General features: G+C 41.6%; 4 protein-coding genes and 1 long non-coding RNA gene across 13 annotated transcripts; 3 read left to right on the forward strand and 2 right to left on the reverse strand.

Moving 5' to 3' along the window:
• Positions 1-393: 393 nt before the first annotated feature.
• Lrrc40 (leucine rich repeat containing 40) lies at positions 394-42,813 on the reverse strand. 3 transcript variants are annotated; one of them, XM_027395205.2, is made up of 16 exons: positions 42,604-42,813; positions 36,573-36,754; positions 35,625-35,698; positions 32,000-32,129; positions 27,931-28,054; positions 26,222-26,364; positions 25,071-25,243; positions 23,182-23,269; positions 23,021-23,066; positions 14,846-14,954; positions 9,076-9,183; positions 5,523-5,633; positions 4,440-4,517; positions 3,525-3,710; positions 1,966-2,040; positions 394-1,298 (listed from the first exon to the last, which is right to left on the reverse strand). In XM_027395205.2, exons 1-15 carry the CDS (start codon positions 42,752-42,754, stop codon positions 1,980-1,982), a joined length of 1,764 nt encoding a protein of 587 aa, XP_027251006.1. In that variant the 5' UTR covers positions 42,755-42,813; the 3' UTR covers positions 394-1,298; positions 1,966-1,979. The 3 variants fall into 3 exon arrangements, with proteins under 3 accessions (XP_027251006.1, XP_027251005.1, XP_035306329.1); XM_027395204.2 differs by lacking the exon at positions 1,966-2,040 and having other exon boundaries at positions 42,604-42,812; XM_035450438.1 differs by lacking the exons at positions 1,966-2,040; positions 35,625-35,698; positions 36,573-36,754; positions 42,604-42,813 and adding an exon at positions 32,224-32,315.
• Positions 42,814-42,840: 27 nt separating this feature from the next.
• On the forward strand, positions 42,841-71,099 carry Srsf11 (serine and arginine rich splicing factor 11). 7 transcript variants are annotated; one of them, XM_027395213.2, is made up of 14 exons: positions 42,851-42,990; positions 51,562-51,652; positions 52,007-52,203; positions 56,019-56,152; positions 59,911-60,020; positions 60,821-60,913; positions 61,402-61,451; positions 63,266-63,393; positions 64,652-64,733; positions 66,178-66,309; positions 67,984-68,073; positions 69,072-69,188; positions 69,544-69,682; positions 69,769-71,099. In XM_027395213.2, the coding sequence occupies exons 3-14, from the start codon at positions 52,022-52,024 to the stop codon at positions 69,961-69,963; spliced, it is 1,452 nt and encodes a 483-aa protein (XP_027251014.1). In that variant the 5' UTR covers positions 42,851-42,990; positions 51,562-51,652; positions 52,007-52,021; the 3' UTR covers positions 69,964-71,099. The 7 variants fall into 7 exon arrangements, with proteins under 7 accessions (XP_027251009.1, XP_027251008.1, XP_027251010.1 ...); XM_027395212.2 differs by lacking the exon at positions 42,851-42,990 and adding an exon at positions 48,434-48,701; XM_027395208.2 differs by lacking the exon at positions 51,562-51,652 and having other exon boundaries at positions 42,841-42,990; positions 69,772-71,099.
• Positions 71,100-74,397: 3,298 nt separating this feature from the next.
• Positions 74,398-122,084, reverse strand: Ankrd13c (ankyrin repeat domain 13C). The gene is given in 14 exon segments (XM_027395203.2): positions 74,398-76,557; positions 78,747-78,847; positions 81,713-81,811; positions 83,192-83,271; positions 87,526-87,687; positions 90,571-90,702; positions 95,208-95,352; positions 100,306-100,372; positions 102,673-102,718; positions 103,346-103,431; positions 107,408-107,512; positions 109,876-109,917; positions 121,500-121,722; positions 121,725-122,084. Coding segments are annotated over 14 exon segments (1,632 nt in total). The 5' UTR covers positions 121,938-122,084; the 3' UTR covers positions 74,398-76,426.
• On the forward strand, positions 122,045-125,455 carry LOC118239445. The gene is made up of 2 exons (XR_004771577.1): positions 122,045-123,460; positions 124,319-125,455. It is a non-coding gene; the product is annotated as an uncharacterized LOC118239445 (long non-coding RNA).
• A 14,242-nt stretch (positions 125,456-139,697) lies between these two features.
• Positions 139,698-193,090, forward strand: Cth (cystathionine gamma-lyase). The gene is made up of 13 exons (XM_035450645.1): positions 139,698-139,862; positions 143,273-143,354; positions 143,978-144,073; positions 145,659-145,768; positions 148,522-148,653; positions 150,522-150,579; positions 151,104-151,181; positions 153,493-153,645; positions 154,922-155,043; positions 157,020-157,072; positions 160,210-160,348; positions 189,954-190,115; positions 193,055-193,090. The coding sequence occupies exons 1-13, from the start codon at positions 139,698-139,700 to the stop codon at positions 193,088-193,090; spliced, it is 1,386 nt and encodes a 461-aa protein (XP_035306536.1).
• The last annotated feature ends 95,268 nt before the right edge of the window (positions 193,091-288,358 follow it).

Here is a 288,358-nt window from a genome sequence, read left to right on the forward strand (position 1 = left end):
TGTTTAATTTTATGTGCAAAGTTCCACTAACCTGTATTTCAACTTTGCCAAGCCAGTGACTTTGCAAGTGTGATCTATGCTCTCCAGCTGTGTCTTATGCTCTAACACTATGGGTTAAGGGTAGGGTGAGGTCTGGGAGCATCTGCAGATGCGCTTTGTACAGATAACAGCGCTGTGCGGTGTATAGCAGAGCCATTTTTTAGGTTCTGTTGTACTCAAATTTTTCAGTATTTAAAAAAAAGTGTTTTGAATAACATAAGTCTCTTTATTGTATAAATAATAAAACATCACCTTATTACACAGTGTCTGGTTTACTATGGAAGCAGATTGTGAGCTAAAGAGCTACGACACGAAAAAGGTGTTTCTTTTTAAAACAAACAAAAAACACTGTACTGATATCTTAAAAACGTAACTTTTATTATGGACATGAAGCATGTATCTTGATTAGCACCGACTTTTCCTAACATCAACAACCTCAACCACCTGTAAGTTGTCTACCTCCGCCCCGACACACGTTACTTCTGAACTGGCTTCTTGACACAATCATATGGTGAGCCAGAAGAGCTCATAAACCTGCTTTTGATAATTTCAGTGTAAACAACAATGTTTATATTTGGTTTTTATTAAATCAAGCTTGTATATAACTAATTCCCTTTTAGAAAAATCACTGTAAAACTGACAGTCTAGCTTTAATCAGGCTGTAAGCAGATTTGGGAACCATGTTGTTGGAAATAAGAAGTACCAGGCCGGAATAAAGGATGCCCACACATGTAGAAGTTTAAAAAAATTAAAAGCCAAAATCCTACACATAAACATGCATTGACACTGACCACACAGCAAGTCCTAACCTGGGGAATGAAAAGTCTGATTTTCTTTTAAATGCCAAAGAATAATACTTTAGTAAAATTTGCTGGCTTACACGTAATACAGTCTTGCTCAGTTCACATTATTTGGAAAATAAAAAGTAACCGGGAGGAATCCAGATCTAAATAGATGGCTGCCTTATTATTATGAAATATTAAATCCCATGAAATAAAAAGTTCTTTCAATGTCACAAGGGATGAGTTTGAAAAACTTCACAAACTGTAAACATTTAGTGAGAGTGAATACAGTGACACCGGGAACACAGCAGTCGCTGGAGGCTGACTCTCTTCTATCCAGAATGACCACCAGAATAAGATGTCAGCTATCCTCAGGCAGGAATTCTGTCTCTCAAATACTCCAGCACAGCAGCTGTGCCCTTCATTAATATGGCCGCTCGAGGAACTCGGAATGGATTTCCATCTAGCAGTAGTGTTCTAAATGAAAAAAAAAAAAAAAAAAAAAAAAAAAACCAAGAAAATTAAGCATTTCTATTAGTGATTCTCTTTTCATGAAATAAAACCATCATTTGCAATTTTATAAATGCGTATTTTTCCTTATGTGTCTCTTACAAATACAACTAAACATGGGGACAGCTGGAATTATCACAATGTCTAACAGCACAGGGTGACTCACATAAAAGGCACATTCACTGACTCCGTTGGTTTTAACAGATTTATGGTACAGGTATCATTAATATTTCTATGCTAAAGATGGAAAGACAAATCTGGGAAGAAAGAGGCCTATCTAGAATAAACAGCTGCTAAATGATGGGTCTGTGATTTGAATTACTCTCAATTTTACATGACCACACATGAAATAATAAAATAGATTTAAGCAAGAGAATGAACAAACTGACAAGGATCCATGCCAAGGACACCGCAGTCACAGCTCACTTTATACCCCAGTAGGTTCTTTCACACATCTGCGCTCCCTCCCCAGACCAGAGGAACACATACAAAGTCTACTTCCATGTTTGGAAATAAGGCAAAATTTATGAGTTAAAGGCAGGTTCTTTTGTTTCCTTATGGATTAATGAAATGCATTCGATCAAAAGACTTTAATAACCAAATTTTTATGTAAACAAAAATCAAAGGCACTCACATTATAAGGCTCATTTACATTTCTTCAAGTATGCCCATGTTACTTGGGGATTCTTGTAAACACTTAACTAAGCTTCTACAAAATAAAGAATTGCAGTTGATTCTCACGGTGTAGATCTACCCACTCCAAAACTGTCTGTAACCCCAAATTACTGGATTTGAAGCTATGCCCAGAATTGGAGAAAACTGATGCCACTCAAGGGCATGAGTCCCATGAAATCACAGGACATCTTATAATCGCACTGCAATCAGGCATCCTTCCTGGGGCCTACTCAGTGCTACGGTCTGCAAATTTTTGTACTTTTGGCTTATGGTTTTAATGTTCAAAATTGCTTACCACAGCATTTAGGAACTAAGGCAGCATTTAGGAACTAAGGCAGGCAGGTATGGAGCTCAAGTAAGTCTAGGCTGGGCAATATAGTGAGATTCTTGTTTCAAAAGCTAACATAAAAATAATATAAGATAAATATATTAGCCGGGAGTTGGTGGCACACGCCTTTAATACCAGCACTCGAGAGGCAGAGGCAGGCGGATCTCTGTGAGTTCAAGGCCAGCCTGGTCTCCAGAGCGAGTGCCAGGATAGGCTCCAAAGCCACACAGAGAAACCCTGTCTCGAAAAACCAAAATGATAAATAAATTAAACAGCCTTCACATAACGATTCTAAAATGCTGTTTAGTTTTCATGGGTACAAATGTACCTACAGAAAAACATGCTAAGTTTCTTTCAGGCATAAATTATAGCTGCATATTCATGAGGAAGTAATAAATTAATGTGTTTCATACTGATGGGGTTTCTAACTACACAACACTGAGGCTTGTTTTACAAATATAAGCAACTGTATTTGTTTTCTACAATTCACTAGAATTGAGGGACCAGGGCCACCCCGGCAATGTGAACAGCCAAAAACTGACAAGTGGTATCCCAGGATGAAGCAGCTTTTAGCTGACACCTCATACCCCTCTTCTGTTTGCTTAACCAGCATTCATTAGGAGCTTAGGATAGCTGAAGCTTTATTACAACTGATTTTTGGATTAATTTTTTTTTTTTATTAGTTCAAGTTAGGGAACAAGCTTGTTTCACATGTAAGTCCCTTCTCCCTCTCCCTTCCCTCACCCCGGATTAAAAAAATTTAAAAAAATGGAAGAGATGGACCCCAAAGCACACTGGGATTAATTCTGTGTGGAGAAGAGGGTCGGCTTCAAAGGGGAGACCAAACTGGTCACGGTTGAGAGCTGAGAAGGGGCTGAGGGAGAAGCAAGTGAGGAGAGCAGAGGAGCTAGGTGCTCTGTAAACGGACTCAGAAATCCTGAGCAAGGCTAAGGAGGGTCAGATCTTGCTGCCCTTTGCCCCAAATGACAACACACACACACACACACACACACACACACACACACACACACACACACACACACACACACACACACACACACACACACACACACACACACACACACTGATTAACTACTATTGTTACAAGGTATTAAGTCTCTTATTTCAATTTCCTGCAAGGAAAAAAGCAATCAACAAATCAATTGGAAGCCCTCGAGGAGGGAAGTTACCGTAGCTGCACACAGTTTCCGAGCTCTGGGGGAACCTGCAGGAGGTCATTGTTCTGAAGGTCCAGAGTGCTCAGGTTTTCCATCAGTTTCACCTTCTGAGGGTCCACGGAGCCAACCTGATTGTTGCTGATGAGAACTGCTTCTAATGTGGGAATGTGATACAGAACTGCAGGCAGCACTTTGAATCTATCAAGATACAAACAGGACACCTCTGTGTAATGGGCTAGAAGCCAAATCACTCTTAAAAATGGATGATCTTAAGTGTGGTTTAAGTCCTATATTCAATTTTTCCAGAAAATAAGAAACTACCTTTGGAATATATATTCAGCAGACATACAAGGTACTATTGATTGTAAAAAATCAAACAAAAGTTGAGGCTAAGTCACCCACTCATGGGTGTGACATCTCTCTGGGTCTCTGAAGGCCACCCTCAGGAGGGTACTCTTTCTTAATTTACGTTTATTTATTATTAATCACTTCTAATTAAGTAAAATGTGAGGTGTTTTTTTTTTTTTCCTTTGTTTGCCTGAGGCTTCCAGACAAAGGCACTCTGTGTTCTTTTAAAGATGAACAACTGTCATAGACACTGGCTTCACTGACCAGACCAAACCGCCAGGTGCCAGAGATGGTGTTCCTGGCTAACATCTGCTTTTCGGTGTTTACCTCAAGGCATCTCAAAAGCTCTCCATCGTTCCCCTACAACACCCACAATTAGTCAGACCTTTGTGTTCCTTCCAGACTGAGTTTCTCAGAGTGGTGGAAGGAGTAACAACTACAACCAGCTCAGCACTGATCATAAGAATTCTAAGCAACAGTACATTCAGTAGAATGAAATAAAAATAAGATCTGCTAGCGAGATATGGTAGAACTAAATGTTTCTTATTTAGCAGACTCCCCTCCCACATGTTTTCTTACCTGTTAAAAGAAAGATTGATTGTTTGCAGTTTTGTCAGTGATGACATCTCTTCGGGCAAAGAATTTAAAAAATTATTCCTAAATTGAAAATCAAAGCATGATTTTTAAAATTTGAAAACTTACAAGTTTAAAACTCAGGAGGAATTAAAAAAAAACACAAATGTACTTGTCAATTCTTACTAATCTGATCATTTTAGGGACCCTAAGAAGTGTGGCTCAACGTGTTTTAGGGGCTGAAGCCACCCTCCGGCATTCTTCCTTTTCTATGCACAGCCCACAGATGTCCTTCTCTTTCCTCTAGTCTTTCTGCTGTCAGACATGTAAGCAAATGTAATCCTTCTCATAGAGACTTCAGAACAGTTACAAGGAGAGACATATACACAAAAGCCTGGGATACACACACAGAACGACAACAGCCATGGGACCTCCCTTCCCTCTGTTCCACCAGCTTTAGACTCTGAAACGCCAGAGCAGGAAAAAGCTCCATACTTGGTGCAGGCAAACCCTCCTGCCTCAACTGTCCTTCATGCCAGCCAGAGTACTCCTGCTAACTTTGCCTGAGGCTTCCAGGCAACAGAAACACAGCTTGCAACAGCCACACATTGGTGTCACTCTGAGCTTTCAGTTTCTCACTGCATTTGTTTAAATCAAGCTTGCTATCATTCCCAACAAGCATAGGCAGGATCTGTCTCTGCTCAGTCAGGGTTCCTCTGCTTGACTTCTGTCTATTTAATGTCCCAATGGGAAGCAAGCGGGCTCCTCAGGGGAGCAGCAAAGGAGAGTGTTGGTCTGTCTACATTGTCTACTTCATAAACAAACAACACGAAGAAGACATTTTCCATTAACTGTCATTTCACTTAGGCATGAATCTAAAGAATACGTTGATTAAGAATGTTTTAGATAATTTTATCTCAGATCTAAGTTATAAACTACTTACAATGACAGACTGGTTAAAATACCTAAATAACTAAAATAGTCAATACACTGAAAACCAGATTCCATACTCACCAATGAAAATACAATATAAAAACTCAAAAATGAATCATAATTTTTAAGGTGTCAGGTAACAGTATTGTCAAGTACCTTAAATCTAAAAATGTCAATTTCTGAAGCAAGCAAAATTCCTGGGATATAAAGGAAAGCTTGTTAAAACTGAGGTTGACATCTGATACCATCTCTTTCAGCTCAATAATCCTGAAACAGAAACAATTTTAAATGTTAGTACAGATTCAAAACTGAAACAATCATAGGAGAAAGAACAACATCCCTTCCACTTGCCATGGCTTTCAGGATCTCAGTTCCTCACAAAAAAACTTCAGAGACTGGCTGTTCAACAAAACTAAAAGTTAAAAAAACAAACAAACAAAAACACCCAAAACCCCAAAACCTTACAGTGATCTGTGCAAGGCTTCAATCTGACAGTAAATGAATAGTGAAGTCTAACTACAAAAAAAAAAAAAAAAAAAAAAAAAAAAAAAAAAAAAAAAAACATTGATAATGTATTTAACCTATGTTACAATAAATCTTTCTGCCAAAAGCCACCAGAACCCTATGGTCACGTGGGCACTTTCTGCCAGCTGCCTGAGTTCTGCCGCCGAGTTAGGGCCCCAATTGATACAGAGAGACTTATATTAGGTACAAATGCTGCTTGGCCAACGACTAGGATTCTCATCTGTTAGCTCAGTCTTAATTATCATAAATCTATATATTTTATAAGACTTATCTTATTGGACGCCTTCCATTGGTGTCCTCATCCCGGGATCATGTGGTGACTCTGGAGGAAGAGAGAAGGGGCCCACTTCCTTCTTCCTTGTTTATGTTTGAGTCTCTCAGGATCATCCTTCCTGGATCATCACTTTTTACTACATTTCCCAGAATCCTCCTTGACTCCTAGTCCTGCCTAACTTGCTGCCTTATTGGCCAAACAGTACCTGTACCTAATGTAAGTCTCTGTGTATTAATTGGGGCCCTAACTCGGCAGCAGAACTCAGGCAGCTGGCGGTAGGGCTCTGGTGGCTTTTGACAGAAAGATTTATCATAACAGAATGGTGTTTATGAGTGTCAATTTTGGATACTTTACACTATTAAGTTTTAATCCTCTTTTAGACTAAAAGGGGAATTGTAGTGAGACACCGTAACCACTCCTCCTACGGGCTGGCTACAGGTGTGCATGACAGGTGAGGTCAGGATGATGCGTGATGGGTTTTTAAGGGGTTGCAAGTCACACGGGGCCCCTTCTCTCTGACCTGGCTGCCTTGCTGCCCCAGCACGCTCTGGCTTGTGTTTGGCTGGTGTTTATCTGAATAAAGATATCTTAATCTTACAGACTACGGGTCGACTTGCTATAAACCTAATTATGACACAAAAGAGAAAAAACCAGACCAAGGTGGCTACTATACTGTAATACTTTCTTCTTGCAGTGAACTGACTTCATAAAATACATTGTTAGACACTAATAGCAGAGCATTTTAGACAGACAACATACTACTTATATGCAAGCACTTCAAAACATTTTTAGGGATCAGAGAGCTAGCTCAGTCATTAAGAATACTGGCTGCTCTTTTAGAGGACCCAGATTTGATTCCCAGTCCCCTCATAGTGACTCATAACCATCTGTAACTACATCAGAGCACCCATCACATTCTTCGTCCTCCACAGGCACCAGACATTCAAGTGATTCCAGGTAAAACACCCATACACATGACATATTCTTTTTAATTTGACATACTAACTTTTTTTTCTTTTTTGTGGTTTTTCGAGACAGGGTTTCTCTGTATAGCTTTGGAGCCTATCCTGGCACTCGCGCTGGAGACCAGGCTGGCCTCAAACCCACAGAGATCCGCCTGCCTCTGCCTCTGCCTCTGCCTCTTGAGTGCTGGGATTAAAGGCGTGCGCCACCAACGCCCAGTGACATACTAACTTTTTAATAATATTTGTTATATGAATTATCATGGAATCGAATTGTGATTAAAGGAAGATCTGAAGCCAGTTTCTAGGTTTGGCAAGTTTTACCCCTAAGCAGCTTAGGTCAAAGAGGAAGGGTTAAACATCTCTAACTAAGCCTAATCAAGTTTAGTCAATTTAATTATACAATTGATATAACTTGCCAAGAAAAATTAAATTACAACAAACAATTTTTTTGCCCATTACATTAGCAAAGGAATCAGAACAGAAGACCTCACAGCTGGTGCTAAAGATGTAGAGAGGAAATGAGCTTCAATGTGCAATTGGCAATCTTTTAAAAAGTTATTGGATCGATGTGCATCCAGTGTCATCACCCTAAACACAGTAATTTCTCTGGAAATTTAGCCTAAAGAAACAGTATGTTTTATTTACTGCTATAAGTAACCTAGTACATAGCTAAGTTAGACTTTAAAAATATTACTTAGGAAATAGGGAAATGCAAAAAAAAATTGGGAAATACATATAGTAAATAAAACATTTGAGAAAAAATTTACACATAAAATTCCAAATAGCGCTGGGCGTTGGTGGCACACACCTTTAATCCCAGCACTGGGGAGGCAGAGGCAGGCGGATCTCTGCAAGTTCAAGGCCAGCCTGGTCTCCAGAGCGAGTGCCAGGATAGGCTCCAAAGCTACACAGAGAAACCCTATCTCGAAAAAACAACAAAAAAAATCCAAATAGTTTAAGATAAATGTCACGAAGTTAACATCTATATTACTGATGTGACTGTATGCCATGTCCTTCCATTTAATCCAGTATTTTATGAATATCCATTATGACTTATAAATTTCAAGTGTAAGAGAGGAGAGTGGATTAGAAGCACTCTAGAGCAAGGCAGTCTGTGCTATGTCTTCTTTGGCTTTCTGAAAGATGCTCCTTAAAAAAAATCGAGGATCCCTGTTAAGAGAACAGTACACTGCAAAGGAACCAGACTGGGCTCAAACAGGGAGAAAACCTAAGTGAGTGGATAGAGTGAAGCCAATAGCATCTCTTTATTCCCTTAGCCAGTTAACTGTGATGTTATTAGTAGACATATGGAAACCTCAAGAAAAACAGACAGAAAAAGACAAAACACAGGGAACAGATGACACCACCAAGGCTGATGGTCAAAACATTGAATGGCTTTGATAGAATTGCCAAGATCTTCAGATGTTTAAAAGGGCAAACTATAAAATGTGTCTTATTTACAGAGAACACTTGGGATATCAGTCTTGAAGTAAGACAGCCCATTATAAAAGGAGACTCATCCATCGTCTGGATCATTTTGTTGAAGGGCTGGAAGGACATCTGATTTGATCTCAGATACACATGGTATGCTGGACAGACCAGGGTCAAACTGGCTAACAGAGACACAGTACACTCAGCTGTATTGATAAGCCTCCAAGCGGAACCACTCTTCCCTGCGGTGGGCTGGTACTGGGTGGTCTCTCATGATTCTCCCTGTCATACTTCATTATACAAGACTAGCAATTTTAGAGTTAATGATTCTAACAACCATTTCCCAAGTTTACAGCATAAAGTAGGGAAATTTAAGATCCTGTGCATCTCTCAGAGCAGTGGAACTACAGTTTGCAGCCCCCCTCTAACAGTTCAGGAAACTAATACCCGCTTTCCAAGATGCAACTGACAAAAACAAGGCCAACCTGAACAGTGCATCATCAAGAGATCCTACCTTTTTGGAATCTCACACAGCTGATTCTTACTGAAGTTGACAGAAATGATGGTATTGCTTTTTGCGGCATCAAATACGTCATCAGGAATCAAGGTTGCTTGTTTATCACTAAGTAAAAAGCAGTTCAAAAAAATAAAACATTCTCAACAGTCCAAAAAATATGTAATCACTATTTCCTATTTCTAAAGTCCTTTATAGATTTTACCAAAATGTTTACGGTAGCTGATGAGTTCTGTGAGGTCAGTATGCTCTGCTCATGCTCAGTCACACGAACAAAAACAGATACACACTGAAAATCCAGAAAACTTAAGAGAATACATGGCCCACTGCTGGGCCTATAATTGGAACTAAATCCGATTTTAAAACCAAGATTTCCTTAAAGCCTTGTAAGATTTGTCAGCTTTGATGACTGGAGAATAACAAGTGCAACACTGTACTAAGTTAGTTTCATGTAATCACCTACATGCCTTCTTGTTCCGCTAGTGTGTGGCAGGAGACAGGCTGACGCTAACTATTCGTGCTGCCACACTGTTGAGCTTTGCAGCTTGCCCCTGCTGTGGGATTAGAATCTGAAGAACAAGAATAGCCTTTGATATTTATGTCATGGCTTATGATACATACATACATACATACATACATACATACATACATACATACATATGCGTGCGTGTGCGTGTGTGTGTGTGTGTGTGTGTGTGTGTGTGTGTGTGTGTGTGATATGATTAAAGGGATACAGAATAGGTACAGGGGTATCTAACCTCGGTGGGGTGGCTTAGTAGTTACCCCGCACATTAAAGGGTGGAGTAAGAAAAACGTGAATGGAGGTCTTCACTGTTGAGAGGGTTCCTACCAACACATTATGATTGAGGAGCCACATGACAGCTTATAGACTCTTTAAAGAATAGTTATCAGTCTGGAATCTGTACCCTTCATCTCTCTGCTATAACAGCACACAAGAAAGAGTATGAGCAAAGGGTTGACAGCATTGCTCACCCTCAGATGTCACAACAGAAGTACCTGACCAATAGGGTTATTCAGCTCCTTTCCCTAATCTGACCATTTCCACAGTGCACTCAGGAACTCAGTGCTTTCCCTTACTCTGTACATAAACATGGTCAGTGCTTCAGTGTTACTGTATTCCCAGAATGCAGTGCAACTATGAGACATCACCTCAGTTCCATTCACAAACATGAGGTAATCACTTCTCAAAACTACTTGTTAGTCAAGCTTTCATCAACTAAATGATAGTTTCTTATTGAACAGATTCACCCCCAAACATAAAATTTTCTTTAAATCTAGTTAGTGAATTTGAGAACTTAAATACCAAACTGTCACTCATATTCTTGTAATAAAATGTTAACATTAATCTACCTGTCTTTCTCTTATTTTTTTGCAACTGATATTGTTTTGAGTCAAAGAGAATGAAAGGACCTCAGCAGCCACCTGTCTCCCAGACACTACCCAGAAAGATAGAATGCTGCTTTTTACACTAAGTCCACCTCATTCCCAACAAGGGCAGCTCTGCATCCTCTAATGAAAACCTCACAAAACAGAGAGCTGAAGAGACGGCTCAGTGGTTAAGGGCACTGGTTGAGGTTCCAGCGCATCCAGGTTTGATTTCCAGCACCCACATGGTAGCTCACAACCTTCTATACCTCCAGTTCTGGGAGATCTGACACCTCTTTTGGCCTCCTCAAGCACCAGGCATTATGTCATGCACAGACATACATGAAGGTAAAACATCCATGCACACAAAATAAAATATTCTTGCTGTGGAACAATCTTTTTACATTGTAAATATGTACTAGTCTCACTGGCTAATAAAGAGCTGACTGGCCTACAGCTGAGCAGGACAGCCAGACTAGAAGAATTCTGGGAGGAAGAAGGGCAGAGTCAGAAGAGTCACAAGAGACGCAGAAGGAGCAAGGCATGCCGCAGGTTAGGTAAAGCCACAAGCCACATGGCAACACATAGATGCACAGACATGGGTTCATTTAAGTTGAAAGAGCTGGCTGGAGACAAGCCTAAGTCATTGGCTGAGCATTTATAATTAATATGAAGTCTGCATGGTTACTTGGGAACTGGCAGCCAGGACAAAAACATCTGCCTACATGTGGCGCCTAAACATCGGACACCTATATCCACATAAGAACTGAGAAAGCTTTAAAAAGGTTCTAAATACACAAAAATGGAGCCAACTGCAGCTTCCTAGTCTTATGTCACTCATGCCTGCCAACACAATGACATGTCTCTCAGCCACTACCTGTGGGCTTGAGATGCTGGCGCAAGTACCTCCAGAGTGATCCCTGCCAGCATGCCATTGACTAAGCAACATAGTGGGTTTAAGTTTTGCTCATGAAAACAGAAAAGATTATAGAAATGTAGTAAAGACAGACCCAGATCAGAAAAAAGCCTCTGAACAGGTTTAGTGTGTTTAAAAATATACATTGGCTTGGGGAGAGAGAAGATGGAGAGTATATACAGACATAGATTAAAAACTAACTTTAAAATGATAAAAGCCCTCAAAAAGGGAATAAAGTAGTATATAAAAAAGCCACATAAATTTGGAAAATACACAGAGAGTATGGATAATGTATGTTATTGTGTAGTCTTTGAATTGTGTGATTGCTGACAGAGGAGTGATCGCCGCTAAAAGACACTGGATTATAAAAGCTGCTGGTTTAAACCAACGTATATATTTTTAAAATGTCTTGACTTCAAAATGGAAGTCAAAAGATATGTTACTTTAGGGAAGAGGTTATGATTTTATTTCCACAGGAATTGAAAGGTTGTGTATTCATTCAAAGTTAGAGATGATCAGGTCTGATCAAGGAAGATCCCCTGAAAATCATGGTTACAAACATAAAGACATAAACCAAGAAAAACACAAGACACGTGGCATATATTTTATCTGCTCAAACATAAAACAAAAAATCATCTTTGGTTGACTTGTGTATATATAATGCAGTCTATACTTGTATTAATAGAGATATGGATGTTACCTTTAAAAGTTTGTGTATTTTCAGAGCAAGGGGACCAGACACCAATAAAAACAAATGGCCCAGATGATCCAGCATCCAGAGCAGCTTCAAGGCTGCTGGCAGAGATGACCCAGACTCACACAACACTCCAGACATGACTTAACAAGTTACCCCAATTTTCTCAAGGTCCCCCAAAGATGCCAGTGCCCCCAGACAACAGGAAGCAGTCTAGAAAAAAACAACTCCCATATTCCTAAAAGATGGGTTATGGATGTTTGCTATCATTTAAAGGGGGTTGGTTACAAGTTGTTATTGGTCATATTAAAAAAAAAAGCTAAGCAAAAGAGTTAAATTAAAAAATCTCTTTCTAAAGGAAAAAAAAGTGGATGTGATATAGAAATGATGAGATAAAAGGATAAATTATTGCATCTATTTTAATCCAAAAAAACAACCATTAATCTCAAAATACTTTACAATGGTATAGATTTTGGTTTATTAATACAAATTTAAGGTTAATTTCATAATGCTGCATGTATGTTTCAACTTTTGTTTAGGGTATTGTGATTATGTAGCTCATATAAAAATGTAATGTATAATTAAGAAATACAGATTAGCTGGGCAGTGGCGGTGCACGCCTTTAATCCCAGAATTCAGGAGGCAGAGGCGAGCAGACCTCTATGAGTTCAAAGCCAGCCTGGTCTACAAAGCAAGTTCCAGGACAGGCTCTAAAGCTACACAGAGAAACCCTGTCTCAAAAAAAAAAAAAAAAAAAAAAAAAAAAAAAGAAATACAGATTAATAGTCGTCTATAATAGTCAAAACATGTCATATTAGGCATGTTTTCAAGGTCATACACAGATATATTTAGACAAATATATACACTCCAAAAACCTACAGAATATGGCATTTAATATGTTTAATAACCTAAGACTTTTCATGTCAATGAGACACATCTGCTCCTGGCAGCACCAAACTATTTCAGAGAAGATGATGGGCATCAAAGCAACTCCATATGGAGCTTGTTTTCTTTATGGCAAAAGCTAGCCATTTTGACAAAGAAACTGCCTTTGCCTCAATTGCTGATAGTATACTGTCCAAACTGGACCAGCAGGACGCAAAAGAAAGCAACTGCCAAACTTTGCCAGGTAGGACAGTCCTCCAAAATTCCCTGCTTCTCAGAAATGTCTGTCAGATATACTAAGCCTGTAGGCCAGAGTGGGATGCCCCAACATTAGAAAGGAACTCTGGGTGACTGTCCATGCAGCCAGATGTCCCTGTTGTTAGGTAACATTTCACCCTTTTGGGGTCTCTGACAGTTGAAGACTAGATAGTCATAGTTAAAGTTTTCCTTCCTTATAATAAAAGGTAAATTAGATAAAACACTTAAGGCTCACAAAACTTAGATAACAAAATATTTTCTCTAAATTTGCCAAATACAAATGGACTGGATATGGTAACTATAATTCTTACTTAGAAACTGTTTTTGTTGTATATAATTTTACTATGTTAAAATTAAAATCTTCCTTTTTAATTACATAAAAAGGAGGAAACGCTGTGAATAACCCTCCTGTACACTGTAAAGATTTGTCACTCGAATTGTTCTAATAAAAAGTGGACCGGCAGTAGAAAGGCAGCAAGTATAGGCAGGACAACCAAACTAAGGATGATGGGAAAGAGAAGGGTGGAGCCGGAGGAGATGCTGGCCAGACAACAGGAAGCAGGGCACTTAGAAAATGAGGTGGCTAGCCATAAGCCAAGTGGCAGAAGGCAGACTAGAAATATGGGCTAACTGAAGTGTGAGAGTCAGCTAGTAACCAGCCTGAGCTAATTGAAATGTAAGAGTCAGCTAGTAACCAGCCTGAGCTAATTGAAATGTGAGAGTCAGCTAGTAACCAGCCTGAGCTAATTGAAATGTAAGAGTCAGCTAGTAACCAGCCTGAGCTACCAGCCAAGCATTTATAGTTAAGGCTTCATGTTGGTTATTCGGTCACTGATGGGTGGGTAAGAAAAATCCCCCAATACATTCTAAAATAACATTCTAACAAGGCCCAGGGAACAAGTTCTTTCTCCTCGTGTGCCCTCCTTTAATTTCCCTGTACTAGTGTAACTTCCTCCTTCCCACAACACCTTTTCTACATTCTCAGGCACTCTACCCCTCTGACTCACGATCCCTTTGAGTCCACTTTCAAATTCTGAGGAACCTGCAAATGGGAATCTGACCCATGATGAACTACCTTCTCACTAGCTGTACTTTCTCTAAAGGACTGTCTTTCAAAAGCTTCCTATGGGCCTTGCAATGCTGTGCAGATGGACAATGTATCTGTACTTGGTAGCTTTAGTGTGACCACAGCAGGGACACTGCATACATCTTCAATGTTATGCACATGGACTGTGTGATGGTTTGAATGAGACTACATAGAGTCATGTATTTGAATGCTTGGTCCATAGCTGGTGGAACTGTTTGGGAAGGATTAGGAGTTATGAACTTATTGGAAAAGGTGTATCACTAGTGTGTGTGTGTGTGTGTGTGTGTGTGTGTGTGCTCTGAAGTTTCAAAAGCCCACACCATTCCAGTTAGCCAGTTAGCACTCTCTCTCTCTGCTTCATGTTGCTCTAGCACTATGCCTGCCTGCTTGCTGCCATGCTACCTACCATGATGGTTGTAGACTCTAACTCTCTGCAACCATGAGCATAACTGTGAACCCCACATTAAATGCTCTGTTTTATAAGGAGCCTTGGTCATGGTGTTTTGTCATAGCAGTAGAACAGTAACTAAGGCAGACTGCATACCTGTAGTCTAGCAGCTTTAGAGTGACTATAGCATGGATGTTGACTCTGGATTCACTTGGTAGCGTCATGGCAGTCTCAGGAACAGAATCATTTTGACTGGTCCCATCATCTGGAAAAGAATAGTTATATAAAGTGAATATTACTGTTACAAAGCTACCTTTAAATTGTTAACAACATGTAAGAAAAGTGTCCATGATTTCTAGATAGTTTTGATAATATGGTACCCAGTCATATATTTTATTCCCAGTAACTCAGACCTTATTTAAGAACATATTAATAGTAAATAAAGTTCTGCAGTGTGGTTTCTGCAGGTGATATGGGTGATATGCCCACCCATATCACCTAAAATCATCCCACTCCAGGGAAAGTTAGCTATTTCTTTAGAAAGAATATTCATAAAACAACTACAGCATCTAACAAGAAATCCTTTCTCTTCAGCAAAATATGGCCCAGTGGAAAGACCCTGCCAACATCAAAAAACACTGTTTCCCTCAAATGTCCACCAAATATTGTACCTATCTTTCCATCTTTTCTTTTAGGATACAATAAAGCTAATTATTTCCAACCATTTAAGATCTGGCAATTTGTACAATGTAAACTTTTGGATATTATACAATTAGGATGCTTTATAGGCAAGCACCAAGATGTTTTCCTGCTATGTGCATATACTCACACAGTCAACTACCTTACCAAGCAGAAACAACAGCCATCCTACAGAAAAAGCAATAAGAGGCACAGCAGTGGCAGCAACACAGAAGCCTACACATGGGAAGACATGGTTTTGTTGGTGCTGGAAAGGTGGCTCAGTGGTTAAGAAATGGTTTCCTCAAGACTCAGAAACCCAGAAATAACAAATTGAGAGGATGGGATGTCTCCAAGTTCACTCCTATGTGGAAAAGGGAGAAGAAAGCAAAGCAGAGGGTTGTGGGGGTCAGGGCTGCAAACCCAGAGCTTCCCAGAGCCCCAGGCCATACTCAGCTACAGGAAGAACTGAAGGCCTAAATATGCAAGGAGACCCCATTTCAATTAAAAAAACAAAAAACAGCTAAACCAGGTGGTGAAGATGTTTAACCTCCCCAGAGTTGGAGGCAGGTGCTTTCCTGCCAAAGTCAGCTTGAGTTACATAGTAAGAACACATCAACAACATAAAACACACATAACAACCCAAAGAATTAGCAGTGTCATTGACTTTGTGTCAGCCCAGAGTCATCCTAGGAAAATACCTGAGAAATATGCTAGAAAAGCAAGTGCATTTCTCTTGCATTAGGTATATCAATTACTCATTATCCAAGAATTAAAATGTATATATGTATGTACATTACTGCAAATCAACAGTATCTACTTTGATAAAATGGTTAAACAATTATGCCCCATGCAAACACAACATACTTTACTCATGAAAATAGAACAAATGATAGCATCAACAGAAATAAAAGAATTATGAATTAAATGCTTTGTTATTTAAAACTTCTCTAGCAGTTTGGTCATATTCCTTTATATAATTTTAAATTCTTTAATTTTAATTTTTAATGTGTATTTTGCCTGCATACAATACTGTCAGAGTCCAAAAGAGGGCGCCAGATCCCCAGGGAGCAGAATTACAGCTGTGAGCCACCATGTGATTGCCTGAAATGGAACCCTGATCCTCTGGAAAAGCTGCCAGTGCTCTTAACCACTGAGCAATCTTTCCAGTCCCTGCTCATACTATTGTAAAAAATATGTAATATATTGCCAAAATTTCATAAGAAAAGGCATAGTATGAAATCATTAAGAAAAAAAAACCTTACAGAATGTGAAAAATATATTCAATTTTACTATGTATCTTTACATTTTGTTTTAAACCCTGTGCAGGAAAAAGAGAGAAAAAAAAAACTTTAAAATTTTCAAATTGAAAAGACCCACTAAATGAAAACAATGAATAAAATTTCACAATAGAAGAAACAAAGAACTAAGTTTCCAGGGAGATAAAGTTGTTAAAAGTGCTAATGGCGCTCTTTTGGGTCTTGGCTCCAAGATTAACAAAAAAAAAAGAAAGAAAAAAAGAAAAAAAGAAACAATTTGTCATGTCAAAAAGGGCTGTGGCCTTCTTTCACTTTGGGAGAGTCAGAGGGAGGGGATGCAGTCTGAGTGGATTTCAGTCTGGTTAAAAAAAAATAAAATAAAAAGGCTGCAGCCATGTACAGACAATTCGATGCACAAACTGTGCCTGGTGCATGCCTGAGGACAAGACTTAAAAAGTTAGTCATTCACAGCAAGGGGTGGTGGTGCTCACCTTTAATGCCAGCAATCAGGAGGCAGAGCCAGGTGGATGTGAGTGTCAGGCTGGTCTACAGACTGGGTATCTGGACAGCCAAAGATACACAGAGAAACCCTGTCCCAAAAACAAACAAACAATGTTGAGGCTGATGCTGTCAGGGACATATCTGAAGGAAGTGTCTTTTAACACTTAGGCACTTCCCAAACTCTTATGTCAAGCTGCATGGCTGCATGAGCTATGCCATTCATAGCAAGGCAGTCAGGAATTATCTCATGAAGCCCGGAAAGACCAAACACCCTGCCAGGATTTAGGCCTGCTGGTGCTGCACCACAACCTCCAAAAAGCCATGTAAACAAGGCAGCTTTATAAAGACATTAGGAAAAAAAAACTTGAAAAAAATAAAATGGGACTTATACTTTATGTAAAAAAAAAACAAAAAAGTGCAAGTGGTGAGAGGAACACGGTCGAAAAGAGGAGTCCTGTAAATCTAGAGGGAAAAACATCCGAAGTTATTTCCAGTCATTCATTTGGTGAGACAGAAGGGCAAAGGAAGATGAACTCAAAGAACAGACCAAAAGAGCATGCTGGCTGCAGGGCACACAGTGTCAGACACAGGCAGAAAGCATATTTTCATGGGAGGAGTGGAAACCCATGCAATCTAGACAGGCCAACAATGCTGTGAGGGAGCTGGGAAGGAAGTCAGAAACTGCAGGTTCTTATCAGAAAGAACTGAAGAAAATTTGCCAGCTTTGCAAACCTATTTCACTTTGAAGACAGTGTCAGTGTTTGATTTATTATCTATCCTCTGCTGAAAGGAAAATGGATAGTTGTTTTTCTGAGAGGTCTAAGAAGGAGGGATTTTTTTTTTCAATCACCAAAAAGAAAAACTAAATAAAGTCAGTAATGCAAAGGTAGTATTAATCCCATGTCTAGACCTCACTATGACAGATTTACTCATTTACCCCATAAACTATTTAGCTGTTGTTTTTATTGTTGTTATTCCGACACAGGGACTCACTATATAGCTCTGGCTGACCTGGAACTCAATCTATAGATCAGGCTAGCCTTGAACTCACAGAGATCCAACTGCCTCTGCCTCCTAAGTGCTGGGATTAAAGGTGGGCACCATTGCTCCCCCATCCCCACGAACTGTTACAATGCTTCTGTGTTCTGACTATAACAGTATCAGGCACTGGGAGTAGAAAACATCAAAATTACACAGTGAGAAAGCATGGCTGGTCTGCTCTGCCCTAAGCCTGGGAATATGATAGTGGCTCAAATACTGCTCATAAGCACAAGCCTGCAATGCAACTGAAAACAGGACACAAACTGCACCATTTACTGCCAACTTGTGGGGGAGTTCTCTGTGGTTACTTTAACAAACCTTCATAAACTGAAGGGGCATTTGTTTTCATTGATTATGAATGTCCTACAGAACTTAGGATCAGGCCCAGGACTTCATTTATGCATGACCAGTGCTCACCTGAAGGCAGTCGTTTAAAGTAAACTCTGGAGGACAGTCCTTCTCAATTCTAAGATGGGTCTGGGTAGATTAGAGGGAAAGGAGCTGCCTTCTTACAAGGGGAGAATTTGTTTCCTTCCCTTCCCAGCTTTTAGAAGACACACACATTCCTTGGTTCACAGTCTTCTTCCTCCATCTTGTTCGAAAATTCTGTAACACTAGCCCTCTTCTGCATCCCAAACCTATTTCTAGTAATTCAGGTTATACTGTGTTCACAAAATGAATCCAGAAATCCTTAAGTCAATTGCCCCAGGCTTGGCTTCAACCTCTAAAACATCAGCAGTGAACTCTCTCGCTTATGCCATGCAATACATGGTATTTGCCACAGCAATCCATTGAAAACAAAATACAGGATCTCACTGTGTAGGCCTGACTGGCCTAGAACTCACTGTGCAGAGCAGGCTGGCCTTGAACTCAGAGAGATCTGTCTGCCTCTGCCTCTGCCTCTGCCTCCTGAGTGCTTGGATTAAAGGTGTGCTCCAACTCTCAGCTTGTCTGCTTATGTGGTTTCTGGAAGAATAAAGCTGTGTATGTGGCTTCTTTGTTCACAGATGAATAGAAGTTGTTTAACAGAAACATATGTATGTAATTAGTATCTCTGTGAAGTTCATGTGTCTTTTTGTTTTTGAGACAAGTCCTCAAGAAGCACAGCTTGGCTTCATACATATCCAGGAAGGCACTGTGCAGGGAGGGAGGACTTTCAACTGGCCCTAATTGCCCCAAGTGATACATTCCCAGATATGCACCAATATGCCAAGACTTGTTTTTTTCTTATTCTATAAAAATTTGAGGGCTGGTGAGAGGGATCAATGGGTAAGAAGAGCCTATGACACAAACTTGTTGACCATACCAGGAATCCATGTAAAGTTGAAAGGAGAGAACAGTCCTGAAAGTCACTTATGATCTCAATATAACAGCTTCCCCTTCTACACATAGTAACCAAATCAGTAAAAATGTAAAGCCAAGCACCCAAGAAAACAAACGAAAAACACCAGTCTTTGGGGCAGGCAAGATGACTCAGCAGGTTAACAAGCCTGATAACCTGAGTTTGATCCCTAGAACTAACATGGTAGAAGAAGAGAACTAACTCCCAAAAGCTGTCCTCTGATCTGACCGCCACACATGTACATGGGATGCATGTGACCCACATACATTTACATCAAAATAATGAACATGAAATACAAGCTGAGATGCATCATACTGTCAGTAACATATATTAAGATATTAAGAAATTAGCAATGATGCCTTTATTCTCAGCACTTGGGAAGCAGAGGCAAGAGGCTCTCTGTGAGTTGGAGGCCAGCCTCATCTACATAGCAAGTTCCAGGACAGCCTGGACTTCATCATGAGACCCTGTCTCAAACAAAAAAAAAGTTAGTATATTGTTAAAAATTGCTCTCTGATGGGGGATTGTCTTTTCATATGCCGTGAGTATATGAGCCTGGATACTGTATGTTATTGTGTTGTCTTTCAATTGTTTGATTGCTGAGGAAGGAGTAACAGCTGCTAAAAGACATTTGATTATAAATGCTGTTGGATTAATCCAACCTATATATTTTGAAAATGCCGTAGCTTCAAAATTTAAGTCCAAAGACATGTTACTTTGGAAAAGAAGTTCTGCTTTTGTTTCCACGGAAGATGAAAAGCTGAGGATTCCTTCCATACTAATATGGTTTGATCAAGCAAGACCCCCTGAAGCAGTGGCCCAGGTGATCCAACATCCAAAACAGCTGAGACCATGCAACCTCACAGACCACTACAGCCAGGATTTGACCAGGTTTCTGGGTTTTCTCAGGATCCCCTTGGGATTGACAGCACCCCCAAACAGCAGGAAGCAGTTTGGAGAGAACTACACCCAAATTCTCAAACATTGTTCATAAATGTTTGTTTTCATTTAAACGGGGTTGGTTATAAATGATTGAGGATCACAGTCAATCTCTTTCCAAAGGGAAAAAAAAAAAGGGAATATGATATAGAAATAAATACTTTACATTGGTATGGATTTTTTTTTGGGGGGGGTGGTTTGAGACAGGTTTTCTCTGTGTAGCTTTGGAACCTGTCCTGGAACTGGCTCTTGTAGACCAGGCTGGTCTTGAACTCACAGAGATCCACCTGCCTCTGCCTCCTGAGTGCTGGGTTTAAAGGTGTGTACCACCACTGCCTGGCTTGGAATGGATTTTGATTTATTGATTCAAATTGAAGGTCAATTTTGCTTATGTATATTTCTACTCTTGTTTTCATATTGTGTTTATATAACTTCTAAAATATAATGTATAATTGAATGCAATTATAGATAGTCTCCTATAATAGCCAAAACATAGTTAGGTTTTCTAAATATAGAGAGATATATTTCAAATGGATAGGTATTCTTCAAAACTTTTCAAAGTCCTACAGAATATGACATTTAAAATGGGTTATTATGGTTTTTCATGACAATAAGACACAACTGCTCCTGATAACACCAATTATGTCAGAGGAAGATGGGCGTTGAAGAAACTCTTTGTGGAGTTTGCCTTCAACATGGCAGGAATAGCCATTTGGAAAAGAAACTACTCTTGCTTGGATTGCTTGACGGCACACTGTCCAAACTGGATAAGCAGGTTACAAAAAGAAGTGACTGCTGAACTTGCCAAGGGACAAGACCTTCAAAGTTCCTGCTTCATCAAAAAGTCTGCCAGATATTCTGGGCTTATGGGCTGAAGAGGGATGCCTTGGGTGACTATTCAGGCAGTGAGATGTCAGTCAATTGTAGAGTTTCTGAGGTCTTTGATGGAGCTGAAAACAGATACTTACGGTTATGGTTTTCCTTAGTTATGATAAAAAGATAAGTTACATAAAAAACTTTAGACTCACAAAGATAGGTAAGATGATACAATATTTTCTTTAAATATTTTAAATATTGTTGACTGTAGTTTTTGTTTGATAACTGTTTTGTGATAAATAATTTTACTACATTAAAGTTAAGACCTTCCTTTTTATTTAGACAGAAAAGAGATGATGGGGGACGTCCTTCCATGTGCTGTGAATACATGTTTCTCTTGTTTGTTGATGAATGAAGCTGTTTCAGCCAATAAAGAAGTAGGTTGCAGCTGGGCGGAAAGTACAGGCAGAACAACCAGATTGGGATAATTCTGGGAAGAGGAATGGAGAGAGTGAGGCTTAAGTGAAAGATGCCATGTAGCTGTCAAGAAAGCAAGAGGCCCAGGCATCACTGGTAAGCCAAGACCAAGTGGAAATACATAGATTAATAGAAATGGGTTAATAATTAGCAGAGAGCTAGCCAGTAAGAAGCCTGAGCCATCGGCCAAGTAGTTTACAATGCATATAAGACTCAGTATGTTTATTTGAAATTAAACAACTGCGGGAATGAGTGAGACAGAAACTTCCGTTTACAGCTCTCATCTTTGGTGTATGTTAATGCTCTGATATATAACGTTTACCATGAGTGGAGAGGAGACGCTGAAATCCTACCCATATACTCACAAGTCAGAACCCAGGGTACAAGTTTTTTCAAAGTAAAGCTTACTCCTTTTTCAGAGCTATAGTACTAGATATATAATCACCAGATTACTCCCTTAGGGGCTGAAGAGATACTCAGTCAGGAGCACTGGCTGCTCTTGCAGAGGACCTGGATTCAGTTCTTAGAACCCACACAATGGCTCACAACCATCTGTAACTCCAGTTTCCAGAGAACTCAAGCCCTTTTCTGACCTCTGCAACCATTGCATACACACATGTATATACATACATGTAGGCAATACCCATGCACATAAAATAAAAAATAAAGGAAAAAATTAAACTTTGTAATGACTCCTAATAACTGATAGCTTTCAACACAAATCCAAAGGACACAGCATCACAATGAATTCAAGAACCCCCCCCCCAGGGTTTCTCTGTGTAGCTTTGGAGCCTATTCTGGCACTCGCTCTGTAGACTAGGCTGGTTTCAAACTCACAGAGATCCTCCTGCCTCTGCCTCCCAAATGCTGGGATTAAAGACGTGCGCCACCATCACCTGGCTGAATTCAAGAACTTAAAATTTTTTTTTATTTTATGTATATAAGCATTTTGCCTGCATGTATGTATGTGTACCATGTGCATACCTGCTGCCTGCAAAGGCCAGAAGATGGCATTGGTTCCCGTGGTGAGCTGCCACGTAGATGGTAGGAAACAAACTTGGGTCCTCTATGAGCAGCAAGTGCTCTTAACTGCTGAGCCCTCTCTTCAGCCCCTCAAGTACTTTTAGATGTGTCAGCCTGTATGAATACAGAACTTGAACCACAAATGCTAGGCACTCCTCCTCTAATATCCATATCCAAAGAACATTTAAGTTTATGTCCCATTAACATCATCATTTTTTATACTTTCCTTCAACACACAGGAGGAAATGGCAGTACCTTTGATCTTGCTTCGCAGGTATTTTAGGACTTCTTGAGTTCCTTTCTGAAAGGTGGAGAGAGGCTCACTGTTAGCAAGACACACTTGGAAGTTTTGTGCATCAACAAGTATATCTAAATTTTAAATTAAAAATAAGGTGCTAAATTCTAATAGTACTTACAGCTATAATTTCTCTTCGAATGGTTCTTAGAGGATTTCCTTCTAGTGCCAGGAATTTCAAATGAAGGTTTCCCAAAGAGCAGGGCAGACTATAGAACAGATTGATTTCAGGGAAACATTACAGGTAAGTCTAACTCAATTAAAGGCATGACTATAAAGTAACAAATGACAACAACATATCATGTAATAATCTCAAGGAAGAGGCATGAATAGACCTAAAATATTTCCCTTCAAATGATAAACACACAAAGGGACTGCAAATACATTTCCAGCTTCGTATAAAGCTGCTAAAGGACTTGCACTGTAAAGCATCTGCTCCATCTGCCCAGTGCTCACACAGGGATGCTGACACAACCAGCCATGAGCAGTCTCAGCCCAAGGACAAATCAGACTTCACCCAATTACAGAAGCACACCTCCAAAAAACTAGAGCAAATTCCAGGCTCTCACTGTGTAAGATTCTAAGTCAGTGGTACCTCACAATCTGTTTTTCCTTCCCTGCTTTTCACATGAGTCCAGACCAACCTAGGAAACAGCCACCCAGAGGAAAATGGGCACGAGAAGGCTGGTCATCTACTGACAATCAGCTCCAGCAGCAGTGAGGAGTCCCATGCTACAAAGTATGGAGGGCACAAACAGCTGCTTAAGATCTGCCGGCTATTCCTTTCTAAACATCATGTTCCGTAACTTTTCACCATTCTTTCCATCTCACTCTGCTCTTCTCCAACTCCAACATAGTCAGCCAGCAGCTACTAAAGACATCTCCCCTCACTTCCATCCCCTTCCCCGCAATGCCAAGGCAGCCACATCACAGGCTTCATCACACGGCAGTCGACAAATTGGACAGAGAATTGTGACAAATATTACTGAGCTAAACCGACAGGTCATTTTAAAGCTGGCCACCCACAAACCCCTTTCCAAAGCATCATACTCGCTACCATCAACTGTCTGCTTTAATGGGCTTGCACTCAGGGCAGTGTCTTCATGGTGTGTGGGTGGCTCTGAACCAATTAAAGCTGATTATCTGCCCTAAATCCTTAAGACTTCTTTACTTGGACCCTATTTAGGTTCCCAAAGCTGTGTGTGTACTGTTTCCTCCTGATGTATGGATGATACACTACAACTTTCACATGAAATTAAACATCTTATTTATTTATCTATCTATTTATTTATTCGAAGGGGAAAGTGTGAACTCAGACCTCCAGGGTCATGACATCCCGAGTGCCACTGCACCTCTGTGATCATGGTATCTCCCCTGTCAGGCAAGCATACCATCCTAGTTTACAGATCAGCTGCTAGAACCCAGGGCTGCCTGGTGCTGAGCATGATCACACTCTTGGTTGTGTATGCACCAGGCAGCTAACTTGCTTCACTCTAATCCTGGTCCTGTCTAAGTTTTTTAACCATAAATCCTTTTGTCACCCAAGTACTTATGTTTCTCTCAATTCCATTTTCATCATCCAAGCCCAACAGATACACATAAAGCATTTGTTCTGTCAAAGCATGGATAATAAGCATCTGGAGATGGAGCCATGCACAAAAAAGATTCAAAACAGCCCTTAAGAGTTCTGAAATGTGCCAGGTGATAGTGGCACATGCCTCTAATGCCAGCACTTGGGAGTCAGAGGCAGGTGGATCTCTGGGAGTTTAAGGCCAGCCTGTTCTACAAAGTGAATTCTAGGACACCATGGGCTACACAGGGAAACCCTTCTCAGAAAACCAAAAATGTATTAACTTGGCCACCAAGGAAGAAAACTAATCTTTCTCTGTATACAGTATGAGCTCAATACATAAATAATAGTTTTTTTTTTTTTTAAAGAACTTACAAAAACGAATTACAATCCAATGCAGAATGAATTCTAATTTCTAGCTATTTAATCTTTAAGCATACCTACTAATGTCATTGTTGCTCAAGTCGAGCCTTTCCAAAGACTGCAGCAGGGCCATTTCCTCAGGAACAGACCGCAGCTTGTTGCCCCTCAGGTCCAGCACAAGGATGGCCTGCAACTGCTGAAGATGCTCTGCCCCTAGCGTTTCGATCTGGTTTTCACCTAGGTGCAGCTCCTATGAAACCAGGTATGAGAAATTTCATTCAGCTTTACACTAATCAATGAAAACAAGTGTGAACATTCTCAGTTTTAAATCACTGAAACACAGAGAAAAGTCAACATTGTAGTTATTATGGTATTTAGATACAACCTATTTTAAAGCTAAAATATGAAGAAAGGAAAACATTTTTCTGATAATCTCAAAATAATTATTGCTCAACCTGGCAGAAACATACTTTACAACACTAAAGCAAAGAAACAGTTTATTAATTACATTTACAGAAATAAAAGTATAAATGTAAATACAATGCTGATAAAAAAATTAGTTTCAAAACAAATGAACCCATTCAAAACTGTTTCCATGGTAACAAGTATATTAGAGAACTATCACAGAAGACCATTACATACACCACCTTCCTAAACGAATCTAAAATCACCAATAAAAATTTACCATAGTGAATGGAATTTCCCAGCACTTTTAAAGTTCACCATGAGTCTATTTAAAAGAAACTTTCCTGACACCAAAAGAGAACTACCAAAAGGAGGCAAAAGATAAATTCTGGAAATGTCACTGCAATTGGGTAAACCTGAAAGGTGGCAACCTAAAGAATGAGGCCTACAGGCTGGAGAGATGGCTGAGCCAAGAAAGGCTAGGTTCACAACCAAAAATATAAGAATGAGGCCTACACCTTCTCTGCTGTGGTGAGGGGCCTCCCACAGTATAGCGCAGCAAAGCACCTCACCTCACTACAAGGCCTTTCTTCAGTTGCAAACTACTCACCACATGAAGTACACAAACCCCTACTCCTGAAAATGATTATTTCTTTTCATTACCAACAAATTATCAGTACTTTTAGTAGTAGACTGAAACTTTGAAAGGCATCAACAAAGAAAAATATCACTCATAGAATACTTATGACCAAAGATTAGCTACTTTTTAAAAACCTCAATTTCATAAACAACTTTTGGAAAACATATACTGGTGTGATAGTACCTTTAGTTGCCTAGAGGAAGGAAATTCAGGTAAAACACGTAATTTATTTCTCCGCAAATAAAGCAATTCCAGTGATTCCATGCTGCCCACATCAGGAGGCACAGTCTCCAGGAGATTGGAGTCACAATCCAAATGCTTTAATCCTGAAATACATATTCAAAGACAATAAAAAATATTTTAACTCAGAAAAATATCAGACCACAATAAACATGTCACAATGAAAACTTCTGAACCTGTTGCTATAGATAGGACAATCAAAAACATGTGTGTGTCCTTGAACTGAGTGAAAACTGATTTTTACATTTAAAGAGAATGGTAATGTTAAAATCAATACTGAATAGTCCAGACTATCTTTGAAATAGTTAAAAACACAGGTACTTCCATAAACTACTCTGAAGTATGTAAGTGGTATGAGCTGCACTGCTCCAATTGCTCCTCTTTAAAAGAGCTTAGTGTAACTAGAGGCATCTAAATATGCATGCATATTTGCTGGGTGAGGAAATGAGATGAGCCTACAGCCAGTAGTGGCTTAGACACATTTGTATGTTTATGCAAGCCTTGATTTTCTCTATACCCCTTCCCACTCTTTATCTATGTATGCTGCCTCCTCCTTTCCTGTGTCCCATTTTGTGTGTAATGTACATGTATGTGTTTACACAGATACACGTCTGTGCATGTGAAGAACAGATGATTCTGTTCACTATCTTCTATCTTTCCCACCTCGATTTTTGAGACAGAACCTCAATGATTAGACCACTTCCTGTCACCACTTCCCTTGCCCGGAGATTTTATATCTGTGCAGGGGATTCAAACTCAGAACCTCATGTTTGTATGCAAGCATTTTGCCAACTGAGCATCGCCCTAGCTCCAACATGCTTTCCCTAACACATGAGCTAATATGTACAACAAGATCAAACCTTGTAATCCAAGAAAGGCTTTTACTTTTAGTATCTTCATCTCCTGGATATTTCTTCTTCATTCATTTTTGGAGATGGTGTCTGTCCTCCCCACTACTTGGCCTAAGCTGGCCTCAGACCTGGATTCCTAAATGTCTTGCCTCACCCTCCTGACTGCTGAGACTGTGGCCATTCTTGCCGTGTGCCTTTCTTCTTCACAAAAAAGGGTGGGGGTGGGGGTAGTCTTTAAGGACTTAACAAAGGATTCTTTCCATTAACTATATTATAGATCCTTCCAGGTTAAGACTGAAAATGGTTTTCAAAAAATTCATCCTCAACTCTTCAATTTAACTGGAATAAGCAATAGCATTTTGCAACTTATTTTCCTAACTTCAAGCTGTCAATTTTAACACAATCCAAAACTGCGCTGATATGCCTGACATGCCACCTTCAATTCCTTTTCATTTAGTATACGGAGAAGCTAACCACTTTATTTAAAGTCACGGGTGGAGTCAGCTGAGAAGGAGGGGATGGTGAATAAGCACGGAGCAGAATCTTCATCAATTTCCCAGTGTGTACTTTTCCTCTACACCCCATCCACACTTTCATTTTGTCACAGGACTACATGTCTTCTGGTGGTCATTATTTAGGCAGGCCCTAGATATAATGGTCTAGAGAAAATCTTATTAAGTATCATTTGCATTTACAATAGTAAAAAGTTAACTTAATATTTCTCTATAACTGTCTTATTATTTTTCTAAAAGAAAGTTGCATTAACCTTGAATTCATACAGTAATTAATATGGAGATTTACTTTGCATTCTGCTTATTTCTGCTGGCAAACTCTTCAGCTGGTTACTGGAAAGATTGAGTCGCAGCAGACTGGACAGCAAAGCAAAACCAGCAGGCACAGTTGCAAGACGATTATTTGAAAGATCCTTTAAAAAGAGAACAGAATGAATCTATAAATGAGTAGATAGCAGTAAAAAGATACACATGAAAGAAATTTCAGAGTTATGAATGAATTTTAACATGAGAGATAACTTCAGAGGAACAGGTATTTCAATTTCAGCCACGGTCTCATAGACCAGGATTCATTCAAATGCTCCTCTTCAATACCTGCAGGTCTACTAACAAAGTCATGGGAGGAATTAAAACCAGCTGTTACTTCAAAAGAATTTTACATGACAGTGTCTACTAATCCCAAGTCATACCTCTCACTATGCAACCCTCTGCAGTAGAACATGGGATACAAACAAGGTAAGAGAAATATGGAAGTTAAAGGGTTAAGTATGGATAGGGAAGGGACATGGAGAAGCAGAGAGAATGGGGGGGGGGGTTCAACAAAACTAGGGTGTGTGAAAAATCCTTACCAAAACCAAAACAGAACAGAACAAAAACCCAGTACTGTATAAGCAAAGTGGTTAAGAGCTCATACCGTTCTTGCAGAGGACCTGGCTTTGCGTTCCAGTACCATGTTAGGCAGCTCTCAACTACCTATAACTCTAAGTCCAGGTGATCCAATGCCCTCTTTTGGCCCCCACAGACACCCACTTACATACACATACCCATGTAGAGACATACACATACATATAATTCAGCACAGGTGCCTTGCATCGGTAGACAGTGCTGCCTCCAGAAGACATGGGTCATTAAATAAAAATCTCAGTACCAGGCATAGCTTACCTCCCTGTGAGTTATTAGTCAGGGTGGTCTCAAAGGCCCCCAAAGCAATACATGCTATTGTCATTGCTTTTGGCTGTCCATCATAACTAGATGGTAAGACCCTATTGCTGAATACATCATACACTGGTTGTAGGGCAAACATAATCTGGATTGAATAGGAAACTTCCTCCACATTGGCCAGCTTTCAGAATGCCAGAAGGTGCAGCCATTGGGGGCTGAAAGGATACAATGAGCTTACTCGATATTGGACCCTGCATGCTGCAATACTGACCTGCTAGGAAAGATGTACCTACAGTGGTGGCTTGGCTTTTATGAGGGTAACAACAGCTTTATGCTTGGATATGAGGCCTGCTCCATGGACGAGAACTCATGCTGGCATGGTAAACATGGTCAAAAGCCCAAGGCTGTGAGGTAGGGGAACTACCTCATGGTTCTATCATGGTTTTGCCAAATGGCCACACTGTCAACCTGCCTTCTAAATGTTTATAATCATAGGTAAGTGCTACTCTGGACTAGACAAGCTTCTTGCATGGGAGGCAGTTAACATAAACACAACTAGTCTAAGTGCTGAGAAAAATGAGTGCTCAGCCCTGAATCAGACATACACAACATTGGCTCAAAGCTCAGGGGCACTGAGGAAGAAGTGGGTATATTAAATAAATGTAAGAGCTGGAAGATGGGAGGAGTGGCTGTGCCGCGTTCAACTCACAGTGGCTATGGTCACCAGCACAGGATCAAGCCAACAAGATAAGCCAACATTCCAACAGATGGCACTAACTGGACTCTCTGGGTCACACACAGGAAAAAAAGGGAAGGAAATGAAAATGTGGGGGCAGGAGATGGGAGTGTCTGGGAAGTAAAAGTTGGGGGGGGCATGATTAAGACACAATGTATACATGCATAAAAGTTTCCAAGAATAAACAGGATATTCTCAAAAAATAAAATTGGAAGTCAGGTTGAAGGGTATTTGGGAATTCTCTTTACTGTATTTTTACAGTCTTTGCATAATCCCAAAAATTTTTCCAAAATGAACTAATTACTGACAATGAAGAGTTCCTAACAAGGAAATTAAAAATTTCTAAAACCATGTGAAGAACTCAAATTATTTTTATAAAATTCCTTCTAACTTCTAAACAGTATTAAGATAGCCAAATATTTAATTATTATAAGAACACGTGAGGCTGGAGAGATGGCTCAGCAGTTAAGAGCACTTGCTACTCTTGCAAAGGACACAGGTTCTATTCCCAGCACCCACATGGCAGCTCACAACTGACTGTAACTCTAGTTTCTGCAGGTACCAGGCAAACATGCGGTACACAGCCATACATTCAGGCAAAAAACCATATACCTATAACAAATTTTTAAAAACAAATATGATAACTGATCCGTATTTATGCCAAGCCATTCTTTCAACAAATTTTTACTTAGTTCTTTTGGGCTAAGCAAGTTCTACATAATGTCAGGAAATATTAGTTTAAATGATTACAGGTGTTTATATTTTAATCTGTTTTGATGAATTTTCCACATTGATATTTTATTTAATATTGAATCTTTAAGAAAAATTCTCAATTGAAATATCCTTTCATTGTGCAAACAACTTCTGGTAACATATTAAGTAGCAAGAGAAAACTTCGCTTATTACAAGGTATCTTTTTAACTTCCACCTCTAAATGATGATCTTTATTTAAGAAAAACAAAATATAAAACAACTTTTGGAACTGAAGAAACAGCTCAACAGTCAAGAGAGTGAGCTAGCTGCTGTTCGGAGGACCCAATTCAGTTCCCAGCACCCACAACCACCTGTAACTTCAGCTTCAAGGACTCCAACACCTTCTTTCAGGACCTGCATAAATGTGGCACGCACACACACAAAAATTCACACATGAAATAAAAATATACTTAAAAATTTTCCTATAAAGTTAACTTACAAAATTAAAATTTTTACATGAAAATCTGATGGCTCCCTCCTTTCTTTCATTTTACCTATAAATGCCTTTTACTTCCCAAACCTTACTTCCAATTTTAATTTTAAACACAAGCACAAATGACAGATAGACGAAGGTATACATACAGAATAAATACTTAAACACTCAAAGTAACATTTCTATCAGTAAGAAATGAGACTAAAATTATAAATCAGTTTTCTAATACAAGGCAGGACAAGAACAAGAGCCCAGTAAGAAATAGTAAGAACGCATACATGTGGGCTGGAGCCTGTCAGTCAGAGGACTAAACCTTTCAGCTGAAACACCTCATGGCAGATTCTCATCCTGTTGTAAAGGAGAAAAAAGGAATGTGCTTTGGGGGAAAACTGTCATCTTTAAATTTTAATTTTTTTTTAGTTGCATGACTTGGGACAAATTTCCTATTGTTGTATAATCCTCAGTTTCTTACTGTATTAAGGGTCTGACCTACTTAACTTGCCATATATAAAGCCAATAAAAGTCTACGGCTTTTATTCTTAAAATAATTAAAACAATACTGTACTGACTTACAGCTGACTCTAGTTAAGCAAGATGAAACAGGCAGCATGAAAGCTTTGCCAGAAAAGGTGCCAAGCTGAAGACTAAAGTAAGCACTGAAGAGACTGGACATGCAGGGCAGTGGGGCCATTGGGTAACACAGAAAACAGAATATATAATATAGAGAGGCTAGGAAAAAAGAACCGGTGTACTTGAAGACTGCTTTCCTCTATTCTGCTAGGGTATAGACGCCTCTGGGATAGGGACTGGATGGACGGTTAAGAGTGCTGAACGTCCTTGGAGAACACCCACATTTGGTCCCCAGCACCTCCAACTGTCTATAACTCCAGTTACACGCTGGTATCCAGAAGAGAGTGTTAGGTGCTCTGGAACTGAAGTTATGAAGATCTGATGCCCTCTTTCAAGAAGAAAAAGAAAAGAAGAGAAAAGAAAAGAAAAGAAAAGAAAAGAAAAGAAAAGGAAAGTGTCTGAATAATAAAGTCATGTCCATTGTTTCTGTTCCAAACTCCATGCCTGAAACATTATAACTTAACTTTCATTTGATAACATAGAGAAAGTGTTAGTATTTCAACAATCTAATTAAAATACTTTCTGGTAAGCTACTCACAAAATCTGTCTGTGTCCTAAGATTTGAATCATACATTTATTTCCTCAACCTAGTAAAAATTCTTCCCACCAGCCCCAAATCATGCAGAAATCAGAGTCACCACTTACTAAATCTTCTAAACCAGAAAGGCGCTCAAAGCCTTCAGGTATGCCAGTCAGCTCATTGTGCTGGAGGTGCAGCACCTTCAGGTTTTTTAAACTTGTAATTTCTTCTGGAAGCATGTTCAGTCTGTTATGGCTATTGGGTAAGAAAATAAATATTGAGTGACTTGGTAGACTATATAAGAAACATTTACCAAAGGCATTTTTGTCAACTAACCACGTGGACTCACTGTAACAGTCATATGGTGCTATTTGTTCAAGTGTTTATCAAGATCCACATCTCCCAAATAACGCTCTTCAGCAGCAATCTAAGTCAATGAAGCTATGGTTTGAAAGAAAACCAGCAATGAATCATTTGTAAACTTTTGGTTGCTTGCTTATAATCTGCTTATTTAACATACAATAAGAAAGGGACTAATTGAACTCTTAAATTTTTATATTGTTCCTGAAAATAAGTTTACATACACATTACAATGAAACTATATACATACATATATATGCATATATGTATATTCATATTCTTCAAACATTTATTTATTTTTATTGTTATGCTCCATGTATGTCTGTGTCTGGTGTGCACCAAGGCCAGAAGAGTATTGGCCATTCTGAAACTGGAGCTGTGGATAGATGAGAGCTGCTTTTGGAAATTGAACCCAGATCCTCTAGAAGAGTATGCAATGTTCTTAACTGTTGACCCATATCTGATAGGAAGGTTGGGTTTTAATTTCACATTCAAAACAAAAACTGTTATTTCTATTTTCAGGTCTGGTATATTTGGCAATACTCAATTTGACTCTTTATTTGCTTAGCCTTTTTAGTTGAACTCTTCTAAAGAGACACTCAACCTATTGATTAAAAGTACCAGTAAGGACAATACACTTCCCAGTAATTAAGAGACAAATGAGGTCTTGGTACCTTGGCTTTGTTGGTTAAAGTACCTGTCTATTAAACAGGAGATCCTGGTTTCAAACCCCAGCAGTGCCTTTGTACAGCATAAAATGTAATGTACTTTTCTGTGTTTTAAACTAGAGTTAACCTTTACCAATTGCAAGGCATGGGGGTGCACGCCTGTAATCCCAGTACTGAGGAGGCAGAGGCAGGCAGATCTCTGAGAGTTCGAGGTTCCTCTATAAAGGGAGTCCAGGATAGCCATGGCTGCTACACCCAGAAACCCTGTCTTGGAAAAAAAACAAAAACAAAAACAAAAGAGAAATGCATCCCCAGATGCATCACAGCTGAACTGTTCAATTATGAAATTTACCCTTTCTGATGTTAGTTTACATATAACAGGGGAAAGGCAAATACCAGGAGCTTTATGTTAATTATATTACATCAAAGTAAAACTACATAGAAGAAAAGCCCAAAAGGTGTTTATGAAATATAAACAAATCATTGTGAAGTCTCTGACTACTGAAGGCCACTAAGCTGAAGTCAGGAAACTTGATAGGACCTACTTGAGGAAGGTGGTCAATCTAGCCGTCTACTTTACTTCCTCCATTTCCTTTTTTTTTCTTCCAACTTTTTTATTTGAATTAGAAACAGGATTGTTTTACATGACAATCCCAGTTCCCTTCTCCCACCCGTCCTCCCGTACTGTCCCCCCCCCCCAACTAAAACCCTATCTATCACATATTCTTTCTGGTCCCCCTGGATGGTGAGTCCTTCCATAGGGTGTCATCAGTGTCTATCATATCCTTTGGGATAGGGCCTAGGCCCACCCCTGTGTGTCTTGGCTCAGGGAGTATTCCTCCACATGGAATGGGCTCCCAAAGTCCACACCTATGCTAGGGATAAGTACTGAACTTCTACAGGAGGTCCCATAGATTTCTGAGGTTTCCTCATAGAAACCCATGTTCCTGGGTTCTGGATCAGTCCCATGCTGGTATTCCAGCAAACATGGTATGTACTCACTCATATGTGGATTTTAGACATAGAGTAAGGATTATCAGCCTACAATCCACACTGCCAAAGAAGCTAATAAACAAGGAGGACCCTAAGAGAGACATACATGGTCCCCTGGAGAAGGGGAGAGGTTCAAGATCTGCTGAGCAAATTGGGAGCACGGGAAGAGGGGTGAGGGAGCTAGGAGAATGAGAAGGGGAGAAGAGGAGGGATGCAGAGGACATGAGAGAGCAGAAAGTTTGAGTCAGGGGAAGAATAGATGATAAGAAGAACGGAGATATCATAATAGAGGGAGACATTTTTGGTTTACAGAGAAGTCAGGCACTAGGGAAATGTCTGGAGATCTACAAAGATGACACCAGCTAACAATCTAAGCAACAGAGGAGAGGCTACCTTAAATGCCCTCCCCTGATAATGAGATGGATGACTGACTTATATGCCATCCTATAGCCTTCATCCAGCAGCTGATTGAAGTAGAAGCAGACACCCACAGCTGATCACCGAACTGAACTGGAACCCAGATGCAGAGAAGGATGAGTGAAGAGCACAGGGGTCCAGACCAAGCTGGTGAAACCCACAGAAACAGCTGACCTGAACATCCGGGAACTCTTGCTCCCCATTTCTTTTTTTTTTTTTTAACCGATCACTCTACCTAGTTGGGTTGAGCCCACCCTATTTCATGCTCACACTTTTTCTGATCCAATTCTTTCTTCCTGCCTTGAGGCCCATAAGCCTGGCTTTTGGGGGGAAGGGGCCCTAGGACAGCTTCATATGCAGCAGCCTCACCAAACTATTACTATAGGGGCTATTTTCCTTCCTAGTTAATGTACCACCAAAAACATACCTTCACGTATAAACAAGTTAGTCAAACTACACTTTAAGTACACTTTGTTCTTCTGAAAGAATCTCTGAGCTTGAATATCTAAATAACATAGATAAGACAAAGATACTTTCTTAATCTGGATGTATATCAGCAGCAAACATTAGTTACCACTTTGGGTCCCTACCCTCACATAAATTAGCATTGCAGTACCAGAAATGTGTCTATGCAGCCCAAAGGTGCTTGGACACACTGACCTACTGATAGTGAAGTCATGAGGACTGGGGCTTAGCTCAGTTGCCGAGCACGCTTGAGGTCCTGAATTTTCCACTAAATGCCACAAACCCCAAAACCTCAAACCAAAACAACAACAACAGAAAAAGCACAAAATTCTTCACATTAATAAAACAATCAGTATTTCTAACTTACTGTGCAATACCTAGATTTTTAGGCTGAGATTCTGATGGTTTTCTAAAACAAGAGCCAACAGTATCTCCTGAACATAAGACATAAATCAACCAACCTTTAATCTGTAAAATCAAAGAGGTTGTAATAAATTCTAAAAATCAAACACATATACAAATAAAGTTGCTGGGTACTGCCCCACAAACTTGTGAAGCTAAGGCAGGAGTCCCTGAGAATGGTGGTTTGGGGTCACGCTGGGTCACCAAACAGCAAGACTCCTTTAGAAAGAAAAAACAAATAACTGAACTATTAACTTTGTTCTTCCTTAACTAGTTTCTGGGATAATGCAAAGATCTGGTGCTGGGGTAGGATCCGGCATTTCACAGGTGTTCAACCCTGCTTCCCCCTGGGCCGAAATACAGCCCCCAATGGTTTTCTATGTGAAGAGGGATGCCCGGGTCAGACAACTCTAACCGCAATCCTAGAAACAGGTGCACACTTTACCTGACATTAAGTTTCTGAAGATTGTCCAGTTCTCTTATAGCTGAAGGAAGGGATGTCAGCTGGTTATCATGTATCTAAAATGATAAGACAAAGTCAACATTCTCATAATTTGCAATATTTGAGCTTTCCCACTGAACAAAATTACTCAAACTCAATGGCAATGTGTTGGATGATTAGTAATCTGCTGTGTGTGCTGACCAAACTGCTGCTCAGAGACTGTGAAGTAACAAGTTATTAAACATTACCAAAATGAAGAGACAAACACAAACTTTTCCTGAGTAAGCTTTCAGAAAACTCAGAGGCAGCATGGCTCTGATGGTCTGCTCATGTCACAACAGAATATACATGAGCAGGGAGAAGAGCTTTACATTCTTACAGATTCATACTGTCTTTACAACAGAAAGAACCTCAGAGTACAAGGCTCTTTGTTATTTTACAGACAAAACAATAACACCTCCAAGAACAGCACTACTTATATCCATCATTTCCACACATGGACAAGTACACTAAAGTCTGCAGATTCTGGAATAAATCCTTTATACTTCACTAATCACATGATAGGACAACTTGCACTATAGAACAGACTCAATTAGAAACACAAAAAATTCAGTTGAACAGTTTCAGTCCGAGGGCAAGTTACAAAACAAGAATGCAAAAGGCCCCTAAGTCCTGTACTTGCTTTAGTGATTGGAATAAAAGGTAACAAGGAAAAAAAGTATGAGAAGCCAAGTGCCAGTTCTATTTGCACACACTGACTCATTTAATCACAGGACTCCACCAGGCCTGTGGACATGGAGACACAGAGCCAACCTTCCGAGTCAGACTGTTATTTATCTTGCATTCTACAAGCTCAGAAGGTTTCCTGTTTAGCAAAGCATAAATTTAGCTCCTCCATTTTGCCTAAATTAAGTCTTTCCAACTAAGATACCATAATTATAGTTAACTTACATCCAGGACAGTGAGGGCAGGCAAGAGTCGGAGGTCATCAGAGAGAGACTGAAGCTTATTGCTGGAAATGATGAGTTTGGTCAGATCTGTCTGCTCCCACCATCGTTCAGTAGAACTGAATGAAAGATTCTGATTAGCCTCCTCAGGAACGTCCACATTTATTCTCCAAACACATTGAGGGACTATCTCCACCAGCACCACACCAAGGAGAAAGGGAAAGAGATAAAAATGAAGTGAACTCTAAGTGACACACTCATTGAACACTCAGCTAAGTGACACACTCATTGAACACTCAGCTTACAAATGGACCCAAAGAACTCTCAGGGCCTGAGGGGACAGCTCAGTGAGTGTCTTAGTTACCTTTATATTGCTGTGACCAGGGTACCTTATTAAAACAAAGTGTTTAATTTGGGGTATGGTTTCAGAGGGTCAGAGTTCATGATGGTGAAGTAAATGAGAGCTTGAATCCTGAGCCTCAGCCATGAGGCAGAGAAAGGCACACTGGGAATGCAGGAGTCTTCTGAAACCTCACAACCCACCAGCAGTGACATGCCTTCTCTAGCAAGGCCACCTCATCTCCTACTCTACCAACTGAGGACCAAGTATTCAAACGCATGAGTCCATGAGGGACATTCTCATTCAAACCATCATAGTGGGTAAATGCATTTGTTGTCAAGCCTGGCCACATAAGTTTGAACTCTAGAATATACATGGTGGAAAAACCAACTCCTGCAAGATGTCCCCTGACTTGACAGTAAGTGTGAAGATAAACAAATAAATGTAAAAAAATATTTAAATTCCAATAAACCAAACATAAATAAATTACAGTGTAAATTCATTTTATTGGGGAAAAAACAAACAAACAAACAAACAATCAGACTGCAATGTGCATTTTACATGAGACCCTGAGTTTGATTCCTAGCACCAAAAACACAGAACACTGAAATCTCCTAGCAACTCTGTGAGATGGGTGCTATCACTATTCCCATCTTGTAGGTGAGACGAGTGAGGCATCAAGAAAATGAATCCAGGTTCAACAGATGTCAGCTCTGCCCTCTAAACCCTGTGGAGCCACTTCCTATGATAGCCCACAAAGGGTATTGGACCCTAGTACCACTCTCCATTTTACAGACATAATTCTGATTCTTACCCACTACACACAACTGTTATCCTACTGAGGTAACTCCTATAATTTAGTGAGTAGAACTGTCACTATGAAGAGGAAGCTCGGCCAGAGTGCTTGTCTCCCGGCAGGGCCCTAGGTTCTATTCCTAGCACTGCTTGGATCTTTAGGAAGAAGCTTTTAACAGGGGGTAGCAAAACTGCTTCTGCACTTGTGTAACCTAACTGTATAAAGAGACCCTTCACCTGGGGACAAAGGTAGAGCTACACGAAGGCTGGCACAGAACTTGTAATGCCACTCAAGACAATCTCTGTTTATGCCCTGCTTTCACTGTCGTCCAAATTTACCAGAGACTCCCCAGTGGGACAGTGAAATGGAGGCTTGCCTCTTTATGAGCCAGTAGCGTCAAAATAAGCAATACAGATTCTAATCCCACAAGACAAGCAGAAGAAAAGCCTTGGAAATTCAAACAGAAAAAAGATATGGGGAAAGAACAGAAAGTTGTTCCAATATCTCATCTTTTTTTTTTCTTCCTGCAAGTTTAGTAGGATTTTTACTATGCTATATCTTAATTTTGTGTGTTTCTGTTATTTTTTCCACACATTAATCTAACTTGTTTATACTTTTTTTCCCCACTTGGGAGCAATATTTCAGTGCTGGCTAGTTTTAAGTCAATTTGACACAAGCTAGAGTTGCTGGAGAGGAGAGAGCCGGTTGAAAAATGCTTCAATAAGGTTTAGCTCTAGATAGGCCTGTAGGGTATTTTTCTTAGAGATGGATGTGGCAGGGCCCAGCTCATTGTATGTGGGGCCACCTTTAGGCAGGTAGTCCTGGGTTCTATAAGAAAACAGGCTTAGCAAGTCATGAGGAGCAAGCAGTAAGTAGCAACCCCCCACCCCCATTTGTGCATCAGCTCCTACCTCCAGATTCCGGTCAATGTTTGAGTTCCTACCCTGACTTCTGTAGATGACTATGGAAGCACAGGCAAAGTAAACCCCTTCCTTCCCAACTTTGCTTTTCGTGTTTCATCACAGTAATAGTAACCCTAACAATTTCTTTTCCCGCCTAAGATGTCTTTTCCTTTTTTAGTTCCATCCCCACCTCCCATTTATGTATTATTTTTTTACCTTATTGCTTTATCCCCCCAAAATATTCTTGGGCTGGGTAGATGGCTCAGCAAGTAAGAGTGCTTACTGCACAAGCAAGAGAATCTGAGTTCAAATCCCCAGAAGCTAAGTAAAAAGCCTAGCTTTGTCCTGTCCTAGTAGCCTCAGTGCTGTGGGGAGCAGAGACAAGAGGACTGCTTCAATGAGAGAACATGTCTCAAAGGAATAATGAGGAAAGTGGCAGCAGGACAATCAACATCCTTTGGCCTTTTCATGCACACATACTATATGTAATCTCTCCTCCCCCTTCTCTCTCTCTCTCTTACACACACACACACACACACACACACACACACACACACACACACACACACTCAGTTTGTGTTTCATTCTTCTCCCTATATTTATCTAATTTTGCTCGTGATTTTTTTCCTATAAGAAAATCTTTTTTTAAATTTTGTGCTCTTTTCCATAGCATCCTTTTCTATTTACCTCTTCCTTCAGCTTATTGTCTCCTCTTCCCTTACTCTTCCTTATCCCATTCATTCACTATGTTCATACCTACGTTACATAATTTCTAATCTCAAAAGACATTCTACAGCACTTTGCCATCTTTGGTCCTATGACCATTGTGCTGGATAGTTTTATGTCAACCTAACACTAATCAAAGTCATCTAAGAAGAGGGAACCTCAATTAAGAAAATGCCTGCATAAAAACCAGCTGTAGGCAAGCTTATAGGGCATTTTTTTAAATTAGTGACTGATGGGGAGTGGCCCAGTTCACTGTGAGTAGTTCCCACCCTAGACTACTGGTCTAGGGAGAGCAAGCCATGAGGGTCAAATCAGGAAGCAGTACCCATCCTTGGCCTCTGCATCAGCTCCTGCCTCTAGGTTCCTTCCCTGACTGTCTTTGATGATGCTAAATAAACCCTTTCCTCTCGAACTTGCTTTTGGTCATGGTGTTTCCTTACAGCAATAGCAACCCTAACTACAATAACCAGTGACGGTATATTAGTGAGCAATAACTGATTTTCAATGTATGTGTATCTTTATGGCTTAATGGTTTTGGAGTCACAACAGTCTGTTTCTTCCTTGATGAGGGGTACTGGAGACTTAGCCTTCAAGAAAGTCTGTTTAACATAAAGGCACCCTTCAAAACTGCAGACTAGATACACAAACCAACAGATATGCAAACTGCAACACAGAGCTATATAAAAAGAGAGAGAGAGAGAGAGAGAGAGAGAGAGAGAGAGAGAGAGAGAGAAGAGAGAGAGAGAGAGAGAGAGAGAGAGAAAGAAAGAAAGAAAGAAAGAAAGAAAGAAAGAAAGAAAGGCAAGGAAATAAACCCCTCAAAAATGGCAACTGCTCAGGCGGCGGTTGCTCACGCCTTTAATTCCAGCACTTGGGAGGCAGAAGCAGGCGGATCTCTGTGAGTCTGAGACCAGCCTGGTCTACAAAGCTACACAGAAAAACCCGTCTCAAAAAAATTGCAACTGCACTTCATAGATACTGAAATAGGCAAAATGCCACCTGAAACTTTAAAATTTTCTGGTAGGAAATTATAAATAAATTAAAAGATACAAACAAGCAGATAATTTCAATCTAGGCCTTAGAGAAGAAAGTCAGCCAAACAGATGAAAACATTAACAATATGAATGGAAAAGTTGGCAACATGGAAGAAAAATTCACAAAGGATATTGAGATCAAGATTTAAAAAGAAAAAAATCAATTAGCATAGTCAAGACAATTCCCCATAGACCCACCAGTGCTGACCCTAGAAAAATAGTTTCCTATTATTGTCCCAGTGCAGTGCAAGAGGCTTCTCTACAGTGGTATTGGTCTTTTTTTTTCTTTTTAAATCAACTATTGACTGAATGTCCTCATCCTGAAATTATCTCAATCAAACAAACCAGTACCTCATCTTCAATTCAAATTCCCTGGGATACTGAGGATATGGGTAGAATTAAGCCACATTCTTGTCCAAAATACAACGCAAATGGCTGCTAACAAGGTTCCCAACACAGTCCTTAATTCGCTATGGAACCTCAAGAGCAAGACCTCCACTGTCGGCATTTCTGTCAACACTGTTATCTTCTAACTTCCAGTAAAGAACAGCCCATTAGGCTCTGCCCACAGCATTCAGTGTCTTTTCCTAGACTTACTTCCAAAGTCTTCCACATCCCAGCCATAAAATAGTTCAAATGTCATGGGGAACCACATAGTCGTTTACCACAGAGATGATTCCACTTCCAGGGTAGCAATTTCTATCCTAGTCTTCCTTCCAGATACTGTGGTAAAATACCGTAAGAAAGCCCCACTCGACAAGTTTATTTTAGCTTGCAATTTCATTTGCAGGTCATCACTGCAGGGAAGTCAAGGAGGAAGTAAACTAGTCATAGTAACTTGTAAGGTAGTCGTATCACACTCAAGAACAGAGAGAAACATGAATCAAGACATGCACACTTGTTTTTTGTTTTTTTACACAGCTCATTCTTACACAGTCCAAGACCCAAATCAGGCAATGGTACAGCCCACAGTGGGTTAGGGTTTTCCTACACCAATTATGAATCAAGATGGGTCCTCCCAGACATGCAACGAAACAGGATCTAGATAATCCCTCATTGACGGTATCAAGTAGACACAACTAATCACTGCATTCAACAAGCATGTTTTTTCGCTTGGTCTGCCTTATAGATACAAAAGCGCACTCTTAGAAGCCAAGTAGGAGATTTTAACCTGTGCGGGTAGGAAAAAATATTACAGAAAGAATGCTTTGCTTCTTATTCCCCTCTCTCTGTCCCCATCCACTCCCACCAAGCACTCATACCACCACAAAGGTATGTATCATTAGAGAAGACTGCAGAACTGTGCTTGTCAGCCAGTTCATGGGTTTCTCAAGAGGTTCTCAGATCCATACACTCTGTGGCATGTATCCTGAATAGTGACTTAGGAAACATGATCACTATCTGTCACTGGGATTCTTCAAGGCCTGAAAAAGGAGGGTCTTGACAGAGAAGGGAAGTGTTTATTCTAAGCTCACACAGGGGAGCTGGTTAAGACTAAACTGAGAGAAAGGTGATGCCCAAATAAAGTACCTCCCTGTCATATATAGAGGAACCAAAAATTAAAATTAATAAAAGTTTAAAAACTTAGGCCCTGAAAAGGGAACATCTAATGGTAAAGAAAAATTTAACTCCTTAAATCAGGAGCGCCATGGCTGGCACCTGATCCCCTGCTCTCAGAGAAGGGAAGGTAACTGTCCACCACTCCTGTTAACATTCCTTTGTTAACTGCTGGTCATAAAGAACTCCGGCCCAAGGGATAACTGACCGACCCCGTAACCCTGCAAGCCCATGCCCTGTCTTATCTCACTCAAATGTATCTCACTTAAAATATACAGCTACTGCTTGACTCTGTACTTTGTACGACCTGAAGTAACCATGGAAACTCTGAAATTGGTGGCCTTCAACCTTATGGTCTGCACCTTTAAAAGCTTCTCTTTCAGGCTGGTTAGCATCTCATTTGCCTGCCAGGCAATGAGATCCTAGCTGACCAGCTTGAAATAAACAGAAACCTTTTGCTTTTGCATCAGAAGTGTCGACTCCTTGGGTTAGCGTCTGGGCTCCGTGAACCTGGCACACCAATATCATATAGCTAGCTAACTCCCAAACTAAGGTGTGTATCCCACGTTGGGCATCAGCCAGGTGCCACAGGAGACGCAGGAGCCGGCGGGGGTGCACAGGGGACCCTGCAGCTCGGCCTCCGAGGAGGAGGAGGATGCTCGCACGCGCTCCCTCCTCACCTTCCCCGAGGTTCCTTCCCGCCAGGTTGAGCTGCCCGCTGCTCCGCGCCGCCTTCAGCAGGCCCTGAGGGACTGAGGGGCCGCTGTCCTTGCCCTCCCGGTGGAATCCAGCACGAGGGTCAAACCCGGTGGCTCTCCGCGGGCGCGACATTGTCAAAAACCTCAACCTCAGAAGCCTGGGCCGCCGGCGGGCTGTGACGTCAGAACCGCGCGCCGAGCCACAGCGGGATCGCCCCGCCCCTTCCGGCTCGCCCTGTGATCGGTGTCCTGCCACTGTCGCCGCTCGCGCGCGTGCCGATGTCGTCACCGCCAGCTCCCGGGGCCGTAGGACCGACGAGCTCTTCCGTTGCCCTCACCAGCCTCGCCCTGAGGAGAAACTTCTTTCGGGTAAGGGCGTCAAGCGGGCCGAGAGGCCCTCCGGGTGGCACGGGGGTCCTACGCGGCGCGGCCGGGGACGGACTGCGCTGCCCAGCGTCGCGTCAGAACGTGGCGCCGGCGAAACCCGAGGCGCGGCCTGCGGCCCGGCGCGGCCTGCGGCCCGGGACGGCCGGCTGGAGGGTGGCTGGGTTCGGCAAGACGGTTGAGTTTGAGTTGATGACGGCGGGGCAGGACGGCGAGTGGCAAGATGCTAGAGCCTTTTCTAGAGCCTTAGAGACAAACGTGTGCCCGCCCGCTGCCCGCTCGCAGGACCAGCGCTACGCAGTCGAGCCCCCGGCTTGCTGGAGAAGCTCTGTTTGTTTGTTTGTATTTTTTTCACTTTATTTATGAAGCTGCGGTGTCTCTCGAGCATCTTGGGCTTCGCCCGCTGCCCGCTCGCAGGACCAGCGCTGTGCAGTCGAGCCCCCCGCTTGCTGGCGAAGCTCTGTTTGTTTGTTTGTATTTTTTTCACTTTATTTATGAAGCTGCGGTGTCTCTCGAGCATCTTGGGCTTCGCCCGCTGCCCGCTCGCAGGACCAGCGCTGCGCAGTCGAGCCCCCCGCTTGCTGGCGAAGCTCTGTTTGTTTGTTTGTATTTTTTTTCACTTTATTTATGAAGCTGCGGTGTCTCGCGAGCATCTTGGGCTTCGCCCGCTGCCCACTCTCAGGACCAGCGCTGTGCAGTCGAGCCCCCCGCTTGCTGGCGAAGCTCTGTTTGTTTGTATTTTTTTTTTCACTTTATTTATGAGGCTGCGGTGTCTCGCGAGCATCTTGGGCTTCGCCCGCTGCCCGCTCGCAGGACCAGCGCTGTGCAGTCGAGCCCCCCGCTTGCTGGCGAAGCTCTCTCTCTCTCTCTCTCTCTCTCTCTCTCTCTCTCTCTCTCTCTCTCTCTCTCTCTCTCTCCCCTCTCTCCCTCTCTCCCTCACCCCCCTCTCCTTTCCCCCACTGGTTTATGGACGATAGCCCCAGTGTAATGGAGTTTTAAACGTCACTTCTGACAGTGTACGTGTCGTGTTGAGCTTTGGTTGGAAATGTAGAAGGCAAGTTTTCGTTGAGTAGAGTAGCTAGCCGTCTCCCTGCTTAGTTTCCTTCCACCTGGTGTTTGCAGCACACCGTCTTCCCGCTGACGATGAAAGGAGTGGACCCGGTGATGGATGTAGTAAGTAAGCTCCAGGGTCCAGGGCTTGGCTACCATAGGCAAGGCCGTGAGTTCCATGCCCAGCCCTGCACCAAAGAAACGGGCTATAAATGTACACATTGCATTCCTCTCTCAGCCTAAGTGTGTGTTCTGGTGTGCTCGTGTAGGTTTTTACGTGCCGTGGCACCTCTGGAGGCCAGAGAACAACTCAAGGGGGTAGGTTCTCTTTCCACCAAGTGAGAGAGAACTCGGGTCTTTGAGCTTGGCGGTAAACATCTTTGCCTGCTGAGCTGTGACCCCAGCTCGAACTTTCTTTTTTTTTTAATAGGTCTGGGGTCGTTCAGAGATTCACCACTCTGACCATTAATAACTTTGAACAGGAGGCATTTATTTAGATAATGGCGCCGGCTCTACACCCCGGTACTCGGGAATCCGGAATGCAGCGAGAGCCCAGGCACCTCAGTCAGGGTGGCAAAGAGTACAGAGTTACAATTTGTTCTCCTGCAAGCTGAAGGGTCCTCTAGTGCAAAAACAAGCTTGTGTGGAGAAGTAGAAACAGCAGTTAAAAGAAAGAAAAAGAAACTCTTAGCACTTGGAGGTCTAATTTTGCTTTATACTTCTCTTAAGCACAGAGATTTTAATTTGCATTTATTTATTTTTGATTTTTTGAGGCAGGATTTCTCTGTGTGCCTTGTAGACCAGGCTTGCCTGGAACTCAAAGGGACCCACCTGCCTCGGCCTCCCTAGTGCTGGGATTAAAGGCGGGCACCACCCCTCACTCCCCCCCCCATTTAAAATTTTTAAACATAGCCATCAACATAATGTTAGCCATCACAGAAATTGTATTTGTTTGTTTATTTATTCATTTAATGTGTGTGGGTGTTTGCCTCTTTGTCCTAAGAAGGCATCAGATACTTGGGAGCTGCAGTATGGATGATTGTGAGCCGACCTGTGAGTGCAGGTATCCACTCTCAGAGCTCTGAAAAGACACTAACTGCTGAGCCATCTCTCCAGCCCTGAATTTTTTTCTTTCTTTTAAATGTAAAGACCATATGCAAGAAAATGTCTCCATAACTCTTGTCATCCTACTGAGAACAAATGAATGGTATTAGTTGAAAGGTACACTTGGAGTGGCCTGACAATTCTGCATCACTTGGGCAGTTTCACCCGAATGTGTTTTGTGTGTGTGTGTGTGTGTGTGTGTGTGTGTGTGTGTGTGTGTGTGTCTGAGAGACAGAGAGAGAGAGAGAGAGAGAGAGAGAGAGAGAGAGAGAGAATTTCACTATGTAGCTCTAGCTAGCCTGGAACTTGAAGAAATACACTTTGCCTGTCAAGTGCTAAGATTAAAAGTGTGTTTGTTTGTGCCACCACAACCAGCATATTTATATATCAATAGGTAGGGACTGACATAAGGATTTAACTAATATAATTCATAGTACACTGTGTATTATGCTTATATAGTATGTGGAGAATGAACAAGTGGTGGAAACTGGAAGTTAATTCATGAATTGACTTTGATTATAAAGTGTAGCTATAGTCATGAGAACTAGCCCTTTATGAGTTATGAATCTTGAATTACTTGAAGACTGATGCATTTAAAATTAAACACCTAGTCCTTTTTCAGTGGTGGTATTTAAATCAGAGTTTTTTGCTGACTTAAAAATATGGGAACAATTGGAAGGCTCCCCAAGTTAAGAAGAACACTTGTTGCTCTTCCAGAGGGCCCTGTTTCAGTTCACAGCACCTTCCTGAACAGCTCAAAATTTCCTTTATCTCTGGCCTCTCCCAGGACCTGCACATGCATGGTGCACATAAACTTATGCAAGCACACACATATACATGAATAAAAGAGTTTTAAAAGTAGTACAAAAATCTGGGGCTGCAGTTCAGTGATAGGGTACTTGCATATCCTGCAGTGGCTTTTGGTTCTATCATCAGCTCCTTGGGATAGTGAGAAGTAGTCCTCTGTCCAGTTCAAGACTGGGCACACCTGCCTTTTGTTATAGAGGTGTTGGCTGTGCTTACTTATATACAATTTATTTAATGTCTTAATAGAAGAAACCAAAATTAGCTATCAAGTCATCCAAAAATGCTACTTTGTTTCAGGACAGAAAGTAAGACCCATTATCAAATAAAAATAGGGTAATCTTTTCTTATTGTTACAATTTAATCATACATTTTCTAAGATGGCTCTATCACTCATGAAAATATATATACACATATATTAGACTTTTCTTAAAGATGAAAGCTACAATTGATGGGTTTATTGAAATAAGTTTCAATTATAGTAAAGAAAGGGAGATATAAATTTGCAAACACTTGTTTGCAAAAATCCAAGCAAGCATAGAGAACTTGCTTTGTAAACATTTCTCATTTTGTTTTTGTGAAAAATAAATTTAACCTGTTTTAAATCAATATCATTTTTGTTTTAGAGTATTGCTTATCTGGGCAAAGCTATTAGTTTATGTTAAATGTTACTGAGAGAACATTTTGATTTTCTTTAAAATTTTCAGTTTGCAATTCAACGTTTGGTGTCTTTTTGTGACGCTAACAGCCAGAGTAGTCAATGAAACACACTCCTTCCTGTCTTTGAAGGCAGAACATTGTTTAGTGTTTATCCCTACAATTTCAGATGTAGCTTTGACTTGTATTTTGTTATTCTTGTTGAAGTTGTGGCCAGCTTGGCTTTGATGAAGAAATTGTGTTGTGTTTGGGATTTTCTGCTTTTGTATGTATGTTTTATTGCTTCTCTCAATGCTTGTGGCTGGTGAAACAGTTACACTGCTCTAAGACAGTCATCATGATTCTAATATATGGTTGATCTTCTCTACCTTCAATACTAAGCAATTTTAGTTCCCTAGCATCCAGGCAATGACATTTTCATTTCTTTTAATTAAAAAAAAAAAAGTTTTTTTGTTTGTTTTTTAGTTTGTCCTTTTCTCTTGAAGAAAAGTGAAGGAATTCATGTCATTAAAAATGTCATAAATGCATGTTTTTTATTTTTTGTTTTTTCATCCTGAAAAAAAGGAAAAGAAAGGAAGAAAGGGTGGTGATGAGCCAGCACCACTTACGTCATTTAAGTAAAATCCATTTGTTATTCTGAAAACATTTCCTCTTCCCAACAACTATTGCTCCCAACTGTTAACAGACAGTGCAGCATTCTCTCTTTTCCCTCCAAGGTTGGTATTTTATGACTCAAAGAATCAGTCTTTATATCAGTTGTAAGGGTGTCATAAATTTTGGCAGTGGCTTTAAATTAATGAAATAATAGGCCACTGTCTTATATACATACCAAATCCCTGCAGAGCTATAATGTTGAAAAGGGGGTTTTACCCATGATCCACTGTGGATAATCAGACTACATATCTGGAAACAACTTTATTGAGTTGGATTCAGTTTAGATCTTTGTGTACTTTAAAAAGACACAAGTAAATGTTTATAAATGGCAACTAATTTCCCAATATGAACAGAGAGGTCCTATTGTTTCTTATTGTTTAATAAGACATGATATACTCTCTGAGATATTTAGCATCATTTTAAGTTGATAAACAAAAAGGTACAAATAATGTGATAGTTCATTGGTAATCACAGCCAATCAGTGTTCAGATTTCTGCATGTTCTAGTCATCTTTGTAGTTTAACAGATAATAATTCATGGTGACCCACCATTTCTTTTCTTCTTGAGCTTTTTTCTTTATTTTCTCCATTGTTGAAATATTACAGGCATTGTAACACATGCTTGTAACCTCAGTATTGGTAGTCTTGGGCAGGAGGATCATTCTGAATTTGAAACTCATCTCTCCCTCAAACTACTTATTTGATAATGTCATCAAATAATGTTCTCTAGGCTGTAGCCTGAGCAGATTGTGGCTAATGGCATTTATAGACCACTACTTACAGTATCTATCCTTTGCCAGTAGTTGAGATTGTTTCAAGTATGTATTTTGTGTATTTATGCATTGATCTTTTGAGGCATGCCACAGTAATTTTAATTTGTTGTTTATTGAAGATGTTCAAATGCTTGTGTTTTTTCAATAAGAAAAATTCTATGCTCTAAAAACAGTGAAACAATTAAAGCCTTAAGATTTAATTCATATAGCTTAAGGTTTTAACATTGAGTCATAATTGGGGGAGGGAGGACGTTTCGAGACAGGGTTTCTCTGTGGCTTTGGAGGCTGTCCTGGAACTAGCTCTTGTAGATGAGGCTGGTCTCAAACTCACAGAGATCCGCCTGCCTCTGCCTCCCGAGTGCTGGGATTAAAGGCGTGCGCCACCACTGCCCAACTTAAGTGCATAATTTTTAAAGTAGAAAGTTTTCATTGTCACGTTAAAATGTGTAATAATAAATAAAATATGCTGCATAAATTAACTTTTCCATGTAAATGGTAAAGCAGTATTATCCCAGGATAATGTTTCAAAATGAGAAGATTTTGTCAGGTAATGGAGGAATCCTGAAACTAATCACTAGTCTTTCCTAGTTTCTAAAACGTTTTCCAGAATCATGGCAAGTGACTGCTGGACCTCAGTGGGGATAAAAGCTTTGAGGTAAGGTGCTAGGGTTATTTGGGGTTTTAGTCCCTGCTGGTGCCACAGAGATTAGGCTATGGAACTAGGGAGATGGCTCATTCAGTGAAGCTTGTATTTGGATCCCCAGCCCTTGTGTCAGTCAAAAGCTTGGTGGGGCAATGCTTGTTCCCAGCACTGGGGACATGGGGACAGGAGGCACTCTAGAGCTTGCCAGGTGGCTGACTAGTGCTGATGGTGACCTGCCTCCAACATGCAGTGAGTGAGATATTTCATCTCAAAAATAAGGTGTGCAGGAATATTGACATCAGGTATCACAGAAGAACTCTCTGTATCAAAGATAATTTACTGTGCATACACACATGTCCCCACTTAAGTGAACGGGGCGGGAGGGGGGGGCGGGCGCGGCAGGTACACATACCACCCACATAATTAAGCCAGTGGCTTTACTTATTTTTGTTTGGTTTGGGTTTTACATTTTGGTACAAGATGTTACAAGGCTTTTCCCCAGTTTTGATTAGGAATAGACTATTATTAAGATGATAATATTTGTCATTCAGGTATAATTTGATTCCTAGGTGTAGTTATTTATGCCTATACTTTCAGGCATATGAGAATGCTTGAGCAGGAGAATTTTGCAAAGTTCAAGACCAGCCTGGACTACAGTGTGAAATCCTTGTCCCTAAAAGAAACAAATAAACAAAAACCAGTATTTGGGACTAGCATTTTGATCCTGGCATCTAGAGCTACTGTAATCTCATCACTTGGGAGGCAGAGGCAGGTCTTTCTGTGCCGCACAGTGAATTTCAGGCCAGCCTGAGGTATGGAAGACCATCTCAGAATCAGAATCAAAGTCTTCTCTAACTTAGCTGAATAGATGGGTTAATGACCTTCCTTTGTGCATAGTTCTTGAAACCTTCATACTCCCAGGGGTTGGGGTGTCCAACCTGCTGTCTACACATACTCTTAGATAGGTATGGATGTGGCCCAACATAAAAAGCATACATTTATTTAAAACATGAGATTTTTTTTTTCTTTTGCAATTTTTTGTGACTCAATTGTGCAATTCTCAGGTGCATACTCTGTAGATGACAACTAGTGTAGCAATGCAGAAAGCTGGACATTCCTGCAAGGCCTACAAAATGAAAAATCCACAAGGCAAATATCTGGCTCTTTCCATGTTCTAAAATCTGAACAGATTCTGCCTCTGCCCTACCTTATTAACATGTGTTCATTACATCTTTGTGTTTGTTGTGGAAAGTTTGTCATAGAACTGAATTGTAAGAGATATTGGGACCATTGGCTGTGTTTTCTGTTATACTTCTAATATCTTGGAAATCCCAGGAATAAGCAGATAATTAATATTTAAATTAATATTTAAATTTGAGTTTGGGGTGCCTTTTATGATACTGGGGAAATGGTGAAGAAAAAAGAAGTTACCCCTGTTTCCAGGTTCTGTATCCATTTTGCCTTATTTGTCAAATCTTAAAATCACTTAAACTGGCATAGATTGATCACACTTGCTGTTTGTCTTAATATTTTTTGTCATCTGCCCTTATATTCTGTGAAAGTCATTAACATGCTAAGTATTTCACTGTTTGACTTAGTAGATCTGTAGTGATAGTCAAAGTTATCATTCACTTATTTATTTGATTGACCAGAAAGGCAGCAGTATGTTGTTGGTTTTTTTTTTTTTTTTTTTTTTTTTTTTGTGAAATGTCTTTAAACCAATCTTCCCTGAAGTTTTCGCTTTTTATTTTGGAACTGCTAAACATTTGAAAATATTCGTTTAAATAAAATTACTTTTGCTAGTCTCTCTGCGTCAAACACCATCGATTAGTATTTCAGTAAGTTATACATAAATCAGATTCTAATATTAAAATACTTTACCACAAAACTTTTTCTCTATTTAAATCTGTAATTTTTATTATAGAACAACAAGCATATATACTAAAGTGTAGAATGGGGACTAGTGCAGTAACTCAGCCAACACTGATGGACAGGAGTTTTATTGGGGAAGGAGAGAACCAACTCCCACATGTAGTCTTCTGATCTAGTCAGGGGCACTATGGCACACTTACAATAAATAAATGTAGTAAGAATGTTTGAAGTGCAGAACAATGTAAAAGATTTCTATATAACTGCCACAACAACTAAGTCAATGTTAAACAACATTGGAAAACAAGAGACAAGCTTGAGCTCTTGTCATTTTGCTCTTTGCACTTCTGTCATTGACTATTATGTGTGATGCTTTGTGTGCACCCTGATACTAAGGACATTGAGCTATGAGAATCTAATTAGCAGTTTGTGGTTAAGTCTGATTCAGTAAGAACCCACTTAATGCTATCATGGAAGACACATTGGTGAGTGATGGTGTTTGGTTAACTCTGGTGAGACACATGAATCAGCTCCTGCCTTTTGTGCTTAACAACTAAGTCAGTGAACCAGTGAGTAGACCTAGGAAATTGCCAGTGTAGAGATTTGTAAATAATCAGTTTAAAGTCTGAGATTTTATTTTAGCTTTCAGAACTTTTGAGTCAAAAAAAAAAAAAAAAAAAAAAAAGTAGTGTGCCCTGCGGGACTAATTAAAGTAGGTTGGTGTGAGTGTTCAGGTGTTCAGTGCTCACTAGACAGTAACTTTGTTTCAGACTTTGTGCTAGGTCCTGCAGTCTAGGGGAATACTTTTCAATAACAAAAACAGGCAGTGCCGTTACAAGCAGACCAGGCAGTACAGGTGGTGGCGGTGAAATGAGATGAGGGAACTTCGTGGCTGTAGAACGGGATAGAGAAAATAATTTTTGTGTTTGTGTTGGAGAACGTGAGTAGTTCAGATGAGGCTGAAGAAATAAGGCAGGGGATTTGTTTTGTTTTGTTTTTGTAGTGAAGAATACGGGTGTTAAAGCAGGTGTATTCCAAACTGCTGACCATATACTGTTATATATTGGAGAACTGTAAAACTCTTTCTTGTAAAGGTAAGCTAAAATTCAGTGAGTGTACAGAGCGCCAGGGCATGTGTGTGTTAAACTGTCTTTACTGGAGGTTTTAATGGCCAGGTGAAGGGATTCTGCCTGAAAACGCTTCGGGTGCTGTATGGAGTGCGCAGGAACCATTTCTGAGGTGGCGCAGCTGGGTGGGCGCAGCCGGGACAGTTGCGGGAGCACGAACTGGACGCGTACTTCCGGGCTATGGGCGCAGGCGCGGCGGGCGGGAGGGCGGGCGCGTGGCATTGTGGGCCGGCGGCGCTGCGCGAGGTCGGCGGCCGTTTGTGTGCGGCCGGCGGCCGGTGCCGCGCGCTCTCACTGTCTTGTGTTTGATGTGTTGAGCAGGAGGCAGCCCGCGCCATGAGCAGCACGGCCGTGGTCCCCAGCGCGGCGGGCCCAGGCCCGGGCCCCAGCGGCGGGCCAGGCGGAGGCACCGAGGTGATCCAGGTGACCAACGTGTCCCCGAGCGCTAGCTCCGAGCAGATGCGGACGCTCTTTGGCTTCCTGGGCAAGATTGACGAGCTGCGCCTCTTCCCGCCGGAGTGAGTACCGGGGCGCTGGGGGCCCGCGGCCGGCCCTTCCGGCGAGGCCAAGCAGGCGAGGCCAGGCCAGGCCAGGCCAGGCGCGCGGTCCAGCGGAGCCTTGCGTGGAAGATCCGCGGGCCCGCCAGGCCGCAGTGGTGTTTCAGGAATGTTTTTCCCCTTGACGTGTCGACACCATCTTTTACTTTGGACACTTGATCTTTTGGTTAAATCCCCCTTTAGAAAGAAAACTAATGCTGTGCTTTGTTAGAGAAGAAATGAAGTTGGTATGGTCAGTTGATGTAAATATTTGTGTGGTATTCACACATAATTAAGGATTTTTGAGCTAGGGAATAACATCAAAGATCATTTACCTCCTTTGACAGAATAAATCCAATGGCCTGAATGCTAACTTTTTACATAGTTCAGTAGTTCATTATAGTTGAATCTCGGTGTGTTGTTTAAATAATGTACAGATTTATAATTAATCGTGAAGGGGTTTATTTTTCAGAATATTGACATTTAAATTAGGTTTTATGTGTTTTTTTTGTCTTATGTTCATTCTAAAGAACAAAGAAGTTATAAAGATAAGTTGAAATACACAATCATATTTGAAATAACTGCCTGCCCTCTAGGAAGAATTACGAAGTTTAGTGAAAGGGTAGTGGTTATTGTTAGTAAACACTCCCAACAAAATTTCGGGGTTTTATGATGTCTCTTAAATTCTAAATAGGAAATTAGAATCCTCACAGACTTCTGTTGTGTGTGTAATCACTAATCGTGCCAAAGTTAATCATATGGCCTATGTGTTAGTTATTACATATTCATGACTTCCTACTTGAAATATTTTCACCTAACTGTTAATGCTTGGCATTCGAGTGTTCTTAACTTTCAGAGAAAATATACAAGCTTCAGTTACCAGTTTGCATGGGGTGTGTAGAGTTTTAGAATCCACTGTTACTTTGAGCAGAATCTTGGCTTTGGAAATCAGTAGAGCAATTCCTTAGGGAGCATACTCTCTCTAAGAAATTGATGCTCTCTGTTCCTCAGTTTTCCCACACCAGACTATTCTGTGAGTTTTACCATCTCATTCTGCAGATGGTAAAACTGCAGAAAATCATGTGTTCATTTTGATTTGTGACATAACTCTTTATAGTCTGTAGAATCCCTTGGGTTACTAAAAGTTCTATTATAACCACCCACTTAAAAATACTGTTTATTCTCCAAAGCTAGTCTATACTGTATTTAGAAGATAACGGAGAGAAGTGGGTGTTGTATTGGTTTTTTTTCTTGTTGACCTAGTTAGTGTAAAATACCTAAAGGAGGTTGTGATAAACTTGAGTTTGTCCTTTATGTGATGACATGGGTAATCCCACCATAAACTGTGTAGTTTCGGGGGATGGTTCATTCCTTAAGGTGATCTGGGTTATGGTGTACTCAGCTTCCTCCTTCATCTATATAAAAACTGTAGCACAGCTGCTGTCAGCCCTTCTGCCTTTCACAGATTCTTGAGTTATTCAGGATTGCATCTTAAAGGAAGAGGCATGTGGAGTCAAAAATTGATCTCAAGTGAATGTTACTCTTGTTATCTGTATTGTTTTGGGAGCTTGGGGGTCAAAACTTGTGCTTAGAAATGGCTGACTCAGTGGAGTTAAAAGGTTAGTATAATGGACTAAACCACAAGTTCTTACACTTGCATAGCCATGGGTAGGAAGATGCTAAGAATGAATTTCTTCCTGGGAAACAGATTCTGATTAAGTGAAGACTAGGATTCATAATTTTCTGTATGCATTTTAGAAAATATTTTTAAATTCTTTTAGCAGACAAAAACATCAGGGAAGTCTTATTCTTATCTTGCTTCTTGGGGTAAAAGATACTTGTGCTTTTATATATGGTCCTTACATAAAATAAAACATGTTAAAGATTTATTTTCTGTATATGAGTGTTTTGACTGCATGTATGTCTGTATCATGTATATGCCTGTGTCCTGGAGGCTAGAAGAGTGTACTGGACCCCCCTGAAACTGGAATTATGGACTGTTTTCAGTGGCCATGTAGGTGCTAGGAGTCAAAGTTGGGCCCTCTGTAAAAACAAGTGCCCTTAACCACTCAGCCATTTTTCTATTCTAAGAACTGGTTCTCTCCTCCACCCCCAATTAGACAACAGTTAGCAGTGATAAAGATTAGGAAGCATGAATGCCAATGCTGGGTTTTAAGAACAAAAGGCAACACCATTTTGAAGAACTTTTAATGTAATGGTTAAAATAAAAAATCAGTGGCAGAGAAAAACAAAACAGGTGCCTGAGCATCCGTGCTAGAGCATTCTTTTTACTGTTTCTGATTGAAAATTTTGTCAAATTTCAGACACATTTTGTCTGTTGAGTCTCGTTCGTTATCTCAGCACCAGGAAGATGGAGGCAGAAGGATCTTCCGTCTTCCCAGGCCAGCCTGGGCTTACACAACACCTTGTCTCAAAAAGAAGTCCTTCTCCTTCTAGACACACTGCACATTCAGCCTTGTGGATGAAGTTGCCTTGTTGCTTGGTTCTCTACCCAGAGTTCTTATTCACAAAATCAGGAAGAATTAAAGAAGGAAGGGATTACTTCATCAGACACCTTGATTTCATTGATATATGGTACTCTTCAGGGACCTAGGTAGTGTTTTCCCCACAGATGGTTTTCTCATAGCCAAGGTCTATGAGATTGTTACTATCTTAGAGAACTGATCTCCAGGTGCAACCCTTGCATTTACGGAATGTTACAGTAGGAATTTGGCCTGTTGTGTCTTTTTTTTTTAATTTTTAAAAATTTTTATGTACATTGGTGTTTAACCTGAATGTCTTTGTGAGGGAGTTAGATCCACTGGAACTTGAGTTACAGACAGATGTTAAGTGCCGGGAATTGAACTGTGGTCCTCTGGAAGAACAGCTAATGCTCTTAACCACTGAACCATCTCAGCTCCCATTATATCTTTTTAAAAGCCTATTTTGCATTATCCCACTTTTCACTGTCATGAACTTTACCATTTACTTGTCTATGGAACCAATGTGCTCTTGACTTGCTGAAGTGTAGTATGGTGAGGAGGTGCTACATAACATGTTCAATTGGCCTTGTATATGGTTAAAATTTTTCTTTTCTCTGAAAGTGCTTCAGATCAGAAAGACTTATTTACAATGATTAAGAATTCTTATATATTCTATAGGTGAAGAGGGTCAGGGTGTGAAATCAGTTTATTGTTCAGGTCAAGAGTGCTTGGAGTGATTTGTTGTTTTGAGACAAGGTTTCAGTGTTGCCTAAGCTGGTCCGGAAGTTAAGTTTCTCTCCCAGCCTCCTGGATGCTGAAGATTACAGGCATGTGCCATAAATGGTGCCTGCTTGGATATGCTTTTCTATGGTATTTTACCTTTGAAATAAACAATTCTTAAGTTTTACACTGAGAGATTAGCTATAATGAAAACTTTCTAAGCCAAAATTCTCATTTACATTTAAAAATAGTTGGTGTTAGAACTGAGAATGAGGAGCTGTATGTATGGTTCAGTTCCTACCCTGGGTTTGAGCAACTGAAGCACATTTTAGTGCACAGCCACTAAAATGATAATATCATTGTCTTTTGATTTAAGAAATAGTTTTAAAATTGCTGTGTTACAATTTAAGTGGTGATTATAGGAGCATATCTGCACTGCATCTCATTCTGTTAGGTCATCAGGACATTCTCTTTTTAATTAGTTAAAATAAATTAACATGCATCTGTATTTTTACCTGAGTGTTGTCCTTTTGGTGATATATCTGTGTTACAGACAGCACCGTTTTTCTCTAATGTTATTTATTTGCCTTTTAGTGACTCGCCTTTGCCAGTCTCCTCTCGTGTCTGCTTTGTTAAGTTCCATGATCCAGACTCAGCAGTTGTGGCACAGCATCTGACAAACACTGTGTTCGTTGACAGAGCTTTGATAGTCGTACCATATGCTGAAGGTTTGTGCTTTGTTTCACTACCTACGTGGGCACCCCTGCCTGGCCATTGGCCACAGTGTAGGTGTAGAGTAAACATCACTAGCTTGTTAAACTCTGAGCATCAATTTGAAACCCTTGTTATACTGCACTCCATAATTCTTACTTGGAGATTTTTTTCTTAGACCAAAACTTAGAAATCAAGTCTGCTTTATAAGGTAATTAACTTTTTGCTGTCTTTAAAATGTTTTAAGTTTATTAAAACTGAATTCCTAATTGAGACTCTGCGATATGTTAATGATCAGTCCCAAAGGTAAAGAATTATACCGTGTCACTCTTACACAGAAATCTTCAAATAAATGCATGGTGTTTTTGTTCTAAATCAGTAGCTAAGTCAGTTTTATTTCCTTGATTCTCTCACTCACTCAAAACAAAAACTCCACATGAATTCCAGTATACCAAGGGTTACAATAATTTTAGTTTTGGAAAAGTTTAAGATGTCCTATAGTTTAGGTGCCAGATGGGCACTGGGTGTATGTTTTTATGCCAGATTTTCTTGTTCTTGTTATATTTTCTAGAATATCTCAAAATAATGAACTCTTTTCTCTGTTGTGTGTGTGACTTTTGTAGTGGAGAAGGCACATGCAAAACCTCCCAGATGGCTGGACACAGTGGGTGCTCTGCAGCTGCAGGCTCTAGACACTAACTAAACCAGCGAGCACTCGAGCCCCCAAGTGTTTTCCTGCTGTCACCATTTGTTAACTGCATTTTCTCTCTTTTTACATTTTAGGCTGTTAAAGTAATTTGACAGGAAAAAAAAAAAAATGAGCAGGTTTTTGGACCTAAAAAGCCACTGTGACAGGACGGCACTATTTCAATGCCATTTTGTAAAACTTTTCTAAGGCATATTTTACAGTTAGCTTGTTCCTAGTGAACTGCTGTTTGGTTTGCTTTTGGTAACTATAAATCTTTAATGGGGAAATCATTGCTATGATATATTACTGAATTTTAACTTACTAACTTAATATACTGTCCAAGATCTACATGCTTTCCCCTTCCTTCAATAAACTGGTCAGTGGAAGCAGTATCTTGTAATTGTTGCTTTTTAGATGCTTCTTAGATAATTGAAGACAAATGTGAAGATTTGCCATCATAACTGTGAAAGTTGTGAAATGTCTAATCATAGAGAATTGCCTCTGGTTTTCATAAGGAAATTATATTCAGAGATGAGTTATGGCATGCTATTTTGGTAACTGTATCTATCGCCAAGGTATTAAAATATGTGAGATGTGAGGTTAGTAACAATTATTTCTATGAAAGAAAAAAGAAGCTGATTTAGTATATTTTAGATAAGCAATTCCTATTATTTCAGTGTGCCTCTTATAAGATAAGACTTAACCACCACCTTAAACCAACAGAGAACTTACAGAACTCAATTCAGGATGAGTAAAGTAGACAGTAGGTCTTGAAACGGTCATGCCATGTGAGTAACGTACAGAGAACTTCAGTTAGCCATAAATGTAATGAGCCTGGGATGCAATATAGTATATCATATAACTGGGTTTTTATGACTATTTTAAGCCATAGTAATTTTTGTAGATGTGTTTTTGAAAGTGAGGTTTTGGGGAGTGTATATAGAGCTATAGAAATACTTAGTTCAGAAATCTGTTTTTGCTGCTTTTAATTTGTGGTATGATGTGCTGTATTAATGTTACCTCCACAAGTAAACTGATGTGTTCAATCCCTGTGTTGCCATTCACTCTGGTTTTAGCCCGTAACACTTTGATGTTGACTCTTGGTCAGTGTGTTAGAACAATAGACCAAGAGTACACGGTAAGCATAGTCTTGCTTGGTAAAACGTAGAGATAGCTGGATGTGGAAGGTGCTCTTAATAGTAATGGATTTGGGGGCATCTAGGTTCCTTGGTTAATGTTTGTTTCTTTTGTCTGTTTCTTTTTCTTTCATTTCTACACATTCATGCAGTATTTCATGGTTCTATCAAAGCAGCAGTAAAAAAATACTCTTGACGCATGAAAATTAACTGGTGAGGGGCCTCATTGCTATTTTTAAATTGTAGTTTTATTTTTAGTCCTTTTTAAATCAGAGGATCAGATGCATGACTTTTTTAATGGATGCAGATCTTCTCTCAGGTGTCTCACAATAAATTCAAGAGGATTTTAGTTTGCCAGAAATGTTGCAAATGCACTAATTTGAGTAAGATGTTGATACTTAATATATCCTCTTGAGACATAATTTTGCATGCAAAATTATCCCTTAATCTTTGTAGGTTTGTTAATATTAATGCATTAATGCCCTATATCCAAATGATCTTCTCCCCTTCCCTCCATAACTCTTGGTATCTAAATTGATGACAGCTCTGACACAAGCAAGATAGCAGTGCTGTGTAGTATACATTTGTTTATATTATCGGCACTTCTCAGTGTAGGTGGAAGGAACCATTACCTTTATTTAACAGTGGTTTTTCTTTTTTGTTGTTGTGTTTTACAGTTCTTTTCCCTGGTTCAGCCTGAACTATATACCAGGCCCTGCTGAAAATACCACCCAACAGTTTTCTTCTGCAGCTTATCCAGTTTCTCTTAAGTGCCCTGTACATATTGTATGTTTTATAATGAGATGCAGTTTCTTAATATGTATTACAGAAATACTACTGGTATTTGCAAATATGTAGTTTAATTGTATTATTGAACTCTCACTTTGGGGGCTTGGGCACATTAACAGATTAATCCATCTGTATAGGGCTTTTGCTGTTGGATAGAATTTAAATTGTCTACATAAATTGTCTTAGGACCTTTAGATTTTATCTGAATACACAGATCAGGCTTTAAAAGTAGGCATACATGTTGTTTTGGGCTTAAGGAGTTTTAAACAAGTTAGATATTAAACTGACACTACATAGCAACATTTTTTTGATATGGTTAGCATGGCACATATTGGAACCTAAAGCATTTTACTGTACAGGTAAGGAATGTGCCATGTTTTACCTTCTCTTTCTCCCTCTCGCTCGCTCTATCCTCTCTCGCTCTCTCCTCTCGTTCTCTCTCTCCTCTCTCCCTTTCCTCTCTCTCTCTTTCTCTGTACCTCCCTCACTTCCTCCTCTTCCCCCCACTCCCCCTACACACATTTCCCCTGTGTATTCAGAGACCTTCAGAAACATTCATATTCATATCATGAGTCAGCAAAAGCCCTACTCTTGATTCCAACAGAATATTTCCTTTACATACTTTCCTTCTTTTAATTTTTACAAAATTTGTATGGTAGGTGTAAAGAAAATCATAGTAACTGTACCATATTATTAACCCCTAAATCAAACTTTTTTTGTCTTGTGTATCTTGATTTTTCTGTGTGCTTTATAGTGAAGCAGCCGACACGAGTCGTTGTTCATAAAACAGCTTTTGAAAGTTGAGAGCACACCCCTGGAGAACCGACTGTGCTTGCTTACGTTTGGTTCATGACTTAAAAATCGAGTACAGGTGATGAAATCTTGGCAGTGTTAACAAAACAGTAGTGTGTATTGTGCTATTTTTTTTTACTCTAGAAACTTAACCATTGTAGAGAAAAAGGAAACAAATTTTCACACATTGAAGTTTCATTCTGACATAAATTAATGATAAATAATCATAGAGATCAAACTTTATATTTTAGCGAACATAAGTACTTTCAACAAACTCAGGTGGTGTATCAGGGAGACATTTTCTGGGTGTTTTTGTGTGTTTTCTGTCTTACAAGAGGGTGTGTTCTCATGCAAGGATGTTTCTCTGCAGGAGTTATTCCTGATGAGACTAAGGCTTTGTCTCTATTGGCACCAGCTAATGCAGTGGCAGGTCTTCTGCCTGGTGGTGGACTCCTGCCTACCCCCAACCCACTTACCCAGGTACTTATGCCATTGAATTCTCTAAGAGTGGTCATGATTGGTATTTGTGAGGTAGTGGTTGACAATAAGAGAATGGACTTCATCACTGGTGTATGGAAAGTCGGATTGCCTCTATCAGACATTACATGTTTGTGTTGATTTAATTGTGCTTTAGTAAAAATTGTGTCAGGAAGAAGACAGGATCTTAGAAATATTAAATAGGAAAACAAGGGATGATTAGTGAATAGGAGGTTACTTCACATCTAATGAGTGTGGAGCAGTCCCAGTGAGGAGCAGTACTGCAGAACAAGAGCATAAACACTTTGAACAGAGGACTTAGTGCTGAGACTTGCACTTTGAGAGTATGGCTGAGTGTTTCCTGGGGGAGGGGGGTTAAGACTCACTGGGAGGACAGGATAAGGGGGCTCCCAAAAGAAGCCCTTTACCTCAGTCAGGGTCCATACAACAATTAGCTATAACAGCAGCCGGAGGAAGAGTATGTGGGGTCTATCATCACAGCACAAAGCAGTACAGAGCAGCCAGCAAGTTGTTGGTTGAAGGTGCAATGAGTACTTAAAATTGGCTGCTGAAAGCTCTCTGTAAATCTTCAAAGAGGCAATGTTCTGTGAGTAATGAAAGACAGGAGTGAGAAACTGCCGGCCACAATCTATTGTATATGACAGAATTTGAACCACAGCAGTAATGGTTTTATACCATTGAGCTGTGACAACAGTACACATGTAACCTATATAGATAAAAAAAGACAGTCTGACCCAATACACAAAGTTAAGTTTTATGTAAGACAACTTTGACCATTGCAGATTGGCGCTGTTCCCCTGGCTGCATTGGGAGCTCCAGCTCTTGATCCCGCCCTTGCTGCTCTTGGGCTACCGGGAACAAACTTGAACTCTCAGGTATGTCTCACTACCTTTCATCTGTAAGCTTCTTTTTGTGGGAGATTATTTCATTAGTTAACTTGTTTGAAAGGGATTTAAATGACCACTGAATGATGGATCATTAATCCTTTAAACATTTAAAGAATATCTTATTTCAAAGTCCCTACTTTTTGGAGATGTTCTGTTAGTCTAAAGAGTTTTAGAATTTGTGTTCTGATTCTTCAAACCATTTTCCCTCTTAAGTCTTTAGAATAATCAAGAGCTGATCCTATACATTTGTCTGCTCAACCTTGCTCTTGATAATTGCTACCCTCCTCTTCCACAGCTGGAGTCACAAACATCACCTGTTTTTAGGATTCTTAGCTTGAATTTATCTGTTTGTCAAGGATGTACACAAAGCGTTGCACTGTTGGCCAGTTTGTCCTAGAACTTGTCAACAAACCAAGAACATAAAATAGCAATCATTCATCTCTGTGCTCATTGTATTTATCTTTTCTTTTTTTAAGTCTCTTGCTGCAGACCAGCTGTTGAAGCTTATGAGTACCGTTGATCCCAAGTAAGCATTCTCCTCTGTCTCCCTTGGTTATATACTGTGTGACTGTCTAGAGAACACTTATTTTGTCTCCTTTTCTTTTTTTTTTTTAGATTTTATTTATTTATTATGCATACAACATGCTGCTTCCATGTATCCCTGCAGACCAGAAGAGGGCACCAGATCTCATAATGGAATGTTGTGAGCCACCATGTGGTTGCTGGGAATTGAACTCAGGACCTCTGGAAGAGCTGTCAGTGCTCTTAACCTCTGAGCCATCTCTCCAGCCCATTATTTTGTTTTCTTTTTGAGATAAGTCTCACTGTGTAACATAGCCTTGCCATGTATTCACTGTGTTGTCAAGCCTGGCCTCAAACTTCTTTCCTTACTTCCCAAGTGCTGTGACTCCAGGCATGGACCACTACACTAATTAGGGAAGAGTTATTGTTAATAGAAAGAGAGTTAACTATCCTTAGGACATAAGTTACATATTACATTGTAGAATACATAATGTTAACAGAAGAAAATTAGCTATTCTTAGATCATTCTTAATACATTTTTATGTATCACATTATAGAAACAAGAAAGGAAATCCAAAAATAGACCTCAATATTAAGGGTTTTGTTTTGGTGTTTCCTAATAATTGTAATTGGCTTGTTATAAAGTGATAGCATGAAAGTTGTATTTTGATGATTTGTACAAAGTACACGTAAGAGTGAGGTATGATGGCGCACAGCTTTTAATCTCTGCACTTCGGGAAGGGGAGGCAGAGGCATGAGATCTCTAAGTTAGAGACCAGCCTGGTCTAAATGGCAAGTTCCAGACCATCTAGGTCTACATAGTAAGATCCTGCCCTAAAAAAAAAAAACAACAACAACAAAATACACGTTTCTGTAATCAGTATTAAACATTCATTGGAGCAGAGTATGTGCGTTCAAATGGGGAAAGTAGAGAGGTGCCAAGGGAAGGTGCCACAAGAGAAAACTTGGTTTTTAGATCAGAGGCTGATCCCTGAGGGTGGTGGGAATTGGAAAAGTAAGTCTGAGAAGGAAGAACCTATTAGGTGACTAACACTACTGTGTTCTTACAGGTGCTCTTACACAGTACTTGAAATTCTCTTCTGTTTGATTGTAACATGCATAGGCTTTTTCCCCTATAAACTAAATTGGAGCAATATTCCATGTCCCCTGAAGTTGGTCAGAGTCACTATTAAGTGGGAGAACATGGCAAGGCAAAGGACATGATCAGTTTGACTTGAAGGTTACTGTCCACATAGCCCAACATATCAATAGTACCAGTGCATTATAGGCTCTTGTGCCCACACTTTTGTTTTGTTTTTTTGAGCCAGGGTCTCATTATATAGCCTTGGCTGGCCTCAAGCTCATGGAGATGTTCTTACCTCTGCCTCTTAAGGTGCTAGGATTAAAGGTGCCACCACACCCAGCACTCCTTTAAAAAATATTTTTTTTGGATCTGTTTGGCAGGGGGCTTTGTATACATACAAGCTACAGTATGTGTGGAGGTTAGGACAGTTTTAAGGAGCTGGTTCAGTTACGAGTCTTGGCAGCAAAGCATTTCCCTGCTGAATCATCTCAAGAACCATTTATGCCTGTTCTTGATAACATCTTGCTCTCCCCCATGGATTACTGTTGTCTTTTTTGTTGTTGGTTCTTTGCTTTTCTTGCATGTGTAAACACTTAAAGGCAGATCCTTAACCTTTGTGGTCAGGATTTCATGTGCAACTTTGTGAACTGTTGGTCACTGCCTCAGTTTCTCCCCAAATGCAGCTTTCTAAAAGGTAAATTTTAAACTATTTCTATTCTCAATTGTTTGTTTAGATTGAATCATGTAGCTGCTGGTCTTGTTTCACCAAGTCTGAAATCAGACACCTCTAGTAAAGAAATAGAGGAAGCCATGAAAAGAGTGCGTGAGGCCCAGTCCCTGATTTCTGCCGCTATTGAGCCAGGTAATATGCTCATACACATTTTCCTTGAATGTTGAATTGTGGTTCTTGGTAACCTGGTAATGGCTTAAATGTAGAAGTTGTTGAATAACATTCTTGGGTATTTTGTTGTTGTTGTTGTTGTTGTTGTTGTTTTAAGACTTTCTGTATTCTGAGAGACAAATCATTTAATAGTTTTCAATCATATTCTTTTGGGTGTGTGGTAGGAGTTGCCGAGAAGAAACCTGGAGGCTTGTGGATGCTAAGCAAGTTGTTGTAATTTAAAAAAGAAGAGCTGCTGGAGAGAGAAAATCAGATGACAGAGTTCAATCAATCAGGGTTTTTGTTTTGTTTTGTTTTGTTTTGTTTTGTTTTTATTAAAGGAAAAGGATTGTAAAAGGGGAAGTGGGGAGACTGGCTTCCTGGGACAGGAGCAGTGCCAGAGAGGAAGGGTGGTGGGAGCTGGGCAGGGCCTTTTTAAAAAGGAACATAGTGAATAGGTACAAGTGGTGGCCTTACTGGCAGCAGCTGAGGGCATATCCTGTCAGAAGTCCAAAGGCAGGCCAATACAGATGAATAAATACTAACACAGGTACATCACCACTAAACTAGCTCTAGATAGATTGTTCTTTTGAGATTGATTAAATGATTGCCCCAGTTATGTTTGTTATATGTATGTGAATCTGTGGTAATGAAGCACATTTTCCCAATTAAGTGTTTGATTCATTTTGTTTTTACTCTTAATCCTTAGTAAGTGGAACTATTGTTCTTATTTATTATTTAGAAAGTAATTTTTAGTTTAAAAAAAAAAAGCTGGTAACAAGTACTTTAAGTCTATCATCTGGTAAGATGTCAGGTTGTCTCAAATGTAGATCTGAGTTCTGAGTTCTCTAGAGTTTCTATACTCTAACTCCTTCTGTTAAAAACTGAGGCTGAAATGACGGTGCTTTGCATATAATGAATTCTGTGGTTATGTAAAGTAAAGCCTGTGAATGAAATGACCTAACTTAATTGGTGGCATCACATTGGTGATTGTGAGCATGTGAAAAGGGCAGTGGCATGCTGCTTAGGTCCTGAAGAAAGAAATTTGGAATGTTGGAAGTGAGACAGTTTCATTTTAAAACTACAATTAAAAATGGTAGCAGAGGAATGGAAATGCATCAGAGAAAAGCTGGCTTCCTAAAGTCACTGAGGTACAGTGGCAGGTGAAGGAGTCATGGCTTTGGATTCCAATTTTGACATAAATGCTTAGTAGTACAAGTTCCTTTTCTTTTAAATCCAGACAAGAAAGAAGAAAAGAGAAGACATTCAAGATCAAGGTCGCGCTCGAGGAGGAGGAGGACCCCCTCATCCTCCAGACACAGGTTAGCAGTCTCCTATATAAAGTGGGCCTAATCATTAATCATTGCTGGGAGTGTTAAAGTTGCCTTGGGTATATTAGGAGGAAGGTATAACATGAACAGGTGCTTCCTACTTAGCAAAACGGTTAAAGACTCTTCAATGGTAGGAAAGCTTTGGAACTTAAACACTAAAATGCCATAGTTGTATGAAACACATACAACATGAAGTTGTTAGTAGTATTGCTGTCTGTGTAGCAAAAGTTAAAGCTAAATCTGTTCTCGTCTCTCACATTAGTTATACCTACTCTTTTGTGAATATGTACTGTTTGTTCTCTGTAGCACAGTGGATATCCCTCCAAACTTAGAACTCTAGCTTTTATGCTGTAAAAAATAAAGACAATATACTTTAGCTTATGTGGTTATATCTAACAATATTACAAATTGAGGCTGTCATAGTTGCCAGCCTATCTCATTTACAGAGCTTTGCAAAAAAATGAAAACCTTAACTACCCCCAAAACACCTGATGGTGAAAGGGGGTTTGTTGTACTTCACCAATCTAAAGTTTTAGCCCAGTAGAAATAATGGGGTTTCACATTCAAATTTTTACACTATATTCTTGTTCACTTTTGTTGTTTTCTCAGAAGAGGAAGGGGCTGTTGTTTTGCATAGGGTCTCGGTACTTAGCCTTGGGTGGTCTGAAACTCGTCACGTAGACCAGGCTACCCTCAAACTCAAAGGTCCACCTGCTTCTTCCAAGTGCTGGAATTAAAGACCACATCACCATGCTTGTTTGGCTCACGTGTTTTTAAGATATTTTTGTTCTTTGGGAGTTTCATACAATTTATTTTGATCACGATCAGCCTTGTTCACACCTATTTTAAAACTGAGGCTCATGGCTTAGAAAAGGGAGTTAACATTAATATTTTCAGGCAGTTATAATCACTATTCTTTGATAAATTGCCCGAATTTGATTATTTCTGGTTGCTACCCAATTCTATGAAATAGCATTTGATATCAGCCTCAGATTTCATCACAAAACTTTTACCTAGCAGCATCAGGTTTTCACATTTTACCCGCTCTGGGAAGCCAGATTTTATTATTGGCAACGGATTTGTTTTCCTTAAGGGGGTAATATGCTTTGTTCATCTTCAAGAAAACATCCTTCACATACTCAGTTTAGAATACCTATATCTGTTGCTTCTTGGAAAATGATGTTTTTGTTGTGGAGTCTTCTAGCATCAATTTGGAGTGCATGAGCATCGGCTGTCACAGTCATTCACAAGCAGAGAGTGCATGCGCATGAACACACTCGCTAGTCATTGCTGAGGCCTAGACCTCACTTGGGCTACATGACAACCGCAGCTGAGTGAAGGCCAGTTTTTCTTCAGTGCTTGGTACTGAGCTCATACCTCCGAGGTGGGTGCTTTGTGCATTCTGCATGCACACATAATACTTTTACATTTTTAGGCGGTCACGAAGCCGATCAAGGAGGCGGTCACACTCCAAGTCCAGAAGTAGGAGGAGATCCAAAAGTCCAAGACGGAGACGATCTCATTCCAGAGAGAGGGGTAGAAGGTCAAGGAGCACGTCCAAAGCCAGGTATATGTGTACAGTACAGACAGAGGCAGCAGCCACAGTTCCTGAGACCTCAGTGCTATGCTTCTTATTACAACATAGGTGTGGTATCAGGTGGTAGCTAAATGGAAAATAAACTATGGCTTGAGGATGCTACTGTCTGTTTCCTTGTCTCCTGTCAAGCTGAATGTGTAACTTTTTATTTTTAAAAATTGATGTGTATGGGTGTTTTGCTCTCATGTATATATGTACACCATGTGCATGCCTGGTACCCACACAGGCCCAAAGAACGTATCGGATCCCCTGAACTAGAGTTAGAGAAGTGCTCTGTGAATGAGCAGCAAGTGTTCTAAATTGCTAAGGCATTTCTATAGCCCCTATAACATTTCTTAGTAATAAATTCCTTTGGCTACCCTGTCACCTACCTCGTTGGCTTTCCTCTTTTCCATTCAACCACTGCTGTGGGTCTGGGTTCAAGACTCCCAGACCTCCCTTGTCGTGTGCCAAGGAGCTCCAAGCAGACACCTAGCTGTGTTCATTTATCTTTATGTCATCATCAGTGATTGGAAACATTCCCAAAGGATCATTTATAGAGTAGACATGAAGCCATATTAGAGAAAGTCTTTTGTCCCATGATCTGACCAATTGAGGATTTGTAAGAAAAGTGATATGCTCACCCCCCCACCCCGACTTAAAAATACTTTTTTTTTTTTTTTAACTAGTCTTGGGGCTGGAGAGGTGACTTAGCATTTAAGAGTACTTGCTGCTCTTGCAGGTGGCCTGGATCTGATTCTTGGAACTGACATCAAGTGACTTACATCTGTAACTCCAGTGGACCTAACACCCCCTTCTGGTGTACATAAATTCATGCAGATATACACATATAAGTTTAAAAATAGGTAAATGTATCTTTTATAAAAGAACCATGTTTTCATTCAGAGATAGGTTCTTTTAAGTCAGTGATCTAGTCTTAAATAACTAAAAATATAGTAGCTCCTTCCCTTTTGCTCTACCCCCCAATCATTTATCACTGATGAGATAGGAACTATTTTCATACACAGAAGCACTCGGACATTCCTTTCCTTAAGAACTTTGTATTGCAAACAAAGACTAGTCACATGGGAAGGAACAATGTTAAGAGTCACTGAAGGGAGAGCATTGTGCGAATTCAGGGGTATTGATCAGTCACTGAAGGACGAACATAGCGTATGGGGTACTTGAGAAGTACCTTGGAGCCCATTAGGAGAGTTGGTGATAAAGGCTGTCTGGCCAGAGAAGATGACTGCTGGAGCAGAAAATCCAGAGAAGGAAGGAGAAGAGAAAAAAAAAAAAAAACGGTAGAAACTTCGCTTAGTCTGTGATAGGACTTTCTTGGGTATGTGTTCATTGAAGGAAAGAGTGACTGGCTGTGGTGCTTCATTGGTTTCTGATGTTGTGACAGAGTTCAGGAACTTGTAATTAAATGAAAAGGACCCAGCAACAGCAGTTAAGCCCATTGAACTCAGAATAAAAACCAAGAAATTGGCCAGCATTCTTTCTCAGCATTAAGGCCCCTTTACAATTGGAGATAAGTTCTAGGTGGACTATCAAGAAAATGGGAGGCTTACAGAAATTATCTTATCACACAGTGCCATGTGTCACAAGAGTGAGATTACATGAAGTGTTAGTCCTTTACACTTTATTCAATTATGTTTATAGAGACAAAAAGAAAGAAGATAAAGAAAAGAAACGATCCAAAACTCCACCAAAAAGCTACAGTACAGCCAGACGCTCTCGGAGTGCAAGCAGGTAAGGCAGTAGCACCTTGAGGCCTGAGTGGTTGGCTATTTTTCAGTAGGCTACAGATGTCCAGATTCAGACAACGTTGAGAAAACGAGGCTTAGACAGCCAAATTTTGATGACTGAAGTTGTTAGGAAAGCTTCATTGTGATACTCACCATATTCAGGTGTTGTGCTCAAGAATGATTTCTTCCCATGTAGTAGTAGTTTTATGATAAATGAATGGCAGGCATTTTAAGCGCTTTTTGTGTTCTAAGGTTGTAGTCTCTGTATGTAAATCATTACACTGAAAATGCAAGTGATGTGGCAAACTGCGTAGAAAATATATTCTTAATGTTCAACTCTATCTGCATCAGATGTTGTTCAGACATGCTTGTATTTGGAATTTGTGTTACCCACTTATCTTATATGAATGTACCAGAAGGTTTGTGCTGTTTCTCAAAAACTGAAAAGTAAATCACAAAGACTCAAGAATCACTACTGTAAATTTTGGAGAAAATTAAAATAAGTTCTGGTGGCCTTGAATTTGGCATTGGTTCTGATGAGGCACAGAAAACAACAGCACTAGGTGAAAGGCTAATATTTTGGTGGGCGGGGAGGGGATGGAGACAGGGTTTCTCTGTGGCTTTGGAGGGAAAGGCTTTTTTTTTTTTTTTTTTTTCCCTTTTAAAAGAACCACCAAATTGTATGACAGCACACGCCCATAATAACCCCAGCTCTTGGGAAGCTAAGACAGGAGAATGCCAATTAAGGGCTAACCTAGACCTGTATTATGTGACCCTGTCTCAAAATACCATTAAGAAAGTAAAAGCACTCCTGGAGTAGAGGTCGTTTTTTTGCATTTTTGTGATTTATACCTTCCCCAACTCCTTCCAGATCTATTCAGCACAGTAGTCTTTTCTTAAATTTGAGATTGTTTTGCCCTGAAGTAGTTTTGGTGAGTTAGGTCTTGGGCTGTGGAAGTTTCTAGTGGAACTGGTGAGACCACACTATATTTTAAAGCCTAGTTTGCACGTTTGTGATTCTAGGGAGAGGCGGCGGCGTCGAAGCAGGAGTGGTACAAGGTCTCCTAAAAAGCCCAGGTCTCCTAAAAGAAAGCTGTCCCGCTCACCATCCCCACGGAGGTAGGGGTATCAGTTGTTTATACCTGTGATTCATAATATTTGAGACTAATGAATTTTCTAAAGTGCTAGATTTTTTTATATATGCTTTAATTTTCTTTTGGGGGAATAAAATCTCTTAAGAGATTTTCAGTATGCACTTTTGGGAGACGGTAGTAGCACTTTAGGCCTGTATCCAGCTTAAATTCTTACTTTGATTGCCTGATGTTTCAAGTTTGTCTCTTTGCGATCTTTCTAGTGAGCTTGGTTAAGTTTGTCATGTAAGCAGAGAGAAACCTATTGCCTACTTGGGAATAAAAGTGACCGAAGGTCCTATAAAGTAGCTCTAATAAACATATTAAACTGTCATTGTTTCCAGACATAAAAAAGAGAAGAAGAAAGATAAGGACAAAGAAAGAAGCAGAGATGAAAGGGAACGGTCAACAAGTAAAAAGAAGAGGAGCAAAGACAAGGAGAAGGAGCGAGAAAGGAAGTCCGAGAGTGACAAAGATGTCAAAGTAAGTACACAGGCCAGGGCGCTGCCACAGTTTTAACAAGGGCTTTTCCTTTGAAGAAGCTTATTTTTCCATTCTCCTTGGCAAAGCAGGTGACTCGAGATTACGATGAAGAGGAGCAGGGATATGACAGCGAGAAGGAGAAGAAAGAGGAGAAGAGACCGACAGAAGCAGTGTCCCCTAAAACAAAGGAGTGCTCTGTGGAGAAGGGGGTGGGTGACCTGCGAGAGTCCAAAGTGAACGGGGATGATCACCACGAAGAAGACATGGATATGAGTGACTGAGCCCCTGAAGCTGGCTGCAGATGGGCCTCGGTGTCATTCCTGGTGACACCTAATGCTGTGTGTGTTCATCTCACTTAGGTGTATACAGCTGCACATTACCAATGGTTGCAGAACACCCAATTGTGACTTCTAGTTCTTTACAGCAAAAGCTTTTAGAAAGTGGTACCTGGGTGACCAGCACTGCCATGGTGATATCCATTTGTGTGACCAAGCAGCTGTGCAAACTGCTGCTTCTAACACAAATGAAGAGCTGCATGCATCTATCTCCAGCAGGCATGGGTTGTCTCTGTTGTATGATCCTCAGTGCGTTCACTTAGAGTATTTCTAGAGTTTGAGTCCTTGCCGTGGTAGAGCCATGTAGGGAATGCACTGATTGCATGCTACCCCAAATGTCATGAAACCCTCCAACACGGTGACCTAGTTAATGGTCTTATTTGTTGACATGACAAATTAACATTCTTAGAGTTACATCTGGAAACAAGCATTTGTGATAGATAAGCCTTTTGAGCCTTGTGGCTAAATTTTTGTGGCTTTGTTTAACTTTCAAAGGTTATATATGCACTAACCTTTTTTGATGGCTAAGTAGGCTTTAAATTACAGAAAAAAATTTCAAGTAAAACTGGCTGTAAAAATACGATGTTTTGAATTAGAGTTGTTCACATTTTCATAGCTATTTAGGTTTTTTTTTTTTCCAATAATTTATTTCACATCTCTACCAGTGAATGCAACCTGCTTATCCAGCCCATCACTAGGAGAAATAACCTCATCCTGATACTCAGTTTTCAACTTTTGTTTAGTTTTAAAGCTCACTGTTGAACAAGAGGAGGTGGTGGTGCATTTTAAATTGACCTTCATGTGCTTTTACAATACGACAAATCTTGATAATGTACTTTTATTTGATCTCAAGTTGTACAAAACCAATAAACTTGTGTTACTTTGATTGCAGTAGTATCTTATGCAGTGATTCCATGTTATATGCAGATTAGGTAGGTAACTGTTTTCTTAGTTACAGGAGTTACAAGCTTCACTTTTGTGCAGTAAAAGACAAAAGTAGGCGACCGTCTGTGCCATGTTGATGTACAGTTTCTGAAATTGTTTTACAGGACTTTGATAATAAAACCCTTAAACTCACAAGTCATGCGCCTGTAGAACTGCATTGTGTTTATTCACACGTTGAATGTATGCCATTACCTCATTGGTTTCCATGTTGGTTCTTTCTTTCCAGATCTGCATGTTCAAACTCGGTAGCTAAGTGAAGTACATCTCCTCAGAGTAGATGCCGGCAGAATTGTCAACAATACCTTCTGTCTAAATTATGGCTTGTGCTTTGGATGTAGGACTGGGGTCATGCAACAGTGTCTTGGGGATAAATATGATCTCACCTATACCTACCTAGTAAATTTATATTTTCCTTGAAATTACAGAAATTTGCTTTTTCTGAAGTAATATGGAAGTTGTTGGTCACAAGTTTGTATTGTATTACAATACTAAACACGTAAGTGGCTACTGTTGGGTGGCTGAGAGGGAGATTGAGACTGGAGTTTGTAGTCTCGAGTTTTGAATATAACTTATTAAATTGAATGCTGTATAAAAAAGCATTTGTACAGTTTGTAGTTGAGTAACTTTTTTTTTAAAAGATTTTATGAGCAGGAATTTGGTCTATGATAAATGCATCAAATTCCATTTATGGTCTGAATAGCCACTACATTTTTAAAACAAAGCTGAATGTAGGTATGACCAATAATATAAGAAACAAAATACTGGCAGTTCCCTGGGCAAATCAATATCCAAAGTTTATTCCATTGCCGGTGACCTCTTAATGCAGACATTCACTTTTCTACAGTTTGTTTTAAACTAGTGCCACTGACTTAAGCGGTCACTAGACAGCAGCTTTATTCAGGACATTTCTTTGGGGAAGTCTGCATAAAGTTGGTGCTGCACTGGCCTGGCACCCCTTGCCTCTTAGCAGACAAACAGTCGGACCCAAATGGACACTGCCACCACACTAGTTCTCTTCTGTATTTGGTGGTAAAATAATTTTAAAATAAAAGTGGTTTTATTAGAAAAATGTTTGTCCTTATTTATTTTGCTTAGTTTTTAAGTCATGAAAAATTTCAGGCTATGTTAATTCCTGGGAGATGGTGTTCCCTCTGAGCTGGCGGGCAAGCGTGGGCTGTAGAAGTGCCCACCACCTTGCCGAAAGGTAAGATATGCCTGGGTTGGTGGATGGCAGCTCCTATTTTAAAGCTAATCAGTAACAGGGAGTGCCAGAAATTGAACCACCAGGCTCAAGGTGTTGAGTTCTCTTGGGTGGCATCTGCACCTTATGGGAAGATGAGTTCTGACTGCATCGTGTCTGTAAAAAGATGTCTGCTCTTTTCAAAAAGGCAGCTTATTACTAGGCTATTTCTGTAGAGTATTATGCCACTGATGTGAGAAGGGTATTTCTCTTTAAAACTCACTGGTAGATACGGTGGGGTTTTTTGTTTTTTTTTTAAATTTTCAAAAGAAATGAAGGTTTCCAAGTGGAGTGCTACAAATCATTTAATAATCAGGATGTTACCACAAAATGAAGTTTTTATTTTTCCAGTATTTTAGATACCTTCTTCTGAAGGTAAGTGTAATTTTTAGTACTGGATATTAAAAAAAAAAACAGCGAAACTTTTTTAAAAACCAAATTAATGTCCATCATTACACAGTATAGGTGTATAGCAGCTATCAGAAAAGCAGAAGCTTTAGTTTGTAGGAAGTGATTTGATTGCAATTACTCAATTTTGTACCTGGTGCTGCAGGTGGATCCAGGCAGTGGAAGGGGGACTTGGCAGCTGGATCCCACAGTGCAGACAGAAACGGCCCACATCTTGTTACTAGTGACTTTGAAGCATGGGTGTCCAGCAGAAGGATGACTGGGGAACTGGAGACACCCTAGAAATCTGAGCTGATGCTTCATCCCAAAGGGGTGAACAAAAGCTAAACATCATGTTGCTCTCCAGAATTGCACTAGTCAGCATCATCCAGGTGGGAGGTGGGGTTACTGTGTTACCTACCCGTTTCTGCTCTAAAGTCATAAACCCCACTTGAAAATCATCAGAGTCTGATGACTTGTGAGCAGCTGACTAGACTCAATGCCTGTAGACTTGCATGCACCGAGGAAGTGGCAGAGAGGCTAGAACTGTTCCAGAGCAAGCTGAAAGGAGCAGCTTTTTGTTTTTACCTAAAGTTAGCCCTTTGGTGCACTGAGATCTAAGTGACTGCTGACATGCTGTGAAATTTATAGATGGCAGCTAATGCTGCCTTAGGTTTCTGGCACAGGATGTTTTTATAAACTTGCTGCTTAATAGTTTACCAAGTCATGTATGGCTGATTCTCTGTGGGCAAATTTGATTGTTAGCTGTCTGCAAAGTGGGTCCACTCTCCACCGATCTCCCAGGAGACAAAGAACTAGATCTCTATCTGCTGTAGACTAGCACTCTTTACCGATTTTGACATAGGGTCTCATTAAACTGTTCTCTTGATCCTGCTGCCTCAGTCTCCCAGATAGCTGGAATAGTGGCATGTGCCACTGCACTTGGTTATTCATGAGCTTTATAGTTTTACATTCAGCTCCTTGCTGTTAGCTAGTAATCATGTAGGTTTCCAACCATCAATATGTACTTAACAGCCACAACACCTGTTGTTCACACTCCTTTTATTAACTGCAGCTTTTTAAAAATTCTCTAATACATTACTGCAGTTTCCCTTCCCTCCTCCCAGTCCCTCTCCCTAGCCTCCCCTCTTCCCCAGATCCACTGCACCTTTCCCTCCAGAAAAGAACAGGCTCCTAGGGTACCAACCAAATATGGCACAAGTTTTAAGATCAGGTCCATAACCACATATCAAGTCTGGAAGAGGGAAACCAGTAGGGAGAAAAGGGTCCCAAAAGCAAGCAAAAAAGCCCCCACTCCTGTTGTTAGTCCTAAAAGACCAACTATAACTTCTATGCAGAGCACCTAGCTTAGACCCATACAGATTCCATGTCACTTCAGTCTCGAGTCCCTATGAACTCTGGTTAGCTGAATGTGTGGGCCATGTTCTTGTGTCCCTGACTCCTCTGGCTCCTACAATCCTAACCCCTCGGATTCCCGGGCTCCACCTAATGTTTGCCTGTGGGTTTCTACATCTGCTATCAGTTGCTTGAGGCGGCTTTCTCTGATGATGATAATTATGTTAGGCTCTATGGTCTACAAAACTGCACAAGAATGTCTACTAAGGACAGGTCTCATGAATAGTTTCTTGAAGATGGGAACCCTATCTACAGTCATCTGGAACCCTTACTATTAAACTTTTCAAATTTACAAAACACAATTTTACATATCTACATTTCAAAACATAAGATTATTTAAAAAGTACTTAATTCTTATTTCAATAATAGGATTAAAAGGCACATCATGAAAATATATTGTGAAAAGTTTATTTGCATTAATTATTAACTCCTTTTTTCCACCATCGTAAGAGATACATTTGTTCTTTGTGATCAGAGAAAAGACATTTTAGAATGGACAATCTGATTCTACTATTCATTAAAGAAAAATTGAAGTCTTAAAACAATCCAGTGCAACAATTTTCAGTAGTACAATCCAGTGCAATGATTTTCAGTAGTCCTCCCGTCTCCAGTGTAACCCAGCAAAATATTCACATGGTAAGAAATTCTAAGTCTCAAGCTGCAATTTACCATCATTTCCTACATGGTCTACAGAGCCAAGGAGCCTAAAGCAACAGTGGTCACTGCCCTTCAGAACCTCGGGCCTCATGACTGACAGCACAACACAGTCGCTGAGTCACTGGAGCAGCCATTGTCTGAATGTCAGGGACCAAACCTCCATTCAATCAAGCTAGCTCTGGGCTTCCCAATTCTTAAAATTATCTTACTGGAGGGATTAGGGCTTTGAATTTTTAACTCTTGATTATTTTCCTTATAAAAAGTAATAAAATATCAACATACGTACAAGGTGGAATCACTATGTGAGTGAGATGTAACCGTAGAAAGATAAATATCTGATGGCTGATACTTTGGGTTTTTAAATAAGTCAACCCTTCAATAAAAGTCTTTAAAATATTGGTAACAAGTTTAGACTATGGGTCACTCTATAACAACCTGACAGGTGCATCCTTGACATATTTCATCAAGACACATTTATAAACATTTAGCTAAGTCTTTAATAGAACATGATACATTATGACTTAGACATTAGTCTCCCTAATTTATTTTCATTCTTGGACCTTCAAACCAATTTTGTAATAAATATGAAAAATTTAAGTGTAAAAATGAAGAATGCATGATTTTAACACTTTGGAGACAGAAATTAGTAAATATTTTCCTGTGACTTAAAAAAAACTGTCAATCTTGCATGTTTCTGGACTTTTAAGCCTATAACAAATATATTGTAGCATATAAAATGTTTTTACCTTATTTTGAAAGCATTACATAGTTTTCCAAAATATGTGTTATTTTTTAAATTGACACCAATGCATCCATATCCCATTAAAAATAATCTGTCTTATGTGCACTTACTAGGAAGCAAGTTTAAAAATTTGGAATTTGTTTTAAAGTGCTGATACTTGAGAGAGGGCTAGATGTAGGCATGTTACCGTACCTATCAACAGAACAAGAACCTTTATACTCAAGTTTAGGAAAACAAAAACAAACAAACAGTTTCCACTGAAAAGGGTTCAGGTAAAACAAAGAGCACCACGATGAGCTGCAGGAAGTGCTGGGGGGGGGGGCGCACCGCATTCCCTGCAGGGAGCACTCCCTCAGAATGCCCTGCAGGGAGCACTCCCTCAGAATACCCTGCAGGGAGCATTCCCTCAGAATGCCCTGCAGCTGTAAAATGCAACTGTTCCCAGGTGCTGGGGGGGAGGTGGGGGCACCGCATTCCCTGCAGGGAGCACTCCCTCGGAATGCATTGCAGCAGGCTGTAAATGCAACTGATGGTTACCATTGCTCTGTTCACCTCAGAAAACTCATTTCCTTCTAGTTCATTGGACATTCAAATTAAAGAACTCTACATAATGATGAAAACAAAGTTTAAAGGAACATTTATACATGCCACCCTGTATAGAGGCAACGCGTTTCAAGGGGATTCATATCTCTTAAGACACTGAATTTACGTTAATGGTCCAGGAGTGTTTTAGATATAGCTATAGATATATTTATATGCATATATATTCCAAGAGGAAGTGTAAAAATCTTTAAAAACAAATCACAGCACTCACAGCTGCTTTACATAGGAAGGTCTCAGGGTCACTGGGTGTCAAACTATTACAGACAGGAAGTGACTTTAAAAAGATGAATGGCACATCAGGAAGCTTCGGACGTTTTATTAGAGGTCCATTTCTCATCACATCACTGATGTGTCTGTCGACCCTCTGCTTACAGAAGCTCTGACCCTGCCACTTGTAGCCTCTTGCTCTTCTGGATCAGTTAAAGGTCAGGAAAACGACTTGGGTCTTCCTTGTAGTCCTCAGGGATGGCAAAGATGGACCCATCAAATTCATCACATCTGAACTCCTGAAAAGTCACAGTGGCTGTGATCGTGGGAAACACAGGGATATCTGGAAGAACAAATGGTGAGACGCTGTCAGATGCCCATCTGTGACATTCCTTCACAAAACTGCATTTCCAGAGTGACCCAATATGCATCCACCAATGCCTGTGCAAGGAAGGGGGCCTCAGCTGCCCCCTGGGCTTCTTTGGCTTCCTTAGAGGCACATTCCTCTTGTCTAACAGATAAGGTCACACTACTTGAACACAGCAATCACATAAGAGAGTTTCTGGCCCAAATGGTAAGTGAATCTGGAGAGTACATTCATCTGCTCTGCTCATTTGATTCTGACCTCCTGGAAACAGCAGGCCAGGCAGAAGCTGGTCTGATTCCTAAAGCACTTTACCCAGGGGCCTCAGATTTCATCCATGAACAGCCTCTGAAGTGGGTCTATCCACAGTGAGAAACACAATAAAGTTACTTTTGTCTGTAGAATATTCTCACATCAGAAACAGGAGGGGAAAGCTTTCATGAGACAGTAACCACAGGGATCCTGATACTCCTAGCTTCCACTGCTTACTATTGTCGGACACAGTCTCACAGGAGTCAGCAAACTTGGTCCTGTTTTTGTATGGCTTGTAAGAGTTTTCCTAACCCAGATCCTTAGATTTGGTAATTTTACATTTTACATTTAAAACTATGACCCTTAACTTTTGTGCAAACCAAGGTAGGAAAGCAAGGCTGGATCTCTTTTATTTCCTTTTTCTTCCTCCTCTGTGTGTGTGTGGGGGGGTTTCTCTGTATAGAGATGGCTGTCCTGAAACTCATGAGCTCCCCTTGCCTCTGCCTCTGCCTCTGGAGTGCTGGGGTTAAAGGTGTGGCCCCACACTCTGGCTGGCTATGTGCTGGGTTTAAAGGTGTGGCCCCCACACTCTGGCTGGCTATTTCTGTTTATGGAAGTCCCACCACCTCACCATGTGTAGTAGAAAACTATCTTTTCTGCAATGAAGTCTGCTGCACAAATAATAAAAACCCAGAGACAGATATTGGGGTTAAAGCTGAAGGTCAGAGAAGCAAAGCAGCCAACCACTAGTTCTTACCTCTACCAATGCTCAGACCAAAAGGTGATCCTGTCCTCAGACTGCACTGCTCCCCAGTCTCACAATCAGCCCCTGTCTCCTCGCACCTTATATTCCTCTCTAGTGCTAGGATTAAAAGCCTGGGATCCCAAATGCTGAGATTCACCTTTGTGTGAGCTCTGTTTCTCTTTTAGACTGGATCAACTTCATATAGCCCAGGGTGGCTGCCCCTGTCTCCCGAGTGTGGGATTAGGTGTATACCACCACTGCCTGGTTCTATGGCTGAGGCTAGCCTTGCAGTTTGTTATATCATAAACGAGATATGAGCACAGAAGTGTTTGTGCCTTTGTCAGACTGGGAGTGTGTTTGAGGAACTTCTGGTCCTCTGCTTGTGTGCACCACATGTCTATAGTGCTGGAGACATGGAGTTAGGATCAACCCTCGGGGAATAATTGCTAACACATCATGACCGATTCCTTGTCAAAACAGTTGAGCTGTTATGACCCTCTTAGGGTCTCTGCAGGGACATCTACCCAAGAGTCACCGGGCAGTCCCTGCCCTGAGAAAGATCAGAAACTGAATACCACTTTTCAGCTTGTGGAAATCTGTTGAAGCTTAAGAGGTACCAGGTTAGAAGTGGCAAAATTATTACCCTAGTGGCAATGCTGGTCTGATACACCAGTTCCACAGCTACCCATGCTCTCACTGCAGAAGACAATCTGTGACGGCTACTAGGAAGGACCTAGTAAACCAATGTGGAATCCTGCTTCCTGCTGCCCATGTGAATATTGAATGAACTTGTGTGTCAACTATACCTCTGCAAAGGTTTCTTAACTTTCTCTTGCTTACTGGTGCTGTGCACTCTGCATCTCTTTTGTTTCACTGTATATCTCGGAACCTATTTTAGTGACTGAAATGTTCACACACACTCCTGCAGGACAGTGCTCCCATGTACTTTATGTTTCATTTCATTTAAATCAGAGAAATCAAAACTTGCATCAGGTACTATATTCTCAACATTTTATACATATAACAAAACAGAAACACCAATGCACTTAAATAATAATAAATAAAACCTTGAAAATAAAACTGGTATATTCATTGCCCTCTAAAATATATACCTTACTAAATTTGAATTTAAAAATACAACACTAAAATTACACCTGAATTTTTGTCTTACCTAATTTTACAGGAAAGCCTGGAGGAAGCTTCATTTGAACAAATTCTCTAAGCTTGTTAAAGTGCTTGAAGGGTGCTATTACTTCTAGAACATTCAATAATCTGAAAGATGAAAGAATAATAATGTTTCCATAGTTCAAGCCCTTAAGGTTGGTCTTGAACTGCACAGCTCAGACCAGATAAACTGAGGCAGATTAACTCCTCAGTGCTTCTGGGATGCAAGACTGAAGTGAACTTCCACTTTCATGACTGAACTTCACTGTTAGGTTAGAAGGGTTAACCTTATTGGTACTTATGAAGCTGCTCACATACATTTCAGATCACACCATCAATCCTCTGCTATATTCCACAGAGTCGCACCACTTTATCCCAACACCTACTATTATTTTTCTTTCAACAGGGTGTGTGTCTCCCAGTGCCTTGCTGTGTAAGCAACAGCCCAACACACATGGATCATAGTTTTCCTTTACCTTACTTTTCTCTGGGGCTGAGACTTTGGTTCCAGGCTCTCATGCATACAAGGCCAGCACTCACCACTGAGCTTAATCCCAGCACTCGGGAGGCAGAGGCAAGTGGATCTCTGTGAGTTCGAGAATAGCCTTGTCTAGTTCCGGGACAGGCTCCAAAGTACAGAGAAACCCTGTCTCGAAACACGTGCCTCCCCCCACCCCAATTCCTGAGACATATACTCTCACTAACTTGCCCAGGCAGGCCTTGAGGTTCTGATCCTCCTGCCTCGGTCTCCCAAACAGCTGGGATTGTGGGCCTGAGCATAATGTACCCTTTCTTATGTGTCAAAAACTATGGGTGGGTGACTTCTATGCTTTCTCTGCCCAAATGCCTTAAATTTGTTTCTTAACTGAGGGCTAGGCTACAAACAGAGGCCATTATAGAATTATTTGCCCAACATGAACAAGGTCCCAGGTTCAATCTGCAGCACTACCATAAACAAACAAAAATATCCCAAAGAAGCAAAACCCAAAAGTTTATTTAGAACCAGGTGGGGTAGTTCACACCTGTACATTCACATAATCCCAAAACTCAGGAGGCCGAAGCATGAAGACTAGGGGAGTTCCAGGAAAGTGGGGGCTAGAGTGAGGCACTATGAAAGTAAAGCAACCTTGTAGTTTAAAAGGGTAATTTTCTATGGTGATGGCTCCATACCCACTTTGGAATCAAATGCTATCTCAGGACTCAGCCCTTTCCTACAGAGACATGTCTATCCCATCTGTGAGTGGATGCCAGTCCTGCGCTCAGTCATGTCTTGATCCTTTATGGGCTGTCAAAATTTAATTTCAGCCACATCTACTCTCATCAGCTGTGTCTGATGTATCTGTTTTGTGGTAGTCCTGTTCTCTGCTCAGTTTAGTATTCCTTTGGCCTTTCCATCTTTTCATTTCATTCTGTCGTTCATCTCAGGAGTGATATAGTTACACTGATTCTATTTCTGGATGTGTTTTTCCACAGCAGTAACAGGAAATTTCTCCTGCTGTAGAATAGATTCTTGTGTAGTCCCTGTATGCAGTATTCCTTGATTTCCTTTGTCCTAGGACGCATGTAATACATCTATTTCTCACGTCTTTAAGGATCTCTGGAGTTAATTCCAAGCATATTATAACATCAGGTGATGGGGAATGTACTGTGTATGTTCATTTTATTGATTGTTAAATAAAATACTGTTTGGCCAATGAGACAGCAAGTTAGACAGGACTAGGAGTCAAAGAGGATTCTGGGAAATGTAGTAGAGAAGTGGTGATCCAGGCAGGAAGTGACATAGCAAGGAGACTCATATTTAACCAAGGAGAAATAGGAAGTGGCTCTCTTTCCCCTCCGTTCCTGCTCCAGCCGCACAACGTGATCCACCGGCAAGGAGAGACGCCAATAAGGCGTCCGATAAGATAAGTCTTATAAAATATATAGATTTATGATAGTTAAGACTGAGCTAATAGATGAGAATCCTAGTCATTGGCCAAGCAGCTTTGTACCTAATATGTCTCTGTATTATTTTGTCCATCCACGCAGCGGGCAGAACTTGGGCGGCTGGCGGAGACCGCCCACGTGGCGATAGGGCTCGGGCGGCTTTGGCAGAAAGATTTATCGTAACAATCAGGTGCATTCCTTTATTAGGAATCAGAGACTCAAGAGGACCCAGGCATCTCCCCATGTCTGCTTGAGGGTGGCAAAGGCAGGGAGAGCATGAACAGATTTTGTTGAAAATTATGGACCCTGCTCTCTTCTCGAGGGGAAAAAAGAAAAGTCAGCCTCTTGGGCCAGGTTGAAAGGGGAATCAATTAGGGGAAAATACTAATAACTGGGTCCTTTAAGTCCTATCCAGCCACATTTTCATAAGGGGCAAAGAGCACAGCCTGTCAGGAGTGAGCTGAGCACCCACCTCCCTGTCCACTCATCTCTCCAAACTCAGGGTTTCTAAAGGAGCATTTGGTGAAGATGGGCTTAGAAGGGTTATTTCAAGGTGTGCACTGCAGTACAGTTTCCAGTAGGGACAAACTGAAAACAGAATGTTTGCCAGTACATGAACAACAAAACAAATAAATAACAGGCCATCAACATTATAAATTCCATGAAAAAGAAAACAAACAAACAAAAAAGACAAATGTGGTTACTGTTGGAATCCAGGACATCCTGTCTCATACAGCACAGAAATTTGTGTGGTAGATTAGGATCATCCTCAGGTTCTGCATTTAGATAGTCTAATGTGATGAAAGAAAGTATCTTTTAACTCCACAAATCTTTATGCTTTGAGTTTTTCTATAAGCATGTATTGCCTTATTTTCTTTAGACTATTCAAACTTTATCTATAGAAAACAATACTTCTGCAAACCAGAAAATTTATGGGTAGGTGCACAAACTCTTGAGGGAGATTTGTCTGCTCTTTTTCACATTTCAACACCTCAGATGCAAACACTGGTGGCTGCCAGGACCTTTTGTAATCAACAGTGCACTTACGACTCAATTCCCAGGGGAAATTCCTGGCTCATGGCTACAGTGGCTTTAAATGTCTTCTTGCTCTCTTTGCACACCAGTTCTCTGCCCAGGTGTGGTGCCCTGCAACAGAAAGAACACTGTTAGGGAGGCTTGCTAGGAACTCATCACTCTCCATCAATATTCACTAATACCCAGGGTTAGTCTACAGAAATATAATTATGCTAAAAACAAAATTGAAGTGAGACAAAAACAGAGTTTAAAAGTTCAGAAACAAACATCAATACTCAAGCATTTCATACTGCATAAAACACTTTTAATAATAAATACTACTTTTAGGAACAAAGAAAGTCACTATTAGTCTCTTCCCCCATCTACTGTAGTGTCAGCATTAAACAATAGATATTACTATGACTAAAGAATTCTCTGTAAATATGCATTGTTAAAATTATAACAAATTTAAAACTCATTCTTTTGGTGTGTGTCACTACACTGAGGCAAAACCTCACTCTAGTAACACAGAATAAGCTGGATCTACAGCTTAGCTGAAGAAAGTGGAAATTATTTCCCTGACAATTAACCTAGAGGAGACCTTCCTTATTCCACTGAGTTGTGTGACTGGGCTTTCCTGCCCTGTTTCAAAGTTCTGCTGAGCTATCTGGCACATGCCACAATACATGATGGTTTCTCTGACCCACTGTAGCAGCTAACAAAGGATATTAAAAAAAAAAAAAAAAAAAAAGTCACTTGCAAAGAAAGACTATGCCCAACACTGTAAAAAAGTATGCCCATCCAACACTTTAACACTAGAACACAACATGGAAAACCTGTAATTGTGGCACGCTTTACAATAAGACAAAAACAAGGCACCTTCTTCCAGCACAGTGGAGTGGGTGGGAGAGGTGCGTGCACGAGGGGCTGTTTTATTCTCCACCAAAAGGAAACATAGGTGAGGCATAATAAACATCCACTCCTTCATTCAAAAGACCCTTAATTCATCCACCTCTCTTCTAATCAATACACATGTAAGGAACAGCAATGCTGTGCCTACTCCTCTCCAAGAGTTAGTGATATGGCAGTAAGTAAGGTTTTACGAAAAGATGCTGAGAAGTCAATGAAATGAATGATGACAAGACCCAGCTTGCAAAGGCAGAGAGGAAACAAATTGGATGGCGAAAGCACCAGCACAGCTCCCAACAGTCTGCCAGACAAGGGAAGCTGAGAAGCAGCACTCCCTTAAAACAAGTCCTACAAGGTTCTTGCTTTGCTGGTTGGTATGTGTGCCGGACAGGGGGATGTAAAAGGGCTCTAAACTCAGTGCACACACAATTTGAGAGGTTTCCTTCTCATTCACACTTTCTATTTTTTAATGTTAATACAATAGCTTCAGATACAAATACATCAATAATAAGCTCGCAAAGCTCTTGTATCTAAAATAGACTGTTTTAACAAAATTTTATTCCTAAGATCCAAAGAAAACATAAACCAAAAAAAACCACCTACTTTCCATTTTCAGCAGAAATGTATTCTTCCCACGTAATAGTGTTCTGAGGAGGAGGGGTAAGGGACTGTCTTCTAACCGGCTGCCAATAAGAGAAAGAGACAAGTAGAGTGTAGAATGTGGGGTGAAGTATATCACATTTTAAAATGTAAAGTTAAAACACACTGAGGAAGGAAAGCATAGGGAAAGCTCTTGGCTTGAGCTATATGCACCCATTTCCTAATTGTGCCCTGGGACCACCTGAAATGAGGTAAAGGTACACCCTACTCCAAACAATGCACAGACTTGGCTCCTCTCTAGCAGCCTTTCATAACCCCCATGTTTCCACTCAAACATGTCCTAGAATATGTTCAGCTTGGTAATGCACAGTAAAACAGACCGTCATCTGAGTGGACTTTTTGGAAAAACCCCTATTTGCCATCCAATGCCAATGCCTGATTAGACATGCAAAATGATTAACATCAGATGCATCATGGTAAAAGGCATACACAAGTAACTCAAGTGTGTCAATCAAAACAGAAAGCCACCATACCCCTCCCTCCTCTAACCACCAATTCCCCCTATTCTCTAACTCTGGCTCCTGGGTGCTCTAGCTCAAGTAGGCCACCACTCCTTTGCAGTTTCTGGTACTGTCTCTAAATAAAACTCCTTGCTGCTTTGCTGTTTGTGTGCTTTCCCAATTAAGTAAGATGTCAACGGCTTGGACAATACCGCCTCACAAGAAAACCAACTGGGATTGGGGTGCTTAGTGATAGACAGCATGTTAGCATGCCTCACAGAACAGCAAACAAAAGTGCTGGTCCACTTAGCCTCTTCTACATAACACTTAATGAGGACAATCCCCAAGGTAGTACCATGGCAATTTAAGCATTAACACAAATATTTACTAATATTAGCATCAAGCTAACACTACCTCTTCTTCACTGTTCGAGTTATCTAAAATCTTCCAGACATTATGCTACATACAGAAGCACAGACTGATGCAAACATACTGGCTGCAAAAAAGCATTAGAAGAAAAAACTGCGTCAACGAGCAATTCCACAGGAAAAAAAACACTACAACATTGCAGATGGCATAGATGCCTGGGAAATGGGAGCATCTTCTACTATACAGCAAGTTCAAGGCCATCCTGAACTACGAGACTGTCCCAAAGAGGAAGGAGAAACACAAGACAGGATCTATTCATACTGGCCAGGTGAGAGTGCAGGGCTAAATTTTACTGCAGGTTTCCCACAACTCCAAACTCCTGGGTTCAAAAAAAAAGCCCCAGCAGCAGTCTCCCAAGTGCCTGAAGTTCAAGTGCACAGCACTAGGTCGGCTCAAAAATGATTACAGGTCAAATGAAACCACGGAGAGCCGCTGTACAGACTTGTAGAGGCCTCCATCTTTTTGGTTTTGTGTTTTGAGACGGTCACTCTCAATGTATCCCTACCTGTCCTAAAACTTACTCTGTAGACCAAGCTGGCCTCAAACTCAGAGATCTACTTGCCTCTGCCTCCTGAGTTCTGGAATTAAAGGTGTACTCCACCACTGCCCAGCTTATAGTGACATTTTTAAAGCAAAGAGAATTACAGTGAAAAATATGAATCAATGCATTTATTTCAACTATGGTAGAAAACAGCAATAGGAGAGATAACACAAGGAGCTACCTGTTTACTGTCTTTAGAATCAGACTGTAATGTTTGTTAAACATGAGTTTAGATTACTGTAGGATGGATGAGCCAGCAACAGGAACTAAGCTAGAGAGAGGCAGTGCAAACTGAAAACTGCTAGGGAAGAATAACGTGAATGACGGCCAAGAGTAACCACCACACCCTGATCATGGAAAGGACGGGCTTTTGTTCTGAATGTTGTTTTAAAGATAGGGCCTCAGGTAGTGCAAGCTGACCTCAAGTTCACTATATACCCAAGATAACCTTTAACTCCCCATCCTCTGTCTCCATCTCCCAAGAGCTGGGATGACAGACATGAGCCAACTGGCCCACCCTCCCCTGCCCCCCGCCCCTTCTCTTATTAGTATGTCCCTAGTCAAAGGGATATATCCCACTATGAGCTGGGACTGTCAAACTGGCTTGTTCCCACAGTTTGCTCCAGACTTTACAAATGCCTGAAAAGGCCACAGAGCCCTGTTCCACAGGAGCAGTGGTTGCGCAGAAGAGCCATCCTTTATGACAGCCCATAGAAAACAGGAGCTGCCTCAAAGGAGCTGGATAATGGAGAAGAGCCGATAGCTGGGTTAGCCAAAAGCCGTGCGTGGTGTACACAAAACCCAAGCTCTAGACCCAGCAACACATACATATAAACAAGGGCTGGAGAGATGGATGGCTTAGTGGTTAAAAGCACTGGCTGCTCTTCCAGAGGTCCTAAGTTCAATTCCCAGAAACCACTTGGTGGCTCATAACCATCTATAGTGGGATCTGACACCCTGTTCTGACATATAGGTATACATCCAGACAGAACACATTAAATAATTTAAAAAAAAAAATTCAAGCAGAGTTTACACACACACACATATAAAACTTTTTATTATTTTATTCTTTTTTTAATATGCATTGGTATTTTGCCTGCATATGTCTGTGTGAAGGTGTCACATATGGGAATTACAGTTGTGAGCTGCTGTGTGGGTGCTGGGAATTGAACCTAGGTCTTCTAGAAAAGCAGTGCTCTTAACCACTGGCCATCTCTCTAGCCCTCAAGCAGAGTTTTATGTAGCAAAAGATTTATCTATAAATTCAACGTCATAATCATCAAAAGCCCCACACACACATATTTTAGAAATTGACAAACTAAACTTAAATATTCATCAAGAATCACAAGGTTATTACCAGGTTTGTTATGCACAGCCACAAAGCTGAGGCAGGAAGATCAGAAATCTGGGGCCTGCTTAGGATAAACAGATGATCCTGTCTAAAAAACAAAACGAAAAACCCCAAAACTGTGTTTTTCCTGTCCTACTATGATCTGGTGCTGAGACACTCCAGCACCAGAAACTAAGTCTACATCTGCCCCACCAGACATGAGCCCCCTGTAGCTCACCAGTCTCCTTTGGTGTCCGACTGAAGCTGAGAGCTTTGTACCTCATGCATATCATTCTGTTCCACTGTATAGCTACATCCAGTAAGCTTTGTTTTAATTTCAATTTGAAAAATTACAGCTGCTCAAAATGCCATTTAAGGAGCCCTTTAAAAACTCAAATACATTAGAACGCAATTCATGCAACTGTACGAAAATCAACTTGTCTACTTTACAGTTGAACGGGCATCAATGAGGTCTGTAGACTTAATGCCCGTATTGCTTTTTATATACATTTATGTAGCAATCACCTCATCAGAGCAAACTGGCAAACAGTTCATGAATTTCTTATGTTTGATAGTGTTCCATGTTTTCATCCCCAATATTAAACAAGGGTACTAATAGCCACCATCACAACAAAATCTGTTTTTAAATGAGGCCTGTCACACTAATTCTAAGGACACCTGGCCATTTTGCTCTAGGGGAAGTAAATCCCAATCTTTCTGCCTGCACTGACACGTGTGGATGCTTATGAACACCCCAGTGACTGCCACTATGTGAGATGTGCTTTCGTCATTTTCAAAAAGTTTTATTCATACACTAGTTTAAAAAGAAAGTGGCCATGATCTACTGGGATAATTCCATTCTTTCTCAAGGATCCATATTCTGAAACTTGAAAAATCTCCCCTACAGAGTAAGTTACCATCTGGGAATATAAATAGAGGAAATGGTTGGAAGAAAATAGAATTTAAGAACCTACAAGAGAGAGCTCAGTGGTCAGAAGCACTTGCTGCTCTTTAAGAGGACCCAAGTTTAGATCCCAAGAAGCCTCATCAGGCAGATCATAACCACCTGTAACTCCAGTCCCAGAAGCTCTGACACACACTTCTGGCCTCTCTGGGCACTTGGCCTCACATGGTGTGCACACATGCATATACAGTAAGTTTTTTTAAAAAGCAGTATCTGGTTCATATTAGAAATCATGTATCTTCTCACTTCCTACTTTCCTTTCCCTGACCCTTCCTGGCCCCACACTCATTGCACAGCATTTCAATAAGGGGTGCTCCATACACCGTTCCTGGGCTGTACAGGCTAGAGATGAGCTATGAAGCAGGTGAGCCTTCAGCTGGGTCTTAAAGGCAGTGGACAGCAGGATATGGAATAAAAGTTAACATGCTTACAGGTTTCATGCTTACAAAATGACTTTCAGCTATTGACTAATGAAGACTCAAAATTTACCAAAGGTCTCCCAGCACACTTTGTATTCTTAATAAACAAAGACAATGAAGATTCACAGGTAGACAAGAGTTAGTAGAAGCGCACCTCGAAGTTCTGCTCCGCCAGGCTCCCACCTTTGCTCAGGCTCTCCATGATGGCCTTATTCCGAAGAATGTCCTCCTCGCTGAGGTGTTCTCTTCTTTTCCTTGATTCTAGAACAAGTCCATTCACCAGATAAAAGTCTGCCAAAAAGTTTCCTACTCTTTCCTAAAACAAAATCAAATATTCCAAAATGACAGTTTAAAGAAGGTTGATCTCAGATCTTTAAAAGCATTGAGATCATAAAGTTCTCCATAAATATGTACCATGTGGGTGAAAATATACAATCATTCATTTGCAATCTGCAAAGGGGAATTTAAAGTACAAAAGACTTATGCTAATTAACCTGCAAATTAAGCAGTCCAAACAGAAGCATGAATAATGTTTTTTCACTACCTACTCCCAAGCAACACAAAACAATCTGAGAATCTTACTCAACAGTCCAATATGAGTAACAAGGAGGGGTCAGGGGTAACGCTGTTCCCATTTTATAGATAGAAATGCAGAATTAAAATCCTCAGTCCATGCCACACGGCCTTCTCTGCTCTCTGACAGGATAAAACCTCAAGTTACTGCTACTCACTATTTTGAAAAAAAGAAAACAAGAGCAGCCTTGCTCACTAACACACGTGAATGTTTAAATTACAGATACAGATGCAGAAACTCAAAAGACAAAAAATGCAGCAAGAAGGCAGCAGGCAGTTCTTTCCAGGGAAGTCTCAATTATCATCTGACACTGACCCATACCTCACACACCCACACAGACCGTGTGAAACTATATGTTATGAACTTTCTTGACCTAGCTTCCCGTCTCCACCTGTGCCCAGGTTGACTACTCCACCTTGCCATGCCCTGGTTTTCCAAAATTATGTATACAGCACATCTCCAGTGCTTCTGTACCTCCTTCAGAGTCACCAGGAAGCCAAGCATTTTGTACCCGTTTCTACCTACAAAATGGGAACTATGGCATACTGACTCCCTCCTTACCTGTCAAAGACTTAAGAAGACCACCTAGCCGCTGTTCAAGAGCTTTGGGCTGCTTAGTGGTAACACTAGATGGACAGCAGTTTCAATTTTTATCTTCTCTTGAATTGATCCGTCTAATGCTGCCCAGAAGAACAGAGCACAGACAAGTAAGACGTCAAGGCAACAAATGCACTACAATACTGGACACAAAGCCTGGCGTCCTGAGTGCCAATGTTGCCAAATAGGCTTTGCAGGCTCAAGGGTAGAACTTATGTGTGTCTGGGAGTTGTTGATTAACAGGTCTTGTGAGCACATAAAGCAGCAGCATTTATCAAATACAAACTGCCCTATCAAGAAGAATGTCAGGAGTGTGCTGCTTATGATCCAGCCACTGCTACAGCATGCTGTGTCTATCATTCCTGCTGCCTGTAATGTGCACCACTAAGGCATGTGGAAAATGAATGAACTCTACTACAATGGAGGAAATGACAGAACTGTGTGCCAGCCAAGACTAAGGCTGCAGGAAAAAGCATACTAACTATGTAACATAGAAACTGCTAAAAGAAGTAAGCAGCACTCATGAGTAGAGGCTCCCACCACACATTCATGAAACAGCCAGTTCCAAAGCCTTAGACATCACTGTTAAAAGAGTATCGGTACAAAACACTACACATTACTTACAGATACATATTTATGTGTAAAAAATGCTAGAAGGGTCTGCAGGAATTCCAGGACTATAGACTAGTGGTCACTGGAGTCTTCTGGCTTCATATATAAAGTGTATGGTATTTAATTCTGTTATGGTCAACACCCTGTTGTGGTGGCATTTTTAATACAATTAACACTGAATTCTAACTCTGGAAAAACAGGCTGGGCGGTGCTGGTAAACGCCTTTAATCCCAGCACCTTGGGAGGCAGAGGCAGAGGCAGATCTCAGTGAGTTTGAGGTCAAAGTGAGTTCCAGGACACCCAAGACACTTATGCAGAGAGACCCTACCTCAAAAAAAAAAAAGCTCTGGAAACTATGTGAGTCTCATCCAATCCCCTGAACCTTAACAGAAAACACTAAGGATTCTAGAAGAAAAAGCAATTCTTCAAAACCACAACACAAAAACCCTCATATCCTAGGCCACAGATTTTTGACTCCAGATGGTACCAACTCTCCCCTCAGCATTCAGCCTGCTATAGCAGTTCAGACCTGCAAACTCCCATAAGCACACAAGTCAATCCCTTAAAGCAAGAAAGCCCCCCCATACCACCCTCTCCCTTTTCTTCCCTTTTCTCCCATACCGTACCTCACTCAACCCCAACACCCTTCACTGTTATCCCCTATGAGCTACAGTTTTAAGTGAATACAAGGTTTGTTTTTCCAATGTAAAAACTTATTGTGTTCACTTATTACATTCAAAAAATGTAATTAAATGTCTTAAATTAAAATGTCTTTGCCCCTTACCCGATGCGGCTCTTATTGTTAAATTTATGGTTATTTACTAATTTATAACTAGGTATTCAGTTTTTAAAATGTTTCATTATCCATTTCATTCAAAATTATATAACTCAGGTCAGTTTTAAACTGGAACACTCCTAGCTCAACATTCCATATGGGTCATGTCAGGTGAAACATTTTTAGCATAATTTTAGGTAGTCTTATGTTGTCTCTTGCTGACAGATGTGATGGGAATTATAGAAACTTCCACTGAGATTTAAATTCACTACAGTTTTATAGAGATGTAAGCACAATAAGAGCAGACATATGATACAGGAGCTCTAAAGCGAAATAAATTCAAGTATATATCTCTTCACAGGCCTCTTACACACAAAGCATTAGAAAAAGGATGGAGCCACGTACAAACTCCTTATGAGGAAGGCAGACAACAAGAGTTCAAATGAACTACACTTTCTCTCTGGGCTTTTCCAAAAAATACACACAAACTATGCAACTACAAATTCTAACTACCTATGTGGGATTCAAAAAGGAGGAAAGATCAGACTAAAAGACAATTCCTATATGTGCATCATTATTTTGGTGATATTAGATAGCAATTTTCTTAATTAAAAAAAAAAAAAATCTGTATTTTTACATACTGTTTTATCTTCCCGAAAAAGCCATCCAGTTTGGGCACGTGTGAAAGAAATCGATTTGGTTGATAAAGTTGCAGAATAAATATCACTGCTCATTAAAATATCAACTTCTTCTTCTGTTTCCATTTCTGACTCCTAGGTTGGGGGAAAAGTTAATGTAAGAATCTGGATTCCTTCAAAGATGTAACAAATCTCAAAAGACAAAAATATATAGTTTCTAAATAATGTGAAGTGTTATTTATTCTAAAATTAGATGCTTACATTTCACATCTGGTATATTCTCTAGTAACTCAGAATTATGACTAATTATGAGTCTGTAAAGCATGGCACATGAAATACAGCATTTTTACACTATTTTATAAATAAATGTAATAGACTCACTGTTACTCATTATGGGACTGTATGTGGTCTGTAGAACAATTTTTTTTTAATTTCTTTAAGAATTAAATAGACCTGAGACAAAAATCCTATACAAAGGTTTTATTTACTTTAAATGCAGATAAATTAGCCTTTAGTTATTGCTAGTATAAGAAAATAAATCCATCACTGTTATCTGAGTCTTTTTTTTGGAGCTGGCTATGGTGGAGGACAGCTTTTACTCCAGCACTTGGGAAGCAGAGGCAAGGAAGACCTCTGAGTTCAAGGCCATCCTAGCCTCCATAGCGAGTACCCAGCCAGTCAGAGTTAACATGGTTAGACCCTATCTAAAAACATTAAGTAAATAACTAGAAGATCAATGGAGAAGAGTGGGTTTTCCCAATACTTTTTATTAGAAAAGGAAGTCATAAACATGACCCCTAAAACTTACTAATTACCTTGCTTAAGCTGTGTCTTTTCTTTCTTTTAAGGTATTTTTCTATATTTGTACATGCATGGTATGTGTGTGGATGATGGGGTGGGGGGGACATGTATGCCATAGTGCACACATGAAGGTCAAAGGACAATTTTATCGGCTTGGTTCTCTTTCTATCTTCACTTGTGTTCCAGGGACTGACTTCATGTCACCAGACTCACAGAGCTAATCTCTGTACTTGCTTCCAGGACAAAGAACCACGTAGCAGGAGTTGGGGAGCTAGGGAGCAAGCAGGCAGATAGGCAATGAGGTTCTCTCTCTCTCTCTCTCATAAACAGGCTAAAACGCTCTCATATTAGGTAGAGGCTAGGGAATGAAGGCTGTCCAAAGGTCTGCAATGGCTACAAGCCAAAGGCTATTTCCTATTCTTCACACCTCACTTTCACTGCATAATGCTGTGCCCGTCAGCACAGAGTCTAAGGCAATCAGCAGCAATAGACTGGAACTAGACCAACACCATCTTTACCACCCTTACAAACAAACATTACTGCTAATGCACAATGAGTGGAATGAATTCCTGGGTAACACAAATACTGGACAGTTTTCTGAGTATTTTGGTTGCAATAGGTTGAGAGAACATGATTATATTGCATTTCAAACTTTTTATAAGTCATCTTGAGTACTGAACACTGTAAACCCTTTTCTGTGTTCAGACAACTTTAGGAACAGAAATCTATCTATAAATCAAGCACTCACCAATGAACGAGACCTGCTGTTAATTATTTCCTCTCAACAAGCATTTAATGAGCAAACATTGCTTGTGTTTGCATATTACAACAAACTTCTAATATCAACTCTTAGTATCTCCAAGAGTTTGATTCTGGGACTCCTCAGAGATACCCAAACCTGATATGCTCCAGTCTCTAGGACAAAATGGCATGATGTCTGCACATAGCATGCATGCATCCTCACATGACCTTAACATTATTACTTCAGACAGCACAAACATCACACTGATCTGCAAATAGGAGGGCCTACTGTATTCCTGTTCTAAAGACTGCTGCTCAAAATCTAATTTCCCTGAATCTTCACAATACTAATATAAACACATCCATATATATTACCCCTGAGCATCACCACTCAAATACCTTCAGCAGAGGATTCACCCTCCCACCCACCGCCCCTTCTCTCATAAGCACCACTGCTCTGGTGACCATAACACTATGTCAGCTAACACTTGCTCTACTGGTCTCATTTCTGGCTTCTCTTTTAGTGCTGTGTTTGTGTGACCACAGCTGTCACTAATACAAAGATGTCAGATTATCTAATAAAGACTCTAGAACAGGTATCAGCAGCCTGCAGCTGGCAAGCCAAATTCAGCTGTGGCCTTTCTACACGGAGTTGCACTGAACGTGGCTGTGCTCACTCAGGCTGTGCATGGCTTACAATGCAGTAAGTGGTTGTAATGTTCTATCTAGCTCATGAGTGTATCTAAAAAGTCCCAATGTATCCTAAATCAATCTATGGTGTAAATGTTGTGTTAGGTACCAGAAGGTACAACTAAAAGAACCCCTTCTGGAAGATGAGCCAAATAGAGAGGAGATGAAGAGGCTGGGGATGGGGGTGGGGCATATAAACAAAGTTTTTTTCTCTTTTTAGAAATATACAGCTCAGGCCTGCCTCAAACTTGCTAAGTAGCTGAGAATGACCATTAACTCCTGATCTTGCTGCCTCAAACTAGCAAATGCTGGGATTACATGGCTTTTACCATACTGCTTTATGTGATCAAACCCAAGGTCGTATGCTGCTGGCCAAGCACTCTTATCAATACACTACACCCTGGCACCTGATTTGAGATATAGTAATAGCATATACAGGAGTACTGGCTACTTTTGCAGAGGACCCAAGTTCAATTCCCAGCACCCACATGGCATTTCACAGCCATCTGTAACTCTAGTTCCAGGGGATCCAACACACTCATCTGGACTCTAAAGGAACCAGGGACACACATGGGTACCCAAACATACATGCAGGCAAAACACCCATACATATAAAATAATAAAGCAACTTTTTAAATTAAAACAAAACAAAGAAAACCATAAACACAATGGTCACTTGGCATGGAAAAATTAACACTAAGTAGGTGACCTTGGATCTAAGAATGCAAAAAGGGCCTTCCAGGTCCAGGAAATAGAAACAACACAAACGACACGTGGATACCTATAAGTTATCTACGAGTTTATCTAAAACAGCAAGCCAAGAGAACGACTGGAAAGTAAGTGGAAGTGAGGTGACATGAACGGAGCCAAAGGGTTGCAATTTCACCCTTCAAGTGATACAGACTTTTAAAATGTCTTAATAAAAAGAGCCCATGACCTTATTTTCAAAGTTCAATGTGGAACAAATTAAAAGCAGACAGAGGCGGAGTCAGGAAGGTCACATATAAGGCTTTCATAATACTTCAAAGGAGAGATACTGAAAAATCTAAATTCCAGAAACAACGGACCAAACCTGAATGCTGACATAATGACATAGGAAAGAAATGGGTAGGCATGTTCTCATAGAAATCAGTCTGAGAAAAGGTTTCCAAGATATTGATACCATTCACCAAAGAGAGGAAGCAGTTTTGAGGAAAACAAAGGGGTGGTTGTTCTTAGACAGTGTGCATCTTAATTTACCTCTTATGTTCCACACAACCCTAGTATCACCACCACCCCTCCAATGAGTTACTGTAAAATCTCCTCACATGATTTCGTTGCCTCCAATTTCTAATTCATTTCAGACACTGGGTAATATTGGAGCTGTCACCTGTAAACTTCAGTTTCCTAATCTATGAAACAGAGATGCTAATTTGCATATGTTACTTGTGGCATAAAAAGCTGTAAAGCACTTAGATTATAACCCCAATATTAAGGGTCAGGTTACTACAGGAACTGTTACTACACACTGTCACCACAGCACCTGGCAGCTCCTAGCAGCGATGGCATGTGTAATGGGGGGAGGGTAATTTCTTTTTCAATACCTTTTCTGTGGTCCCCTGTTGCTGACTGCAGCAGACTGTGAGGTAAGTTTCCTGGGTTTAAGCCTTAACACTTTATCACTCACTGATCCGTTCTTGACTTCATTCACCTGACTCCTCTCCAAAGAATACCCTTTCTCCAGCTTCCTTTCTTCCTCCTGTCAATCTGCATTTCTTGGTGTGAGTTAGGAACCGATTTCATCATTGCACACACATTAACTATGAAGGCCCAATGTAAGACAGTGAGTGAAGAAGCAGCAACTAGATGTGGGAATGACAAAAACAAAGTAAACATGAAGGGAAGAACTTAAAATTCATCACAGGACACTCAGGAGGCTGAGACAGGAGAAGCATTTAAGCTCAAGAGTTTTCCCCACCTCAAAGAAACACAGAAACAACCCGCACGGCTCTGGTGACATGTGGATACTGAGATACCTCGTTTGCAATAGGAAAAGGGAACAAATGAGGTAATTCAATATACAGCAGTAGACAATGTAGCCAAGGGAGAGGCAGAGGTAAAAGGAGATGGAGGTAGAAAGTGGAGCTTGTGTTTGGGTGCTGCAGAAGTCAGTGACGAAAGCAGCTCAAGTGGTTAGACATCACAGGCTCAGCACTGAGAACCAGTGAAAACCAGGAGGAGACAAGGCCACAGGCCTAGGGATCAACTGAACTCTCAGGGTGAAAACAGATGACTAGGAGGAGGAAGGGTACAAGAAAGAAATGAAAGCTTCAAGAATACTTTATGCTTTAAATAAAGCAATTGTACAGAGGCTTTGTTAGATAACACATTTCTAACCCTTTAGGGAAATATTAATAACACATGCTCACCTCATGATGTATCCGCTGATACACTTTTTGCTCATTGTCTAACACTACAAAAGACTCAGAGGGTGCAGCATCTCCATTGAAGATGAAGCTTAGATCCCCTCGTTGGCACTTCATGTCAGTAAAGTCTATGAGAGTTGTGTCAAGCCTGTAAAAGATGGGCAGGTAAAAATTGACAGAATTTGATAAAACTTTATTAATAATTACATAATTTTTATGCCTTCTAAAATCAAGAAGTTAATACCACAACCCAACTTAGAATTTATAGACAAAAGCTAAAGCTAAAATGCTATTTAAAATATTATTTGAATACATACTCTATTATCTGTATTTCCCTTGTCTGAGCACTTAGCTAACCAAGAAAGAAAGAAAAATGTCCCCATGGCGGTACTGTCACTCCTCCTGTTCCACTGTGTGTCTGTTCCCCGAACTGTGCTTCCATAGGAAAGGCAGAAAGGAAAAGGAGATCTCTTCAAGATCACGTCACTAGCTCAGCATACTACTGAGGGTGGGCACAGCAGTATGTGGGCCACTCTTGAACCTAGAACACCATTCTGACTCATAACCCTACCTTACACATAAGCATGGATGCAAACCCTAGACTGCCTTTCAGGCTTGTCAATCACGTCTACCTACGGCAAAACTTCAGGCCTTTTTGTTGAGCTTCCCAGATTCAGCAACACAGTCTTTTTAAACAATACTTCCACAGCCTGAAAGCCTTGTGGATTGTAAGGATCTGTTTTACGTATCAACGTGACAGAATCTAGAATCACCTGGGATCTATTAAAATAATAATAAAACTTTATTAAGGATAAAAGAATACCCTGACAAAAACAACTTAGAAGGGAAAGTGTTTATTTTAGTTACAATTGCAGGAAACAGCTCATCATTGCAGGGAAGTCGAAGTGGCAGGAGGCTGAAACAGCCAGTCTAGAATCACCTGTAGGAATGTCAATGGCCTTAATGGATGTGAAAGCAGGTGGCACCATTCTCTGGTTTTAGGCCCACAAACAGTCTTACAGAACAGTTGCTGAATTCTAAGCACAAATACTTCTCTCTGCCCTTGACTACAGATGTGGTCTGTACCAGGACTGTCATGATTATACAGAGAAACCTTATCTTAAACAGAAAAACAAACAAGACAAAAAAAAATTATTATTTAAAAAAAAAGTGAGAATGGTCCCCACATGGATGGCTCACACAGTATAAAAAAGTGAGCGTGATCCCTATGTGTACAGCATACATACTACATAAAGTGAATAAAGTCCCCATATGTCCATGGTACATATACACCATCAAGAAGCAAGTACGATCACCACATGCGCACATACACACCACAAGGAAGTGAGTGTGGTCCCTGTGTATATAGCATACACACACCCCATAAAAAGTGAGCACAGGGCTGGCTGGGCAATGGATGGTGGCATACACAGGCAGATCGCAGCATTCAAGGCCAGTCTTCCTTCCGGTCTACAGGGTAGCCAGGGGTACACAAAAAAAAACCTTGTCTCAAAACACTAAAATAATAATAATAATAGTAATAATAATAATAATAATAATAATAATAATAAGCACAATCCCTACATACCACGTGTATGCACATATATATACCACAGGAAATGAGCATGGCTCTCATCGCACATGCATGCACCATGACTGCAAGTCAAGAAGCCCTAAGTGCTCTCAACCTCTTACAGGAGTAAAACCTTTGCTGGTCCCTGGTCTTCTCCCAAGTGATCTGCCAGCTAAATGGCTTAGCAAGACCTGTCACTGTGCGCACACATGGCCCAGCAGAAAGGAGTCAGCGGTCATGGCAGAGGTTCACCTAGTACCAAAAGGGAATCTTACATCAAAGAACACGATTAAACATAGACTATCAGGCTCACAGCTTCAGACACTTAAGAATTCTGGACTCTACATAAATCAATAGACAACACAGAACAGTCCTTTGTCTCTATTTCTGTCCCTACCATCCTGAGAACTGTAATGGGTTTCCAGAATGGGATAGAGAAAAGAGAGATGTACAGAAAAGAGGCAAAAAGAAAAACACATGGGGACATGTGGAATCTCAGCAGGTCCCAGCTACTTAGAAACTAAGGCACAATAGTCACACATCCAAGGCTTAAGGTACATTAGATCCAGCAATATCTACCATTAGTCAAAATCTCCCCAGTTACATTAAACTCATTACTGTCAACTTTAATTCCTTATGTGTTCCTATAATATAACTTAAGGGGAAAGAAATATGTCTATTCCCCCCTAAGTTAGCATTGGTGTGTGTGTGTGTGTGTGTGTGTGTGTGTGTGTGTGTGTGTGTGTGTAAAATTATAATTTAGAGAGAAAATATATACATATAGAGAGAGGATATATATCCACACAAATTTTCGTTCGTGTGTGTGTGTGTGTGTGTGTGTGTGTGTGTGTGTGTGTGTGTGTGTGTGTGTGTTTATATTTCTATATATGCTCTACATATACTTTTCCTACAATGCTCCTGACATACCAGTGGACTATGCACACAGCTCACAGTAATGCAGGTGGTCACCGTGGTATATGCAAGTCTAACTACTAACTAGTCTTGAGCTTAGAGCCTATGGCCTAAATATTGTCTTAACCTAGGCCAGTTGTAAGCAACCTAGAGGTCCCCAACTCCCACAGGGTACCCAGGTAGCTTACTATACAACCCATACTTCCCGAATTCAAGTGATCCTCCTGCCTTGGCCTCCCAAGTAGCTGGGACTACAGGCAAATCACCACTGTGCCTGATGGGCCTAAACATTTAAATTTTGCTATGTAATTAGACAAGAGGAGCTTTAAACAAATATAAAAATTGGATCCAAAATATTCTGATGAAAGCCTAAAAAAGCTTCATGCCAATGACATGCAAAATAAGCCTTCACAATATAGCAAAGATACTGTAAAGAGGCAAAATTTGTAGTGACTGTCTCAGTGATTTGTCAAGGGTATTTTCTTTCTGTGTCTGTCTGTCTCTCTGTCCACCTCCCAACTCCATTATATAGCTCAGGATGGCCTCAAACAGACCCTCCTCCCTCAACTTCCCAACTTCTGGGATCATGGTCATCTTAGGTAGCACCTTAATTATCAATATTATTAGTAAAAATGTTAATACTCTTAAAATTTTTACTTTATGTGTTTGAGTGTTTTTCCTGCATTTGTATGTGCACCATATGCATGCATTGCCTGTGGAGGTCAGAAGAGGACATTGGATCCCCAAGAACTGAAGTTACACATGGTTTTGAGTTGCTATGTGGGTGCTCAGAACCAAATCCAGGTCCTCTGAATCGCTGAACCTCTCTCTACCCCACTCACTCTCCCTCTCGAGCCAAGGTTTTTTCACTAGGTAGTCTAAGCTGTCCTGGAAAGCAATACATGACCCAAGCTAACCTGGACGTCATGATGCTCTGGGATGACAAGCACATGTGCATCACCATGGCGGCTTTATTATAGCAGTTAATCCAAGGATGTTGTGCTCTCTCTCCTTTGCCCACTGAAGTACTTATTACTCTTTGACCACATTTCTAGTAATTACTTGGCTGGCACAAGATAAACATAAATTCTACTGATTCCTCTGCTAATGTATTTTATAATTCAGCCTCCTCATTAGACAGGTCCCAAACGTGGGACTTTCTCCAGCCTCAGGCTGAAGAATGTCTTACAATCTTGGGAAAAACCTTTGCTGCACACCTGACAATCCAGCCTCTGAACTGTTCTGAGGCTGGAGGAAGTCTCACTTCCCTGAAATGCCTGCCCTCACCCTTCAACTTCTGCCACAAACCTCCTATCAGACTCTCAGTCTTGTGTTCACAAATTAGCATCCTCACAGTTTACTTGGTAATGTGCATCCCAACATTACCATTGTTCCCCCATGCCCAGTGTTGGTGATCAAATTCAGGACTTCACACACACCGGGGAAGCAGTCAGCCTTTACATCATTTGCTATACAAAGTCACACATAAATGTGAAACAATTTTTTTGTGTGTGTTGTTTTTGGAGACGGGGTTTCTCTGTATTGCTTTGGAGCCTGTCCTGGAACTCGCTCTGTAGACTCCCTCTAGCCTCAAACTCACAGAGATCTGCCTGCCTCTGCCTCCTGAGTGCTGGGACTAAAGGCATGTGCCACCAACGCCCTGCCTGTGAAACAATTTTTTAAATAGTTGTTTCTGAATAAACAAGAATCAAATACAACTAAGACATAAAGTGATCACTTAAAAATTAGTTTCTCTGAGCTTTTTCACCTACAAATGAAAAGTGTATATAAAACCAAATCCCTCAAAAATTAATTCTAAACACCTAAATTAATAATCTGGAGATATATAAAGATAGATATGCAATGCTATATACATATGCAGTTCATACATATATCTATGATCATGTATAGATATGCAAATTGGATATTTATTAGTATTAATTTGTAAATATACAGTTGAAATTTTTGCTACATTAGTAAGCTAAAAATATAAGCAATGACAAAAGCAAAATTTTAGAATTAGTAAAATACATTTACTTCTCATAGACTTAATTATCAATCATATTAAAGGAAAAGAACAGAAGATAATTAAAATCATCCTCAACAGCTGGGCAGTGATGGTTGACACCCTTAACCCCAGCCCTCGAAAAGCAGAGCAGGTGGATCTGTAAGTCTGAGGTCAGCCTGGTCTACAGAGCAAGTTCCAGGACAGCCAGAGTTATACAAAGAAACCCTGTCTCAAAAACAACAACAACAAACCTTAACATGTTAACTGAAATGGAAAGAAGACCAAAGACACAGCAGAGAATGGGTGGGTACACGGGTGTGGACTGAAGGGTGTGGAAGACACAGAAGAAGGCATGGTGTGGGACAGGTCCTCCTTGGGCGTGCTCATTCCCAAACAAATTCAAGACACTGCAGCATGGCCTTTCCTGATGCTTGCGTCTGCGTGGGTGACAAGCTCATCTTAACTTCAGGAGGACTTTGATGGTTTTGGTTCCTTTTCCACACTAGGTCTCCCATGAGTAAAGTGTCTGAGTGTGTTACAGTATTTTAGAGAAGCTTCCTCCAGAACTTAACTTTCTTTTACTCAGAACACAAGGTGCATCACCTCACCTGATGTTGATACCTTGCTTGTATATTTTACAGGCATCAGAAGGCAGAATTCGGGAAAGCAAAGGCACTGTAATTTTAGAAACAAAAGGTTAAAAAGTAAAATCTAAGGCATTTGAAAATACTTTTAAAACACAGCACAGTAAACATTTTACTAAGTCACCAAATGTTGGGGATTGCCTTTAAAACAGCATCTCCCACTCAGAAACTACTCAACTGCAGTGTCAACGTAATTTACATAGCATGCCCTTAACCCCAACCACTTCCAAAAGCAGCAGAACTAACTCCACCACTCCAGGCTGCTGTGTGATACTACAGATGAGAAAACACTACCATGAGGTCACTACATGTTCCTTAATAATAAACAGGCAATCCCAAATATCATTTGGAAAAATAGCAGAAAAGGAACACATTAAGAGACATCTTTGAAATGAGGCTGCTGAATTTAAGTTTGAATCCCAAATATGTACCCTTGTAACTTAGGCTCAGTGTGCCTCAGTTTCAAAGCCTGTATTAAGAGAAACTACAACATTTACCCACCAAGCTGTATCCTCCTAGGTGTGCACACATGCAGAGGTCAAAGGCTAATGGTGCCGTGCTCTAACCAACTCCTTATATTCCTGAGACAGGCTCTCTCACTGAATTGGGAGCGCAACAATTTGGCTAGAATGGCAGTTAAGTCTCTGGACCCTCCTGCCTCTATCTCTCTGCATGGGAATACAGACACGCACTACTGCATGCAGCATTTTACACTGGTGCAAAGGATCAGAACTCAGGTCCTTATGTTTGAACAGCAAGCTAAGCATCTCCCCAGCCCCTAAGCTGCACTGGGTGATGAGCTGAGGTGAGTACACACACCAGTGCATTATCAAAGTGTAGCCTGCATCAAAGGTATCAATGCCAGAATGTAATTCTTCAAATTAAGTTGTGTTTAGCAATCTTCCATGGCCTCCAACTGGAAAATGTCTACTATTTTTTTTTTACTACCACTGAGTAATTTTTAGTAAGAGCTAGAATGACCCATTTATGAACAGCATAGAACAAAATGTACTATATATTATAGAATACAAATACACATACAAACGAAACGTGTGTGTGTGTGTGTGTGTGTGTGTGTGTGTGTGTGTGTGTGTGTGTGTGATTATTTAACTTCCAGACTACAATTATATAAAATGGAATATACATCACAGTCTTGTCACTATATGATTTCAATAATTATTTTAGGGCTAAACACCACTAATCATTTAAGTAACTTTATAACACAAAGGTTAACTCAGATGCTGATAAAAATAAGTTTGTTGTACTCAAATTTATTAAATCTTTAATAGAAGTAAAATTAAGCCAGCTGGTGGTGGCACATGCCTTTAATCCAATCTCAGGAGGCCATGACAGATCTCTGTGAGTTCAAGGCCAGATGGTCTACAAAACAAGTTCAGGATAGGCAGGGCTATTATACAGAGAAATTCTGCCTCAAAAACAAACAAACAAAGAATAAAATAAAATTTAGCTTAGCTTTAAATTCAGTTAGCTTTAAAAAATGGATAGGTTATTAATATGAAACTTTGGTTTTAGACATTTTTCTCTGAATAGATTCACATTTGACAAAGGACAAAAGTTTCCATTACTATGATAAATTAATAAATGGATGCAAAATAACAAGGTCAAAATTAAAGCCTTTCATAAATAACAAGTTCTATGCTAAGATAGTGGCTAGAAGGTACTTAAAGGGTAAAATGATTGAAAGAAGATAAACTACAAAGAATTTTAATCAAATTCTCAGAAATGTAAGAATTATACTTTAAACTTCCTGAAATTGAGATTTCAATAATTCAATAACTTTACATGTTTTGAAGTTCTTTACAATAAATTATAATATTTAAAGTTTTATTTTATTTTTTTATTTTATGTACCATGTGCATGCAGTATCCACAGAGACCAGAAGAGGGCACTGGACACCCTGAACTGAGGAGTTAAATACAGTTTGAGCTGTAATGGGTACTGGGATCTGTACCTGGGTTCTCTGTAAGAACAGCCAATATTCCTAACCACCGAGCCCCAGTATTTATTTAAAAAAAAAGAGTCACACTGCAGTACAGTAACCCAGTCTAGCTGTGTTAGCATAGCTTTAATCCTATGGTTACACTTCTCCCTCAGCCTCCCTAGGACTGGGATTGCAGCTCTAAGATGTACAACTAAATTGCTTTAATTTTCAAGCTTGCTTTTGTTACAATAATTATTTTAAGGCAATTTCCCATCTTAAAGACTAGAATTTTGAGAGCTGCTTCTCTAGCTGGAAATGGATTACTAATGGGTTTTACAATGATTATGCCACACACAATGGACAAATAACAAAACATAACACACTCTTACCCCAGCTTTGAAAATCCCAGTGAAGTTCTAGGTAAAAGTCACCTAACTGAGAAACAAAATATGAAAAATTATTAAATGCGCTTTAGTTTACCACTTTGCCTATTCCCTCCCCAAAATACCTGATATCAGTTAAGACATAGAGACTAGAGGAGAAATAAGAAAACCATGTATATTACAGCAGCCTCAGAAAGATGTGGCTACCAACCATAATACCATGATATACCTCTTTCTAGAGCTCTTGTCTAGTTTATTAAACATAGTAACATCTTCCCAATTAAATGAAAATGTCTCTAATTTTCTACCAATAACACCCACACTTTATAGCCCCAGAATTTTATTTCAATTACTTAATTTAACTTTTAGTTAGCATTTATTGACCCTTAACTGGTGAGAATTTAACTGCATTTTAAAAGACTAATTAAAGGGCTGAAGAGAGGCTCAGAGGTTAAGAGCACCTGCTGCTCTTACAAGGACCAAGTTCAGTCCCCAGCACCCATGTTGGGCAGCTCACAACTGCCTATAATGCCCTCTGCCTCCCTGGGCACTCCACCTACTACCTATCTACACCACACACACACACACACACAACCTCCTACATATCTATCCCCCCCCACCCAAATGCTTTCTAAAACTACACTTATAATTACTGCTTAAGTAAAGAAGCCCCACTTACCTCTTTCAGGGCTTTTAATAACCGAGGTCGTTTTTCTCCAACACTCTCCCTGGATTGCTGCTTGAGTTTCCTTAGAAGAGCTGTGACTGGAGTTTAAAGAAAACAACTGATTAGTATTTTTCTTTATTTATTCTATAATTTTCAACAATGAATGGCACTGATTTTTAATTTTTTTTTAAATTTGCATTATATAACTTGTGAGTGTATCCTGTATAATGTGTAGTATGTATGGGTGTGAAATGTGCATGCAGAAGTCACAGCAACTCTGGAGTCAGCTCTCTCTTCCCACCTTTATGTAGGTTCTGGGTGTTAAGCTCGGGTATTCAAGCTTCAGTTTTTAGGTGGCAAATGCCACATTAAGCCATCCTGCTACCCTCATTCCTCTTCTTTTTTAAAGAAACAGAAGTTGTAAAAACTCAGGGCAGCAATAAATAAAACTCCCCAATATAAACCTTTTTACAAGATTTTATTTATGTATATGTGAGTAAGTGTATGTATATGATATAAACCCACACAAACTATGAACAAGCCCTAGGGACCAAAGACAACCAGAGACCAAGACAACCAGCCATAGCTGTCTGCATCAGGAAATGCTGGGAATTCTGGGAGAGAGACTAAGATGAAATAAAGTTATTACATCCATTTTCTCCCTAGGCCATCATTGCTCACCAGGTAAGAACTTTCAGGTAAGAAAACCAATGTAACCTTGAAATCTTAAAGTGAAATTAAATAGTCCCTGATAATGCCAATAGCAGTTCAGCACTAAGTGACTTTTTTTCCTTTCCCTTTTTTTTTTTTGTTTTTTTTTTTTATATTTTGGAGAACAGGTCACTGTGTAACGGAGGATAGCCTGAACTTCTCATCTTCATGCCTCCACTTCCCCAGTGCTCGAATACCCAGTGTTAAACAGTGCTGGAAATCAAAATCAGGGCTTCATGAATAATATATATTCTATCAACTAAGCTACATCCCTAGCCCCGACTACCTATTCTACAACACAAAGCATTAGCAAAATTAGCAGAAATTAAATTAAAAGACAAGTAAATCACAAAGCTTTCACTAAAAATTTATAATAATTTTTCTTGATTTATCCAAAAGTTTTCTATGCCACAGAAAATTTCAAGGTAACGCAGATAAAGACTTTTTTTTCCCTTTTTCCCTTTTCGGTTTTTTGAGACAGGTTCTCTGAGCAGCCCACCTCTGTCTTCCAAGTGCTGGGGGTATTAAAGGCATGAGCCACCACTGTCTGACCTAAATAAAGATTGAAGAGCTATCTCCTTTAACAACATCACAAATAGAACCTCATACTGACATTTCTAAATAAATACTATTGGTTCAATCAAGTCTCCTTTAACAGTGAAATATTTGGGTTTTCACTTCATTTTGTTGTTTGCGTTTTTTCATAAGGCAGGGTCTAAGAAGCCCAGACTAGCCTGAAGCTCACAAACCCATGCCTATACCTTCCAAGTGCTTCGATTATTAGGAGTTAAATATTTATTTTATGTGATAGGTTGTAGTGAGATATAAAATTGAATACAGAGATTTCCTAAAATTGGTTTTCCGTAAGAAATATTTCCTGGCTCTCCTCACAGACGATAAACTCAAAATGGCAAAGAATCATGCCTTATTTTCTTCACTTTAATGCACAAAGATACTTTTACTGTAAATACAAGATCCTTGGAAGCTCCAAAGTCCTCACTAGTTTCCCGTCACTCTAGTAGCTGGTCAGAAAAACCAAAGAAAGGCCTCCAGACAAGCCACTGCTCCACCCCCAGTCTCTGGAATATGCACTTTACCTTTCCCCTGAAAGAATGTTATAATGAGGCCTGTTTCTCCATCTTATAGGAGTTTCTGATTTTTGTCCACAAAGGACTACTGCCACATGCAAAAAAGCACACATGCCAAATTAGCTGTTAAAATACCACAGTATTAACATCATATATTATATTTTATAGTCAAATATAGCCTCATCACTCAAAAGTTGTCCAAGACATTCAGGCAATTCACATATGTAATATGTAGATCACACACAGAACTAAATCCTAAGAAAGTATCTAGAAAAATCCCAAATGTAGCAAAGACTACAAGAACCATGAAAGTACTCAATGCTACACAATTCTTGAATAAACATGGTTTTTCTACTGTTTTTAATTGATTTTCCCACCTGAACTAGTAAATAGTAACCAGTACCAGGCATCCAGAATAAATCCAGATAATTGCTTCCAATCATCCAGATTAAAGCCTGTAAATTTATACTTGCAAAAGTGAGGCACGATGGTTATTGTCTGTTTCTCTGGCAATGAAAACAGTCTATCCTGCAGGAAATCCTTAAGCAGGAGGATAAACAACTCAGGCTAGCTTTGGGAAGTGCGTGAAATTGACCAGATTCAATGCCAGTAAATAATAAAAGCTGAGGGTCTCTCTCATATGGGGCTAAGTCAAGCTGCAAAGAAATTCTCAGACAGTAAAGCTGCAAAGATGACTCTTCAGACCAGCTCTGCTGGAAGAAGCAAAAACCAAAACCAGCTGAGCTGTCTGAAAGACGTTTAGAGCAACTGAGACTCCAACCTGTTGATCTGCCTGCAGACTGTGCAGTGTGCTACAAGTTCCAAGCTTTTTGAGCTGGGTGGGCTTTGCTGATGAAGCTGTCTTTGGGTCATTTTTGCTCCTTAAGTAACTACTCCTCACCCATATTCCTGTAAGTAGTAACAATAAAACTCACTGGTTCACCAAGTTGGACTTTAGTGATATCTGTACCTAAGGAAAAAATAGAAAGCCAAATTGTATGCTAAGGAGCTCTGGGAAGGCTTTAATTCCAGAGCAGCAATTCAGAAGATACCCTGGTAGAACAATGCAAGTGAGGAAGTGAGGGCAATCAAGCCTGACCCAGGAATAGGTAATTATTCCCCCACCCCCACCCCCACCCCAGCAAAAGGCTTTGTTAGGGGTAGAGATGGTTTGGCCAATCAGGAACTACCCCCAACAGCCAGGTATGGTGAATGGGGAGGCTACAGCTACTGTGGCAATCCAGGGTCACTTTGACTGAGAGAACCAACAGGTACAACAACAGGGGACAGCATTCACCTTTAGCCCTGAGTAGGTCTGAGCACATTAAGTCAGGCCCTGAATTTATCAGGTGTGGAGAAATGTAGGGAGGTTCTATGAAAGAGCTCCAGGATATGGAAACATAATGGCTCAAGTGTGGTCATATTTTGTTTGTGATCTAACAAATAAAGCTGGCCTGAAGATCTGAGTGCAGAGCTAAGCCACTAGTTAGCCATAGATGTCAGGCAGTGGTGACACCTTTAATTCCAGCACTCAGGAGACAGAGACAGACGGATCTCTGTGAGTTCAAGGCCACCCTTGACTACCCAAGACTGAGTAAGTCTCAGAGAAACAGAGCTCACACCTTTGATTCCAACACTTGTGATCACATGCCTTTAATCCCAGCACTAGTGAGGTGGAGACAGGATATGGCTGGGTTGAGAGAGGAATACAAGGCAGGAGGAAACAGGAGCTCATGGCATTCAGTCTGAGGATTCACAGAAACAGGATCACCCTTACGGTCTGAGGTAGAGGTAAGAACTAGTGTCTGCTGCTCTGCTTCTATGATCTTTCAGCTTTTCACCCCCTAATATCTGACTCCGGGTTTTTATTATAAGACCAATTAGAATTCAAGATACAGCTCAGAGACTAAACCAAGAGACAGCACAGTTCCTAGCTTCCAGGAAAATCGACCACCACTGAAAGTAGGTAAGTGAAGGTAGCACCCACTATTAATTTTTATTTCAATTAGTAAACCAATCATTAAGTAATAATTTGCCAGAAAAGATAATAGATTGTTGACTTCGAAAGAGAAACAGCTCTAGCAGCAAAAACACTGAATGCTTCAAGGAGAAGATGAGAAGGCTTTCCCACATGACTCAACTCTTCCTGCTGCTCAATGATGGAGTTCCCTAGTCATGGATAATTCATGTGTACGTTTGCAGATTACTGAGTAGAAGTCAAACCACATAAAAACTACCTCAACACATCAATTTGTATTCTTGAAGTACTGCTTACTCATCTGTCTGTCTCCATAGCTGATGGCTTCCGCCAGAGGGCTCCATCCCTGAGCGTTTTTCACCTTTACTGGAGCATTGTGAGCCAACAGTAAATGTGCGCATTCTGCAACATAAATTAGTGACAATTATCAGACATGCAATTTTTAGAATCTTTAAATAAGGGTGTTATGCAAAAGTTCAAGAAACCAGATTACTACATATGTGAAACAATGCTGTTCTAAGTATAATTAAATAACTTGCATATAAAATCCCATGTGTATAATCAGGTTGTATCAGTTCCCCAGATTCAAAGGTACCCAATCTAACTAAAAATAAATTGGATTTTCTCTAAAAATCGTTTCCCATCTCCAAGGAATATTTGAAGCATGTTTCCCAAAACTAAAAAATAACTAAAAGACCCTCAAGAGTAATTTATACAAATATCTACAATTCAGTTGAGCATGGTGGTGTACGCTTTTAATCTAAGCACTTGGGAGGCAAAGGCAGATGGAATTCTGAGAGTTGTTTGGAGGCTAGCCTTATCTGCATATTGAGTTCCAGATCAGTCAGGGCTACATGGTGGAACCCTGTCTGAAAAACAAACAAGAAAATATCTACAACCCAAAAAGACCTAAAGGAGAATTTACAAATCTATCATGTAAATGAAATGCTAATTATTTATTTCAGGGAAAATTAAAAAAAAAAAAAAAAGTGCTTTTAAAAGAAACCACCCTGAGGGCTGGAGAGATGCCACAGAGGTTAAGAGCACTGGCTGTTCCTTCAGAGGTCCTGAGTTCAATTCCCAGCAATCACATGGTGGTTCACAACCACCTATGATGAGATCTGGTGCCTTCTTCTGAAGTCCAAGCATACATGCAGGCAGAACACTATAGACATAATAAATTATTATCTTAAAAAAAAAAACCCTAGACCACAGACCCTTAACTCTTTGTCACGGTCAGTTTATAGCACTATCTATCCTCCCCCAGACCATCTATAGAACCTAACTTTACAGAAGATATCACTTGTTTTTTATAAAGAATTTCAATGTAGTCATATCTTAAGGTTTGTTGTGCACACAGGTTTGAGTTAATTATTACCAGGAAATTTTTTTTCCAAATTGTGCTGTGCTTAAGTATGTCTAAAATAAGGTTCTCAGGGTCAGACTCTGGAAGTCTGAACCAATACTGGCTGAGTAGTATTGAACCACAGGAGCACTATAGCAAAGGGACAGGAATGAGCAGGAGAATTGTCAGAAAACATGAAAGTAAGGGGTGAGCTCTTTTTAGAAAAATAAATTATTGCCAGCCAACAAATGATGTAACCAGAGAACAAGTTACACCATCCAGTGTACTGGATGGAGGAAACGCTCTCAGTGAGCATTCACAAGCATTCTTCTGAGAGGCCAGAAGAATGTCAGATCTCTTGGAGCTACAGTTAAATCAATCAAGCCCTAAAGAAAACTTAATTTAAAATGCTTAATCGAAAAATATGGAGAGAGAGGACTCCATGGTTAAGAATGCTTCCTGCTCTCCCAAAGAACCTGGGTTCAGTTCACAGCACCCATATTGGGTGACTCATAACCACCTTTAACTCCAGTTCTAAGGAATCTGACACCCTCTTCTGGTCTCTAAGTGTACCAAGCACGAACATAGTACACAGGTATACATGTGATCAAAACAGACACATAAAATAGAAACAAATTTAAATGTTTTCAAAAAAGAGTATCAACACTGTTTGTGAGCCCTGAATCATCTATCCAAGCCTTTCCCAAAATTCATTCTGCCAGATGCTTGTCTCTTAAAAAATTTCATAAAGTGGTAATATAAAATAACTGTGGGACACAACTCGCTACAATCCTATGCTTGCCCCAATATCAAAGTCACAGCACGTGTTGTTTTGTCAAGGCTCTAGGGTGAGACTTTAGTAACTTGATTTTCTCACATGGATTTTACCTGGAAAGTCTGTTTTCTTCTGGCTACTTACCAGTATCCCCTGAAACTAATGTTTTATGAAGTTTTTTTTAAACATTTTTTTTCATATTATTTTAAGTGTGTTTTTTCTGCATGTATGTCTGTGCATGTAAGTATGTCCAAAGAGGACACTGGATTCCCTGGAAATAATGTTATAAATGGTTGTAAACTACTATGTGGGTAACCGGAATTGAACCAAGTCCCATGCAAGAGCAACAATTACTCTTAACCAATGAGCTCTCTCTCTAGCCCTTGGCTAAGTAATTTTTAATGACCAAACTGGAGCCAACAAGATGGCTCACTGGGTGAAGACTCTTACCACCAAACCTGGTAACATGACTTTGATCCCCAGGACCCACGTGGCAGAAGGAAAGAAGCAACTTCCACAAGTTGTCCTTTAATTTTCATACTCATGCAGAGGCATGCTTGAAGTCACATACATATACACAAATATGTTTTTAATGACAACACTAATGTGTGTGAGTGAAGTTAAACATGAAAAGTATTTACTAACCTTTATTTCCTAACATCACAGCAAGATGTAAAGGAGTGTTTCCTAAAATTGAAAACAAAATTAAATTAGAAGCCATAACAACCTAAGTTTTATTTAAATGAGGGTTCAGCTCCTTCAGGATTGTTGTCAAGAAACTTTATTCATTTTCTATGACAAACTCAAGGGGGCAAAAGTGAAGCCCAAAATCCCTTTTCTGCCCTGCCCCAAAGCAACCAGCAGGACATTCACTCTCAACGTGTGACATGTTCCAGCAGGCTTCAGATTTCTTCTCCTGCTCATTATCATACCAGCCTTTGTCCTTTTAGCATAATTAGTCTACTTGTGTGAGAACAGCAAAGAGTAAGAAGCTCTACAGGGAGCTGCAGAGACGGCTCAGCACTGGCTGCTCTTCCAGAGGGTCCAGGGTCAGCCCCTAGCATCTGCATGGTGGCTCACTACTATTGATAACTACAGTTCCAGAGGAATCTAATGCCCTCTCTTCTGGTCTGTGTGGGCATTGCACACATGAGGTACACATGCAAACACTCATATACATAAAATAAAAATAAAGGAAACTACTTTCAATAATAAGTAGTATAAAATGTGCTCACTGCACTGTGGTCTTGTAGGGAAATGCTACTATGCTTAAGGTAAACTGGCAGAATGTTTTCAGTTCCTCTCACAATCTTGTACACAATCATTCCTCAGTATCCAAGGGTCAGTTCCAGAACTGCCCATTATAGACAACCTCCTATAAAATGACCAGTATTCCACAGAGAGCCATGCGTGGCTTCTGCATGCCTTACACCTGAAGACTATCATCTAAAGACCATACATGATAGCTATGGTAATTGTTTAGGGAAGTGATAAGAGGAAAGTCTGTCAGAAACCAAAGAAGGATTTGTAGGTTCTCTGAACTATTCTTCCAACTTTTCTATGGATATGAAATAAAGTTAAAACTCCATTTTCAAAAAGTTAAAAAAAAACAAAAAACAAAAAAACAAAACTTTTGGACCACTGAGATGGCTCAGTAGATAGAGGCACTTGCTGCCAAGCCTGACAACCTGAGTTTGAATCCCAGGGAAGGATACAGTGAAAGGAGAAAACTGACTCCTGCAAGTCATCCTTTGACCATACATGTACACACTGAAAATAATGCTTTTAAAACTCTCTTTGCAATACTTTTCCCCCCTAAAATACAAAGATACCTCTGCCTTTGGGATCACATCTAACTTTATATCAACAGCATTTCCTTGTGGATATGGTTAAAGCATGACTGTAGTCACACCAACAGTGAAGCACACAAGAGGTCATGTGTTCAAGGCCAGCGTGAGCTTCATGCAGCTCTGTCTCAAAAAAAAGAAAGAAATGGACTTTCCCTTTAATTTAAAATATTCTCTAATCAATTGCTCTTACTCTCATTTCCAAGTAAAATGTACATAGCATCACCCTGCTTTTATTTTTCATCTTTTCAATTTACTGCAATTTTGTATTACTTAATTTTGAGCACATTTTCTATATCACTCAGTTTTCTACAGTGTCATGGTATTTCTGCATTTAATTTACATGTCAAATGAAGGAACTGCATTTAAAATTTCCAATTTCTTTGTACACTGACTTATTTTCTTCAGTTTCAGAGAAGAATCTTCGTAGAGAATTAATGGGGGGAAAAAATCAGGCAATTATGATTACTTAAGTCTTTCTTGTGTTTCTCCCAGTATTATTAACATCTGTGACAATGACCTTTTTTCTTACAGTGAATACTCACAGATATCAAAAAATGGACTTTCTTTTCTGCTCACTCATCCTGCAATGAAGAATTCGGGTCTCATGAGAGAGAAGGAAGCACAGCCCTCCGTTTCTCCTCCACAGGTTCTAAGCCCCTGTAAACACTCACTGTGTGTGATCGATACTCATAGCACTTTCCTGTGAGACTCTCTTCTACAGAGAATTCAAGGGACTGGAAAAGTGAGGTTTGCTATTCAGAGGTCAAAGATAAAATAGTATAAAACAAACTGAAAATTATTAACTGATAAAAGAAATTAAGTACCTAAACATAAAGAAAGCACCAAATTTACAGATCAGACTGTTGTAAGAAACAAAGCATTGATTGGTCAGACACTTTGTTTCTCCCCTTTTGGGTTTTTCAAGACAGGGTCTCTGTGTAGCCCTGACTGTCCTGAAGCTTACTATGCAGACCAGGCTGGCCTGGAATTCAGCTATCTGCCTGCCTTGCCTCAGAGTGCTAGGATTAAAGGTGTGCCACCGCACTCAGCAAGTCAGATACATTCCAGATTGGATGAACAAGTGGGTAGCATTATCCCACAGGCAGGGGCCCTGAAGTGAATAGAAGGGGTAAAGGAGAAAGTCCCTTGAGTGTGGAAATTGCCCCGTACTCTGCTTCCTGGCCCTCCAAGATGTAAGCAAGCAGTGCCAACAACTCCTGCACTACCACCGTAGCCTCCCCAGCATGGGCACAAGATAAACCATTTCTCCCACAAACTGCTTTTCAGGTATTTGATCACAACACAAAACTAACTAATACACCATCTATACTACTCAAGTTGGCAAAGTGAAAATCTCCAGTAGTCTACGGCCATACCACCCTGAACGTGTCCGATCTCGTCTGAAAATCTCCAGTAATTCTTCTCATGAATTGACAAGCTGGTATTAAAATTCATATGAGAATTTCAAGGAATCCAGAACACCAGCAAATCAGAGTAGGCACATGGCAAAGCTTTCCTGGAACCTAGCCATAGCTCATCTCTTGTGAACAGTTTGTGGCTGCTCTCATAACAGCCTGTAGAACTGGCAAACTTAAGACATTCACTTGGTGTCCTAAAGCAGGTGTTTACAGACCTGCTCTAACCAGCTACCTGCATTTGCCTTCCACAACAGGACATGTTTCAATCACACTAGACTTTATAGAAACAATCACATTACACTGTTATTTAACTCTACTTAATTCTGGCATTACTGTATTTATAATGTCAAGTTCAACAAAAAATCAAAACTAAAACACCATATGATCAAACAATCCCACTCTGGGGTACACATTAAAGCTGCATCCCAAGGTGTGGGTCTCAACTCCTCTGGGAGTCACACAACCCCTTTCCAAGGGGTCACCTAAAACCATTGGAAAATACAGACATGTACATCACAGTTCATAACAATAGCAAAATTACTGTTATGAAGTAGCAACAAAAATAATTTTATGGTTAGTCATCACTGCAACACTAGGAACTATATTAAAGGGTCTCAGAATTATTCTGTCAAAGAGATGCCTGCCGAAGTGTCCATCGAAACTAAACAGACTTTTAAAATGGGCAGTGGAATACCACTCAACCATAAAGCTTTACTCTCTTTTCTGGCAACATGGATAGAAGAGGAAGATGGCATGTTAAGGGAAGGGAGAAAAGCTGCAAACACCAAGACAAATACTGCTGCTCTTAAACTTGGAGAAGGCAGAAAAGCAAGTTACACAGCACAGAAAGACAACCCTGGCGCTGTCACTTATCTGCAGATACAACAGGGGCTAATCCAGTACACACTGAGTGCCAGTGGAGCCACTAGAGGCTGGGAAAAGGAGAACAGGGAGACAGTGAGAGTGGACAATGGTACCAAACATAACTGAGATGTTGTCTGACACAATAAAGCAATGACAAGTCTACAACTATGATTCAGAGAAAATGGAGATCAGAGTCTGAGGGTTCCCATGAAATAGAAAATGAAAATATCTAAAGAGATAGAAATGCTAATTATGCTGATGTGGTCATTGAACAATGCATGCATGTACCAAATTATAGTAATTTATTCCATAGTTATAATGGCAATACTGAGGCCAATGGGGGGGGGAGTGCTGCTTCTAAATGAGATTAGGACTTCAGAAAACTAAGTGTATTGTCCAAACTAATAACAAGAGTGGCTTACTTAAAATGTTTTAATTAAAAATATAAATTTCTTTGGTGTATGCCATACTAGAATGGAGACTATTTTAAGATCTTGTTTCTGCATTTAATTAAGGATAAAACATTTTTGCCTATGCTGAGCAAAGGACGGATTACCATCATCAAAAATAAAAGCTGTTTAAAGTATAAGAAGAAAATATAGTTTTACACAATCTCAATGTTGTAAAGAGAAAGGTTTTTTGTTTGTTTTCAGATAGCTGAGGGAACTCTTTGACACTGTACTAAAACTTGTGATGTAATGATTTCTTAAAGGCATTTGCAATGGGAAATCCAAATTCTACCAGGATCTGTTACATTGAAACACACTGGGCAGAATTTTTATTTTATTTTTTTCAAAAGACGCCTTTTTAAAGATTTATTTATGTATGTTGTGTATATATGAGTGTTCTATTTGCATGTGTAACTGCACACACAAAGAAAGCAAGGGATCCCATCATAGATGATTGTGAACTACCATGAGGTTGCTGGGAACTGAACTCAGGACCTCTGGAAGAGCAGTCATTGCTCTTAACCGCTGAGCCATCTCTCCATCCCAGTGTGAATAGAATTTTTATGGTGTGTGTTTCAAAGAACCAAACTTGGGGATTCAAACACACCAGAGTTCAGTACTACCTCTGCACTGAACTCCCAACCTGAGACATGATTACAGAATACATGTCATTATGAAAACACATCCAGAAAAGTTTCATAGCCATCCAGATACTAACATATTCCAATAGACAACATGTCGCATGTGACCATGGTTTGTGGTGAGTCTAAGAACTAGGAACCTAGTAAGTTTAAAATGGCTGAGTTAAGTTTTCAAAATTCGAACTTTTATTATTTACAAGCCTTATTCTTTTGTTTGTTTGGTTGATTTTGTTTTTCCAGAGTTTTTTTTTTTTTTGTCCTGAAACTCGCTCAAACTCACAGAGATCCGCCTGCCTCTGCCTCCAGAGTGCTGGGATTAAAGTTGTGGTCTACCACAGCCTGGCTAATCCTTCTTTTAATTAGCAGCAAACACAGTTTTGTGTGAAATGGGATCAAGCTCCATCCATTCATTTACCAGAGAAAAATCTGCCAAATGTCTAATTGTCTACAGCCTGTTTGTTTTTTTTTTTTCTTCCCCAAGGAAAAAATATTGTTCTGTGGGGAAAGGGGTATGTAGTTCGGCTCATAGCCAGTTTCAGAAATATTCTTCCCTCATTTCCCCTCAGCATGCAGAAGGGCACTGTACATAGTACCTGAAAGGCAGCTTCCAAGAGCACCCGAAAGACATGCGCTCAACAGGCCTTGAGTGCTCAGTGAAAAGGCCTGCACACAGAAGGCAAGCAGTACTTGTGTTAACACGAGACAGTTTTGATCTGCGCACCCTAGTTATAGAGCAAAGCAAAAATTTACAATTCCAGACCTTGCACAGCTCCAAGCTCTACAGACATATCCAAGCCCAATCCAGACAAGCAGGAAGAAACTCTCTCAAAAATGTTATTACTTTAGTAAACATACAAGACCCTATATCCACCCCACTCCTCACTTCCAGTAACAGCTGTTCCATGAACCTGTCTGTGTGTGCAGGCATCAGCTTCATGGAGCAGCAGGGTGAGCCTTGCAACCACAGTCAGACCTCTGCTGAAAACCACCTGATTGCATTCTATGCTGCTACACACAGAAGCCTTCACGGGGTCTCAGCAAGCTTACAGCATGGCTGCCTCTTAAGTCTCCAAACTCCAGCCACATTTTTATTTCCTGCCCACTTTATCATACACAGTGTTCTCCCCGAGTCCCTGAGGGCAGTAACTTTGCATTTACTCTTTTTTGCTTCAAACTCTATTCTAGACTCTGTTCTGCTTAACATTTTCCGTTAATGCTTCCCCCCCCCCACACACACACACACACTCACACTCAATATGACTCATTAATAGTCACACCACACTTCACTAGTTTGTCTACTGCCTGGCTCTCCAACTAGCATGCAAACCCACAAGAACAGGAACTGTGCTAGTCTGTTCACCTCTGCATCCCTAGCACCAAAAAACACATCTTAGAAGCTCTGTGTTTATCTGTTGAACGAATAAACCAATCAATCAAAAAAAAAAGCCATTAAGCACCAAGAGAACAATCTCAAATCTGCTTTTACTCTCAAAAATACTTTCATTCTAGCACAAGGCAGATCTCCTCTGAGCTGTCCTTGAAAATCAACCAAAAGAAGCACATATAAGGACATAGTACAGGGTTTTCCTAGAATTCAGTACAATGCTGTAGAGCCTGCAGTAACTGCTGTGCAGCAAAAACTCTAGCACACCCAGGAGTCCAATAATCTTGCCCTCCATTGTACTGATAAGCAGTATTAATACACCATCAAATTAAATCCTCAAAAATCTACCTAAACCTCAAGGACAAGGCAGCTATTACAACACAGAAGACAGCCTGCCATAGGCCAGCCAACAGAATCAAAGGTGGTTTCACTAAATCTCCAAATACACCAGCAATGTCTCAGAGCTATGAAAAGTTGGGGAGAACACTTCACACATCCTGAATTCTCACCACTGTCAGTCACTTCAAAATTACTAAGAGTCAATAAAATCTGACTAACTTAAGGGTGTTTAACTTAGGGAGACAACAAAACTACATGTTTAACAAGCAGGAAGTATGATCCAAACCAAGTCTTCAATCTATTTCTACCACTTTCAATTCTGAAGTACTCAATAGTAAACTCTCTAATGTCCGTTTGTTCGTTATAAACACAAACTGTCCAAACTGCTCAGAGCAAATGTGGCTCAAAAAAATCTTGACACTCAATGTAAAAGGCTAGACCATTCTGTTTTTTAAATTTTGCATTACTCTGTGTGTGTGTGGGGGGGGAGTTAGGGTTAGGATTAGGGTTAGCAAGTGCTCTTAACCATTGAGGCATCTCTCTGGTGACTTAATCTTTAATTTTATATTAAAGAGAAAAAGTAATTCATTTGAAGATATAGTAACAATAAAGGTAGAGTAATTTTGTGTACTGTAGTGGTTTGAAAGAAAGTGGTCCCCAAAGAGACAGACTCTATTAGGAGGTGTGGTTTTGGTAGAGGAAGTATGTCACTGTGGAGGCGGGCTTTGAGGTCTCATGCATGTTCAAGCCAGGCACTGTGAGACAGTTTTGGATCAAACTGTAAGGACTTTCAGCGTCTCTGCCTGCATGCTGCCTTGCTTCCAGCCATGAGGATAATGGACTGAACCTCTGAACTGTAAGAAAGCCACCCCCATTAAATGTTTTCCTTTATAAGGGTTGCTGTGGTCATGGTGCCTCTTCACAGCAACAGAAAACCCTAAAACGTGTACTTTTAATGTATTATTTTTCTCCTATTCCACTGAAACTGTTATTAAATAATTCCCAAGGCACAATCACTTGGTATAGTTGGACACAAGATGTTCATATTTTATCATATTTAACTTTAATTTAAAGCAATATTTTAAACCCAGAATACAATTCTTCTGAACTTCATTAGCCGATGTATTCAACTAACATCTTATCAAGGAAAAAGCAATATATGGCAAAAAGTTTATCAAAGATCTGTCCAAATAGATGGAACTAATGAACAATAAACTTAGGCAGTGACAGCAAGCTCTGCACATAAAACAAGGGAAAACAACTAAAGCAAAACAAAACACCTTAACTGTAGAGCACTGTGTTTGAGAGTAATTGTAAGCTGGTTGTGGGAATCTGAGGCAGGAAAATCTCAAGCTTGAGGATAGAGCTGAGAGTACACAATAAGACCTGTCTCAAAAACTGGATGAGTAGGTGACAGATAGGTTGACAGAAAGAAATGCAAGAAGGAATAAGGGAGAAATTCACAGCAGATCACTTGAGAAAACCGCATTAAAAAGGTTTTAGCTGGGCTAGAGAGATGGTTCAGTGGTTAAGAGCACTTGCTGCTCTTCCAGAGGACCATAGTTTGGGTTCCAGCACCTATACCAGGCTGCTCACAGCCAATTGTAGTTCAAGCTCCAGGGGAAATTCTGGCCTCTAAAGGCACTTGCACTCACATGCACATACCCACATGTAGACAGATAGGACACACACACACACACACACACACACACACACACACACACACACACACACACACACACACAGAGTAATAAAAATAAGCCAGGTGGAATGGTGCACACCTTTAATCCCAGCATTTGGGAGGCAGAGACAGATGGGTCTCTATCAGTTTGAGGCCAGCCTGATCAACACACTGAGTTCCACAACAGCCAAGGCTACATAGAAAGACCTTATCTCCAATAAATAAATAAATAAATAAAAATCTTTTTCTTAACCTTTAGACCTCCTTGAAAATACATCTGATTTTAATTTTTATTTATGAGCATGAGTATGTCTATTTATACCACATGTGTTCAGGTACCTGGAGGCTAGATGGATCCCTTGGCAGTAGAAGTTTCAGGTGGCTGTGAATGGTCAGACAGGGGTGCTGGGAGCTGGACTGAAGAGCAGCAAATGATCTGAACCCTAGTGCCACTCCTCCAGCCCCATGTTCATATTGTACTGTGAGGGTTAGACAGCTGCTGTAGAGATTCTGTGCACGGCCATCCCTACCTTCACTGTCCTCACAGGATTCCAGGAACAGAAAGTTTCTACAGTCTTAATTTACCTATTTAAAACACTGAGTATTTATTTACTATGTTTTAGGAACCATTTTGAACATTTCACAGAGCACATCACATGGCAAAAAGATAGCACTGACTACCGGGCGTTGGTGGCGCACGCCTTTAATCCCAGCACTCGGGGAGGCAGAGGCAGGCAGATCTCTGTGAGTTCAAGGCCAGCCTGGTCTCCAAAGCAAGTGCCAGGATAGGCTCCAAAGCTACACAGAGAAACCCTGTCTTGAAAAACAAACAAACAAAAAAACAGATAGCACTGACTGGAAAATAAGGGCATACCACCACTCCTGCAAAGATTCCAATGGACTATCATGTGGGTGAAGGACCCATGTGTTTCTTTGTGCCATTCCACCAAGAAATTTAAAAACATGCAAAAAATTCTACAGAAAATGAGAGCTACCTAGTGACAGAATCTTTCTACAAGGCTCCTATATAAAGAATACAAGGCTCCCAATAACAAAATAAACAAACAAACAAACAAACAAACCAGGGCCACAAACTTATACTGTAAATACTAAGTGAGAAATATGCATTAAAGGACTCTACTGCAAAACAAAACAGACATTAGAACTGACTTTCCACAGAAATTCACAAAGAGGTTGACAGGAACTTGGGAATTCTAGCCATTATTTATTTCTCTTTCTTTTTCCTTCCTTTTTTTTGTTTCTTGAGACAGGGTTTCTCCGTGTAGCCCTGATTGTCCTGGAACTTGCTCTGCATAGACCAGGCTGGCCACACACTCAAGAGAGCATCCTGGAGGGCTGTGATTAAAGCTGTGGGTCACCACTTCCCGACACTATTTCTATTTCTAGCTTCGTGGTTTCTACTGCACATGCAACCTTAGCAAAGTTCTGTGTCTCTCTGGACTCTCTTCTGATAGAAACACAGTACGAGCCTTTTAAGAAAATCATTTAACAACGTCCATTAAAAGTAAAAACGCAGGGTGAGATCGAGCTGGTAAAATGCCCACCACACAAGCATGAGGGCCTTAACAAAGTTGGGTGTGGTGGCACATGCTTGAAATCCCAGAGTTGTGGAAGCAAAGACAGGCACAAAGCACCCAGAGTAAATCAAGGCAGCACTGCAGGAAGGAACAGAGAGTAGGCAAGATAGCTCTGCAGGTAAAGACATCCATGCCCAACCCTGACAACCGGAGATCGGTCCTGGGACCTCCACAACGAAGGAGGGACATTAGAGATATGACTCCTACAAGCTGTCCTCGGACTTCCACATGCAGGCACACAGAACTGACTTCTTCTAAGAGTGTAACAGGGATGTAAAAAAGCATAGCGGCAGCCTTCTTCCTTGATGGGAACGTGAAGAAGGCACAGGCACACTTCTCACTGGCAGGAGCCACTGGTTGCATTCATCAAATGAAAACACAAGGCAGCTAAACAAAATACAAACATTTCATTTAAAAAGTAAATTTTGGTAGGTAAAGGATGGGGTTCTAAGGGTACATAGAGTTCTAAATACTATGAGCAGGATTCAGCTCTAACAAATGCTAAATACAGAATTGGAAGCCCAACAGTCAGCAATTCGGAAACTTCAGTAGTTTCTGTGACATCCACTTGTCTCTGAAAGAGTGAGCATGAACTCTCAAAGGGAGTGTTCTGGCCACTTTCAAAGCAACTTTAAGGCAATGTAACTAAACTTTAAAGGCAAAGATGAATAACAGCTACCACCGGGACCACATCTAAATCACCTCCTCATAACCAATAAACTAGAACTACAACTCAAATTAACTCAGGATATAGTTCTCCCATGTGCTTATTACAACAGCAGCATTAAATAAAACGTGAAATGAAAACCTGGAGACAGTTTCAGGGTACTTTTTTGGTATTTGATTAAACAATAAGCAGTGGCATTATGACTATAAATAACTGGAAATACTGTAAATTCGGAAAACAAGTTCACTTACAAAACTATAAGAGAAAAACGTATTTACTTATAATTTACTTATTTTCTATTTTTGTTCTAACTTTAGACAAGAAGCCTACAAACCAAAGAAATTCAGGGAGCTCATTTCACAGATGTTATTGCACTCATGTGCAATGCTTTGAGCAGTCTAACCTCACAACTGTCACCTTAGGTTAAAAACAGCTGCCAACAGTATTTGCCAACTATTTAATGTTTCAAATGGTCCGTTTATAAAATGTTGGAAAATAGTATCGCCATTCACATTAGTTTCAACAATTCACAATCACACGACGCCTTAGGTACAATCCCCAGCACCACGAAAAACAAATGGAAGCAAATAAATCTTAAAACTCCTTGTTTAACGGGGAAGGGGGTGGGGTGTCAGCAGTCAAAAGGTGGCCAAAAGTACATACCGTTCAGTACCAAATACTATGCTTTCTCAAACACGCCAGTAAGACTTTACTATGAATATGACAGTACCGACTTTGGTCTTAGTCAAGATGAAACGTTGTTCCTAATGGGAAAAGGGCAATAAAAACAGCGACTGAGAAGTCTCTTCAATGGCTTTGGGAAATCCAACGCCAGACGCATTTTTCTGTGTGGCTTTCAAGAACCGGTGTTTTAAAGCTCTTGAAAGAAGACCAAAAGGAAAAAAAAAAAAAAAAAAAAAAAGACAGCACGGTGACCAATGCAATTCACACCTAACTGCACGGAGTCGTGACGGAGAGCGACCACATACCATGTTCAAAGTTCAAGCTCCCAGAAGGAGGGAAGGGAGGGAGAGAGGGAAGGAAGGGAGGGCAAAGAAAGACAGTTCCCCAAAGCCTACCAGACCTGCCTGGATGTGAGACGACACTGACGTTTGACACACGGAACGGCCTGGCCCCGAGACGAGCCCACCGATCCCCGAGATGCTCGGCGCGGGGTGGACGGGGACAAGGAGGCTCGCATCCCTTCTGCACCCACGAGACCCAAACCCTCCGGACGCCCGGCCGGGCCCCGCTGCAGCTGCAAAAGAGACTCGCGGGTTTTCCGCCGCCGCCACCCCCGTGCCCCGGTAGGGAAGGGAAAACGGGCCCGGCGGACGGGCGGGCGGGCGGGCGGGCGGGCGGCCCGTGGCTCGCTCACCGTGATTATCCTTCTGTCCGATATTGTGCGTGCGGATGAGCGAGGACAGCCTCCTCACGTCCCCCTTGAAGACGCACTCGTGCACCGGGTAGAGCGACGGGCAGCCGCCTCCGTCCGCGACCACGGCCACGGCGGCGCGGCGGCGGCGGGGGTGGCCGCCCAGGGGGGCCGGGGCCGGGCCGGGGCCGGGGCGGGCCGCCTTCAGCTGCAGCCGGTGGTGGTGGTGGTGATGGTGGTGGTGGTGTGGCTGCTGAAGATCTTATGTCCGGCCTTGCCGCCCTTGCCGCCGCCTGGGCCCGCGCCGCTCCGGCCGCCGGTGAAGGCGCCGCCGAGCGCGGCCGTCGCCTCCTCCTCCTCCTCGCAGGGCTCCAGCACGTCCCCGTCCTCTTTGCTGGGCTTGTGGTCCCTCCGCAGGGAGCGGATCTTCTCCCCGGTCATCGCCGCCGCCGTGGCGCGCAGGGCGGGCTCCGGGAGGCTCACCGCGGGCCGAGCCCGGGCCGGAGCGGCGGCGGCGCCGCCGGGCGATTAGAGAGGAGGCGGCCGCCGCGAGCCTCGCTCGCAGCATGAACTCCCCGGGCGACCGCGGCCCGCCACACGCGCATCTCCCGGAGGCGCGGCGGCGGCGGCGGCCCCGGAGCCCAGGACCCACACGACGCCGGGCGAAGCCGCCTCAGCCCGCCTCCTCCTCCTCACACGGAGAGGCTCGGCGCAGCCATCTTGCCCCGGCTCCTCTCGCGAGAGCTCCGGAGATAACGCCGCGGAAGGTGAGCGGGGAGCCCCTCCTGCACCCCGCGTTCTTGGTCCCGGCGGCGCCCGCGCTCCCCGAAGCACAGGGTTCCACCCTGGGCCGGGCGCTACCGCTGGAGGAGACCCAGACTCTGAGCTCCGCCCAGGTGCTTCCTCTGCGGGCTCTGGTCTGCAAAGGAGGTCAACAACAGTTAAACTCTGGCTGCTTAAAACCCTCAGGACGTCGGTGGAAGCCTCCCTCGGGGCACGCCGGATGTGACGCTGGACACTCGCTCGATAAACATTTTGCTAAGAAGCCTCAGCGAAGCTGCTTGGTACCTGGCCCTGACTGGCAAGGGTGAGGGGGAAGGACGGATGGCCAGCTTACACAGGAAAAAAAGGGGGTAAATCGAGCTTTTGGAGTACCTGAAAGGTGATCTTGGAGGGATTCAAGAGCTGGCTTTGGAATTTAAAGGCTGTGCATTACAGCAGGACTGGGAGCATTTTCACACTTTGTTAGTTGAGTGTATTTGGGACAAACATCAAGAGTTAGAGTATGTGGAGGACGCTTACCTGAGGAAGTGGGGTGATTTAAAAACAAATAATTGGACAGCAATCTTAGAGACACCCTAAGCTGGGACTTGCTACCTTTCCTCCGTGGGCAGGACAGATCCAGGAAAGAGACAAATGAAAGCATAAACCGGGTGCAGTGAGTCTGGAAAAGGTTTAAGACTCTTTAAACAGTAAGTGCAAGATTAGCACATCGAGTTGAAGGTCCTTGCTGTTTGAACCACTTATACATTTTGAAAATGTGGACATAAATTCTTGGAGGAAGTAGAAAACAGCGTTTAGATTCAGGAATTCTACAGTAGCCCGTAAGTGGCTGCATTCTCCAAAATAAAACAAAACCCTGAAAACACCATAAAATATAGAATGACTAGTCAAGATATTGAGTGGGAATCAAACGCTGTGTGTGTGTGTGATGAAATTGTGAACGTTTAGAAGCCTAAACTGGACCTGGCATCTCAAACCAATACATTCTAACACTCCAGAAACTAAGGCAGGGCAGGAGGATCACACAGATTCAAGGCTAGCCTAGGCTACCGAGTGAACTCAGTTCTAAAATTAATAATGAGCCAGTAAAGATGGCTTGCCACCCAGCCTGAGGACCTGAATTCAATCCCTGAAATACACATGGTGAAAGGAGAGAACCCACACCAACAATTTGCCCTCTGGTGAGTACCCACACACAAAGAAATGTAAAATAACAAAACAAATTAATAATAGGTAGCCAGAGTTGTATCTCATTACTGGCTACTACCTCTCCATGACTGTAAAAACTCCTCCTAAGTGTCCTTCAAGTGCAGTCAAATACCATAGCATTTTTTTAAATTCAGACAACCTGTTGTGGTGGTGTATGCTTGTAATCCCAGCACTCAAGAGGTAGAGGCAGGAAGGACACACGGAGTGACCATTCTCCAAAAGCAAACACATTTACCCCTAAACTTTAAAATTCAAGGGCTTATAGTATATTACAGAGGGAAGGGACATTAAAATACGAGTAATATTTGTTGTAATTTTAAAAAGCCGCACTCAAGAGAAAAATGTCATGCAACAGAGCTTGGCTGAAGGGATGTTTTATTGAGGAAAACTGAATGGAAAAAGCGGGGAGGGGAGAAGGGAGACAGGTCTCTGGGGACAGGGGCAGCAGAAAAGATAGAGGCAGAGAGAGAGGAGAGACAGATGAAGAGGGAGAGAAAGAAGGATGGGAGGCGGGCAGGGCCCTTTTAAAAGGGAACATAGTGAATGTGCACAGGTGGGGCTCTTAGTGGCTGCAGCTGAGGGCATATCCTGTCAGAACCCCAAGGACAGGCCAGGACAGATGCCTGAATACCAACCTTCCTCCCTTTTCATTTATTATAAAAAAGGTGAGGAGTTAGAAAGGGGTAGCAGATGAGGTGAGGATGAGTACACCGTGTTCTCAAGACTATTTCCTGCTGACCTAAGGGGTGTTGTTCATCCTTGGGGGACCTGGGAAAGCTGGGGTGCTAACCATTTCCTGGAGTAGCTGGCTGTTTCCCTTCACTGTCCAGGCTCTAAGGAATCATCAGACGCCACCGGGATCTGGCGAAATGCTGTTGGAGGTGGATCCAAGTCGATTCCCTGTGGCGTAAAGCACCTGACCCTTTCCCATCCCCACAGCGTCACCGGGACAAGTTTGAGAGTCTTGTGCCTCCAGTTCTGTGGCCAACAGCTGGTAGTCCAACAACAGCTGATTAGGAATGGCCAGTGGGTCTCCAGAAAACATCCCAATGGAAGGTGTAAATTCAGAGAGGGTTGACTTGGAGACAGGCACAGGCTGCTCAGTGATTTGTCAAACACAGCAGGTACCAAGGGCTCTGAGCCTGAAAGACACACAGTTGCCTGGTACCAGGACCTTGAGAAAAGCCAGAAGGCGAGGAGAAGATTGTGCTGGAGAAATGAAGCCTCACATCCAGGGGAATGGTCAGAAATGGGTAGCCCCGCCAGAGACCCAATTGCCAATACTGAATGGAAGGCAAAGTCACCAGTGAACAAGAAAGCAGATCTATTAAGGGTGGAGCAGGGGGGTAGGGGCCCAATGTGAAGTTATTACAAAGGGCCTGGAAGACGATTTCTGTAAACTTATGCCTATGAATGAAGCAGAACAAGATCCAATGGTTTTTAATCAAGCAAGGATCCAGCAAGAAAGACACAAGCTGCCAGACGATTCATGAATCAAAGGGCCAGGGTGGTAGAACCCAAGGATAGCGTTCTAGACACGCATAGGCCTCCCAGAAGTTCATCAAACAAAGGGCAGAGGCCAAGGGCTCCAAGTCTAAAAGAGCCGTGGTTACCTGGTACCAGGGCTTAAACCAGTCCAAAAGGCAAAAACCATGCTGGAGAGATGGAGTCCTCACTCGTGGGAATAGCCAGAAGTGGGGAAAGGGTAGGGCTCACCAATCCAGTCATGCTGGTTTTGGATGGAGGGACCCAGAGATCCAAAGAGGGGATTGGCGTATGTGGACCAGGTTCCCTTTGTGCCTCAAACTGCCTGCAGGTAGAAACGCCAGGAGAGCCTTTGCGGGTCAGGGAATCAATGTTGTAATTTTAAGAAGTGGAGCACAAGAGAAAGCCATGCAAAGACCTTGAGTGGAGTGGGTTTTTTTTTTCCTTTTTTTTTTTTAATTGTGGAAAAGTGAATGGGAAAGGGGGAGAAGGGAGACTGGCTCGGGGGGGCAGGAGCAGTAGAAGAGAGGAGAGAAAGACAGAGAGACAGGCAAGGAAGCAGAGAGTGAGAGAAGGAGGAGGAGAGAAAAATGGGAGGTGAGGGGAGCAGAGCCCTTTTAAAAGGGAGCTCAGGTGGGGCTCTTAGTAGCTGCAGCTGAGGGCGTATCCTGTCAGAACCCCGAGGACAGGCCAGCACAGATTCCTGAACACTAACAATATTGCAATATTGAGTACTACAAAAACCTGAACTTCTCTAACATGCAAATATAACGTAAGAGAAGAAATTATTAATTTGATATCGAAACAAATCCAGTGACCAGAAAGTCTTTGTGGAGGGGTTGGAAAAGTGGATCAGCAACTGAGAGCATCAGCTGCTTTTCCAGAAGATCCAGCTTCAGTTTCCAGCACCCACATAACAGCTCACGGCTGTCTGAAACTCCAGCAGTTCCAGGGGATCCGACGCTCTCACACAGGTTTACGTGTAGGCAAAACACCAATCACATAAAATAAAAATAAACAGCAAGAAGTCGTCGTCTCTGTGAAGGAAGAAATGTCTGAACCAGGTTTTTAAAAACTTCTGTGAAAACCACTCTTAAGCTGACGTTCCCAGCTTGGCGGGCCGCCATGTCTTCCCATGAGCTGTTTGTATGTCCAGAGCTCACTTCCATTTCAGAATTAGTTCCATTATTTTTCTCTTCTCTGCACAATGACTTTTGTTTTATTAACTTGGCATGAAGTTTTGGGTCAGGAAATTTCATGGAATTTTGCCCTAACATAAAATGTAGTATCTCCTTTTATTCTGAATGTCAGTCACAAAGCACACTTGTACAAGCATTAGCAGTATCCATGGTTTGCAGTCAGATGAAATGAGCAATGTTTTCAAATTCTATTACAGATAACAACATTTAATATCCATTACTAGCTGAAAATTATAGTAAGGTCTACCACGAGATCTTGTTTTTTAATGACTTAAGATGAATGCATGCACAAATTTATTTTTTTAAGAGTACTCTGTAGCAATTTTGATACACTTCATGATTCATTTCATGCTGCCAGAGTATCTATTCCAAAAGTGAGTGACAAGGGTTTGCTATAGCATTGAAGAGGTTGACAAAAGGAAAATAAACACTAGGTATCATTCTTGGAAATCACCTCTCCTAGTAGCAACCCAGCCTTCTGAATTGACCAGATAAATACTTATTCTAAACACAAGTATTTCTGACTTTTATGAGAAATATATCTATCTTTGTAATGTTAATCCTACAGAGGGGAGTAGACCACCAAACCAAATTACCATGCCCGAATTAATTAAAGCAGTCTGTTTTTATTCCTGTACACAGGCTGCCTTAACCTAAAGGTGGGGTTCGGTAGCTAAGCATTGTATATGAGTAAGATAAAGATTTTTATATTTCAGGAGTAGGGGTTTTCCAAAGGGGGGTGTGGCAGGCAAATAGGAGTTGTGGGAAAATAACAAGTTAGTCATAACAACCTCCAGACAAAGACGTGGTTACAAGGTTATCATAACAAGGTGGTCATAACAAGGTAGTTGTAACAACAGATAGTCTTCATAACCTTTAGAAACAAAGGCATGGTTGCTGTTTCCCAGAAAGGTGAGTACAGAACCATTTGTAGTTAAGGTTACAGGTGGGGCTTAGCCCAATCCTTGAAAACCAGATTTAATCATAAAGAGTAATGAATCTAGTTTATCTTTACTATGAGATGTCTTTCAAGGCTAAGATGAAGGCAGGCTGGGTTATCAATCAACCTGTTGATGAGAAACATAGTTCTCACCTGTAAGGGGATGAGAGAGAGAGAGTTGCTCTGGGCCTTGGTGGGATCATCACTTTGGATTGTTCTGAAGGGCAGGTTCCAGCATGGATGAACTTTTAGAGCTGCAAAACAAAGGCCATAAATCAGTGCATTTGCCAAATATATTGACGAAGACATCGAATAGGCAGTTAAATCGGGGAAAAGCATTATTATGGGTTTTGGAGACTGTCTCATGGCTTGCTTTTGCTTTATGGCTAGTGGAAGCCAGTTGTCTGCTATTCACACATTCCAAAGATTTTGCTGATAATTTCCAGAAGTGACCAGTGAACGGCTGTTAAGGGAACTGTGGTGGTTTGAACAGGATTAGCCCCTATAGACTCATTTTTTTGAATGCTTGGTCTCCGGAGAGTGCCCTCAAGGCCACTGGAAGTTGACCGTGCTCGAGTGAATATATGGCAATACATTTGGACCTGATGAGTTTTTTAATCCTTTTCTTTAGGGGAGATCACAAGGGGGGGTGGACCTGGGAAGACTGGGAAGTGAATGTCACTGGGGTCCATTATATGCAACTCCCAAATAATCGATAATAAGATGTTGGGAAAGAAAAAAGCAATGGTGGCTAATGTTCTCACTCAGTTCTCCATGCACAGTGTTTTAGTTTTAGTGCAACTAGGCTACATCTTTCCCTCCTAACCTTTGTGCAGGTTTGTCTTTTAGGCTGTCACAATTACCTAGAATACAGTTTCCCAGCCTCCATATTGTTGAGGTGGATCTAGGAATATTTTAGTCGTGGAAGTGCCATATGTGCCTGTTTATGAGGTTGGCCTCTTCAGAATCTCCCGACAACACCCACACCGGTTCTCTAACAAGTAAAGAAAAGCAAATTCACTCAAACCAATACCTTCTCCACATACTTTATTCCCTTTCCCCGTGTCTCTCTGTGTTTGCTTCCACTTCTTTCCTGTGGTCAACACTTTCTAATATTTCCATTCATTAGAAATCTGAGAGGCAGGGATTACCAAGGAAACCAGAGCCCATTGCTGCATAAAGCTCTTGTAGGAAGCAATTCCCTTAAAATTCCCCTAAGGCAGATAAAACGCACACCGTGATGTGTAGAAGAAGAAAGAGTGCCAGAAACCTGGTTAATGAGGTCAAAAGAAAAGATAAATGTCAGCAACTCTCTCTCTCTCTCTCTCTCTCTCTCTCTCCCTCACACGCACACATACATACACACAGTAATTTGAGTATAAAAGGGTGAATATAGCAGAAAACACTCAAACATATACATAGTAGCTAGTACATAGGTATCCTATCTATTAAGCATGTGTGTCCACAAACAGAAATGTAAGTCCTTCTTTATAAGGAATATATAGCATACTTCAAGATCTCTGCTTGAAGCAAATGCTCCCAGAAGTATATGGTGTACCTAAATCAAATAGCTTCATCAATCCTATTAGTAACATGAAAACCAAGTAAAACAGCCCCAGCTACTGATGAATATTTGTAACCATAAACAAAAGAGTAAATTGAATTTACTTATCGATGTGTTCCAAATAATAAGATAGTTAAATGTCCCTAAACTAACTGCAAGATTGGTCCCTCATCTCATAGTAGAGAGGGAACTCTGAAATAACCTTCAGATGACCCAATTGGTGAATTGTACAGGAGTGTAGTTCCTAATATTCAGATCAGGCCAGACCCGAGAAGCCACCAGAGTTTAGTCTCAAAGGGCAAGGCAGACTGACAGTGGCAAATTGGTGCACCAACATTGCTTGCTTTGACTCAGAGTAACTCGCCATAAGCAGGTCATCTGACCTGCTGCTTGTTTCCGTATGACTAAGATGGGAATTATAGTAATTTCTGTTCACATAGTATTGTAAGAGTTAAATGAATAAATGCCTGTGCGCCACTTACCAGTGTGGTGTTTATGGCAATTTCTTAAAAAAGAACCCCAAAATTTTTGTTAAAAAAGAAAATTTATATAGAGATGTGTGTTTGACACTCTTACTGAAGTGATACATAAATGTCTCTCTTTGAAAGATGTTCACCTAATTACTGAGTGTGCATTCCTTGGACTATACAGGACTCCATGCCTTGACCAAGCAAGATTCATTCCATCAAATGGCATGAGGTTTGGAGTAGGGATAATTTGACGGTGCGGAGAAAACAGTGCATGTGGCTGTTGAACTCTTACAGAATGTGAGATCAACATTTTGCTTTAAAGTGCAGTATCTTATCTAACATTCCCAAAGACCAATTGAATGGCTAACAAGGCCCTGTTCCTAATCCCCAAGGTGAGCTGAGGGGAAGGGTGCTTTTAAGCTGTTGGCAAGCCTACCATAGATATCTCCCTTCAGGAAGGGCCCTCTCAGCCCTGATGACTTTCCTGGGAATCAGCTCTCCCTGTGCCCACCATCCTCTGTTTTTCCAGCTTCCCAAAGAAAGTACACTCAGGAACCACTGGTCGATTAGGTAATGGGTTAGATTTATCTTTTACACAATGATTTATATAGGAGCTGGAGAGATGACTCAACAGTTAAGAGTGCTCACTGGTCTTGCAGAGTATCAGTTTTGTTCATAGCACCCACAACCACCTATAACTCCAGCTCCAGAGAGTTACACTCCAATACCCCACCCTCAGGCAACACACATGTTAGGTCCATAGGCACATTCAGGTACATACATACACAGAAAAAAGATTTAGGGAAATCTTTTAAAACTGCTTTGTAGACCCTCCTTACCCTATATTCAATTATGCATTATTTCCAGAACTTAAAGTAACAACAACAATATTCTCAAAGGAACAGAGCAAAGGGGTCAGATAAAGCAATCCTTGCTGTCAATCACAGGATCCTGTAAAACAGACAAATTCCCTGTCCATGAGTCCTATGTTTTTTATGGAAATGAGTGTTCATAGCTCCCAGCTGTGTTTGGGGTGTGACGTCTGTTTATCCAGACACAAAGCCTTGGTACAAATGATCTCTGCCGCACGGGTTACTGTTACTTCTAAGAGTGTCCCTCAATGTGGCCTTGTTGGAGGAAGTATGTCACTAGGGGGAAGAGGGGCTTTCATTCAGCGCACGCTCTCTCTCTCTCTCTCCTCTCTCTCTCTCTCTCTCTCTCTCTCTCTCCCTCTCTCTCCCTCTCCCTCTCTCTCTCTCTCTCCCTCTCTCTATCTCTCTCTCTCCCCCTCTCTCTCCCTCTCCCTCCCTCTCTATCTGCCACTTCTCTAGCACCTGCCTGCATGCTGTCATGCTCCTCACCATGATGCTAATGGACTAAACCTCTGAAACTGTAAGCAAGCCCCCAAATAAATGTTTTCCTTTATAAGAGTTGCCTTGGTCATAGTGTGTCTTCACACCAATCGAACACTAAGACAGGCATGTACCACCATGCTTGGCTTTGTTGTTGCTGTGTTTTTTTTTTCAAAAAGTTAGGAGTAAATTCAAATTCTATAATGTGTGTATGAATATATGTGTTTGTGTGTACGCAGGTGAACACATGTATGGAGGCCAAAGGACAACCTCATCTGTCATTCTTCAGACACCACCTGCCTTGGGACTTTTTACCTATATTTTTCTTTTTGAGATAGAGTTTACTATGAAGCCTTGACTGGCTTGGAACTCACTATGTAGATCGGGCTAGCCTTGGAGTCATTTTCGACTCTACCCCTCAAGTACTAGGATTAAAGGCATGTGCCCCCACACATGTTTAATTTATTTGCTTTTGTGTGTATGGATGGATGATTCACCTGCATGTATGTCTATGCAGCATGTTCTGTAGTGACCACTGAAGCCAGAAGAAGGTGTTGGAAGCCCTGGAACTGGAATTATGGATGGCTGGAAATTGCTATGTGGGTGCTGAAAATCTAATCTGGGTCTGCTGAAAGAGCAGCCTGTGTTCTTAACAACACCTCTCCAGCTGCCACCTTGAGTTTTGAGACAGGTTGTCCCATAGCCATTAGCCTAGGCATAGGTTAGACGAGCTGCAAGCAAGAACCAGGAATGTGCCTGTCTTTGCTTCCACAACTCTGGGATTTCAAGCATGTGCCACCACTCCCAATTTAAGGATTCAAACTCAAGGTCCTAATGCTCCTGTGGCAGGCATTTTACCAACTGAGCTCAGCCCTGGTTCTTTTTGTTGTTATTGGTTTGTTTTGTTGTTTGTTTTGGAGTTTTGTTTTTACTTTTAATGGACATTGTCAAATGATTTTTATTAAAAGGTGATTACTGTTAAAATTTTTAAAGAAAAAGAGGATAAGAGGGGGATGAGACATGTTAACCAGTTTATTAGATGCCCAGAAGAGTATGGAGACTAAAGAGAGAAGAGAAACAGGGGTAATGGCTGAACGCCATGGCCAGTCTCCATAGAGAGGCAGAGAGGGCACGTAGATGAGAGAGAGCGAAGAAGAAACAGCAGAGAGGTAGAGAGGGAGCAGCAGGGAAGTTGGAACTTTTAAGGGGAAGACTGCGCATGCGCCCTGAGGTTCCACGCATGCCCAGAGTCCTCACGCAGGCCGTAATGTGTGGCGGGTGACATGGTGATGACGTAGCATATTTTCCTGTGCGTGCCCTGACTGTTGTCAGGGGCGGGGTCTGTCTCTTAAAGAGGTAAAGCCGATCAGCATTAAAGCCTGGACCTTTCAATTACTAAGTTTCTATCAATAAGGCGTTGTATGCCCTTTCCTACACTCCAGAGAAATGGGAGATGGACAAATACATCTTGCTCTGCTTTGTATTAGCAGGAGAAGCAGGTCTCAGTGTTACCTCATTCACTAAGCTGAGGAGGACGGGGACTGTGAAGGGGATCACCACTTAGGAGCATTTGCTACTCTTGAAGAGGACTTGGGTTTGGTTCTCAGCATTCTCATGGCAGCTACAACTGCTGGTGTTTGTAACTGCTGGAACGTAACTCCAGGTCCAGAGGGTCTAATGCTGCCTTCAGTAATACTGAAGAAACGATCCTGTGGCATTATTAGCTATCCAGTCATACAATTCAAAACTTATTTAAGTATCTTCTTAGTACATGAACATTTAACAGGCAATGAGTGGTGGACCTAGTGCCTGTGTTACTATCTCAGGAGTAGCTCTGGTCCCAAAGAATTCTCTGTAACAAACGGGTTTTCAGCCATGTGGTGACACACAGTTGTGTTCGTGACACTTGGGGGACTGTGACACTTGGGGAACTGAAGCAGAAGGACTAGGAATTTGAGGATAGCTTGGGCTACATGAGACCCCATCTCAAAAACAAAACAAAGAAAGATCAAAGGATTTTACTATATAAGTACACAGTTATAAATGAGAGAACCTGCTTTTAGGACTGGTTACTTTTTATTTTTATTTTTTTTCTGTATACCAAACGGATTTTCTGGGGCACCAAATCTGGAGCCTTGTATATGGTAAACAATTGCTCTACCACTGAGTATGTGCATAGCCTTCTTTTTACTTTTTATTTTGACAGATGGCCTCATTTTTCCCAGGAGGTTTTGAACTAGGTTTATAGCCCCGACAGGTTTCAGTCCTCAAGGCCTAGCTTCAGGCCTGTTTGTAAGAAAGAACTTTGCCCTAGCGTTGGTGGCACATGCCTTTAATCCCAGCACTCCGGAAGCAGAGGCAAGCAGATCTCAGTGAGTTCAAGGCCACCCTGGTTTCCTGAGCAAGTTCCAGGACATCCTCCAAAGCAATACAGAGAAACCCTGTCTCGAAAAACAAACAAACAAACAAACAAACAAATACATAAATAGAAATAAAAAATAAAGAAAGAACTTTGTATTAGGCACTCAATAGTGCTGAAGTTCTTTAAGTGGAATGGCTGTCTTGGCTGCTGATTTTACACGGTGACTTCAGAAGAGGCACAGCAGGAAACAACCCTGCACCCTCCACCCCTGAAGCCTGGGGAGTTCCCTTCCCTCGGGAGGGACCTCCATCCAAGAGATACAAAATCCTTGATTTTGCTCCAAAAAATAAGTCCAGGAGTATTACATGACCACAAGAGACGATCCATAGTCTGTATGGTCAAGATATCTTTATTGAGATAAATACTAGAGAGAAGCTCTTTCATGTACTCTGTGGCCCCTTAAGAGCCCATGCCTCGTCATCCTGACCTCACCTTGACAGGTGTGGTCAGGCACACCTGTAGCCAGCTTCTAACAGGCGTGGCTTACTGTCCCTTACAATTCCCCTTTTGGAGTAAAAGAGGATTAAAACTTAACAGTGTAAAGTATCTAAAATTAACAATCATAAAGGTGAAATACAGTAAGATTCAATAATCTGCTATTGTGCATCCTAACTATGTCTATTTCAGCTAAATCCTAAAGTCATCTGAAAGAGGTGCACAGGAGCAGCTAGATTGAGGCAGACCTAGAGTTCATGAAAAAGATTTTTAAGGTAGATTTAAACACTGGAGTTAATAGGAAGGGGTGCCCAGGGAAAGAATCACACATACTGAGGATGTGGATACAACTTCATAGAGGAAACTACTACTTAGGAGTCCTAGCAATCACCACTCGTCATTTTGTGGTTCCAGAGTTTTATCTTAAAGGTCACCAGAAGCAATTTTTACTTCTTTGTGATAAGTGAGATTATAGTGGGCTCTGGAGGTACCTTGGATGGGTTTACAATCTGATATGATAAGGTATGGGTGTAGTCTAACATTAGACCTAGAAACGGCAATGTTAGGTGAGAGGAAGAGTGCAGGCAAAAGGACGCATGAATCAGGAAAGAGGAAACAAAGTTGTTTCTCTAGTTGCAACTTTATCATACTTTTTTGTGGTACATAAATGAATAAAATGTAATTGAGGTAGGCTTGGTGGCACACACCTTTAATCCCAGCACTTGGGAGGCAAAGGCAGGTGGATTTCTGAATTCAAGGTCAGCCTGGTCTACATTAGTGAGTTCCAGGACAGCCATAGCTACACCGTGAGACCCTGTTTAAAAAAAAAAAAAAAAAGTAAAATCCTAAGCAAAGCTCCATGACTTCAGAATTGCTTTTTTAACTATACAGAAATTTCCTGAGGTGTATGGAGCTTGCAGCTGGACAAGTATTTGTTTGTCTACCTTGATTTAATTGGATGCTGCTTTTAACCTTGAATTTACTACAATTAGGTGATTTTATTTTAAAATTAAAAAAAATTAAAGCATGAGTTGCACAAGTTTCACACCAATGAAGTCCTGCCTTTACTATATGGGACTTATGCTGAGAGTCCAAGAAAATTTCAGGTTTGCTGCTGGGAAAGAAAATGGCCATAGTTGATAAACTACACTCAGGTCTTTAGCATTCTTTACTGAGGCATCCAACATTTCTCACTTAAAACACCACTACTAATAGCAATATTATCTCTTTACAGACACACACCACAGCAAACATTACCTTTATTGGAGTTCTTGGCTCTCAGCTGGTAAGACAGAGACTTCCACCAGACTCTGGAGGTGAGGGCTCTTCTCTCTCCCCCAGGTGGCTTAGTTTTTCTTGCCTTTCTGTCCTGCCTCGGTCATGGGAAGGAACAGCATTATTCTACACTGTGAATAGCAATCAGAAGGTTCAGAGCATGGAGCAGCTGTGTTATGCCCCCTCTCCCTTGGCCTGTGACTGCAGGAAGAACTCTATACAGTTTCCATCTATTACTTTCTCCTTTGGTTTTATTGTGGTTGTTTGGGTCTTTTTGTTTGTTTTCTGAAATATGATCTCTCTGTGTAGTCATGACTGTCCTGGAACTGTTATATAAACCAGGCTGGCCTCGAACTCACAGAGATCTGTTTACCTCTGCCTCCCCAGTACTGGGATCAAAGGCAAACGCCACCATGCCGGCCATATCTATTTCTATGATCCAGTTTTTAGTTCAAAAAAGTCATTCTCTGGACTGTGCAGAGTCTCTGATGTATCTGCAGTCTCTAATATTCTCATATATTGTTCAGTTGGTGACACCATTTACTTCCTAAAAGGTCAGGGCCACTTAAAACAAGCAGAAAAGTCAACATTGGAGCAACACAGTGCACTTCTGCTATTTATTTTCCAGCCTTTTCCAAGGACGGACTCTAAGTCATAGTATCTCCTCAGTTTCGTAAAGTTTATTCTGGCAGTTACAAAATATTATTGATCAGTGTGCTTGTGCCAGAGTCAGAGCTAGGTGTTAGTGACATGAAGATAAATTTTATATCTTCTTTTTTCTCTTTCCAGAACATATAACCAAGCAAGGCACATTCAAATAAGCAAGTACAGTAACCATTATAGAGGCCATATAAGTCAGGGACACAAGGCTTCGAACAAATTTTACCAGAAGAGAAGCTTGAGCTAAGATATGGAGACCCAAAGGACAGCTGGGAAGAAATTTGAGGATGATAATATGCGTAGAGTCATGAACAGATGTTGTCATCTGCCGGGAAAGGGGCACAGCACCATGTGGGAAGGGGGAGGGGAGGACGCAGCATACAGGAAGAGCTCGGCATCAGAGGTGAAGGAGTGTGGACTCCACCTTGGTGGATCCCGATGCTCATGGCAGAGCGTCCCACTGTGGTTCTGCTGGCCAATGTTCAAAGTCCTTTCTGCTAGGAGGACCTAGGCAGTAAAGAACCAAGACATGGTGATGGACTTGAGTGAGGACATGCCAGCATACTTGCTCATAACTGGGACTGGATAATTGTTTGTTGATGAACAAAGGAACAAGTGAATGAGTAAATGTAGATGAAGACAGTTCAGCAGTGTCATTTTTGGCAATATATTTCTTAGTTTGGAGAACTTGAAAGTATGTTTATGATTTAAAAAAAAAAAGACAACAGCTGGGTGTTGGTGGTACATGTCTTTAGTCCCAGCACTCAGGAGGCAGAGGCAGGGGAATCTCTGTGATTTCAAGGCCAGCCTAGTCTACAGAGCAAGTTCCAGGACAGGCTCCAAAACAATACAGAGAAACCCTGTTTCCAAAACAAACAAACAAAAAACTATAATTGAGAAATTATTCTGACCCTACATGCAAGATAAGCCAAAAAGCAACAACAAAAATAGGATCAGTCCTGCAGTCCTGTGCATACAGATTACCTGCTGGCAAAGGAGGACATACCAGAAGCTCGGAGAGGAGGCTGGGGAGGACAGGCATGAAGATCAGACACTTCATGCTGTGCTCCTGGGAAAACTGACACCAACTCTTCACGCTTTCCATATTCACTTGCAGATCCGACACAATACCTACTCTTTGGTGTTCTCTGAAGGTATTGGTAGAATTCTTAGACTAGGCTCAATATGAGGCAGCTAGGATAGTCTGTTTTCTAAAGACATAATGGAATAACTGAGGCTGGGTGCTTATTGACCTCACGGGCACAGCAGGGGCGATGACCAATTGCTGAAAGCAGACATCATTGCATAGGTGGGCAACGTATGTGAGAGAAACATCACCCATCAAAGTCAGAAAGTAAGAACGAGATGGGGTGCAAAGAAGAAAGTCTCTTTGCTTCCTTTCTAGGCAGCAAGCACCTCTCCCTGCCTCAGCCAGGCCTCTTAAAGGGCCCATCACACAAGGAACCACACTTCCACCACAGGCATCTTTGGAGGCTACAGTAATTCTAGAGCCCCAGCAATGGCTTCCACGGTGTGATTACTCCCTCCTGAGTGCTGTGACTAAAGACGCCAGCCATCCTGGCTTCTCTTTTCTTCTTTGAGATAGGGTCTCGTGTAGCCAGTTGAGGATTCTCCCTCCATCAATACTATGAGTGAGTCACTTGCCATCTCTGAAACCAGCAGTGAAACAAAGCCTGGCAGCCATGGACTACATTTCCAACTTTCTTCGTCTCGAAAGATGCCTTTTTAAAAATTATTTCATATTAAAAATAGTGTTTCACCAGGCGGTGGTGGCACACACCTTTAATCCAGCACTCAGGAGGCAGAGGCAGGCAGATAGATCTCCATGAGTTCCAGGACAGGCTCCAAAGCTACACAGAGAAACCCTGTCTCAACACACCCACTCACTCCCCATGCCCCACGTTTAAAGAAACTATAGATGGAGCTGGAGATGTGACTCAGAAGAAAGAGTGCTTGCCTAGCATGCAGGAAGCCTTGGACTCAGTCTCCAACACCACAAAGACTAAACATTGCGGTGCACACCGGAGGTAGTAGGGGCAAATTCCACACCATCCTCTGCTACCAAACTCACAGCAACCACAACAATAAAACAAAAAGAAGAAAAGAGCACATGTCCTTCCCAAAGAAGAAACCGAGGTTAGCAGTGTTGTGATAATTTCATGATGCTGTTCACAAGCTTCTGTAAACGAAAATCGGCATTCAGAGGACATTGGCTGTATTTAAAGTGGCCATCACCCATTCATTTAAAAAGATTTCTTCTAGTTGGATGTGGTAGGGGTTACCATGAGTTCGAGTTCTGCAAGGGCTAGTGCAAAGCCTGTCTCAAAAGCCAAAAAAGAAAAGAAAAGATTTATTTTACTTTATTTCTATGACAAGTAAAGGATTTATTTTCCCCGGTAGAGCTATTGTTTTGGATGTCAAACCATACATATACTTAAAGATGGTGCAGCCCAGTACGCACCCCTGAACTCACACACCATTGTGCAGTTCCCTCTGCTGCCTTGAGAATGGCCATGCCAGCTCTCTTCAACATCTCTGCTCGTTGGCCACTTCATGAGTATCACAGAACTAGTAATCTGTGCTCTGAAGGATGGGTAGTTAAGCTGCTTTCCACTACGCTGGCTGAGAGTCATGTAGTCACTCTTGTTCACTTTTGCACACACGTAAGATGATGTCTGGGAGAAACGCTCCTGAGTGGAAGGGAAATTCAGAATCATGTGACTGGAGGAATTTAATTAAATCTTGGGCTTTGCCATCTCACAGTCTCCTCTCACTTTATCAGAGGCCTCATTTAGAGCTTCTGACTAGGGGCCACTTTTCTTTTCTTTTCTTTTTCTTTTTTCTTTTTTGGTTTTTAGAGACAGGGTTTCTCTGTGTAGCTTTGGAGCCTATCCTAGCACTCACTCTGGAGACCAGGCTGGCCTCGAACTCTGCCTCCCGAATGCTGGTCAAAGAACTTTTATGACAGTTAAACTAAAGATAATGTCAGGAGGAAAGATGGCTCAGTGGGTAAAAATGCTTGCCCACAGACTGACGCACTGTGTTGGATCCCTAGCATTCTCCTTTGCGATGCTTCTGTAACCCAGCACTCCTGCTGTAGGAGGCAGAGATAGGAGAACAGGAGAACCAACTGAAGCTCCTGGGCAGGCTAGCCTGGGGCAAACAGTGCAGAGAGACTCTGCCTCAGCAGAGCGGTAGGAGATAAGAGTCCAGATAACTCTCTGATCTCCAGGTGTGCGCTGCACATTCCTCTGCACTCACACAATAGACAAGTACACCAACAAAAAAAGGTTCATGTTTATGTAACCCAGGGTTTATCAACTCTACTTAGAACTGGAATCTGAACTGTTTCAGGCTTGTCTGTCCCCACCTGTTCTGTGTGGTCATGTCAAAAGAGATGTAGAGATGGCTGTAAAGATAGCTCAGATGTTAAGGACCAGGATTTGGTTCCCAACACTCACATGCTGATCTCATCTGTTTATAACTGCAGGTCCAGAGGATCTAACATTCTTTCCGACCTCTGTAGACACCAGTCATGCCTGTGGTGCACAGAAATGCACATAAAATAAACCTCAAAAAATTTAAAAGATACCCACATAGATGCATAATCGTTGGAATGTGTTCAGGCTGAGAACATATTTTAAAAGGAGAAATAGTAATCACACAGACATCGCAACCCATTTGTGTTTCAGAGACAATCCCCTTCCCTGTGGGCCTTGCTTTCACCTGGTCTCCAGCAGCTCACACTTCCTGCTGGAGGGTGAGTGTCTCTGAAGCTAATTTGAAAAGCAAATGGACTGTGTTTGCTCTTTGTAGCCTTTTCCAATCCGTTGCTTTAAAAAATGCTGTTTAAAAACTTAAAAAAATTGCTCCTTAATGTCTTCTAAATTTGTTCTACAGTGTTTCAGAGTTTAAAAGGTTCGATTTCCGAAAATTGGAAACGTCTTAAACTCCCCAGTTCCTTGGCACCGAGTAAAATTAGGTCAAGGCTGTGTAGTTTCGGAGCACAGCTCCCACCTTAAAGCCTGATCTTGGCGAGGGTAGGACGGAAGGCGCTGGGGACGCCGCTTCAGCGGTTCCTAGATCCGAGCCAAGGAACGGCGGAGGCTCATCCCTGCGCCCACACCCGCGTCTGTACCCGGCGGGCAAAGGGTGCCCAGGTCTCAGCCCGACTGCTCACCATGTGGGGGCGGCTCGGCGCCACTGGGAGGCGGGGCGGGGCCTCCGGGCAACACCTCCGCTGCCGGCCAATGGGCAGTGGCTCTGCCTCGGGACGCGCGCTAATTGGCCGCGTCGGCCCCGCCCCTCCCTGAATATAAAGGCGAAGCCCCGAAAGACTCCAGTTGGTCTCACACTCGGCCAAGTCCTGCTCTCCCGCGCCTCAGCATGCAAAAGGACGCCTCCCCGAGCGGCTTCCGGCCCGGCTTCCAGCACTTTGCCACGCAGGCCATCCACGTGGGACAGGATCCCGAGCAATGGGAGTCACGCCCCGTGGTGCTGCCCATCTCGCTGGCCACCACTTTCAAGCAACACACGCCGGGCCAGTCCTCGGTGAGCGACGGGGCGGGCAGGGCAGGCTGGCGGGACTGCGACAGTGCTCCCGGACTCGTGGGTGGTCTCTGCGATTTTTAAAAACCAGAGCTGTAATTTGATGAATTCTGTAGCAACGAAGCCCCCCGATAGCCAGTTCTCCTTTGGAAAACTAAGGGCCTTGGGCTGGTGAGGTGGCTCAGCGGGTGTGCCGATTAGCTTTCTATCAACTTGACACAAGTTATAGTCATGCCTGGAGAGGAGGGGACTTCAATTGAGGAAGTGGGGGAGGACTCAGTCCATTGGGAGTGGGGGTAGGGGGCCTTCTACCCCCACTCCCTAGCTGGTGATCCTGAGCTCTGGAAGCAGGGTGAGCAAGCCAGGAGGCAGCACTTCTCCATGGCATCAGCTCTTGCCTCCAGGTTCCTGTCCTACCTGCTTTCCACGATGAACCAACGAACCTTTACAGAGAAGTGAAAGCCCTTTCTTCCTCAAATTGCTTTTGATCATGGTGTTTGATCACAGCAGGTAAAGGTGCTTGTCACCAACATAACCACCTCAGTTTAATTCCATAATCCATACCATGAAGGAGAGAACCGGCTCTTGAAGTTGTCTCTGAGGCACACACATTCACACTCAAACACGCACACTAAATGATGAAAGTCCTAGAGAATTAAGATCAGTTCTGATGAATGTGTTCAGTTAATAGCTGCTGAACACTGACACACCAAATGCCTACTTAGAGTCTGGGTGTTGCAGGTAGTCTTATCCAATGTTAACGAGAAGGTGCTTAGCCTGAACTAAGGTCTCAGTGTCAGACTGAGATAGCTGAGAGAGAGGATTACCAGTACTAGGGTAACCTACAGTTCCCAAAGTGCATGAGCAATGAAGCTAGGCTTTAATATGTCTTGAACCCCTCTCTTCTGCATCTGGCCTCATGGTGCTGCATCATTAGCTGTGCTAAGTAATAGTTTGAGACATTTCATCATCTAAGACAGTAGTTCTCAACATGTGGGTCATAATGACCCTTTCACTGGGGTTGAATATCAGGGATTCACATTGCAATTCATAACAGTAGCAAAGTTACAGTTATGAAATAGCAACAAAAATAATGTCATGGTTGGGGGTCACCACAGTAAGTTAAGAACTACTGACCTAATCAGTGTGGCTTTGTGATTAAGAGTGCAGGGGTTTTAATTCTTGCATCAGCTCTTTTGGCTGGGTAACCTGGAGGAAGCTATTTAACCCACCCTAGCCTTGGCTTGACCCAGTGTAAACTGGGGTAATGACAGAACACACCACATAAGCTGTTGGTGTTGTAAACTCTGTGGTACACACTCATCACTCAGAAGTACTTTGGTGTTTGCAATCTTCATGTCTTGCTATTTCCATTTGACTACAGCAACCAGGTCAGAGGGTAGGTGTTAGATCCTTTTTATAGAAAAGGAAACTACCCAGACTCAGACAAAAGTGACCGGTAAAACCTGTAAGACAAAGTCTTGTGAACCTCATGGCATCTTCCTTTGTGGTGGCTTAGTAGATGGGTCTTGATGTATTGAAAGTTGCCCAGGGTTCAGAGGACAACAGTGAGTAAGGCAACTGCTGCAGGTTCCCAGGTCTTAACTGCTCTGGAAACTGCCTTTGTATGTTGTAAGTCAGGTAAAGTTCTTACAAACAGCCCTTGTTCTGTGAGGTAAAGTTCCATAGGCATCACTATAGCAGGTTAGGATACTCCTAGCTGGTGATTTGCATTCCAAAGGCATATACCATCTCCTCCAAGAAAGTGATGGCACCCTCCTATGTAGGCCTGCTGCCTGTGTGGAACAGTGTGTAGAAATTGAGTGTTCCCGTATGGTATTAATGTTTAAGTGGTTCAGAGAGCAAGCAGGGTTGGTTAAATCCAGTATGTGCTCAGAATCCCCAAAAGATAATAGCACTGCAGCAATGAGAAGTATCAGAAACCTTTAGTTCCATTTGAAAAGCCATGGAATGCACAAGGTAGTTTGCCAATGAAACATCTCCTACCCCAGACGTTAGGTATCTGCATGCTTATGAATATTTATGAAGCATGGGGCTGCTCATGGAACCAAGCATTTTGGAAGAGGTTTGGTGAGTTTTGCAGCCAGGGACAGTGGTGGGTGTTGAAGACAGCTAGAGCCCTGTGAAGGATGTATGCCCAAGTTATCTATACAGGGGAAAACTTTTAAAATTCTTATTACTAATACTAGAATCTTCAGAGTCCAAAACAAGGATATAAGTAGTGATATACTATATAAGCCAAGGGGAGGAAAGTGTAGGATGTTCTTGTTTGTTTGAGACAGTCTGTCTCTAAGTAGCCCAGGGTGGCCTTGAACTCACGGATCTGACTTTGCCTCTGCTGGGATTGCAGATGTGTGCTCAGATCACACCAGCTCAGATCCTAGGATTGGCCCTAACCTTCACATTCCCCAGGTCTTACAATATTTGCCTTCACTTTTGTCTATGTAGGTCAGTCACAAGGCTAAATAAAGTGCTCACATGACTCTCAAGTATAAAGGGAGCCTGACACAAGATTTTATGAAGCATCTCATAGAGGATGTTCACTGAGGATCATTTCCTCCTATGGTTTTGAGTCATTTTAATAGGGTTAAGGTATGAACCCTGAGCACTTGAATGATGTGTTCAACCCTCTTATGTGCTAAATGAACTTAAGCCTTGGGAAGAGAAACACAGGTTAGACTCATTCGATTCCCTTTTCCTAATACGTCCATCTTATTAGGGATGGGCGAGGCTGACATAATTGTAATGTCATGCCAATGTTAAGAACTGCCACCCACCTAGTGGTTAGCACATGTTGAGGATATATATACAGAGGATTTATGCCTTACTCCATTTCATCATAATTTTGCAACTAGACATGTATTTTGTTTTCCAATGTCAAATTGACTGTTAGAATGTTGAGTCATTTACCTACTAGTACCAAGCTAGTGTAGACACATCATTCTAACCCATGGTAGGTACATTGTTCTTACTCATTTTTATTTTATGTATATAGGTGTTTTGCCTGCATGTATGCCTGTGTACCACATGCATGCAGTGCCTTTGGAGGCCAGAAGAGAGCATTAGATCCCCTGGAACTGGAGTTCCAGACCTAGTGAGCTGACATGTGGATTCTTGGAATTGAATGTAGGTCCTCTGAAAGAGTAATAAGCATCCTCTTTGCCATCTCTCCAGATCCCCCTTTGGTCATCTTTTGGGCTCTACATACTGGCAGAGCCACAATGATGCCACACTTGTATCTTACATCAAAATGTGCCATGGCTAGGTAATAGAGAATCAGTATGGTGGGATTGGCCTGTAGCTGTGGACATGTCTTCACTGGGCTCTGACACTAACCAAGATCTCTTAAGATAATGAATAAATCCTCTTCCTCCTCCTCTTCTGACTTTCAGGGTTTTGTATATAGCCGCTCTGGAAATCCCACAAGGAACTGCTTGGAAAAAGTAGTGGCCGCTCTGGACGGGGCAAAACACAGTAAGAGACTTGCATCTACAGTGAAAGCTGGGTTCTGTTTAGGTGTCTAGGGACCACGGAAGCACAGGAGGTAGAAGATAAGAGATCTGGTTCCAAACTCCCCCTGTCCTAAAACTATGAAGCCTTTGGCTTTGCTCTTCAGCAGTACATGCATGTGTGTTCTCACCAGTTATTGGTAACTAGGGACAGAGCAGAATGGCAAAGCTTATTACACCCCTCATCTCAGGCTATCATGACGACTCATTCGCCAAACCTGAAATCCTTGATAATATGCTCTCAAAGGGAAGGAGTTCACTTCCAGGACCTTTGCCTGCCAGTATGTTCTGGTTATGCCATCTCTGTATTTACAATATAAGTGATGCTAAATGATCAGAATTGAGAAGAGAAAAAGTCTCAATATCTATTGTGTGTGTGTGCATATAAACAGTGTTTTAAAGTTTCACATTTCAAAAAGAAAGGGGTGTTGTGACATTAATTAGAGGACCTCTGAAAAGTGGCAGCAGTGGCTCAGTCAGGTGCCAATGGCACTAGGTTATTGCTAAGATTTTTGGGTTTGGGGTTTTTGGTTTTTTTGTTTGTTTGTTTTGCTTATTTGTTTTTTTTTTTTTTTTTTTTTTTGGTAGGTTTGGCCTTTGCTTCGGGGCTAGCTGCCACCGTGACGATTATCCATCTGTTAAAAGCTGGAGATGAAGTCATTTGTATAGATGACGTGTATGGAGGTAGGTGCCCTCTCATTCCCAGGGTGTGTCAGGTGGTGCAAAGATAGCAATGAGCCTTGAATTACATGGGCACCATTGCCAGCTTGGGGGGCTGTGTTCTTTCTAAGGTGTGGCAGGCACCTTGATGTGTTTCACACTCCATGTTCCAGGAGTGCCTATAAGAGGCTGTCTGATAAGAATGTGTTGAAGAGTTGGAACAAGGATATAGGACTTGATCAGCCTTCAGACACACTGCAGCCTTGGTTCTGAACACACAATACATATACTGTGAGGCCACATGGTGCCAAAGAACACCACAGAACGATTTCTGAGAGTCAGTTCTCTCCTTTCACCATGTGGGTCCTGATATCAAGCTCAGGTTGCCATGCTTGGTGGTCAGAGTCTTTAACCCGTGCGTCTCACCGGTGATGTTTTTAGACTTGAGCACTATGAAGAAACTGCTAATAATTGCTTGTACCTGTGATTCTAACCTTCAGGAGGTTAAGGCAGAATTGCTATGAATTGGCCATCTTGGGCTAGATAGTGACTTTGACTTTCTTGTCTACTGGGCTATGAGACAGGGTTTCTCTGTGTAGCTTTGGAGCCTATCCTGGCACTCACTCTGGAGACCAGGCTGGCCTCAAACTCACAGAGATCCGCCTGCCTCTGCCTTCTGAGAGCTGGGTTTAAAGGCATGTGCCACCAACACCCAGCTTTTAGTACATTTTTTTTTAAATTATAATATAATTACATCATTTTCCTCTTTCCCCCTTTAAGTTTTCCCATTCACACACACAACCTTCCACTCTCTCAAATTCATGGTCTCTTTTTTTTTGATTGTTACATATATACACATGTATATATATATATGTGTGTGTGTGTATGTGTATGTGTGTATGTATTCCTAAATACATAAATACAACTTGCTCAGTCCATATAATGTCACCTGTATGTTTTTGATTTCAGGGTATTGGGTAACCAACTGGGGAGGCGCTTCTCTGGTGAAGACCATTTCTCTCAGCATTCTCCTGTTGTCTGTAGTTCTTTGTCTAAGGTTGGGACCTCATGGGTTTCCCTTCCTGTGCTAACGTGTCCATTGGTTTCATTGTTGTTCAGGTCTTGGTTAGGTAGCCGTGTTGATGAGCCTCTCAACATTTCTGAGAAATGCAGTCTACAGCAAACTTCCTCTTCTTCTGGTTGTTACTATCCTGACCCTTCTGTAATGGTTCCTGAGCCTTAAGAGCAGGAGTTGTGCTGTAGACGTATCAGTTGGGACTGTTGGCACCAAGTCTGTCTTAAACACACATGCGTGATCATTCAGAGATTTCTACAGACGACACTGTGTCAGGGAAGCTGCTCCATGTCGGAAGAGAAGAGAAAGGGGAGTTTGAGAAATGATCCTGCTTCTTGCCACTTGTGTGTATTATGTCTATTTTAATTGGCCCTGTGGTTATGTCAAGTAGCCATGCTGCTTAGCTATGGAGAACTTGCTTTTGGTTGCACTTTGTTTTTGGAGAGTTCGTCTCATTTTGGGAGTGGGCAGGTCTGCAAAGAGCAGACCTTCCTGACATCGTGTTCTCTGCGTGTTCTCTGTCTTCTGCCTCAGGCACCAGCAGATACTTCAGGAGGGTGGCATCAGAATTTGGGCTAAAGATTTCTTTTGTGGAGTGTTCCAAAACCAAATTGCTAGAGGAAGCGATTACACCACAAACCAAGGTAACCAGCTGGCTTTTGATTCTGTTTTCCCCATTCTGCTTTACTAACATCCTTTCTGTTCACTAGAGGATGTAATTTAAATCCAAAAAACATTTTATTGAAGCTGTTGGAAACACCGAGATTGACATGGGCTAGAGCCTCCCTGGCTTGATAGCATGATTATGTGGGGTGTACACACAAATTCTCAAGTGGAATTCCAACTGGGCCTTGAGGTAGGTGGGAAGAAAAGAGTATTAGACAGAAAATGGTACAATATGTTATTAAAAGCCATATAGCAGGGCCTTCAAAGGAAAGAGAGATTTCTCTTTAAAACATGGAGGGGGCGGGCTGGAAAGATGGTTCAGTGCTTAAGAGCAGGGCACCTGAATTTGTTTCCCAGCACCTACACAGGGTGGCCCATAACTGCCTGTGACTTCAGCTCCAGGGGATCTGATGTCTTTGTCCTCCTTAGGGACCCACACATGTTCACAGAAGAATGAAAGGGGGAGAGAGACACACAGGGACAGATGACTGCCTTGAGAGGGATGGTAGGGGAAGCCAAGGGAATCTCTCTGAAGTAAACCCCACAGCAATCCCAAGAACAAAGGAAATATCAGACTTTGACAAGTTTCACATCATGTGGTTAAGTCCAACTCTGTATACACGACAAAGAGAATGAATGAGCCAGGTACCATAAATTAGGGACTACTATTAGTCACAACACAGCCTGTTTCTTAACCCTGTCACAGGGAGAATTGCAGAGAGGCATGGCCTTCTAAAAGTGAACCTTGTCTTTTAGGGGTAGGCAGTGTTATAACATTAAGTTTAATTTTTTATGTGCATTATATTAGAAGCTAGTATGGATTTACTCTCTCGGCTCCACCCAATGTTTTTTTTTTTTTTTTTTTTGGTAAAACAATTAAATTGAAGAGTACATAGTACATAGTTCTCAGACATACCAAGCTACCAAAGCATAGCATCGTTCAAAGACCACAGACCCACTCAGTCCAGGGACTTTGATCTCAGCCCCGGGAAGCTTGTGTGCTGTAGAAGGAAGGTATTTGTGCCAGAATATCAGATGTGGTATTTGGGGACCTCATTTAAATTCTGCAGGAGTGAAAGGCCAGTGTCTTTTATGAGTGAACCTTTCTGCTAAGGATTAAAATGTTAAACCCATACCCAAGCTCATATGGTAGTGAATGCTAAAAGGTAGAAATCCTCCACACAAACAATTCTTTCTAGATTAGCACTGGGGCTAATAGTAAGGAAGTTGTCTTTTCATATTGCTTGAGAGAAAAGAATTTATTCAAATAGCTGGTCTGAGACTTCCCAAATGAAGAAATCAGATCATGAGTGTGGTAAACTTTGTTCACACAATTTTATTTGCTGGCCCTTTATTCACTTGAATTAATATATTTTCCCCTGAATACAGACTCTGCTTTTGATATATATATATATATATATATATATAATATATATATGTGTGTGTGTGTGTGTGTGTGTGTGTGTGTGTGTGTGTGTGTGTGTGTTTATGTATGTATAATTAATTTTATACCTATGGATGTTTTGTTTCCCTGCACTAATGTACACTATGTGTATGTCTGCTACCTGTGGAGGTTTTGGATCTCTTAGAACTGGAATTACAGATGGTTGGGAGCCGCCATGTGAGTGCTGGGAATCAAACCCTGGTCTTCTCATGAACAAATGATCTTAACTACTGAGCCATCTCTCCGGCCCCTGTAGTCAGTTTTTAAAGTCCATATAAAACCTAATTTGTACTTGGTTACTTGTTTTCATTTTTGTTTAAATTATCTTGATGAGAATTTAGTATTCTTACCCAGTAGTCATTTTTATAGCTCTTTATGTAAATCAAGAATTTTTTAAATAGTGAACAGATGCTCCAGATACCATGTCTTAAAACTATTTTTTTAAATAGTGAACTTCCAGACAGGGAGTGTGTTTAACTGCACTTCTTGTCTGTCTATGTAAGTGATGAAAATACATTAGTTCTTATAAGAGAAAGCTGTAAGTTTTACAGTACAAAGCAGATGCACCTATTGAGGGTGAATTGCAGTACATCTGAGCTCTGTCAGTGAACATAGTTTTCTGCGTGGCTGCCACTTCTTTTCCTCAGCCTAATGCACTTTCTCAAGTTTAGTGTTTCTAGTGCATTTGTTGTTATTTAACTCTGAGGGTGTCCTTGACATGCTGGGCATAATTCTCATTAATAAAAATACTAGGATGTATAGAGTAGGGTTGCTTGTATTCCAGATTCCGTGTAGCTGATGGTAAACCTTGGACTTGTGATCTGTCTGCCTCTGTTACTTGAGTGCTGGGAATATAGGCATCACCCCTCAGCCTCCAAAGTGCTGGCTTATGAAGTGCTAGGGATTGATCCCAGGCTTCATGCATGCCAGGCAAGATCTTTACTAAGCTACTTCCCCAGAGCGAGGATATATTTTTATATGATCTATATTATTTGTCTTTGAAAACAGAAGCTCCACATACCATGTCTTTGTTCTGTAGGATAAATATCACCAATCTTTTTATGCAGATGAGGACTTGAGGAAGACAGAGGGAATTTACAGAGCAATAGCCTATCAGGAATTTATAGGGAAAGCTCATATTCAACCTAACCATTCCACCTTCCATTCCACCTTCATTGTCTAAGCTTTTCCAGCATGGGAAGTAGTAGCTTTCTTCTACATTGTGGTATGTGAGATGTATATGTGTGTGGTGTATTTTCACATCTGTTGTTTGCTGAATTATTGTAGCTTGTTTGGATTGAAACACCCACAAACCCAACCTTGAAGATGACTGACATCGAAGCCTGTGCACGCATCGTCCATAAGCGTGGAGACATCATTTTGGCTGTAGATAACAGTTTCATGTCTTCATATTTCCAGGTATGAAAGGAAGGGATTTTTGCCGTGATTAACAAACTACACATTTATCTGTAATTAGGAAAGGAAGGACTACTTTATAGTAAAATCATTATCAAACTCAAAATAGTTGTCTATCAATATATCATTGATTAGAAAAACAATGAGATTTGGCCCTTTTTTGTATCTTTTTTTTTTGCATTAGTTAATATCATCTCAAAATTGTGTTACTGTCTCATTGGAGGCTTTGTTGGGAACTGTGGAGTAAACATATTTGCCAGGTCATAATTGCTAAGAATAGGCACTATACACAGAAACATGGTGGACAAATTCTCAGAGAGTCTATGCCTCTCGGAAGTAACAGAGTCCTTTATAGTAGTTAAGAGAGGTTATCTGGGCGCTGGAGAGATGGCTCAGAGGTTAAAGAGCACTGGCTCTTCCGGTGGTCCTGAGTTCAATTCCCAGCAACCACATGGTGACTCACAACCATCTGTAATGAGATCTGGTACCTCTTCTGGCCTACAGGGACACATGCAGACATAACACTGTATACATAATAAATAATAATAAATCTTGAGAGAGAGGGAGAGAGAGAGGGAGAGAGAGAGAGAGAGAGGGAGAGAGAGAGAGAGAGAGAGAGAGAGAGAGAGAGAGGAGAGAGAGAGAGAGAGAGAGAGAGAGAGAGAGAGAGAGAGAGAGAGAGAGGTTACCTGGCTTCCTTGCCTCTTTGACCATTTCAGGAGAGTCTTGTCTGAATAGAGATGTTAGGCAGTCAATTTGTAACAATGACCCTACCTTGGCCATGTGGGGTGAGGCACCAGAGGCCATTAGGAGTTCAGATCTAGGGGTTTCTTTCTACAGGATTGATCTGGTCGTTAGAGACTGGGGATTTTGCTTTTTTGTTGTAGCCCTTTTTGTCTCTACACAGGCCTGAGATTTTAGAACGTCATCTGGGCAGCCCTTCCTGATCTTTTAGGTTATGGAAAGCCTGTGAAGATATGGCTTGTTAGATGGTTTTATCTCTAATGCCATCCCTATCATGGCTGAGTGTTGGTTATCAATCCATGTTAAATAAGGAATTTCTATTTCATCTTTTAATGTTATGACTTAGCCCATTTGGCTGCTGTGTAATCTGGGTGGCTTCAGAAGAGGAGAATAATCTGGACACATTTCCTTTTGAAAACCATTTTTATTTGTACGTGTATGTGTCTGTACTACAGTGTGGAGGTGGAGGTCAGAGGACAGTTTTGTAGATTTGGTTCTTTCCTTCAATCTTTAGCCTTTAGGGATTGAACTCAGTCCACCATGAGCCTTCTCTCCTGCCTCAACAGATTTCTTTGTGACTTTATACTTGTCAAAGCTAGCGTAATAAAAGAGTGATTTAGGAATCAGGAACTCAGCCAATCAAGTGTTAACAATCACCTTGTACCTTGTAAGGTTTTAATGATTAAAAATCTAAGTAAAGTACTTTGCACTCACCTGGCACAGACATTGCTAGATGCTTTCATAAACTGCTCCATGCATTTGACGACTCATAAAATGCAGGCAATAAACCCAGGGCCAGGTTTATTGCCCTGCAAAGAACTGCAAAGAAAGGTGTTGGGAGGCTTGGCCTGGGCCTGCCTTTTGTTTCCATGTAAGTTGCACCTTCGGAGTCATAGCCCAGTCTTATTTTGATTTGTTTTTGTTTTCTTTTTCTTTTGGATGCTTCTTTGGTAGAAGGAAATATAGGGGCAGACTCATCTTATAGAAAATTGAAAATGTGTGGATTCTCACACAGCAGGGTAGAGATGAGTTCAACTGGAATCTGAGGCAGCAGATGCAAGGGGATAGAATGGTGCATTTCAGAGGGTTTCTCATTTGAAGTAAAATGTCTTTTTTTTTTCTTTCAGCGACCTTTGGCTCTGGGTGCTGACATTTGTATGTGTTCTGCCACAAAATACATGAATGGTAAGATGAGCACAGACAGCATCTCAAACATTCTTCTCCACAGAGAGACGATGTAGCAGGGCGTGGCTTTTGGACCCTTCTGCTATCATGTAGGATTTATTGGTGACTTGTGTTGAAAAGTAAAATTAAAAGAAGTGCTTTGATTGTCATGTAGCTGAGGCTAGTCTGAAACGTGCTACTTGCCAAGACTAGCCTTGAACTTCTTGATCTCCCTATGTCCCAGGAACTGGGGTATATGTCCCCACACTCAGAATCTCATTTCTCATAAACAGAACTGCACTGGGGCTCCTAGGGTTTGCCGTAAGGGGTTATGCTTTCATTTTGCTAGCAGCTTGGAGACACTGACTGTGGATTTTACTTTACTGCTTTGATCAGTCACTGCTATAAAACTGGATAAAGTCCACCTATACAATAAGGCTTTTCCCATAGGATGTTATCAAGAGAGAAATCGGGATTTGGAAATTATGAAATGGAGAATAAACACCAATTGTTGTTGATGGTGATGCTTTTGTTTCGTTTTTTAGGCCACAGCGATGTTGTCATGGGCTTGGTGTCTGTTAACTCTGATGACCTCAATGCCCGGCTTCGTTTCCTGCAGAACTGTAAGTGGTCAAGAGCCTGGGTTTCTTTGTGTGTGGCATGTGTGTACATCCCAGAAGAGGACAGCCTCCACCTTCGTCATCTGAGACAGGGTCACTTCCCAAACCTGTGTCTAAGTACCAGTGATCCTCCTGCCTCTGTCCAGCACAGCACTGGGGGTCCAGGTGCACACAGCCATGCCCAGCTTGCTGCTTGGGTGATGGCGATGGAGAAGGCTTGTAGATTCAAAATACCTTTATTCAGATAAATACCAGCCAAGCGCAAGCCAGAGTGTGCCCAGAGGCAGCAAGGCAGGGAAGCCAGAGAGAAGGGGCCTCCACGTGCCTGCTGCACCTTAAGAACTCACATGCATCATCTTGAACACCCCTTGACCCCCTGATGGGTGTGTCAAGCACACCTGTAGCCAGCCCTTAGGAGGCGTGGTTACGGTGTCTCCCTACACTTGGGTGCTGGGATCTTAATTCAGGCAGTCATTCTTGTACAGGAAGCATTCTTGTGGGCGGGCCCATCTCTCCAGCCCCCTAGGCCTGGATTCTTGATATGTCACCAGAGACTACATTTGATATTTGTACTTCCACAGAATAGTGTAACACATGTAGGGAGAGGGAAAGAAGAAAAGGCTGTAAAATCATAGTTATACCCAGCACTTCTTGATAGGCATAGGTGGGAAGATCTCTGAGAGTTTAAGGCCAACCTGGCCTACATACTGAGGTTCAAGCCAATTAGGACTACAAAGTGAGACCCTGTCTCAGAAAAATAAGCAAATAAATAAATAGAGTTATAGCAAAGCAAGATTTTATGACATCATTTAAGAAGTGAATTCTGTTACTTGCTTAACAAAATTGTTAAAGCTGAAGTGAGTTTTTAAGACTTGGTGGATTGTTTTAAATACTGAAATGATGGCTTTCATGTAATAAGCCCCGGGAATGGTGGTTAGGTGTGAGCAGCACTGAAAATTTAAACATATACCTTTCTGTACATTAAATACCTTTCCTGGTAGGTTGTTCAGTTTGCCTCAGATATAGGTGATCACTGCACTCTGACAGATAAGAGACAGACATGATTAAAAATTATAATACCTATTAGTGGAAGTCACTATCGTGCCAGCAACTACAAATACCTGGCAGCTGCTTCCTAAATTACCACACAAAGGTTTATATGAATTATAAATGCTCAGCCAGTAGCTCAGGCTTATTACCAACTAGCTCTTACTTAAATTAACCCATAATTCTTATTTATGTTTAGCCACAAGTCTTGGTACCTTTTCACAGTACGACATTCTCATCTTGCTTCCTCTGTATCTGACTGGCAACTCCCAACTCAACCCTTTCTCTTCCCAGCATTCTTATTTTGGTCACCCCACCTATACTCCCTGCCTGGCTGCTGGCCAATCAGCATTTTATTAAAGCAATTCAAGTAACAAATCTTTACAGCAAACAAGAGGATTATTCCATAGCAAATACCCTTCTGGAAGCAAAGTGGTTGAGAAGGGGAGTTGACTGACTGCTTGATAAATTAGTAGGGATGAGATGGCTCAGCCTCTAAAAGCTGGAGCTGTTCTTGCCAAGAACCCCAGTTCAGTTCATAGCACACACGTCAGGGTTCACAGTCACCTGTAACTATAGCTCCCAGGATCTGACTCACTCTTCTGGCCTCTGCAGGCACCTCACTAACATGCACAAGCCCACGCATATTTACTTATATATACACACATAATTTAGAATAAAAATAAAAAATTGCCAGACATTGGTGGCGCATGCCTTTAATCCCAGCACTCGGAAGGCAGAGGCAGTCGGATCTCTGTGAGTTCAAGGCCAGCAGTCTCCAGAGCGAGTGCCAGGATAGGCTCCAAAGCTACACAGAGAAACCCTGTCTCAAAAAACCAAAATAATAATAATAATAATTTAAAAAATTTAAAAATAGAAATGAGGTGTGTGTTAGTTGATTGTGTAGCAACAATTGTGACCATACTGCAGATTTTCTCTGTCTTGCTTCTCAAAGATGTGAAGGCCCACACTATGTGATGTGTCAGGTCATTGAATCTTGGAGGACTGTCTCCTCACAGCCAAATGCCTCACTCTGGTTTCCTAGTCACAAGGTATCCATTTCTCTGATTTAAATAAAGCACATCTCTCCAAGTACATTTCTGTCTTCAGTCCATGCTTCCGTTTGACACAGAAATTTCTTCCTACTACACAAATGTCAAGCTTTATAGCTAGATTTTCCCAGTCACTGTATTGGAAAAGAAGAACCAGGGGATCCCTTGGGCCCTGTGGTACCTTCATGCTAACCTGACGCTTATTCCCTTTCCAGCATTGGGGGCGGTTCCTTCCCCTTTTGATTGCTACCTCTGCTGCCGGGGCCTGAAGACTCTGCAGGTGCGGATGGAGAAACACTTCAAGAATGGGATGGCAGTGGCCCATTTCCTGGAGTCGAATCCCAGGGTAGAAAAAGTTATTTACCCTGGTATGTCAGCCTGAGTTCTAAGCAGCTCTGTCTAGTTGAAGACTGTATGTGGGTCACTCTTTCTCAGTTTCTCCTCTAATTTTACATTGTTCGTTGGTTATTTTTATCTTGTGGCAGGCTCTGCAATGAGCATGGTGGAGAGTAGATAGACAAGAGAAAATGTTTGCTGGGCATTGGTGGCATATGCCTTTAATACCAGCACTTGGGAGGCAGAGGCAGGCAGATCTCTGTGAGTTCAAGGCCAGCCTGATCTCCAGAGCGAGTGCCAGGATGGGCTCCAAAGCTACGCAGAGAAACCCTGTCTCGGAAAACAAAAACAAAAACAAAACAAAAAAAAGAAAATAATAATAATAAAATAAATAAAAGAGAGAAGATGTTGGCCTGGAGGCAGTGGATGCCAGGTGTTAGGAACAGCCTCACATGCTAGATGCTTTTGTGATTCTTAGCTCTGAGGTTTACATATACTCCAGTCATAGGATAATTCTTGGTTGATTGACTCATGACCCTGCCAGTCATTTGTTCAACACTATAATCTGACATAAATTCACCCCACTTCGACTTAATGTACCAGAATCCCACCCCCAAGGCTCTTTTCAGGTCACACCTGTTTTTAGGTGGGTTAGCAGACTCATTCTCACCCCTTGAGTTTATGTTGCCAGTTATTTGTTAAGCTGTCTGGGCTTATGCGACCTTGTTCTTAGATCCCATGGCTATGGGATCATGAGTGTCAGGTAGTTAAGATTTGTCTTCAAGGAAATTGGGTAAGTCAGAGTAGAAATGTATGAGCTCAGATCTCTACCTGTTATTTGGTAAACACTGCTTGCTGGGGTACATTTTGGATACAGGAAGAAAGAAGGGCTCTGATCTATGTCCCAAGGAGCTGGTAGCCCTTGTTAAATGCTCATGGTTCAGTATTTCCAGAGGCAGCCAACAATTGCTGGGTCTGGATTTTCTCTAGGACTATGAATCCACTATTAAAATAAATGGATTTGTCCTCATGGAGACAGCCTTGTTCCTAAAATACACTAGTTAAGGAATTGTAGAAGGATGCAATTAACAAGGGAGTCCGGGCATGCAGGGGTCCTGAGTGAAGAGCTCATGTTGCCGGTGTCAGGAAAGGAGATGTGGCAAGGGCATAAGAGGATGTGGAAGAGATAGATGTCTGTAACCCTGCTGCTGGCCTTATTCCAAGCTGACTTAGGGGGCAAGTGGGCTTGTTCCCTTGAAGTTCCATGTGTGGCTCTAGAATGAGGCTGCGTGTGTGCTTCGTCTGCAGGGCTACCCTCTCACCCTCAGCATGAGCTGGCCAAGCGCCAATGCTCAGGCTGCACGGGGATGGTCAGTTTCTACATCAAGGGTGCACTGCGGCATGCCGAGACTTTCCTCAAGAGTCTAAAGGTGAGCTCCTTGAAACTCTTCCTCTGAGACTCACTTCCTCACAGTGGCTCACAGTCACTCCCAGCTTTGCAGGGCTACTCCCATAAAACAGAACAAAGCTCTCCTGGCTCAAATCTGTCTCTAAGATTAGAAGGATAGCATTCACTTCAGACATTTAGTAAAATTAAGTTAGGCAGTTCTAGCTGCCTGGGACACTGAGGCAGGAGGATCATGTGATCTCTAAGTCTGAGAGGAGGCTAGGCAACACAGTAAGAATCCTTTTCAGGAAAAAAAAGAGTAAATTTTATGGCATTGTAATACGATCTTAGTCCTTATTGCTGCTGTGATATCCAACACTGAATATATTAGCCTGTTTTGTTTGTTCTTTTTTTTTTCATTACTATCACAAAATGCCAGAGACAGGGTACTTTATAAGTAAAGATTTACTTCACTGGCGGTTGGAGACCAAATCTTCAGGTCAGAGTTAGGTGATGCCTTCCTTGTGCCCTCTGCTGAGAGCCTAGTGTCAGATGGCATCCTGTGGGAGTAAGAGCAGTCACCAGTCAAGAAGGCCAATGGCAGTTGGAGAAAGGCTTGTTCTGATGACAATAGGCAGTATCTTGGTTAGTTCTCCCCTCAGTGGCCTCAGAGTCTCCCACCAAGCCCCACTTCTTAAAGGCACATCACATGAACTTTGGTGGGACCCACCTCACCCAAAGCAGGCATGTCACTCAGCGTGTAGTTCTGGTGGCTGAAGGGATCAAGCTGCCGCCAGCATCCATGTGGGAGCAAGAAGACAGGAGCAGGAGGGTCCTGAATGTTAGGTACCACTGGTCCAATGAGCATGAATCAGGGTGGCACCCCTGATGGTTACCCTCCAAGAAACGCTACTCTGCAGGACCCACCCATCATCACATCACACAGGTAACCTGGGGACAGACCATGTGCAAACCAAAGCAACGGGTGGACCAAGAAGTTTCCCCTTCTCCATGGACAGTTAAAGGAGGTGTTAATTTAAGAGGTACTGCATAGCTGGGTGTGGTGGCACACACCTTTAGTCCCAGCACTCAGAACACAGAGGCAAGCCGATCTCTGTTATTTCAAGGCCAGCCTGATCTACAAAAAGAATTCCAGGACCTCCAGGGCTTTTATACAGAGAAACCCTGTCTTGAAAAAAGAAAGTTCTGCATATTGACTAGTTTAGATAATGGTAGACATTCCAAAGTATTTATTTAAAGGGAAACAAGAGAGGTAGGTCTAAAGGTAAAAATTCTAGGTTTTAGAGGTCATGTAAATAATATTTAAGTATGATATGTATATATGCGTAGTTACTGTTGCTTTTGTTTTTAAGACAAGGCCTTACTCATTCTATAGTCTAGAACCCTAGCACTTGGTATGTAGACCAGGCTGGCCTTGAACTTGTGGATCAGGCTACCATCTGTCTCTAACTCCTGGGTGGTACTATAAGCCACCATCTATCTTAAGCATAATATTTGATACCTGCAGATTGCTTAGTTATCATCCAAACCAGGCTGATGTAGGAAACTGACTTTGGTCAGTTTATTGTTGACTGACTGATTTACTGACTGACTGACTGACTGATTTTGCAGTTGTGGCAATAAGACTCAGGATCCTGTACACAGACAGGTGAGCTCTCTATCACTGAGATGTAACCCCTAGACCTTGGTAAAGTTCTCTGGGATAAGGTCTCACTGTGTTGCTCGGGCTGGCCTCAGACTCACAGAGATCATCCTGCCTCTGTCTTCTGAGCCCTAGGATGACTACTATGGGCTAAGTGTTTTAAAGGTTAGAAGACAGTGCATCTAATTGTCTTAGACTCAATTCTGACTTTCTTAGTATCTTGCCCGACTCTTGCTTCATCATAATTTCTATCACTCTTCATCCCTCCTGAGCCAGAGAAATTCTATCAAAGAAGTTTATTTTCATAATTTAGCACTATGTTATGGGATGATCTAAATTTCTGTTTTCTTCCCCAGCTGTTTACTCTGGCCGAGAGCCTGGGAGGATATGAGAGTCTGGCCGAGCTTCCGTAAGTCTGCTCTTGTTTCCCTTGGTTATTATTGCATCTCATTTACTTAGTCTTTATTTTTAATAGTTGATTATTCTGTCTTGATTTCTTTGCGTTGTGTCTCATGCTGAGTTGCTGCATCAGTCTCTTTCCAGTCTGTTGACATAAAACCACAGCTCTAGTCTTAAAGGGGGTAAGAACATGGACCCAGGAACTCTTAGATTAAGTTAATCCAAATCCCATGTTCCAATGTGGAAGCAGAACAAAGAAAGCCTTAAGTTAAGGCAAGTTTTAAAATACACTGGTAGGTACATTGGAGAGTCGGGTGCAACAAGACAGTGAGAGCTATTTTATAGTCCCACGATGCTCTTGAGTCTGGTCGTTAGTGAGCTCACTTTACATCAGTGAGTGAACTCCAGGTTCATGGTTGGAGCTTGACTTAGGTGTACCTCAGCCTCCAATGCGTGTGCTCCTAACAGTGCAGAGAACTCTGATACATTCTTGCCAAATTCTGGAGCACTTTTGCATCTGTAGGAGGAGATTGATAATAGGCCACTGGTTACTGCAGACTGGTGGCCTGACCTGCTGAGGTGTAGGCAGATTTTTCTTTCCTGCCCACCAGTTCTTAAATAATGGGCATGGAGACTTAGTATTACTTACAAATGCTCAACCAACAGCTCAGACTTGTTATTAGCTAACTCTTACATTTTCAAGTAACCCATACTTCTTATCTAGGTTTTGCCACTGTCTCGGTACCTTTTTTTTCAGCATGTTTATCTCCTGTTTCCTCTGCATCTCACTGAAACTCCTCAGGCTCCACCCTTATTCCTCCCAGAGTCCTTAGTCTGGTTATCCCACCTAAACTTCTCCAGTCAGCTTCTTTATAAACCAGTCACAGTGACATATATTCATATAATTTAAAGGACTATTACACAGTCTGGGGTGATGGACCATTAATTACAGCTATTACCAAAGGAACAAGGCATCAGTGCATTTTGTTCACGTGTTATCACTGAATATGATTTTTGTTTTTGCTTTGTTTTGTTTGTTTTACTTTGTTGAGGCAGGACAAGCAGCTCAGTTTGTTCTAAAACTTGTCCTGCAGCCAGGGATGACATTATATTACAGACTGTTTTGTGTCTAGCTCCAAATGCTTGGCTTGCAGATGTGCACCACTACACTCAGCTCTCATGAGATTTTTTTTTTGTGTGTGGTATTTTTGTACACATTCAGCAATGACTGTGTCTTGGACGCACTATATTAAAAATTCAAATTCCTCTGTGTAGGCATACTTCCTGTTTACAGTTGTAGATAGAGCCTGACTAGTGAAGTTTAAAGAAATATATCTTAGTCAGGATTTGAAGTAGTAAGGTGGCATCTTTGTTCCCTGGTCTTTATGAAGATGTCTGAGAGAGAGAAGGTCTAGAGCACAAGAGGGCACTCATGTGTGCAATCAGTTTGCTTCTCAGAGGAGGAAATATTTATGGCTTTAAGACTTTCTCATTAAAAATAGATGTTTCCTGATTTGCTAGGGATTGGGTTTAACGTTACTCAGCCCTCAGACTGGATAAGTATATTTCGGTCAGGGCTTGTCTGTTTGGTCACCTTTCATTCTGGGCCTCCCAACACTATTGTGATTGAAGCAATATGGATAAGAGGAAATAAAGTTTGCATACTGGATTAGCCTCCCACCCAGATACCCTGTGTTAACTCTGCAGCCTTAGAAAACACTTTGTACCTGTCTCAGTCAGATACACCATGACCAGAGGCAAGTTGGGGGAGGAAAGGGCTTATTGATTCTTACTTCTACATCATAACCCATCACTGATGGAGGTCAGGACAGGAACTCAACCAGGGCAGGAACCTGGAGGCAGGAGCTGATGCAGAAGCCATGGAGGGTTGCTGCTTACTGGCTTCTCCCATGGCTTGCTCAACCTGCTTTCTTACAGAACACAGGACTATCAGCTCAGGGATGACACCACCCACAGTGGACTGGATTCTCCCTCATTAAACACTAATTAAGAAAATGCCTTACAGCTGAATCTTTTTGTTTGTTTGTTTGTTTGTTTTTCGAGACAGCGTTTCTCTGTGTAGCTTTGGAGCCTATCCTGGCACTCGATCTGGAGACCAGGCTGGCCTCGAACTCACAGAGATCCTAGTGCTGGGATTAAAGGCATGCACCACCAACGCCTGGCTACAGCTGAATCTTATAGAGGCATTTTATCAGCTGAGGTTCTCTCTTTTCAGATGACTCTAGCCTGTGTCTGTCTTTCTTAATCTCTTAAGAGAGGGTGGGGGAAATGCCCAAGTTAATGTCCTGCCTTTTATTACCACATTAGAAAGGTGTTTATTGCTATGGACTCCTTTAGGCATCTGTTACATTTTAAGTTCTTGCTCTTTCCTCCTCCCTCCTCCTTTATTATTTCTTTGATTTTCTGTTTTTGTCTTACTTATTGGAACACAGTCCATGAAGACTTGACTTTCTGAACTCTCACAGTCCTTACCTTTCTAGTATTCCCTAATTAAAATAACTTTATGTGCTTTGACTGATGCTTATGAAATATTTTTAAGATAAAAGATGGCATATAGTTTCTACTACAGTAGCTTTGTCTGCTTTTCTTCAGTGTCTCCTTCACCCTCTAACACAAGGAGAAACCTCATTTCTTCCAGGTTCTTCCTACAGTGCCTGAAGCAATGGAAGCCTGACTGTTCACCTGTAAGGATGGTCAGCTTCCAGTTAGGAAAGTTCTTCAGGCCTTTCTCCCATGTGTTCTGCACTAGAATTTCTGTTGCCTGTTGCTGTCTGGTAAAGGCCTGGGGTTTCTTGTAAAGAGCAGTGTATGAGCAATTTGGTCTCAGCAAAAGCCTCATTTGGTCGAATCCACAGGTAGCTGGTCTCCTCCCCTACCTGAGTCCAAGCTTCTGTCTTCCACACATTTGTATGACATGTAAGTATGTCATAAGCACTCCTGGATTTCATTTAAAATCATGACAAGAGATAAGTTTGACAATTGTTTATTTTCTGTTTGCCTTTGAAAAATCATAAAGGTTTAAAAGTAGGAGCTGAAAGAGACCTGATAATAACTGCAATATTTTAGCTAGAAATATGACTCCACCGGCACAATGCAATGATGAAATTTGCTCGAATTTCTTTCCAGAGCAAAGATGACCCATGCATCTGTGCCTGAGAAGGACAGAGCTGCCCTTGGGATCAGTGACACACTGATCCGACTCTCTGTGGGCCTAGAGGATGAAAGGGACCTTCTTGAAGACCTGGATCAAGCTCTGAAGGCAGCGGTGAGTTCTGGGTGTGTGCATGGGTGAGTTTTGTGTGTGTGTGTGTGTGTGTGTGTGTCTGTGTGTGTCTGTGTGTGCATTTGTATGCATGGATGTATGCATATGTTCTGTTTTTCCTTTTATTGAAAATAAATTTTTCATACAACATATTGTAGTTAGCTTTCCCTTCCTCTACACCTTCCAGTCCTCCCTGCTTCCCTTCCTATCCAGATCCACACCACCCTTTCTGTTTCTTGTTAGAAAACAAATGGGAGCCTAAGGAATAGTCATAATAGATAAATGAGTCAAAAGAAACAAATCTGAATGTGACAAAATAGCCAAACAAAAGGAGTCAAAGGAAAGGCACAAGAAATGCAAATAGAAGCTGGGCGTTGGTGGCGCATGCCTTTGATTCTAGCAGAGGCAGGTGTATCTCTGTGAGTTCGAGACCAGCCTGGTCTACAGAGCGAGTGCCAGGATAGGCTCCAAAACTACACAGAGAAAGCCTGTCTTGAAAAACCAAAAAGAAAAAAGAAAAGAAAGAAAGAAATGCAGACATAGGAATCTCGTAAAACCCTCAAACTGGAAGCTGTAATATATACAAAAAGGACCTGTAAGGTAAAAACAAAAACAAAAACAAAAACAAAAAACAAAACAAGGAGTGTTTTTTTTTTTTTCCCATTGAGACTTATTTGGAGGAAACTAATTTTTATTAGCAAGTGGCTATCAAGTGGAGTTAGGTTCTGGGTTTAGGGATAGGAGCCTGTATCCACTTTTCTTAGCTCTAGGACCCCAATTGGTGCAAACCCACGATGTGCCAGCCCTGTTGTGTGTAAAAGGCCTTGATTCCTTGCTGTTCTCCATCCCCTCTGGCTCTTACATGCTTTCTGCCTGCTTGTCCACAGTTTCCCCACAGTTGAGCTTGGAGGGGAGACTTGATGGAGGATATCCATTGTAGGGCTAAGCGTTCCAAGGTTTCTCACTCTGCATATTGTCTGCCTGTGGACCTCTGAATTTGTTCTTCTCTGCTGCAAGAGGCAGCTTCTCTGATGACTAAGCAAGACGCTGGTCTGTGAGTGTAGCATAATGTCATTAGGAGTCATTTTATTGCTATGCCCCTTTATTAGAACAGTATTAATTGGTTTTCCCCTAGGTCCTTACCCTATCCAATCTCAGGTTCTTGGCCACCCAAGCAACACTGCGCATGGGTTCCATGTCTTGGAGTAGGCCTTAACTCGAATCCGGTATTGGTTGGTTATCCCCACAGACTTAGCACTGCTCTTGCACCAGTACGTCTCGTAGGCAGGTCGCTCTTGTAGATCAAAGGGTTTGTAGCTGGATTGGTGTTTAACTTTCTCCTTTGGTAGCATGCAGAGAACCTTTCAGGACTATGAATACTGGTGTATAGGTATCTAGGTAGGTGCCCAGATCCACTTCTCCAGGTTCAGTAAATTGCCTAAGTGTTGTCTTCACTAGTAGGACCTTATTGTCAGTTTGTGGAGAGCTACAATAGCCTGGGCTGTTTGGGGTTCTCATGAGACCCTTTTGGCCCTAAAGAACTCAATTAGATGCAACTCATTCCCCATACTAGAAGCTTTATTTGATAACAAGACATGTCCAGTTGGGGCTCTGTCTCTCCTGTTATTTGGCTATTTCATGTAGATTACCTTCATATATGTGCGTATTATAGGAAGCTAGTACCTTACTTACTAGATTTCTATACAACCCCTCAAATGACCCTTAGTTTTAGCTGTCCCTCCTCATATTCCCTTCCTTGTCCCCCTCTTCCTTCCCTCTCTTTGTTTGATCCTTCTATGGATACCCTCATCCCCTACCAATCCATAACTATTCTATTTCTCCTTCCTAGGATAGATCCTAGGAAGAGCTGTGCTTTCTCCTAGTCCCTATCTAACCTCTATGGTTATACAGTTTATAGCTTGCTTGTCAATGACTTAACAGTGAACATCCACATGTAAGTGAATACACACCATATCTGGGTCTAAGCTACTTTACTCAGGATGGTTTTTCTTTTTCTAGTTCCATACATTTACCTTCGAATTTCACCATTTCATCTTTTTTAATGGCTGAGTAATACTCTATTGTGTAAATGTGCCATTTTCATTATATCCATTCTTCTGTTGAGGGATATCCAATTGTTTCCAATTTCTGGATATTATGAGTAGAGTAGCAATGAACATGGTTGAGCAAGTGTCCTTTGGCTATATGCCCAAGTGTGGCATAACTGGATCTTGATGAAGATTGATCCCCGTCTTCCCTGATTTCCATAGTGGCTGTACAAGTCTACATTCCCACTAGCATTGGGTGAGTGTTCCCTCTGTCACGAATCATCAACAGCATGAGCTGTCATTTGCTTTATTGATATTGGCCATGCTGACTGATGGATGTAATCTCAAAGTAGCTTTGATTTACATTTCCCTGATGATTAAAAATGCTGAACATTTCTCTTTTTTTCCTTTCTTTTTTGTTTTTTTTTTCTTTTGGTTTTTCAAGACAGGGTTCCTCTGTGTAACTCTGTCTGTCCCAGAACTCCCCCTGTAGACCAGGTTGGTCTCAATCTCAGAGAGCCACCTTTGTCTGTCTCCTGAGTACTGGGATTAAAGGCATGGGCCAGCACTGCCTGTGTGAACATTTAAGTGCTTCTCTGCCAGCATGTGTCTAATCTTGAGGGTGGATGACATTTTTTTTAAAAGAGTGGCCTCACCAGAGATTTGCAGGAAGATGAGTGTTCCTGATACTTGCCTGGACAACATCTGTGAACTTGTCCAGTCCTTGTTGAGCCCCTCAGTATAGAGTCAATTTATCTGCTGGTCTTTACCTCCCTAAGAAAGAAAAGCCCCCAAGCCACCCAGCATCTCCTAGCCTAGTATCAGCCTTTCTGAGCACATTTGATGATCCAGACTTCTGACACACATTTGGTTTCATCTCCAGCACCTTGGGTTCTCACAGTATTGGGCATCTGACTCTCAACTCCCTCCTCCATCTACCACAGACCCAATCCAGAGCCACGCCAGTTACAATCTGAACATCACCCAAATTAAAGAAAAATGTGCTCACTGTCACCTCTAAAGGCGCCACTTTCTACGGCTGATGTGGGTGAATGTGTGGTAACCTCAGAATGAGCTCTCAGGGTAGGAGTGTGGAGTCACTGACATGGTTTTCCTGTGCATTTTTGATACAGCACCCTTGAAGTTGGGTTGAAGCTGGCATTCCAGTGCTGCTGTCAGGAGCTGCATCCAGGGAGTCAGATCTCCCAGATAACTGGACGGACCATCGAGGAGCATTTGCAGAATTTCCCAGAGAATGTTTTAAGGCACCTAATGACTTTTACAGTTGTAACCTTCCAGGATTCTTCCCTGCTAAGGACTGTCTTCTGTTTATCTTCTCCTGACAGGTTGGCTCTGTCAGTGTCATTTTGGTAATTTTGCTACATTTGTATCTAAGGAACTGAAAATTGTGCTGTTTGGGGGATTATGCTGCTGATTTTTATTATCTTTTTTCCCATAGCCTAAGATATAATCATGCTTACAATGTCATAATTCAGTATTGATGTTGTATGAAGTTAAATTATTAAATGAATGATCTTAAATCAATGGTGGCTTTTTCCATCCTGTTGAAAAAATATTGAAAGTGATGGTTTTCATTTAATTACCACAAGCCAAAAATCAAATATTTGAAATGCCAACTGTGAAATTCTAGCGATTAAAGGCTGTACTTGAGTATTTGTTATTTTTTCTTAAATAAATCTAATTACCAAATGCACCCCTCCCTGATACTGCTTTGCTATTTCTGGGTTATTTTTAATTTCCAGTGGCCTCCTTAAGAGGCCTCAAACTCTGTTTATTTTTATAAATGTAACTGAGTAATTCTTATCCTTAAAGTTCAATATCTGCACATCAGGTACAAATCACATACATAGTGCTTTTTATTCTTTTCATATTTTTAACTGAAATAGTAAATTTATTAAGGTAAAGGTATCTGTATTTAAAACCAGAGTATTTGGGGTATTTCTTTCTCAACAAGAGTTCTTTCTAATTTTCCTTATCTCACAAAATAACTGTTAAGTCTGATCCAGTGAGATCCCTCAGGCACTTGCAGTCATTCTTGTCTTCCACCAGTGTACCTATAACAAGGCTTGAAGTACTGCTGGGGAATTAAAGTCTGGCTTCATTACTGTTTTTATGGTACTTAGTTTGAGTTTCTTCAGTTAGGAAAAATAACTCAGGCCTGATTTGCACTCATGTATTAGCTCAGTTTATCAAGAGCTCCCACTGGTCGCAGCACTAGAACCCTGGTCTCCTGACCTTTCATTCCGTTGTTCATCACCGTGTTCTTAGTTGAGCATAGAGTATTCTCAACAGGTTAGCAAGCCACACACTCCTGAAACTGCAAGCGTTAGTGATCACAGCCTCCTAATAAAACCCCCCAGGTTCTGGCTGGGGAAAAAATAGGCTGGTGTCTTGGTACTATACACAGGGGTGTTTTATCCAAAGAAATTTTCATTTTGAATGAAGGAACAGAGCAAAGTCTATTCTTGCTTTGTTCCTAGGAGAGGTAGTCTCTGAAATAAATGCACTTTGGTTTTGGGGACATGGCTGCAAAAGCATGACAGCAGAAAACCATGGAGAAGGAGCCTGACTGGGTGGGGAGTGGGATTACAGGTGACTGACTCCCATGGCAAAACAGCTCTGGACAGCTGAGGGCAACTGTTGGTGGAGGGTGACATGCACCGAGCTAATACAGGGTCCTGATTTTTTTTTTTTTTTTTTTTTTTTGGTTTTTTGAGACAGGGTTTCTCTGCAGCTTTGTAGGCTGTCCTGGAACTAGCTCTTGTAGACCAGGCTGGTCTCGAACTCACAGAGATCCACCTGCCTTTGCCTCCCGAGTGCTGGGATTAAAGGTGTGCGCCACCAACGCCCTGCATACAGGGTCCTTATTAACACACTATAAGCAATGTGCCACGCTGTGGCCATTAATATCCAGCTCCTCCAAGCCAGTCATGCTGAGATGTGTTGGCTGCAGTATACAATGTGGTCTATAAAACATAGTATATCCATGGTATACAATGTATTCCCCTCCCTCCTCCTACAGTGTTTCTTTTCAGCAAAAGTAGTTTTCCCCCCTAAAGAATTAAAGGAGTCAGAATGAAAACCAAGACAGGAAAAATGCAAATTAATGGAGATGTGATGTTAGCTACTATTATGTCCACCTGATGAAAGCTAGAGTCACCTGGGAGAAGGGACTTCAGTTAAGAAAACCTCTGCCAGACAGACCTGTAGTGCATTTTCTTGATTGGGAGGGCCTAGCTCACTGTGGGCAGTGCCACTCTGGGCAGGTGGTCCTGGCTGACCAAGCAATGGCAAGCAAACCAGTGAGCAGTACTCTTGCATGGCCTCTCTTCAGCTCCTGCTTCTAGGTTCTTAGCTTGAGTTCTTGCCTTGACTTCCTTCCATGGTGGAAGTATAAGCAAAATAAACCCTTTCCTCCCCAAGTTGCTTTCATCATAGCAACAGAAACCTGAGAATCCAGAATTACAACCATCAATGAAATAGGCCCTTCTCTCTTCCAGCTGTGATTCTACAGGTTTCTACGAATGTAACCAAAACCCTTCTTTGCAGTTAATAAAAAAGAAAGAAAAGAAAAAAAGAAAAGGGGAAAAGTGCTAAGCCTCTTTTTGCTTGTTTGGTTTGGTTTTTTAAGACAGAGTTTCTCTGTGTAGCCCTGGCTGTCCTGGAACTCGATGTATAGACCAGGCTGGCCTTGAACTCACAGAGATCCACCTGCCTCTGCCTCCTGAGCATTAGGATTAAAGGCATGCACCATCATCCCTGCTTTCGAGGGCGTGGTCAGGCACACCTGTAGCCAGCCCCTAAGTAGGCGTGGCTACAGCTTCCCCTACAATCCCCGACCCTAAACCCTTGTGAATCCCTTATGGTTCTCAGTTTTACTTACCACATTGTAATCCCACCCAAGGCATCTCCAAGAGCCCACCCGATAATATCACTTACCAAAAAAGAGAGAAAGACAAAAAATTTAGCAATCCTTTGAGATCCAACTTAAGAGCGACCGCACGGCATATTCGGCTAATGTTAAAATGAGAGCAACATATGACCTATATATGTCAAAGATGCCCTTAATTCTTCCTGGAGAAGCCTCTGCCCACACTTGGGCATGTCTTAGCCTTTCCCTGAGCACCTCTTTCTTTTCTCTTCTTTTCTTTCCTTTCCTTTTCTTTTTCCTTTTCCTTTCTTTTTTTTCCAGGGTAAGTGCTGCAAGATCAGGGAAGTAAAGGAGCCAGCCACCGAAGTTCTTATTTCTACAAAATCCTCAGACCAGAAGGGCTGAGCTCCTGTCTCCTCCCACCTTATATTCCTCTGTATGCCCAGCCATATAACTTCCTGTCTCCATCTCCCTAGTGCTGGGATTAAAGGCATGAGATCCAAAATGCTGGGATCAAAGGCCTGAGATCTCAAGGAGCACCTCTTTCTTAATCACTGTGTATGAAATCAATGTTGAGGTGTTGAGAGGTAGCCCAACTGGTAAAGCAAGCACTTCCTGTGCAGGCATGAAGGTCTGAGAATCAAGGCACACATACTGCACATACAAACACACACAAACTTACATTTAAAATGTCTTTTAATAAACAGCCACTCTTTTTTTCTGTAAGGCCAGAGAATAAGTAACACTTCTGGCATCCTATTTTCTAAAAAATTGTAAAAATCCAGGTGTGGCCGAGCAGTTTTAACTACAGCACTTGTAGCTCAAGGTCAGCATGATCTACATACCAAGTTCCAGGCCAGCCAGGGCTACTACATACATATGGAAACCCTGTCTGGAAAACACAGAGCTCCACCTACTTCTGTCTCCAGAGTGCTGAGATTAAAGGCGTGCACTCCCAGCTTCAAATAACCTTTGTAGAAGGTAAAATACTCCAAACTGTGGAGTGGTTTTGTTAGCCAAAAATATGGCCCCTCCCTGTTTTGGCTGTTTAGAGTCCATCCTACCTTTCTTGGGCAATATATACTGTACCCTGATATTCTATTCTGTCTCAGGAGTCTCGTGATGAACATAGATGATCAGAAACCCACCCTGTGGGCTCCTGTCTGTAACAGTGCCTCTGTCTGAACCTTGCTTGGTCTAAGATCTCAGACTCTTATGGGAGTTACCTGAAAAGGCATAGCCATCCTCTGTGGCTGAAGCCTGTTAGAGTGAGATGTATACCAGCAGAGCCACCTCCCCACTGTGAAGGGGACACCCATCTGAGATGGGGTGGCATCTCAAAGACATGGAAAACTGGGCTCTAGTGGATCCATCCTAAAACATAGACTCATGCTGGCACATGGGCTGATGTGGAACCTTAGTTGAAGATGTGTTACATTCATTTATGCTGTGGAATATTTGTTTAATGATGCAAAGATGTGTTGTATTCTCTTATGTTGCATTTATCTAACTCTGTGAAGCTGTGTTCCTTTGCCTGTCTAAAACACCTGTTTGGTCTAATGAAAAGCTGAATGACCAATTGATGAGAGATCAATCCGCAGTCCGTATGGCTAAGGTTTTCTTTATTCAGATAACACCAGCCAAGCGCAAGCTAAAGTGGGCCAGGGGCAGCAAGACAGCCAGGCCAGAGAGAAGGGAGAAGAGAAGTCTCCAGATGTGCGCGGTCCCTTAAGAACCCTTTCTGCATCACCTTAGACTTCCCCCTCACCACGCCCTTATGGGCGTGTCCCGGCACACCTGTCCGGGCTACTAGGAGGCGGGGCTACAGTGTCTCCCTACAGCCAATAGCTAGGCAGGAGAGAGAAATAGGCGGGGCTGCCAGGCAGAGAGAATAAATAAGAGAAGAGAGGCCAGAGAAGAAAAGGAGGAGAGAGCACGCCAGGGACCAGGCATCCAGCCACACCACCAGCCATGGAGTAAGAAGGAAAGAAAGGTATATAGAATAGAGAAAAGAAAAGGCCCAGAGGCAAAAGGTAGATGGGATAATTTAACTCCCAGCTTCAAAGCCGGATAGAAACTAGCCAAGCTAAGACGGGGCATTCGTAAGGAAGAATAAGTCTCTCTGTTTTTATTTGGGAGCTGGGTGGTGGGCCCCCAAAGAGTAAGAGTTAAAAAAAAAAAAACAACTACAGTGTGGGTCCGATGAACAAGCCCCTCCCCTTCCTGCTTCGTTTCCTCCTCTGACTTCCTTGTATCCCCCTGCCCCGTCCTTTGCTCCTCTCTCTTTTCTTCCTCTCTTCCTCCTCCTACTCTTCCTCCTCCTGCCCTCTCTCCCCTTCTCATTCCTCCCCTTTCCTCCTTCCCTTCCACCCCACTTCATGCTTTGGTTTTTACTTTTATTAAGGCATTTTTTTCCCTTTTATCTTTCATTGCCACTGCTCTCAGTAACTGAAAAAGTCTCATCTGATATTGAAATGAAGGGGCCGTGCTCTGTGTGATTAAATCGAGCTCACTAGATGCTGCAAGGCAATTTGATCTTCTATCTCAAGATCCTTAGCCTCAACCAGTCTTTCCAAGGTGTTTTTTTTTTTTTTTTTTTTTTTTTTTTTTTTTTTTTTTTTTTTTTTTTGACCACATAAAAACTTTTCATGAGATAGCTAACATCATCACTGGGGTTCCAACCCCATAACGTCATGTAATCCTAACTATTTCCCAAAAGCCCTGCCTCAAGTCTCATAACATTGGATATCAGGGAGGGTAGGGGTAGGGATAGGGGTGAAGACAGAGGGCTATACTGAAAACATTTAGTCTACAGCAGAGAGTTCAGGAAAGATTACTGAAGGATGAATTAACATTTGCCTGGTTAAAAATAATGTGTGTGGAGGTATGGAGGACTGGAAAAGTAGCTCAGTCAGTAGAAGGCTTGCTCAGCATGTATGGGGATTGGTTGTGGTGGCACATGCCTCTAATTCTAGTACTCAGGAGATAGAGGCAAGAGAATCAGAAATTCAAGGTCGTCTTTCATTACAGAACACATTGAAAAATGTGTGTGTATATGCATGCACACTCAGAGTAAAGTAGTAGGTTATCATTTAAATCTTGGCATTGATCTCTCTCCTTCTCCCTTTCCCTCTTCCTCTCTCTCTCTCTCTCTCTCTCTCTCTCTCTCTCTCTCTCTCCCTCTCTCCTCTCTCTCTGTCTCTGCTGTTTAGACAGAACATCTAAGTATCACCAAAACATGAATATGTTTTGTGGGAGAGAAGAGCCACCGATATGGAGCCAGGCAATGTGGCAGGGGCAGGAAAACAGTCCTGGGGTGGGGGGGGGGCAGGTCCAAGAGTCAAGGCATTAACTTCATTCTTATATTTTGCTTCCTCGAGGGCTGGTGATGTAGCTCAGAGATAGAAAGCTTGTCTTGTTGAGCAAACACAAGGCCCTGGGTTCCACCTTCAGCACTGAAGACAACAAAGCAGCAATAGCAGCAACTAAATATCAGAAGAGCTGGGTGGCATATGGTTTAATCACAGCACTCATAATCTGGAGGTAGGATTTTTAAGTTCTTAAGTTCTAGACCAGTGTGGGCTATACAGCAAGACTATCTTAAGAAAACAGAAGGAAAAAGGACTGAAATAAATTAATTTTGTTTCGTCACTGCCTCTGTGTTTCTTCCTTGTTTAGACTGGACATGGTGGGAATTTAACAGCTTGAGGCTACTTACCCAGGCAAGGTGGGGCCTTGGCAATTTATCATGGCATTTATACATATTGATCTTTTCAGAGGCAGACTTGGCAATTGCTTGAGAACCTTTGAGCTAGTGACTGTTAATGGTGAAGGAGGCGGAAGAGGATTCTGCCTTCTGCTTTGTTAACCCAAGCTCATTGACACAGAAAACATTTGAGGTCAGAATATGTTAAACTTAGCTCTTGAGTCCAGGATGGGAGAGAGGGATAATGCCATCTTAGCAAATGCAAAATTGACATCTGTCCACCTCATGCTTCCTTACTGGGCAGGAATCCAGTCACCATGAAGGCAGAATAATAATTTCTGTTTTTGGAGTTGCTGTTTGCACAGAGATCGGTACATCCAGATACACGCTGGGCCTCTACCATTCAAGGTGTGATTACATTGGCAGCTCTGATGCTGGAAATAAAGTTCCTAACAGATTGTTGGCTACAAGTCAGACTTTCTTTTGCAAGATAGGAAAAAGTATATACTTCTGAGATGCAGCCACCCAGGTTTGAACAAATGGCTACTTACCAGAACTGCTTAGCTGTTCAGAAAAGTTTAGGGAAACAGCTAAACATTCAAAACGTGGATGGAGTAAACACTGACTTATGAACACAAACTCGATTTATCAGTTTCTTGTTTCAGGACAAGGTCTTTTCTGTATTCATTTACTCAACATGTGTTTATTAAATTGTTACTGTATGCCAGGCCTGGATCAAGGTGCTAGAAGTAAAACAATTAATAAAACTGATAAAATCACTTAATCCAAATAGGTGTGTGTACAGGCCATGAGAATGCTCCCTCTGACTTCCCACAGCAGAGAGCAGGGAAGGGGAAAGAGAGATTGGATGGATGGCTTTGTGAAAATGGTGAATACTGATGTGCTGTGTGATCACTCTAGGTAACCTTATCTGCTACTCTTGCATCTTCACTAAAGCCTGCTACATAAGTTGTTTTTCTGTTCTGTTTCTCTTTTTCATCTTGCAGAAAGCAAAGAAATGAATCCAAGTTTCCACGATGAAACACCTCTAAGTCATGAGAGGTGTTAATGAAGAGCTCTTTGGGGCAAGAAGTTGGCCCTGGGATACATAGAAACCCTGAAAAATCCTGGCTGGGTACTCAGTGGGCTAAAATTGGGCTTGACTGTGTCAAGAAGGATAATAAAGCAAGTATATTTAAGTTACCAATATTTTGCTGCAGAGAGTTTATCTTGTGTCATATTCCAGAAGGCAAGGAACAGGGGCCTGGGGTAACCTCACTGCCTGGGTACCAATGAGGAAAAGCCTCTGTATGGGGGCATGGGCATTCCAAACATGAATGTAGAAAGTGTTGAAAAGTGGTGACTACCCAGGGAATGTCTGTAAACATAGCAACCTTTGGGTACCTTCATGGTCTTACTAGTAGGGTGACCATGACAATGACTACCGTAGACAATCACTGTTCCTGTTCATGCAGATACTGATTTCAGTGACTGTTTACTTTGAAATATACTTAAGGTAGCATGAAACCAGTGTAAAATCACCCCTGGGAATTTTGGTCCTTATCCAATTGCTTTGTTTTTTTTAAGCTTCATTTATTATTATGTGTACAGTGTTCTGCCTGCATGTATCCCTGCAGACCAGAAGAGGGCGCCAGATCTCAATACAGATGGTTGTGTGGTTGCTGGGAATTAAACTTGGGATTTCTGGAAGAGCAGCCAATGCTCTTAACTTTTGAGCCATTGCTCCAGTCCCTACCAATTGCTTTAATGATTTAAAATGTATGGCTTGGTTTTGTGTGTCTGCATTTGAACTGACTGGGTCTTGGGTCAAAATCACTGTAGTCAATAAAATTTTAAACCCATTCACCCAGCAATGCTGCCACTAAGGAAATAATAGCTTTAGAGGCCATGATTTGTCAGCCTCATTAGTTTTTAAATAAAACTGTAGGTCATAGCAAACAAACAATGGTTTCATTGTTGAGTGAGGCAGGACCAGTTTCTACCCAAGTAATTCTACATGGTCTGGTATGACCACATCAGAGCCCATTATTAAATTATGTTACTCTGCAAGGAAGGTAAAAATAGAGGACCAGAAGATGAGATCCAGCCTCTGTCCTGTGACAATCCGAAGTTCTGGAGCAAAGACTCAGGGACAAGTTTCTATTAGCAGAGGCATCCTGAGTCTGGGGTGGGCAAGAACTATTCTCAACCTTCCCAATGCCGTGACCCTTTAATACAGTTCCTCATGTTGTGGTGACACCCAACCTTAAAATTATTTCATCACTACCCCATAACTGCAATTTTGATACTGTTACATCTTGTAATGTAAATATTTGATATGCAGGATATCTGATATGTGACCTTGTGAAGGGGTCATTCAACCTTCAGGGGGTCGAGACTCCAGGTTGAGAAACACTGTTTTGAAGTATTGGGACATCCTGTGGGGGGGCACATTTGCTGTGATTAGCTGGTATTTGAGCTGTGCTGCACTGAATAGTTTCTGTCTTTTGATACTATGCTGTTTGAATAAGACTCATGGCAATGGTCAATACCTAAGAGCCCTGGCCTGCTTTCTATGTCAGCCACAGTTATGTTTTAAAACTGACATCTTTTATAAATATACACTAAAAGTTTTGCATATAAAATTTTCTAGTTCCTTGGATTATGTGAGAACATGGCTGTGTGCTGTCATTTCAATCTGGTATGTTCCCCAAAGTTTGGTTCTTTAAAGACTACACCCTAGAAAGGTGTTATAGAGAGGAGGAGCTACCCCTATGCAGCCAGCTGGTCTGTGGAAGATCCTAAGGGTATTGGGGGCATGGCCTAGAAGGATATTATGAGACCTTGTCCCCCCAGTGTGTGTGTGTGTGTGTGTGTGTGTGTGTGTGTGTGTGTGTGTGTGTGAGTGTGCATGCCTGTGTCTGTGTGTGTTGGGGATGTCTAGCTGTATGTATGTGTTGGAAGGCCTTGTTGGTCAGAAGTTACAGTCTATCACTGAAGAGCTGTTGGCAATTGAAGGTTACTGGGAGGAGGAGGGTCAGTTTTCCTCAGAGTATGACTCCTGGTAGGTTGATCACACTCTATGGCAGGCCCTACACCCAAGAGTATTTGGGCAACACAAACTGGATCCAGTGGGTTTTTATTTTATTTTATTTTTAAGAGAAAGACATGAACTTGGGTAGATAGGGAGGTGGAGGTAGATCTAAGAGGAGTTGGGGGAATTAAGTGAATATGATGAAAACATATCGTATGAAATTCTCAAAAGAGTTAATAAAAAAATTAGACATCACCAAAAACAGCAAAAGACACAGACAGCATGGCAGGTACATCTCCCGAGTTCATGGTAGTGGGAGTACTTGGAAATAATACTTTTAATTATGTCAATTACACAGACAAATCCTACCAGTTTTTTTTTTTTTTAATTGCCTTCACCACCATTACAAAATGTTTATCAGGCCAGGTAGTGGTGGCTCAGACCTTTAATCTTAGCACTCAGGAAAGCAGAGACAGGCGGATCTCTGTGAGTTTGAGGCCAGCCTGGTCTACAGAGTGAGTGCCAGGACAGCCAGAGCTACACAGATGTCCCGCGGTTCTCGCCAGCAAGAAATACACGCAGGACACTCGGATCCTTCTGCAGACAAGCTTTAATGCATCTTGAGAGTTGGGGAGAGCATAAGCTTACCAGAGCGGAGACCCTGAACCAAGAAAACCCATCCCTAATAAAGGCTGGCCAGCCGCCTGGGACGTGTTACCCGATGAATGGCTTCAGCTCCTCAGGCCAAATGAGCCACGGGATAGGCAGAGATCAAAGGAATGGAGATTACCCAGCGCCTGTGAAGTAATTTACATCTTGGTGTCTTTAGGCACCATTATTATAATGGAGAATGCAGGAAACGGCCCCCTACATATCCCCCTTTTTTATTAATTAATGAAAAGGCTTTATATTTTTACAAGCATGTTGAGGGATAGAGGCAGAGGTTGTACCTTCCCAAAATCAAACATTAAGACTGTGTACGAGAGTCGCCATCAGGCTGTTAGCTTGACCCGAAGCACTCTCGACTTGTCCTCTGCCGTTTTTCTGGGAAAGGGAGGCTCGGGCAGGTAACCCTTATGCAGGTCAACGTACCTCTCAGAGAAGCCTGCATATTAGGCAACTCTGTGCGATGCCTTTGCTCAGCATCCCTCATGGGCTGCCCAAACCAGACACTCTACCCTGTGCAATGAGCCTAGGCTCCGGGTGTGCAAGAGCTGTCTGGTCGGCGGCCTATTGCTTAAGCATTGTTAGCCAAATATCAGTGGAAGCGCTTGGGCGATCTCTCTTGGTTTGAGCCCTCGAGCTTACAAACCAGCCAGAAGTAACACCAATCCGCAAACGGCTGCATCAAACAATCCCACCCCCACCCCTTTCTCATAGACCAGCCAGAAGTAACAGCAATCCGCAAACGGCTGCATCAAACAATCCCATCCCCACCCCTTTCTCTCCGGCAAGGACAGGAGTTAATCTGGATAACAATAGCGGCTCTCAACTCCCGGGGAGAGGGTGGAGTTTCAACTTTTGAAGGTCCGAAGGGGCTCTTCGGGTTGAGTCTTTCTGGGATCCACAGGGGATTCTCTTCATCCTGTGGAAAAACACAATATCGCTCCCCTGGATCTTATGAGAATAGGATCCGGGCCTCTCCAAAGATCAGTTAAGATATCTTTTCATTTTACCATTTCCTTTTGGCCTTTTAGGTTTTGAGGTGAGACACTTGGCCCGAGCGTCAATGTTTATGAGGCTTTAAAGCCCCAGGCATTCCAGGCCTTTAAGAAGTGTTGAATAGCAGGCATGGCCTTTTCCCCTATCAAAGACTGGGAAAGCCATCTGTAATTTCCTCCGCTCCTCTGATGGTAAGGAGTCGGTACCAAATAATGGGGGTGCTGATAGAAGTACACCCGCTGAATTAACAGGTGATGGCCTCATATTTGCTTTCACTTTTGGCAGCCGATATCTATCGGGGTGGTATCGTGCTGCCTCCTCCTCTAGCTCTGCTTCCTTGCTAGAGTCTAAAAATCTCAGAGTCTGAGCTGCTCAGCTCCAAGGCCTCTAGTTTCGTTGTAGGGCAGAGGCTAGGTTTTGAGTCATCTAGCTGAGCTGTTTTCTCTAAAACTTTATCTCTTGAGCTTTCAGAGTCATCAGAGCTATCAAGATTTAAAGCTTTAAACTTATTTACAGAATTATCTAACAAATTATTCACTCCCTTGTCAGTAGACATCCCAGGAGGTCCTTTTTTCTTATTTGTTGTTGTTTCTCTTAACAAATTATTCACTCCCTTGTCACTAGACATCCCGGGAGGTCCTTTTTCCTTATACACTCCCTTGTCAGTAGACATCCCGGGAGGTCCTTTTTTCTTATATTTTATTGTTAGGCGCGCCCCATCTCTCACCACATTCGGTTTCTGATATGTAATTCTGGACTTCTTTAAGATTGTTACAACAGTGAGAAAGGTCAAAATAGCTCCTAGTAAAAGCATAGAAGCCTCTATATTAACCTCCCAAAATAGCAACATTCCCAAGCCAAAGTCCAGAAAAAACATACCTCTCCGAATTTACCACCCTGCAGTTCTGAATCCGCCCCGTTAGAGGGGTCTCCGCGGCGCCGGTGATGTTAACAAAGTTCCCGGGTTTCGGCACCATATGTCCCGCGCGCGCGCGCTGTATTTTCTCGCCGGCAAGAAATACACGCAGGACACTCGGATCCTTCTGCAGACAAGCTTTAATGCATCTTGAGAGTTGGGGAGAGCATAAGCTTACCAGAGCGGAGACCCTGAACCAAGAAAACCCATCCCTAATAAAGGCTGGCCAGCCGCCTGGGACGTGTTACCCGATGAATGGCTTCAGCTCCTCAGGCCAAATGAGCCACGGGATAGGCAGAGATCAAAGGAATGGAGATTACCCAGCGCCTGTGAAGTAATTTACATCTTGGTGTCTTTAGGCACCATTATTATAATGGAGAATGCAGGAAACGGCCCCCTACACACAGAGAAACTCTGTCTTGAAAAACCAAAACAAGAACAACAAGATGTTTATCAGTGTGTCAGGCTATGCGTTTTGCAAGTAAACAGACTTAGCACAAATCAGCCATGCCTTGTGTAGGCAGCAAGTCTTTTGGCAATACATGTCCAAGTCAGCATCTGCCAAGCAGAGAGGCAGGGTTCTTTTCCTTGTGAGGTTATGGAAAGCAAAATCTGATAGTTCATATAAAGATTTTGGCATCTTCTGTGACTAAAAGTAAAAGCTCCCAAGTGGAACTCACTGTTATTCACAAAGGGGGCCTCTTGTTGCTGTGACAGAGTTCCCTATAAAAGCAAGTCAAGGGAGGAGTTTATTTCTGTCATGGTCAGAAAACAGTCCCTCACTGTGGGTAAGGCAGGGAGACAGGAAGGAGAGGCAGCTGGTGGTGCTGCAGCCGTAGTCAGGAAGCAGACAGGGATGCTGGTGATCAACTCACTTTCTCCTTTTTATTCAGCCCAGGACCCCAGGACCCACATTCTGGGTGTTTCTGACCACTTTTGTTAAATTTTTATGGAAATATACTCTTACAGACACCCAGGGGTTTCCATGGAGATTCTAAATCATACCAACGTGACAAGAGAGGCTAGCCGTAACATTGATTCCTCCAGGTCCACTGAGATTTAAGTCAGTCACACAGGGGACAGCCAACCCCTCTGTCGTGTCTCCCCTCCCCTCGAGCACCTTAGCCCTTTGGTGGCTGGATGAGCTCTCAGTGCTCGATTCTCTCTGTTTTTTCCTTGACAGGATGTTGCTGTGTAACCCTGACTGATACGGAAGCTGCAGTAATCTTCCTGTCTCGACTCCCCTAGTTTGCTGGGATCACAGGCAGGCACCGCCACACCCAGCTTCCGAACTGCCTTTGGTGTCCTAGTTAAGGCTCCACTTTGAGTGGTTGGTGTGAGCAGAGTGAACGAAGAGGGTTGAGATTGTTTGAAGGAAGCCTGGGAGCTGGGGTTCAGGTACACACACGCATGTGTACGGTTTGGTTAGAAAGTTCAAATCCAAGCTTTTCCTATTCTGTGAGGAAACCTGCCCTTTGGCCACTTTTCTTTCCAGGCTGTGCTGCCTGAGAGAAGGGGTATTTAGTCCACATGAGGTTGACCTCGGTCACACCTTTTCCTCCTCTGAAAGAAAAGCTCTTATCTGATCTCTTGACTAGATCACTGGGAATTGGTGTAATCTCAGCTCTCTTGGGTGTTTATTCTGAGGACACATACAGATCTCGGGATGCCAGCTTTCACTTTTCTGACTCATTTCTGTGGAGCAGTTATTCCCATCAATCCCAATCCAGAGACAGTAAATTCAGGATGACATGCCCCATGGCCAGGGCATGTCAGCTCTGGGACTGGACCCAGGTATCATGTATGGGCTTTCTGAGGTGTGGGTGACATACAGTTTTGTAATGATAAATCTTTCTGCCAGCTGCCTGAGTTCCGAGGCAACGTTAGGACCCCCAACATAACACACAGAGACTTATATTAGGTACAATGCTGCTGGCCAGTGACTAGGATTTCTTATATGCTAGCTCAGTCTTAATTACCGATCATAACTATATATTTTTAAAATTTATTTATTAGTTCTAGTTAGGGAACAAGCTTGTTTCAAGTCCCTTCTCCCTCTCCCCTCACCCCACCCCCTCCCCCCACCCCAGCTCACTCCCATCCCCATCCCCCCCCATCCACCCACCACTCCCCAAGCAGGGTAGGGCCCTCAACAGGGCCTCTGCAAAGTCCACCAAATCTTCCTGTGCTGGTCCTGGGCCCTTCCCCATGTGTCCAGGACCAGAGTGTAATCCTTCACGTGGGATGGGCTTTCAAAGTCCCTTCTTGCACCAGGGAAAAATACTAACCCACCACCAGAGGCTCCCTGGAGTGCAGAGGCCTCCTTATTGACATTCATATTCAGGGGTCTGGATCAGTCTTGTACTGGCCTCCCAGACAGCATCTGGGGTTGATGTGCGCTCCCTTGTTCAGGCCAACTGTTCCTGTGGGTTTCTCCAACCTGGTACAGACCCCTTCGTTCTTCATTCCTCCCTCTCTTCAACTAAATTCCGATTTCGGCTCAGTGTATATCTGTGGATGTCTGTCTCTGCTTCCATCAGCCACTGGATGAGGGCTCTAGGATGGCATAAAGAGAAGTTATCAATCTCATTTTAGGGGGAGGGCTTTTAGGTTATCCTCTCCACCATTGCCTGGATTGTCAGATCGTGTCATCTTTGTAGGTCTCTGGAGTTCTCCCTGGTTCCAGATCTCTTCTCGGACCTATAGTGGCTCTCTCTGATATGGTATCTCTCATCCTGCTCTCTCTCCTCTATTCTTCCCCCAACTCAATATTTCTGCCCCTCCATTTCCTCTCCTCCACTCCTCTTCTCTTGCTCTTATTGTAGCAGCTCCTTCCCCCCCACACCCTCATGCCCCCAATTAGTTCAGGAGTTCATGCCACTTCCATTCCTGGGCACCATTTATCCCTTAGAGTCCTTCATGTTTCCTAGTTTCTTAGGTGAAGAGCATTATAGGTTGGTAATCCTTTGCTCTATGTCTAAAATTCATATATGAGTGAGTACATACCATGTTTGTCTTTTTGTGATTGGGTTACCTCACTCAGGATGGTTTCTTCTAGTTCCATCCATTTGCCTGCGAATTTCAAGATTCCATTGCTTTTTTCTGCTGAGTAGTACTCCATTGTATAAATGTACCACATTTTCTCAATCCATTCTTCAGTTGAGGGGCATCTAGGTTGCTTCCAGGTTCTGGCTATTACAAACAATGCTGCTATGAACATGGTTGAACATATGTCCTTGTTGTATGAACATGCACTATTTGGGTATATACCCAAGAGAGGAATGGCTGGATCTTGAGGTAGATTGATTCCCATTTTTCTGAGCAACCGTCCTACTGATTTCCAAAGTGGTCTTACAAGTTCGCACTCCCACCAGCAATGGAGGAGTGTTCCTTTTTCTCCACATCCTCTCCAGCATAGATTGTCATTGGTATTTTTGATTTTAGCCATTCTGACAGGTGTGAGGTGGTATCTCAGAGTTGTTTTGAGTTGCATTTCTCTGATGGCCAAGGATTTTGAGCACTTTCTTAAGTGTCTTTCAGCCATTTCAGATTCCTCTGTTGAGAATTCTCTATTTAGTTCTGCACCCCACTGTCGCGCCTATCTCGACCAGCAAGAAGGACCCAACCACGACTCTTCTTCAAGCAGTTTATTCAGGAACCTTGTACATCAGCTTCTCCTTCTACTTCTACCTCAGCTTCTCTCTCTGCTTCTATTCTCTCTGCTTCTTCTCTCTCTCCCAGCCCCCTGGCAAGCCCTTAACAGCAAGCTCATTACCCAATTAGCTCACGCCACCTGGCGATCCCGGATAGGTCACATCTGGAGGAGGCACACCAGATCCACTAAGCGCTTCCAAATAAGACTTGTTTACAGTTAAGCTCGGTCTCCCTGGCATCCAGCCAGGTGCCATCTTGGGGCTGTGGCTCCCCACACCCCACTTTTTAATTTCATTGTTTGGTGTTTTGGTGGCTAGCTTCTTGAGCTCCTTATATATTTTGGAAATCAGTCCTCTGTCAGATGTGGGATCGGTGAAGATCTTTTCCCATTCTGTGGGTGGTCGTTTTGTCCTACTGACTGTTTCCTTTGCCTTGCAGAAGCTTCTCAGTTTCAGGAGGTCCCATTTATTAATTGCAGACCTCAATGTCTGTGCTACTGGTGTAATGTTCAGGAAGCAGTCTCCTGTGCCAATTTGTTCAAGGGTAATTCCCACTTTCTCTTCTAGAAGATTCAGTGTGGCTGGATTTATGTTGAGATCTTTGATCCATTTGCACTTAAGTTTTGTGCATGGTGACAGGTATGGATCTATCTGCAATTTTCTGCATGTCCGAATCCAATTGTACCAGCACCATTTGTTGAAGATGCTGTCTTTTTTCCATTGTATAGATTTAGCACCTTTGTCAAAAATAAGGTATTCATAGGTGCGTGGGTCAATATCAGGGTTTTCAATTCGATTCCATTGGTCTATCTGTCTATTTTTGTGCCAATACCAAGCTGTTTTCAGAACTATGGCTCTATAGTAGAGCTTGAAGTCGGGGATGGTGATGCCTCCAGAAGATCCTTTATTGTAAAGAGTTGTTTTGGCTATCCTGGGCTTTTTATTTTTCCTATAAATCCTGGGCTTTCAATTTCTGTGAAAAACTGTGTTGGGATTTTGATGGGGATTGCATTGAATCTGTAGATTGCTTTTGGCAGGATTGCCATTTTTACTATGTTAATTCTACCTATCCAAGAGCATGGGAGATCTTTCCATTTTCTGGTATCTTCTTTAATTTCTTTCTTTAAAGTCTCAAAGTTCTTATTGTACAGGTCTTTCACTTTTTTGGTTAGTGTTACCCCAAGATATTTTATGTTGCTTGTGGATATTGTGAAAGGTGATGTTTCCCTGATTTCTTTCTCATTGGATTTATCATCTGTATATAGTAGGGCTACTGATTTTTTTGAGTTAATTTTGTATCCTGCTACCTTGCTGAAGGTGTTTATCAGCTGTAGGAGTTCCCTGGTAGAGTTTTTCGGGTCACTAATGTAGACTATCATGTCGTCTGCAAATAGTGAAAGTTTGACTTCATCCTTTCCAATTTGTATCCCTTTGATCCCCTTTTCTTGTCTTATTGCTATAGCCAGAACTTCAAGTACAATATTGAAGAGATATGGAGAGAGTGGACAGCCTTGTCTTGTTCCTGATTTTAGAGGAAATGCTTTGAGTTTCTCTCCATTTAGTTTGATGTTGGCTATTGGTTTGGTGTATATTGCGTTTATCATGTTTAGATATGTTCCTGTTATTCCTGTTCTCTCCAAGATCTTTATCATGAAGGGATGTTGGATTTTGTCAAAGGCTTTTTCAGCATCTAGTGAGATGATCATGTGGTTTTTCTTTTTCAGTTTGTTTATATAGTGGATTACATTGATGGATTTTCGTATGTTGAACCATCCTTGCATCCCTGGCATGAAGCCTACTTGATCGTGGTGGATGATTTTTCTGATATGTTCTTGGATTCGATTGGCCAATATTTTATTGAATATTTTAGCATCGATGTTCATGAAGGATATCGGTCTGTAGTTCTCTTTCTTAGTCATATCTTTGTGTGGCTTGGGTATCAAGAGTAGAAAGAGTTTGGCAATATCCCATATGCTTCTATTGTGCGGAACAGTTTGAGGAGTACTGGAATTAGCTCTTGTTTGAATTTCTGCTAGAATTCTGCAGTGAAGCCATCTAGCCCTGGGCTTTTTTTTGGTTGGGAGGCTTTTGATGACTGCTTCTATTTCATTAGGGGTTATAGGTTGATTTAAACTGTTTATCTGATCTTGATTTAATTTTGGTAAGTGATATTTATCCAGAAAGCTGTCCATTTTCTTTAGATTTTCCAATTTTGTGGAATACAGGTTTTCAAAGTATGACCTAAAGATTCTCTGGATTTCCTCAGTGTCCGTTTTTATATCCCCCTTTTCATTTCTGATTTTGTTAGTTAGCAAGCTCTCCCTCTGCCTTTTGGTTAGTTTGGCTAGAGGTTTGTCTATCTTATTGATCTTCTCAAAGAACCAACTCTTTGTTTCATTGATTCTTTGTACTGTTTTCTTAGTTTCTACTTTGTTGATTTCGGCTCTCAGGTTGATTATTTCCTGGCATCTACTCCTCCTTGGTGTGTTTGCTTCTTTTTGCTCTAAAGCTTTCAGTTGTTCTGTCAATTCTCTAATGTGACTTTCCTCCAGTTTCTTCATGTGGGCACTTAGTGCTATGAACTTCCCTCTTAGCACTGCTTTCAGGGTGTCCCATAAGTTCAGGTATGTTGTGTCTACATTCTCATTAAATTCTAGGAAGTCTTTAATTTCTTTTTTTATTTCTTCCTCAACCCAGGAATGCTGCAATTGGGTGTTATTCATTTTCCATGCGAATATAGGTTTTCTGCAATTCGTATTGTTGTTGAATTCTAGCTTTAATGCATGGTGGTCTGATAAGATACAGGGGGTTATTTCAATTCTTTTGTAACTGTGGAGGTTTGCTTTGCTGCCAACTATGTGGTCAATTTTTGAGAAGGTTCCATGTGGCGCTGAGAAGAAGATATATTCTTTTTTGTTTGGATGGAATGTTCTATAGATATCTGTTAAACCTAGTTGTGTCATCACTTCTGTCAGATCCTTTGTTTCTTTGTTAAGTTTCTGTCTAGTGGTTATGTCCAGTGGTGTAAGGGGGGTGTTGAAGTCTCCTACTATAAGTGTGTGTGGTTTTATGTGTGGTTTGAGCTTTAGTAATGTTTCTTTTACAAATGTGGGTGCTTTCGTATTAGGGGCATAGATGTTCAGGATTGAGACTTCATCTTGATGGACTTTTCCTGTGATGAGTATGAAATGCCCTTCTTCATCTCTTTTGATTGCTTTCAGTTTAAAGTCTAATTTGTTAGATATTAGGATTGCTACCCCAGCTTGTTTCTTGAGCCCATTTGATTGGAAAATTTTTTCCCATCCTTTTACTCTGAGGTATCGCCTGTCTTTGAAGTTGAGGTGTGTTTCTTGTAAACAGCAGAAGGATGGATTCTGTCTTCGTATCCATTCTGTTAGCCTATATCTTTTTATGGGTAAGTTAAGACCATTGACAGTTAGGGATATTAATGTCCATTGTTCATTGGTTCTTCTTTGATTTGGACTTATTGTTGGTGGTGTCATTGCGTGTGGATTTTGTCCACCTGTTTCTTTTTGTGTTTGGTAAAATTAGATTATCTATTGCCAGTGTTTTTGTGAGTGTAGTGTGTGGAGTTTTCCTTCCAGAGCCTTCTGTAGTGCTGGATTTGTGGATATGTATTGTTTAAATCTGTTTTTGTCGTGGAATATCTTGTTTTCTCCATCTATAGTGATTGAAAGTTTTGCTGGGTACAGTAGTCTGGGTTGACATCCATGCTCCCTTAGTGCTTGTAGGGTATCTATCCAAGACCTTCTGGCTTTCAGAGTTTCCATTGAGAAGTCGGGTGTGATTCTGATTGGTTTGCCTTTATATGTTACTTGGCCTTTTTCCTTTGCTGCTCTTAATATTTTCTCTTCATTCTGTAGATTTGGTGTTTTGATTATTATTTGTCAGTGGGACTTCTTTTTGTCGTCCAGTCTGTTTGATGTCCTGTAAGCTTCTTGTACTTTCATAGGCATATCCTTCTGTAGGTTGGGGAAGTTTTCTTCTATGATTTTGTTGAATATGTTTTCTGTACCTTTGAGCAGTGTTTCTTCACCTTCTTCTACACCTATTATTCTTAGGTTTGGCCTTTTTATGGTGTCCCATATTTCCTGGATATTTTGTGTTAGGGATTTGTTGGACTTGAGGTTTTCTTTGGTTGATGAATGTATATCCTCTAGTGAGTCTTCAGTAGCTGAGATTCTCTCTTCCATCTCTTGAATTCTATTGGTTATACTTACATCTTTAGTTCCTGATCGTTTATCCAGCCTTTCCATTTTTAGCATGGTCTCATTCTGTGTTTTTTTTAATTGTGTCTATTTCAGCTTTCATGCTTTGAACTGTTTCAAGAGATTCCTTCACTTGTTTGGATGTTTTTTCTTGGCTTTCTTTAGATTCTTTAAGAGATTTATTTATTTCTTGAATTTTTTGGTTTGTCTTTTCCTCCATTTCGTTTAATTTTTGTTTGCTTTTTCTTCTATTTCTTTAAGGGATTTTCTTGTTTCCTCTTTAAAGGTCTCTATCATCTTGCTGAGATAATTCTTGAGGTCCATCTCTTCTTCATGCTCTGTGTTGGGCTTTTCAGATCTTGCTGGAGTGGAGTCCTTAGATTCTGGTGGTGTCATATTGGTCTTTCTGTTGTTGGGTGAAATCTTATTCTGTCTTCTCCCCATATCTTCTTTTAGTGGGTGCAGGTGGGGTCTCTCTATCTCCTCTTGTGACCCAGTGGTATGTGGGGGCCAGGAATTCAATGTCCACAACTCTGGATGGTCTTGACTCTCCTGGTAGTCTCCTCACTAGTTCCTGGGTTGGTCGGCGGAATGGAAGAGTGGGGTGCTAGCAGATTTGGGGTGCAGGGAGCTCCTCCCTGCCTGGGCGTGTCTACCCCAAGCCCGCAGGCAGAGGTGGGGGGGTTGGGGGTGGTCCAGGTGAATGATGTTTTGGGCGGGAGTCGGGAAAGGGCAGAGACTCAGTCACCTAGTTCCTGGGTTGGTCAGCGGAATCACGACCATAACTATTAATCTATATATTTTATAAAGACTTATTGAGGATGTTGGCCTTAGCGTCCTATCTTTCTGGGATCACATGGTGACTCCACAGAGAAGAGAGGAGGAGTAAGAGAATGATTTCCTGCTTGTCCCTGCTTATATTCAGAGTCTACCTGCTGTGTCACTTCCTGCCTTGGTCACAAGACTTCTCTTTACTACATTTCCCAGAATCCTCCTCGACTCCTAGTCCCACCTATCTTGCTTCCCTATTGGCCAACAGTGCTTTATTTACCAACCAATAAGACAAACATACACAGAAGGACTTCACCCATGACAGCTTTCCTACCATTGAGGCACCAAAGCTCAGCCTTGGTGTGATGCAAAGCCTCACCTCAATGTCACCATAGGAGAAGGAAGAAATGACTGGAACCAAATAAGGAGTTCATTTTTTACTCTTCGTAGGTTCTTCCCAGACAAAGTGTTTATAGGAACCTGACACAGGGAAGTGGAATCAGGACCACTAATGTCCCGTGGCCCCATCTTTGTTCTGCTTCTTGTCTGTGTAATTGTCCAGTTGTCTGGAAGCCAATGCAGAGTGCAGAAAGCTGGGTGGGGTTCTAGGCCAAAAGTCTGTTTGGGCCTCTTTTACCAATATTATAGGCATACAACTGAGTAAGAACACCGGTCACTGTCTTCTCTCTTTTTGTATTGATTTAGACTCCTGTGGCATTTTTTTACCCAATTCAAACCACATGGAATCATTAATAATATCTCTTTATATTTAGATATCTGATCAGTTTTTTCCAGTTCAACCTTTATTGTGATAAAAATTATTTATTGCAAACATTTCCATTTTTTTATATATCCCCCCCCACACAATAAAAATCATCAGAGCACTCACATTCAGTAAGGTGCAGCTTGTTCAAGTCCAAAGCAAGCATGTTTATATTTCACTGTGCCAGGCTGCTGGTGAGTGAAGCATTGAATGTTGTGACGAGTGCCGTGTCCCTGTGCAATTTGTGGACTCACTCGAGATAAGGAAGGGTGTCCCTGGGCATAGTTCAGCATGGTGTGACCCAGTTGCAAAACATGAGGAAGGGCATAGGTGGCCACCAATCACCATTGTGTAACCAGGTCATGACATGCTAGGAGGGACATATGTGTGTACTGTAGAACTTCACTCTCCAATCTAACTCATCAGCAAAACTTCAAAGTTTGACCCTGCAGTAGTGGCACACACTTTTGATCCCAGCACTCAAAGGCAGAGGAAGACCTGTATCTGTGAGTTCAAGGCCAGCCTGGTCTAGATAGTGAGTTCCAGGACAGCCAGGAGTACATAGTGTCTGTCAAAACAAACAAACAAAATCCCCCACAAAAAAACAAACAAAAGCAAACATAAAGAGACCCAAATGCAACAACAACCAAACAAAAAACCCTCCTGCTTCTCACAGGGGTCACTTCGGGGTACAGTGACAATTTTCAGCTCTGGCTCACATGGGCCGAGCAATTGTATTGTGGGTATTCCTCTGGCTCTAACTTATCTCACTCCCCTTGTCTCATTATTTACTGGCCAAGAGGGAATGCTTTTAATTCACCACACATGCCAAACTTATTCTTGCCTCAAGGAGTTTCTCTTTGCTTTTGCTTTCCTAGAACCTTTTCCGGTGACCAGTTCCTCTTTGGCATTGGACCTGGGCTCCTCTCCAGCATTCCAGAAGGTAGTATCTTCTCTGTTGATCTCTGCTAAGCAGAGAAGATTAACTTCTCCTGATACTGTGGCATCACATGTTGGGAACCATCAAATTTGGAGCTTAGCAGACCAAAGGCTGTGGGCTTCATGAGCCTTTTGTTTCTGTTCATGTGTACCACCCTGCCTATGAGGTTTCTCTTGGTTCACCCTAATAAGTAACATGGGAAATAGGAAATTGCTGTTCTCCCAGCATGTGCCTCACAGGCCCTGACTGGGGCTACAACAGCTGTGGTGCTTCTCCACTGTAGGCAGCCCTACTGCCTGTCATGAACTCGCTCTGGAGACCAGGCTGACCTGGAACTCACGGAGATCTGCCTGCCTCTGCCTCCCAAGTGCTGACGTTAAAGGTGTGTGCTGCCACCACCACCCGGCAATTATCACCCAGTTTTATAAAAGAAAACTGCTCAGGTTTGCATTCAGTCAAGCCTCTAGAGCAGCACCGTCTAAAAGAAACTTTCAGGCTTTGGTCAGCCTTTCACAAATATACTCAAGGGAAAAATCTTTCCTCAGGAAAGTTTTTTGTCGCTACTGTTTGTTTCTTTTTTTTAAATGTAAAGGTGTTTGCATCCGAGAGGTTAGAAATTCCATTCCCCGGTTTTGTTGGGCACTGGTGGCGCACACCTTTAATTCCAGCACTTGGGAGGCAAAGGCAGGCAGATCTCTGTGAGTTTGAAGTCAGCCTGGTCTACCAAGCAAATTCCAGGACAGGCTACAAAACAATACAGAGAAACCTTGTCTGGAAAAACCAAAATAAATAAATAAATAAATATTCCATTCCCGGGTTTTTAAATGGAAATTTGTCAAACTCGAACCAGCTTCCTACATTCCTACAGCAGAACACCCCACCCCAGCATCACTACCAGATCACAGGGGTCGAGTGCATGCCTTTGTCCACAAGACAGATGACCATTTAGTCTGGGTAGCACATACAAAAATGATAGTCAGATGATCTCTGGTCACTGTAACCCATTAATTCAGCCAAACTGATTCCTGTTCCCATACCTCAACTCCACAGTCTGGGTACTTTGCAAAACAGAAGCTTTACTTAGTCTGTGTTTTTGAAGGCTGGGAAGTTCAAGAGCTGACATCAGGGCCCAGGTGAAGGCCCTTTTCCTGCATCGGAACATGGCGGACAGTACTGATGGAAAGTCTGAACAAGCTTTGCAAACACGCTAGCCTTTCTTTTTATAAATTCAGCAATGGTGTCATCCAAATCCAAGTACCTCTGAGTACTGTTATGTATGAGCTTGGGACTTAAGTATCTAACACACCATATCTAGAAGGATACACATGCAGCCTTAGGCAGCACAGTGCCAGGCTCTTTGGGTAAGCAAGTCAACACAGTTGTTCACATTTTTATCATTTTACATTTATATTTATTTAAATTTATCTTGTGAGTGAGTTGTTTTCCTGCATGTATGTCTGTACACCATGTTTATGGATGTCAGAAGAGGGTGTCAGATACCCTGGGACTGGAGATACAGATGGCTGCCCCCCCCTTTTTTTTTCCAAGACAGGGTTTCTCTGTGGCTTTGGAGACTGTCCTGGAACTAGTTCTTGTAGACCAGGCTGATCTGGAACTTACAGAGATCCGCCTGCCTCTGCCTCCCGAGTGCTAGGATTTAAAGGCATGCACCACCAACACCCGGCTTTACTGCCCTTCTTATTCTCATCGAAATACACAATGTTTTCTTCTTCAAAACCTCTGTTAGAAGGCTTGTTCTAGATAAAATGTTAAGATAAAATAAAATGACTGGCAGCACCTTGAAGACCCTGAGCCTTCTCATCATTATTTTTACTTAAATGAGCATTGAGATTTGTTAATAATACAAAAAATTTCAGGGTCCTCATTTTCCTAAACCGAGAAACCACATTCATTGGCCACTTATTCTGTCTATGCAGGAGCCCCATTCACAACGCAAATACAAGATAGAGAAGCATTTAGAGGGATCTCTCAGGACATGGGGTGAGGGTCTTGAAGGCAATGGGAGGGCCTTCAAGGACATGGGCGGGCTTCTAAGGCAATGGGAGAATCTCTTGAGCCCAGAATTTGCGGATTTTCTTTTTCCTTAGACTCTAAGGTACTAGCCAGAATTGACCTTCTATTTGCTTGGGATTTCTTGGGGGACTATTAATTGGGCAATTAAGAATAGTATAATCATGGGCTGGAGAGATAGCTCAGCTGTTAAAGGTGAAGATTCACAACCAAATGTTTCAAGAATGATGGAACCAGGGTCAAGAATCTTCTGATGCCACTACTCTAATATATATCCATTCTGTCATCCATTCTATATGATAGAATGAGTATATATGAACCCTGACTAACACAAACACCGTGATTGTTTTTTTACTAAAAAAGAGAACAAAACAAAACTCTTTGTTCGGAAAGTGCTCATTGCGCATCTGTCGCTGTGTTCCAGTCAGCCTACTGTGGGCTATAGAAGGTTGTGCCATACTGAATCTTAGGGGATTGTTAGGTCTCAGGCTGCTGAGATATCCAGACATGAACTCAACCTGGATTATAGGAGGATACCTGCCTGGTGGTTTGATAAAAGCCAGCATTCACTCAGGACCTTGTGAAACTGGTTCCCATCTGCCATAAGGAGCCGTTTCCCTTACCTCTAGGTAGAAGGAACTTATGGCTTCATTGACACATACCTGTGGCTGCAAATCAAAGCCTCCCCCAGGGTCACAAGTACTCGTCATACATTCCAAAGCCCCTATGCCAGTCTCCTCCTGGCTCTTCCCTCTGCAGAGCTGTTCACCCTCCTTATAACCTGATAATCTCCACTATTTCCTCACTTTGTCTCTCTATCGTTATATTCTCTCTTTCTGCTCACTTACTAACTTGCTATCCTCACCATCCTCTCCTGCTCTCTTGCTTCCCTAGGCCTGGTGACCACGTTCAGTCTGCTTTCTTTCTCTTGGTTCTAGACTCTTCTATATGACTCTGGCTGTTCTCTCTCCCCCCCTCTCTGTGTGTGTGTGTGTCTGTCTCTCTCTCTCTCTCTCTCTCTCTCTCTCTCTCTCTCTCTCTCTCTCTCTCTCTCTCTCATATCTATCATAAAACCCTTCCCTAATAATGAAACAGTCATGCAGGCGGTTTCCTTATTGCGTGCCCCTCTCACACAGCTGATGCTGAGATCCTTACAGACACAAGTGACTGGCACAGCCCCTTTCCTAACTTATAGAAGGTCAGTGTGGTGAGAACGAGGACAGAGGAGAGGAGGCCCTAACTCAGTGGGTTAAGGGGCCAGCGAGGTTTTCTGAGGCTTTGACCGAGTGGTGAGTCAGGACCTAGCGCTCAAAGGGCGAGCACAAGTTAGACACACAGAACATTTTGAAGATAAATCTTTTCCAATAGGAAAAGTTATCTTGTGATCAATGAAATTATTTGGATAATCCGTGAAACCAACATTTCTATGATACAAAGCTTGCATGATTATCGTTGCTTCTCTGTAAAGACCTTTAGGTACTTACTTTCAGGAACCTTGGCTAAGTTTAATCATTCTATTGAGCTTTACTGGAAAGGGTCAAATGTCCTTTGAGCAATAGTTATCTACTGGAACTTTACTCACAGTCAGTTGGGTCCCGATCCGGGAGTTGAGTTGTCAGACTTCTCTTAGACAGAGTAAAAATGGATGCAACTTCTGAGAGGGTGAAGAACAAAGATGACTCAATCTAGCTCTTTGCTAAGGGGGTGGCGGGGAGCAAAACAAGTTATGCTAGTTCTCAAAACTCAGGTGTCCCAGGAAGCCAAAATCCACCAACCGTAGGAAAGCCACATAAACAGAACAGAGAGCGACACCTAGTGGCCCTTGCGGGAAGAGTCAGCGGCTGGAAGTGATGGGGGCCTGTTTTCTAAGCGCTTGTGTCAAGCTTGCTTAGAGTTTTGCATTAAGTTACCCAAAGGGCGAGAGTCACGCGAAAGTGCTTGTAATTTCATTCTCTGTTGCCAGGTTCGTCCAGACAGCACTAGCGGAGATGTAGTCAGATGGCTTCAGGTGACGGGAGGAACGCGAAACCAGCGCAGTGGTCTAACAGCCAGACCTTTAAACCGGAGTGGGACAGCGGCTCGGCCTGGTAGTCATAGCAGAGGGTTAGCGTCAGCACACTGGCAGGTGCGTTTCTTCCCTCTGGGCACCATATCTTCCCAAAGCAAATCCCGCCAGGGGCAGCCTAACAAAGCCTGTGTCCATTAGCATGCCTGAAGGGGCTCGAAAAACCGCCAGTCTTTGCATGTGGGCCAAGTTCCCAGGTGAAGCCGAGGCTGTGAGTTGAAATGTGCTTTGAGAACCTCCACAGCTATTCAGATTCCGCTCCTGGAGCAGGAGCAAGCGCAGGCTGTGTATCTTAGAGTCAGGGAGAGTCAACCCTGAAAGGAGAGAGAGCAAAGTGGAGGTGAAGATAGAGCTAAGCAGGAGACATTCAGGAATACATCATTCATTCATTCATTCATTCATTCATTCATTCGGGCATGCATGCTTATGCTTTAATAAATAAATATGTGCCAGAAACTGTTTTAGGAGGAGTTGCGTACATTGCCATCATGAGATATTCGAGGGAAAATAATTTTCAACTGAGTGCTGTGCACTCAGTTAAACTGCACTTTAAATGGAGGCACAGATGCCATTCATTTTGGATGTGTGGAGTGTGCCCCCCCCCCCGCCCCCAGGCTTTTACTTTATAGCGAAGAACCATGAGAACATGCTCTAACAAGTAGATGAAAGGGAGGAACACTGAATCTGAGAAGCGGCCTGTCTGCGGTTCAGGGAGCACCTGCAGCTTCTATGGATCTTAAGGTAGTGCCTCTGTCTTTGCTGTCAAGGTGCTAAGCACAAATAGCAGACTTATTCGTGGTGCAAATCATGCAGGGGAAAGGCTAAATACATTTACTAGAACTAAGGTTGGCTACGCCTCTGTCCCACTGTAAAATGGAAAAACTAAGTCCCCTAAACCTTAGGATTGCTTTCAGGTTGTGCTTATCAATGCTGGCTGACTACACACTGTGTGAAACATGAAAATATTCAGATACTTCCCTACCTCTCCTGAAGAGGAGGCTAGAGTCCCACTCAGGAGATCAGAGATGGGGCTAGGGACTCCACATTTTCAAGGAGCGCTCTTAGGGATTTTTATAATAAGCCAAAACTCTGGAAATATTGTTCAAAGACAATGGCCTCAGAAGTAACCAACTGAGTCAAAACCTCTGCAATTTAAAAACACTCTGGGTGATTTTGAGTGACTACAGTTTAGGACACATTGTTAGAAACTGACAGTAATGGTATATGTTTATAATCCCAACACTGGTGAGTAGAAGCAGGAAGATCAGGACAAGTTCATCTTTGGCTACAGGTAAGAGCCCATGTTATGTGAGGCCCCCATTTCTCCCTACCCCCCAAAAACCATTGCTACAGTTCTTGGACTATTTAATCTAAGTTTGGCTCAAATTAGATATATTGGGCTGTTGAGATGGCTCAGCGGGTGGGGAAAATCACTTGTCATGTAAGTCTGACAACCTGAATTTGATCCCTGGATCCCATGGTGGAAAGACAGAACTGACTCCCACAAGTTGCCTGTGACCTCCACAAATGCATCGGGGCAGGTATGCACCTCCGCTCACAAACTTGCTTCACACAAAAATAATAGCAATAACAACAACAAAACAAGTTAGGACTGGAGAGTCAGCATGGAGGTTAAGAGCACCCACCGGCCAGGCGTTGGTGGCGCACGCCTTTAATCCCAGCACTCGGGAGGCAGAGGCAGGTGGATCTCTATGAGTTCGAGGCCACCTAGTCTCCAGAGCGAGTGCCAGGATAGGCTCCAAAGCTACACAGAGAAACCCTGTCTTGAAAAACCAAAAAAAAAAAAAAAAAAAAAAGCACCCACTGATTGCTCTTCCAGAGGACCTGTGGCTCCCAACTATTTATAATTCCATTTCCAGAGGATCTGACACCCTGTTCTGGTCTCCTTCAGCACTGCACATAGGAAGAGCGCATATGCATAAAAGAAACCAATCATAAAAAGTAATGAATTAGATTTACTTAACTAATGCCCGTCTACAACAATTCTAATGATTACTGATGACAGAAAGAGTAAGTCAGTTTGTCACTTTCTAAAATGGCGAATGAATTTATTTTCTAGTTTTTCACGCATTTCTTCAATATTTTTTTGGTTTATGTTCATGTGTATGTGGATTTGTATGTGTGCAGATGTGTGTGTGTATGTGTGTGAGCTTATACATGGAGGCCAGAGATCAACTTCAGGTGTCATCCTTCAGCCTTATGATTTCTCTTTACATTTATTTTATTTTATTAGTACTATTGCTTTGCCTGCATGTACATGTGCATACAAAAAGCAGGCCTGTTGCTCTCAGGAGTCACAAGAAAGCACGGTGTCCAACAAAACTGGAGTTAGAGAGGGATGTGAACCAGCATATGGGTGCTGGGAACTGAACCCGGATCCTTTGCAAGAGCAGCAAGTGCTCTTAACCATGGAGCCCACCCTCCAGCCCCGATCTTTGCTTTTTGAGAAAGGTTCTTACTTGGAACTGGGGTTTGCCAATCTCTGACTCCCCAGCACGGGGATTACAACTGTGTGCCACGCACCAAGCCTGGCTTCTTTTCCACATGGGTCCCAAAAGATTGAACTCGGGTCCCTATCCTTACAAGTCAATCACTTTGCTGACAGCACCATCACCCTGGCCACCTTTCTGAAATTGCTTGTGTTGCTTTGCATGTGCTCCTGGAAAGAACCACAAAAACAGACATCTCAGGTTCTAGGTGTCGGATAAGGTAACAAGGCAGCCTTGTTGGGCTTTGGATACATATCTGTGGGTACCAAGAAGTTTGAGACAGTTCTGGTAATCACGGGGTAGACAGGAGGGTTGACAAGGCCAGAAACGCCGGTATGAGGATGGTGAGATTCCTAACCTTTCCTAACCCAGGATGTGTTAAAATAACCATCACATTCTGTTGATTCCTCCTCATAAAATTTCCTGTCATTTCTCCCCATCTACACAATTGCTTCCCTAAATCAGACCTTTTGCTCTTGCTCTTTTTAGGCCTTCCTGCCCCGAGGTTCTTCCTTCCTCTCCTAACTAGTTCGATGTTTATAATAAAAAGACACTCTCCAGATGTCTTCCTTCTGGACTCGGGGCAAACTTCTAAGAGGCAAATCTCACTTGTCATTTCCTTTCTTGTAACCCTCAAGGGCTTTTCGTTGTGATGAAGTATAAACTGTTGAATGCCTGCATAGATTTCTCCTGCTTTGGACAGGGTTTAGAGCTGGATTTGAGACTGCAAAGGAACTAGCTGGGGTGTGACTTGAGAGGTGGGCTGTAATTAAATTTCTGAGTAATGTAGATAATATGCCCGTATCTAAGCACTAATCAGCAGAAGCAGGTCTCCAAGCATACCATAGAGCAGTGAAGGCTTTATTGAGAAGGCTGGGTAAGGACATAGAAATTTATTGCCAATCTCTGACTCCCCAGCACGGGGATTACAACTGTGTTGTAATGGCGTTATTGTGTGTAATGGTGTTGTAAACACCATTACAAATGGTGTTTCTGAACATTTAAAATGGTATCGGCTTTAGGGATGAGAAAAATGGAGTGCTAAGTGGCTTTTCTGTGGCTGTGATAAAATACCCTGATGAAGACCACCTAGGAAGGTTTTAAGAACCCATCAGGGTGGGGAAGACATGGCTGTAGGAGCAGGAGGCTGACTGATGACCCTGAAACCAAGCTCAGGTAGCAGAGGCCCTGTGTGTTTATGTAAACAGCTCTCAGCTGGGCTCATGCAGATGGGAGCACTCCCAAGTTCTTAGTTCTGGCTGTGACAAACCACCATAGAAGTGCTGGCACGGTGTGGCATGGTACCTGGGAGGACCCAGGGGGCAGGTAGCTGCCTTCTTGACAGCCTCACATGTAGAAGGGAGAGAGAGGAGGCTGGTGCTGGTTCTTCATACAAATGTATGGATTTTATCCTGAGGCTCTGCCCTTAGGACGCAGGTTCCTCCCAAGGCCGCCATAATGAAATACCTTCACACTGAGGTTCCAACAGATGAAACTTGGGGATATAAACACCCAGTCCCTATCAGGCATTCCCAGTGATTGAGTGACCCATTTCTTCCCCTCAGCATGACAGGCATTCCTGTGGCAGGCTGATGGGTATAGACTGGGATGTGCGCTCTCTCGTGTGAGCTCTCTCTGTCACTCGCCTCTGTGACTCTGCTGTCCTCTTTTATTTGCTCACACTGCTACTTTACTGTCTCTCCTTCACCTCTTCATTCTACTGATGCCTACTTCTGTTTTGTTGTTGTTGTTTTCTTGCTAAGTTATTGTGTATGCTGCAAACACCCTTTCCTTTAAGAATTATCGCCGTGTAATCTGTTTTGTCACAATGGTTACAGCCATTTGTCTTTCCCTATTAGACTTGAGTTGATAGTAACTGCCATCCTCATGTCTTATTGTGTGTTGTGTGGTGTCTGAGGGGGGCAGACTTGGCGTTATTGTGTGTTTGTTGTTCTGTTTCCGTTTAGGTTTTTTGTTTGTGGGTTTGTTTTTTGACAGGGCCTTGTGTATCTCAGCCTGGCCTCATGGACTTGCTATGCATCTAAGAATGACCTTGAACTCCTGACCCTTCTGCCTCCTAAATGCTGGGATTACAAATGTGCACCACTCTCCCTCCAGTTTATGCCATGCTGGGGATGGAAGCCACAGCTTGTGCACAGTAGGCAAGCATTCCGCCAATCCAGCCACATATCCTCACATTAATGATTTTTTAAGGTGGAATTTCCAGGGAGATTATGTAGACAAAAGTGTGCCTGAAATTGATTTGAATTCCTTCTCTCCTGTGTTTATTGCTGTGACTTTTGGTAGAATTCTGCCCTGGGTTGTATCTGTACATGTACGTCCTCTAAGGGTGTCACTTGCTTGTGTGTAGAACTTGAAGTTTCCAAACTCTTTGAAATCCAGCGCTTGTGCCATGTTGGTAATGATGGCCTTATTCTCTGAAGATTCAAGATTCAAAATTCTGGACTTGTAATTTCCTTCTTCCCTGTGTCTAATCCATTAGAATCCCTCAGGTTTATCTGTAACGTGGATGCATTTTCAATCTCTTTTCTACTGCCGTGATTTGGTCTCTGGTTTCTTTGCTAGTCATTTCTATTACGTGCTCAGTTTCTTCATTTACATTGCTGTGATTTGATTGTGAACTTTGTCTCCCAGACTCATGTGTTTTAACACTCAGTCTCCATCTGGTGGTGCTGTTTGGAAGGGGGTGAGATGTCTAGGAAGTGGCTGGGTCCCTGGAGAACGGTTTTATAGCTTCTGGCTCCCCAAGGTGAGAATTGTTTTCCACCCACTAACTAAAGCAAAGCTGAAAAACAAACCAAAATCTAGTGGCGACACAGCTTTTAATCTTATTGCTTGAAAAGGGTAATGCAACTTTTGTATTTCCCTCCTCCCTTTAGATCTCTCTTGAAGGTTCTGATGAGAGATCTCCGAGGTTTGTCATGGTAGGAAGTTCCAGAGAACGAGAAGCAGAAGGCTGATTGACATTGACACAGACAATTTCTGGCTCTAAACTGCTGTGTTTTCTTTCTTCCTTCACTTAGGTCATAGTATAAACTTCTGCCCATCTCCACTTGAATCTTCCTTTTTGGCATCCCCCCCCCCCCCCCGCCGCCTGTGTTCCTGTTTCCTTTAATTTGAAAAAAGATTGGATGTGATGTATTTGATAAAGAAATGTAAGGCAGTGAAGTTTGTGCTCTAATGAAGTCACATGGTTCACACACCTCTTTTTTGGGGGGGTTTGTTTGTTTTTGTTTTTCAAGGCAGGATTTCTCTGTTTTATACCTCTGGCTGTCCTGGAGCTCCATTCTGTAGACCAGGCTGGCCTTGAACTCATAGGGATCTGCCTGCCTCTGCCTTCTGAATGCTGGGATTAAGGGTGTGCAGCACCACCTCCTGGCTCACGTACCCTTGCTATTACTTTAATAAAATTTTATAATCTGATTTCCCCATTGTTTGAAAACCATATTTTCTAATGATATGTGGAACTTGGTTCTGTAATTAAGTGAAACCTTTTTCCCTTTTGGTCAGGCAAAGTAAAGATATTTTTCCCCCTCATAAATTCTTTCTTTTGAAACAAATAGTTTCTACTCATGAAGTCATATTTATTCTGTAGGTAGTATTAAAATGCTAATATAAATGAAGAATTTAAACCTCTCCTACAATACCAACCCACCAGGCAAGGTGTGCCCACTGCTGCAGTAGTGGCATCTGACTGATGACACCTGAAAAGTGTGCCTGCTGATTCAATAGTGACATGCCTGACTGGTGACACCTGAAAAGTGTGCTCATTGCTACAATAGTGACATGCCTGACTGATGACACCTGAGAAGTGTGCCCACTGCTGCAATAGTGACATGCCTGACTGATGACACCTGAGAAGTGTGCTCATTGCTGCAATAGTGACATGCATGCTTGACTGATGACACCTGAGAAGTGTGTCCGCTGCTGCAATAGTGACATGCCTGACTGATGACACCTGAGAAGTGTGCTCATTGCTGCAATAGTGACATGCCTGACTGATGACACCTGAGAAGTGTGCTCATTGCTGCAATAGTGACATGCATGCTTGACTGATGACAACTGAAAAGTGTGTCCACTGCTGCAATAGTGGCATGCCTGACTGATGACAACTGATGCCTGACAAGATTTGAGACTGTCTCAAATAAAGGACAATTTTACAATGTTTCAGATACCTATGAGAATATTGACAAGGGAAAACAGTGGCTTTAGAGCCATTCTTACCAGTGTAAGGATTGTGTCTGCCATACACATGGGTCCCATCACTGGAAAAACTTGAGTCATTTTCCAAACAAGGATGTCATGTCACGCCCAGATTTGGGTCCTCATTTCCAACTTCATGTTTGGATCTCCAGGTCCTCCCCATCTCATCCCTCATCTCATCCCTCTCTGTTTGAGTCATCTTTCCAAATGTGTTCAGCCTCTTATGGAAGCTGGGATAATGAGTCTTCATATTAGTCTCCCTGTTGCTTCTTTATCAAAAGACTGTGAATCACATTCCAAGAGCAAAGTGTGCCCTTATTTTTCCCTAGAGCCCAGAGAAGGCAAGTTCTTATGAATTCTAATTTATTTAAATTGCCTCAAAGATTGGTCTCTGTGGCTTACTTCAATTTTATATAAAGTGCTTAGAAACTGAAATAAGACAGGGTTATAGAGTGAGGGGGAAGAAAGGATTTCTAGGACCTCTCCGAGGGACAATGGGGAAACATCCGAATGAACTTTAAAGCACCCTGAAATCTCTGCAGCAGCTGCAAAGTGCTGAGTCACTTGCAGTAACTCTTGTGAGATGAATTTACGGTGAAAGTGGATTTAAAAACCTGTAGTGTGGAGGAGAGTTCTGTCTGCTTTGTCCTCAAATGCCAACCAGAGGAAGTGCTATGTGCTTAGTGAGACGCCTGTGCTGTTCTCCATCGTGGGGCCCGTGTCTTAGGGAACATAAAGTGATGGCATGCTCACTATTTATTTTAATTGTTGTCCTAAAGTCACCATGGTGCAGTGATGATGATGATGGGCCTTGACTGGGTAGTCAAAGGAGAGGGCTGACATTTTCTGAGTATGCAGTGGTTGAAGCCAAAGCCGCTATGTGATAAGCGCTGTCCCTTCATTTACTTGTTCACTCAAAAACCTTAACTGAGTTTATACACAGACTATTTAAACGGAGGGGCTATGGCTTTGCCAGTCTTCCCTAGAGTGAAGTCTTCCAGTGAAGATTATAGAAACAAGAATATCACCTAGCCTTCAGAAATGGTAAGGCATCAAAGAGGCACAGGTTTAAACAGCAAGGGATGTTGGGAGTAGCCAGGAGTGAGGCAGGAACCACAGGCAGAGGTCAGAGCATGTACAGCCCTTTGAACAAAGGACATAGGATGGATGATATTGTGAAGCACTAACACAGGTGGCTTCCTTTAAAAGTTTTCCTCAGTTCTTAAATAATATCAGAAATATGAAGGTAGCTCTTCCAGGACTTCCTTCTGCCTTATGGACCCAGCCTCTCCAGGCCTTGCACTGAGGTAGGACCTGGCAGGGGACTAGTAGGGGGTGGAAAAATGGTGTGGGAAGAATGTTGGACAGTCACTACACAAGTAGTGAAGTAAACATGAGGATGAATTCTGAAAGCTCTTGGGAAATTTTGTAACACTCCGGAAAAGCATTTATTCTTTTCCTGTCTTTGGAAGAAGCTTGCATATTTTGTTCCTAGCAACTGAAGTCTGTTTTGTGTGCAAATGGATTCAAATGCATATTGAAAGCCAAAGTATCAAAGTCCTGCTCTTGTATCTTTATTTTTTTTATTTTTTTGGTTTTTGAGACAGGGTTTCTCTGTGGCTTTGGAGGCTGTCCTCGAAATAGCTCTTGTGGACCAGGCTGGTCTCGAACTCACAGAGATCCACCTGCCTCTGCCTCCCGAGTGCTGGGATTAAAGGCGTGTGCCACCACCGCCCAGCGCTCTTGTATCTTTAAATTCTGTTTCCACTCTGCTTTTGCTGAAGTGCTACCCTGAGGCCTCCCTACCGTGTGAACATCATGTGTAGGTTCTTCGGTTATGTTATGGCTCATGAGATCTGTGCAGCTGGTTGTATTGTAACTAACAGTCCAGGAAAATGTGACCATTTTCTAGTTACTGCTAGAATCCCATGTGTCTTCCTCCCTATAGTCAGCAAAGGCAAGGTGTTGGGTTTTACAATTGTAGGATGGACTTTTTAGTTAAAGCCTGGCTTGGTGGTGCACATCTTTAATCTCAACACTTGGGAGGCAGAGGCTGGTGGATCTCTGAGTTTGAGGCCAGCCTGGTCTACATAGTGAGTTCTAGGGCAGCCAGAGCTACATAGTAAGACCCTGCCTAATTAAACACGATGTGTATTGTAGCCAAAATAGGTAGAACTAGTAAATATTTTGGTTCTTAGCTGGCTCTGGAAAGCTTGAAATAGAAATCATTATTTGTTTGCTTATTTTTTCTCAGTGCTGGGACTGAATTTAGAGTTTTCTGCATGAAAGGCAAATGCTTTACCACTGAACAACAACCCCAGTACTCTTCTTACTTGTTGTTTTTCCCCCTCTTTGAGTCAGAGTTCTCTAAGTTATCCTGGCTGGCACTGAACTGACTCTGTAGTCTAGACAGGACTTGAAGTTGTGATTCTCCTGCCTCAGCCTCTTGAATAGCTGAGGATGACAGGTATGAAACACCAGGCCTGGCTCTTTGGACTGCATAGAAGCAGTCTGCTCAGTTCTTTATTCTGTTTATATGACAGAGAGTCCTGGTTTGACCTGGACTGTGGACATCCTAAAGGTTCCTGTGAGAGACTGTGATAGGCAGACATAATCTAGCCAATGTTCTGTGATTGCATTTATTGATCACATAAATTGGTACCTTCGGGCACTGATGAAAGGCTTCTCACTACAGCCTGACTCACTTAAAATCTTTGCTTGTTTAGAAACGGGGGAAGAGTTTGGTGAGTCAGGCTGAATCAATCATCACAAACTTCACGTAATGTTTGAAATTCGCAACTGCTTTTTATAGGATAAACAACATCCTCTTTCACTTGGCACCCAATTAATGATCGAACCAATAGAAAGCAATTTCCTTTGGGTTGGTACCTTCACTTCCTCTGTGAGCTTCCCGGACACCTCTCCAGGCTGTTACCCTGATTGCGGTCAGGAAACTGGGCTCTGTGAAAGGCCCAGTGGCAACAGATTTGAAGCTCCCTCCTTTTCTTCTTCCTCTATCCTTGTCTTTTGGAACACTTTGTTGCTAGTGGTCTTGCAGTGAACTTCCAACGATGGCCACACCCCCCTTGGGCGTGGCCTCAGGCTGACTGAAGCAGGGGTGGGGGGTGGGGGATTCGGGGGGGCTGGGGAGAAGCTTGTTTAAATCATTCTTAGTCACTAGGTTGCATAAAAACAGGTTGTTGGCTAGGATTTGCCACTGGCCTCTCCAGCCCACAGCTACCACTAAACTGCAATTTAAGGATAACTGTGGCCACAGTGACATCAACTTGCTAGAGTCGTAAGACAGGAACTGTACGATCTTGGATTTAAACACTCCTATACAATTCCAGCCTTCCTGGCTTGTGTGGTACTGGAGGTAGGACCTGGAGCTTAGTGCCTGTTAGGGAGTGAGTGCTTTACTGGGCCACATCCCCAACCCAACTTTTCACCCTTCCCATTGCTCTAGTTCTGTCTCCACGAGTCCATCCTTGATGCTGATCGTTTTATTTTCACAGAGTGAGCCTTCGCAAACACCACAACGCGACCAGCTACTGCTAGAAATAATATAAGACTATTGATTCCACGAAAACTGAAATCACTGCATTTGAATTTGTCATTATTTCACGAACGGATTTAGTAAACATTATCAAATAGCTACCATATCCTAGCACTTTGCTGAGAGCTGGCGCTACGGCTGTGGGTAAGACAAACTCGTTCCCTCTGCTACAAAGATTACCCGTGACTGAACACTGCAAGGCATGAGTCATAACTGAGGGTCCGGTGGTTTTGGATTCCCGATATTGCCCGTCTAGGCAATCAATATATGCGTTCTGTGGTAGGTGGATTGGAGGTATAGTAATCTGGAGTTCAGAAGAGAACTTGGATTAAGGAGGAGCGTTAGCTTCTGGTTTATGGAGTTAATTTACCACTATGCACTTCGTCCGGTTCTTAGATATTGTAATTAGTCAAGGCTCCAGGTGTAAAACTTTAGTACAATGACCAGAGCCTGTGGTCGGCGAGGCGCTAATATTGCTTTAAGAGCTTATTAAGGGGAAACTTGTGAACACACCAGTTTCCAGATCTCCTCTCAGAGATTCTGGCTAAGGACGGAGCCAGGAAAAGTATTCTACTAAGCTCCCGGTATAATTCTGAAGTATGCAGTCCATGGTGTAAACGTTGATAAAATGCTTAATATAGATGACAAAGGCGACCTTATTCCTCAGTCCTCCAAGAATGCAACAGTTGTTTCTAGGACCCCGTTCTCCAGGCCCACCTTGGACATCCTTTACAGAGCATTGGTCTTCTGTCTTATTTGCCTGTACAATTGCCCAACATATGCCTCCTCCTCTTTGATTCTGGATAGAGCTGTGTGTCAGTTTTCTTTTCTAAAACAACAACAACAAAAAAATCAAATCAATCCATTGTATGTATGAGTGTCTTGCCTGTATGTATTTATGTGCACCATGTGTGTGATCTGTGTCTGTGCAGGTCAGAAGAGGGCACAAAATCCCCTAGAAATGAAGTTATAGATGGCTGTGAGCCTCCTTGTGGGTTCTGAGAATTGAATCCAGGTCCTCTGCAAGAGCAGCCAGTGCTCTTAACTGCTGAGCCATCTCTCCAGCCCCAGGTTTCCTTGCTGTGTTTTCTTGATTTATGGTGTTTTCTTGTTTCTATTCATGACTCATGTTGAATGCTAGATCTTTCAGAAGTCTTCCTGAAATAATGATAAGACAAAGTTGAATTATGCTCACGATGGTCAGGAGAGCCTGTTATTGGCAGCGTCTTAGCTTCTAAATGGAAGAAGGCAGAGCCAGGGTGCTGATGAGTGCTTTGAAGTCCAGGTTGCATCCACTCCTTTAAACGTACTTAACTGGCAAAGTATGTTGTGACAGTATTCCATTTATAGATTTTTGAGGTGAGGGATGCCAAGTGCCTTGAGATGTGAACTCTTATTTGTGATTTCTTTTTCTTTTTAAGAGTTGATGGTCTTTCATGAGATTCTTGAAATAAACAGAGAAGTTATTTTCAGCTTTTATATTCCTGGGTAAGAATTTTCTGGAAGAATGATGTCATATTAATGGCAGGGGTGGAATGATGAAATCGTATTAATGCAGGCACTGAGTAGATGTGTGAGGAAGGTTGGGGCTCCCATTGTTTCTAAATAAAAATGATTCTAGTTATATAGAGTTTACAGTAATTTATTTATTTAGATTTACTTTCATACAGTAAAGTATATGCTTGAGTTTGTAGTATTTCCTGGAATCAGTCAAGATTGAGAAAGTGTGCTACCTTTTTTTAAATATGGAAAATATTTTGTTGGGATATGGTGTTCATAGAGACCTTTACTTTCTCCCTCTCTTCATTTTATTTTGAGACAGTCTCTTTCTACATAGCCCTGGCTGTCCTGGAACTCACAATGTAAACCAGTCTGGCCTCAAACTCACAGAATGCTGGAATTAAAGGCATATACTACTAAACCCGACTGAATTGCTTTCTCTTAAAAAGGAACAGCAAGAAAGTTATTTATAACATTTGTTATTTAGATACAGGAGGTGGTCAGAAGTGAAGTTTTTTTTTTTTTTAACATTTCTTTTAGATCTAAACCGAGAGGTTTCTTTTTTGTTTTTTTCTTTTTAAATTTATTCTTCTTTCATATAATACATCCTGACCTCAGCATCCCCGCCCTCTACTCCTCCAGCCCCTGCCCCTCCCACTGCTCCTCTATTTTTATAAGATGATATTCAATCAAAAAGTTTAACATTAGGTCACATAATTTATTATTGTTGTTGTTTTGAGACAGGGTCTTTACATAGCTCTGGCTGTTCCGGAACCTACTATATAGACCAGACTGGCCTTGAACTCAGAGTTGCCTCTGCCTCCAGAAAGCTGGGATTAAAGGTGTGCACCACTCCCAACCCGAGTTCCCATAATTATTGTTTTTGTTTTACTTATGTGTATGAGTGTTTTATTCACATGTGTATGTACTCCATGTCTGTTGCCTACATAGGTCAGATCCTCTGGAATTGGAGTTGATGGTTGTGAGCCGCTCTGTGGATGCTGGGAATTAAAACTAGATCCTCTGCAAGAGCAGCCAGAGCTCTTAACTACTGAGCAAACTCTCCACCACCATGGTTCACACAATTTTAAAGGGGAAAAAGGTAGACAACACTGAAGCAATTATTAAATTTAAATGAATGTTCTCCAATAGAAGAATCATTACTTTATAAAATATTCTTTTAAGGCTAGTAACAAAAGAAAATCCTTTAATGCACCGCATCTAGTTTTCATAATGTTTTTCCTTTCTATTATTTAGCTAAGAAGAAAATAAGGGGAGTTTCCTCACAGACATTCCCCTAGTCAGCTCTTCTCCCCATTGAGAGCTCAGGCAGTCACTCCTCATGCTTCAGTCATGTGATGTTTCAGTTATGTGATGTTTCAGTTCTGCTTTCAGCTGTGAGTCCCTTTACACCCCCCCCAATTTTCTTATCATTTCTCTATTTAAGAATATTTTTGTTTTGACTTATTTCTTGGTTGATTACATTTTAGTATCAAGTATTTTTTTTTAATTGTTTGTCTGTCTGTCTTCCTTCCTCTTTTCCTTGCTTGGCCCAGAAAAATTCAGATACTAGATTCTCAAGGTCTTCCACATTTTAAGGTTATCTGCAGCGATTTCCTTTACTGTTTATTATAAAGTAAATAAAAAGCCAAGATAACCGCAAGTGACTGGGACATTCCCACACCATCCTCTTCTGGGCTCAAAAGGGCCACTGCAGCTCCTGGCCCTGCCTCTTTTCCTAGGGCCTTTCTTTCCCTTGTCCTGAATCTGTAATGGAATTCCATGGTCCATTCCAGCCATCTGAATGTGAATACCGCCTCTTGAACCAATGCCAGACTCCACTGGACGTCAGACCACAACACAGACAAAATTCCTGTAATAGTTATCTGCTACTTTAATACATGAAAAGGAAGTAATAAGCATATGAATTTCTAGGTTATATTTCCTCAAGGCTGTGGATATTAAGTTTCTTTGCCTTAGACACTTGCTTCAACCTTGCCTGGTACTGAATAATCTTCAGATGTCCAGGGTTGGCTTAATGTGTCCCTCCCATCCTGTGACTTCTTTTCTCTCCTTGGTGAATGAAGAAATATTTTCCCTCGACAATAGACTATAGTCTATACTCCTGAGGTTTTTATTCTACTTTCCACTTTGACTCATACGAACAATTAATATGGAAAAAAAAAGTAGGGTTTGAGGACACTGCTCAGTAATTGTTACCTAACAAGGGTGATGGCCTTGGGTTTGCTCCTCAGCACCAACCACAAAACGAGCAAGTAAGCAAGTGAGCAAGAAACATGGGTACTGAATCTGAAATGTCATGATTACGATATCATAGCTCATGATTTGGATGTCTGTTCCTCCACGGTGGAGCCGTTTTCATGGGGTTTTGAGCCTTTGGTAGGTAGGGGTCTAGCTGCTAGAAATGAGTGGCTTTGAGGGTTCTGACTGTGCACTCCGCTCTGGTGAAGAGTGTCTCCCTTCCACATTCCTTTCCTGTGAACTAAGCTGCCCCAATATGCCTTCCCTGCTGGGACACTGATACTCAAACAGAAAACAACAGTTTGCAACAACAGGAAACTCTTCTTGATATGAGTGGATTAATCAGCATTGGATGAGAGACACTCAAAATCCAGCATTGATTTCCATAACTGAGTTATTAAAATAGTAAATTGTGTCTACTGCATTTGACAAATTGTATTCCAGGTGAGAAAGACAACTAATGTCCCTGATCTTGATGTAGTGTTGGAAGCCAGTGTACTGTGAACAATTAATTGATATATTTTCTATATGATGTCTTTCAGGCAAAAAATATAGGGCTCATTTGTCTGTTTCCACAGTGGAGGCATTTTTTATGCTGTGATCCACCCAGTAATAGAGAAGACGGGAAGCAAGATCCTAAGCCTCTCTGCAGCTTGGGCTCATGATTTTGTTGAGGACTAGAGGGGAGAGTGGGCAGCTCTTAGAGCTGCTGTTGCTTGCTGGCAGCACTGACTTTTGGCATTTTTGGTGAAAGCAGAAACTGTACAGCCACTGTCATTGGTTCCAGAATGACTGTCTTTGGGGCTTGGTGGTTGCATGTCGACAGCGTTGGTCTCATGCTGAGCCACATTTGCTGCGCGGTTTTGAGTATCATTCCCAAAAGATCAGCCTCATCCTTGTTTACCAAAGCCTTCTAATAAAGTCCGTTTCTGCAAAATTAGGCACATTTGGCACATTTGGTTGAAAAGATAGACTGGCAAAGGAAGCTTATGTAATGGATTGTTTTTGTAGTCAGTATTTATCTTATATTACATTTCCTTTTTTTTTTTTTTTTGGCCTTTACTGTTTTTTCTTTTTCTTTTCTTTCCCTTTCTGGTCTGCAGACCAGGCAGGTTTTGAACGTGGGATCCTCCCGCCTCAGCCTCCTAATAGCTGGTATTATGGGCCTATGTTATAATGCCCACTTTCACTTTTCCCCATACTTAGTCTTCATCAAAGTGAAATTTTATTTTGTGCTGTAGTTTGATGTGGGATAACCCTTCAGAAAGCTGTGAATATGTGTTGCTCTCGTTGGTTGGTAAGAAAAGCTGCTTTGGCCTATAGCAAGGCAGAATATAGCTAGGCAGGAAACCCAAGCAGAGGTACAGGGAGAAAAGAGCAGAGTCAGGGCAGATGCCAGCCAGTCGCTGTAAAGGAAGGTAACCGTATACGAAATATGGATTTGGACGGTTAATTAATTAAGGGGAAATCCTTACATGAGGAACCCATGACCCAGATTGGCTCTCTGAAATCCGAACAGAACCAGTGAAAGAGCCAAGTGCCCCTCTCCTCGGATCTTTATCCCACAGGCACACCTTATGTACCTGTGGCCACGCCCATTTGGGCGTGGTCAGCGGTACAGGCGCATAGAGATCTATCCCTACAAGTTGCCAGAGCAGCAAGATGTTATTAGACCACAAGTAAAGCCACGAGCCACGTGGCAAAAACAGAGAAAATTAAAATATAGATTGGAAAATTATATACAAATGAAGTCTAGCAAATCCAAATAAGATAATGTAGAAATTAAGGCAAAAAGCATGAGTAGTTCCCAAATCATTACATAATAATTCATCAAAGAAACAAAACTTATGAGCTCCCATGTTCTCAATGTTGCTTTAATATATATATATATATATATATATATATATATATATATATATATAAAGACTATATATATATAGTCACAATTAGATAAATTTGGTAAGTTCATAAAGACACTTGACAGACCAAGGGATAATGTGATGCTTCTGAGCCATACTAATGCTCTGATCTGTATTCCAAATCAGAAAACATACATCTTTTTCAAACATACAGGAAAACATAAGCACTAGCCAGGTATTTGGTCTCAAAGAAGTCAATGAAGGCTAAAATGAGTGATCTGAATGTAGGACATAAAATGAAAAATCAAAGAAAAGATAATTTGGAAAGACTCCATGGAGCTGTAAGTTAAGAAAAAAACCTGTTACCCAGGTGATAAGAGGAGATCACCATGGAGATAACAACCTATTTACAGCTGGACGATAATGGAAGCCCCATTCATCAAAACTGCTGAGAAAAAGAACATAGGTCAATTTGAAGATAATTGGGTTAGGTGCCAACTCAAAGAGCTAAAGAAAATTGATGAAAGAAAGGTTGAGGACAGATTAAAAAAATAAAAGAATAAAACAGAAAATAGTGGAAATCAATGAAAGCAAAAATCAGATTTTTAAAAATTTATTTTTGTATCTGTGTATCCGGATACACGTGTGTACGTGTGTGGAGGTCAGTGGTCAATCTCAGGTGTAGTTTCTCAGGTGCTGCCTGCCTGGAACTCATCAAGTAGATTAGTCTGGTTGGCCAGTGAGTCCCAGGGATTCCTGTCTCTATCTCCATAAGTACTGCAGTCATAAGCGGGTGCCACCATGCCTAGTTTTTAAAACTAATTCATTTAGTGTGTGGGGGTGCTTTGCTTGCATGTATGACTGTGCACCATGCATAAATAGTACTCTTGGAGATCAATAGAGGGTGTTAGACCTTCTGGGACTGGAGCTACAGATGGCTGGGAATTGAACCGAGATCCTCTGGAAGAGCACCCAGTGCTCTTAACTGCTGATATTTCTTTAGCTTAGTTTTTTTTTTAAAGGTGAGTTCTGGGGATTAAATTTAGGTTCTCATATTTTACTGACTGAGCTATCTTTGCAACTCCCCAAACTTAGTTATTTCTTAAGATCTTAGGCACATGTGAAATTCTGTCTCCTGAGTGTTCTGCCAGAGAAGGAAGGGAGGGAGAGGAATTTATTTCCATTCCTTAGAATGTGTAGTCTGTTATATTCTCACATTGTACAGATGCCATGCTTTCTTTAGCCTTCACTGCCTGCTTGTATTCCAAGAAACAAGAAAATATTGTCTTTTAAAATTCACATGATAATAAATCCCCTAATATATTTTCTAGAGCATGAGAGTCCTGTTATACATTTGAAGCAATTTTTCTTTTTTGTGTGGTGCTGGAGATTGGACAGGAACCTCATGCAAGGCAAGCACCATACCACTGAGTCACTCTCCCAGCCTCCAAAGCAAAAATATCTGTCTAAAATAATAAAAAAAAACCAAACTTCCAGACCTCTATGGTTAGCTAGTGGCAATCTCCATTCTCTGACCCTCAGACAGGCTTTATTTGTATGAGCAAATTATCACCACAGAGGCAAAATTAAGTATAAGTATAAAAGTGTATTAAATTTCTCACAGAAAAGTGGAGTATGCTTTTTTTTTGGACCACCAACCAACTCCTAAATCATGGCACAGAGATTTATTATTAGTTATGAATGCTCACCCTTATGTTTGCCCCATGAGCTCTTATAACTTCAATTAGCCTGTTTCTCTCCATCTACATTTTGCTGCAGGGCTTTTTAACCTTTCTTTCATTCTTTATGTTCTACTCTGTCTGTCTGTCTGTCTGTCTGTCTGTCTGTCTGTCTGTCTGTCTGTTTGTCTGGTGGTACCCTGGTTGGCTGGCCCCAGGCATCTTCCTCTCTTTCTCCCATGTTCCCATGTTCCCTCCTCTCTAGCCTAGATTCCTTCTACTTATTCTCTCTGCCTGCCAGACATGCCTATCCCTCCTCTGCCTAGCTATTGGTCATTCAGCTTTTTATTAGACCAATCAGATGCCTTAGACAGGTAAGGTAAAGCAGCACACATCTTTATGTCATTTAAAATGCAGTGTAAACAAATGTAACACATCTTTACATAGTTAAACAGATGCAGCATCAAGAAATTACATAGTTAAACTAATATTGCACAGCAGGGTAGAAAGCATGTGTGGCAAAACCGGAGTCCCTGCGTAGTGTGAGTGAGGAGTTTGCTTCAAACACACGTGAGATCTGGTGGGTCGTATGTTTCTCTTAAAATTTCAGGGTTTGGACTTCGCTTAGTTTTGGTTTAATGCTCTGCAGCTGTGCCTACTCTTTGATAGTTGAACTCTGTCCATATCCAGGATGGTGCCACCTGTTTTATTAGTTACTCCTGAACTGTTTTCGTAGACTTTTTATTTGAAGCGCTAACAAATGCTAGAGAAAAGCCAGTATTTTATTGAGTAGTTACATTTATATAGCTGCAGTTTCTACTATTTTTATCCTCTATGAAGCTCTAATTTCCTTGTCCAAATTGCTCAAAATAGGTTGTTCTCAAATGCTGTAAAATAAGTAATGAAATGAGTTTTTCAGTCAGATTATGTTGGTAGCCTAATTTAAGGCAATCATCTTAGATGCTAAATCAGGTAGGCTCTGTATCCTTCTCTTCCTTGCTTTGTAGTTAAGGAAAAATAGTGTTATTACTCCAGACTAGTAATGTTTTGTTCTTTTTTCAATTCAAAATGCACACTCTGCCTCTTTTATTAGAATTAGCTTTGCTATCATGGAGCTCCAGTCTTTTTGTCTTCAAGGCCAAGCTGTATTTAAGTCACATTAGTGTAAAATTGGCTTTGGTGATCATCTTTGTCAAAAAGAAGTGGGCAAGACCAGAAATTGTAGGGGATGTTGTCCCTGAGCAGGTGTGGCTACAGCACCCCTACAAGAAATTATGTTTAGTTTAGGGGGTATTTATTGAACATCTAACTATGTTTCTTTTCTTTTTTGATTTTTTGAGACGTTTCTCTGAGTAGACCTCCTGTCCTGGAACTCACTTCACAGACCACGTTGGCTTTAAACTTGGAGATCTGATGCTTCTGCCTACCAAGCACTGGTATTAAAGACATGTGCCACCACCATCTGGCTGTATGTTTCCTTTTGTGAAAAAAATATAGCCAGAAAAGGTATTTTGCCTACTGAAAGCATGAGTGATTGGTGGTGCAAAAGCTAAGAGTCACACTGGACATTTCAACTTTGTCTATAAGAAGTGTTCACAGTGGAAAGGTTAGATTTGATTCATTCACATGACAAACGCGTGGCCAGCACCTATGGCACAGGGTAACTACAAGTGTCAAGAATACACAGGTGTTGGCTGGAGGGATGTCTTAGTAGTTAAAGTCTTATACTGATTTTGTAGAGGACTTTATTTTTCAGTACCCATGTAGGAAGGCTCATGATCTCTTATCAGTCCAGCTCCAGGGTATCTGACTCCCTCTTTTTTTTTTTTTTTTTTTCCGAGACAGGGTCTCTCTGTATTGTTTTGGAGCCTGTCCTTGAACTCTATCTGTAGACCAGGCTGGCCTCAAACTCACAGAGATCCCCCCAAATGCTGGAATTAAAGATGTGAGCCACCACCACCCGGCCTGACTCCCTCTTTTGGTCTCTGCAGGCACCTATACTCATGAGAAAATGCCCACACGCACGCACGCGCGCGCGCGCGCGCACACACACACACACACACACACACAATTAAAAATAAAGTAGTAAATCTTAAATAAAAGTTTTATTGGCTGAGATGTCTCCCAGTCTGCAACTGCTCATCTTTCTAAGGAGACACTGGCAACTCAGTGTCCAGGCCAAGCTTCGTGTCTGTTTCTTTTGCTCTTCCCACCACATCTGCAGCTATTTACTCCACTGAAGTTTGGAAACTCCCCCCCCATACCCCAGCCCATGCATTAGATTTGAAGTCAACTTTTTCCAAAATCCTCATAGTGTTTGGTATCTTGATAACCTCTCATGAATCGCCATCCAGAGTGATAAACTCTTCCCAGAAGAGTGTCAATGGAGACTTTCCAATTCCCTTGGAGTTCACAACCTCTGGCAGCCATAGCCTTACAAAAGACTTAAGTAAGACTTGACAGTCAGAATTTCTTCCTTTCTCGTGGGCTGCAGAATATATGTTGTTGGGTTAGAGATATTCTAACAATGCTAACCTCACTGTGATTCTACATGGGTACTCTCGGAAAACCAGGGTGTATTACCAGTGGTAATACTTCAAAAGGGATCTTGTTTTCTGAGCAGTAGGTATCAACAGTAGGCTTAAAATACCCACTAAACTGTGCTATAAACACACTCAAGTCGCCTGGGGTTTGATGGTCCATTTATAGAGTGGGGCAGAGCGAATCTAGGATTATTCTTAAGGCTGTAGGATTTGGGGGAATGTTAAGTAAGTGTTGGCTTCAACTTGAAGTCACGGCTCCATTCATTCCTTACTAGAAAGTCAAGCTATCCTTTGAAGCGTGGACACCAGCCATTTTATTAACCATTTCCTAGTTAGAATTTGACTTAACTAGTCATTTTTTTTGAAGCCATGAAAGCGCTAGATGGCATCTTCACCCACTGGACAGCTGTTCCATACACTCTGGAATCTGATGGTTGCTGCCGTCACCTTCATCATTCAATTTAGTCAGATCTGGATGCTCGCTGCATTCCTGGCAGCCACATTGGCTGCATTGCCTGCACATACATGCATGTAGACAGACTTTCCCCTTCATCAACCAACTTCTCTTCCGAAGCGTCTTTACCTCCCTCAGCCTTCATACAATTGGAGGGAGTTGGGACCTGGCTCTGTATTTGGCTTGCACTTAAAGGAATGTTGTGGGTGGTCAGATCATCTATCTGGACCACTGAAGTGTTCTCCATATCAGCAGCTGTTTTTGGTTTTCAATCCTTCACATGTTCCCTGGAGACCTGAGGACTTTTCTTTTGCATCTACAACTTGGGTATTAGTACAAGACACCCCATCCCACCCCATCTTTTCGTCTGCTTTCTTCTCAAGCTTAATCATTTTAAATTTTGATTTAGAGGGAGGGAAGTGTGGTGCTTTCTTTACACTTTTACACTTAGAGCCCATTGCAGGGTTATTAATTATCCAGATAACACTTCATTTTTCCTCGTGGAATAGGGGCACCGAGGAGAGGAAAGACCAGGTGACACCAGGCAAGAGGCCCAGACAGGACACACAAATTTTGCCAAGTTTAACATCTCAGACAGATGAGCTTGGTGCTTCCAAAACAACTGTAGTACTCACATCAAAGATTTCGTCTCAGGTTGGCATATTTGCTAGAATAACAATGACAAGAATACTATGGCAATTACCAAATCGTGACACAAAGAGAGCATTGGGAAAATGGTACTGGTAGACTTGTTCGCCTCAATATGTAAAAACCATAATACCTGTGATGTGCATGAAAGCAGACTGCACCAAGTGAAGATACGCCTCTATCAGAAGGAGAAAGATGCAGGCAAGGATCTGAAGAAAGAATGATTGAGAATTTTTCAAAATTAAATATAAGCACTTAACCATAGACCTAGGAAGCTCAGAGAACAGCAAACAGGATAAATACCAAAAATATCTTCTTTGAGGCATCTTAAATTCAAATGGAAAAAGAAAACTCTGAAAACCAAAGATAGAAAACATCTTGAACAAAGTCAGACAAGAAAAAAAAAAAAACCCTAAAACCAACAAGAACCATAAATAGTAAGTAAATAAATAATAAAACCCCAAACCCCTTCATAACCTCAAGTTATTTCTAGAGAAGGCAGTTAGTTGCCCCACCTTTTAGAAACTACAGAGACAAGAAGGCAGTTGAAAGAAATATTTAAAGTGTTGGGGGTGAGAGGGAGGCTGTGAAATTACCCTTTAAAATCAAAGAAGAATTAAAAGATCTCATCAGACAAACTGGGAGAACTTGTAGACATTAGATCTATTTTGTATGAAATTGTAAAATAAAGTCATCGGGAGAAAATGATTTAGATAAGAAACTTGGATGTAGTTAAGCAAAGTATTAGAGAAATTAGCGACATGATTTTGAAAATTTCTTTTCAATCCCAGTTTTCTCATTCTTAGTTGACCAAACAGATCTGATGCCCTCTTCTGCTTTGCATGGGTTCTGCATGTTTATGATGCTCGGATATACTTGGGGATAACACACCCATATTAAGGATAAGTAATGATCCCCCCCCCCCCCCCGCCATGGAAGGCCTCACCCGCCTGGGGGAGCTGAAGGGGGATAGGGTGGGGGCTTGGTGGGGCCTGGGAGGATGAGAGGGAGAGGGATTGATATGTAAAATAAAATTGTTTCTAACTTAAATAAAAAAATCTAGAGAAAAATCAGCCCCCCCCCGCCACCGCCAAAAAATACTAAGTAAACAAAATATTTAGAGATTTAAAAAAAAAAGACAAAAACCAAAAACCTATTATTTCTCTCCATTGTGAGTCTGGTTACCAAGATGTTGTGATGCCAAGCCCAAGAAATGTGCAGTTGGGAAAGAGTTGGGGAGGTTGGATCTGGCAAGGGAGTGCACTTAGTTGAAGAAACATCTTGAAGGCTCATAAAGAAGAAAGATTACAGGCTGATATTTATGTGTTTTTTTTTTTTTTTTTTTTTTTTTTTTTGTCAGAGGTGGGTGAGTCTAAATGGCTTGCATTGTGAAGTTGTCTTGTAGAAGTTTCTGGAATGCACTAAATTCAAGAATATGGGTTTTTGTTTTGTTTTGTTTTTTGCTTTTGACAATTCCCATTGTTTTAACTTGAGAAAAACACCTCTGATTTGTAGAGAACATCATTTGTTCACACTTTCACCCTCACTTTATCAATTCACTGTAATATTGGAATAAAGGGCTTTGGGAAGAACTGAACCTAGGTTTTTGTTGTTGTTTGTTTGTTTTGGTCTGGGTGGCAGGTGGTAGGTAGGTAATCAGAGTCCAAAAGTTCTATTCTGGAGGGTTATCATTGGTCTCTATGAATGTTGCTTCAGGTAAGCCCATTTATTAAGTTGATGTCCACACTTCACAATTTATACCAGGGTCATTCTTCTCATAAATTTACTTCAATTACACAGACACAGTAGTAGTTACTTTTCTCATTGTTGCAACTATGACGTTACAACCGACAAAAAACAACTAAAGGAAGGAGGAACTTATTTTGGCTCTTGTTGAGGGGTGCAGAAGAGGAATTTAAAATTCATTTTATTTAAGATTTATTTTAACTGGGCACGGCTGCACATGCCTTTAATCCCAGCACTGGGGAGGTGGAGCCATGCCAGCCTTGCCTACAGAGCCAGTTCCAGGACAGCCAGGGCTATGCAGAGAAATCCTGTCTGGACCTCCCTCCCACCCCCCCAAAAAAAGGCCTTATTTGTATTTGTTGGTGTGTGTATGTCTAAGGATGTTAAAAAAATTCTGCTCAGGCAGAATGCTATGTGTTCCTTCGGGGGGTAAGCGTGACCCACTGTCTACCACTTTTCACCTTCTGAAGCATAGACAGTTGGACAGTAAATCTCTGAAGGTTCCCTGTCTCAATGTCACCAGGGATGCTGGGATGGAAATCTAGGTATTGTCCCTACCTCAAATGGAGCTGGAGCTGGAGCTGGAGCTGGAGCTGGAGCTGGGGCTGGAGCTGGAGCTGGGGATGAAGTCTTCATACAGTCCCTCCAGGGACAGCGACCTGGGGCTGTTGTCTTGGTGTGCTGGCCCGCTCACTCCCTTTGTCAGATGGCCTTGGTGAGCTGGGCAGAAGTAGCCACCGGGATTGCACAAGAACTGTAGTTGGTACTCTTCCTGGGAAGGATTGGCTGACTCCCTACCTCAGACTGAGGTTTCCAGCTGGGCTAAACCTGGTTTGTCCTCACATCAGATAGCAACAGGGTTTGCACTGGTCAGCCCTGCCCTGGGGAGTTGAAGTAGAAGTGGGCTGTGCCTTAAGTGCAGCCTGAGCTGGGTGTTGGGGTGAAGTCTCAGGCGCTGACCGCTGACCCTGAAGTCTTGATGCTCCTTCCAGCAACCGCAAGTTGGGGAAAGAAGTCCAGGGATCCCAAGCTAGTTGCTGTGACTCTCGGTGTTCTCCTACCCCACATGGCTGCAGATGTGGGCGGGCTCACTAGGTCGCACCCTACCTCAGATGCCACAAGGAGTTTGAGCAGAAGTCTTTTCCAGTTCCCTTTTTTCAGATGGTGGCAGGGTGTTGAGGCTGAATGGTAAGCAGGGTCCCTGCCTCAGATGAAGGTGGAATTGGTGCGAAATCTCAGGGCGCACCCTACCTTGGTTAGTGCGTGGAGTTTGGAGGACCCATGGGCAGATTCTCGACTTCAGATGGTATTGGGGCTGAAGTATGGGCAGGCTCCCTGCCTCAGATGCTACAGGGAGAGCAGAGCGAGTTGGACGTCTCAGTTGGCTTCATACCAGTAGTTTGGGCTCAAAACGTATACCAAATCATTTAAAATCTATTTTATTATTTTTAACTGTGTGTATGTGTCTGTGTGTGAGTGCAGGAACCCACAGAGGCCAAAGTTGTCAGATTCCCCTGGAACTGGTTATGAACCTTCTGACATGGGTGCTGGGAGTCAAACTCAGGACATCTGGAAGACCAGACCGCCGAGCCATCCCTCCAGCCCCAAGCGGATATCAAATTATAAACCATTATGAGTAAGTTGCACACACTGATCTTGAAAAGCAAGTGGACATGCTTTGCACATGGAACTGATTCAGCATTGAGTCAAAGGAGAGGTTACATGGAATAGAGCAGGGATGGATCAGGATGACTACTTTGTGTCTGCTCAAATATCAGACAAAATGTAGCATATGAACAGATTTTTTTTTTCTCGGTGCTAGGAATGAACCCAGGGCCTCATTCGTGCTAGGCAACTGTTCTACCATTGAGTTTTTCCTTCCACCCTTGAATCATTTTTTCCTACAGATAACCATGTAGATAATGCACACTAAACCAGTGGTTCTCAACCTTCCTAATGCTGTGACTCTTTAGTACAGTTCCTCATGTTGTGATGACCACCAACCATACAATTATTTTCATTGCTAATTCATAGCTGTAATTTTGTTAGCTATGAATTGTGATGCAAATATTCGATAGGCAGGATATCTGATATGTGACCCCTGTGAAAAGGTGGTTTGACCCCAAAAGGGTCTCCACCTAAAAAGTTGAGAAGTGCCGCACTAAATACTCTTTAGTTTCTAGAGGTCTTGACATAGGCCAACTGGAAGTTTTTTTTTTTTTTTTTCAAATTCACCATAATTAGGTGAATGACTGAGATTCTAATTATACACATTGACATTTCGTTAATGACATTTCTGCTTGCTTGCACCATTGAGTGTCAGTGAGGAAAACATGGGTACTGGACTTAGCTGCTCCTATAGTAATCCAATGGGTGATTACCAAGCACCTTAGGTCATCTTTCTTCATGTAAACTTAGAGAGTAGTTAGCCAAATATCATCCTACTTTGCATACTAGGAAGCCAATGTATTAAGTGTCACGGTTCAGACCCAGTTTGTAGAGGTAATTAGTGCTGAATGAAATGTCATCCAGAGCTCCTTGCTCCCAAGTCCTTTGCTCTTATGCCATATGGCTTTGCAGAGCAGATCAGGGATGAAATGGGAGAGGAAGGTCTGAGGACTTCAGCACTGTTTTCCTTGCTGCCCCCTCCCCTTGAAACCTCTAAACCTATGGTGAAGAAAATTTGATGACAGAACTAAAGGCTAAGAAATGTTTTTAATGACTCACAGTGGTTATTTGGTATTATTGTGCTTATGAGAGATATGTACTATTTTTTAGTCTTATTACTATCTGGCGCTTTTGCACTAATTTGAGTTATTTTTGCTTTGAATCATTTTCACTTAATTTAGGGACAAGGTTGCCATTACTCATTTTGCTTTGATTCATAAAATTGCTTTCCAGTTTATTTACTTATGCTTTTGTATTGACTGGCATTGACCTATTAAGTCTTAACTTGATCACTAGTTAAGATTATTTGATGGACTATTTTCTAAGAAGCAGGTGACTTACCTGCTAGATTGCCAGGACATAGTACATGAAAGAACTAAATAAATACTTTTTGAATGAATGAATGAATGGAAAATTTAAATATGTTTTATAAATTCCAATTTTCTTTCTTGAAATTGCAGTGCTTATATGTTAAGTTTTCATATTTGTTTTCATGTATATACTCTTTGTTATTTGAAATCCATACTCACCTGAAGTTTTTCAGTGCCGAGTAAATGGTTTGACTTAAATCACCGTCTTCTAGATTCTAAAAGCAGTAACACAAACTAATCTAATTAGATCTAACTAATGCATTGTAATTGAAATGTTGGTATTACTGAAGACAAAAGCCTCAGGCTAATTTATTTATTTTTATCAATGATCTTTAAGTTCTTGAAGCAGGCCCTGAGGGATTGTTAATGAAGAGCAGGTTGTTTTAAGTCCACTCATTACCAGGCCCCTACTTTCTTATTTCTTTTAGAGCACTGTAAGATCAGCAGTTTTAGCACATTAACATTTTACCAATGGGCTGTGGGTGTAAATTCTTTGGATACGTGTGTGTGTGTGTGTGTGTGTGTGTGTGTGTGTGTGTGTGTATGTGTGCGTATGTGTGTATATATGTGTGTGTGTGTGTGTGTGTATGTGTGCGTATGTGTGTATATATGTGTGTGTATGCATATGCATGTGTATGTATATATGTGTGTATATATGTATGGGTGTGTATGTATATATATATTTGTTTGTATGTATGGGTGTGTATGTATATATATATATATGTATTTTTTTTAAGAAAGAAGGACTGTACCTTAGAAACGGGGAGCCTTTGTCAAATTCTGGGTGGTGATTCCTTGATGTTCAGTAGCTGCAGGGCTGAAGAGGCTGTGGCTAGCCTGCCATCTCTCCTCATCCCAATGTTGATATATAGGGGAAAAAGAAGCAGTTCTCTGGTGTTAGCAGCCTAGGATTGCTGGTATCTGGGTTGCTTCCTGGTGGGGTTTGTATGGGATGAGCTGCTAAGTGTGCTGGATCATCTGGCTTCTGTGATTAAGCTGTCCGAGCATCTATCTGGTCTCTGTTTTAAATCTCTCTTGGTAGAAAGTTAATTTTTTTCACTTACTGCTTCACTAGGCAAATACCTACTGGATATCTGCTATGTGACAAACCCCATTCCTGGTTTTGAATTTTAACAGTGAAGAGGTGAAGAATTGTGTTTCAGTTCAGTGACACAGATGAAAAAGAAGCAAAAATGAGCAGTATGCTCTTAAAATATGATGAATGCTGTACAGGAAAAATACAGGAAGTGTATTCTGAAGGGTTTATTTTTAAATTGTGTCATGGGGGTGCTTTTTGGAAAGGGTGACATTTGAGCAAAATCGTGAACAGGTAAGGGATGAGTCACTGAGTTAATTTTTAGCAATTGTCCTCATTAGGTATTTATTAATTTGGGATAATAATTTAGCTTTTAGTCAATTCAGAATATATATGTGACATTTTTCAGGATGATGAAAATGCATTCGAAAATTTCCCAGATGCAGCTCAAAGCCTTAGTGATATGTGTAGAATAAAATCCTGACTGGGGCTTCTGGAAAGCATCTTTGGAGGCAATGCCTCACTAAAAGGAAGCCTTCTCCTTACCCATGTGTTGGGGGATGCTGGGGCCTTGGAAATCAGATACAGTAGATACAGTTAAATACAGTAATTTCCCTCCAAGACTTTTTAATGGTGACATAATTCAGGTACTCATGAAATTGATGGTTTCAATGCCCACTATTTTTTAAAATATTTATTTTTTAAATGTATACAGTGTTCTGCCCGAATGTATGCCTGCACACCAGAAGAAAGCATCAGAACTCATTACAGATGGTTGTGAGCCAACATGTGGGAACTGAACGCAGTACCTCTGGAAGAGCAGCCAGTGCTCTTAACCTCTGAGCCATCTCTCCAGGCCCCCACTATTTTCTGAATGATTTTAATTTTAACATCTTTACTTCAAATGCTAATTAGCCCCCATTATTTTATGTGAAAGGAATAAAAAACACTTATGACATTGTAAAGATGACAGCTAAGCTGGGAAACAGACAGGTCAGTTGGTATAGTGCTTGCTGTGAAACATGAAGATCTCAGTGAATTCTTGTTCTTCACATAAAAAACCCAGGTGTGTTGACGTTAATTTCTAATCCTATCCCTAGGGAAGCAGAGGCAGGGCCTCACTGGCCAGCTAGTCTAGCTGAACAAGGAGCACCAGGGCAGTGAGAGACCCTGTGTCAGAAGATAATATTGATGGCTCCTGAGGTGTGACAGCTGAGGCTGTTCTTTGCCCCTCTTCCCCATACACATGTATGTGTACACACACACACAGTTCCTTCTGCAAGATTGCCTGTAGGAGGTTTTCAATAAAGGCATGTACAAAAGTGTTCATGTTGAACACAAAGGATTGAATTAACATGTCAGTACTCACCTTCACACCTACCACTGCCTATATTTCTTTTTAAAAAATATTTTAAAGATTTATTTATTTATTTATTTATTTATTTATTTATTTATTTATTATATATACTGAGTTCTGTCTGCATGCATTCTTGTATGCCAGAAAGGAGCATTAGTTCTCATTACAGATGGTTGTGAGCCACCATGAAGTTGCTGAGAATTGAACTCAGGACTTCTGGAAGAGCAGCCAGTGCTCCCAACCACTGAGCCATCTCTCCAGCCCACCTATATTTCTTTTAAAAACTATTTTATGTCAGTAAGTGACACAAAGTTCTTTCCAGCCCTGCAGTGTTCATTTTACAGAGGTTTACAGATGATAAACAATAATAAAATAAAAAATTAAATTATCTCCAGGCATGGTGGAACATACCTTTAATCCTGACTCAGGAGGCAGAGTCAGGAGAATCTCTGTGAGTTTGAAGCCAACCTGTCTAAGTAATGTGTTCCAGGTTAGCCAGGGATACATAGTGAGACCCTGTCTCAAAAAAATAGGTTATCTAATAGGGAATAAATATTTATGATTAAGCTATCAAAAAGGCAGAAAAAGGAAGTGAGTGGCATATTTTCAATTTATCTCTAGAAAGTAGAGCGTGTGTATATGTATATATATGTATATATGAAAATATATTTACATTTGTATACAAAGATACATATATAGATACACACATATATTGGCCAACTGATCACATATACATATATGACAACAAAACACACCTATATTGACAATAAAAGATGTAAATCAAATTCAGATCCCCAAAGCATAAAGTTTCTGTGAATCTAGTACTTACATCTGCAGCTTTTTCTCTTCCAAGTTGGATATAATCAACAGAATGTAGACATCGTGTAAACCCCAGGCCTGACTTCAGCGTGCCCCTAGGCAAGGCAGTTTATCCCTCTGAGTTTCAACTTTTGAATCAATAAGATGATTCTATTTGTCATCTGTCTATCTATCTATCATCTATCATCTATCTATCTATCTATCTATCTATCTATCTATCTATCTATCTATCTATCTATTCATCATCTATCTATCATCTATATATATTATTTATTAATATTATTATTATTTTGGTTTTTCAAGACAGGATTTTTCTAGGTAGTCCTGACTATCCTGGAACTCACTCTGTAGACCAGGCTGGCCTTGAATTTAGAGATCCATCTGCCTCTGCCTCCTGAGTGCTGAGATTAAAGATGTGTACCACCACCACCTGGCCGATAGTATCTACTTTTAGGAATTATTGTGAAGATTGTGTGAGCCATTGCCTGGAGTGAGGATCTTCATAATTGCCACCCAATTGATGCTCATATGTATTTTAGAGAGAGAGAGAGAGAGAGAGAGAGAGAGAGAGAGAGAGAGAGAGACAGAGAGAAAGAGAGAGACAGAGAGAGAGACAGAGAGAGAGACAGAGAGAGAGAGAGAGAGAGAGAGAGAGAGAGAGAGAGAGAGAGAAAGAGAAAGAGACAGTGTTTCAAAGAATCTAGTTTGTAGGATGATGTTTCATGTGCTGACATTGAATAGCAAATAAAGCCAAATTTCTCATATTGTGTGTTTCATGAGCTACTCTACAAATGGGCAGGTTTCTAGTAATGGTATGTAGAATATATAAAGCCTGCTAATTTTGTAACCAAATATACTGAACCAGAGAGAGCTTATGCAGTTTCCCACAAGATCAGCTAATTAATGTCAGAATGTGACCTAGCCACTGTGTAATGGTCCTGCACTGGTCCTCGGTTCCTACTGTGATTATTGGAGGATACTGAACATCTTTGCTCATATATTTTGGGATATTCTACCTTTCTTAAGGCATATACAAAAAGCTAAATTCAAGACATTTATGTTCAATATAGATTGGTAATTTATTACTAATTTCATTATGCTAATCTGTCCTTAGGTTAGCTCACTTAGCCGGGAACAATTGTCACAGTAAAACATATTGGTTTTTAGGAGTGAACACTCAGTCATCCTGGCTGTCTTCTATCAGTTATACAGGATGCAGTTAGCTGCCTCTGATAAAGTTGTTATTTGGTGGACTCAGTGATTTATATCACCATTAAAAGCAGACCGTGAGCTCAGCCTGAAGCCTCCAGAATGAGGCAATTCAAAGTTGAGGTAGTCAGGAGACTGCCCAGGACTAAGCAGCCAGGAAAGGAATGGAGAAGAGAACTTGAAGGGCTTCAACTTTCAGTAACCTAACATGTCAGTAATCATATCTGGTGTGACCTTGTAGTCCCACCAGAAACTGAGAAATGATTTGGTAGAAGGACAAAAACAAGTGGAATGTCCTCAAGCAGGAGATTTCCAAAAACAAGCGAAAGCCAAGGAATGGAGCATTTCATTTCCCCTGATTTGATTGATGAATGGGAGGCATGATCTGACGATAGAGAAGTTTTATGAGGGGAAAACTTGATATATACATATGTGCCTTTATTAATATACAATGAAATAAGCAGCATTCCCTTGCTAAAAACCCATTTCTGCACCATTAGCAAATGTTACACAAAAAAGACCTGCTGTGACTCTATTGTCACTCAGAATAAAGACTTTGGATGATCTTTTGCAAAAGGTTAGCTGTTGTCCTAAACTGAATTGATTGAAGGAAGACCACCAAGTACCCACACCCAGAATCTTATTTCTCTTGTGGCCCCTGGGCTTTGTTATGAGTTTCCCCAAACCAGACTTCAACGTTGTAGAAGAATGAACCCCACTCCTGGATAGGGTTTAAAGGGACAGACAAGGCACATGGGTCGCTCTCTCTTGCCTTGTTGCTTTTGGCACGCTCTGGCTTGCTGTTGGCTGGTGTTTATTTATTAATGCTATCCTAACCTTATGGATTCTGTATCAGTTCTTCATTGTTTTAGGGTGTGCCTTGAGCATATATGAGACTTCAAAGCCTGCCTCCCCAGTGACACACTTCCTCTAAGGCCATCATTACTCCAGCAAAGCCACACCTCCTAATAGTGTCATTCCCTATGAGCTAATTGGGGTCAATTATATTCAAACTACCACTGTGTGACACTGAATGTGGATGATTGCTCAAGAGGTGTTCTGGCAACAGCTCCTCACAGACCATCAGACCTGTACTAGGGGACTAAGTTTGTCATGACCTTGAAGTTACTTTCAGTGAACATTTCCCCCCACTATGTCCCATGCTTTGCATTTGGATTCAGGACAATAGTGAATGATCTAGAAACAGCAGAGCTCTCGGCTCAGGTGCCAGCGATGATCACTGAAGGGAGGGAACCATAAGGGGTTCTGTCTTTGAAAGACTGGGATGTGTCGCTTGTTTGGAAAGCCTTGTGGAGATGGCTTTCATGTGCCCTGTGCCTGGCATAGCATCATGTCTTTTAACAAGGTCACTCCTGTGCTTCAGTGATTCTTTGCTGCCTTAATAGTATGATCTGTCTCTTCTGTCTTTGGTGGTAAAGCCATGTTTTCAGCTTCTGGATAACCATTTCGAGCAAAGTGGTCTATACAATAGCTTTCTCTGAAGCCTTATGGGAATGAAGAATAGAAAGAGTATAGAAGGACACGCGCAATTTTGAGTAATTTTTAGCAAGATGACTCCATTATACCTGTTCTTGGTCTTGAGATTGATTCCCAGGCTGTGTCTGTAGTGACACGTTTTCTGTTTAGTTTCCTTTGATCCTATCTGTTTTATACCTAGGCTCTCAGCAGGACTTCTGTGGGCATTTACTTATGGCTGAGACTGTTAATTTATAGTTGTTGGGCTCTTATCTGGCTGCTTGCTTCAGTTGTTGTCAGTTGCTCATTAAATATCCTGTGAGGAAAACAAAACCCATCAGATTCTCCCTCTCTCTGAAATGTTTCCCCAATAAAGCTAAAGATGACTTCTGCTTAAGAATTTTCCCAGTGCCATGACACACACAAACATATTATGTATTACACCATGTTCACTTGAGTTTGGGTGTGTGGGTTGGGGAGTATCTTATTTTTTTTAACCTTAAACTCCCTGAGAACAGGGAGCTTTATTTTGCTTTCTGTCTCCTGTAATGCCCAGAACAGCTCACAGACTGGAGAGATTTCACCAAGAAAAACAACCCAGTTAAATATCCTGTGAGGAAAACAAAACCCATCAGATTCTCCCTCTCTCTGAAATGTTATTAGAAAATACCAATTAGAAAATACCAATATGAGCAGCATGGTATGGAAAACTAACTGGCATGGGATCACTGGCTGAAGCAAAGCTAAAGAAACAGTTAAGAGATACTGTGATTTGTTTTACTGTTTGCTGGGTTTTCAGAAGGTGATGAGTCTGAGGACACACAAACACCAATTAACTAATTGTCAAGGTGCAATTTATCATGAAACCCCAGCCTACTAGAGTTAACACGAGAAAGCATTTCCTGAGTGGGCTATAGGTCCAGGCCTTGTGCAGATTGGGCAGAGTCCTGCTGAGTGGCACTAAAGACAGGTGACTGGCACGGCTGGCATGTGCCATGTCAAGTGCCCAGTGTACAGTAAATGCTGGCTCTTATTGAGCACCAATAACTATGAAGGTGATGTCCAAGCAAGCAGAGAAATTAAAGGTAATGGAGACTCTTCCTAAGCTAGGAACTCTGATGGTCACCACATGATTTAATCTTTGACTCCAGACATTATCAAACATCCTTCAATTTGCCACCAACTTAACTTCTGTATTCTTTGTTTGCTTTAGTTGCTAAAGCCACCCAGATGCAGACTCTACGTTGAGTAGTGTGTCTGTTTGGCTGAGGCTATGATTTTCTCTAAACAGGAAACCGTAGTGTTAACTTTGAGATAAATCTTAGGGAAGGCATTGAAAAAGTCACAGAAGTCATTTTGGTGTGTGGTAGGAAGTATGTGATAAAATTTATTTATTTTTGCTTGCATGTGGATGTCTACTTGTTCTAGCATCATTTGTTGAAAATACTATTTTCCTTCATTGTTGGTGGTCTTCCTTTGCTTTATGAATGTATTTCTGGCCTTTCTATGGTGTTCTCTTGGTCTGTTTGCTTATTCATTTGCTGATAGCACACTGCCCTGTTTGCAGTAGCTTTTAGTAAGTCTTAAGTTGACTGGTTGAGTAGTTCCACTCTTCTAGCTGTGTTCTCACTGAGCACAGGCAGATATTCTAGGTTGTTTGCTTTTCCATATGAGCTTAAGAATCTGTTTGTTAGTGCTCACGAATTATGGAGTTTTTACTGCTTCTGCGAGTGATAACACAGCAGTAAACTGAGCAGAAGAGGTGACAGATGTGTACTGGTGTTGAGCTGAATGTTCAGCTCAAAGTGGCTGCATGGATATACTTAAACCATTACAAGGCGGAGATCATTGGTATGACATGTATATTACTCTATCTATCCATCTATCTATCTATCTATCTATCTATCTATCTATCTATCTATCTATCTATCCATCCATCCATCCATCCATCCATCCATCCATCCATCCATCCATCTATCTATCTATCTATCTATCTATCTATCTATCTATCTATCTATCTATCTATCTATCTATCTGATCTATCCATCCATCTATCTATCTATCTATCTATCTATCTATCTATCTATCTATCTATCTATCTGATCTATCCATCTATCTATCTATCCATCCACTACTTATAATCTGTCAGTCATATGTTTATTTCTCACCTATCACCTATCTATCTGTCTACTTATCCATCTTATCTATTATCTATCTCTTTCATAACTCACCTATCTCTTTCTATTATCTTTTTATCATCTCTTTATCATTTTTATCACCATCATCTATTTCTATATATTTATCACCTATAAATTATCTGCCAATCAGTGTCTGTCATCTTTCTATCCATCTACACTCTATCATCTATCTGCCTATCTTTCCGTCTACCTACCTATCATCTGTGTCTACTTATCTACCTACCTATTAATCATCATGTATTTATAAAATCTCCCATTCATTTTGCTTCACCAGAAAGTCTTGATCAATACAGGGAGTATTCCTGGAAAATCATTGTCTTATAAAAGTGGCTGTGGTGGTCAATAAGTACTTAAAGTTAGGAAACGTGTGAAGAACTCAAAAATAATTATCACAGTAAAATCTGAGATTGGAGAAAGTAGCACTTTGTTTTATAAGGTATATTATTCAAGATAAATGTTCAAGTAATGAGTCAAACACTTTTATATTAGGTTTTGGTATTTATATATATTTTTGGGGGTTTTGCAGATATTTAATCAGGCCTTTAGTCTCTTTTTTGTTGTGTACAATCTCACTTGAATGTTGAAAGATGTATTTATATTTTTGGTTGTTTTATGCTCACCATCTAGACTGGTCAAATTGTCCTCTAGAATGGTGTCATCACCTCAGTTGCTGCCATCCAGTTTCTACCTCAATAAGCCCAACTTAAAACAACTGTTTTTGGTCTGCCATCATCATTCTTGCATTTCCAAGACATCACTAAGGTTTTGCCAAGGTATGTTAGCTCATGGTAGGAAGTCTGAGAATCAGCTTTCCCCCATCTGTGGATACTTCTGGTAAATGCTCAGAAAGCTGACCATTGATAATCCATGTCTACTTTACACTCTCTCAAGGCATCGTTTCCATAGGAAACTGGGGATATTGGTGCCCTTTACTTGTATCTGTCTCCTCAACTTTCTCTCCTGGTATCCATATGTCCCTAATATGTACTTACTTCCCACTCTCTATCCAGTCAACCTTGCCAGTAAGTTTGTCTTTTTTCAAAGACTGGGAAATCATTAAGGACAGCAGTTGTAGCTTCCATTATTATATATTATTAACTTTGCATGTAACAAAGTTGATGCTCAACTAGTACTGACTTGTTGATGGCTATACCACAGTGGTGGGAGGCAAGCATGGAGATAATACATTACAGAGCTCAAACATAAGGCAGTCAAATGGTTTGTTGGTGAGGTGGTAAAAGGTGATGACTGAAATGAGCAAGACTCCTTTTTTGATTTGGTTATTAATCAAATCAGGCGAGTACAGTTACCATTGGGGGAAAATTCCAAGAAAGTGAGATTAAAATTATCTCTCTGTTTCCATCAATGGTTTCCAACTTGGGATGCACACTGAAATAAGATGTTTAAAAAACTCCATGACTCTTTCCTTGGCAACACTTCTACTCATAATTCTTTCTAAAGAATATTTATTATGGCTAGTATTCTTTTTGATTGATACCACAACTGTATGCATTTTCTCCTGCAATTATTTTGTAATTTAGTATTGGGTCATGGCTCTGGAATATTTTAAATGTGTCCTGCTGTCTGTTGACAGAAGCTGGGGCTAAGGATCTTGGGTTTTAATGCTCAGTGCGGCAGCTCTTCTCATGCTTCTCTGTCATGCCCTGAGCACAGAATCAGCTAATAAGAGGACCCAGGAGCTCCTTATGCCAAGGAAGCTATCCTGGTTTATAAGGATGGTTTAGGAGTCCAATGACTTAAAAAGTACATTCAATATAATCATCATTTTATTTTATTTTTTAAAAGATTTATTTATTATGTACACAGTGTTCTGATTGCATGTATGTCTGCAGACCAGAAGAGGGCACCAGATTTCACTACAGATGGTTGAGAGCCACCATGTGGTTGCTGGGAATTGAACTCAGGACTTTTGGAAGAGCAGGCAGCGCTCTTAACCAGTGAGTCATCACTCCAGCCTCCAGCAGTTTATTTTTGAAAGAGAAAATTTACATTGTTTGTGTAACTGAAACCATGAAAAAAATTAAATAACTCGTAGGAAATAGAAAATGGCTTTTTTTCCCAATGCAGGTGTGTTCCCTGTGTGTGTGCACATGTGTGTGTGTGTGTGTGTGTGTGTGTGAGAAAGAGAGAGAGAGAGAGAGAGAGAGAGAGAGAGAGAGAGAGAGAGAGAGAGAATGATCATCAAAGACATCAAAGACAGCAGCTGTTCCAGAGGTTGTAGGAGGCTCTTAGAAGAGTGTGTGCTTTTTGTCTGGTGTCCTTGTTATCCTAAGTGTCATCATTAAGTTTCCCACAGCACATGTTGTAAGGACTTCTCTCTTCTTCCATTAGCATACAAGGTCATGGAAGGGATGGCAGTGTGTCACCATCTATTTATCCCTGTGTTTTATAGCCAGTGGCCCTCAGTAGGGTTTGTTTGTGAAAAGCAAGAGTGATGCTAAGTAAGTAATGAAATACTGATTCAGCTAGAACATGAAGCCAATGAAGCCATAGATGTGAGCTCAGGCTGAACCACTTCCAGATGGTCACTCAGAGCTGTTGTCTCATGACCATGAAGCTGCTCCCCAGCCTCAGACAGATGCTGTGCATATGGTGTTGCCTCAGGGAGAAGCAGCTCAGGGGGTAAGCTCCAGCAATGCTGGGTGCAGCAGCGTGGGGCATGAGGGCTAACTTCATTTTCTTCTGCTCTGGAGACTGCAGATTACACTGCTCCTTGGGTGGAGAGTAAGTTTCCTTCATTTCACTTGAAGGAGAGGAAATTCACAATGGTGTTGACATTTGGACGGAAACAGGAAGTTAGGTCTCAGCCATAGCTGGGTTTCTGTTGTCTCCTCTCATATCAAAGATAAAGTAAAGGTCAGGGGAGGTAAGATGCTCACCAGTTCTCTGGCTGCCCATCACTGAGCATTCACGTTCTCTCTCAGCACACGAGTGCTGTCATCAGAACTCGTGACTCCACATTTGTTTATGTATTTACACATCTCAGTGTCAACGACACTATGCTCCAAAGTGCAGTAGAAATTACATTATTATTTGTGTGTGCATGTGTATGTTTGTGTATATGTGAGTGTGGGCATACAAGTGCCACAGGGCACATGTGGAGGTCAAAGGATCTCTTTAGGTCTTCATTCTTGCCTTCTGCTATGAGACAAGGTCTCTTGTTTTGCTGCTTGCACCCCAGGCTAGGTGGCTTGTGAACTTCTGGGGATTTTCCTGCTTCTGCGTCCCATCCAGCCACAGAAGTGCTAGATATACAAATGATTGGTACTGCCCCTTGCCTTACGTGGGAGCCAGGGCTCTGAACTGGGTCATCACACTGTGACAAACACTTTACTGACGGAGTCATTTCTTCCAGTCTACTAGATATTATTTTTTTTCCTACCAAAAATCTCTCCAGTATTTGTTCAAGGAATTGATATCAGCTTAATTAATTCTTTAATTTTAATGTATTTACTGATGCCTGCTTTCCAGAGATTCAAAGTAGATTAAGTATAATGCTCATTAATTAATTTATTCATTCATTTATTATGGATATCTTCTTTTCATTGAAAGTAATTATTATAAAGTTTTATATCTGGCCATGAGATCCGTAGTTTCCTTTTTTAAAAATTTTGTCCCCTATTGTACCTGTCTTAGGCCAATTTTTTTTCAGATGGCAGATTGCTGTCAGTGAGTATTTAAAATAGTCTCTGCTATGTAAAAGTGAGACTTGAACAGAAGTAAACATATTAAACATATTTACCAAAAATGTAAAAGTTCATTCTTTGGAAGACTATGACCTGAAGGTCTGTTAAGTGTGACTCTCACCACTGACAGCGCCACTGACACCCCAATTGTCCCCTACTCTTTTGTTCATTTCTCTTCCCTCCCTACTGTGGGCCCATCTCCATGTTTACTCTGTGTAGACCTTATTACCAAACACATTTGACTTTCAAGGTCGCTTACTCTCCACTTCTACCCTTTACCAGGTTGATACCAAGGTCTGTTGCAGGTGTGGAACCTGACCCCAGCTTCTTGACCTTTTTCCCCTCCCATATCCTATAGCTGGTAGGGCCAATGGTTTACCTCCTCCATTTTGATTCCATCTAGCCTGGAGAGTAGCTGCTACCCTGTCGACAACTTTGCCACTGTGTTCTTTGAGCCCCTGCCTATGAATGAATCTCCAGTGAGCCTACAGAACTATCCGGTTGCCTCGACAGGTTCCCCAACACAATTGCTTCCTAACTCCAAGGTGAGCCTCACTCCTATCTCCATGAATCCCCACCATCAACTGTGCTCTCTCCAAACCCACATATTGAACTCACAGTTACTGAAGAGATGAAAATTGTAATGTGAGGTTCTTTGTCCTGGCTGGTCCCTCCGCCCTTCAGCCCCAAATGAACACACAAAGACTTATATTAATTATGAAACTGTTGGCTGGTGGCTTGGGCTCTTCTTATTGGCTAGCTCTGTCTTAATTATTAACCCATTTCTATTAATCTATGTATTTCTACATGGCATTATCTTACTGGAGAGCGCCTGGTACGTCCTATCCTCCTGGTCTTTACATGGCAACTCCGTCTGCCTGTATTTCCCAGAATCCTTCTCATCTCTTAGCCCAGCCTATACTTCCTACCTGGCCAATCAGCCAATCAGTATTTTATTCATCAACCAAAAAAGAGAAACATATACACAGAAGGACATTCCCCCATCAGAGAATGGTTATTGTGCAACCAAATCACCTCTCTACAGTTAAATTCCTAGGGCACCTCCATTCCCAGAGCTCTTTTCTGCCTCCATGACCCTTGACATCTCCCACTGCTGCCTACGGTCAGGTTCATCCTTCACTTGACGAAGCCCTGGTAAATTTCCCATGCTAGCTCTTCAGGTCTCTGCTCCCAATCACAAGCTCATCTGAAGACTACTGTAGCTGGGTGGGAACGATAGTGTGTTGTTGTTGTTTTAGTTTCCTAGACTTCCTAGCTGTAGTACCAAGCAGACTAAGTTGGGGGTTCTAGTGTTACATCACAGTATGTCACCTCAGAGCTGCCAGGGATGACCCAGTGTCACTTGGTGCCTGTCTGATAATTTATTCTGTCCCCTTTTGTAACTGTCCTAGACCAATATTTTTCAGACAGCAGATGTGTTAGTATTTTAAAATATTTCAGTCTCCGCTGTGTAAAAGTGAGATTCAAATAGAAGTAAGCACATTAAACATATGTAGTAAAAATGTAAAATCTGTCCTTTCTTTTGGAAGACTGATCTGAAGGCTCCATAAAAGGGAAAATAGAAAAGGAGATATGGTTTAGGGCAGCTTGCACTTCTATTTCTCAGCTTTTCTGAGAATTTGCCTTGCTGTATTGTGATTATAGGGTGCATTTTCCGAGTAAAACAGTCTAGCAATTGTGGGAAAATATAAGAAGATCCTTCTTCCTCTCCCTGAAGCACCAATATTCTTTTTAAAAACAGGATCTGCCCTTCCACTCTTCCCACAGTTATTATCCTGATGTCAACAACAGAGAAAGTTAAAAGGTCTTTTCTCACTGGGACCTTGAAACACTAATTTGCAGCATTTATGGAAAAAAGCCCTGCTGCTAGCCTTTTTTGGCACATGTATTTCCACTCTCTGACCTTTTAGAATTGGCCTTTAAGAGGGAACAGTTGTCAGGAATGGGAAGTAATACGGACAATCCAAAAATTTTACCATTTTCTATTAAAAAACTAACGTCTTGATCATTTCTCTGAAGACTTCTGATGATGGCCAGCCACCTAAGGGAATTACAGCTGCCAGAGTTTCCTGCAGACAGTGCCTAGAAAGTGTACTGTACTCAGTCTCACCTCCCCCAGTACATGTTACATGTTACATGTTACATTAAGCAATTCACACACACTGCGGGGGGCGGGGGGCAGAGAGACAGAGTTAGAGAGACTGAGAGAATCTCTAAGGTTTCATTCATTTTCTGATTCTGTATTCCTTTCCCAAGTTGGACTCCCAGGAGCTGGTGGTTATTAGTCACCCAAATGTTGGTGGTGGGAACTAAACTCAGGTTCTCTACAAGAGCAGTATGCACTCTTAATTAAGCCATCTCTCTAGTGGCTTAGATGGAATGTTTAGAATAAACAGAACAAATCAAGTGTCTCGGCAAACCTTATTGTTTATCTTCAGGGGTTACCTTGCTTATGAGATTCTGTTCAGGTTACCCCACTGGTAAATTCTGGGTCCTCTAAGATAATTTAAAATGGAAGAAAGGAGACAAAGTTATAAAAAATTTGCAGATTATTTGAAAAAGTTAATGTCTGAAGTACATTATTACAAATGAAATATATTTATGCATAAATTCATTTGGCAATAATTTCAAGAGTTTAAGTGGAAGGCTTCTTGTACAGGTGAAGTTCAGAATACTGATGCTCTTGTAGCAGTCCCTCCACCCAGCAGCTGACTTCATACAGCACTAGAGGGGCAGCACTTTACTTTGCACATTGGTACTTGGATCTCAACTCATGCTGTTACACAACAAAGTGAGATTTTAGAAATAATGTTATACAGTAAATGGTGAAAATAATCCCAGGACAAGAGCTGTACAGAAGACTCAAGTGCTAGGCTTGTGTAAACGAGGCAGGTCCTGGCCCCTTGTGCACCTAGTAGTACTTCTCACTTACCAAATGTCTGACTTTATTCTCTGGGCAATCAGATGCTTAAAGACTTGTCAGGGGTTTCCTTCCTTTCTTTCTTCCTTCCTTCCTTCCTTCCTTCCTTCCTTCCTTCCTTCCTTCCTTCCTTCCCTTTCCTTTGCCACAGTCAGATTCGAGGCAGGAAGTTTCAGTCTCCTCCAATAACTAGACATTTAATGGACCTACTTAAGATTGTGGATGGATGGAGAGTCAGCTGGATTTTGTGTGGGTTGCATGGATTTTGTGTATCCTAAGAAAAGATGATAAGATGGTAGTTAGGAAGTATACCTGGCTTATGGAAGTTACTTTAGGTGATTAGACTACATACATTAAAGTAACTATGAATTTTTTTGATGTCTGGTAGCCAGAAGAGACAGGAGTGCAGCCTTTGGGTTGGGATTTAAATGGGAGTCATAGCAGCAGCAGGCCTAATGCAGGCAGGCCTGGACCACATCAGGGGCCTGGTGCTTCCCACACAGGGCAGCTAATTGTGTTGGATGACAACTTTCTAGTAAAACACTGTGTTCCAGGAAGCCAATTTTCCATTAAACACCTTCTCCAAGCCTTCCCCATGACTGAGCCTGCAAGGCTTCCAACCAAGTGACAAGGGGAGACTGAGGCAATACGGAAGACATCACACAACTCTTCAACAGGTCCTGATTGAAAAGAAGATAAAGTAAAAATTAATGGATGCATCTTAAATCAACAAGGATTGTTAATCATTTTGTAAAACTCTATTTTTAGTTTTTACTCGCTCAGGAAACCTGGATTTTTATAGGCTACTTGGAGGAAAAAAACCTTTCCATCTCAGCAATGAGTGCATGTGTTTATTTCTATTTTTTTTATAGTTTTCAGTAATAGCTAAGAACTTGAAAAAGGATGACAATAAGTATTTTAGTTGATATGTGAAATTCATATGTGTTAATGTTAAAAACCAATGTGGGGAGACTCAATGGGGAAGTTGGATCTGATTTCCCCATCTTCTTCAGAAAGTAGCTTGACTAAATGTCTGGAGGCACAGGATAGGAAAGTAGCCTGACTAAGTGGGCTTTGATAGGAAAGTAGTTTAAGGGGCTGGAGGCTGTATTTTTTTTTAACTCTTTGGGGGCCCACCTCCAGTTCCCAAATAAATGCACAGAAAATTATTCATGCTTATGAATGTCCTGCCCTAGCTGGGCTTGTTTCTAGCCAGCTTTTCTAGCTTAAATTATTCCATTTCACTTTACATTTTGCCTCTGGGCTTTTTACCTTTCTATATTTTATATATCTTTTTTTCCTTCTTATTCCATGGTTGGTTGTGTGGCTGAGTGGCTGGTCCCTAGAGTCCTCCTCCTTTACGGGATTCCTGCCTGGGTCCTGTCGTGGCTTTTGCCCCCAGATAAGACACAGAGAGAGACTCTGTTAGTTATAATGCTGCTGGCTAATGTCAAAGGCTTCTTATTGGCTAGCTCTGTCTTAAGTATTAATCCATAACTGCATATATATATATTTTACAAGGTCTTATCTTACTGAGAATGCCAGACTCTTGTGTCGTCTCTTCCCAGGATCACATGGTGACCTCCTACTACATTTCCCAGAATCCTCCTTCTCCCCTAGTCCCACCTATCTTGCTTCCCTATTGGCCAACAGTGTTTCATTTACCAACCAATAGGAAAGACACATACACAGAAGGACTTCTGCCATCACTCTTCTCCTCCTTTTCTCACTCCTTGCTCTCTTCCCTAGACTTCTCCTTCTGTTTATTCTCACTGCCTGACAACCCCACCTATTTCTCTCTCCTGCATAGCTCTTGGCCATTCAGCTCTTTGTTGGACCAATCAGATGTTGCAGATAGTCAGGGTAACATAGTTTTATAGAGTTAAACAGATGCAACATAAAACAATACAACACATCTTTGTATCATTAAACAAATATTCTACAGCATAAACAAACGTCACACATCTTCAACTAATATTCCACAACTGGACAGAAAAGTAGTCTGACTAAGTGCCTTGGAGACACTGGATAGGAAAGTAGTCTGGCTAAGTGCCTTGGAGACACTAGATAGGAAAGTAGCCTAACTAAGTGTCTTAGGGGCATCTTTAAGAGTCACTGTAGACACTTCTCATGTCCTCATGTTACAGAAGGAAGTGAACCAGCACCAGTACACCCTGAGCCACCACAGTCCTGTGCTTCTCAGCTTCTCCTGGGTCTTCACCTCAGATAAGTCTTTGTGATTTCTTAAGCCCAAGTCTTCTTAAACATCTCCTTTAGCTTTAATATTTAATTATAGTCTCGTAGGTGTTTTTTTTCATTCACATCTTACAGTATTTTTCCAATAGTTTAGAGGAAATAATTTAAAGATATACTTTTTATCTCTTTTAGAAATTTAAGAATAGAGCATATAAATTTAATTTGTGTAGGGATATATAGCCAGGATCTTTGTAATGTATGGTCTGCAATCTCATAATTACCAGGCTGACTGGATTCCCCTTAGATGAAAGAGACAACTTAGATTCAAGGTCAGGACATTCTGTTCCCCAAAACTATCAGGAAGAATAAGGCTGAAAGATGGGCTAAAATAACTTGAGAACATTTCTTGAGCATGTTTCAGGATATATTGGATTTCTGCCTAAAATATGAATTTTAAACAAAGTTGAAAATCTGTAAAATAACCCTGAAAGAGATAGTCTGCAAATACACAGAGGAGTTCAAGAACTCTTACAGAAATGGGAGAGTTGCAAATAATTTCAGATCAAAGAGCAGAGTCATATATACCTGTGAGACTCTAGGCCAGGTCTGAGGAAGATGAACTACACCCATTGCAAAGGAATGTTTTCTGCTCATTGTATTTAGAGAAATGATGTGCAACTCTTAAGAACCACACCCGGTTTATTTAGGAAGTTACACCCCACTACCACCGATCAAAGTCTTTAAATCATGGCACAGAGAATGCCCTAACATTTTGTGCACTTTTTTTTTTGTTTTTTGTTTTTTTTTTGAGACAGAGTTTCTCTGTGGCTTTTGGAGGCTGTCCTGGAACTAGCTCTTGTCCTAGACCTCTGTCCTGGACCAGGCTGGTCTCAAACTCACAGAGATCCACCTGCCTCTGCCTCCTGAGTGCTGGGATTAACGGTGTGTGCCACCAACACCCGGCCATTCTGTTCACTTTTAAATAGAAGAAGGATCAAGAATTTCAATAAGTTAAAAATATTATTCTTTGAGGTCTGCTCATGGGATCCAAACTCTGCCAGCGGACTCCAGCATACCCAGAGACTGCCAAGGAGGCCCTGGTAACAGTCCTGCCTCTATCCACTGGCCCAGGTAGGACAGGGGCTGCTTCCGGTTCCGGTTCCCCTGCCCTACTTGTGGACGCCAGAGGTCTGCTCATGGGATCCGAATTCGGCTGGCAGGATCCAGCACACCCAGAGACTGCCAAGGCCCCAGTAACAGTTCTGCCTCCATCCAGGAGAAGAGGACAGACATCAGAGTATTGGATCTGTTTATATCTACCAGAAGGGAACCTTGGTCCCATACCCACCAGGAGAGGAAGAGACTCCTGCTACACCCACCAGAAGAAAGGATGGGAAGAAGACAATATAAAAGCACATTCGACAACAGAAAAAACAATATGACAACACCAGAGACTAGGGACCATACACCAACAAGACCAGAACATCACAATGCAGTTGAAGCAGAAGAGAATGACCTTAAAAACATCTTCATGAAAATGATAAGAGGGCAACAAAGAGGATTTGAGAAAATCCTTTAATGAAATGGAAGTAAAAAACAAACCAAAAAATACAAGATATCAACAAATCTTTCAAGGAAACACTTCAAGACCTAAAAACTGAAATAGAGATAATAAAGAAAGCACAATCTGAGGGAATGCTGGAAATAGAAAAGCTGGATAAACAATCATGAACTACAGATGTAAACATAACCAACAGAATACAAGAGATGGAAGAGAGAATCTCAGGAGTTGAAGATACATTAGGAGAAATAGACTCATCAACCAAAGAAAATCTTAAGTCCAACAAATCCCTAACACAAAATATCCAGGAAATATGGGATACCATGAAAAACCAAACCTAAGAATAATAGGTATAGAAGAAAGTGAAGAAATCCAACTCAAAGGCGCAGAAAATGTATTCAACAAAATCATAGAAGAAAACTTTCCCAACTTAAAGAAAGACATGTCAATGAAAGTACAAGAAGCCTACAGAACACCAAATAGACTGGACCAAAAGAAAAGGTCTCCTTGCCACATAATAATCAAACCCCCAAACATACAGAATAAAGAGAAAATATTAAGAGCAGCAAAGGAAAAAGGTCAAGTGACATATAAAGGCAAACCTATCAGAATTACACCTGACTTTTCCACAGAAACTCTGAAAGCCAGAAGGTCCTGGATCGATATTCTACCTATACTAAGAGACCACAGATGCCAGTCCAGACTACTATACCCAGCAAAGCTTTCAATCAATATAGATGGAGAAAACAAGACATATTCCATGACAAAACCAGATTCAAACAATACATATCCACCAATCCAGCCCTACAGAAAGTTCTGGAAGGAAAACTGCATCCCAAGGAAGTTAACTACCACCAGAAATATATAGGCAATAGGTAATCCCACTTTGCCAACAGCCAAAAGAAGAAAGGTATGGAAACCCACACATAATTTCACCACCACCACCAAATCCAAAATAAACAAGAATGAACAATCAATGGTCATTAATATCCATCAACATTAATGGTCTTAACTTGCCCATAAAAAAAACACAGGTTAGCAGAATGGATAAGAAGACAGAATCCATCCTTCTGCTGCATACAAGAAACTCACCTCAACTTCAAAGACATATGGTATCTAAGAATTAAAGGTTGGAAAAAGATTTTTCCAATCAAATGTACCCAAGAAACAAGCTGGTGTAGCAATCCTAATATCCAACAAATTGGGCATTAAACTAAAATCAATCAAAAGAGATGAAGGAAGTCATTTTCTACTCATCACAGGAGAAATCAATCAGGATGAAGTTTCACTTCTGAACATTTATGCCCCAAATACAAAGGCATTCACGTTTATAAAAGAAACATTACTAAAACTCAAATTACACATAAAACTGCACAACACGTATACTGGGAGACTTCAATGCCCCACTCTCACCACTGGACAGAAACACCAGACAGAAACTTAACAAAGAAACAAAGGAACTAATAGAAGTTATGGCCCAATTGGACTTAACAGACATCTATAGAACATTCCATCCAAATACAAAAGAATATAACTTCTTCTCAGCGCCACATGTAACCTTCTCTAAAATCGACCACATACTTGGCAACAAGGCAAACCTCAATAGGTACAAAAAATTTAAAATAACCCCCTGTATCTTATCAGACCACCATGCTTTAAAGTTAGAATTCAACAACAACACAAATTGCAGAAAACCTACAAACTCATGGAAATTAAATAACGCCCAGTTGCACAATTCCTGGGTCGAGGAAGAAATAAAAAAGAAATGAAATATTTCCTAGAATTCAATGAGAATGCAGACACAAAATACCCAAGGTTATGGGACACTTTGAAAGCAGTGCTAAGAGGAAAGTCGATAGCACTAAGTGTCCACATGAAGAAACAGGAGAATAATCACACAAGAGAATTAACAGCACAACTAAAAGCTCTAGAACACAAAGAAGGCAATACACCCTGGAGGAGTAGATGCCAGAAAATAATTAAACTGAGGGCTGAAATCAATAAAGTGGAAACTAGGAAAGCAATACAAAGAATCAATGAAACAAAGAGTTGGCTCTTTGAGAAGATTAGCAAGATAAACAAACCTTTATCCAAACTTACCAAACCGCATAGAGTGAACATGCAAATTAATAAAATCAGGAATGAAAAGGGGGACATAACAACAGACACAGAGGAAATCCAGAGAATCATCAGGCCATAATTCGAAAACCTGTATTCCTCACAGTTTGAAAATCTAAAGGAAATGGACAATTTTCTGGACAGATTTCACTTACCAAAATTAAATCAAGAACAGATAAGCAACTTAAATAGACCTATAACCCCCAATGAAATAGCAGCAGTCATCAAAAGTCTCCCAACCAAAAAAAGCTCAGGACCAGATGGCTTCAGTGCAGAATTCTTCCAGAAATTCAAGGCACACCTAACACCAGTTCTCCTCAAAGTATTCCACACAATAGAAGCAGAAGGGTCATTGTCAAACTCTTTTTACGATACTTCAGTAACCTTGATAACCAAGCCATACAAAGGCACAACTAAGAAAGAGAACTACTGATCAATATCCCTCATGAACATTGATGCAAAAATACTCAATAAAATACTGGTAAATCAAATCCAAGAACATATCATAGAAATCATCCACCATTATCAAGTAGGTTTCATCCCAGGGATGCAAGGATGGTTCAACATACAAAAATCCATCAATGTAATCCACCATATAAACAGACTGAAGAAAAAAAAAAAAACCATGATCATCTCACTAGATGCTGAAAAAGCCTTTGACAAAATCCAACAGTCCTTCATGATAACGGTCTTGGAGAGATCAGGAATAACAGGAACATACCTTAACATAATAAAAGCAATATACAGCAAGCCAACAGCCAACATCAAATTAAATGGAGAGAAACTCAATGCAATTCCTCTAAAATTGGGGACAATACAAGGCTGTCCACTCTCCCCATACCTCTTCAATATTGTCCTTGAAGTTCTAGCTAGAGCAATAAGACAACAAAAGGAGATCAAGGGGATACAAATCGGAAAGGAAGAAGTCAAACTTTCACTATTTGCAGATAATATGATAGTCTACATAAGTGACCCGAAAAACTCTACCAGGGAACTCCTACATCTGATAAACACCTTCAGCAAAGTGGCAGGATACAAGATTAACTCAAAAAATCTGTAGCCCTACTATATACAGATGATACCTTTGTGGAGAAAGAAATCAGAGAAACATCACCCTTTACAATTGCCACAAACCACATGAAATACCTTGGGGTAATGCTAACCAAAAAAGTGAAAGACCTGTACCATAAGAATTTTGAATCTCTAAAGAATGAAATTAAAGAAGATACTGGAAAATGGAAGGATCTCTGTTACGATAAATCTTTTCGCCAAAAGCCGCCCGAGTCCCACCGCCACATGGGCGGTCTCTGTCAGCCGCCTGAGCTCTGCCCGACATGTGGATGGACAAAATAATACAGAGACATATTAGGTACAAAGCTGCTTGGCCAATGACTAGGACTTCTCATCTGCTAGCTCAGTCTTAATTATCATAAATCTATATATGTTATAAGACTTATCTTTATAGAGGATGCCTTTTGCTGGCACCCTCTCTTGCTGGTGGCTCACATCCTGCCGCTGGAGGAGGCGAAGGGGAAAAAGGGGGACATTTCCTCTTTCTCCTTGCTTAAGAGTCTCCTTGCTATGTCACTTCTGGCCTGGATCACCACTTCTCTACTACATTTCCCAGAATCCTCTTTGACTCCTAGTCCTGTCTAACTTGCTGTTTCATTGGCCAAACATAACTTTATTAAATGATCAATAAGGTAAACATACACAGAAGTACTTTCCCCATCAGCTCTCCCATGTTCTTGGATAGGTAGGATCAATATAGTAAAAATGGCAATCTTGCCAAAAGCAATCTACAGATTCAATGCAATCCCCCTCAAAATTCCAACACAATTCTTCACAGACCTTGGAAGAACAATTCTCAACTTCATATAGAAAAACAAAAGACCCAGGATAGCCAAAACAACCCTGTACAATAAAGGAACTTCTGGAGGCGTCACCATCCCTGACTTCAAGCTCTATTACAAAGCTATAATCCTGAAAACAGCTTGGTATTGGCACGAAAATAGACAAGTAGACCAATGGAATAGAGTTGAAAACCCTGATATTAACCCACACATCTACGATGAATACTTGATTTTTGACAAAGAAGCTAAATTTATATGATGGAATAAAGAAAGCATTTTCAACAAATGGTGCTGGCATAACTGGATGCTGGAATGTAGAAGACTGCAGCCATGTCTATAGCCATGCACAAAACTTCAATCCAAATGGATCAAAGACCTCAACATAAACCCAGCCACACTGAACTTATTAGAAGACAAAGTGGGAAATACCCTTGAATTAAATGGTACAGCAGACTGCTTCCTGAATATTACACCAGTAGCACAGAAACTGAGATCAACAATTGATAAATGGGACCTCCTGAAACTGAGAAGCTTCTGTAAGGCTAAGGTCACAGTTACTAAGACAAATGGCAGCCCACAGAATGGGAAAAGATATTCACCAATCCCACATCTGACAGAGGGCTGATCTCCAAAATAGACAAAGAACTCAGGAAGCTAGTCTCCAAAACACCAAACAATCCAATTAAAAAGTGGGGTACAGAACTAAATAGACAATTCTCAATAGAGGAATCTAAAATGGCTGAAAGACACATCCTTAGCCATCAGGGAAATGCAAATCAAAACAACTCTGAGATACCATCTTACTCCTGTTAGAATGGCTAGAATCAAAAATGCCAATGATAGTTTGTGCTGGAGAGGATGTGGAGAAAGGGGAACACTCCTTCACTGCTGGTGGGAGTGCCAACTTGTACAGCCACTTTGGAAATCAGTATGGCGACTCTTCAGGAAAATGGGAATCAATCTACCACAAGATCCAGCAATTCTACTCTTATATATCCAAAAGATGCACATTCATACAACAAGGACATCTGTTCAATGATGTTCATAGCAGCACTATTTGTAATAGCCAGAACCTGGAAGCAACCTAGATGCCCCTCAACTGAAGAATGGATAGAGAAAATGTGGTACATTTACACAATGGAGTACTACTCAGCAGAAAAAAAAAAAAACAATGGAATCTTGAAATTTGCAGGAAAACAGATGTAACTAGAAGAAACCATTCTAGAGTGAGGTAACCCAGTCACAAAAAGACAAACATGGTATGTACTCATTCATATGTGGATTTTAGACATAGAGTAAAACAATAACAGCCTACAATCCACACTGCTAGAGAAGCTAGTAAACAAGGAGGACCCTAAGAGAGACATACATGGTCCTCTGGAGAAGGGGAAAGGGACAAGATCTGCTGAGCAAATCTCCTCCAAGGGAGGAGGGGGAGGGAGGTAGGAGAAAGAGAAGGGGAGAAGAAGAGGGGTGAGGAGGACATGATGGGGCAGGGAGGTTGAGTCAGGGGAAGAATAGAAGAAAACAAGAAAGGAGATACCATAATAGAGAAAGGCAGTTTAGGTCTACAGACAAATCAGGCACTAGGGAAAGGTCTGGAGATCTACAAAGATAACACCAACTAACAATCTAAGAAACAGAGGAGAGGCTAATTTAAATGCCCTCCCCTGATAATGAGATTGATGACTGTCTTATGTGCCATCCTATAGCCTTCATCCAGCAGGTGGTGGAAGTAGAAGCAGACACCCACAACTAATCACTGAACTGAACTGGAATCCAGTTGCAGAGAAGAATGAATGATGGGCAAAGTGGACAAGTCTAGGCTGGTGAAACCTGTAGAAACTGCTGACATGAACAAGGGGGAGCTCTTGGTCCCCAGACTGATAGCTGGGATACCAGCATGAAACTGATCCAGACCTCAGGAACGTGGGTCCTGCATGTCCAGTTTATATAGCGACAAACAGTCCAGGCAAGAGCAGTTTCTTGCTCAAATGGCTAATCTTGCCATGTTGAAAGCAAACTCCATAACGAGTTTCTTCGATGCCCATTCTCCTTTCTGACATAATTGGTGTGCCAGGAGCAGTTGTGTCTCACTTTGAAGAAAAACCCTAAACCATTTAAATGCCATAAATTCTATACATCTTTGAAATGTTTGAAGAATACCTATCCATCTCAAATACATCTCTGTATATCTAGAAAACCTAACTAACCTAATTATAAGTTCTGACTATCATACGTGACTATATTACCTGTATTTAATTATGCATATCATTTTAAAAGATCTGTATAAACACAATACCTAAACAAGAGGAGACATATACGTATCACAAAATTGACCTTAAAGTTGTATCAATAAATGAAAATCCATACCAATGCAAAGTATTCATTCCTATAGACGTGTAAAACAATCTTATTTCTAATTTAAATAAAAAATGGAAGAAGAAAAAAAACTTAATGTACTATTGTTTTCAATTTTCCCCTCCATCTTTGGAATTTGCTCTTTCTCTATTGGTCTTGCCTGCTGATGATGCTTTCTGGTGTGTTTTCACCTGATGGATTAATTAATTCTTTCATTCCTGTTTGATTCCTTTCCACTGTCTCAGCAACCAAATATCTTCAGGTTAAAAATAAATGTGTTTCAATGGTGACCTTGTGCACTTTTGTGTTGTACATATTTGGGGGAGGAAGAAAAGATACAGATTGGACTGAAATAGTGTGTGTGTGTGTGTGTGTGTGTGTGTGTGTGTGTGTGTGTGTCTGTCTGTCTGTCTGTCTGTCTGTCTGTCTGTCTGTCTGTCTTTGGGAAGAAAGAACACTGGGAAGGGATCAGATAAGTGAAAATAGTGAGGGTACACTTTTTTTTTTTTTGCTTTTTCGAGACAGGTTTTCTCTGTGGCTTTGGAGGCTGTCCTGTCTAGCTCTTGTAGACCAGGCTGGTCTCTAACTCACAGAGATCCGCCTGCCTCTGCCTCCTGAGTGCTGAGATTAAAGTCAACGCCTGGCGAGGATGCACTTTTACTCTTGCCCTTTGTATAGGATTATTTTCCACCTGGACTTGGGCATTTTTTCTCATATGTACCAAGGTGAGCGGGACTTGGGGAAGTTTTTAGAGTTGCAATCCCCCTAGTGTTACAGAAAGACTCAGCATGGTGTGGGAATGGCAACATCTGAATTTCATTAGTCTTCCGTGCAGATGGGATCACACGGCTGCACTTGAGGCTGACTCATTAGTGTTCTGTCCTCTGCAAATGGGCTCTAAATTTAATAGTGGTGTTGTGTAATCAATCAGATGGGTCTTGTCAGGTGGAGAAGACAGTGGATGCTGTGCTCTGCCTGTATCCAAAGGGACTTCCGAGCTTTGCAACTCATCATGGCTGCTTGAAGGCAGGGGAAATAACGGAACTAAGGACCTATGTGAGCTGCAACTTCAGAGGCAATTTCCATTTCTTCTTCGAGGACAATGCATTGTGCCCTTACCTCACCACACAAGTCTTTCCCTCAGATCCTGACTCTGAACTCCATTTTCACTGCTCAGCCTCACACCATAGATAGCTGTTTCTCTCTCTGGGCTCAAAATTACACCCTTTCAGTAAGCCTCAAAACACCATGCAGCCAGGAAGAAAATCATGATCCTATTTCTAGAAACAGAAAGACATAGAAAATTAATGCTGATGACATATTTTGAATTACTGTTAGACCTTTAAATCCCAGTATCTATATCTTTTTAATGTGATGTTGTTTCCTAGAACCTGAAGAACCATTCAAATTAAGTTTTGAGTATTAAGAGCTAGAACCATAATTAGAATACTGTAGAGAAGATCCCCACATTGACTACGCTGTTGAAGAGTACACAGTTAATATTATGTTTGCGTATATATTTGATACCCAAGAAATTTCCAACTAAGTACTGTAAACTTTATGTGCATTGGGGATTTTATTTGCTGAGTAAGATGAATTTGAGGAATTGTGCTCCTCAGACTACACACTGTGAGACTTAATTTTATATCAGAATGCTAATGACCAAAGAGTAGGTATGGCATGAATAAAAGTTATTAAAAGTATTATTGGCAGGCTATGGTGATACAGTCCCATAATCTCAGCATTTGGGAAGCTTATGTAGGAAGAACTCCATGGTTTTGAGGTTAACTCAGGCTACATAGTGAGAACTTGTCTCAAATGCCAATAATATAGATTGATGGATGGATGGATGGATGATTCTTTGATTGATGAAAAGGGACCAATTAGGCTAACACAAAAACCTGTATGGAAATGCTCAAAGCACTTTTGTTTAGGATCACTAAAAATTGCAAATATCTCAACCGATCAACGGAAAACCAATAGTTACATCCATATACAAACTTCTCAGCAATAAAAGGAGAACCCCTGACTGACTTATGCCGCAATCTGGGAGACCCTATGGTGTGTAATACTGATCACATGACTTTCTGAATGAAGCAAGTCGTATGTACAAAGGGCAGACTGGTGGTTTCTAGAACTGGGACATGGTTGACCATGAAGTGGCACTTGTAGGGTGATGAACCTTTTCTCTATCTGGATGGTAGTGTAGCCACAAAACTGTCTATTTCTCCATGTTCAGAGCTTGTATCAAGGAGAGTGAATTCTGTTGTGTATTAAATTAAAAAAATTTAATTACTAAGAAGTTAATGTTATTTTAAGATTATGAAATCTGTGTTTTGTCAGTATGGTAATTTCTTGCATCTTTGAAGTAGCTAATTATATATTTCCAAATCCATAATAATGCTTATGGCTTTTTATCCAATAATTTTATTTGTTAAAATTTATTTTAAGAAAAATCACAAAGTAAGTAAAAAAAAAAACTATACAAAGCCCCCCCCAGAAGCACTATTTTCTACCTTATTAATAGGCAAGGTGCCTCCTTGATTTCTTTTTGCCTCTTTGTTTTTATTTGCACTTACTGTGTTTGTTTACAAAACCATAGTCTTTCTGTTAGTCAATTTTGTGAGAGAAATAAGATTAGTATCCTATATTGGTTGAAGAATAGCAGATTTTCTATTCTTTTCTCGAGAGACACACAAAGTCATATGTTTCTGTGACCTCTTTAGAAATAGCTTGAGATTGAGTAAAACCAGAATTTCTATTGCTATAATAAGTAAGCAAATTGAAATGAAAAATATGGTTGCTAGGCAGACCATTCAGTGAGATTTGGCTTAAAAATCTCTTAGTGCACTTTACCGTTGGATTCTACTCCAGATTTTCATGCTATTAATCCAGTCCTGACCTAGAATGTTCACATGTTTAAAGTCAGAATGTGGAAAGCTAGAACTTCAGATTTTGCACATTCTTTTTTTTTTTTTTGGAAACATAAAGTTTTTAAGTCAAACAAAACTTCATTCTTTTGGGTTGATTTGATTTTGGCAAAATGCTCTTCTTAGTTCACAAAACTCTTAAGCTTTCAAACTCTCCATTAGGCTCTGCAAAACAATATTTGGCTCATTAAAGATAGATGAATGTCAACCATAAGAAACTTTCTTAAAAAATATACAGCCAAGTATCTTTAAAAAATAATCAACTGGGAGGGCACTACAAACTGTGCCAGGATGAGGTGAGAAGGGGAATGTTTGTGGGTGAGATTATTTGTGACAAAATTTATAGATTCAGGGGTCTTCATTTGTTAGCACACTATGTTTGGGAGCATCTCTTGTAGATGGTGCTCAGAATAGTGGTGTATTTGCAAACAAGATCAATACTTACTTCTTTTGTCATAGACTTACATTTATGCTTAATTACAAACTGGTCTACAGAGGGAGTTCCAGGACAGGCTCCAAAGCTACACACAGAAACCCTGTCTCAAAAAGTGAAACCAAAAAAAGAAAGAAAGAAAAAAAAAAAGAAAGAAAGAAACTGAATCAGGTGGAGTTCATCCTAGGGTATTTTAGTCTGTTCTATAGGGGCAGATCGAGTGACTTAGTGAAGTTAATGATATGGGAAATTATTGAAATTCAGATCCTAGTATCTTTCCCTAGTCAGTTTGTCTCCGACATAGAGAGGACTGTTTTCTTGTCCTCAATTATTTTGTCTTTCCCCATAGGTCCACAGTAGGAAACCTTGCTTCTGATCCAAACAATCTTCTAATGCCCCAAACACAAAATCTATGAACTTGCCACCTTCCCTCTCTGTACCCTCTCTCAGTCCCTCATTTTGGGTCCTGGGTTCGGGCCCCCTTGCCTGTTACGTGCATACTCTTGAATTACCCACTGCCATTCCCGAGTACTGAGTTTTCCCCTTGCATAAACACACAGTATTTATAAACGTGCATAAGATGCCATCCCACAGTGCACTTATTCCTTCCAGCTAAGATCCCATGGCTCCTCCTTTTATGGAAATCTTGAAGAAGTTATTTATAGAGTCTATGCACCCCTTGCCTCCCAATCTCTCTTGGAGTCATTTTGCTTAACAACTCTTATTGAGATTACCAAAGACCTTCATGTTGCCCAAGTTAATGTCAATATCCAGTTCTCAATGTCCCAAATGAGCACTGTGGTTGACACTAGACTTTGCTGCATAGTCTTGCTTCTTAATTTTTGAAAGTAAAATATAATTACATAGCTTTTCACCCTCCTTCCCTTCCTCCAACCCTTCACACACACCTAAATATAAAAATACCACCTCTTCAGTCTGCATCATGTTACTTGTATGTGTATGTTTTTATGGCTGACTACTTGGCATTAGATAACCCAGTTGGTGTGCTCTTCCTTGGGGGAGACTATTCTTCCATTCGTGGCCTTCCTTAGTTGCCTGTGGTTCTGTGTCTAGGGCTGAGATTTCCCATTCCATGTTAGTGTGTCTGTTGGTGTCGTCCTTGTTCAGGTCCTGCTTAGGCAGCTATGTTGATGAGGTTTCCTGGGAATAGCTTCTCTGACATTTCTAGAAGATATCCTCTCACCATGAACTTCCTGTTTGTTGGTTTCTACAATCTTTCTTCTGCTGTGATCCCGCTACTGAGCCTTAGGTGCAGGAGATGTATCAGTCAGGGCCAGACAACACGAGATCATTTGTTCTCTGAATTTCGATCAGTTGTGGTTTTCTATCATGGTCTCCATCTGCTGCAAAGAGAAATTTCCTTGATGTGTGGTGATAACTACACTCATCTGTGGGTGTAAGGATAAATATTTATAATGTAATTAGGACTTACACTATTTGACAGTTGTAGTTTCTTCTCCATGATCCATAGCTTCATTAATCCTGGGTAATTAGCTAGGTTTCTTATACCTGAATTAATTTAACTCTTGTTGAGTAGGTCTTAAGTTCAATTAGAGATCTGTTGGCCTCTGCCAAATAGTGAATGCCACTATTGCATCCATAGGGTTATCATGCCATTCCGGTTGCTATTTTAATTCATAAGCATCATAGCTGGGTATGACTATTGTTTTCTTCCTCTCTTAGAAGCTTGCATGATGATTTCTGTTATTGTGAAGGCTATTCCTCAGGGAGGAGGCTTTCAGGTCAGAGCCAGCTCAGGCAACCTGGGTCCTGTGTCTAAAGTACCTAGTGTCTTCAGGAATAGGGACTTACCTTCTACCTATGGGGAGCAACCAAGAGTAATAGCAATAGTCTGTAATGTTTTGGGTGACTCTTGGACAAACCTGACCAATGACTCGAACAGAGGCTTCTTATGTCTGTTGTTGGGGCTTTAGTTAGGTGATCTTTGACTCTGAGAGAGAATTTTTCAGTCCAGATGGAGAGATTTCACTTAAACTGTGTATGTGGGGGGCTGGAGAGATGGCTCAGCGGTTAAGAGCACTGAGTGTTCTTCCAGAGGTTCTGAGTTCAATTCCTGACAACTACATGGTGGCTCACAACCACCTTGAATAAGATCTGGTGCCCTCTGCTGGCATGCAGGCAGAAGACTGTATACATAATAAATAAATAAAATCTTTAAAAAAACTGTATATGTATATGATGTATATATAGACATATACATTATTTGCAATTTTAGCTAACTAGATAATGATTCCTTATGACTTTTCTGTATGCTCTTATGTTATTTTACCCTTTTACCTCATCCTTCTGTACTAACCTTCCTTCCTTCCCCAAGTAAAGGCCCCTCTTTTTTTCCCATTTTCTCCTTCAAATCATTTGTGCTCTGCTATTCCCCTCTGTGTTGTTTTCCCACCCACCCATGCTGGCAGTGGTCCTGTTTATCTGTTCTGGTTTCTGCAGTTACTGAAGGTTTTGTGCTCACATCTGAAGACTTGGATCCTCAGATGAGAGAGAACATGTGACATTTGTCTTTCTGGGTCAGGTTGCCTCACTTAATATGACCTTTTCTAGTTCCATCAATTGACCAAGCTAGACTCTGGGGCAGGGTGTGCAGGATCTGGGTGGGCAGAGAGGTTGGAATATTGTTTAAAAGGAGCCAGAAGGTTGGTATGCTTTCACTCTTTAAGACTCTTAAATTTTGGAGGACTCAGGACTCAGTTCCAAATCTCTTCTATTTTTCCTGTCTGTATTCATTCAAGATTTTAATAGCATCCGCATGATACTTATACTTCCAAGGTGTGATCTGATATCTGTCTCACAGATAACCTCACACAAAATACCTAAATGTGAGTTTTTAATCTCTCAGTCTCCTCTAATTCTATTCCCCACCATAACAAATAACATTCAGTTCACTGAGTTGCTCAAAAGTCTTGGCATAATTTCTCACACCTCTTGTTCTTTGGCACCCCAGACTCAGTCAATTAACAACTGATACCCTGCAGCTGTCCATTTCTCACTTCTTACAGCCCAATTGTCACCTCTACTTCAATTGTCCCCTGTGTGCCTGCCTTCCCACTAGGCTTCTTGCTTTTATACCAGGCTGTGCCCACCCACTGGCTTCACGTGTAACTGTACTCAAAGTTTTACTATTACTTACAGCATTCTGGCTCCTGACCTCTAACCTCATTTGCTAACATGGCTCACTGAATAATTATTAATCTTCACCCAGCCCCTGAATGACTGCCAGATTATAATTCTCTAGTGCCATTACACATTCTGTTGAATATGCCTGGAATACCTCTTCCTCAGTCATTTTTCTGGGCGGGGGAGGGGTGTGTGTGTGGCTGCTCTGTGGTGTGGATGGGAGGTGTATATCATCTCCTGCTTTATGAAATCCAGCTGCCCTGTTTGTGCAGCTTACTTAAGTTTGTTTATGTTATGAATCTATGTCTGACGTATCATTTACCAGTCATGAAGTTCTGTAGGTAAACCACGTTGTCTCTAAGACATGGGCTTACTGTGTTTGGATCATAACTGTATTCTGAGGGTCCGTTACATAGAAAGGCTCCCAATATGTATTGTCTGAAATGCCAGATGTATCAATAAAATCAAATGTGCCTACTTAAAATTTAGATCAATGGCAAATAACATTTTTTAGTGTAAATGTGTCCCAAACATTGCCCAAATTTTATCTGTCAGTTTTATAAATTATTCACCACCAACCTGGAACAGTGGTGAACTATCTCAGATGCATTCAGCATTTGTGGCTACAGCAACACAGATATCCCGGAGAGTTTGCTTTCAAATGCTTGGCCACTAATCAAACTTGGAAATGAACACCCACTGTGCTTTCAGAGCAAATCATAAGAGCTGGAGATCTTTCAGTTTGGCGTATATTTTTAAGGAGTGCAATAATTAACTTTCCATGAAGAATGTTAGAGGCAGCATCTACAGCTCCCATGACTAAAAAGGTCACAATATAGAAAGGTTTGGGCCACTTAATTGATTATGAACATCTGGGCTGAGTTATCTGAAGGTGAGGGCACTCATCTGTATATATTATGTACAGATCAAGTGAGTGTGAATGAATTAAATTTTGCTCATTAATAATTTAAGAGAGACAGTGAGAACCACAGGTGGCCCTGCCAGCTGGTAGTGTGTGTGGAGTCACCGTGGTGCTGTTGCCATGGTTACCTATAGATTGAGACGTGGAGGTACAATTTGGATTAATGACTGACTGATCTTGGGGAAATGAATATCCACATGTCATCATTCCATTTATTGGAGCTTACCATTTATACAAAAGTCAAGGGTTTACTTCTTGTGACTTCAGCATGTTTGGGGAATGAAATAAGCCTACAATGGGCCAGGCTATTGTGGATATTATAAGATGAAGCTCACAGCTTTCCCACGAGATAAAGTTGCATGGAGCATGGGATGAGAGGGTTTCAGAAGCACACTCAAATTAGGTAACTGAACATTCTAGGAAAAGAAAAGGTACAGTGAAAGCAGATGATTAGTAAGATGAGGAGAGGTGTGGAAGGTTGCTAGTTATAGGTGGATACAACTTTGATGTTGGATTGATTCTCTGTTAGTTCTCTAAAAGTCAAAGTTGTCTGTGAGCTGAGTTTGTGGGAAATGCTGAAAAAAGACAGGAAATCAGAGACCAAATGAGAGGCCAATAGCCTGAAATGTTGACTGCAGGGGATGCTGTAGCCGTGCCTGTTTAGGGGCTGGCTACAGGTGTACCCTACAGTTGACTGTAACCCAATATCTGAAAATGGCAAGAGGACACACTGATGAACAGAGTGTTTCAGGATCAAGGAGCTCAAGCAGGCTGATGTCAAAATACTGCATGTTGCTAAGAGTTCACATGGGGTGTTGCAGAGTGGCTGATGAAGTCTTGAGGCCCCAAGCCTCAAGGAAAGCCACCAACACCGAGCATAGCTCAAGGATGCAGTTGTTTCATGTGCAACATCTTTCACTTTAATAGCCCATATTGAACTTGTAGAAGTACTTGGAAACTGTCTTCAAGTGTGCCTTTTCTCAGCCAGCAAAGCTTTGGTCTTGCTCCGTGTCAGGTCCTAGGTTTCATTTCCAGGAACTCTGGTCTCACTTTTCATTCTCAGATAAGTTAGCTGCAATGCTATGTCCTCCAGGCTGTTGTACTCACCGAGGAGAGTCAACCGGAGCCACAGCACCTGTTAGCAGAGAACTGCAGCTATCTTGACTGTAAAAGTGTCAGGATCCAAAGGCCAGGGGTGGCAACCACAACAGGGTGGACACCACCAGGACAGTTAACAAGATACTCCTAGCGATGATTCTCCCGTGGGACTTCTGCTGAGACAACTAGTAGATTCACTGTTTGCACTCACCACTCTGGTTTGGTGTGACTCTATTTTTCCTCATGAGGTCCTAAATATTAGGCCATCTGCGTGTTACCTGATAGACTATGTCTGCACTGTCTCAAACAACATCCAGTCCTAGTGGGTACACACAATAAATATAGTACACCCAGAAATATAGGCTAAATCTAAGATCTCTTCTTTCCTGTAGATATCTTAGAAATTTCATTTTTTGTACCATAGTTTTTCCAAATCTTTATAGCCAGAGACAACAAACATTGGTAGTCTCAACACAGTACATGCTTATTCATAAGTGGATATTAGATGTAAAGCAAAGGATAACCAGGGTAAAATCCACAGCCCCAGAGAAGCTTGGTAACAAGGAGGACCCTAAGAGAGATGCATGGATCCCCCTAGGAAGGGGAAATAGATGAGATCTCCTGAGTGACCTGGGAGTGGGAGTAGAGGGGAGGGGAGGGGGATGAAAACATGAGGGAATGGGAAGGGCAAATTGGGGAGGGGCAGAGAGGGAGAACAATGAAAGAGATAATGACAGAGGGAACCATTAAGGGGTCAGGGTGAAACCTGGCGCTAGGGGAATTCCCAGGAATCCACAAGGATGACCCCAGCTAAGACTCCTAGCAACAGTGGAGGGGGTGCCTGAACTGGCCGTCTCCCCTAATTGTCATCATAGAGCCTCCTAACTGGAGGGAAGCAGATGCAGAGATCCACAGCCAAGCACTGGGCCTACCTCCAGGAGTCTAGTTGAAGAGAGGGAGGAGGGATTACATGAGCAAGGGGGAGTGAACACCATGATGGGGAAACCCAGAGACAGCTGGCCTGAGCTCCTGGGACTTCATGGACTCTGGGAATCTGCATGTGGGTGACAGTTGTGTGGCTTGGTCTGTTTGCGGGGCCCCTGGCAGTGGGACCATGGTGCATGAGCTGGCTGGCCTTTGGAGCCCATTCCCTATGGTGGGATCCTTGCTCAGTCTTTATGGGGGGGGGTTGGTACTGCCTCAAGTTGATATGCCAAGTTTCTTTGACTCCCTACGGGAGGCCTTACACTTTCTGGGGAGTGGAGGAATAGGTGGGGGGGGGAGGTGGGGGAGTGGAAGAAGTGGGAGGAAGGGAGGAGGGGAACTGTGGTTAGTATGTAAAATGAATACAAAATTTAACAATAAACAAACAAATATTGTTAGTCTCACACTGTCACTGCAGCAAGTATGTTGCATTGTTGCAGTGGGTGAAAGTAGTTCAGGACTTTTCATAAGATTGCTGTAGGAGCTGACCTGAGCAAGGGGGAGCTCTTGGTCCCCAGACTGACAGCTGGGAAACCAGCATGGGACTGATCCAGACCCTATGAATGTGGGTGTCCATGAGGAGGCCTCGGAAATCTGTGGGGCCTCTGGTAGTAGATCAGTATTTATGCCTAGAATGCAAATGGACTTTGGGAGCCCTCTCCACACAGAGGGATACTCTCTCAGCCTAGACACACAGGAGAGGGCCTAGGCCCTATCCCATAGGATATGACAGACATTGAAGATCCCCCATGGAAGGCCTCACCCTCTCTGGGGAGCAGAAAGGGTATGGGATAGGGTGTTAGTGGGAGGCAGGGGAGGAGGGGAGGGAGAGGGAATTGGGAATGACATAAAAAACAATCTTGTTTCTAATTTAAATGAAAAAATGGGGAAAAAGATTGCTATAGGAGTAGGCAGAGGCTGCAGCCACCTGAAGTTTAAGCTGGGTGAGAAGTTTTGCTCCAAGATGGTGACTCACATGGCTATTTTCAGGAGGCCTCAGTTCCAAGTCAGTGAGTCTCTGTAGTTTTCATCAGTGTTGTTATGGCATGGCTGCTGATCCATCCCCTGAACAAGTGATAAGGGACATAGGCAGAGATATAGAGGACACACAGGCCCAGTCACAGAAACAGAGACGCAGAAACAGAGACCATGTCACAGAGACAGGGGGACTGACCCAGTGAGGCACACAGAGAACAGAGAGAAAGTGGGCCCCAATGAGTCCTACAACAGCCTGGTCTCGAAGTCTGACATTATTGTACCATGGTCTACTAATGTACAACCACATATTACCCACAAGGTGAGAGGAATTTAGACTCTACTTTTGAAGACAGGAACTCTAAATTATTTCTTCATTTTTTTTTCATGAAATATATTTCAATCATGCTTCCCCCTCTCCCAAGCCCTACCCACCCAACATTATGTTCTCTCTCTTTTTCAAAACCAATCCCCAAACTTCACAAAAATAAAAATCAAAGCAATCAAAAGACCAATAAGACAACAACAACAAAAGCCCAAGCCAAAACAAAATGAAACCAAAAGTCCATAAAGTCCAAAAATAAAACCATGAATTTTGTTCCAGGTTGGCCAACTGCTTGTGGGCATGAGGCCTGTCCTGAGGTGTGGTTAATATATACAGTGAAACTATATTAGAGAAAACTGATTTTACCTTTGCCAGTGGGAACCAGTTATAGTTTCTTGGTTAGGGGTGGGACTCTCATCCGCTTCCTCCTCTCAGTGTTGGGACTCTGTCTGGCTTGAACTATGCATGCTGCTGTAGCCTCTGTGAGTTCATGTTCTGTGTGTGTCAGTTCTGTTGTATCTGGAAGACATCATTTCCTCTGTCTATTATAATATTTCTTCCTCCTCTTCTGCATAGATCCCGAGCTATGAGAGGGCGGCTTTGATAAAAACATCCAATTTAGGACTGAATACGCCAACATCTCAGATTCTCTTTATTGTGGTGATATTTCATTTGTGCTTTAACAAATAAAGGTTGCCTGAAGATCAGAGTGCGGAGCTAGCTACTAGTTAGCCATAGAGGCCAGGCAGTGGTGGCACATACCTTTAATCCCGGCACTTGGGAGGCAAAGGCAGATAGATCTCTGTAAGTTCAAGGCCACCCTGGACTACACGAGATTGATCCAGTCTAAAAGAGAAACACAGCCAGGCAGTGGTGGCTCACACGTTTAATCCCAGTACTTGAGAGTCAAATTTCTTTAACCCCAGTACCGGGGAGGTAGAGACAAGAAGGGGTATGGCTGGGTGGAGAGAGGAATATAAGTCAGGAGGAGACAGGAGCTCATGGCATTCAGTCTGAGGATTTCTAGGGGCAGGATTGCCCCTTTTGTCTGAGGAGTCTGTAGAGCTAAGAGGTCTGTTTTGCGGCTGGCTCCTTTACTTCTCTGACCTTTAGCATTTACACCAATATCTGACTCTGGGTTTTTATCATTCAGACCTACTAAAACTTGGGCTACACTTAATGTATTGTCCACTGTGGATCTCTGTGTTAATTACAAAAAGGAACTTACCTGATGAGGGCCGAACAAAGCACTGATCTATGGGTATAGCGGAATGTTATTAGGAGTCATTTTGTAACAATAGTATGTGGTTTTCCCCTGGGCTCATTACCTAACCAGTCTCAGGTTCTTAGATACTATAGCAGTGTCATATATGGGCTCCATGTAATGGATTGGGCCTTGTATCCAATGAAAAGATGGTTGGGTCTTCCCATAACAAATATGGCCACGACTGTACCAGTATATCTTGCAGGCACGTCACTGTTGTAGGTCTCAGGGTTGTAGCTGGTTGATGTTGGTCATTATATGTGTTTAAATGATTTTAAGACGTATTTGAAAACTGACATACTGTTGAAGCATGTTTTCCATTTCTTTCTTGAGCTTCCATCAGATGCCTCTACAACTCTTTCCTTTGCAGTCACAGCCAATAATGATGGGAGAAACGATATGTCCAGCCAAAGTATCAATCTTTCACCTCTGTTGAGTTCAGATTGGTCATAGGTTAAAGGTGTAGGAAGCTGTGACGTCAGAGGCTGTAGACCCTGTGATGTGTCTGTCCTTTCCTTCCTCTGCTCTTCAGCACTCGAACATGGTGGGGTGTTGGTGGAGGCGCGCTCTCGGGAGAGCTGAACCATGAATGATCTTGAGAAAGTGAGGAAGAAACACAGAGACCATAGAATGTAATAAGTGTTGGGTGAGGAGCCACCAAACAAGCTTTCAGCAAGCTGCCTCTTCTGTTCTATTTGCCCTAGTGAGATATAGAGTCAAACCAATACCAGTACACATGGCCCTGAACAAATGATTTGAGTTGCTTTGGTTTGTTTGTCTTTCCTGGGAAATTGTCCTCTCCTTAGCAATGCAGGGACAGAGATTCCTGGGGTTGTGTTCCTGGGCTGGGGACTCCTGTTGCCATTTCCAAGCACATTTCTCTGATCTCTCCTTCCTTCACCACCAGCTTTGCGTCTTCTTCCATCTAGCGTCCCTTCCATCACCAGTGGTTACGTTTTACAGGTCACTTGGAACAGCTGTCTTATCCTCTAAGGGTCATAATTAACAACACTGTCAAAGTATCTTTTGTTATAGTAACAGCGCAAGAACCAGGGATTAGGTTATGAGACAATTACTCAGCTTACAGAACTTGGTTTTATGTTTTGCCTTTCACAATAACACATCATTTAGATTGACTACACAAATGTGTTTATTCCCAGGCGGTGGTGGCACACGCCTTTATTCCCAGCGTTCGGGAGGCAGAAGCAGGTGGATCTCTGTGAGTTCAAGACCAGCCTGGTCTACAAGAGCTAGTCCCAGGACAGCCTCCAAAGCCACAGAGAAACCCTGTCTCAAAAAACCAAAAACCAACCAACCAAACAAACAAACAAACAACACAAAAAACCCCAAATGTGCTTATGTTGTCCTTTTTTTCTCATTTAAAAATGATTATTCCTCTCTCCCATATCCCTCTCTCTCTCTCTCTCTCTCTCTCTCTCTCTCTCTCTCTCTCTGTGCGCGCGCACACACACACACACACACACACACACACGCACGCACGCACGCACGCACGTGCACGTGCAGGGGTGCTTTTTGTGCCCATGGAGGCCAGAGGACTACTTTCCGCTGTGTGCCAGGGATCATTCTCAGGTAGTCAGAGCTTCTGCGACATGCACCTTTACCCACTGAGCAGTCTCCTGGGACCTGTGAAGTAGACTCAAATAGGATGTTTGAAAGGAAGTGGTTTGGAAAATGGAGCACAAGACCTGAAATCACTGACCTGGAACACAGACAGCACCTCTTCTCTGTGAAGGCTGCTGCAGGAGCCGCAGACTCCCTCAAAGGCATTTGGAAAACTTCCCCTGTGCAGTTGATCAGATCCTTTGACTACCCACCCTGACTTGAGTAAAAAGTATCTATTTGTTTCTCTTCTGTCTGAAAGATTGATAAAACACAGGACTCAAGATGGAGAGGGAGCAGAGGCGAGCTTGGACTCTAAGGCTCTCTAATAAGCTCCCTAGGGACCAGGAGCTGGGCGGATGCAATTCCTTCCCTGTGCAGTGAAGCTCACTTTGTTCCTGGGGCCTTGTTTCCTTGTTTCTAAGAGGGCCCTGGGGCCTCCCTTAGTCAGAGCTTGGGATTTCCAGGGTTAGCAGCTCATCTTCTCAGCTGCAGTGGCTCCTGTGACTATGAGGTTTATGTCTCAGCTGGGCTGGACTGTGTCGTGACAAACAAGCTTCGTGGTCAGCCCGATAACATCGAATCTCTTACAAACCATTTATTCTGTGGTGTTTCTGAACTCCGTGCAAAACATGGATAATGCCATTGCTAACTGTAGAAGGTGGTGAATGAGACACAATGAGGGCTGTGTATTGTGAGTGCCCACTCTTTCCTTTTGGCACCTAGCAGCCTTTTCACTGACAGATAATGCATGTCATGCATCATTCTGAAGGGAAAGGAGAAAGACGTGGTGACCAATGAGTGAGCAGTTTAGGGCATATGGTGGAATCCCTAGGTTGGGAGGTACAAAGTTGTGCAGCCGTTGCTCTGGACTGACACACTCTATCTCCTGGAGGAAAGAGAGATCGTGTAACTTATGGAGCTCAGGAGCCCAGAAAGCCACAAACCCATGATTATATAAGCAGTGACAGTGGCTGGCAGAATTTCGCTGTTCAAGCTTCCTACAAGTTGTGTACAGAGCTCTGGGGAGATACAACTTTTGTGCGCTGTTGCCCATGCTGGGGGGGGCTTTCTGGTAATGCAACTGCCTTTGGGTCACTCGAGGTCCTGTAAGTAGTTCCTCACCTGTGCTCCTAATAAATGCCCTGGGTTATTAAGCCAGACTTGAGTGGAACTGTATCTCTGGCCTGCCAGGGGTGTTCTATCTGCATAAACTAAACCTTTCTTCCTGTCTCCTTAAGAGTCAAAGTCACACGTCCTGGACTAACAAATATCTTGTATATTACAACTTTGATAAGAAGTTTTATAACTGGACTTTAAAAATTTATAATCATTGAATTGTGTGGGGAGGGGCATTAGGATGGCTTCCGGGATTCCATCCTCTTCACCATGTGGTTTTCTGGCATCGAACTCCACTGGAGGTTTGGTGGCAAGCACTTTTACCTGTTGATCTGTCTTACCTGTCCTGAACCTCTCTCTCTCTCTCTCTCTCTCTCTCTCTCTCTCTCTCTCTCTGTGTCTCTCTCTGTCTCTGTCTCTGTCTCTCTCTCTCTCTCTCTCACACACACACACACACACACACTTGTCATAAAATCTGAGAGAGGGGATTCCTACATCTAGATTGTAAATCAATATCGCTTCTACTTACCTAGAGCATTTAATCATTTGCTTGTTTGAGACAGGGTCTCTCTTTGTAGTCCTGGAACTCTCTGTAGTCCAGGCTGTACTTGATCTCACAGAGATCCTCCTGCTTCTGCCTCCCAAGTGCTGGGGTTAAAGGTGTGTGCTACCATGCCCTACTAGTATTTTAATCTTAATTCAACCACTTTTGCTCACCCCATTTTTCTCATTAACAACGATCAATTTAAAAGTGCTCACGTTCTAAACAGAAGCACTCAAAATATTACATAAGCCAGATAGGAACACTGGGGATGTGATGAGAAAGCGTTGAACACGGTAACTAGGTTGTGTGTGTGAATTCACACCACGCCATTGTATTTATTGCTAATCTAACAATATCTCTAGGTTTATACAGAATACCACAGGTGCCATTTCTTTCCCTACATGACATCTCTTGTTTCTGTATACAAAGAAAATCTAGCTTTAGTGCACCAGTAGCCACGGTGCCAGTCTCAGGGAGATATGACTGAAAAGCTTCATTTAAAATGAGATTGGGATCTTCTCTAAACGGTTGCATCATCACGGTACAGAGATAAAGAGTGGATCCAATCAAAGATTTGTTTGTTATCGGAACTCTTAATCCTGACTGGAAACAAGTATGCGTCTGAAAGGCCAATGCTTTCCATTTAACCCCTAAGCAAGATGGTCTGGTGATGTATTGAGAGATTTACCAGAGGTACCTGTGGCACTGACCACGTGGGCGTGGTCACAGGTGAGTATACAAGAGCGGGTGGGATTTGGTCTGGGGTCTGGGACAGGCTTGCTCTCTCTTGGTTCCAGTGGGGTTACGGAGAGCAACTGGGCGTGGATCCTCGGAGCTGGAACTTGAGGGTTATCGGTTTCTCATGTAAGTGACTTCTCCCGGAATAAAATGAATTTATATTACCCTAGTCCCGTGTATCTTAATCTGTACATCCACAGTGATGTGGCCTCTCTTCTGTCTCAACCAAAAGTTACCAAGCAGCTTGGATCGGACCACTCTGCATCTGCTGCCCCCTTTCCCTCGTTTGTTACCTAGTATTTGGGTCTTGGCAGCCTTCTGCTTATCACACAGGGTCAAGGAGCAAAGAAGATTCCAGGAGGAGAAACCAGTGGAGGGATGGGAGGAGGAGGAGGAGGAGGAGGAGGAGGAGGAGGAGGAGGAGGAGGAGGAGGAGGAGAAGGAGGAGGGAAGACCTGGTAGCAGGCATAGCACCATGTTCCTAGAGCTCACGCAGCTGTGTGTCACTCACAATCTTACCCTTTTACATTTTGTAGCTTCTTTAATTTCTTTGTCTAAAATATTGGTACTCTGGGAGAACAAAAACCTTAAGATATGATCCATCTTTCCCATAGTGTAAACCATTCATCATTGTTCATTAGTTATTAATAACTTACAGTTGACTGCTATTACTAAGACTAGGGCAAACATCTAGCAAATACAACTCTCACAGCAGAGTTTTGGAATTTTTTTTTTTTTTGAAATAGTGATTTGTTGTATAGTTGGGCTCACAAATGTGGGCCATCCTCTTTTGTTTTGTTTTGCTATTTTTTCAAGGCAGGTTTTCTCTGTGTAGCCCTGGCCATCCTGGAACTCAACTCTGTACACCAGGCTGGCCTGGAACTCAGAGATTCACCTACCTCTGCCTCCTGAGTGTGGGATTAAAGGCATGGGCCACCACCACCACCCAGGCATGTGCCAGCCTCTTCATCTTCATAAGTACAATTCTTGATCTATTAGATCTTGATCTATTAGATTCTAGCTTACTAGGTAGCTTCCTGACTGACTTTGAACTCAGTAGGTAGACCAGGGTGGCTTCAAACTCAAAGAAACCCTCCTGTCTCAGATTCCTGCTGGGGTTACAGACATCAGCCTCAGTGTCCAGCCTGAATTTCACATATATGATCCAGGTTAGGCACAGAAAATTGAAGTTTTAATGACTTATGTAACCAGCATCTTCAGAATGAATCTTTCCCTCAGCACCCAGTTAAAAACTGATCCCATGGCCACACCCAAATTCTTTTCACCTTATCTGTTCCCCCAACTATTAAATTCACACATTATTTGTTTATCTTGTTGATTGTTTACATTATTGCTAGACTTCAATAAGAAAACATACATTATCCTGTTTATTAGTCTATATTCTTAGCACTGGTGTTTGTTGAAAACATGAATAAATGAAGGAATGAATGAATTATTCTTTGTGAAGCAGTCCATCAAGTGTCAGACCTGTCCACTGCCTTTATATTTCTTGAGAGTGTCCTCATTATATACAGTGAAAAACCATTAAAGAGAGTAAGATCCTTGTTTAAGTCAGCATAGTAGCGATAGAGACAAGTTTAGGTCAGGTCTGTCCTCTTGACTTGACTCTATGTAGTGTGTAAATAAAATAGTGGCTTACAGAAATGGTGATGAGTTGTGACTGGTCACTGCCCCACCCTAATGTTCATTTGATTGATAATAGTATAGACCCGCAGCAGAATTTGGTTGAGGAAACAATCAAAATGGCTTACTCCCCTAGATTATTCTTGCTCCATGTCTTTCTTTCTGCCAGATTTTTTTTTTTTTTGATTGGGATACTGAAATGCATCTAGGATGTGCACTGGAGGAATGCACTCCTTATCAAGACTTGGGCTCAGGTATCTGGAATGAAGAAGAATATCCTCCTTTTAAATGAATCCTCCCAAACAGATAGTAAATCAGGAAGGAAATGTCTGTAGTTTGCACTCCCTAATTGGTGTTAAAACATCTATGGGCGGTGGATGCTGCCCTCAGGTTCTGAAAGGCCTCTTGTCCCCATCAAAATGACAGAATACAGTTTATAATAGGCTGACAAACTGTGAATGCCTCAAGCCCAGGATAGCTGTGACCCTGCCCCCACCAAACCCCAAGACACGGGATGGTTTTAAAACAAGTTATATGATATAAAACAGATAAGAATAGTATCTGTGTGTATACATAGAACCTGTAAAATATTAAAAATGGTAGATTCTCACATGAAATCTTACTCCAAGGAGAACACAGAGAGGGTGCACATATACCTTGGAAATGGCTATTGACAGAACAGCCATGAAGCTGCCTGTGCCCAGTAAATGCCATACTTGATGCTTGACAAATAATTTCAGGAATAATAGCTTCTAGTGTCTTTGCATGCCACTTCATTTTCTTCCCCAGATTTTGAATCCCAATGCTCTGACACAAATAGAGCTGTGTATTTTCTCACCACAGTGCTTCAATCCATAGACTCTATGATTATGTGGAAATTTCATAGGTATTTTTATAGAGACTGCAACAAAAACAGTAGAGTGTGATCGGAAAAAAAATATGTCTGACAGACAGAGGTGGGGTCATCCAGAACAGCCCCGGCACTTGGTTGCTGTTTTCCATGTGGGCAAACAGAGGCTCCTTCTCCCAGTCCTGGCCTGGAAGGAGAAGGCACAGGGCCAGGCAGGTTCCATTTGAATGCAAGGGAAAGAGCAAGAAAGTCAGCAGCCCAAGAAGACCCACTGTAGGTACAATTTTAGAAGTAGGTAACAGGGCTGTTCTGAATCTGGGAGCCAGGCCAGGAGATACCATGCAGACACGCCTAGGCCAGGGTAGCTGAAAGTGGGTGAAATTGAAAGTGAGTCAGCCATATTTCAGGGCACTTTCTTCAAGACATTTTTCAGGTTAAATGCTCTTTTAGATGCCTGGTTCTTTCTCTTAGTTAACACTACATACTTGCTGGAAACTAAGAGATTAAATTTAACAAAATGAGTTTGAGGCCTTCTTGATTCCTGGAGATTTCATCTTCTTTTATCTTTGTTGTGGTGAGTTTAGGGATGGTGACACCTCATTTAATTCTATGTCAGTACAATTCAATGCCATTCTCTCACAAGGTGGAATGTCACCCAGCTGTAGGTAATGAATAAATCTCACTTTTGAATATTTTTCATCTCTTTGTACTACATCAAAGCATAATCTCTCTCTCTCTCTCTCCCTCCCCCTCTCTCTCTCCCTCTTCCCCCCTCTCTCTCTGTCTCATGAGCAAGTCATACAAACTTACAATAGTTTGCAGTAACCTATAATGGTTTGGAAATGTCTTACACAGAGGCTGTCTTGAATGCTTGGTTCCAGCTGTTGGTGCTATTTTGGAAAATCCTAGAAAAATTTGGAGGTGGACTTTTGTTAGTGAATGTGTACCACTAGAGGTTATTCTGGTCCTGGCTACTCGGTAGCTTTTTCCCATCTGCCATGAGACCAGTGACCTCCTTTGCCACACACTCCTACTGCCACCACCACAAAGATCTTCCCAAATACTTGATCCATGGATCCATCAATTGAATCCTCTGAAACTGAGTCAAAACCAGTCATTCCTTGCACCACAGGTTTGTTTGCCACAGCAGTTCCTAAGGCTAACATCCACACCAGTGGGGAGAAGATGTGATCAGCTTACCAAGTCACAAGGAGAAAGGTGGACCCCTATAACACGTTGAGAAAGAAGGACTGGCAGGAGATCTATTCCACCACATCTGCTTTCTCTCAGTGCTCCATGCCTTATCCATTTTAGTTATCTCTTGCTCTCAGATTCCAGAGAGAGCTAAGGAATAGCGGAAGAAGACAGAATCCCAGATAAGACAAGCATGCTTAAACTCAGTCTTTTGATGAGAAGAAGGTGACAGACAATGTTTCAAGAGGTTCTGGTCACATGTCATAGGAGCCTTGTCTACCCTTGCAGGGAGAATGCCCCAAGTGTGTCTTAAATGCAGGCACACAACTTTCACTGACGACTCAGTGAAATGCGGCCAACCCAATGTAAGTTATTTGTGAGGATTATCATAAATATTATCCTATAAAAAAATCCTTGGGTGTTTATAAAGGACCTGAAATTTAGAAAGGTTAAATGTTTCCACAAACACTGGGGAAGACTAATTGTTCTGTAGCCCTGACAACTGCTGGTCAGCTGACCTGGGTTTAAGTCCAGTTACTTGAACAGTTGCCGAGTGACATGTTTTGAGAACCAACTGATCGGGAAAAGCCTTTCCTTTCCAACAGCCAATCAGGACTCACTCCAACAAACACATCTGAGTTCCACCAGTCATCATCATCATCGCTTCATCGCCAACCACCATTTTTCTGCATATATGTTTGCTCACCTCTACCTGTGTCCATGCTTCCTAGAGTTCTGCCCAAGGCCAGTAGAACTTGTGACTTCCCTTGTTGCACCGAGTGACATGAGGAGTGTTGTCAGACATTCCACGATGGATCTATTGTCCTCTGACTGCAGCTTGACTTGTTGCACACAGCGGGGGATTGTAGGGCAGCGTTGATCATGTGATGCATGTAGCCATGTCTGACTAAGCCAGCACATTTCCTCACTCTGCGATTGTCAGACTGGTGGCCTAAGGTGGGGGCGGCTCTTTCCCTGGAAGCTTTCTTCTCTGCTGGTGCTGCAACGCTTGAGTGGCTACTTAGCTTTGCATATTTTTCCTCTCGCTAACAACTTGTAGGATCATTTGAATCTTACATTTTCTTATTCCCATGGTGACAAATTCATTATCTCTTTATTAATTTAAGAAGTACTCATTTCATTTTTCCTGAGTGCCTGGATACTAAGACAATGAAGAGATTAGGAAAATTTAACCTGGAAGGACTGGAAGTCTGGGAAGAGAGACATTGTGAAGTGTGGGGCTCAGGGAACTGGTGAGAAAACAGGTTTCTAAGCGCCACTGGCTGTGGCACTGACCAAATGACAAACAACTGATATTTAACGCCTTTGAAAATTGTTTGGGGGGGGTGTAGAGAGATGGCTCAGTGGTTAAGAGCACTGGCTGCTCTTTCAGAGGACCTGGCTTCTGTAACTCCTGTCTCTGACAATCTGACTCCTTCTGGTCCATGAGGTACCAGACACGCATGTGGTGCACATATGTACACAATGGTATCAGATCTCCTAAAACTGGAGTTGCAGCCAGTTGTGGGTTGCCATGAGAGTGCTGGAATTCCTACCTGGCTCCTCTAAACCCACATTTACTCCTTAAAGCAATCATCTTTTTTTTTTTTTTTAACTGTCAGGAAAAAATGTCCGTAAATTTGCTAACATTAATCAAACACCAAATATTGAATAGGAATTGTGCTAGCCTGGATCCGTGTTATTTAGAAAGCCATATTACTACAATGTAGTTTAAAAACTTCTTTTAGGGGGAAAATGTACAGCTCCATACAGAACAAGTTTTTTTTAAAAAAGAAACATACAACTAGAAAAACCCCACAAAACTTCTTTTAGATTTAATTTTTGTGAATTCTGTTCATGTATATGCCATAGGTCATGAGCATATGCATCCAGCACCCCTCTTGTACCCCTCCCACTTACACCTGCTTAACTGGCCACTGTTGACTTAACTTGCCCCCATCATGCGTTATTTTTGCTGCTGTTGTTGCAAGTCTTGTGTAGGTGGCCACAGTTGCTGTGTGTTCATTACATCAGCCAGAAGGCAGCATCTCAGAGGTGTCTTTCCCACCCTCCAGGTCTCACAGTGTCTCTGCCTCCTCTTGTGTGTGTTCCTCGAGCCTCAGCGGAGGTGATACTGAGGCCCCACTTGAGGCTGAGCAGTCAAGGTCTCTTATTCTCAGTTTTCTGACGAGCTACAAGTCTGTATTGACTGAGGGACACTGTGGGAAGAAGCTGCTCTAGCCACGAGAGCAATCACCAGTCTAAGGTATAAAACACACATCTAGGATGCATTTTGGCCAAACAGCTTATTAAATAAGAGAAGTTGCATATAAGAAATGTTGTGGGGCTGGAGAGATGGCTCAGGGCTTAAGAGCACTGACTGTTCTTCCAGAGGTTCTGAGTTTAATTCCCAGCAACCACATTGTGGCTCACAACCATCTGTAATGTGATCTGGTGGCCTCTTCTGGTGTGCACTGTATACATGATAAATAAATAAATAAATAAATAAATCTTTTTTTTTTAAATGTTGTTTTCCATTTCTAGCACCAGAAAATTTAGTTCTCATTTTTCTTAGCAAGTGCACTTTCGGTTGCCCCAAATAGTATATCACAGGTTTCCAAAAACTGATACAAGGATGGTAAAACAGGAACTTTGGTGAAACAGGAGCTGGCTTAGCAAGAAGGCGATGGCTGATGTTGACTGACAACTTGACAGGATCTGGAATCATCTTGGAGACAGGCTCCAGCCACACATGAGGGATGATGTAGCATAGACTAGCCTCTGGGCAGTGTTGGTCAGGCTAAATGAGGTGATAAAACTAACTGATCAAAACATCTCCTGCTGCCTCTTGGCTTTGGATGCAGTGTGACCAGCTGCTTTAAGCTCCTGCCTACAGGGTGGACAGACTGCCTCCCTGGAACTCTGCACCCAAATGAACTCTTTCTCCCTTAGGTTGCCTTTGTCTCAGCAAGGAGAAAAGTAAGACAGAGGCAAAACTTTCCTCAATCTCATTTAGATGGATTCTTATTTATTTATTTATTTATTTATTTATTGTATGACTGTCTTTCTGAGTTATTTCACCCTTCTTTTTTATTTTCACTTTTAAAATGTAAATTAGAAACAAGCTTGTTTTACATGTCAATCTCAGTTCCCTCTCCCTCCTCTCCTCCCCTGCCCCTGACCACCAACCAACCCCTATCCTGTCCCCTTTCTGCTCCACATGGAGGGTGAGGCATTCCACGGGGATCTTCAAAGTCTGTCACATCATTTGAAGCAGGGCCTACGCCCCCATGTATATAGGCTGAGAGAGTATCCCTCTATGTGGAGTGGGCTCCCAAAGTCCATTTGTACACTAGGGATAAATACCGATTCATTACCAGGGGCCCCATAGATCACCCAGGCCATGTTCAGGGGGTCTGAATCAGTCCTATGCTGGTTTCCCAGCTATCAGTCTGGGGTCCATGAGCTCCCCCTTGTTCAGGTCAGCTGTTTCTGTGGGTTTCTCCAGCCTGGTCTTGACCCCTTTGCTCATCACTCCTCCCTCTCTGCATCTGGATTGGAGGAGGTCTGCTCAGTGTCTAGCAGTGGGTGTCTGGTTCTTCTTCCATCAGCTACTGGATGAAAGCTTGAGGAAGGCATACAAGGTAGTCATCAATCTCATTATAGGGGAAGGGAATTTAAGGTAGCCTCTCCACTATTGCTTAAATTGTTAGTTGGGGTCAAACTCGTAGATCTCTGGACATTTCCCTAGTGCCAGATTTCTCTTTAAACTTATAATGGCTCCTTCTATTCTGGTATCTCTTTTCTTGCTACGTAAGTCCAAATGGATCAAAGACCTCAACATAAACCCAGCCACACTGAACCTCTTAGAAAAGAAAGTGGGAGGTACCCTTGAATGAATTGGTACAGTAGACTGCTTCCTGAGCATAACACCAATAGTACAGACACTGAGATAGACAATTAATAAATGGGACCTCCTGAAACTTAGAAGCTTCTGTAAGGCAAAGGACAGAGTCAGCAAGAAAAAATGGCAGCCCACAGAATGGCAAAACATATTCACCAACCCCACATCTGACAGAGGGCTGATTTAAAAAATATACAAAGAACTCAAGAAGCTAGTCACCAAAACACCAAATAATTCAATTAAAAAGTGGGGTACAGAACTAAACAGAATTCTCAATAGAGCAATCTAAAATGGTTGAAAGACATAAGAAAGTGTTCAACATCCTTAGCCGTCAGGAAAAAGCAAATCAAAACAACTCTGAGATATCTATTTTTGTTTGTTTGTTTGTTTTTCAAGATAGGGTTTCTCTGTGGCTTTGGAGGCTGTCCTGGAACTAGCTCTGTTAGACCAGGTTGGTCTCAAACTCACAGAGATAAGTCTGCCTCTGCCTCCCGAGTGCTGGGATTAAAGGTGTGTGCCACCACCGTTTGGCCCTGGCTAAAATAAAAACCACCAATGATAGTTTATGCTGTAGAGGATGTGGAGAAAGGGGAACACTCCTCCACTGCTAGTGGGAATGCAAACTCATTCAGCCACTTTGGAAATCAGTATGGAGGTTCCTCAGGAAAATGGGAATCAGTTTAGCTCAAGATCCAGCAATTACATGGAGGGATACTCCCTGAGCCTAGACACAAGGGGGTTGGCCTAGGTCCTATCCCAAAGAATAAGACAGAATTTAAAGACCCCTTATGGAAGGCCTCACCCTCCCTTGGGAGCAGAAAGGGTATGGGATAGGTAGGGTGTTAGTTGAGGGGAGGGCAGGGGAGAAAGGGAAGGGAAGGGACCTGGGATTTTCATGTAAAATAATTTTCTTTCTAAAAAAAAAAAAATCCAGCAGTTCCACTCTTAGGCATATACCCAAAAGATGCACATTCATACAACAAGGACATCTGTTCAACTATGTTCATAGCAGCATTATTTGTAATAGCCAGAACCTGGAAGCAACCTAGATGCCCCTCAATGGAGGAATGGATAAAGAAAATGTGGTACATTTACACAATGGAGTACTACTCAGGGGGAAAGAAACAATGGAATCTTGAAATTCTCAGGCAAATGGATGGAACTGTAAGAAACCATCCTGATTGAGGTAACCCAGTCACAAAAAGACAAACATGGTATGTACTCATGCATCTATGGATTTTAGATATAGAACAAAGGATTATACACTGCCTACAATCCACACTGCCAGAGAATCTAGGAAACAAAGAGGACCCTGAGAGAGACAGAGAAGGCAAAGGGACATGTAGGGGGGAATCCTGGCCATGCCTGCTTTCGTGTGGGAAAGTTTTAAGTAGTTAGGGGCACACACGTGGGGCCCTTTCTCTCGTTCCCTGTTGCCTGGCTGAGTACTTGTGTGAGTACTATTTCTTTTTTTATTTATTATTTATATTTATTCTGCTTCCATGAATATCTGCACACCAGAAGAGGGCACCAGATCTCATAACGGATGGTTGTGAGCCACCATGTGGTTGCTGGGAATTGATCTCAGGACTTCTGGAAGAGCAGTCAGTGCTCCTAACCTCTGAGCCATCTCTCCATCCCCGAGTACTATTTCTTAATAAACTACCTGATATCAACCTAAACCTGACTCCACATTGCATTCCCCTTTAGGATAAGATCTCCTGAGCTAATTGGGAGCATGGAGGGAGGGGAGAGGGAGTTAGGAGAAAGAGAAGGGGAGAAGAGGAGGGGGGAGGAGGACATGAGGGAGCAGGAAGGTTTAGTCGGGGAAAGAATAGAGCAAGAAAAGAGATTTCATAATATTTTGCCCCTCTTTCCTTGGCGCTCTTTACTAGTTTTGAAACATGATGTTTTGTGCATCAGGAAAACTATCTGTAGTTTATACAGAAGCCGCCTGAGTTTCAGACACAGAAGCAGTGTTATCATCAACTCTTGATTAATGGCTGGACAGGGACTTAGATTTTAGTACTTTTCTTGCTTTTCCAAAAACAATCCTGACCTTTGCTGTTACAGCTTTTGGCTGAACTAAGAGCTGCTGCAGGACAGTCACTTCTGCTTCGTGGAGAGCCAGCTTCGTGTCCAGCCACGTTGGCTGGACATCTGCTTAGTTACCACCACCAGCGCCTGAAGACCGGGAAGTATGTCTTAAAGGCTCACCTCACAATGGAAAAGCCACCGAGGGCCGTTTGCCAGACACTCTCTTCTCCGTGTCATGGCTGTGAGTCAGTCTGCCCAGCTACAGGTGAAGGTCATGGCACTGCTTGCTGTCTGCCCAGGGCCCTGTGCAGCAGACACACTGTGTATGTCCACGGTGTGGTGTGCACCGACCCCCTTGTTCCCATTCCCATTTCTACTGTGTGACTGGTGACAGATTTAGCTTTTAACTGGTCCACCCTCATGGCAACCCCTACACCAACTCCAAACATGATTAATTTCCCTGCCCAGTCCAGGTTGTCTCCTGATTGGGAACTTCCATTGGAACCTCCTCTCACATGAGCTACCACGTAGATCTTCCCAGTGACGGTAGCTAACATTCTAGGTTTTGTTCTTTGTGTTCCTTATACCAGCTCCTTCATTCTGCAACAACTCTATGAAGCAGCTGTCAATATCACCCCCAGTGTGCCCATGACCGTCAGAGACTCAGAAGTGCTCATCCACTTAGTCAAATGACAAGTGGTTAGCTGGAATTCAAACCCAGACAGGCCGGCTCCAGAGACCATATTCTGAGGATCTCTCTCTTCTCCTTCTGTGTCTAGGCCTAATATCTTTATGCTCATTTCTCATCACCCTCAGTTTTTGTTTATTTACTCTTGTTTTAGTGCAAGTCCAGACAAAACCAATGCCTGGGTACTCAATATTGGGGACCTCGAAAGTAAATAAACCATCTGACAGCAGTGTGGTCAGCTGCATTCCCAGACACCAGTAGGCTTTGAAATGCATCTGGAAGGAGGAATTAGCTTATGCAAAAGAGCAGAGGTGGGGCAGGCCAGTATGTGTGAGCAGAATACTATCCAGGCTGCTGGGCTGACTGGGCAAAGGGATTGAGACAACATAGATACAGTGCAGGCTGCCATGAAGTGAAGGAGTCTTGGGAAGAGCTTGAGGTCTGAGAGCCAGAGGGAGGCAGTGGTGGGATGTGATGTGTGAAGTCCACACCAGTTTTCGGAAGCAGTGTTTTGGTGCTCTGAGACTATGTGTGAAGTGAAGCCATTAACTGATGCTCTTTTTCAAGATGAATAGGGTGTGTAGACAATCAGGCAGGAGCCATCCTATCACAGAGCTGGAATGGCCCGAGCACCCCCAGAGAACTGCTAACAAGTCTGCTCACATACATAGGAAAAACATAAAATCAGTATTTACAACACATCAGTTTCTTTTCCAAATTAAAAAACATTTTTAGCCAGGCGTTGGTGGTGCACACCTTTAATCCCAGCACTCGGGAGGCAGAGGCAGGCGGATCTCTGTGAGTTCGAGGCCAGCCTGGTCTACAACGTGAATTCCAGGACTGTTACACAGAAAAACTCTGTCTCAAAAAAATATTTTAAATTAACACATAAGAAGAAAAGTATTCATTTTAATGAGGGAACCACTGACATACTTTGATATGTCATAACTGGGTCCTGGTTAAAGCCACTTAACATGGTCAACTCCTTCAAATGTAAATGACTTCCTATGACTAAACACTGAAAAGTCTAGATTATTGAGGTATAGTACGTAAATGTTACTTACATTCACTCACTGTGCAGCAAAATTCCAGAGCTTTTTGCGCCTACCTAACTTCAACTTGGCACCATCAATCAAGTTCTTCCAGTCCTGTCTTTGCTCTGGTGACAGTGACTCCACTTCAGTTTCTATGCGATTAACTTTTTTAGGGTTTTTGTGTGAGATAATGTGATAATCGAGTTTTGGTTTCTGTCTTATTTCATTTGTCATCATGATCTCCCTCTATTGTTAGAAAGTCAAGATTTGCCTCTGTCTTATGGTTTAATGATATCCCAGAGTGTTTAAACACCACACTTCATCTATTCATCATCTGATGTATGTTTGGGTTGGCCCAAATCTGGGCGATTGCCTCACAAGTATTTTTAAATCATATCCAGGTGTTTCATACAATATCTTGCATTCTAATGCCCTCATCTCACTGTGTGTTTTCCAACTCCTACTGCAGCATCTGCCCACCCAATACATTTCAGTTATGGTTATGTGCTGCAGAATTACGTCCATCCAGTGACAGACCAAGCACAGGACAGTGGTCCATGAAATCACAGTACCTACTGACATCATAATCGTTTTAGTTTGTCTGAGTGCCCCATAATATTCACACAATGACAAAACTCCCAGTAACAATTTCTCAGTACATTCCCCTGTGGGTAGGTAACTCATGACTCCACAATTTTTTTCCAGACCCAAGATTCCATTTTGCTCTTTTATCTCTCTACTGGGACTTTCTAATCCCTTATTTGTTTTCAATAAGCTTATATTTGGGTACTGACATAGTTTGTCTATGTTCTAAATCATTGTCAGACAATTCTTCCTTGTCTGTCATCTTGGTATTGGAATCTAAAGATTGTCTTCTTCCTCCCATTCATTTGAGATCTGTTTCTTCTTTTATTGGAAAACTAGAAATAGCTTTCCCTTTTAAAATCTGTAACCTCTGAATCTTGTTTAAAACTTGTGCTGTACGGGCCTCTCTTGCAACCATGGAATGGGTATTGCAACATTTTCAGACAGAGGCTCCTCCCCAGACCTTCCATGAGCCCAAGAAGAGGCTCTTGTGCTTACATTGTGTACAGCCTGTGCACAGGTTTCCTGTGCTGTCTCTGGCTGCAGTGGAACATTTATGCTTCTAAAAATTTCCCTCGATCTTGGCAGCCCATTCTCTAGTAGTTTAACTAGAAAGAGTGAGCTCCATTTCTTGTTTGTCTTCTGTTTCCACACATTTATAGGTTTCAAGCCTTTGCAACTCCAGGTGTGGGGTACATTAGGTGTGTGAAGATTAAAATTCATTATCAACTTAAGGGAACTTAGGATTTCCCAGGAGAATGTAAGGCAAGCCTTTACGTATGCCAGTGGTGTGTTTGCAGATATGGCTAGCTTGAGTCTGGAAGGCTCACCCTGAGTATTCACAGTAAAAGAGGAGAAAGAAGATAACCCACCCTGATGGCTGTGCCCCTTTCTTTTCTCCTGTATGTGGTGACTCTCTCCACGATACCAGACTCGGCTTGTGATGTTCCGACACCTTGAACCTTCGAGCCAGTGTAAGTCCTTCCTCCTTCTAAATTGTTTATTATGGCCACAGGGAAAATAAAGCTAATTAATAATAAAAGCAAGAAGAAAACTTAGGAGCTGGCCAGTGAGATGACTCACTGGTGGGTAGAGGTTCTTGCCACTGAGCCTGATGACCTGGGCCTGATTCCTGGAATCCACATGAAAGGAGAGGATCAACTCCCACAAGCTGTCTCCCCCCCCCACCTCACCCCCCCCGTCTCAATATAACAATCTTTTTAAAACCTTTTTAAAATTAGAAACAAGCTTCTTTTACATGTCAATCCCTCTCCCTCCCCTCCTCCCCTGCCTCCCCCATCAAGGTGAGGTCTTCTATCAGGGATCTTTAAAGTCTGTCACATCATTTGGAGCAGGGCCTAGGCCCTCCCCCATGTGTATAGGCTGAGAGAGTATCCCTCTATGTGGAGTGGGCTCCCAAAGTCAGTTCGTGTGCTAGGGATAAATACCACTACCAGAGGCCCCATAGAGTGCCCAGGCCTCCTAACTGATATCCTTGCTCAGGGGGTCTGGAACAATCCTATGCTGGTTTCCCAGCTGTCAGTCTGGGGTCCATGAGCTCCCCCTTGTTCAGGTCAGCTGTTTCTGTGGGTTTTTCCAGCCTGGTCTTGACCCCTTTGCTCATCACTCCTCCCTCTCTGCAACTGGATTCGAGGAGGTCTGCTCAGTGTCTAGCAGTGGGTATCTGGTTCTGCTTCCATCAGCTGCTGGATGAAGGCTCTAGGATGGCATATAAGGTAGTCATCAATCTCCTTATAGGGGAAGGGAATTTAAGGTAGCCTCTCCACTATTGCTTAAATTGTTAGTTTGGGTCAAACTCGTAGATCTCTGGACATTTCCCTAGTGCCAGATTTCCTTTAAATCTGCAATGGCTCCCTCTATTGTGGTATCCCTTTTCTTGATCTCCTCAATTCTTCCCCTGACTAAATCTTCCTGCTCTCTCATGTCCTCCTCTCCCCTCCTCTTCTCCCCCTCTCTTTCTTCTAGCTCCTTCTTCCCTCGCCCCCCCCCATGCTCCCAATTAGCTCAGGAGATCTTGTCCCTTTCTGCTTCTCTGGGGGACCATGCAAGTCTCTCTTAGGGTCCTCCCTGTTTCCTAGCTTCTCTGGCAGTGTGGGTTGAAGGCTGGTAATCTTTGCTCTGTGTACCGAGAGGTGGTAGGTTAAGATATCTTTATTCAAATAATGCCGGCCAAGCACAAGCCAGAGCGTGCCCAGAGGCAGCAAGCTAGGGAGGCCAGAGAGAGGGATCCCACGTGTCTGCCACACCTCGTCATCCTGAACCCCCCCTGACCACACCCTGACAGGCGTGGTTAAACACACCTGTAGCCAGCCCTTAGGAAGTGTGGTTATGGTATCTCCCTACAATTCCCCTTTTAGTTTAAAAGAGGATTAAAACTTAATAGTGTAAAACATCCAAAATTAACAACCATAAAGGTGAAATATAAGAAGATATAATAATCTGCTATTGCAGGTCCTAACTATGTCTATTCCAGCTAAGCCCTAAAGTCATCTGAAAGGGGTGTCCAACCTGAACATCTCCTTCCAATCCCAACCCTAAACGATAAGAAAGTTATTCCTAACTAGGCTTTCACCACCCTACTAGACAATAATGGGGAACGGGGGCATAGCATCTTCCAAGTTACTTCCTGCTGAAATGGGACGATGGTAGCCTTGTGGGATCCTGTGGGAAGAAAATGTTAGTATAATGAAAGTCTCTAATGGGTTATCTCCAGTACATGTTAGGTGGGATTTGCTTGATTGAAGATCTAGGTTGAAATCCTCAACTTGATTGAAGCCAGTACTCGAAGCTCTGGTAGGAGTGTCAGTTGAAACTGAGTAAGTTGAATCCAGTGCAGACCAGGAGGTATGGGCCAATTCCTTTTTTTGGAGCGTCCAGGGATTGTTGCAGGCAGGTCTTCATTGGCTGTATGGGACTCAAACGTAAGTGTTAGCAGAGAAATCTTTGCTTGCATATGTATGTGTGCTGGGAAAGGCAACCATGGGAAAACAACAATTATGAGAGTGTGTATGCCTTGAAAGAAAGAGCCAAGAAAAGACAAAAGATAGTCCTCAAATTCTTTATTTATTTTGTATTACATCAATTGGCTTCTTGATATAATACAGAAATTCTAAAGTTTAGTTAAACCACATGCTTGGATTTTAGGGGAGGAAAGCCAAACCCAACTCTAAATCTAGTGTTGATTTACTTGAGTAGGGACTAGGAAATGAAGAGAAATAGAGTAATTTGAGAAACAGCTGTAAAGTTTACCATATGGCATGTTCCTTTTGTTTGATGGCTATAGCTACCTTCTTTTCTTAAGTATCTACTCATGTAGTGTTCTTGAACTTCTGGAGATGAATTTTCCTGTGAAGATAAAAACAAAGCACTTCCCTTTCCTTTGGGAGGCTTTTATTTAGTTTATGAGATATACCTCAGTAAATACCTGTCAGTTGTCCTTGTCGAGAGGGTTGTCTTTTTTAACTCAAATCTTGATCAGTTTTGATGGCATCCAAAATTTTTCGTTTCCTGTGGAAACAAATCTAAACCCCCTACCCCAGCGTAACACATGTCCGGGTTTCCATACCAAGGTCAGTACATCTTTGAAGTACACTGGTTGATTTAGATCAGTATATTTTTTTCCGTAGTCCCAGTGTCTTTTCGCAGCTGTTTGTCCTTTGTCATTGGCATTAAGAAAGTCTAATGTCAATAAAGCATTATGTAACCTATGTTTGGGGTTTTTGACTTACCAGCTTGCCTATGGAGCATCTCCTTAAGCGTCCTATTAGATCTTTCAACAACTGCTTGTCCTGTAGGAATGTGTGGTATACCTGTGACATGCTTTATGTTATAATATTTGAAGAACTGTTCCATTTTTGTGGAGACATATGCTGGAGCATTGTCTGTTTTTATCTGTGCAGGTATGCCCATAACTGCCATCACCTCTAACAGGTGTATAATAACAGAATCAGCTTTATCAGAGTTGAGAGCAGTAGTGATGGGGAATGTACTACTGTGTATTTTTATCTTATAGATTATTGAATAAAATACTGTTTGGCCAATGAGACAACAAGTTAGACGAAACTAGGAGTCAAAGAGGATTCTGGGAAATGTAGTAGAGAAGTGCTGATCCAGGCAGGAAGTGACATAGCATGGAGACTCATATTTAAGTGAAAGAGAAACAGGAAGGGCCTTCTCTTTTCCCCTTGGCTCCTGCTCCAGCAGCACGATGTGATCCACCAGCTAGGAGGGACGCCAATAAGGCGTCCAATAAGATAAGTCTTATAAAATATATAGATGTATGATAATTGAGACTGAACTAACAGATGAAAATCCTAGTCATTGGCCAAGCAGCTTTGTAACTAATACAGTTCTCTCTGTGTATTCATTTGGGCCTAACTCGGGCAGGCGGCTGGCATAAAGCTCACATGTGGCAGTGGGGCTCAGGCAGCTTTTGGTGGAAAGATTTATAGTAACACAGTAGCCCATTGGAAACCTGAGAATGTGTCAATAGTATGATGCACATATTTTGAATTTCCAAATTCTGTAAAGTGAAAGACATCCATCTGCCAGATCTCATTCCTCCAGTTGCCTTTAGGATTACAGCCTGCTGGCAGTGGAGTTTGGTTATAAAAGGAACAAGTAGGACAGTTTCTCACCATCTCCTTGGCTTGTTGCCAAGTGATGGAGAAGTCCTTTTTTAAACCTTTGCTATTTACATGATGTTTTTTTTTTTAATGAAATCCTGAGGTTTCTAGCACAGTGCCAATTAATAAATGATCAATCTCATCATTGCCTTGTGCTAGTGGGCCTGGCAGACCCGTATGGGATCTGATATGTGTAATGTATAGAGGATTACTTCTGTTTCTGATAGTTTCTTGTAATTGTAAGAACAATGAGGTTAATTCAGTATTATCAGGGACGAATTCTGCAGTCTCTATGTGTAAGACGACTCTCTCTGCATATTGGGAATCAGTAACTATGTTAAGAGGTTCTGTGAAATCCATAAGCACCATGAGAATTGTATATAATTCTGCCTTCTGTACATATGTGTACGGACTTTGAACTACTTTACTTACCTCACCTGCTTTATAACCAGCCTTACCTGATTTGTTAGCATCAGTGTGGAAGGTAAGAACTCCAGAAATGGGAGTTTGTCTTACAATGCGTGGAAGAATCCAGACTTGTCTTTTTTATGAATTTAATTCTGTCGGTTTTGGGGTAGTTGTTGCTAATTGCTCCCAAAAATTCAGTAAGAACGATTTACCAATATTCATTATCCTTCCATAAGGAGGAAATTTCATCATTAGTTAAAGGTATTATAATTTCTGCTGGATCTTTTCCAGTCAGCTGACGAAGTCTTAATTTGCCCTTTAAAATCAAATCAGAAATCTTTTCTATATGCGTCTTTAACTTTTTATTCTGTTTATGTGGCAGAAATATCCATTCTAATATAGTGTCTTCCCTCTGCATCAGAATTCCAGAAGGGTATTCTCTGGATGGCAAGGTGACCAGAATGCAGTCTAAATCAAGGTTTATCCGATCTACATGCGCATCCAATATTCTGTTTTCTACCCATTGTAGTTCTTTTGCTGCCTTGGCAGATAATATTCGTGGACTGTTTAGGTCCTTATCACCTTATCAGCACCATTTTTAAATGTTTTAAGTCATGACCTTCTACCCCAATAATGTCTGTAATTGAGAAATTACTCCTAGTAGCTTTTGAAGACTATTAAGAGTTTGATAACAATCCCTTCTAATTTGCACCTTCTGTGGCTTAATTCTTTGTAAGTCTATCTTATAACCTAAATATTTAATAGAATCTCCTCTTTGTATCTTTTCCAGGGCTATCTGTAACTGCCATCTAGGCAGAACTGGGTGGAGATACCGCGTAGGTTTCATTTGGGTGTCTGGTGTACCGAGAGGTTGTAGGTCAAGATATCTTTATTCAAATAACACCGGCCAAGCACAAGCCAGAGTGGGCCCAGAGGCAGCAAGCTAGGGAGGCCAGAGAGAGAGATCCCACGTGTCTGCTGCATCTTAGAACTTCCCCTGCATCATCCTGACTCTCCCCTGACCACGCCCTGACAGGCGTGGTTAAGCACACCTGTAGCCAGCCCTTATTAGGAAGGGTGGTTAATTATGGTGTCTCCCTACAGCTCTATGTCTAAAATCCATATATGTGTGAGTACATACCATTTTTTGTCTTTTTGTGACTGGGTTATCTCACTCAGGATGGTTTCTTCTAGTTCCATCCATTTGCCTGTAAATTTCAAGATTTCATTGTTTTTTTTTTTTTTTTTCTTCTGAGTAGTACTCCATTGTGTAAATGTACCACATTTTCTCTATCCATTCTTCGGTTGAGGGGCATCTAGGCTGCTTCCAGTTTCTGGCTATTACAAATAATGCTGCTATGAACATGGTTGAACAGATGTCCTTGTTGTATGAATGTGCTTCTTTTGGGTATATGCCTAGGAGTAGAATTGCTGGATCTTGTGGTAGACTCATTCCCATTTTCTTGAGGAGTCGCCATACTGATTTCCAAAGTGGCTGCACAAGATGGCACTCCCACCAGCAGTGGAGGAGTGTTCCTCTTTCTCTGCATCCTATCCAGCATAAACTGTCATTGGTATTTTTGATTTTAGCCATTCTGACAGGAGTAAGATGGTATCTCAGAGTTGTTTTGATTTGCATTTCTCTGATGGCTAACGATGTTGAACACTTTCTTATGTGTCTTTCAGCCATTTTAGATTCTTCTATTGAGAATTGTCTATTTAGTTCTGTACTCCATTTTTTAATTGGATTGTTTGGTGTTTTCGAGAATAGCTTCCTGAGTTCTTTGTCTATTTTGGAGATCAGCCCTCTGTCAGATGTGGAGTTGGTGAATATCTTTTCCCAGTCTGTGGGCTGTCGTTTTGTCTTGCTGACTATGTCCTTTGCCTTACAGAAGCTTCTCAGTTTCAGGAGGTCCCATTTATTAATTGTTGATCTCAGTGTCTGTGCTACTGGTGTTATGTTCAGGAATTGGTCTCCTGTACCAAATAATTCAAGGGTACTTTATCTTCTAGTAGGTTCAGTGTGGCTGGGTTTATGTTGAGGTCTTTGATCCATTTTGACTTAAGTTTTGTGCAGGGCTAAAGGCTTGGGTCTATCTGTAGTCTCCTACATGTTTGCATCCAGTTATGCCAGCACCATTTGTTGAAGATGTTCTCTTTGTTCCAGCGAATATATTTGGATTGTTTGTCAAAAATCAGGTGTTCGTAGGTGTGTGGGTTAATTTCAGAGTTTTCAACTCTATTCCATTGGTCCACCTGTCTATTTTTGTGCCAATACCAAGATGTTTTCAGGAGTATTGCTCTGTAATAGAGCTTAAAGTTAGGGATGGTGATGCCTCCAGAAGTTCCTCTATTGTACAGGGTTATTTTAGCTATCCTGGGTCTTTTGTTTCTCCATATAAAGTTGAGAATTGTTCTTTCAAGGTCAGTGAAGAAATGTATTGGGATTTTGATGGGGATTGCATTGAATCTGTAGATTGCTTTTGGCAAGATTGCCATTTTTACTATGTTGATCCTGCCTATCCAAAGCATGGGAGATCTTTCCATTTTCAGGTATCTTCTTTAATTTCTTTCTTTAGAGACTCAAAATTCTTATGGTACAGGTCTTTCACTTTTTTGGTTAGTGTTACTCCAAGGTATGTTATGTTGTTTGTGGCAATTGTAAAGGGTGATGCTTCTCTGATTTCTTTCTCCACCAATGTGTCATCCATGTATAGTAGGGCTACAGATTTTTTGAGTTAATCTTGTATCCTGCCACTTTGCTGAAGGTGTTTATCCCTGGTTGAGTTTTTCGGGTCACTTATGTAGACTATCATATCATCTGCAAATAGTGAAAGTTTGACTTCTTCCTTTCCAATTTGTATTCCCTTGATCTCCTTTTTGTTGTCTTATTGCTCTTGCTAGAACTTCAAGGACAATATTGAAGAGATATGGAGAGAGAGGACAGCCTTGTCTTGTACCCGATTTTAGAGGAATTGCATTGAGTTTCTCTCCATTTAATTTGATGTTGGCTGTTGGCTTGCTGTATATTGCTTTTATTATGTTAAGGTATGTTTCTGTTATCCCTGATTTCTCCAGGACCTTTATTATGAAGAGATGTTGGATTTTGTCAAAGGCTTTTTCGGCATCTAGTGAGATGATCATGTGATTTTTTTTCCTCAGTCTGTTTATATGGTGGATTACATTGATGGATTTTTGTATGTTGAACCATCCTTGCATCCCTGGGATGAAGCCTACTTGTTCGGATTGGATGATTTCTCTGATGTGTTCTTGGATTCGATTTGCCAATATTTTATTGAGAATTTTTGCATCAATGTTCATGAGGGATATTGGTCTGTAGTTCTCTTTCTTAGTTGTGTCTTTGTGTGGCTTGGGTATCAAGGTTATTGTGGCCTCATAAAAAGAGTTTGGTAATGACCCTTCTGCTTCTATTGTGTGGAATACTTTGAGGAGAATTGGTATTAGCTGTACTTTGAATTTCTGGTAGAATTCTGCACTGAAGCCATCTGGCCCTGGGCTTTTTTTGGTTGGGAGACTTCTAATGACTGCTTCAATTTCATTAGAGGTTATAGGTCTATTTAAGTTGCTTATCTGTTCTTGATTTAATTTTGCAAAGTGAAATCTGTCCAGAAAATTGTCCATTTCCTTTAGATTTTCAAATTTTGAGGAATATAGGTTTTCAAAGTATGACCTGATGATTCTCTGGATTTCCTCTGTGTCTGTTGTTATGACCCCCTTTTCATTCCTGATTTTATTAATTTGCATGTTCACTCTTTGTTGTTTGGTAAGTTTGGATAAAGGTTTGTCTATCTTGTTGATTTTCTCGAAGATCCAACTTTTTGTTATATTGATTCTTTGTATTATTCTCCTAGTTTCCATTTTATTGATTTCAGCCCTCAATTTGATTATTTCCTAGCATCTGCTCCTCCAGGGTGTATTGGCTTCTTTGTTTTCTAAAGCTTTCAGTGGTGCTGTTAATTCTCCAGTGTGATTATTCTCTTGTTTCTTCATGTGGGCATTTAGCGCTATGAAGTTTCCTCTTATCACTGCTTTCAGAGTATCCCATAGGTTTGGATATGTTGTGTCCTCATTCTCATTGAATTCTAGGAAATCTTTAATTTCCTTTTTTATTTCTTCCTGGACCCATGAATTGTGCAATTGGGTGTTACTTGATTTCCATGAGTTTGTAGGTTTTCTGTAGTTCTTGTTGTTGTTGAATTCTAATTTTAAAGCATGGTAGTCTGATAAGACACAGGGGGTTATTTCAATTTTTTTGGACTTATTGATGTTTGCTATGTTGCCAAGTATGTGGTCGATTTTAGAGAAGGTTCCATGTGGCGCTGAGAAGAAGGTAAATTGTTTTGTATTTGGATGGAATGCTCTATAGATATCTGTAAAGTCCAATTGTGCCATAACTTCTATTAGTTTTTTTGTTTCTTTGTTAAGTTTCTGTCTGGCGTTCCTGTCCAGTGGTAAGAGTGGGGTGTTGAAATCTCCCACTGTAAGTGTGTGAGGTTTTATGTGTGATTTGAGTTTTAGTAAAGTTTCTTTTACAAACATGGGTGCCTTTGCATTTGGGGCATAAATGTTCAGAATTGAGACTTCATCCTGATGGATTTCTCCTGTGATGAGTAGGAAGTGACCTTCTTCATCTCTTTTGATTGGTTTCAGTTTAAAGTCCAATTTGTTGGATATTAGGATTGCTACCCCTGCTTGTTTCTTGGGTCCATTTGATTGGAAGATCTTTCCCCAACCTTTAATTCTTAGGTACCGTCTGTCTTTGAGGTTGAGGTGAGTTTCTTGTATGCAGCAGAAGGATGGATTCTGTCTTCTTATCCATTCTGATAATCTGTGTCTTTTTATAGGGGAGTTAAGACCAGTAATGTTGATGGATATTAATGACCATTGATTATTGTTCATTCTTGTTTGTTTTTGATTTGGTGATGGTGGCAAGATTATGTGTAGGATTCTATCCCTTTTTTCTTTTGACTGTTGGTAAGTTGGGATTATCTATTGCCTATGAATTTTCTGGTTGTAGTTAACTTCCCTGGATTGCAGTTTACCTTCCAGTACAATCCAGTAGGGCTGGATTGGTGGATATGTATTGTTTGAATCTGGTTTTATCATGGAATATCTTGTTTTCTCCATCTATAATGATTGAAAGCTTTGCTCGGTATAGTAGTCTGGGCTGGCATCCATGGTCTCTTAGTGTAGGTATAATATCGATCCAGGACCTCTGGCTTTCAGAGTTTCCAAGGAAAAGTCAGGTGTGATTCTGATAGGTTTGCCTTTATAGGTTACTTGACCTTTTTCCTTTGCTGCTCTTAATATTTTCTCTTTGTTGTGTATGCTTGGTGTTTTGATTATTATGTGGCGAGGTGACCTTTTTTTTTTTTTTGGTCCAGTCTATTTGGTGTTCTGTAGGCTTCTTGTATTTTCATTGGCATGTCTTTCTTTAGGTTGGGAAAGTTTTCTTCTATGATTTTGTTGAATATGTTTTCTGCGCCTTTGAATTGGATTTCTTCACCTTCTTCTATACCTATTATTCTTAGGTTTGGTCTTTTCACAGTATCCCATATTTCCTGGATATTTTGTGTTAGGGATTTGTTGGGCTTAAGATTTTCTTTGGTTGATGAATCTATTTCCACTAGTGTGTCTTCAACTCCTGAGATTCTCTCTTCCATCTCTTGTATTCTGTTGGGTATGTTTACATCTGTAGTTCCTGATCGTTTACCCAGCTTTTCTATTTCCAGCATTGCCTCAGGTTGTGCTTTCTTTATTGTCTCTATTTCAGTTTTTAGGTCTTGAACTGTTTCTTGTATTTTTTGGTTTGTTTTGTCTTCAATTTCTTTAAGGGATTTTCTTATGTCCTCTTTGAGGTCCTCTATCATTTTCCTGAAGATGTTTTTAAGGTCATTCTCTTCTGGTTTATCTGTATCGTGATGTTCAGGTCTTACTGGTGTATGGTTTCTAGTCTCCGGTGGTGTCATATTGGGTTTTCTGTTGTTGGATGTGCTTTTACCTTGTCCTCTTCTCATCCTTTCTTCTGGTGGGTGTAACAAGTGTTTCTTGTTCTCCTGGTGGGTGTGGCACCACGGTTCCGTTCTGGTAGATGCAAACAGATCCAATACTCTGATGTCAGTCCTCTTCTCGTGGATGGAGGTGTCACTGTTACCGGGGTGTCGGCAATGTCCGGCGTGCTGGGTCCCAATGGGCTGGCAGTTGGAGGCAGAGCTGTCACCGGGCCTCGGGGTGTCGGATCCTGCTGCCGAACTCTGTATGGTCACTTGTGTCAGATGACTCTGAGCAGCGACGACGAGCAGGAGCCGGAAACAACCCCTGGCATAGCTTGGCCTGTGGATGGAGGCCGGGCTGCCTCTGGGTGTTCGGTGTTGGCAACCCGCCACCGTTGAACTGGGTCTGGCACGTTGGTCCCTTGCCTCAGATGACTCTGAGCAGCAATGACAAACTGGAACTGGAAACAGTTCCTGGCGTACCTGGGCCGGCGGATGGAGGCTAGGCTGCCTCTGGGTGTTCGGTGTTTGGAACCCACCACCACCAAACTGGGTCCAATCTTTTAAGGAAAGCCAGGCACTCCCCATAAAGACATTCATTAGGTTGAGATGTGTGTAGGTTTTTGGAGGCCTGTGTGCCTTTTTTTGTACAATGACCAACTTTACTAAGGTGGAATAGGGAAGAGCATAGGTGATCTAGTTCTCCAGAAGTAGAAGCATCAGGCTGCTAATAGAAACTTTGGTTACTCATCAAACTTATGGAATAGAGGTTATCTTAAGCCTGGGCTGGGTCCAGTTTGGACTTACTGAGCCTTCTTCATATCACCTAGCAGAGGATGGGCTGGAGGAGGGATCTGGGGTTGAGACAGGTAAAGACTATTTCTCGTGCAAAAACTCAGCTTCCATGTTAGCTAATGAAAATGGAGTTTCAGGTGCTCCACTTTCAGGTTGTCACAGACACTGCGGGATCAGGTGATTCAAGAAATGAAGTTTTGAGAAATTCTCTAATTTTTTTTCATGCCCAGCTTTTTCTTCATCAGTGGCTGTTTATTCCTTTCCTGGGTCTTTAGCTGATCTTTGCTGGTTATACACTTCCACAAAGGACAGTCAGAAGCGACTTCAGTGATGCTGAATCTCCTCCAACACTGTCAGGGTTCAATTAGTTCATGAAGGTGGAGTCTTGAGTTTCTTATTAAAGTTGGAGCTCAGGCTCTGTGCTCTCAGTGCAGAAACAGTGATGGAGCACTTCTGTAGGTGGGCACTTCTTCAGGTGAGCACTTCTGCAGGTGAGCACTTCTTCAGGGGAGCACTTCTGCAGGTGAGCACTTCTGCAGGTGAGCACTTCTGCAAGGGAGCACTTCTGCAGGGGAGCAACTCCCCTTTAACAATAATCAGCATGTTCATGGCTCAAATGTGGTTCACAGAGCTATCTGATGGCTTGAAAGAATGGAAAGTGATGCTCTCTTCCCCAGCAGGCTGTAGTGTTTTGGTGTTTAATTACTTGACTGCCAGTCATGACTATCATGCTAACCTGGGTTATTATTGTAATTATTTATGGAATCTCCAGTGAGCTTCTCAAAAGGATCCCAGAAATGACAGAAACATTGTCTTAACTGGAGAGAGCAAGGCTAAAAAACCAAAAAAAATTTTTTTAGAATGTATTAGTGAAAATAAATTGTTGTGGGGAAACTCTAACATAGCAAATTGTTCTTGGCAGAAAGTGATCAATAGTATGTCATTGCCCGAGTCAGTTATCTATAGATCATACTCAAACTAGCAGATCAAAGTTCTTGTCAAGTGATAGGGAGGAAAATAGCAAAGTCAGGTTTTGTCACTTTGACAGTCTGAACATTGAAAACATACACACCAGAAATGGAATAATGACATATATGTCTTTGTTATTTTATATTTTTCTGAAAAATAGCCAGGGCATAATATAAGTGTTGCTTGGAAAATGCATTTTTTTTTCTGACTGGATTTTCTGGGCAGACTGAGTGACAAGGATTAGCACAAGTCAACAGGCTGTCTGTAGTTCAGATAGCGCTCTCTTAGTCATGATTTCCCTAGTATATTCATGGGACAGCCAGTGTCTCTCACGACACATTGTAGTCTAGATTGAAAACAAATACATTACATTACTTACACATCGCATGCGTTTGCTAAGGCCCTTATTGCTGTGCCCTGTCTCCATATATCTTCCCAGGAATGTCTGCACCGTTATGTTGACCTACTCCTGAAACCACCCATCATACAACCTTACATTTATCTCTTATATATGTGGTTATTTGTCTGTTCATGTATCAATCCATCTTTAGAAAGGCTCTCTAGTTGTGGTCATCCAACTCTTCGACATCTTGGATGCTTACAGATGGGAAAGTAACAGTGTTTCGAATAAAAGGATGGTGCAGAGAATTGTGCAAAGAAAATGTCTGACTGTCTAACTCCTGAAAAAATACATGCCCCAGACTCATGTTTGCATCAAAAGGAGAAGTTTGTCTGTGTTAATGATCATCTCACTATGATAAAGCCCAAGAGAAGTGGGTGAGGCAGACACAGCAGACAACACCATCCTTTGCTTCAGCCAAGTTGAACAGATGGTTAAACCTTCCTTTGCTTGAATAAGAAACTCTTAACATTTACTTTAATTTTGAATTTAATATGTGCTATAGATATTTTGTAGATTGGGGCACATATAATTTGTCTTTTTAGTTGTAGTCACAGACACATGGACTGGCCTGTCAAAAGATCATAGAAGGGCTAGGGCTGTGGCTCAGTGGTAAAGTACTTGCCTCACATATGAGGCTCTGGTCTTGATTTACAGTACCAGGAGGTGGCTGGTAGAGAGCCCATTATCTGAAACTGTACACTTTGAATCTTCATGAGATTTTACATATTTTCTGCCTTAAGGAAGAGAGTGATTTCTATATAAGGTATGGTGTTTAGGCTGGAAATCTGTAAGGGAACTCAAAATTTTGATGACAGTAGACCCTGCAGACAGCACTGTCCTCTTAACTGCTAAGCCATGGTTCTTCTAGTTAGAACTGTTTGAAGGCTTGGTGAAACCAACATATTATATCAGTCACGATTGTAACACCTATAGCTATGATTCATCCCTTTTCTTTTTCTTTTTCTTTTTCATTTTTATTTTATTTTATTTTATTTTATTGGTTTTTCGAGACAGGGTTTCTCTGTGTAGCTTTGGATCCTATCCTGGCACTCGCTCTGGAGACCAGGCTGGCCTCGAACTCACAGAGATCCACCTGCCTCTGCCTCCCAAGTGATGGGATTAAAGGCGTGCGACACCAACGCCGACCATCCCTTTTCTTACTTTGCATAGCTGAACAGATTGGCCGTTCAGATTTTATGCATCACAATGGGTAAAAGCATTCAATGTAGGATCGGAAATCTTTGAATTGTGATTAGACTCAGATCTTGGGTGTAATTATGTATCTCAGACTGATAACTCATGGTGAAATACTAAGATCTGCCCATAGGATTGATAGAATTAGAGTGTCTGGCACAAAGGAAGAGTTAGTAAGTGCCAGCAGGTGCACTTATTTGTGGAATATTGTTAAAGTCCTGAGGTCACATTTAGAGGGCATAACATACCTTCCTGTCTGATATCTTCATGAAAATTTTTGTCCATGAGTTTTCATTCTCTTTGTTCCAGAAAAGCTCTTTAATGTCACCTCTGTTCTTTAAACAGATTTTCACACTCAAGTTGTTTTTGTATATATGGAAAACTCCAGCGTCTTAGTTTCTCTGGGACCTACAGACTAAGGAAACACAAACCACGCTTAGGTGTCTGTCTGTCTGAGACACCTTATGATGGTAGTGGTGTCTCACTGCTGATTTGCACACCTATCTTATGATGGCGGTGGTGTCTCACTGCTGATTTGCACACCTATCTTATGATGGTGGTGGTGTCTCACTGCTGATTTGGACACCTATCTTATGATGGTGGTGGTGTCTCACTGCTGATTTGGACACCTATCTTATGATGGTGGTGGTGTCTCACTGCTGATTTGCACACCTATCTCATGATGGTGGTGGTGTCCCACTGCTGATTTGCACACCTATCTTATGATGATGATGGTGGTGTCTCACTGCTGATTTGCACACCTATCTTATGATGGTGGTGGTATCTCACTGCTGATTTGCACACCTATCTCATGATGGTGGTGGTGTCTCACTGCTGATTTGCACACCTATCTCATGATGGCGGTGGTGTCCCACTGCTGATTTGCACACCTATCTCATGATGGCGGTGGTGTCCCACTGCTGATTTGCACACCTATCTCATGATGGCGGTGGTGTCCCACTGCTGATTTGCACACCTATCTCATGATGGCGGTGGTGTCCCACTGCTGATTTGCACACCTATCTTATGATGGCGGTGGTGTCTCATTGCTGATTTGCACACCTATCTTACGATGGCGGTGGTGTCTCACTGCTGATTTGCACACCTATCTTATGATGGTGATGGTGTCTCACTGCTGATTGGCAGTGGAGCCTCTTCATCCTTTCGGGGCCTTCCCAGCAACTCACCTCTTCACTGACCGTCTCCTCATTGCTCTGAGTAAAGGAACTTGCATTTCTCTAAATTAAAGAAATTCCTGCTTTGTATAAAATAATTTACTATATGGAATTTATGAAAGGAAATGCCTTCTTAGATTCCAGTTCCCATCAGAAATACAGATTTGGGAAAGGACACCCTCAGTGCGGATGGAAGTGAACCCACAATCATGTTGGTAGATATAATCTGTAGTCACAGAACCTTACAACACCAAGTCAGAGTGCAATAAAAATTCCTTAAGTGTATTTACATGTGCATTTTCAGTGAAACTGAGTATCATTTTAAGTGAAACAGTATTAACCCATTACATAACTTATTTTCAATATACATGAAATTTAATATTCTCACAGGACTTCACCCTCTGGAGTAGGTTGTGGTTTACTGGCCAGTTCTGTGTTGGCTTTGGATATTTGGGATCATGGAACAAAACATGATTCAAGGCAGATTAAACCAAAACATCAAGTCATAAATGCCAGTGTGATTTGTGCATTGTAATTTTTAAGTGTGTGAATCAGATTTGACATCACATTGGTTGCTTCTGTATCACTGTGACTAAAATACCCAACAGAAAAAGCTTAATGGAGCAGAGGTTCATTCTGAGTTTCAGCCCTTTGGAGAGGGTAAGGCGTAGTGGAGTTCATACTGCTGGAGCACACAGGACCAACCCAGGAGCAGGAGTACCCTTCAAAGCACCACGTCTGGTGACTCACTTCAGCATCACGGCTCCACCTCCTAGAGGATCCACAGTCCTCGAAATAGCTCTGTGTAGAACTGGGAATCAAGCCCTTAAAACACGAGCCTGTGGGAGGCGTTCTGGATCACAACCACGGCAGTCCTGCCTCAATTCCTTCATCTTTTTGAATGCTCATACTTATCGGATCATTTTTATTTCAGTTTTATTTTCAGCTCCTTGTTATTTTAGCTCGTCTACTTTGATTTCAATTTATACTTATTCTTTGTCTCGTTTCTTGAGTAGCAGTGCAGGTGACTGAATGTTGACCCTTCCAAGTTTTAATAAGTGAATTTAGTGCTATCAGGGATCTCTAAGCCCTACGTTACCCACATACCACAAACATTCATTATTGAGTTTTTGTTATCATTCTTTTAAAATATCCCCTAGTCTCATTTGTGAGTTCTTCTTTGGCATGCAACTTACTTATAAATAGTGTGCTTTAATTTTCAAGAATTTGGGATTGCTCCAGACATCTTTGTGTTATTAATTTCTAGTTTAATTCTATTATGATCAAAGTGCATATTTGTGTGATTTAAATAGGCCATGTCAATGTGGTTTGATTTATTTTCTAAATGTGATCTATGATGCTGGACATCCTGTGTGGATGTGAACTGTATCTTCTGTGGCTTTGGGGTGGCAAGTTCTATAAATGGCAATCAGGTCAAGTTGATTTTCTCTGTCATCCAGTGTTCCACCTCCTTTCTGATTTTTCCGTCTTCCTGTTTTATAAATGATTTGGAGACAAGTGCTGAAGTTGCTAACCCTAAGTACAGATTTGTCTGCCTTTCCTTTCATTTTTCTGGCTTTGCTTTGCACATCTGGAACTTTCTCTCAGGGACTTGTATGTTTAGGACTGTCACATCCACAACTGTGTGGTGGCCTTGTCCTCTCTAGTGATATTCTTTGTTCTGAACTGCATAAACCAGGTAATAATACAATAATTCTAGTTTTTATTAGTGTGTGCATGGTGTATTTCTTAGTATAATTTATTTTCAGTCTAAGCCTTTGTACTTGGAATTGAACTTTTTTTCTTTTTGGGATTATAATATAATTATATTATTTCCCCCTTCCTTTTCCTCCATACAAACCCTCTCATACATCCCATCTTGCTCTCTTTCAAATTCATGGCCTCTTGTTTTATTAATTGTCATTACATGCATACATGCATATGCAAATGGAGTCCTAACTATAACCCGCTCAGTCTGTATAATGTTACTTGTATGTCCGTTTTCAGGGCTGACCATTGGTATTGGATTACCGATTGGTGTGCTCTTCTCTGTGCTTTCTCCCACTCTCAGCACTCCTTAAGTGCCCGAAGTTCTTTGTGTAGGGTTGAGGCCTTGTGGTTTTTTCTGTTTCTACTTTGGCATATCTATCATCCTCCTTGTTAACTCATGTTTGGGCAGTCATGTGACAGTACTAGGAAACAATCCTACAGCAGACTCCCTGGTCCTTAGCTCTTACGGTCTTTCTGCCCCTTCTTCCTCGAGTTGTCTCAACCTCAGGTGTGGGAATGTGTTGCAGATGTATCCATGGGGATTGGGCTCCACCACTTTGCATTTTGGCTGGTTGTGGTGTTCTGAAGTGGTTTCTGTCCCTTGCAAAGGAAAGTTTCCTTGACAAGGGGTGAAGACTGCATGTATATGTGTGTATAAGGGTAGATGTTTATAGATTGTTATTAGGGACCATGCTGTTTTTAATAAATTAGTGGCTGTAGATTGTACTCCAATAATCACGACCTCACTAGTACTGGGTAGTTAGCTGGGTTTCCAGCACCAGGCATGGTTTCCCTCTTGTCGAGTGAGGTTTTTTTTTTTTTTGTTGTTGTTGTTGTTTGTTGTTTTTTTTGTTTTTTTGAGACAGGGTTTCTCCGTGTAGCTTTAAAGCCTATCCTGGCACTCACTCTGGAGACCAGGCTGGCCTCGAACTCACAGAGATCCGCCTGCCTCTGCATCCTGAGTGTTGGGATTAAAGGCGTGCGCCACCAACGCCTGGCTTTGTCAAGTGAGTCTTAAATCCAACGAGAGAGCTGTTGGTTACTGCCAAGATGTGTGTGCCACTCCTGAAGTTTTAGGGTTATTGTGCACTCTGGTCACGATAGGAATCACAGCTTTTGATTGCTTATCTCCTTTGGAAGCTTTTGAGGTGCTTTCTGGTACCATAAAGGATAGTCCCCAGGGAGGAAGCATTAAAATAAATGTTTATAGGAAGTGTGGTTATACTTCTTTCAGCAAGGTCTGACTGCGTAGCCTTGGACTTGGAATTTGCAGAGATCTGCCTGCAGCCTGCACCACCATGCTTATTAGTTTTGTCTGTTTGTTTTGTTATTCTTAATTTTTAATTATGAGTTATTTTATTTGTATGGGTATTTTGCTGAATGCTTGTCTGTGAACCATGTGTATGCATGGTGTCTGCAGAGTGCCAGAAATGGACACTGGATCCACTGGAACAGGAGTTAAAGACAGTTGTGAGCTGTCATATGGGTTCTGGGAACTGAACCCAGGTCCTCTGGAAGAGCATCCAGTGCTACTAATTCCAGTGCCAGAGCCATCTCTCCAGACCCTAGCCCTTCTTCCTTAAAAAATTAAAAGTAGATTTCTTATACAGTATATTCTGATTATGATTCCCCTCCCTCATTTCCTCTTAGATCCTCCCCATCCTCCTATTCATCCAACACCACGACTTCTTTCTCTCTCCCTTTGGAATGAAAACAGGCAAATGGAACAAACAAGAATAGAATAAAACAGAGAAAATGAAAAACAAAATGAAGAAAAAGCACTAGAAGTGAGCGAGCGCGCGCACGCACGCGCACACACACACACACACACACACACACACACAGAGAGAGAGAGAGAGAGAGAGAGAGAGAGAGAGAGAGAGAGAGAGAGAAAGCCAGTAAAAATACAAAATCAGAAACCAAAATGTATAAGCAAAAGACTACTAAAATGAAAAATGCCCAAAGAATTACGAGAAAAAAATCTCAAAAATACCACTGAATTCTTTTTGAATTGGCTTTCTAGAG

The sequence above is a fragment of the Cricetulus griseus genome (assembly GCF_003668045.3).
Source record: "Cricetulus griseus strain 17A/GY chromosome 1 unlocalized genomic scaffold, alternate assembly CriGri-PICRH-1.0 chr1_0, whole genome shotgun sequence".
Lineage (NCBI taxonomy): Eukaryota > Metazoa > Chordata > Mammalia > Rodentia > Cricetidae > Cricetulus > Cricetulus griseus.

Excerpts from the sequence above, each read along its gene's own strand:
- Lrrc40 (XM_027395204.2), bottom strand. The coding sequence starts at position 42,754 with ATGTCGCGCCCGCGGAGAGCCACCGGGTTTGACCCTCGTGCTGGATTC. Across the intron at positions 28,055-31,999 it reads TTTCTGGTTTAGAAGATTTA|GATCTTTCAAATAATCGTCT; the intron begins GTAAGTGGTGAC and ends CTCTTTTTAAAG. Across the intron at positions 9,184-14,845 it reads CTAAAGCTGCTAGACTACAG|TGATAAACAAGCAACCTTGA; the intron begins GTATGCAGTCTG and ends CTTTTTACTTAG.
- Srsf11 (XM_027395207.2), top strand. The coding sequence starts at position 42,901 with ATGTCGTCACCGCCAGCTCCCGGGGCCGTAGGACCGACGAGCTCTTCC. Across the intron at positions 60,914-61,401 it reads GAACAAACTTGAACTCTCAG|TCTCTTGCTGCAGACCAGCT; the intron begins GTATGTCTCACT and ends TCTTTTTTTAAG. Across the intron at positions 69,683-69,768 it reads AGAGTGACAAAGATGTCAAA|CAGGTGACTCGAGATTACGA; the intron begins GTAAGTACACAG and ends TCCTTGGCAAAG.
- Cth (XM_035450645.1), top strand. The coding sequence starts at position 139,698 with ATGCAAAAGGACGCCTCCCCGAGCGGCTTCCGGCCCGGCTTCCAGCAC. Across the intron at positions 157,073-160,209 it reads GAGAGTCTGGCCGAGCTTCC|AGCAAAGATGACCCATGCAT; the intron begins GTAAGTCTGCTC and ends ATTTCTTTCCAG. Across the intron at positions 160,349-189,953 it reads ATCAAGCTCTGAAGGCAGCG|GTTCGTCCAGACAGCACTAG; the intron begins GTGAGTTCTGGG and ends CTCTGTTGCCAG.